The sequence below is a fragment of the Ranitomeya variabilis genome, chromosome 1 (assembly GCF_051348905.1).
Source record: "Ranitomeya variabilis isolate aRanVar5 chromosome 1, aRanVar5.hap1, whole genome shotgun sequence".
NCBI classification, from domain to species: domain Eukaryota; kingdom Metazoa; phylum Chordata; class Amphibia; order Anura; family Dendrobatidae; genus Ranitomeya; species Ranitomeya variabilis.
Genome location: NC_135232.1, coordinates 832,054,078 through 832,342,435, shown reverse-complemented (window position 1 = coordinate 832,342,435; position 288,358 = coordinate 832,054,078). Strand labels below are relative to the sequence as shown.

The 288,358-nt window shown below is 45.9% G+C and overlaps 1 protein-coding gene across 2 annotated transcripts; it reads right to left on the bottom strand.

Annotated features, from left to right (window-relative positions):
- Positions 1-104,543: 104,543 nt before the first annotated feature.
- CCDC158 (coiled-coil domain containing 158) lies at positions 104,544-279,640 on the bottom strand. Of its 2 annotated transcripts, none has more exons than XM_077275754.1 (23): positions 279,551-279,640; positions 277,577-277,619; positions 274,762-274,910; positions 274,391-274,650; positions 272,069-272,166; positions 261,026-261,335; positions 258,102-258,175; positions 255,957-256,058; positions 239,186-239,288; positions 234,496-234,606; positions 233,504-233,701; positions 232,724-233,197; positions 229,785-229,974; positions 228,386-228,538; positions 226,360-226,472; positions 225,903-226,061; positions 224,286-224,378; positions 221,895-222,038; positions 201,775-201,896; positions 190,199-190,266; positions 174,986-175,123; positions 131,868-131,969; positions 104,544-104,707 (listed from the first exon to the last, which is right to left on the bottom strand). In XM_077275754.1, the coding sequence occupies exons 2-23, from the start codon at positions 277,603-277,605 to the stop codon at positions 104,661-104,663; spliced, it is 3,237 nt and encodes a 1,078-aa protein (XP_077131869.1). In that variant the 5' UTR covers positions 277,606-277,619; positions 279,551-279,640; the 3' UTR covers positions 104,544-104,660. The 2 variants fall into 2 exon arrangements, with proteins under 2 accessions (XP_077131869.1, XP_077131878.1); XM_077275763.1 differs by lacking the exon at positions 104,544-104,707 and adding an exon at positions 123,679-123,784.
- Between the last annotated feature and the right edge of the window lie 8,718 nt (positions 279,641-288,358).

Genomic DNA, 288,358 nt, shown 5'->3' with positions numbered 1-288,358 from the left:
GTGTTGTCGCAGAGAAGTTCCGACTGCTCCGTGATGAGACCTTGTGCTTTTTTTTCCCGTAAATTTTCGCCCGCCGAGCGGAATTATGATATTGGGAATCGGGAGCTTTTGGCCATGAAGTGGGCTTTTGAGGAGTGGCGTCACTGGCTTGAGGGGGCCAGACATCAGGTGGTGGTATTGACTGACCACAAAAATTTAATTTACCTTGAGTCTGCCAGGCGCCTGAATCCTAGACAGGCGCGCTGGTCGTTGTTTTTCTCTCGGTTTAATTTTGTGGTGTCGTACCTACCGGGTTCTAAGAATGTTAAGGCGGATGCCCTTTCTAGGAGTTTTGAGCCTGACTCCCCTGGTAATTCTGAGCCCACAGGTATCCTTAAAGATGGAGTGATATTGTCTGCCGTTTCTCCAGACCTGCGGCGGGCCTTGCAGGAGTTTCAGGCGGATAGACCTGATCGTTGCCCACCTGGTAGACTGTTTGTTCCTGATGATTGGACCAGTAGAGTCATCTCTGAGGTCCATTCTTCTGCGTTGGCAGGTCATCCTGGAATCTTTGGTACCAGGGATTTGGTGGCAAGGTCCTTCTGGTGGCCTTCCCTGTCACGAGATGTGCGAGGCTTTGTGCAGTCTTGTGACGTTTGTGCTCGGGCCAAGCCTTGTTGTTCTCGGGCTAGTGGATTGTTGTTGCCCTTGCCTATCCCGAAGAGGCCTTGGATGCACATCTCGATGGATTTTATTTCGGATCTGCCTGTTTCTCAGAAGATGTCTGTCATCTGGGTGGTGTGTGACCGTTTCTCTAAGATGGTCCATCTGGTTCCCTTGCCTAAGTTGCCTTCTTCTTCCGAGTTGGTTCCTCTGTTTTTTCAAAATGTTGTTCGTTTGCATGGTATTCCTGAGAATATCGTTTCTGACAGAGGGACCCAATTCGTGTCTAGATTTTGGCGGGCATTCTGTGCTAGGATGGGCATAGATTTGTCTTTTTCGTCTGCTTTCCATCCTCAGACTAATGGCCAGACCGAGTGGACTAATCAGACCTTGGAGACATATTTGAGGTGTTTTGTGTCTGCGGATCAGGATGATTGGGTTGCTTTTTTGCCTTTGGCGGAGTTCGCCCTCAATAATCGGGCCAGCTCTGCCACCTTGGTGTCCCCGTTTTTCTGTAATTTGGGGTTTCATCCTCGATTTTCCTCCGGTCAAGTGGAATCTTCGGATTGTCCTGGAGTGGATGCTGTGGTGGAGAGGTTGCATCAGATTTGGGGGCAGGTGGTGGACAATTTGAAGTTGTCCCAGGAGAAGACTCAGCTTTTTGCCAACCGCCGTCGTCGTGTTGGTCCTCGGCTTTGTGTTGGGGACTTGGTGTGGTTGTCTTCTCGTTTTGTCCCTATGAGGGTTTCTTCTCCTAAGTTTAAGCCTCGGTTCATCGGCCCGTACAAGATATTGGAGATTCTTAACCCTGTGTCCTTCCGTTTGGACCTCCCTGCATCCTTTTCGATTCATAATGTTTTTCATCGGTCATTGTTGCGCAGGTATGAGGTACCGGTTGTGCCTTCCGTTGAGCCTCCTGCTCCGGTGTTGGTTGAGGGTGAGTTGGAGTACGTTGTGGAAAAGATCTTAGACTCTCGTGTTTCCAGACGGAGACTCCAGTATCTGGTCAAATGGAAGGGATACGGTCAGGAGGATAATTCTTGGGTCACTGCCTCTGATGTTCATGCCTCCGATCTTGTCCGTGCCTTTCATAGGGCTCATCCTGATCGCCCTGGTGGTTCTGGTGAGGGTTCGGTGCCCCCTCCTTGAGGGGGGGTACTGTTGTGAAATTGGATTCTGGGCTCCCCCGGTGGCCACTTGTGGAATTGAACTTGTGTGCATCATCCCCTCTGTTCACCTGCTCCTATCAGGATGTGGGAGTCGCTATATAACCTTGCTCCTCTGTCAGTTTCTTGCCGGTCAACAATGTAATCAGAAGCCTTCTGTGCTTGTTCCTGCTACTAGACAACTCCCAGCTAAGTTGGACTTTTGTCCTTGTGTGTTTTTGCATTTTGTTCCTGTTCACAGCTGCTGTTTCGTTACTGTGTCTGGAAAGCTCTTGTGATCGGAAATTGCCACTCTGGTGTTATGAGTTAATGCTAGAGTCTTAAAGGAATTTCTGGATGGTGTTTTGATAGGGTTTTCTGCTGACCATGAAAGTGTCCTTTCTGTCTTCCTGCTATCTAGAAAGCGGACCTCGATTTTGCTAAACCTATTTTCTTACTACGTTTGTCATTTCTTCTAAAATCACCACCAATATATGTGGGGGCCTCTGTCTGCCTTTTGGGAAAATTTCTCTAGAGGTGAGCCAGGACTGTCTTTTCCTCTGCTAGGATTAGGTAGTTCTCCGGCTGGCGCTGGGCATCTAGGGTTAAAAAACGTAGGCATGCTACCCGGCCACTTCTAGTTGTGCGGCAGGTTTAGTTCATGGTCAGTATAGTTTCCATCTTCCAAGAGCTAGTTCTCATATATGCTGGGCTATGTTCTCTCGCCATTGAGAATCATGACAGTCGCCCCGCAGGAAAGATATTACAATCCTGACCTGTTGAGCAGGGTCTCCAGAGGAGCGAGATTTTAAAGAAAGAAACAATTTACAATTGTTCCTGAAATTCAGGAAGGTAGATCTATCTCCAGAGAAGAACTCTGGAATAGGAATTCTAGGTTCAGACATGGGAGTGTGAACAACAAAATCCTGTATGTTTTGAACTTTTGCCGCGAGATTACTCAGGCTGGAAGCCAAACTCTGGACATCCATGTTAAACAGCTAAGATCAGAGCCATTCAAGGGTTAAGAGGAGGTAAGAAGCAGCTAGACAGCAATTAAGGACTAGGCAGCAAAACTCTGAAGGGAAGAAAAAAAAATAAATAAAATTTTCCCTTAAACACTTCTTTTTCTCCTGCTTCAGCCCAAACAATTAACACTTTGTGGGCCGGCTATACTGTCATGAATCCCCAATGGCTAGGGATAGCACAGGACAAGCAAGGTACAAATATATAACGGACGAGCTCTAGGGTGATGGAACCTGGGCTGACCGCTGCCCTACGCCTGACAAACGCAACTAGAGATAGCCAGGGAGCGTGCCTACGTTGGTTCTAGACGCCACGCACCAGCCTAAGAGCTAACTAGTAGGGTTGAGCGACTTTCATTTTTTTAAGATCGAGTAGGGTTTTGGGAAACCCGATTTTGTCCAGAGTCGAGTCGAGTGCAGTCGGCCGATTATCGCTAAAAGTCGGGGATCGACCGAAACACGAAACCCAATGCAAGTCAATGGGGAAGCATAGTCGGCAGTGAGTGGAGGCCAGGAAAACACCTACAGTGCCCATTTTAATGCCAAAAACATCCATTCTTGTTTCTGAAGCTTGCCAATCTTAATTAACTGTATAATAATAGTTGGGCATAGGGAATTGGGGGAAAGTTGTGGGGGGAGTAGGGCTGGCTCAAGTTTTTCGTGGGCCCAGGAAATGCGGACTACGTCACGGCGGTGTTGCAGGGAAAGGTAAGTATTTAAAAGTTGCAAGTGCTGTGATCCTGAGCAAGCAGGGGGGGCCCACTCGTTCGCATTGCCACTGGCACAGGGCCCCTCAAAGTACGGCGGTGTGTTTGCATGGCGGGGGCGCCTCCCACCAGCAGCGACACTTTTGCGTACTCTGAGGGGCCCTGTGCCAGTGACGTCGCCAACGAGTATGCCCCCCCACCTGATGAAGGAACCTGCACTTTCATCTGCACCTTCCTCTTTGTCCCTGTGTAAGGTGGTATAACATGCGGGAAGGGGAACCTTACTTTCAGCAGGGACAGATTCTGGCTGTGTAGAGTACAAGGGGAATGTAGTGGTCTAGGTCAATGTACCAGCAGACTCATTTAGCAGTGGCTGGGCAATGGGCAGGATGAGGAGGAAACAGATATAGGGCCAAAGAATAAAGTAGGCTACATGCAGTTCAAAATTGGTAACAGGACTAAACAGGCGGCATTGCTTTGTTCAGTGGAGTAGCAAACCCAAGAGCAGCAGACACTGTTTCAAGGGCCTAACCACACTAGTAGGCCAAATGCAGTTTAATATCTGATAGTATAGGGCGAAAGCCAGAATGTGGAAGCTCAGCTTTGTTCAGTTGAGGACAACACCAGGGAGGGGCAGACACCTTTAGTAGGCCGGAAAAGCCTATTGCATTTTTTAAAATGGTAATTTGGAGCAGAAGGTTGAAGCTCAGCTTTATTTAGTTGAGGGCAACACTAGGGAGGGGCAGAAGCCGTTAGTAGGCCCTAACCACCATTTTTTTTTTAAAACCACATAATGAGAGCCGGAAGGTTGAAGCTCAGCTTTATTTAGTTGAGGACAACACCAGGGAGGGGCAGAAGCCGTTAGTAGGCCCTAACCACCATTTTTTTTTTAAAACCACTTAATGAGAGCCGGAAGGTTGAAGCTCAGCTTTATTTAGTTGAGGACAACACCAGGGAGGGGCAGAAGCCGTTAGTAGGCCCTAACCACCATTTTTTTTTTTTTTAAAACCACATAATGAGAGCCGGAAGGTTGAAGCTCAGCTTTATTTAGTTGAGGACAACACCAGGGAGGGGCAGAAGCCGTTAGTAGGCCCTAACCACCATTTTTTTTTTTTAAACCACATAATGAGAGCCGGAAGGTTGAAGCTCAGCTTTATTTAGTTGAGGACAACACCAGGGAGGGGCAGAAGCCGTTAGTAGGCCCTAACCACCATTTTTTTTTTTAAAACCACATAATGAGAGCCGGAAGGTTGAAGCTCAGCTTTATTTAGTTGAGGACAACACCAGGGAGGGGCAGAAGCCGTTAGTAGGCCCTAACCACCATTTTTTTTTTTAAAACCACATAATGAGAGCCGGAAGGTTGAAGCTCAGCTTTATTTAGTTGAGGACAACACCAGGGAGGGGCAGAAGCCGTTAGTAGGCCCTAACCACCATTTTTTTTTTAAAACCACTTAATGAGAGCCGGAAGGTTGAAGCTCAGCTTTATTTAGTTGAGGACAACACCAGGGAGGGGCAGAAGCCGTTAGTAGGCCCTAACCACCATTTTTTTTTTAAAACCACTTAATGAGAGCCGGAAGGTTGAAGCTCAGCTTTATTTAGTTGAGGACAACACCAGGGAGGGGCAGAAGCCGTTAGTAGGCCCTAACCACCATTTTTTTTTTTTTTAAAACCACTTAATGAGAGCCGGAAGGTTGAAGCTCAGCTTTATTTAGTTGAGGACAACACCAGGGAGGGGCAGAAGCCGTTAGTAGGCCCTAACCACCATTTTTTTTTTAAAACCACTTAATGAGAGCCGGAAGGTTGAAGCTCAGCTTTATTTAGTTGAGGACAACACCAGGGAGGGGCAGAAGCCGTTAGTAGGCCCTAACCACCATTTTTTTTTTAAAACCACTTAATGAGAGCCGGAAGGTTGAAGCTCAGCTTTATTTAGTTGAGGACAACACCAGGGAGGGGCAGAAGCCGTTAGTAGGCCCTAACCACCATTTTTTTTTTTAAAACCACATAATGAGAGCCGGAAGGTTGAAGCTCAGCTTTATTTAGTTGAGGACAACACCAGGGAGGGGCAGAAGCCGTTAGTAGGCCCTAACCACCATTTTTTTTTTTAAAACCACATAATGAGAGCCGGAAGGTTGAAGCTCAGCTTTATTTAGTTGAGGACAACACCAGGGAGGGGCAGAAGCCGTTAGTAGGCCCTAACCACCATTTTTTTTTTAAAACCACTTAATGAGAGCCGGAAGGTTGAAGCTCAGCTTTATTTAGTTGAGGACAACACCAGGGAGGGGCAGAAGCCGTTAGTAGGCCCTAACCACCATTTTTTTTTTTTTTAAAACCACTTAATGAGAGCCGGAAGGTTGAAGCTCAGCTTTATTTAGTTGAGGACAACACCAGGGAGGGGCAGAAGCCGTTAGTAGGCCCTAACCACCATTTTTTTTTTAAAACCACTTAATGAGAGCCGGAAGGTTGAAGCTCAGCTTTATTTAGTTGAGGACAACACCAGGGAGGGGCAGAAGCCGTTAGTAGGCCCTAACCACCATTTTTTTTTTAAAACCACTTAATGAGAGCCGGAAGGTTGAAGCTCAGCTTTATTTAGTTGAGGACAACACCAGGGAGGGGCAGAAGCCGTTAGTAGGCCCTAACCACCATTTTTTTTTTAAAACCACTTAATGAGAGCCGGAAGGTTGAAGCTCAGCTTTATTTAGTTGAGGACAACACCAGGGAGGGGCAGAAGCCGTTAGTAGGCCCTAACCACCATTTTTTTTTTTTAAACCACATAATGAGAGCCGGAAGGTTGAAGCTCAGCTTTATTTAGTTGAGGACAACACCAGGGAGGGGCAGAAGCCGTTAGTAGGCCCTAACCACCAATTTTTTTTTTTTTAAAACCACTTAATGAGAGCCGGAAGGTTGAAGCTCAGCTTTATTTAGTTGAGGACAACACCAGGGAGGGGCAGAAGCCGTTAGTAGGCCCTAACCACCATTTTTTTTTAAAAACCACTTAATGAGAGCCGGAAGGTTGAAGCTCAGCTTTATTTAGTTGAGGACAACACCAGGGAGGGGCAGAAGCCGTTAGTAGGCCCTAACCACCATTTTTTTTTTTAAAACCACATAATGAGAGCCGGAAGGTTGAAGCTCAGCTTTATTTAGTTGAGGGCAACACCAGGGAGGGGCAGAAGCCGTTAGTAGGCCCTAACCAAAGTTGAAGGCCAAATGCAGTTTAATTTCTGATACTATAGGCCGAAAGCCAGAAGGTGGAAGTTCCGATTTAGACAGTGGAGGACAATTTGAATTAGGGACTGCAGACAGACTTAGTAGGCTGTCCCCTGTGGACCATGCATCCACCACATTAACCCATTGCGCCGTAATGGACACGTAATCTTCCGTGGCCATGCCTACAGGTCCATGCGTCTGTTGTCAGGTGCACCTTTGTACTCACAGATTGCCAGAGTGCATGGACAATGCGGTCTTCTACATGCTGGTGGAGGGTTGGGATGGCTTTTCTCGCAAAAGAAGTGTCGACTGGTTAGCTTGTAGCGTGGTACAGCGTAGTCCATCATGGCCTTATTAATAGTAAATAAAATATATAACTAGGCTCTATGAACTTTTAAATAGGTTCCAGGGGTACACGGGCAGCATTGGTGTGGTCAGTGGAGGAGTATTGCAAGTAGGGGCTGCAGACAGGCTATCAAAGGCCTAAAATAACAAACAGTAGGCAGTCATGGCAGTTTTACATCGGTTACATGGATACACAGGCAGGCACTCCAGGCAGCATTGTGCTCAGTGGAGGAGTATTGCAAGTAGGGGCCGCAGACAGGCTATCAAAGGCCTAAAATAACAAACAGTAGGCAGTCATGGCAGTTTTACATCGGTTACATGGATACACAGGCAGGCACTCCAGGCAGCATTGTGGTCAGTGGAGGAGTATTGCAAGTAGGGGCCGCAGACAGGCTATCAAAGGCCTAAAATAACAAACAGTAGGCAGTCATGGCAGTTTTACATCGGTTACATGGATACACAGGCAGCTAGGTGGTGAGTGGAGGAGTATTTAAAGTAAGGACCGCAGACAGGCTATCAAAGGCCTAACATAACAAACAATAGGCTCATGGCAGTTTTACAGCGGTTACATGGATACACGGGCAGGCAGCTTGGTGGTGAGTGGAGGAGTATTTAAAGTATGGACCGCAGACAGGCTTCGAAGGCCTAACACAATAAAATGGGCTGGCTGTAGGCACTTTAAAATTGGTTCCAGGGGTACACGGGCAGCAGTGGTCTGGTCAGTGGAGGCCTAGTGGAAGTATGGACCGCAGACAGGCTTCGAAGGCCTAACACAATAAAATGGGCTGGCTGTAGGCACTTTAAAATTGGTTCCAGGGGTACACGGGCAGCAGTGGTCTGGTCAGTGGAGGCCTAGTGGAAGTATGGACCGCAGACAGGCTTCGAAGGCCTAACACAATAAAATGGGCTGGCTGTAGGCACTTTAAAATTGGTTCCAGGGGTACACGGGCAGCAGTGGTCTGGTCAGTGGAGGACTAGTGGAAGTATGGACCGCAGACAGGCTTCGAAGGCCTAACACAATAAAATGGGCTGGCTGTAGGCACTTTAAAATTGGTTCCAGGGGTACACGGGCAGCAGTGGTCTGGTCAGTGGAGGCCTAGTGGAAGTATGGACCGCAGACAGGCTTCGAAGGCCTAACACAATAAAATGGGCTGACTGTAGGCACTTTAAAATTGGTTCCAGGGGTACACGGGCAGCAGTGGTCTGGTCAGTGGAGGACTAGTGGAAGTATGGACCGCAGACAGGCTTCGAAGGCCTAACACAATAAAATGGGCTGGCTGTAGGCACTTTAAAATTGGTTCCAGGGGTACACGGGCAGCAGTGGTCTGGTCAGTGGAGGACTAGTGGAAGGAGGGAGCGCAGAAAGGCTTCAAAGGCCTAACATAACAAACAATAGGCTCATGGCAGTTTTACAGCGGTTACATGGATACACGGGCAGGCAGCTTGGTGGTGGTGAGTGGAGGAGTATTTAAAGTAGGGACCGCAGACAGGCTATCAAAGGCCTAACATAAAAAAACAATAGGCTCATGGCAGTTTCACAGCGGTTACATGGATACACGGGCAGGCAGCTTGGTGGTGGTGAGTGGAGGAGTATTTAAAGTAGGGACCGCAGACAGGCTATCAAAGGCCTAACATAACAAACAATAGGCTCATGGCAGTTTTACAGCGGTTACATGGATACACGGGCAGGCAGCTTGGTGCTGAGTGGAGGAGTATTTAAAGTATGGACCGCAGACAGGCTTCGAAGGCCTAACACAATAAAATGGGCTGGCTGTAGGCACTTTAAAATTGGTTCCAGGGGTACACGGTCAGCAGTGGTCTGGTCAGTGGAGGCCTAGTGGAAGTATGGACCGCAGACAGGCTTCGAAGGCCTAACACAATAAAATGGGCTGGCTGTAGGCACTTTAAAATTGGTTCCAGGGGTACACGGGCAGCAGTGGTCTGGTCAGTGGAGGACTAGTGGAAGGAGGGAGCGCAGAAAGGCTTCAAAGGCCTAAAATAACAAACAATAGGCTCATGGCAGTTTTACAGCGGTTACATGGATACACGGGCAGGCAGCTTGGTGGTCAGTGGAGGAGTAGGGACCGCAGACAGGCTATCAAAGGCCTAAAATAACAAACAATAGGCTCATGGCAGTTTTACAGCGGTTACATGGATACACGGGCAGGCAGCTTGGTGCTGAGTGGAGGAGTAGTGCAAGGAGTGTCTGTCCCAGTACTCCCAAAATATAAATAGATGTTAATGTCTCGCAAAACAACCAAAACAAAAAAAAAGATGGCATACTTAGGTACAGGGGTGGGCTCATCTGCTGTGTTTCTGACATAGTAATTTGGCAGTAACTATTTAATGGTGCCAATATAGGACACAGACACAGACTACTTTAAGTTGCATCATAGATGTCTACAAATTTGTATTGTCAGTGCCAGACATTGAATGATGTCAGCGAATAGACTAAAGATTGGTGGAGCTGTGCGACATAATTTTGCACGTAGTAGAGCCCAGTTTGAGCTGGGGTAGGGGGGAACTCTCTTGAGGCCGGCGGGACCGCCCCAGGGCCACTCATGTTACAACGGTGTGTCTGACGTTGGGTGCGCACCACCACCGCCAGAGACACTACATTGTACTATGAGGGACCCAGTAGCAATGCCGTCAACCAAAAGCGAGCACACCCACCTCTTCAGACAAACAGCAGTCTCACGGGTGCTTGCGCCAAGTCGCGATACCACGGCCCCGTGTGGGGAGTTTGGCCATTTAGGGAGGTGTAAACATGTCGTATGCTGTACAATCTGCAGCAGCAAATTAGACATTAGAAAAGTAATTCACAGGCAAGAGCTTTTCATAGGAAAGCTAGGTGTCGGCCGGGCAAGGTGGGGCAAAAGATTTTGAAATCCAGTTGTGGTTCATTTTAATGAATGTTAGATCGTCAACATTTTGGGTAGCCAGACGAGTCCTTTTTTCGGTTAATATTGACCCTGCAGCACTGAATACTCTTTCTGATAGGACACTTGCTGCCGGGCAAGCAAGCTCCTGCAATGCATATTCTGCCAATTCTGGCCAGGTGTCTAATTTGGAGGCCCAGTAATCAAATGGGAATGACGGTTGAGGGAGAACATCGATAAGGGATGAAAAATAGTTAGTAACCATACTGGACAAATGTTGTCTCCTGTCACTTTCAATTGATGCAGCAGTACCTGTCCTGTCTGCGGTCATAGCAAAATCACTCCACAACCTGGTCAGAAAACCCCTCTGTCCAACGCCACTTCTGATGTGTGCACCCCTAACACTCCTAGTCTGCTGCCCCCTGGAGCTCGTGTGAGAACGATCACGTGCGCTGTGTGCTGGGAATGCCTGAAGCAAACGGTCAACAAGAGTTGATTGTTTGGTTGCTAATATTAGTTCCAAGTTCTCATGTGGCATAATATTTTGCAATTTGCCTTTATAGCGTGGATCAAGGAGGCAGGCCAACCAGTAATCGTCATCGTTCATCATTTTCGTAATGCGTGTGTCCCTTTGTAGGATACGTAAGGCATAATCCGCCATGTGGGCCAAAGTTCCACTTGTCAAATCTCCGGTTGTGATTGGTTGAGGGGCAGTTGCAGGCAAATCTACGTCACTTGTGTCCCTCAAAAAACCAGAACCCGGCCGTGACACGCAACCAATTTCCTGTGCCCCCGTGAAAGTTTCCGCATTAAAAATATACTCATCCCCATCATCCTCCTCGTCCTCCACCTCCTCTTCGCCCGCTACCTCGTCCTGTACACTGCCCTGACCAGACAATGGCTGACTGTCATCAAGGCTTCCCTCTTCCTCTGGTGCAGACGCCTGCTCCTTTATGTGCGTCAAACTTTGCATCAGCAGACGCATTAGGGGGATGCTCATGCTTATTACGGCGTTGTCTGCACTAACCAGCCGTGTGCATTCCTCAAAACACTGAAGGACTTGACACATGTCTTGTATCTTCGACCACTGCACACCTGACAACTCCATGTCTGCCATCCTACTGCCTGCCCGTGTATCCTCCCACAAATAAATAACAGCACGCCTCTGTTCGCACAGTCTCTGAAGCATGTGCAGTGTTGAGTTCCACCTTGTTGCAACGTCTATGATTAGGCGATGCTGGGGAAGGTTCAAAGACCGCTGATAGGTCTGCATACGGCTGGCGTGTACAGGCGAACGTCGGATATGTGAGCAAAGTGCACGCACTTTGAGGAGCAGGTCGGAGAACCCAGGATAAGTTTTCAATAAGCACTGCACCACCAGGTTTAAGGTGTGAGCCAGGCAAGGAATGTGTTTCAGTTGGGAAAGGGAGATGGCAGCCATGAAATTCCTTCCGTTATCACTCACTACCTTGCCTGCCTCAAGATCTACTGTGCCCAGCCACGACTGCGTTTCTTGTTGCAAGAACTCGGACAGAACTTCCGCGGTGTGTCTGTTGTCGCCCAAACACTTCATAGCCAATACAGCCTGCTGACGCTTGGCAGTAGCTGGCCCATAATGGGACAACTGGTGTGCAACAGTGTCATCTGCCGATGGAGTGGTTGGCCGACTGCGTTCTGTGGAAGAGCTGTAGCTTCTGCAGGAGGACGAGGAGGAGGAGGAGGGGGTGCGAACGCCTACAGCCAACTGTTTCCTAGACCGTGGGCTAGGCACAACTGTCCCTAAATTGATGTCACCTGTGGACCCTGCATCCACCACATTCACCCAGTGTGCCGTGATGGACACATAACGTCCCTGGCCATGCCTACTGGTCCATGCATCTGTAGTCAGGTGCACCTTTGTACTCACAGATTGCCTGAGTGCATGGACGATGCGCTGTTTAACATGCTGGTGCAGGGCTGGGATGGCTTTTCTGGAAAAAAAGTGTCGACTGGGTAGCTCGTATCGTGGTTCAGCGTACTCCATCAGGGCTTTGAAAGCTTCGCTTTCAACTAACCGGTAGGGCATCATCTCTAACGAGATTAGTCTAGCTATGTGGGCGTTAAAACCCTGTGTACGCGGATGCGAGGATAAGTACTTCCTTTTTCTAACCAGAGTCTCATGTAGGGTGAGCTGGACTGGAGAGCTGTAGATCGTGGAACTTTCGGGTGTGCCGGTGGACATGGCAGACTGAGAGACGGTTGGAGACGGTATTGTTTCCGCCGGTGCCCTACATGCAATATTTCCTCCTACAAAACTGGTGATTCCCTGACCCTGACTGCTTTTGGCTGGCAAAGAAACCTGCACAGATACTGCCGGTGGTGCGGAAAATGGTGGCCTTACAGTGACGGAAGGGATGTTGCGTTGCTGACTAGCTTCATTGGCCGAGGGTGCTACAACCTTGAGGGACGTTTGGTAGTTAGTCCAGGCTTGAGAATGCATGGTGGTTAAGTGTCTATGCATGCAACTAGTATTTAGACTTTTCAGATTCTGACCTCTGCTTAAGCTAGTTGAACATTTTTGACAGATGACTTTGCGCTGATCAGTTGGATGTTGTTTAAAAAAATGCCAGACTGCACTCTTCCTAGACTCTGATCCCTTTTCAGGGATTGCAGACTGAGCTTTAACCGGATGGCAACGCTGTGCTCCAACAGGTTTTGGCTTTGACACGCGTTTTGGTCCAGATACGGGCCCGGCAGATGGAACCTGTTGCGATGTTGATGCCTGCTGCGGCCCCTCCTCCACCTCCGCTTCTGAACTACTGCCGCCTGCACCCTGTTCCCCCAATGGCTGCCAATCGGGGTCAATAACTGGGTCATCTATTACCTCCTCTTCGAGCTCGTGTGCAACTTCGTCTGTGTCACTGTGTCGGTCGGTGGTATAGCGTTCGTGGCGGGGCAACATAGTCTCATCAGGGTCTGATTGTGGATCTGTACCCTGAGAGGGCAATGTGGTGGTCTGAGTCAAAGGAGCAGCATAGTACTCTGGCTGTGGCTGTGCATCAGTGCACTCCATGTCAGAATATACTTGTAATGGGCATGGCCTGTTAAATGTTTCACTTTCTAAGCCAGGGACGGTATGTGTAAAGAGCTCCATGGAGTGACCCGTTGTGTCGCCTGCTGCATCCTTCTCTCTTGTTGTAGTTTTTGCTGAGGAGGACAAGGAAGCGACTTGTCCCTGACCGTGAACATCCACAAGCGACGCGCTGCTTTTACATTTACCAGTTTCGGAAGAGGAGGCAAAAGAGCTAGAGGCTGAGTCTGCAATGTAAGCCAAAACTTGCTGTTGCTGCTCCGCCTTTAAAAGCGGTTTTCCTACTCCCAGAAAAGAGAGCGTTCGAGGCCTTGTGTAGCCTGACGACGAAACTGGCTCCACAGCTCCAGACTTAGGTGGAATATTTTTATCCCCACGACCACCTGATGCTCCACTACCACTACCATCATTACCAGCTGACAATGAACGCCCACGACGACCTCTTGCACCAGACTTCCTCATTGTTTTAAAATCTTAACCAAAGTAACTTTATTTGTTGCTATCAAACAACTTACACGGTGAGCTATAACTTCAGTATGATTTCAATATCCCTTAACAGGTTGGTGAGACCACAAGGAAAATCAGGCACAATGTTACACACTCTGTTTTCTGTGGCACAAAATCACAGAGATGACACACACGCAGGACTGTCACTCAAGCACTAATGTCAATATTAATCTCCCACCTAATTTATTTATTTTTTTTTCTCAGGGAGACTTTAGAAACCAAATAATATTAAAAAAAAAAAAAAAAAAGGCTTTCTATGGCCCACAATTAGAGAGAGAGAGGTGGCACAACCAGGAGTCAAGACTGGCGCACAAGCTGAAAGGGCAATATTACTCTCCCACTGTTTTTTATGTTTTTTTTGTTTTTTTCAGGGAGACTTTAGAAACCAAATAATATTAAAAAAACCAAAAAAAAAAAAGGCTTTCTATGGCCCACTGAATGAGAGACAGAGGTGGCACACCCAGGAGTCAAGACTGGCACACAAGCTGAAAGGGCAATATTACTCTCCCACTGTTTTTTTATGTATTTTTTGTTTTTTCAGGGAGACTTTAGAAACCCAATAATATTTAAAAAAAAAAATAAATAGGCTTTCTATGGCCCACTGAATGAGAGGGAGAGAGGTGACACACCCAGGAGTCAAGACTGGCACACAAGCTGAAAGGGCAATATTACTCTCCCACTGTTTTTTTAGGTTTTTTTTTTTTTTTCAGGGAGAATTAGAAACCAAATAATATTAAAAAAAAAAAAAAAATAGGCTTTCTATGGCCCACTGAATGAAAGGGAGAGAGGTGGCACACCCAGGAGTCAAGACTGGCACACAAGCTGAAAGGGCAATATTACTCTCCCACTGTTTTTTTATGTATTTTTTGTTTTTTCAGGGAGACTTTAGAAACCCAATAATATTTAAAAAAAAAAATAAATAGGCTTTCTATGGCCCACTGAATGAGAGGGAGAGAGGTGGCACACCCAGGAGTCAAGACTGGCACACAAGCTGAAAGGGCAATATTACTCTCCCACTGTTTTTTTAGGTTTTTTTTTTTTTCAGGGAGACTTTAGAAACCAAATAATATTAAAAAAAAAAAAAAAAAAAAAAAAATAGGCTTGCTATAGCCCACTGAATGAGAGATAGCACACACAGCAGTGGCACACAAGCCCTGACTGAGGCCAATATTTTTCTCCCACTGATTGATGTAGTGTTTTTGTGTTGAGGTAGAATTTAGAACACAAATCACGGAAAAAATAAATAGGCTTTCTATGGCCCACTGAATGAAAGGGAGAGAGGTGGCACACCCAGGAGTCAAGACTGGCACACAAGCTGAAAGGGCAATATTACTCTCCCACTGTTTTTTTATGTATTTTTTGTTTTTTCAGGGAGACTTTAGAAACCCAATAATATTTAAAAAAAAAAAAAAGGCTTTCTATGGCCCACAATTAGAGAGAGAGAGGTGGCACAACCAGGAGTCAAGACTGGCGCACAAGCTGAAAGGGCAATATTACTCTCCCACTGTTTTTTATGTTTTTTTTGTTTTTTTCAGGGAGACTTTAGAAACCAAATAATATTAAAAAAACCAAAAAAAAAAAAGGCTTTCTATGGCCCACTGAATGAGAGGGAGAGAGGTGGCACACCCAGGAGTCAAGACTGGCACACAAGCTGAAAGGGCAATATTACTCTCCCACTGTTTTTTTATGTATTTTTTGTTTTTTTCAGGGAGACTTTAGAAACCCAATAATATTTAAAAAAAAAAATAAATAGGCTTTCTATGGCCCACTGAATGAGAGGGAGAGAGGTGGCACACCCAGGAGTCAAGACTGGCACACAAGCTGAAAGGGCAATATTACTCTCCCACTGTTTTTTTAGGTTTTTTTTGTTTTTTCAGGGAGACTTTAGAAACCCAATAATATTTAAAAAAAAAAATAAATAGGCTTTCTATGGCCCACTGAATGAAAGGGAGAGAGGTGGCACACCCAGGAGTCAAGACTGGCACACAAGCTGAAAGGGCAATATTACTCTCCCACTGTTTTTTTATGTATTTTTTGTTTTTTTCAGGGAGACTTTAGAAACCCAATAATATTTAAAAAAAAAAATAAATAGGCTTTCTATGGCCCACTGAATGAGAGGGAGAGAGGTGGCACACCCAGGAGTCAAGACTGGCACACAAGCTGAAAGGGCAATATTACTCTCCCACTGTTTTTTTAGGTTTTTTTTTTTTTTCAGGGAGACTTTTGAAACCAAATAATATTAAAAAAAAAAAAAAAAAAAAAATATAGGCTTGCTATAGCCCACTGAATGAGAGATAGCGCACACACAGCAGTGGCACACAAGCCCTGACTGAGGCCAATATTTTTCTCCCACTGATTGATGTAGTGTTTCTGTGTTGAGGTAGATTTTAGAACACAAATCACGGAAAAAATAAATAGGCTTTCTATGGCCCACTCAGTGAGAGATGGCACACACAGGGATGGCACTGTAGCAGAAATGCCAATCTTAATCTCCCACAAAAAAAAAACAAAAAAAAAAAAAAAACTGTCCTACAATTACTATCTCCCTGCAGTAATGTAAGCCAGGTATGGCAGGCAGCAATAGGAGTGGACTGATGCACAAATTAAATAAAAAGTGTGGACAAACAAAAAAGATAGCTGTGCAGAAAGGAAGGAACAAGAGGATATGTGCTTTGAAAAAAGCAGTTGGTTTCCACAGTGGCGTACACACAGCAATACAGCTATCACGGAGCCTTCTAGGGCAGCCCAATGAGCTACAGCGCTGAGGGGAAAAAAAAAAAAAAATAGCTTCCACTGTTCCTGCACACCGAAGGTGGTGTTGGACAGTGGAAATCGCTGCAGCACAAGCGGTTTGGTGGTTAGTGGACCCTGCCTAACGCTCTCCCTGCTTCTGATGAAGCGGCAGCAACCTGTCCCTAAGCTCAGATCAGCAGCAGTAAGATGGCGGTCGGCGGGAACGCCCCTTTATAGCCCCTGTGACGCCGCAGACAGCAAGCCAATCACTGCAATGCCCTTCTCTAAGATGGTGGGGACCAGGATCTATGTCATCACGCTGCCCACACTCTGCGTTCACCTTCATTGGCTGAGAAATGGCGCTTTTCGCGTCATTGAAACGCGACTTTGGCGCGAAAGTCGCGTACCGCATGGCCGACAAGCACAGGGGTCGGATCGGGTTTCATGAGACGCCGACTTAGCCAAAAGTCGGCGACTTTTGAAAATGATCGACCCGTTTCGCTCAACCCTACTAACTAGTACTGCAGAGAAAATAAAGACCTCACTTGCCTCCAGAGGGATGAACCCCAAAAGGTATAGTTGCCCCCCACATGTATTGACGGTGAAATGAGAGGAAGGCACACACATAGAGATGATATATATAGGTTTAGCAAATTGAGGCCAGCTGTAAACTAGAAAGCAGAACGATACAAAAGGGGTCTGAGCGGTCAGCAAAAAACTCTAATCAAAAAACCATCCTGAGATTACAAGAACCCATGTGCCAACTCATGGCACATGGGGAGAACCTCAGTCCACGAGAGCTACCAGCTAGCATAGAGACATAATAAGCAAGCTGGACAAAAAACCAAACAACTGAAAATCAGCACTTAGCTTATCCTGAAAGATCTGGGAGCAGGTAGGCAGGAACCAAACAGAGCACATCTGAATACATTGATAGCCGGCAAGGGAATGACAGAAAGGCCAGGTAAAATAGGAAACACCCAGCCTCTGATGGACAGGTGGAAACCAAAGGCCGCAACCCACCAAAGTCACCCAGTACCAGCAGTAACCACCAGAGGGAGCCCACAAACAGAATCCACAACAGTGCACAATCCCCCACCCCACAAACTTACACACCCTCACAGAAAAATCTAACATTTTGATTTACATTCACTTTCTGAGTCTCTTCTCTCTGTTGCAGACATAGGTCTCTTACACGATGCAGATGCCACTTTATATAACAACACAACAGCTACAGCTCTTGAATTGTTTGCCCCCTCACATTTACCAATGTTTGCATTGGCAACCCTTGCAAACCAGCTTGACTAAAGAATGGACGTGGGCTTCCTGGGCTGCTGAGCAGACATGAAAAAGATCGCACTCCAATGAGCTCTCATCACATTCAAACAGTCCCTCACTACTTTCAATTCCACACTCACTGCAACAAAACAAAACTACTTCTCATCTCTGATATCCTCCCTGCTACACAACACTAAAAAGCTATTCAACATGCTTCAATCATACCCATTCTCAAAAATCCCTCCCTTCACTGATTCTCTGTGTCTAGCTATTGCCCCATATCACTTCTTCCCTATGCTTCAAAATTACTGGAACAATCCATCCATCTTGAGCTGTCTTCCCACCTCTCCTCCTGTTTCCACTTTGACCGCTTACAGTTTGTCTTCTTACTGCACAATTCTACTGAAATTTTCCTGACTAAAGTCACCAATGACCTACTAACTGCCAAATCCAAGCAACACTACAACACTCACACACCACCTCCTTATCTTGCCCTCAGTATCCCTCAAGGTTTAGCTTTAGGACCCCAACTCTTCTCCATCTACCATTTTGGCCTGGGGAAGATCATAGAGTCCTATGAGTTTGACACACAGATCAACTTCTCTGGACACAATATCACCTACTTACTAACAAAAATACCACAATTTCTGTCCTGTATTTCATTCTTCATCTCTGCTCGATTTATAAAGATTAACATGGACAAAACAGAATTTGTCATCTTTCCCCATCTCACTCACCCTCCAACTGACCTATCCATCAAAGTCAAAGGCTTCTCACTTTCTCCAGTCCTGCAAGCTCAATATCTTGGGGTAACCCTGGACTCTAATCTCTCCTTCAAGCCACATATCCAATCCTTTTCCACTTCCTATTGACTAAAACTCAAAAATATTTCTTGTATTCGTACATTCCTTAATCTAGAATCTGCAAAAACACCAATGCATGCCCTCATCATCTCCCGCCTAGACAACTGCAATCTCCTGCTTTTTGGCCTCCTTTCTAACATTCACTCACTCCACCTGTCCCCTCACTATTCTTCAGCTTCGCCTCTCTGTCAGTCCCTTCACTTGCTCCCCATTGCCCAGACACTCCTCTTCAAAACCCTAACCATGGCATACAAAGCCACCCACAGCCTGTCTCCTCCAAACATCTGCCACCTATTCTCCCGGTACTTACCAGCATGAAAACTCTGATCCTCACAGGATCTCCTTCTCTGCTCCCCTATTATCTCCTCTTCCCATAATTGCATAGATTTTTCCCATGCATCCCACAACTCTGGAACTTCCCACCCCAACATATCAGACTCTCACCTGCCGTGAAAACATTCAAAAAGAACCTGAGGACCCACCTCTACCGACAAGCCTACAACCTTGTTCCACTATATCACTTCACAACCACCTCTACCCACACCTTCTGTATCCTCATACATCAATTGTAGACTTGAGCCCTTGCAGCCAGGGTCCTAGAATCATACAATAATAGAATGGAAGAGTTTGAAGGGACCTCCTGTATCATCTGGTCCAACCCCCTACTCAATGCAGGATTCACTAAATCATCCCAGTCAGATGTCTGTCCAGACTCTGTTTGAAGACTATCATTGAAGGAGAACTCACCACCTGTCATGGCAGCCTGTTCTACTTCTTGATAACCCCCCTCTCCCCTCATATAACCAGTCGGTTACTTGTATTATTCAAGATTATTGCATTTTTTAAATAATTATAAACCTTTTCACATGTAAAGCACCATGGAGTAAATGGGGCAATAATAATAATAATAATAATAATAATAATAATAAATAATAACAATAAAATTAAATTTAAAAATCCAAATACGTGCACAGAAAGTGCCACGCTGATACACTCTTAGGTATCACATCAGATCTTTGTTTACTACATCATCAGTCACTAATATATAGGCATTTACTGGACAAACATTGTAGCAATATAAGTGGCTCAGCTTATCTCTACATGTGGCTGGCATTAGCATTCATACATCTCATTTACTAAAGTTAATACTGTCTAAACTCAACTGAAGATTTTAGTTGTTAGGGTATGTGCACACGTTCAGGTTTTTTCGCGTTTTTTCATGATAAAAACGCTATAAAAACGCATTAAAAACGCAAACATTATGCATCCTATCATTTAAAATTCATTCTGCATGTTTTGTGCACATGGTGCGTTTTTTTGCATTGCGGTAAAAAAAGCAGCATGTTCATTAATTTTGTGGATTTTCCGCGTTTTTCCCGCAATTCTACGCATTTGGGAAAAAACGCACAAAAAACGCGTCAAAAACGCATGAAAAAAAATATGAAAAAAACGCATGCGGATTTCTGGCAGAAATGTCCGGTTTTTGTCAGGAAAATTTCTGTAAGAAATCCTGACGTGTGCACATAGCCTGACTCTTACTTTTCCTTTCCTATATGTTATCTCTAAGTCCCCTTAAGGTACCTTCACACTGAGCGACTTTCCAACGAGAACGACAGCTATCCGTGACGTTGCAGCGTCCTGGATAGCGATCTCGTTGTGTTTGACATGCAGCAGCGATCTGGATCCCGCTGTGATATCGCTGGTCGGAGCTAGAAGTCCAGAACTTTATTTCGTCGCTGATGACCCGCTGTCATCGCTGGATCGGCGTGTGTGACGCCGATCCAGCGATGTGTTCACTTGTAACCAGGGTAAATATCGGGTTACTAAATGCAGGGCAGCGCTTAGTAACCCGATATTTACCCTGGTTACCATTGTAAAAGTAAAAAAAAAAACAGTACATACATTCTGATGTCTGTCATGTCCCCCGGCGTCCACAGGGATAAAACTGCTTTCAGCAGGAGCGCTGCTATGCACGCGCTGCTGCCGAGAGCTTCCCTGCACTGACTGTGTCAGCGCCGGCTGTAAAGCAGAGCACAGCAGTGATGTCACCGCTGTGCTCTGCTTTATGGCCGGCGCTGACACAGTCAGTGCAGGGAAGCTCTCGGCAGCAGCGCGTGAATTAGCACCGCTCCTGCCAAAAGCAGTTTTAACCCTGTGGACGCCGGCGGGGGATGTGACAGACATCAGAATGTGAGTATGTAGTGGTTTTTTTTTTTTTTTTTACTTTTACAATGGTAACCAGGGTAAATATCGGGTTACTAAGCGCGGCCCTGCACTTAGTAACCCGATGTTTACCCTGGTTACCCGGGTGCTGCAGGGGGACTTTGGCATAGTTGAAGACAGTTTCAACGATGCAGAAGTCGTTCCCCTGATCGTTGGTCTCTGGAGAGAGCTGTCTGTGTGACAGCTCCCCAGCGACCACACAACGACTTACCAACGATCACAGCCAGGTCGTATCGCTGGTCATGATCGTTGGTAAGTCGTTTAGTGTGACCCAGCCTTTAGACACAGGAATACCTGAGACTACTTATCTGAAAACACACACCCTGGCTCAAACTTCATTGCAAAAAACAGGAGATGAAAATAGAATAGCCAAAATGGAGTCTAGAGAAATAAATTAAGCTTGCTCTCACAATTCAGTTTGGCAGTAGGTTGCTGTTCCATCCAAAGTGCACAGGCTCCCCTGAACACATTCTCCTCGCCTAATAGAAGAAGCCAGTCTTTCTACACAGCTTCACCTGATTCTCTGGATTGGTCTGTCTGTCAAACCATCGGTTGGACACAGAAAAGCCACAAAAAACAAGGAAACTATATGGTGACTAGTGTTGAGCATTCCGATACTGCAAGTATCGGGTATCGGCCGATACTTGCTGTATCGGAATTCCGATACCGAGATCCGATATTTTTGTGATATCGGGTATCGGTATCGAAACAACATTAATGTAAAAATGTGTAAAAGAGAGAATTAAAATAAAAAATATTGCTATACTCACCTCTCCGACGCAGCCTGCACCTTACTGAGGGAAGCGGCAGCGTTCTTTGTTTATAATTCGCGCTTTTCTTTCCTTTACGTGAGTCCCGGCTTGTGATTGGTTGCGTGCCGCCCATGTGACCGGGACGCAACCAATCACAGCAAGCCGTGACGTAATTTCAGGTCCTTCAGGATTTTAAAATTACGTTCCGGCGTTGTGATTGGTTGCGTCGCAGTCACATGGGAGAGGCAACCAATCACAGCAAGCCGTGACGTAATTTCAGGTCCTTAAGGATTTTAAAATTACGTCCCGGCTTTGTGATTGGTCCGCGTCCCGGCAACATAGCCGCCATTAACCAATCACAAGCTGTGACGTCACGGGAGGCTGGACACGCGCGCTTTTTAAAATGGGCGCGTGTCCAGCCTCCCGTGACGTCCCGGCTTGTGATTGGTTGCGCCGCGGTCAACCAATCACAAGCCGGGAGGCTGGACACGCGCCCATTTTAAAATTTAAAAATGCGCGCGTGTCCAGCCTCCCGGCTTGTGATTGGTTGACTGCGGCGCAACCAATCACAAGCTGGGACGTCACTGGAGGCTGGACACGCGCGCTTTTTAAAATGGGCGCGTGTCCAGCCTCCCGTGACGTCCCGGCTTGTGATTGGTTAATGGCGGCCATGTTGCCGGACGCGGACCAATCACAGCAAGCCGTGACGTAATTTCGTCACGGCTTGCTGTGATTGGTCCGCGTCCCGGCAACATGGGCGCCGTGACCAATCATAAGCCGGGACGTCACTGGAGGCTGGACACGCGCGCTTTTTAAAATGGGCGCGTGTCCAGCCTCCCGTGACGTCCCGGCTTGTGATTGGTTAATGGCGGCCATGTTGCCGGGACGCGGACCAATCACAGCAAGCCGTGACGTAATTTCGTCACGGCTTGCTGTGATTGGTCCGCGTCCCGGCAACATGGCCGCCCTGACCAATCACAAGCCGGGACTTCACGTAACCAAGTAAAAGCGCAAATTTTAAACAAACAACGCTGCCGGTTCCCTCGCTAAGGTCCAGGCTGCGCCGGACAGGTGAGTATAGCGATATTTTTTATTTTAATTCTTTCTTTTACACATTTATATGGATCCCAGGGCCTGAAGGAGAGTTTCCTCTCCTTCAGACCCTGGGAACCATCAGGAATACCGTCCGATACTTGAGTCCCATTGACTTGTATTGGTATCGGGTATCGGTATCGGATTGGATCCGATACTTTGCCGGTATCGGCCGATACTTTCCGATACCGATACTTTCAAGTATCGGACGGTATCGCTCAACACTAATGGTGACACATCCATGTGCTGGTTAGATTCAGCATGTTACAGTTGGTCATAGTAGATACAAAGTAGATACAAACTGCATTAAACACCATTCCACCAAACTGCTGCACGACAAGCTCTATCCTTACCTACTGTATCCTCACCCATCCCTTGTAGATTAAAACGCCATGGAATGAATGACGCTATAATAATAAATAATAATAATAATTTATCCAGTCCACATTTGTATTCACTACAACAATGGGGAATAGCGATTCAAAACCCAAAGCTACTTGATCTCTGGCTTTGAACTTGTCTCGATGCCGGTGTCCACTTCGTGAAGCTTGTTTATATTTGGAGCCACAATCTGGAATGGCATTACAAATTTAACAATAGCATAAGTACCCTCCCATCAGTTGGACACAGACAAGCCACAGAAAACAAGGAAACTATATGGGTGACACATCCATGTGCTGGTTAGATTCAGCATGTAACAGTTGGTCATTCTAGATACAACCTGCAGTAACCACCATTCCACCAAACTGCTGCATCACCAGCTCTACCCTTACCTACTATATCCTCACCCATTCCATGTAGATTGTGAGCCCTCGTGGGCAGAGTACTCTCTCCTCCTGTACCAGTCGTGACTTGTATTTTTTAAGATTTTTGTGCTTATTTTTTACTATGTATACCCCTTTTCACATGTAAAACGCCATGGAATGAATGACGCTATAATAATTAATAATAATAATAATTTATCAAGTCCACATTTGTATTCACTACAACAATGGGGAATAGCGATTCAAAACCTAATGCTACTTGATCTCTGGCTTTGAACTTGTCTCGTACTCCTATTGGGACTCCAATAGCATTGATGTACAAGTGTGGGTCAAAAGAAGTAGCGATGCTGGTGTCCGCTTCATGGAGCTTGTTTATATTTGGAGCCACAATCTCGAATGGCATTACAAATTTAACAATAGCATAAGTACCCTCCCATCCCACTGGCAGTACTGGATAAAAGTCACCATTTCCACACATACATCACAAGTCAACCCTATCTACTGTCTGATTTAGGAGAGCACAGCCAAGTTAGTGGTGGTGGAGGGACTGCAGTATGAGGAACCTATGTGCTTTAGGTCAATGGTACCCGTTAAACTCTGGAAACACGTGTAATTCCTGGGATGGGGCTAACTCCATTAACCTTTATGTTTTTGTGTTTACACTCTAAAGTCCAAAAAAAGATGTATATACCCGCACTGCTGACAAATGCGATCACCTATCTGCGTGCTGTGAAAATGCTGTGCCAGTGCCTTTACCTCCTACTCTTTGCATGGGCACTAGGGGTGCTTAACTAAAAAAGTGCATTATGTCCAAAAATACAAGAGAAAAAGTAGTTGGCACTCACCAAGCCCGCTTACTGCAAACAAGTCTTTATTAGGACATGGACAGGGAGAACATGTTATCTGAAGGATATATGAGAAAATAGCTGAATTAAGCAGGAGAAAGTAATGGGGTTTGTCTGGTTGCTTATCGGGAAGGGTACCGTGCCTAGATGAGGTCTCACTAGGAGCAGACTATACATTTACTCTCATTTAAAGTGAGTGCTGAGTATTTTACCCATTCTAACCAATAATTGGTCTCCGAGTATTCAATTTCCACAGATAGTTTATCCTCATAGGTTAAGGGCACTAGGAATGAATCTTTGGAAGTATTGGGTTACGGGTATGGACGAGATCATCTGGCATTTCCCACACTGTCATATGTGTGACAGCTTGAGAAATGCTGGCTCTGATCTGCATTAAGTTCATTACCACTGGTCAGAGCGCTGCAGTTTCCACGCTGTCATACAGATGCCAGATGACAACATGTGTATCAGAAGCTGTGACCAGCAGTAAAAAAAATTACCACAGTCACAGGTGTTGACTGATGAGAGCACTATCATCTTGCATTCCTGGTCTTGCTGATAGTAGTGTCCACAGGTGTACAATGATGAGAGCATTTAAAAGCCGGCACCTGTGGAATAAAAAAAATAAAATGAAAAAATCATGTGGGGTCCCCTCTATTATGATAACCTGAGCAGACAAATCTGACAGCTGTGGGATGCAGCCCTCAGCGTTGTTTTGGCTGGCAATCAAAAATAGAGGGGTTGCCATGCTTTTTAAAAAATAATTTATATAAATCATTTAAAAAATGGCACGGGGTTCCCCCATTTTTACGAGCCAGCCAAGCTAATGCAGACAGTTGGGGGATGGTGTTCCCAGACTGGTAAGGTTCCATGGATATTTCCCCCTCCCCCAGAATAAAAATAGCAGCACGCAGCTGCTGAAGAAAAGGTGCATTCATTAGATGTACCAATTCAATTCACTTTGCCTGGCTCTTCCCACTTGTCTTGGTGCGGTGGCAAGTGTGGTAATAATTTTGGTGTTGATGTAAGCTGTTTTATGTTCGCTGACATCAAGCCCTGGGGTCAGTCACCCCCATTACTAACCCCATAGTCAAATTTAACAAAGACACAGAGAAGTGTCCTTTATTCGAAATAAAAACACCCCAACCCTCTTTTACTTATTTTTTTTCAACAAATTTAAAAATAAAAAAGCAAAGTTATCACATTCATGATCATAAACCATTAATGGGCATCTACCATGTATATCCATATGGTTTAGAGAGCAGTTACATCAGTGATGTGACCTCTCTCCATGCCAACCAGAACACACTGAGCAGAGCATGAGAAGGGATGGGGTTAATACTAGTGATGAGCGAACACTAAAATGCTCAGGTGCTCTTTGCTTTGGTCGAGCAGATTGGAATACTCAGGTAATCGGACAGAACAACTACCCCAATGTAAGTCTATGGGAGACCTGAGTATTTTTATTGCAATCCCCCCGGGGTCCTTTTAAGGTCTAAAAACGTCTGAAAATGATGGGAACACTGCTCAAATGACACAGGGACATCATGAGGATCACCCCTGGAAGCATTCCTGACACCTAGTTCACTGCTTTAAACAATTTTTTCTGAGATTCATGCCATTTTTCCTGGCGCAACAAAAAACACACTAAAACGAAACCAAAATGAATTTTGCTGGGAAATATGTTATGGTACATCCTTTGCAGGTTAATGACTTGCTTGTAAGGCCAAATTATTAACCCCAGACCGAAATGTTCCTCCCCCACTAGGGCTTAGTTCAGACGCAGCGTTTTTGAAGCGTTTTTCAACTTTAACATTGCTTTCAACCACTACAAATGCATTCACTGGGAAATGTCATTGTAACATTTAACAACTCTAGCTGGCCATGTGGTATGTAACACATAAGCAGACCCATCCTGTTTCATTTATGAAGAAGGGACTCTTAGGGTAAGTGCACACGTTGCAGATTCTGCTGAGGATTTTTCCGCAGCGGATTTGGAAAATCTGCAGTGCAAAACCACTGCGGTTTTCACTGCGGATTTTCTCGCGGTTTCTTCTGCGGATTCCTCTGCGGGTTTTCAACTGCACTTTCCTATTGGTGCATGTTGAAAATCGCTGCGGAATCTGCAGAAAGAATTGACATGCTACGGAAAATAATCCGCTGCGATTAAGCGCGGATTTTTCCGCAGCATGTGCACAGCGGTTTTTATTTCACATAGGTTTGCATGGCACTGTAAACTTTGGGAAAACTGCTGCGGATCTGCAGCGTCAAATCCGCTGCGGATCCGCAGCAAAATCCGCAGCGTGTGCACATGGCCTTAAAGTCACAGAGCCTATTCTTACTGGTGCATCAGGCAGCATTAATCTTCTTAAAGGGCCATTATTAAACAGTGGGTCTCCTAAACTGTTGTAGCCTATGCTGTGAGTGGATGGGCAGCCAAGAATTATACCACAGCACAGTACCCCTGTCATAAGATGTCCAGGGCGGACTCCTGAAAAAGTGTAGCATTGAATTCAAGGCCTGCCCTGCTACCAATTCATATGCACCCCAATAAGCCTTTGAACCAGCCCTGCTGCATAGTCAGTTACACCCTATTACACCTTGGAACCCGCATACTGGATGGGCCCATGAAAATCCACTTCACAATATGCATTTTGTACTCCCGTACTCCTTTGTTTTACACATTGGCAGCAAGGCCAGCCCTGCTGCATAGTCAGTTACACCCTATTACGTCTTGGAACCCACATACTGGATGGGCCCATGAAAATCCACTTTACAGTATGCATTTTGTACTCCCGTACTCCTTTGTTTAACACATTGGCAGCAAGGTCAGCCCTGCTGCATAGTCATATGCACCCCATTACACCTTTGAACCCACATACTAGATGGGCCCAGGAAAATCCACTTCACAATATGAATTTTGTACTCCCATACTCCTTTGTTTTACACATTGGCAGCAAGGCCAGCCCTGCTGCATAGTCAGTCATATGCACCCCATTACGCCTTTGAACCCACATACTGGAAGGGCCCATGAAAATCCACACTTTTTTTTAATGGTATGATGGTTTCCTCTTTTTAGAATTATTTACAGGAGAATTTGCCAATTTTATTTGCCATGTTTTTAACACTAAGGTTCAGATACGGCTTTAAAAAAGCTAATACTTGCAATACAACACAATTTAATTTCAAACTACAAAATTCAAGGAATAGTATGATTGAATAGTGTGAGTGTTAGGGGTCGAGTTCCCGCCTCTGCACAGGGGGAATCTCGGGCCATCTCCGCTGCGGTCTCTGTTGTGAATTCCGTTCTCGAACTCCCTCCTGTGGTCATGAATGGTACTTCGGTGAGTTCTGTCCGTGGACTCCCTCTGGTGGCTGTGAGTGGAGCTGCTGGTTCTGAGATTCCTTCTCCAGCTGCCCTCGCTTAGGGCTAGGCTGGATTCTCTATTTAACTCCACTCAGATCGTTATTCCTTGCCAGCTGTCAATGTTCTAGTACTGGTTCAGATCTCTCCTGGATCTTTCTGAGGACCTGTCTACTTCAGCACAAGCTAAGTTCCTGCTTGTTCAATTGTTACATATGGTTTTTCTTGCTAAGTCCTAGTCCAGCTTGCTATCATGAAACTACCTGGCTAGCTGGAAGCTCTGGGGGTGCAGAGTGGCACCACCGCATCGTGAGTCGGTGCAGGGGTATTTTTTGCACACTCTGCGTGGTTTTTGTAGCTTTTTGTGTTGACCGCAAAGATCCCTTTTCTATCCTCAATCTGTTTAGTTAGTCTGGCCTCTCTTTGCTAAAACCTATTTCATCCTGTGTTTGTGATTTCCTCTTATCTCACAGTCAATACTTGTGGGGGGCTGCTTTTACCTTTGGGGAAATTTCTCTGAGGCAAGTGAGGCTTTGTTTCCTTTCTTTAGGGGTAGCTAGCTCTTAGGCTGTGAAGAGGCGTCTAAGCAGAATCAGGCACGCTCCACGGCTATTTCTAGTTGTGTTGATAGGAGTAGGATTTGCGGTCAGCAGAGTTCCCATTTCCCCAGAGCTCGTCCTGATTCTGTGTTTAACTATCAGGTCATTCCTGGTGCACCTAACCACCAGGTCCATAACAGTACAGCTGGCCCACAAAGTGTTAATGCATCTCAATAGAGGGAAAAGAGAAGTTCTGAGACCATTTTTTTTTTCTCTGCAGTGTGTTTTGCCTTTCTTTTCCCCTTAAACTCTGGGTGGTTCAGAACTTAGGTGTGGATATGGACATTCAAGGTCTGTCCTCTAGTGTAGATCAACTCGCTGCAAGGGTACAAAACATTCAAGATTATGTAGTTCAGAATCCTATGTTGGAGCCTAGAATTCCAATTCCTGATTTGTTTTCTGGGGATAGATCTAAATTTCAGAATTTCAAAAACAATTGTAAACTGTTTCTTGCTCTGAAACCCAGCTCTTCTGGTGACCCTATTCAGCAAGTAAAAATCATTATTTCTTTGTTGCGTGGCGACCCTCAAGACTGGGCATTCGCCCTGGCGCCAGGAGATCCTGCATTGCGTAATGTAGATGCGTTTTTTCTGGCGCTGGGTTTGCTTTATGATGAACCGAATTCTGTGGATCAGGCAGAGAAAATTTTGCTGGCTTTTTGTCAGGGTCAGGATGAAGCGGAGGTATATTGCCAGAAGTTCAGAAAGTGGTCTGTGCTTACTCAGTGGAATGAGTGTGCCCTGGCAGCAATTTTCAGAAAGGGTCTTTCTGAAGCCCTTAAGGATGTTATGGTGGGGTTCCCCACGCCTGCTGGTCTGAATGAATCAATGTCCTTGGCCATACAGATCGATCGGCGCTTACGGGAGCGCAAAACTGTGCACCATTTGGCGGTATCCTCTGAGCAGAGGCCTGAGCCTATGCAATGTGATAGGACTTTGACCAGAGCTGAACGGCAAGAACATAGACGTCAGAATGGGCTGTGTTTTTACTGTGGTGACTCCACTCATGCTATCTCGGATTGTCCTAAGCGCACTAAGCGGTTCGCTAGGTCCGTCACCATTGGTACTGTACAGCCTAAATTTCTTCTGTCCGTTACTCTGATTTGCTCTTTGTCATCCTATTCTGTTATGGCATTTGTGGATTCAGGCGCTGCCCTGAATTTGATGGACTTAGAGTTTGCCAGGCGCTGTGGTTTTTTCTTGGAGCCCTTGCAGCATCCCATTCCTTTGAGGGGAATTGATGCTATGCCTTTGGCCAAGAATAAGCCTCAGTACTGGACCCAGTTGACCATGTGCATGGCTCCTGCGCATCAGGAGGATATTCGCTTTTTGGTGTTGCATAATCTGCATGATGTGGTCGTGTTGGGTTTGCCATGGCTGCAGGTCCATAATCCAGTATTGGATTGGAATTCAATGTCGGTGTCCAGTTGGTGTTGTCAAGGGGTACATGGGGATGTTTCATTATTGTCAATTTCTTCCTCCACTCCTTCTGAAGTCCCTGAGTTTTTGTCGGATTACCGGGATGTATTTGATGAGCCCAAGTCTAGTACTCTACCTCCTCATAGGGATTGTGATTGTGCTATTAATTTGATTCCTGGTAGCAAGTTCCCTAAGGGACGACTTTTCAATTTGTCTGTGCCAGAACACGCCGCTATGCGGAGTTATATAAAGGAGTCCTTGGAGAAAGGGCATATTCGCCCGTCGTCGTCACCATTGGGAGCAGGGTTCTTTTTTGTGGCCAAGAAGGATGGTTCTCTGAGACCTTGTATAGATTACCGCCTTCTTAATAAAATCACGGTCAAATTTCAGTACCCTTTGCCTCTACTGTCAGATTTATTTGCTCGGATTAAGGGGGCTAGTTGGTTCACCAAGATAGACCTTCGAGGGGCGTATAATCTCGTGCGTATTAAACAGGGCGATGAATGGAAAACAGCATTTAATACGCCCGAGGGTCATTTTGAGTACCTGGTGATGCCATTCGTCCTTTCTAATGCTCCCTCTGTGTTTCAGTCCTTTATGCATGACATCTTCTGAAAGTATCTGGATAGATTCATGATCGTATATTTGGATGATATTTTGGTCTTTTCGGATGATTGGGAGTCCCATGTGAAGCAGGTCAGAATGGTGTTCCAGGTCCTTCGTGCTAATTCCTTGTTTGTGAAGGGATCTAAGTGTCTCTTTGGAGTTCAGAAGGTTTCCTTTTTGGGCTTCATTTTTTCCCCTTCTACTATCGAGATGGATCCTGTTAAAGTCCAAGCTATTCATGATTGGACTTGGCCTACATCTGTGAAGAGCCTTCAGAAATTTCTGGGCTTTGCCAATTTTTACCGTCACTTCATCGCTAATTTTTCTAGTGTTGTTAAACCGTTGACTGATTTGACCAAGAAGGGTGCTGATGTGGTGAATTGGTCCTCTGCGGCCGTTGAGGCTTTTCAGGAGTTGAAACGTCGTTTCTCTTCGGCTCCTGTGTTGTGTCAGCCAGATGTTTCGCTCCCTTTTCAGGTCGAGGTTGATGCTTCTGAAATTGGAGCAGGGGCTGTTTTGTCTCAGAGAAGTTCTGATTGCTCTGTGATGAAGCCATGCGCTTTCTTTTCGAGAAAGTTTTTGCCTGCTGAGCATAATTATGATGTTGGCAATCGGGAGTTGTTGGCTATGAAGTGGGCATTCGAGGATTGAGGACATTGGCTTGAAGGAGCCAAGCATCGCGTGGTGGTCTTGACAGATCACAAGAATCTGACTTATCTTGAGTCTGCCAAGCAGTTGAATCCTAGACAGGCTCGTTGGTCTCTGTTTTTCTCCCGTTTTAATTTTGTGGTTTCGTACCTTCCGGGTTCTAAGAATGTGAAGGCTGATGCCCTTTCAAGGAGTTTTGTGCCTGATTCTCCTGGGGTTCCTGAGCCGGCTGGTATTCTCAGAGAGGGGGTGGTTCTGTCTGCCATCTCCCCTGATTTGCGGCGGGTGCTGCAGGAGTTCCAGGCTGATAGACCTGACCGTTGTCCAGCAGAGAAACTGTTTGTCCCTGATAGATGGACTAATAGAGTTATCTCTGAGGTTCATTGTTCGGTGTTGGCTGGTCATCCTGGGATTTTTGGTACCAGAGATTTGGTGGCCTTCCTTGTCGCAGGATGTGCGTTCTTTTGTGCAGTCTTGTGGGACTTGTGCTCGGGCTAAGCCCTGCTGTTCTCGTGCCAGTGGGTTACTTTTGCCCTTGCCTGTCCCGAAAAGGCCTTGGACGCATGTTTCCATGGATTTTATTTCAGATCTTCCTGTTTCTCAAAGGATGTCGGTCATCTGGGTGGTTTGCGATCGCTTCTCTAAAATGGTCCATTTGGTTCCCTTGCCTAAATTGCCTTCTTCCTCTGATTTGGTTCCATTATTTTTCCAACATGTGGTTCGTTTGCATGGCATTCCAGAGAACATCGTGTCTGACAGAGGTTCCCAGTTTTTTTCAAGGTTTTGGCGGTCCTTTTGTGCTAAGATGGGCATTGATTTGTCTTTTTCTTCGGCTTTCCATCCTCAGACAAATGGCCAAACCGAACGAACCAATCAGACTTTGGAAACTTATCTGAGATGCTTTGTTTCTGCGGATCAGGATGATTGGGTGACCTTCTTGCCATTAGCTGAGTTCGCCCTTAACAATCGGGCCAGTTCGGCTACTTTGATTTCGCCTTTTTTTTGTAATTCTGGTTTTCATCCTCGTTTTTCTTCAGGGCAGGTTGAGCCTTCGGACTGTCCTGGTGTGGATTCTGTGGTGGACAGGTTGCAACAAATTTGGACTCATGTGGTGGACAATTTGACCTTGTCCCAAGAGAAGGCTCAACGTTTCGCTAACCGCCGTCGCCGTGTTGGTCCCCGACTTCGTGTTGGGGATTTGGTTTGGTTATCATGTTCCTATGAAGGTTTCTTCTCCTAAGTTTAAGCCTCGTTTCATTGGTCCTTATAAGATTTCTGAAATTCTTAATCCTGTATCATTTCGTTTGGCCCTTCCTGCTTCTTTTGCCATCCATAATGTGTTCCATAGGTCGTTGCTGCAGAGATATGTGGCACCTATGATTCCCTCCGTTGATCCTCCTGCTCCGGTGTTGGTCGAGGGGGAGTTGGAGTATGTGGTGGAGAAGATTTTGGATTCCCGTATTTCGAGATGAAAACTTCAGTACTTGGTCAAATGGAAAGGCTATGGTCAGGAGGATAATTCCTGGGTTGTTGCCTCTGATGTCCATGCTGCCGATTTAGTTCGTGCCTTTCATTTGGCTCATCCTGATCGGCCTGGGTGCTCTGGTGAGGGTTCGGTGACCCCTCCTCAAGGGGGGGTACTGTTGTGAATTCCGTTCTCGAACTCCCTCCTGTGGTCATGAATGGTACTTCGGTGAGTTCTGTCCGTGGACTCCCTCTGGTGGCTGTGAGTGGAGCTGCTGGTTCTGAGATTCCTTCTCCAGCTGCCCTCGCTTAGGGCTAGGCTGGATTCTCTATTTAACTCCACTCAGATCGTTATTCCTTGCCAGCTGTCAATGTTCTAGTACTGGTTCAGATCTCTCCTGGATCTTTCTGAGGACCTGTCTACTTCAGCACAAGCTAAGTTCCTGCTTGTTCAATTGTTACATATGGTTTTTCTTGCTAAGTCCTAGTCCAGCTTGCTATCATGAAACTACCTGGCTAGCTGGAAGCTCTGGGGGTGCAGAGTGGCACCACCGCATCGTGAGTCGGTGCAGGGGTATTTTTTGCACACTCTGCGTGGTTTTTGTAGCTTTTTGTGTTGACCGCAAAGATCCCTTTTCTATCCTCAATCTGTTTAGTTAGTCTGGCCTCTCTTTGCTAAAACCTATTTCATCCTGTGTTTGTGATTTCCTCTTATCTCACAGTCAATACTTGTGGGGGGCTGCTTTTACCTTTGGGGAAATTTCTCTGAGGCAAGTGAGGCTTTGTTTCCTTTCTTTAGGGGTAGCTAGCTCTTAGGCTGTGAAGAGGCGTCTAGGCAGAGTCAGGCACGCTCCACGGCTATTTCTAGTTGTGTTGATAGGAGTAGGATTTGCGGTCAGCAGAGTTCCCATTTCCCCAGAGCTCGTCCTGATTCCGTGTTTAACTATCAGGTCATTCCAGGTGCACCTAACCACCAGGTCCATAACAGGTCTCCCATTTTTCTCCTGCTGCAGTGGAGCCTGCTCGTGGAGACGTCGGTCCCAGCGTCTCGCTCAGTCTGACTCTGTGCAAAGGGTTACTGCTGCTTTTCCAGCTTCTGCCATTGAAGTCAGTGCTGGGCAGTGGCGAGCAGACGCTTTTGGGACTAAGTCCTGCTTTTCTCCTTCTGAGCATGCCCAGGGTAAGATCTCTCATTGGAGATCGAGGGTCACATGCTTGGATACTGCAGCAAAGCCCATTGGTTCTCCAGGAAGGTCCTGAAGGTGCTCAGGCTCTGTGGCAGTCCCTCATTGGTCCTTCTAGGAAGGTCTTGTACTTGCTGCAGCTATATAAGGTTCGCATGGCCGCACGGCCATGCGCTAGTATCAGTGCATGTTATGAGTTTTGCGCCAATGTGGTCACGCTTGTATGGATTCAGGGACCCGGCTGAAATAAGTCACTTAGAATACCGGCACCTCCAGTGAGGAGATTGTATGTTTGCCTCCTTGACTGCGTGACCACAAGCTGCTATCTGCTCAGCAGTTACTGTGTATTCCTGTGGAGTTTAACCCCTTCACCCCCAAGGGTGGTTTGCACGTTAATGACCGGGCCAATTTTTACAATTCTGACCACTGTCCCTTTATGAGGCTATAACTCTGGAACGCTTTGACGGATCTTGGCGATTCTGACATTGTTTTCTCGTGACATATTGTACTTCATGTTAGTGGTAAAATTTCTTTGATATAACTTGCGTTTATTTGTGAAAAAAATAGAAATTTGGCAAAAATTTTGAAAATTTTGCAATTTTCCAACTTTGAATTTTTATGCCCTTAAATCACAGACATATGTCACGCAAAATACTTAATAAGTAACATTTCCCACATGTCTACTTTACATCAGTACAATTTTGGAACCAAAATTTTTTTTTGTGACGGAGTTATAAGGGTTAAAAGTTGACCAGCAATTTCTCATTTTTACAACACCATTTTTTTTTAGGGACCACATCTCATTTGAAGTCATTTTGAGGGGTCTATATGATAGAAAATACTCAAGTGTGACACCATTCTAAAAACTGCACCCCTCAAGGTGCTCAAAACCACATTCAAGAAGTTTATTAACCCTTCAGGTGTTTCACAGGAATTTTTGGAATGTTTAAATAAAAATGAACATTTAACTTTTTTTCACACAAAATTTATTTCAGCTCCAATTTGTTTTATTTTACCAAGGGTAACAGGAGAAAATGGACCCCGAAAGTTGTTGTACAATTTGTCCTGAGTACGCTGATACCCCATATGTGGGGGTAAACCACTGTTTGGGCGTATGGCAGAGCTCGGAAGGAAAGGAGCGCCATTTGACTTTTCAATGCAAAATTGACTGGAATTGAGATGGGACGCCATGTTGTGTTTGGAGAGCCCCTGATGTGCCTAAACACTGAAACCCCCTACAAGTGACACCATTTTGGAAAGTAGACCCCCTAAGGAACTTATCTTGATGTGTGGTGAGCACTTTGACCCACCAAGTGCTTCACAGAAGTTTATAATGCAGAGCCGTAAAAATAAAAAATCATATTTTTTCACAAAAATGATCTTTTCGCCCCCAATTTTTTATTTTCCCAAGCGTAAGAGAAGAAATTGGACCCCAAAAAATGTTGTGCAATTTGTCCTGAGTACGCTGATACCCCATATGTGGGTGTAAACCATTGTTTGGGCGCATGGCAGAGCTTGGAAGTGAAGGAGCGCCATTTGACTTTTCAATGCAAAATTGACTGGAATTGAGATGGGACGCCATGTTGCGTTTGGAGAGCTCCTGATGTGCCTAAACATTGAAACTCCCTACAAGTGACACCATTTTGGAAAGTAGACCCCCTAAGGAACTTATCTAGATGTGTGGTGAGCACTTTGACCCACCAAGTGCTTCACAGAAGTTTATAATGCAGAGCCGTAAAAATAAAAAATCATATTTTTTCACAAAAATGATCTTTTCGCCCCCAATTTTTTATTTTCCCAAGGGTAAGAGAAGAAATTGGACCCCAAAAAATGTTGTGCAATTTGTCCTGAGTACGCTGATACCCCATATGTGGGTGTAAACCATTGTTTGGGCGCATGGCAGAGCTTGGAAGTGAAGGAGCGCCATTTGACTTTTCAATGCAAAATTGACTGGAATTGAGATGGGACGCCATGTTGCGTTTGGAGAGCTCCTGATGTGCCTAAACATTGAAACTCCCTACAAGTGACACCATTTTGGAAAGTAGACCCCCTAAGGAACTTATCTAGATGTGTGGTGAGCACTTTGACCCACCAAGTGCTTCACAGAAGTTTATAATGCAGAGCCGTAAAAATAAAAAATCATATTTTTTCACAAAAATGATCTTTTCGCCCCCAATTTTTTATTTTCCCAAGGGTAAGAGAAGAAATTGGACCCCAAAAAATGTTGTGCAATTTGTCCTGAGTACGCTGATACCCCATATGTGGGTGTAAACCATTGTTTGGGCGCATGGCAGAGCTTGGAAGTGAAGGAGCGCCATTTGACTTTTCAATGCAAAATTGACTGGAATTGAGATGGGACGCCATGTTGCGTTTGGAGAGCTCCTGATGTGCCTAAACATTGAAACTCCCTACAAGTGACACCATTTTGGAAAGTAGACCCCCTAAGGAACTTATCTAGATGTGTGGTGAGCACTTTGACCCACCAAGTGCTTCACAGAAGTTTATAATGCAGAGCCGTAAAAATAAAAAATCATATTTTTTCATAAAAATGATCTTTTTGCCCCCAATTTTTTATTTTCCCAAGGGTAAGAGAAGAAATTGGACCCCAAAAAATGTTGTGCAATTTGTCCTGAGTACGCTGATACCCCATATGTGGGTGTAAACCATTGTTTGGGCGCATGGCAGAGCTTGGAAGGGAAGGAGCGCCATTTGACTTTTCAATGCAAAATTGACTGGAATTGAGATGGGACGCCATGTTGCGTTTGGAGAGCCCCTGATGTGCCTACACATTGAAACTCCCTACAAGTGACACCATTTTGGAAAGTAGACCCCCTAATGAACTTATCTAGATGTGTTTTGAGAGCTTTGAACCCCCAAGTGTTTCACTACAGATTATAACGCAGAGCCGTGAAAATAATTTTTTTTTTTTTCTCAAAAATGATTTTTTAGCCCCCAGCTTTGTATTTTTACAAGGGTAACAGAATAAATTGGACCCCAAAATTTGTTGTCCAATTTGTCCTGAGTACGCTGATACCCCATATGTGGGGGGGAACCACTGTTTGGGCGCATGACAGAGCTCGGAAGGGAAGGAGCGCCATTTGGAATGCAGACTTAAATGGATTGGTCAGCAGCCGTCACGTTGCATTTGCAGAGCCCCTGATGTACCCAAACAGTACAAACCCCCCACAAGTGACCCCATATTGGAAACTAGACCTCCCAAGGAACTTATCTAGATGTGTTTTGAGAACTTTGAACCCCCAAGTGTTTCACTAAAGTTTATAGCGCAAATCCGTGAAAATAAAAATTCTTTTTTTTTTTCACAAAAATGATTTTTTAGCCCCCAGTTTTGTATTTTCACAAGGGTAACAGGATAAATTTTGCCCCAAAAGTTGTTGTCCAATTTGTCCTGAGTACGCTGATACCCCATATGTGGGGGGGAACCACTGTTTGGGTGCATGACAGAGCTCGGAAGGGAAGGAGCGCCATTTGGAATGCAGCCTTAAATGGATTGGTCTGCAGGCGTCACGTTGCATTTGCAGAGCCCCTGATGTACCCAAACAGTACAAACCCCCCACAAGTGACCCCATATTGGAAACTAGACCTCCCAAGGAACTTATCTAGATGTGTTGTGAGAACTTTGAACCCCCAAGTGTTTCACTACAGTTTATAACGCAGAGCCGTGAAAATAAAACATCTTTTTTTTCCCACAAAAATGATTTTTAGCCCCCCAAATTTTTATTTTCCTAAGGATAACAAGAGAGCTTGGACCCCAGAAGTTGTTGTTCAATTTGTCCCGAGTACGCTGATAACACATATGTTGGGGTAAACCCCTTTTTGGGCGCACGGGAGAGCTCGGAAGGGAAGGAGCACTGTTTTACTTTTTCAACGCAGAATTGGCTGGAATTGAGATTGGACGCCATGTCGCGCTTGGAGAGCCCCTGATGTGCCTGGACAGTGGAAACTCCCCAATTCTACCTGAAACCCTAACCCAAACACACCCCTAACCCTAATCCCAATGGTAACCCTAACCACACCCCTAGCCCTGACACACCCATAATTCTAATCCCAACCCTAATCCAAACGTAAATGTAATCCAAACCCTAACCCTAACTTTAGCCCCAACCCTAACTTTAGCCCCAACCCTAACTTTAGCCCCAACCCTAACTTTAGCCACAACCCTAACTTTACCTCCAACCCTAGCCCTAACCCTAACCCTACCCCTAACCCTAACCCTAAACGTGACTGAAATACGTGGCACTGAAATACGTGGCACTGAAATACGTGGCACTGAAATACGTGGCACTGAAATACGTGGCACTGAAATATGTGATACGTGGCACTTAAATACGTGGCACTGAAACACGTGGCACTGAAATACGTGGCACTGAAATACGTGGCACTGAAATACGTGGCACTGAAATACGTGGCACTTAAATATGTGATACGTGGCACTTAAATACGTGGCACTGAAACACGTGGCACTGAAATACGTGATACGTGGCACTGAAATACGTGGCACTGAAATACGTGGCACTGAAATACGTGGCACTTAAATACGTGGCACTTAAATACGTGGCACTTAAATATGTGATACGTGGCACTTAAATACGTGGCACTGAAATACGTGGCACTGAAATACGTGGCACTGAAATACGTGGCACTGAAATATGTGGCACTGAAATACGTGGCACTTAAATACGTGGCACTGAAATATGTGATACGTGGCACTTAAATACGTGGCACTGAAACACGTGGCACTGAAATACGTGATACGTGGCACTGAAATACGTGGCACTGAAATACGTGGCACTGAAATACGTGGCACTGAAACACGTGCAACTGAAATACGTGGTACTAAAATATGTGGCACTGAAATACGTGATACGTGGCACTGAAATACGTGATACGTGGCACTGAAATACGTGGCACTGAAATACGTGGCACTGAAATACGTGGCACTTAAATACGTGGCACTGAAATATGTGATACGTGGCACTTAAATACGTGGCACTGAAACACGTGGCACTGAAATACGTGATACGTGGCACTGAAATACGTGGCACTGAAATACGTGGCACTGAAATACGTGGCACTGAAACACGTGCAACTGAAATACGTGGTACTAAAATATGTGGCACTGAAATACGTGATACGTGGCACTGAAATACGTGGCACTGAAACACGTGGCACTGAAATACGTGATACGTTGCCCTGAAATACATGGCACTGAAATACGTGGCACTGAAATACGTGGCACTGAAATACGTGGCACTGAAATACGTGGCACTGAAATACGTGGCACTATCACTGTCAGAAAATGTTCATTAAACGGTTAGGGGTGAGGTTAGGGGTAGAGTTAGGGTTAGGGTTTGGATCCCTTTATCACCTTGATGGTGGGTGGCTTTTCAGTGTGTTTTCTGTTTTTTTTCGATAAAAATGCATGCGTTTTTAACGCAAACAAACGCATGTGCTTAAAAACACCAAGAAAATACTGCAGGTTGTATTTCTGAAAATTAACGCATGCAGAAAAAAACCGCATGCGTTTGAAAACGCGACCAAACGTCTACAAAAAAACGCATGCGTTTTCAATGTTAAATATAGGGAAAAAACGCATGCGTTTTTTTGTGCAAAAAACGCTGCAGACAAAAACGCAAGTGTGAAACCAGCGACGCTTTTTATAGCAAAAAAGTTTTTGCGTCTCCACATTTTGAGAGCTATAATTTTTCCACATTTTGCTCCACAGAGTCATGTGAGGTCTTGTTTTTTGCGGGACGAGTTGACGTTTTTATTGGTAACATTTTCGGACACGTGACCGTTTTTGATCGCTTTTTATTCCGATTTTTGTGAGGCAGAATGACCAAAAACCAGCAATTCCTGAATTTCTTTTGGGAGAGGCGTTTATACCGTTCCGCGTTTGGTAAAATTGATAAAGCAGTTTTATTCTTCGGGTCAGTACGATTACAGCGATATCTCATTTATATCATTTTTTTATGTTTTGGCGCTTTTATACGATAAAAACTATTTTATAGAAAAAATAATTATTTTGGTATCGCTTTTTTCTCAGGACTATAACTTTTTTATTTTTTTGCTGATGATGCTGTATGGCGGCTTGTTTTTTGCGGGACAAGATGACGTTTTCAGCGGTACCATGGATATTTATATCAGTCTTTTTGATCGCGTGTTATTCCACTTTTTGTTCGGCGGTATGGTAATAAAGCGTTGTTTTTTGCCTCGTTTTTTTTTTTTTTTTCTTACGGTGTTTACTGAAGGGGTTAACTAGTGGGGCAGTTTTATAGGTGGGGTCGTTACGGACGCGGCGATACTAAATATGTGTACTTTTATTGCTTTTTTTTTTTATTTAGATAAAGAAATGTATTTATGGGAATAATATATATATTTTTTTTTTCATTATTTTGGAATATTTTTTTTTATTTTTTTTTACACATTTGGAAATTTTTTTTTTTACTTTTTTACTTTGCCCCAGGGGGGGACAATACAGATCGGTGATCTGCCAGTTTGCATAGCACTCTGACAGATCACTGATCTGCGAGAAGTACAGGCTGCTTCACAGTGCCTGCTCTGAGCAGGCGTCTGTGAAGCCACCTCCCTCCCTGCAGGACCCGGATCCGCGGCCATCTTGGATCCGGGTCTGGAGCAGGCAGGGAGGGAGGTAAGACCCTCGCAGCAACGCGATCACATCGCGTTGCTGCGGGGGGCTCAGGGAAGCCCGCAGGGAGCCCCCTCCCTGCGCGATGCTTCCCTGCACCGCCGGCACATCGCGATCATGTTTGATCGCGGTGTGCCAGGGGTTAATGTGCCGGGAGCGGTCCGTGACCGCTCCTGGCACATAGTGCCGGATGTCAGCTGCGATATGCAGCCGACACCCGGCCGCGATCGGCCGCGCTCCCCCCGTGAGCGCGGCCGATCGGCTATGACGTACTATCCCGTCGGCGGTCATACGGGCCCACCCCACCTCGACGGGATAGTACGTCGGATGTCAGGAAGGGGTTAACAGGACACAGCCCTTTCTTTATAACGACTCTGTGAAGCAACAGAGATTGCTTCTACCACCATATAGTGCCACAGTTTGCCAGCAGCAGGTTCTTTTCCTGCACGGTGGACCCCGGGCTGCAAATGCACAAATTAACATCTCTATGTTTACTTGGTGCGTTCCGCCAGCCCTAACAGTGAGTGCGTACACTTTTGTATATGTTAACATACAAAGGTTAATAAGTACATATAAGGATTAAATAAATATAGTGATTATGTATATATGAAGATTAACTGCATACAGTATACTTGGATCATCACCAAGAGGCTTTTAAACATCATCCGTCTGGAATATCAGAGAAGGAACACCAAGACAGACAACCCTGGGAGATTACCTACACTGCATGGGCGTCCCCAATTATGCAGATATCTGAACACTGTATATGTACAGGTACCCCAGTTTTGGCATGTGTCTTAGTCCTGTTTCTCTGGTCTTATATAGTGATTTACACTATGTAGTAACTCTAGTTTCACCCAGACCTTCAAGTGGCCACTTTTCAAGGTTGGATGAAACTGAGATATCATGGAGTCATCAGATGAGGGCCATAAACCCCTAGAAAATAAAAGCCACAGGGATTTATATCAAATTACCACAGGCATAGTTTCAGTAAACCTTAATATTTTACAATGACAGCAAACATTTAGAGGCTTAGAACTGTTTGTGAAGTGAATAAAACATTTATCATGATTGTGTCACTATGAGCATTGTCTGTCACATCTGTAAATGTTTTACAAGAAATGCAGCAATGTGATTTTCTGAATGCATTCAGTATACAGTATTTTAATCTTGCTTACAAATCGCCATTTGTATATTCTCTATTTGTATATTTAAGGCAGCCAAAGTTATGGCTCTCAAGGAGAGAAAATAATATAGTGGACAAAGCTATATTTTTAATGAACTACTGAGCCAAACTAATAACATTGCTTTATCAAATTTATATGAAGTGTATTGTGTCCAATGTGAGCAACCAGGCAACAAAAAAAGGAGCTTTTTAAGGGAGCTCTTTAACCCCTTCATGACCCAGCCTATTTTGGCCTTAATGACCTTGCCATTTTTTGCAATTCTGACCAGTGTCCTTTATGAGGTAATAACTCAGGAACGCTTCAACGGATCCTTGCGGTTCTGAGATTGTTTTTTCGTGACATATTGGGCTTCATGATAGTGGTAAATTTAGGTCAATAATTTCTGAGTTTATTTGTGAAAAAAACAGAAATTTGGCGAAAAATTTGAAAATTTTGCAATTTTCACATTTTGAATTTTTATTCTGTTAAACCAGAGAGTTATGTGACACAAAATAGTTAATAAATAACATTTCCCACATGTCTACTTTACATCAGCACATATTTGGAAACAAATTTTTATTTCGCTAGGAAGTTATACGGGTTAAAATTTGACCAGTGATTTCTCATTTTTACAACAAAATTTACAAAACCATTTTTTTAGGGACCACCTCACATTTGAAGTCAGTTTGAGGGTTCTATATGGCTGAAAATACCCAAAAGTGACACCATTCTAAAAACTGCACCCCTCAAGGTGCTCAAAACCACATTCAAGAAGTTTATTAACCCTTCAGGTGTTTCACAGCAGCAGAAGCAACATGGAGGGGAAAAATTAACATTTAACTTTTTAGTCACAAAAATGATCTTTTCGCAACAATTTTTTTATTTTCCCAAGGGTAAAAGGAGAAACTGGACCACGAATTTTGTTGTCCAATTTGTCCTGAGTACGTTGATACCTCATATGTGGGGGTAAACCACTGTTTGGGCGCACGGCAGGGCTCGGAAGGGAAGGAGCGCCATTTGACTTTTTGAATGAAAAATTGGCTCCAATCTTTAGCGGACACCATGTCAGGTTTGGAGAGGCCCTGTGTGCCTAAACATTGGAGCTCCCCCACAAGTGACCCCATTTTGGAAACTAGACCCCCAAGGAACTTATCTAGATGCATAGTGAGCACTTTAAACCCTCAGGTGCTTCACAAATTGATCCGTAAAAATGAAAAAGTACTTTTTTTTCACACAAAATTTCTTTTAGCCTCAATTTTTTCATTTTCACATGGGCAACAGGATAAAATGGATCCTAAAATTTGTTGGGCAATTTCTCCTGAGTACCCCGATACCTCATATGTGGGGGTAAACCACTGTTTGGGTGCACGGCAAGGCTCGGAAGGGAAGGCGCGCCATTTGACTTTTTGAATGGAAAATTAGCTCCAATCGTTAGTGGACACCATGTCGCGTTTGGAGAGCCCCTGTGTGCCTAAACATTGGAGCTCCCCTACAAGTGACCCCATTTTGGAAACTAGACCCCCCAAGAAACTAATCTAGATGCATAGTGAGCACTTAAAACACCCAGGTGCTTCACAGAAGTTTATAACGCAGAGCCATGAAAATAAAAAAATTATTTTTCTTTCCTCAAAAATTATTTTTAGCCCGGAGTTTTTTATTTTCCCAAGGATAATAGGATAAATTGGACCCCAAATGTTGTTGTCCAGTTTGTTCTGAGTACGATGATACCCCATATGTGGGGGTAAACCACTGTTTGGGCGCACGGCAGGGCTCGGAAGGGAAGGCACGCCATTTGGCTTTTTGAATGGAAAATTAGCTTCAATCATTAGCGGACACCATGTCGCGTTTGGAGAGCCCCTGTGTGCCTAAACATTGGAGCTCCTGCACAAGTGACCCCATTTTGGAAACTAGACCTCCCAAGGAACTAATCTAGATGTGTGGTGAGCACTTGGAACCCCCAAGTGCTTCACAGAAGTTTATAACGCAGAGCCATGAAAATATAAAATTATTTTTCTTTCCTCAAAAATGATTTTTTAACCCACAATTTTTTATGTTCCCAAGGGTAACAGGAGAAATTGGACCCCAATATTTGTTGCCCAGTTTGCTGTGAGTACGCTGATACCTCATATGTGGGGGTAAACCACTGTTTGGGCGCACGTCAGGGCTCGGAAGGGAAGTAGTGACATTTGAAATGCAGACTTTGATGGAATGGTCTGCGGGCGTCACGTTGCATTTGCAGAGTCCCTGATGTGCCTAAACAGTAGAAACCCCCCCTAAGTGACCCCATTTTGGAAACTAGACCCCCCAAAGAACTTATCTAGATGTGTGGTGAGCACGTTCAACCCCCAAGTGCTTCACAGAAGTTTACAACGCAGAGCCGTGAAAATTAAAAATCATTTTTCTGTCCTCAAAAAAGATGTTTTAGCAAGCAATTTTTTTTTCACAAGGGTAGCAGGAGAAATTGGACCCCAATATTTGTTGCCCAGTTTGTTGTGAGTATGCTGGTACCCCATATGTGGGGGTAAACCACTGTTTGGGCGCACGTCAGGGCTTGGAAGGGAAGTAGTGACATTTGAAATGCAGACTTTGATGGAATCGTCTGCGGGCGTCACGTTGCATTTGCAGAGCCCCTGATGTGCCTAAACAGTAGAAACACCCCACAAGTGACCCCATTTTGGAAACTAGACCCCAAAAGGATCTTTTCTAGATGTGTGGTGAGCACTTTCAACCCCCAAGTGCTTCACATAAGTTTATAACGTAGAGCCATGAAAATAAAAAATAATTGTTCTTTCCTCAAAAATTATGTTTTAGCAAGTAATTTTTTATTTTTGCAAGGGTAACAGGAGAAATTGGACCCCAATAGTTGTTGCCCAGTTTGTCCTGAGTACGCTGGTATCCCATATGTGGGGGTAAACCACTGTTTGGGTGCACGTCGGGGCTTGGAAGGGAGGGCGCACCATTTGACTTTTTGAACGCAAGATTGGCAGGAATCAATGGTGGCGCCATGTTGCGTTTGGAGACCCCTGATGTGCCTAAACAGTGGAAACCCCTCAATTCTAACTTCAACACTAACCCCAACACACCCCTAACCCTAATCCCAACTGTAGCCATAACCCTAATCACAACCCTAACCCCAACACACCCCTAACCACAACCCTAACCCCAACACACCCGTAACCCTAAATCCAACCCTAACCCTAATCCTAACCCTAATCCCAACCCTACCCACAACTGTAACCCCAACACAACCCTAACCCTATCCTTAACCCTAACCACAAGCCTAATCTTAACCCTATTTCCAACCCTAGCCCTAATTCCAACCCTAAGGGTACCGTCTCACATAACGATTTACCAACGTTCACGACCAGCGATACGACCTGGCCGTGATCGTTGGAAAGTCGTTGTGTGGTCGCTGGGGAGCTGTCACACAGACCGCTCTCCAGCGACCAATGATGCCAAGGTCCCGGGTAACCAGGGTAAACATCGGGTTACTAAGCGCAGGGCCGCGCTTAGTAACCCGATGTTTACCGTGGTTACCAGCATAAAAGTAAAAAAAAAAAAACCGTACATACTCACATTTCGGTGTCCTTCAGGTCCCTTGCCGTCTGCTTCCCGCTCAGACTGAGTGAGTACAGTACTGAGTACAGTGAGAGCAGAGCGCAGCGGTGATGTCACTGCTGTGCTGTGCTCTTACTTTCCGGCCGGCAGACAGTCAGAGCGGGAAGCAGACGGCAAGGGACCTGAAGGACACCAAAATGTGAGTATGTGCGGTTTTATTTTTTTTACTTTTACGCTGGTAACCACGGTAAACATCGGGTTACTAAGCGCGGCCCTGCGCTTAGTAACCCGATGTTTACCCTGGTTACAAGCGAACGCATCGCTGGATCGCTGTCACAACGATCCAGCGATGACAGCGGGAGATCCAGCGACGAAAGAAAGTTCCAAACGATCTGCTACGACGTACGATTCTCAGCAGGGTCCCTGATCGCTGCTGCGTGTCAGACACAGCGATATCGTATGGATATCGCTGGAACGTCATGGATCGTACCGTCGTAGCGATCAAAGTGCCACTGTGAGACGGTACCCTAACTCTAATTCCAACCCTAACCCTAAGGCTATGTGCCCACGTTGTGGATTCGTGTGAGATTTTTCTGCACGATTTTTGAAAAATCCGCAGGTAAAAGGCACTGCGTTTTACCTGCAGATTTACAGCAGATTTCCAGTGTTTTTTTGTGCGGATTTCACCTGCGGATTCCTATTGAGGAACAGGTGTAAAACGCTGCGGAATCCGCTCAAAGAATTGACATGCTGCAGAAAATACAACGCAGCGTTTCTGCACGGAATTTTCCGCACCATGGGCACAGTGGATTTGGTTTTCCATAGGTGTACATGGTACTGTAAACCTGATGGAAAACTGCAACGAATTCGCAGCTGCCAATCCGCTGCGGATCCGCAGCCAAATCCGCTGCGGATCCGCGGCCAATCCGCTGCGGATCCGCGGCCAATCCGCTGCGGATCCGCAGCCAAATCCGCACATGCCATAACCCTAACCCTACCCCTAACCCTAACCCTACCCGTAACCCTAACCCTACCCCTAGTTCTAACCCTAACCCTAGTTCTAACCCTAACCCTAGTGGAAAACGGAAAAAAAAAAAAATTTCTTTATTTTATTATTCTCCCTACCTATGGGGGTGATAAAGGGGGGGGGTATTTATTATTTTTTTTATTTTGATCGCTGTGATAGAACCTACCACAGCGATCAAAATGTACTTGTAAGGAATCTGCCGGCTGGCAGATTCGGCGGGCGCACTGCGCATGCGCGCGCCATATTGGAAGATGGCGGCGCCCAGCGAGGAGACGTACGGACACCGGGAGGATCGGTAAGTATGAAGGGGTGGTGGGGGGGTGGATTGGAGCACAGGGGGGGTGATCGGACCACAGGGGGGGTGAATTCAAACAAGGAGGGAGCGGACAGGAGGACGGGGGAGCCGGCAGGTGGACAGAGGGGACCGGACCCCATAACGGAGGACTGGGGGGGCGATCGGTGGGTGTGGGGGGGGTCACTTAATATTTCCAGCCATGGCCGATGATATTGCAGCATCGGCCATGGCTGGATTGTAATATTTCACCATTTTTTTAGGTGAAATATTACAAATCGCTCTGATTGGCAGTTTCACTTTCAACAGCCAATCAGAGCGATCGTAGCCACGGGGGGTGAAGCCACCCCCCCTGGGCTGAAGCACCACTCCCCCTGTCTCTGCAGATCGGGTAAAATGGGAGTTAACCCCTTCACCCGATCTGCAGGGACGCGATCATTCCATGACGCATACGCTGCGTCATAGGTCGGATTGGCACAGACATTCATGACGCAGCGTATGCGTCAAAGGTCGGGAAGGGGTTAAGGTACACAAATGTTATGAAGTCTTTGGCAACAAGGATGTGGTTTCACCAATGTGGGGTACCTTTTTTAAATTATACTATTGCCATCACAGCCCCCCTTGCCCAAATTTCACCGGCCTATAACAGTACAAAGTACGTTCACCCTGGTCATCTAGTGGCAGTTAAGGAAGAGACATTGCAGGAGACAGAGCTAAGAAGTAGGCCCAATGTAGTGGTGTGTGTCTCTGAGACTTGTAATGCAATGCATGAGCTGCAAAACAATTCCCCAATGGGGGTCCCTTTTCTAAAAATAGACTAGTGCCATCGCAGGCCCTTTGCCCAAACTTCACCGGCCTATAACAGTACAAAGCACATTCACCCTGGTGATCTAGTAGCAGTAAAAGAAGAGACATTGCAGGAGACAGAGTTAAGAAGTAAGCCCAATGTAGTGGTGTGGGTCACTGAGACTTAAAATGGAGTGCATGAGCTGCCAAACAATTCCAAAATGGGGGTAGTGTCATGATTCCCCAATGGCATGGGAACATCAGAAACACAAAAATAACAGACTAGCTCTCGGGTGATGGAAACTCAAGCTGACCGTGACCTAAATCTACCACACAACTAACAGTAGCCAGGAAGCATTCCTACGGCTGCCTAGATGCCACGCGCCAGCCGGAGAACTAACTACGCCTGGAAGAGGAAGGAACAGACCTGGCTTACCTCCAGAGAAATTCCCCAAAGATGATAGTAGCCCCCACGTATATTAACGGTGAGTTCAGAGAAAAAGACATACACAGTATGAAGGTAGATTTAGCAAAGCGAGGTCCACTTACTAGATAGAGGAAGGATACAAAAGAGGACTTCACGGTCAGCTGAAAAACCCTTTCAAAAAACCCATCCTGAAATTACTTTAAGACTCCTGTGTCAACTCATGACACAGGAGTGGCAATTTCAGTCCACAAGAGCTTCCAGTAACAGGAAATGACAAAACTGTAAACTGGACAAGAAAAACAAAACAATAAGGACAAGAGTCCACTTAGCTGATCAGCAGACTAGTAGCAGGAAAATGCAACTGAATGACTCAGGTTACAATGATGACCGGCAAGAAAGTGACTGGAGAGCAAGGCTAAATAGGGAACTCCCAAAACTGATGGAAGCAGGTGAGCTGAGGCAGAAAAGCACACACAAGTCTCCAGTACCACCAGCCGCCACCAGGGGAGCCAAAAAGCGGATCACAACAGTACCCCCCCCCCTTAAGGAGGGGGCACCGAACCCTCACAAGAACCGCCAGGGCGACCTGGATGAGCCCTATGAAAGGCACAAACCAAATCCGAGGCATGAACATCAGAGGCAGTTACCCAAGAATTATCTTCCTGACCATAGCCCTTCCATTTAACCAGGTACTGGAGTCTCCGCCTGGAAATACGGGAGTCCAAGATCTTCTCTATAACGTACTCCAATTCACCCTCAACCAGCACAGGAGCAGGAGGCCCAGCAGAAGGAACCACCGGCACCTCGTATCTCCGCAACAACGACCGATGGAACACATTATGGATAGCGAAAGATGCCGGAAGGTCCAAACGAAAGGAAACAGGGTTAATAATCTCCAAAATCCTATAGGGACCGATGAACCGAGGCTTAAATTTAGGAGAAGAAACCCTCATTGGGACAAAACGGGAAGACAACCACACCAAGTCCCCAACACGAAGGCGAGGACCAACCCGACGCTGGCGGTTAGCAAACCGCTGAGTCCTCTCCTGGGACAAATTCAAATTGTCCACCACTTGTTCCCAAATCCGATACAACCGATCCACCACAGCATCTACTCCAGGACAATCCGAAGACTCCACCTGACCAGAAGAAAAACGGGGATGAAACCCCGAATTGCAAAAGAAAGGGGAAACCAAAGTGGCAGAACTGGCCCGATTATTAAGAGCAAACTCCGCCAACGGCAAAAAGGCAACCCAATCATCCTGATCCGCAGACACAAAACACCTCAAATACGTCAACTGTTGTGATCCGCTTTTTGGCTCCCCTGGTGGTGGCCGGTCATACTGTCATGATTCCATAATGGCATGGGAACATCAGAAACACAAAAATAACAGACTAGCTCTCGGGTGATGGAAACTCAAGCTGACCGTGACCTAAATCTACCACACAACTAACAGTAGCCAGGAAGCATTCCTACGGCTGCCTAGATGCCACGCGCCAGCCGGAGAACTAACTACGCCTGGAAGAGGAAGGAACAGACCTGGCTTACCTCCAGAGAAATTCCCCAAAGATGATAGTAGCCCCCACATATATTAACGGTGAGTTCAGAGGAAAAGACATACACAGTATGAAGGTAGATTTAGCAAAGCGAGGTCCACTTACTAGATAGAGGAAGGATACAAAAGAGGACTTCACGGTCAGCTGAAAAACCCTTTCAAAAAACCCATCCTGAAATTACTTTAAGACTCCTGTGTCAACTCATGACACAGGAGTGGCAATTTCAGTCCACAAGAGCTTCCAGTAACAGGAAATGACAAAACTGTAAACTGGACAAGAAAAACAAAACAATAAGGACAAGAGTCCACTTAGCTGATCAGCAGACTAGTAGCAGGAAAATGCAACTGAATGACTCAGGTTACAATGATGACCGGCAAGGAAGTGACTGGAGAGCAAGGCTAAATAGGGAACTCCCAAAACTGATGGAAGCAGGTGAGCTGAGGCAGAAAAGCACACACAAGTCTCCAGTACCACCAGCCACCACCAGGGGAGCCAAAAAGCGGATCACAACAGGGTAGCTTTTTTAAAAATAGACTAGTGGCATCGCAGGCCCCTTGCACAAAATTCACCAGCCTATAACAGTACTGAGCATGTTCACTCTGGTCATCTAGTGTCAGTTAAAGGACACATTGCAGGAGACAGACTTAAGAAGTAGGCCCAATGTAATGTAACGCCCAATTCCCCAATGTGGGGTTCTTTTTTACTAAAACTAGTGCCATTACAGCCCCGTGCCCAAAATTCACCGGCCCATAACAGAACAGAGCACATTCACCCTGGTCATCTAGTGGTTTTGGGTAATGAGGAGGAGGATAGCAACAAACAGACGAAATCTGGAAGCGTACACCCATGTGTGGTTGTGAAGAGGTGCATGAGAATACACCTCCCCAAAAGAGAGAATGAATTTGAGGTGGTTGTGTTTCCCTGTTTTCACTTGGTGGTGTACAGAAGTCTTTCCCAATACAGGCCTTGTTCATTTTTATAAGAGTCAGCCTGTCAGTATGTTCAGTTGAAAGGTGGATGCACTTATCTGTCATAATTCCACCAGCGGCACTAAAAACCCGCTCTGAGAGAACACTAGCAGCAGGGCAGGCCAGGACCTCCAAGGCATAGTGAGCCAGTTCATGCCACGTGTCCAGCTTGGATACCCAATAATTAAAAGGCACAGAGGAATCACGGAGGACGTTTGTACGATCTGCACAGTACTCCCTCACCATCTTCACAAACATTGGAAGATGAGGAAAAGGTGTGTACTCCAGCTCCTAAAATCTTGAAATTCTTTATTGGTGCATATAAATATAGCGTGATTAAAATCCTTACACAAAGGTGGATGCAGTCATGAGGATAGGCAATGCGTTTCGATCTATGCGATCTTAATCATGTCTAACAGCATATGAACATTGCCAGTATTCATAGTACTAAGAAACCAATCACTGTGGATTTCACAATCACATGACTGAGAAGTCGCAGGTCCTACTAAATAACCATCTAACAATAAAACTAAGTATAGATATAAAAACCTTTCAACAATCATGATATAATATTTTGTTTTTCTTATTTAAACCTAACGGTGATCTTGTTTGTAAAAGTGTATATCCAATATGCCTCCCTGGTTAGGAGGGGTCTTTTAATATCCCCACCTCGATTTGAGCATTTAACCAATTCTATGCCCTAAACAGCCATCGCTGCAATATTACCTCCGTGGCAAGTAGCAAAATGTTTGGCAACCATAGATACATTTCTATTACCACCATAAAAATTATTGTACAGTTAGGTCCATATATATTTGGACAGAGACAACATTTTTCTAATTTTGGTTACAGACATTGCCACAATGAATTTTAAACAAAACAATTCAGATGCAGTTGAAGTTCAGATTTTCAGCTTTCATTAGAGGGTATCCACATTAAAATTGGATGAAGGGTTTAGGAGTTTCAGCTCCTTAACATGTGCCACCCTGTTTTTAAAGGGACCAAAAGTAACTGGACAGATTCAATAATTTTAAATAAAATGTTCATTTTTAGTACTTGGTTGAAAACCCTTTGTTGGCAATGACTGCCTGAAGTCTTGAACTCATGGACATCACCAGATGCTGTGTTTCCTCCTCTTTGATGCTCTGCCAGGTCTTCACTGTGGTCATTTTCAGATGCTGTTTGTTTGTGGGCCTTTCTGTCTGAAGTTTAAAAGTCTTTAACAAGTGAAATTCAGGCTCAATTGGGTTGAGATCAGGTGACTGACTTGGCCATTCAAGAATATTCCATTTCTTTGCTTTAATAAACTCCTGGGTTGCTTTGGCTTTACGTTTTGGGTCATTGTCCATCTGTAGTATGAAATGACGACCAATCAGTTTGGCTGCATTTGGCTGGATCTTAGCACACCTCAGAATTCATTTGGCTGCTTCTGTCCTGTGTCACATCATCTATAAACACTAGTGACCAAGTGTTACTGGCAGCCATGCATGCACAAGCGATCACACTGCCTCCGCCGTGTTTTACAGATGATGTGGTATGCTTTGGATCATGAGCTGTACCACGCCTTCACCATACTTTTCTCTTTCCATCATTCTGGTAGAGGTTGATCTTGGTTTCATCTGTCCAAAGAATATTCTTCCAGAACTGTGCTGGCTTTTTTAGATGTTTTTTAGCAAAGTCCAGTCTAGCCTTTTTATTCTTGATGCTTATGAGTGGCTTGCACCATGCAGTGAACCCTCTGTATTTACTTTCATGCAGTCTTCTCTTTATTGTAGATTTGGATATTGATACGCCTACCTCCTGGAGAGTGTTGTTCACTTGGTTGGCTGTTGTGAAGGGGTTTCTCATCACCATGAAGATTATTCTGCGATCATCCACCACTGTTGACTTCCGTGGGCGCACAGGTCTTTTTGCATTGATGAGTTCACCAGTGTTTTCTTTCGTTCCCAGGATGTACTAAACTGTAGATTTTGCCACTCCTAATATTGTAGCAATTTCTCGGATGGTTTTTTTCTGTTTTCGCTGCTGAATGATGGCTTGTTTCACCCGCATGGAGAGCTCCTTTGACCACATGTTTACTTCACAGCAAAACCTTCCAAATGCAAGCACCACACCTCAAATCAACTCCAGGCCTTTTATCTGCTTAATTGAGAATGACATTACAAAGGGATTGCCCACACCTGTCCATGAAATAGCCTTGGAGTCAATTGTCCAATTACTTTTGGTCCCTTTATAAACAGGGTGGCACTTGTTAAGGCGCTGAAACTCCTAAACCCTTCATCCAATTTTAATGTGGATACCCTCAAATGAAAGCTGAAAGTCTGAACTTCAACTGCATCTGAATTGTTTTGTTTAAAATTCATTGTGGTAATACCTATAACCAAAATTGGAAAAATGTTGTCTCTGTCCAAATATATATGGACCTAACTGTATCTCTTATGTGTTCAGAGATTCTCGTTTTGAGCTTTCTGGTGGTACATCCCACATATGAAACTTTACACTGTGTACAATTGATCTTATATACCACGTATTTAGAGTGACATTTTATGAAATCTCTAATTTTATAGCTTTTAGAGTTGTCATAATTAGTAAATATATTACCTGATTGACTTGATGCACATGTGCTACATGCGGTAGTGCCGCATTTATAGAAGCCTTTGCATTCCAACCATGTATTGGATCTGGATTTAGATGTATATTGACTTGGAGAAATTATATCCCCTATGGTTGGAGCTCTTCTGGCTACTATATTTATACCATCATTTAGTATATATTGACAAAATGTCATCCTGTTCTAAAATTTGTATGTCATATGCGATCGGCCGCGCTCACTATCGCAGCTCACATCGTGCACTATGTGCCAGGAGCGGTCACAGACCGCTCCTGGCACTTTAACCCCTGGAACACTGCGAACAAACATGATCGCAGTGTTCCGGCGGCATAGGGAAGCATCGCGCAGGGAGGGGGCTCCCTGCGTGCTTCCCTGAGACCATCGGAGCAACGCGATGTGATCACGTTGCTCCGAGGGTCTCCTACCTCCTCCTTCCTGCAGGCCCTGGATCCAATGTGGCCACGGGGCTGCTTCCGGGTCCTGAAGAGAGGTGGCTTGCAAGCGCCTGCTTAGAGTAAGCGTTGCAAGCATCCCTGCAGTACCTGTCTGAACGCTGATCTGACACAGTGCTCTGCAAAGTGTCAGATAAACGATCTGACTCTATAACATCATGCCCCCCGGGGCAATGTTAAAGTAAAAAAAAATATTCACATATGTAAAAAAAAAAAAAAAATTCCTAAATTAAGAAAAAAATACATATATTGTTCCCATAAATACATTTCTTTATCTAAAAAAAACAAAACAATAAAAGTACACATATTTAGTATCGCCGCGTCCGTTACGACCCGACCTAGAAAAACTGTCCCACTAGTTAACCCCTTCAGTGATCACCATAAAAAAAAAAACAATACAAAAAACAATGCTTTATTATCATACCGCCAAACAAAAAGTGGAATAACACGCGATCAAAAAGACGGATATAAATAACCATGGTACGGATGAAAATGCCATCTTGTCCCGCAAAAAAACCCGCTATAAATAGTAAATCAAACATCCCTCCATGACCCCCTTAGTTAGGGAAAAATAATAAAATAAAAAAATGTATTTATTTCCATTTTCCCATTAGGGTTGGGGCTAGAGTTAGGGTTGGGGCTAGGGTTAGCGTTGAGCCTAGGGTTAGGGTTGAGGCTAGGGTTAGGCTAGTGTTAGGGTTGGGGCTAGGGTTAGGGCTAGGGTTGTGGCTAGGGTTAGGGTTGGGGTTAGGGCTACAGTTAGGGTTGGGGCTAAAGTTAGGGTTAGAGATGGGGCTAAAGTTAGGGTTGGGGCTAAAGTTAGGGTTAGGGTTTGGATTACATTTACGGTTGGGATTAGGGTTAGGGGTGTGGCAGAGTTAGGGGTGTGGTTAGGGTTGGGATTAGGGTTAGGAGTCTGTTGGGGTTAGGGGTGTGTTGGGGTTAGGGGTGTGGTTGGGGTTAGGGGCATGTTTGGGTTTGGGTGTGTTTAGGGTTATGGGTAGAGTTGGGATTAGGGTTAGGGGTGCGTTTGGGTTAGGGTTTCAGTTAGAATTGGGAGAATCTCAATTCCAGCCAATTCTGCGTTCAAAAAGTAAAACAGTGCTCCTTTCCTTCCGAGCTCTCCCATGCGCCCAAACAGGGGTTTACCCTAAAATATGGGGTATCAGCGTACTCAGGACAAATTGGACAACAAATTTTGGGGTCCAATTTCTCTTGTTACCCTTGTGAAAATAAAAATTTGGGGGCTAAAAAACAATTTTTGTGGGAAAAAAAATATTTTTTATTTTCACGGCTCTACTTTATAAACTGTAGTGAAATACTTGGGGTTCAAAGTACTCACAACACATCTAGATAAGTTCCTTAGTGGGTCTACTTTCCAAAATCGTGTCACTTTTGGGGGGTTTCAATGTTTAGGCACATCAGGGGCTCTCCAAACGAGACATGGTATCTCAATTCCAGTCAATTTTGCATTGAAAAGTCAAACAATGCTCCTTCCCTTCCGAGCTCTGCCATGCGCTGAAACAGTGGTTTACCCCCAAATATGGGGTATCAGTGTACTTAGGACAAATTTTACAACAACAATTGGGGTCCAATTTCTTCTTTTACCCTTGGGAAAACAAAAAATTGGGGGCGAAAATATCATTTTTGTGAAAAGATATGATTTTTTATTTTTACGGCTCTGCCTTATAAACTTCTGTGAAGCACTTGGTGGGTCAAAGTGCTCACCACACATCTAGATAAGTTGCTTGAGGGGTCTACTTTCCAAAATGGTGTCACTTGGGGGGTTTCAATGTTTAGGCACATCAGGGGCTCTCCAAACGCGACATGGCATCCGATCTCAATTCCAGTCAATTTTGCATTGAAAAGTCAAACGGCGCTCCTTCCCTTCTGAGCTCTGCCATGCGCCCAAACAGTGGTTTACCCCTGCATATTGGGTATCAGCATACTACAGACAAATTGTACAACAACTATTGGAGTCCATTTTCTCATGTTACCCTTGGTAAAATTAAACAAATTGGAGCTGAAATAAATTTTTTGTGAAAAAAAGTTAAATGTTCGGGTTTTTTTTAAACATTCCAAAAATTCCTGTGAAATACCTGAAGAGTTAATAAACTTCTTGAATGTCGTTTTGAGCACCTTGAGGGGTGCAGCTTTTATACTGGTGTCACACTTGGTTATTTTCTATCATATAGACCCCTCAAAATGACTTCAAATGTGATATGGTCCCTAAAAAAAAATGGTGTTGTAAAAATGAGAAATTGATGGTCAACTTTTAACTCCCTAACAAAAAAATTTTGGCTCCAAAATTGTGCTGATGTAAAGTAGACATATGGGAAATGTTACTTATTAAATATTTTGTGTGAATTAGCTCTGTGATTTAAGGGCATAAAAATTCAAAGTTAAAAAATTATAAGATTTTCAAAATTTTCCGTTTTTTTCATAAATAAACGCAGGTAATATCAAAGAAAATTTCCCACTATCATGAAGTACAATATGTAATGAGAAAACAATGTCAGAATCATCAGGATCAGCGAAAGTGTTGCAGAGTTAAAACCTCATAAAGGGACAGTGGTCAGAATTGTAAAAATTGGCCCGGTATTAACGTGCAAACTACCCTTGGGGGTTAAGGGGTTAAAAAATAACCAGACTCTGGAAGATCTAACAGTTGGAATGGCTACTTCCTTCATGTTGGTGTTACGAGGAACGGATGCATGCCTTCTGTCTGTGGCCACCACACTGCTTCTTCCTGCCTGTTTTGGTGATATGCCTCCGTCTCCATGTGTGCTGCTGTCCTCGCTCTGCATGTCCTCCTGCCAGGTTGGGTTACTATGTCATCCACCACCTCGTCTTCCACATCCACACCCTGCTCCTCCTCCTGACTTTCTGGCAATTGTGTCTCATCATCTTCCACTTCTTCTGACACTTTCAAACCATCGCCTTCGCGTGACCGTGGTTGGTCAAAGCTTTGGGCATCTGTACATGCAATCTCATCTGTCCCCACTTCAAGTTTACTGGCCGAGAGTTCAGAATCTTGAAATGGAAAACTGAACAGATCTTCAGAGTGTCCATGTGTGGGATCAGTTGTCTCAGGGCACTCAGCATGGTGGGAGGAAGGAGGATCAGGGTGAGGAATATCTAGGTCACACTAATGGCTACTCAGACTTGACCATGTGGAAGACATGGTGGTGGTGGTGGTGACTAAGTGACTGGAAGCATTATCTGCTATCCAACCAACAACCGTTTCACACTGCTCTGGCTTCAATAGTGGTGTGCTGCGGTCACCTAGAAACTGGGACAGGAAGGTCGAGCGAGAAGATGTGGGTCTTTGTTGTTGCCCACTTTCACCTTTGCCACTGCCTCGTCCTCTGCATGCACCATCATCAAGTCCAATTTCCCGTCCCTTGCCTTGCCCATTTTAAATGGACTACTGCACTATTTCAAATGCTCAACAAAAATATATTTATTAGTAGCAAAATAATATCTGATCAGTATGCCTGCAAATCTATGATTTTTAAAACCCAAACACCAGGCAGGCCTCAGCCTGATATACCAGACTGTATTCAATTTTTTGGGCTTTTTTGTGAAGTAAATTTATGCAAAATAGTGCTGAAAAGAATTAAGAGTATCAGACAGCACAAAAAGGGATCCACCGGCCTACAATGACCAAACTTGGACCACGCAAATATATGAGGGCTGTCACAGAAATACTACACTGGTAAATATGTGGCCTTTTTATATTTTTTTAAGCAAAATAGTGCTGTATAGAATTAGAGTATCAGACAGCAAAAAAAAGGATACACCGGCTTAAAATGCCAAAACTGGGAGAACGCAGATATGAGGGCTGTCACAGAAATACCACACTGGCAAATATGTGGCCTTTTTATATATATTTTTTAAGCTAAATAGTGCTGTGTAGAATTAGAGTATCAGTCAGCAAAAAAAAGGGGTACACCGGCCTACAATGCCCAAACTTGGACCACGCAGATATATAAGGGCTGTCAAGGAAATACCACACTGCCAAATATGTGACCTGTTTTGTTTTTTTTTACATGCCAAATAGTGCTGTATATAATTAGAGTAACAGACACCAGGAACAGTGGCAAAATAGAATAAAATGCCAAAACTTGGAGCACGCAGATACTGTACATACAGTATATAGTATGTGTCTGGGTATATTATATACTGTATGTATACTGCATGTGTGCAGTATATTGTTCAGAGGCGTAGCTAGGGTTTTGGATCAGGGGGTGAAGCTTCTGAGTGGGCCCCTAACCAGGTAACCTTGATTACAACTGGGTGATGCACCTTAATAGTGGAGAACCTCAGCAGATGACTGCACTGTAACTGAAGATAATCTCTATATAAAGACCAACATAGATATAACTGTCATATGGTCAGTCCTACAGAACATATAAGAGATCACAGCACAGTTACATGTGATGACTTACCGCTGACGTTCTTTCTGATGGAATCATTCATTTTTCAATCTGGCCCAGACCAACATGACAACTAGGGTTGAGCGACTTTCATTTTTTTAAGATCGAGTCGGGTTTTGTGAAATCCGACTTTGTCCAGAGTCGAGTCGAGTGCAGTCGGCCGATTATCGCTAAAAGTCGGGGATCGACCGAAACACGAAACCCAATGCAAGTCAATGGGGAAGCATAGTCGGCAGTGAGTGGAGGACAGGAAAACACCTACAGTGCCCATTTTAATGCCAAAAACATCCATTCTTGTTTCTGAAGCTTGTCAATCTTAATTAACTTTATAATAATAGTTGTTCAATGGAACTTGGGGGTCATTTGGCAAATTTGTGGGGGGTAGGGCTGGTTCAAGGTTTTAGTGGGCCCAGGAATCGTGGACTACGTCACGGCGGTGGAGCAGGGAGAGGAAAGTATTTCAACGTTGCAAGTGCTGTGATCCTGAGCAAGCAGGGGGGCACACTTGTTCGCATTGGCACTGGCACAGGGCCCCTCAAAGTACAGCGGTGTGTTTGCACGGCGGGGGCGCCTCCCACCAGCAGCGACACTTTTGCGTACTCTGAGGGGCCCTGTGCCAGTGACGTCGCCAACGAGTATGCCCCCCCACCTGATGAAGGAACCTGCACTTTCATCTGCACCTTCCTCTTTGTCCCTGTGTAAGGTGGTATAACATGCGGGAAGGGGAACCTCACTTTCAGCACGGTCAGATTCTGGCTGTGTAGAGTGCAAGGGGAATGTAGTGGTCTAGGTCAATGTACCAGCAGACTCATCTAGCAGTGGCTGGGCAATGGGCAGGATGAGGAGGAAACAGATATAGGGCCAAAGAATAAAGTAGGCTAAATGCAGTTCAAAATTGGTAACAGGACTAAACAGGCGGCATTGCTTTGTTCAGTGGAGTAGCAAACCCAGGAGCAGCAGACACTGTTTTAAGGGCCCAAACACACTAATAGGCCAAATGCAGTTTAATATCTGATACTTTAGGCCAAAAGCCTAAGACTGAAGCTCAGCTTTATTCAGTTGAGGGCAAACACCAGGGTGGGGCAGACACCGTTAGTAGGCCGTAACCAAAGTTGAAGGCCAAATGCAGTTTAATTTCTGATACTATAGGCCGAAAGCCAGAAGGATGAAGCTCAGCTTTATTCAGTTGAGGGCAAACACCAGGGAGGGGCAGACACCGTTAGTAGGCCGTAACCAAAGTTGAAGGCCAAATGCAGTTTAATATCTGATACTATAGGCCGAAAGCCAGAAGGTTGAAGCTCAGCTTTATTCAGTTGAGGAAAAACACCAGGGAGGGGCAGACACCATTAGTAGGCCCTAACCACCAATTTTTGAAAACACAGCACTTAATGAGAGCCAGAAGGATGAAGCTCAGCTTTATTCAGTTGAGGACAAACACCAGGGAGGGGCAGACATCGTTAGTACGCCGTAACCAAAGTTGAAGGCCAAATGCAGTTTAATATCTGATACTATAGGCCAAAAGCCAGAAGGTTGAAGCTCAGCTTTATTCAGTTGAGGAAAAACACCAGGGAGGGGCAGACACCGTTAGTAGGCCCTAACCACCAATTTTTAAAAACACAGCACTTAATGAGAGCCAGAAGGATGAAGCTCAGCTTTATTCAGTTGAGGGCAAACACCAGGGAGGGGCAGACACCGTTAGTAGGCCCTAACCACCAATTTTTAAAATAACAGCACTTAATGAGAGCCAGAAGGTTGAAGCTCAGCTTTATTCAGTTGTGGAAAAACACCAGGCAGGGGTAGACACCGTTAGTAGGCCGTAACCAAAGTTGAAGGCCAAATGCAGTTTAATATCTGATACTATAGGCCGAAAGCCAGAAGGTTGAAGCTCAGCTTTATTCAGTTGAGGAAAAACACCAGGGAGGGGCAGACACCGTTAGTAGGCCCTAACCTCCAATTTTTTAAAACACAGCACTTAATGAGAGCCAGAAGGATGAAGCTCAGCTTTATTCAGTTGAGGGCAAACACCAGGGAGGGGCAGACACCGTAAGTAGGCCCTAACCACCAATTTTTAAAATAAGAGCACTTAATGAGAGCCAGAAGGTTGAAGCTCAGCTTTATTCAGTTGAGGAAAAACACCAGGCAGGGGCAGACACCGTTAGTAGGCCGTAACCAAAGTTGAAGGCCAAATGCAGTTTAATTTCTGATACTATAGGCCGAAAGCCAGAAGGTGGAAGCTCCGATTTAGACAGTGGAGGACAATTTGAATTAGGGACTGCAGACAGACTTAGTAGGCTGTCCCCTGTGGACCATGCATCCAACACATTAACCCATTGCGCCGTAATGGACACGTAATCTTCCATGGCCATGCCTACAGGTCCATGCGTCTGTTGTCAGGTGCACCTTTGTACTCACAGATTGCCAGAGTGCATGGACAATGCGGTCTTTTACATGCTGGTGGAGGGTTGGGATGGCTTTTCTCGCAAAAGAAGTGTCGACTGGTTAGCTTGTAGCGTGGTACAGCGTAGTCCATCATGGCCTTATTAATAGTAAATAAAATATATAACTAGGCTCTATGAACTTTTAAATAGGTTCCAGGGGTACACGGGCAGCATTGGTGTGGTCAGTGGAGGAGTATTGTAAGTAGGGGCCGCAGACAGGCTCACAAAGGCCTAAAATAACAAACAGTAGGCAGTCATGGCAGTTTGAAATCGGTTACATGGATACACAGGCAGGGAGCATTGTGGTCAGTGGAGGAGTATTGCAAGTAGGGGCCGCAGACAGGCTCACAAAGGCCTAAAATAACAAACAGTAGGCAGTCATGGCAGTTTGAAATTGGTTACATGGATACACAGGCAGGCACTCCAGGCAGCATTGTGGTCACTGGTCAGTGGAGGAGTATTGCAAGAAGTGTGTGACACAGTTAGTACTCCCAAAAAATAAATAGATGTTAATGTCTCGCAAAACAACTATAAATAAAAAAAGGGTGGCATGCTTAGGTACAGGGGTGGGCTCATCTGCAGAGTTTATGACACAGTAATTTGGCAGTAAATTAGTATGTACTGGTGTAAATATAGGACACTGACCCAGACTACTTTAACTAGCATCATAGATGTCAAGAAATTGTTATTGTTTGTCAGTGCCAGGCATTGAATGATGTCAGCGCATAGACTAAACCTTGTTGGAGCTGTGTGAGATAATTTTGCACGTGGTAGAGCACAGTTTGAGCTGGGGGGGGGGACTCTCTTGTGGCCGGCGGTACCGCCCCAGGGCCCCTCATGTTACAACGGTGTGTCTGACGTTGGGTGCGCACCACCACCGCCAGAGACACTACATTGTACTATGAGGGACCCAGTGGCAGTGCCGTCGACCAAAAGCGAGCACACCCACCTCTTCTGACAAACAGCACTGTAACTAACGGGTGCTTGCGCCAAGTGTTGAGAGTGAGACAACGGCCCCGTGGGGGGAGTTTTCCCATTGGGGTATGTGTAAACATGTCGTATGCTGGTCATACAGCTGCTGCAAATTAAGAGATTTGAACACTCAGTAAGACCAGTCCACAAGCAACACCTTTTTATAGGAAAGCTAGGTGTCAGCCGGGAAAGGTGGGGCAAAATCATTCGAAATCCAGGAGTGGTTCATTTTAATGAAGGTGAGATCATCCACATTTTGGGTAGCCAGACGAGTCCTTTTTTCGGTTAATATTGAACCAGCAGCACTGAATACTCTTTCTGATAGCACACTGCTGGGCAAGCAAGCTCCTGCAATGCATATTCTGCCAATTCAGGCCAGGTGTCTAATTTTGATGCCCAGTAATCAAATGGGAATGACGGTTGAGGGAGAACATTGATAAGGGCTGAAAAATAGTTAGTAACCATACTGGACAAATGTTGTCTCCTGTCACTTTGAATAGATGCTGCAGTACCTGTCCTGTCTGCGGTCATTGTGAAATCACTCCACAACCTGGTCAGAAAACCCCTCTGTCCAAGGCCAGTTCTGATCTGTGCACCTCTAACACCTCTGCCATGTAGCCCCCTGCAGCTTGTGTGTGAACCATCACCAGCGCTGTGTGCTGGGAATGCCTGAATCAAACAGTCTACAAGAGTAGCTTGTTTGGTTGCTAAGATTTGTTCGAGGTTCTCATGTGGCATAATATTTTGCAATTTGCCTTTATAGCGAGGGTCAAGGATACAGGCCAACCAGTAATCGTCATCGTTCATCATTTTAGTAATGCGTGGGTCCTTTTTGAGGATACGTAAGGCATAATCCGCCATGTGGGCCAAAGTTCCTGTTGGCAAATCTGCGGTTGTGCTGGTTTGAGGGGCAGTTACAGGCAAATCTACATCACTTGTCTCCCTTAAAAAAACAGAACCCGGCCTTGCAACGCCACTAATTTCTGTTGGCCCAGGAGAAGCTTCCTCATTAAAAAAGTACTCATCCCCATCATCCTCCTCGTCCTCCTCCTCCTCTTCACCCACTACCGCGTCCTCTACACGGCCCTGACCAGACAATGGCTGACTGTCATCAAGGCTTTCCTCTTCCTCGGCTGCAGACGCCTGCTCCTTTATGTGCGTCAAACTTTGCATCAGCAGACGCATTAGGGGGATGCTCATGCTTATTATGGCGTTGTCTGCACTAACCAGCCGTGTGCATTCCTCAAAACACTGAAGGACTTGACACAGGTCTTGTAGCTTCGACCACTGCACACCTGACAACTCCATGTCTGCCATCCAACTGCCTGCCCGTGTATGTGTATCCTCCCACAAAAACATAACAGCACGCCTCTGTTCGCACAGTCTCTGAAGCATGTGCAGTGTGGAGTTCCACCTTGTTGAAATGTCGATGATTAGGCGATGCTGGGGAAGGTTCAAAGACCGCTGATAGTTCTGCATACGGCTGGAGTGTACGGGCGAACGGCGGATATGCGAGCAAAGTCTGCACACTTTGAGGAGCAGGTCGGGTAACCCCGGGTAACTTTTCAGGAAGCACTGCACCACCAGGTTTAAGGTGTGAGCCAGGCAAGGAATGTGTTTCAGTTGGGAAAGGGCTATGGCAGCCATGAAATTCCTTCCGTTATCACTCACAACCTTGCCTGCCTCAAGATGTACAGTGCCCAGCCATGACTGAGTTTCATTCTGCAAGAACTCGGACAGAACTTCCGCGGTGTGTCTGTTGTCGCCCAAACACTTCATTGCCAATACAGCCTGCTGACGCTTGCCACTAGCTGTCCCATAATGGCACACCTGGTGTGCAACAGTGGCAGCTGCGGATGGAGTGGATGTGCGACTGCGGTGTGTGGACGAGCTCTCGCTTCTGCATGAGGAGGAGGAAGAGGAGGAGGGGGGGCGAACGCCTACAGCCAACTCTTTCCTTGACCGTGGACTAGGCAAAACTGTCCCAATATTGCTGTCCCCTGTGGACCCTGCATCCACCACATTCACCCAGTGTGCCGTGATGGACACGTAACGTCCATGGCCATGCCTACTAGTCCAGGCATCTGTTGTCAGGTGCACCTTTGTAGTCACAGACTGCCTGAGTGCATGGACGATGCGGTCTTTAACATGCTGTTGGAGGGCTGGGATGGCTTTTCTAGAAAAGAAGTGCCGACTGGGTAGTTCGTAGCGTGGTACAGCGTAGTCCATCAGCGCTTTGAAAGCTTCGCTTTCAACTAACCGGTAGGGCATCATCTCTAATGAGATTAGTCTAGCAATGTGGGCGTTCAAACCCTGTGTACGCGGATGCGAGGATGAGTACTTCCTTTTCCTAACAAGAGTCTCATGTAGGGTGAGCTGGACTGGAGAGCTGGAGATCGTGGAACTAGCGGTGGTGCCGGTGGACATGGGTGACTGAGAGAGGGTTGGAGATGGTATTCTTGCCAGTGCCCTACATGCAGTGTTTCCTACTACTAACCTGGTGATTCCCTGACTGCTTTGGCCTGGCGACAAAAGCTGCACAGATACTGCAGGTGGTGTGGGAAATGGTCGGCTTACAGGGAGGGAAGGGATGTAGCGTTGCTGACTAGCTTCATTGGCCGAGGGTGCTGCAACCTTTAGGGACGTTTGGTAGTTAGTCCAGGCTTGCAAATGCATGGTGGATAAATGTCTATGCATGCAACTTGTATTTAGACTTTTAAGATTCTGACCTCTGCTTAAGGTTGTTGAACATTTTTGACAGATGACTTTGCGCTGATCATTTGGATGTTGTTTAAAAAAATGCCAGACTGCACTCTTTCTACTATCGGATACCTTTTCAGGCATTGCAGACTGAGCTTCTTTAACCGGATGGCCACGCTGTCCTCCAACTGGTTTTGGTTTTGCCACGCGTTTTTGGCCAGATACGGGCCCGGTAGATGGAACCTGTTGTGATGTTGATGCCTGCTGCGGCTCCTCCTCCTCTGCTTCAGAACTACTGCCGCCTGCACCCTGTTCCCCCAATGGCTGCCAATCGGGGTCCACAACTGGGTCATCTATGACCTCCTCTTCTATGTCGTGTGCGATTTCGTCTGTGTCACCGTGTAAGCCGGTGGTATAGCGTCCGTGACGGGGCACCATAGTCTCCGCTGGGTTTGATTCTGCCTCAGTACACTGCGAGGGCAATGTTCTGGTCTGAGTCAAAGGAACAGCATAGTAATCTGGCTGTGGCTGTGCATCTGTGCACTCCATGTCCGATTCAACTTCTAATGGACATGGCCTGTTAACTGTTTCACTGTCTAACCCAGGAACGGTATGTGTAAAGAGCTCCATGGAGTAACCCGTTGTGTCTCCTGACGCATCCTTCTCTCTTGTTCTGGGTGAAGAAGACAAGGAAGCGACTTGTCCCTGACCGGGAGCATCCACTGACGATGCACTGCTCTGACATTTGGCACTTTCCGAGGAGGAGGCGAAAGAGCTAGAGGCAGAGTCAGCAATGAAAGCCAATACTTGTTCCTGCTGCTCCGGCTTCAAAAGTGGTTTTCCTACTCCCAGAAAAGAGAGCGTTCGAGGCCTTGTGTAGCCAGACAACGAACCTGGCTCAACAACTCGAGACTTAGGTGCTGAACTGCTTTTACCACGACCACCTGATGCTCCACCACCACTACCATCCTTACCAGCTGACAATGACCGCCCACGGCCACGACCTCTTCCACTAGACTTCCTCATTGCTTGCAAAACGTAACCAAAGTAACACTATTTGTTACTGTAAAACAACTTATAAGGTGAACTCAAACTTCTGTAGGATTTATATATACCTTTATAGGTGCCTGACACTGAAAGGAAAATCAGGCCCAATGTTACACACTAGGTTTTCTGTGGCCCAATAATTTGAGACAGATGGCACACACAGGCCCAGCACTCAAGCAGAAATGCCAATCTTAATCTCCCACTATTTTTTTTTTTTTTCTGGGAGAATTTACCCTACAAAAAAAAAAAAAAAGGCCCAGTATTACACAGTGTTTTCGGTGGCACACAATGAGAGAGAGATGCCACACACAGCAATGGCACGGAGGCAGACTTGACAATATTTATCTCCCACTAATTTTTTTTTTTGAAAAGGGAGAATGTACCCCCCCCAAAAAAATGGCCAAGTATTACACAGTGTTTTCGGTGCCACACAATGAGAGAGAGATGCCACACACAGCAATGGCACGGAGGCAGACTTGCCAATATTTATCTCTCAATATTTTTTTTTTTTTTGAAAAGGGAGAATGTACCCCCCCCAAAAAAATGGCCAAGTATTACACAGTGTTTTCAGTGGCACACAATGAGAGAGAGATGCCACACACAGCAATGGCACAGAGGCAGACTTGACAATATTTATCTCCCACTAATTTTTTTTTTGGAAAAGGGAGAATTTAGAAAAAAAAAAAAAAGGCCAAGTTTTACACAGTGTTTTCGGTGCCACACAATGAGAGAGAGATGCCACACACAGCAATGGCACGGAGGCAGACTTGCCAATATTTATCTCCCAATAATTTTTTTTGGGGAAAAGGGAGAATGTACCCCCCCCCAAAAAAAATGGCCAAGTATTACACAGTGTTTTCAGTGGCACACAATGAGAGAGAGATGCCACACACAGCAATGGCATGGAGGCAGACTTGACAATATTTATCTCCCACTAATTTTTTTTTTGGAAAAGGGAGAATTTAGAAAAAAAAAAAAAAAAGGCCAAGTATTACACAGTGTTTTCGGTGCCACACAATGAGAGAGAGATGCCACACACAGCAATGGCACGGAGGCAGACTTGCCAATATTTATCTCCCAATATTTTTTTTTTTTTTGAAAAGGGAGAATGTACCCCCCCCAAAAAAATGGCCAAGTATTACACAGTGTTTTCGGTGCCACACAATGAGAGAGAGAGATGCCACACACAGCAATGGCACGGAGGCAGACTTGCCAATATTTATCTCTCAATAATTTTTTTTTTTTTGAAAAGGGAGAATGTACCCCCCCAAAAAAAATGGCCAAGTATTACACAGTGTTTTCAGTGGCACACAATGAGAGAGAGATGCCACACACAGCAATGGCACGGAGGCAGACTTGACAATATTTATCTCCCACTAATTTTTTTTTTGGAAAAGGGAGAATGTACCCCCCCAAAAAAAAATGGCCAAGTATTACACAGTGTTTTCAGTGGCACACAATGAGAGAGAGATGCCACACACAGCAATGGCACGGAGGCAGACTTGCCAATATTTATCTCCCAATATTTTTTTTTTTTTTTAAAAGGGAGAATGTACCCAAAAAAAAAAAATGGCCAACTATTACACAGTATTTTCAGTGGCACACAATGAGAGCGAGATGCCACACACAGCAATGGCATGGAGGCAGACTTGACAATAATTATCTCCCACTAATTTTTTTTTTTTTGAAAAGGGAGAATTTAGAAAAAAAAAAAAAAAGGCCAAGTATTACACAGTGTTTTTGGTGCCACACAATGAGAGAGAGATGCCACACACAGCAATGGCACGGAGGCAGACTTGCCAATATTTATCTCCCTGCAGTTATCTCAGAAAAGTATGGCAGGCAGCTGTAAAAAGGACTGCTGCACACAAAAGTGTGGACAAACACACAAGATAGCTGTGCAGAAAGGAAGGAAAAACAGGATTTGTGCTTTGAAAAAAGCAGTTGGTTTACACAGCGGCGTACACAAAGCAACGCAGCTATCAGGGAGCCTTCTAGGGCAGCCCAATGAGCTACAGCGCTGAGGAAAAAAAAATGTAGCTTCCACTGTCCTGCAAACAAAAGGTGGTATTGGACAGTGGAAATCGCTACAGCACAAGCGGTTTGTGGCTTTATGTACCCTGCCTATCATTATCCCTGCTTCCGAAGAAGCTGCAGCAACCTCTCCCTACGCTCAGATCAGCAGCAGTAAGATGGCGGTCGGCAGGAACGCCCCTTTATAGCCCCTGTGACGCCGCAGAAAGCAAGCCAATCACTGCAATGCCCTTCTCTAAGATGGTGGGGACTGAGATCTATGTCATCACACTGCCCACACTCTGCATCCACCTTCATTGGCTGAGAAATTGCGCTTTTAGCGTCATTGAAACACGACTTTGGCGCGAAAGTTGCGTACCGCATGGCCGACCCCACACAGGGATCGGCTCGGTTTCATGAGACGCCGACTTTGCCAAAAGTCGGCGACTTATGAAAATGAACGATCCATTTCGCTCAACCCTAATGACAACTTCTTCCAGCCACGACTCGTCTGCAGAGATTACAATGAAGACACATTTCACTTCTCATATTCGAGCCATCACCATCTATTCCCAACCTGCACAAACTCCTCATACTGCTGATATCTCAATACTGAGCCGCTGCTGCCACATGTGTCCCTATTACTGCACCTGCTCTGTGGTACTGTGTGCCTTCTAAATTCTAAAGCACCCCTCTATAATATAGTAGTGCCGGGGGCAAGTGCCCTAGAAAACAGTGCCCATATTTTGCCCCCTAGAAAGAAATAATGCCCTGTGTGCCCCTTTGATAGTAACAGTAACCTGAGTTCCCCTATAACAATAAGTGCCCACTTTACATTTAATAATGTCCCGATTCTCCCCCTGTACAGCCCCCTATACACAGTATGATGCACTCTTATACACAGTATAATGCCCCCTCAATGTATAGTACCACCCACACAGTATACTGATCCCTTAGTAGCCTCCAAACTGTTTGATGGCTCCAACACTGTATTATGGCCCCTTCACTGTAATCCCCACACTGTACGATGGCCCCGCACTGTAATCTCTACATTGTATGATGCCCCGCTAGATAGCCTCCATATAGTATAATGTACCATAGTCCTAAATGTAGTATAATGCACTCCCCATAAGCTTCCATATAGTATAATGCACTCCCCATATGCCTCTATACAGTATAATGCACTCCCCATAGGCCTACTCTATATTGTATAATGCATCCCCCCATAGGCAGACTCTATAGCACAAGGCATCCCCCATAATCAAACTCTATATTGTATAATGCACCCCCCATAGGCAGACTCTATAGCACAAGGCAGCACCCATAGGCAGACTCTATAGCACAAGGCAGCACCCATAGGCAGACTCTGTAGTATAAGACAGCACCCCATAGGCAGACCCTGTAGTATAAGGCAGCACCTCAAAGGCAGACCCTGTAATATAAGGCAGCACCCCACAGGCAGACCCTGTAATATAAGGCAGCACCCCATAGGCAGACCCTGTAGTGTAAGGCAGCACGCTCATAGGCAGACCCTGTAATCTAAGGCAGCACCCCATAGGCAGACCCTGTAGTATAAAGCAGCACCCCACAGGCAGACCTTGTAGTATAAGACAGCCCCCCATAGGCAGCCTCTATAGCACAAGGCAGCACCCATAGGCAGATTCTGTAGTATAAGACAGCACCCCCATAGGCAGACAGGGTAATATAAGGCAGCACACCATAGGCAGACCCTGTACTATAAGGCAGCACCCCACAGGCAGGCCCTGTAGTATAAGACAGCAACCCCATAGGCATACCCTGTAGTATAAGGCAGCACCCCACAGGCAGACCCTGTAGTATAAGACAGCACCCCCATAGGCAGACCCTGTAGTATAAGGCAGCTCCCCCATAGGCAGACCCTGTAGTATAAGGCAGCACCCCACAGGCAGACCTTGTAGTATAAGACTGCCCCCCAGGCAGCCTCTATAGTGCAAGGCAGCACCCATAGGCAGACTTTGTAGTATAAGACAGCTCCCCCATAGACAGACCCTGTAGTACAAGGTAGCACCACACAGGCAGACCCTGTAATATAAGGCAGCACCCCACAGGCAGACCCTGTAATATAAGGCAGCACCACATAGGCAGACCTTGTAGTGTAAGGCAGCACGCTCATAGGCAGACCCTGTAATCTAAGGCAGCACCCCATAGGCAGACCCTGTAGTATAAAGCAGCACCCCACAGGCAGACCTTGTAGTATAAGACAGCCCCCCATAGGCAGCCTCTATAGCACAAGGCAGCACCCATAGGCAGATTCTGTAGTATAAGACAGCACCCCCATAGGCAGACCCTGTAGTATAAGGTAGCACCACACAGGCAGACCCTGTAATATAAGGCAGCACCCCATAGGCAGACCCTGTAGTATAAGGCAGCACCTCTATAGTCAGACCCTGTAGTATAAGGCAGCACCCCACAGGCAGACCCTGTAGTAGAAGACAGCACCCCCATAGGCAGACCCTGCAGTACAAGGCAGCACCCCACAGATAGAAAATGTAATATAAGGCAGCACTCCATTGGCAGGCCTTGTAGCATAAGGCAGCACCCCTTTAGGCAGACCCTGTAGTATAAGGCAGCACCCCACAGGCAGACCCTGTAGTATAAGACAGCACCCCTATAGGTAGACTCTGTAATCTAAGGCAGCACCCCATTGGCAGACCCTGTAGTATAGCACAGCACCCCCATAGGCAGACTCTGTAGTATAAGACAGCACCCCCATTGTTAAACCCTTTAATCTAAGGCACCACCCCATAGGCAGACCCTGTAGTATAAGGCAGCAAACCCTGTAGTGTAAGGCAGCACCCCTATAGGCAGACCCTGTAGTATAAATCAGCACCCCTATAGGCAGACCCTGTAGTATAAGGCAGCACCCCATAGGCAGACTCTGTAGTATAAGGCAGCACCCCTATAGGCAGACCCTGTAGTATAAGGCAGCCCCATGAAAATAAATACTCACCTCTTTTTCCTTGTTCCTCTGAAGCTCTGAGCGCCTGCTCATCTCCTGACAGCGTGCGCTGGTTAGTGATGTCATCACACCCGCTGTCAGTGTCGGCGTCGGTGATGTCAGACGCTAACAGGGGGATGATGGGGGCGTAGCGCTCCTTCTCCCATCAATGTGATCAGCTGTATCAGCTAAATGCCGATACAGCTGACCTAGCAATGACAGATGGGGGCCCACTGCTGGTACCGGGGCCCCATAGTGGCCGGAAGTCAGAGCAGGGAGAACGATTCTCCCTGCTCTGCGCACGCCAATACAGTTACAGTAGCGTAGCTCCAGGTGGGCCCCCTCTGAGCACCGGGCCAAAGGCGCCCGCACCCTCAGCCCCCCAGTAGATACGCTACTGTGTGAAATATATGTATAAGGTGTATATGTATGTGAGCATACTGCATATATTGTACATAAACTGAATATTTCTGTGTGTATATACCTTATATTTGTATGTGTCTGTATACTGTATATACAGTATATAGTGTTTCTATATTTATAAAGTATATATAATGTGTGTACATGCATAGTGTATATCTGTGTATATGTGATACATATATACTGTAGTTCTGTATTGTAGTGTCGCAATAATTGGGATCAGAAGTTTATGTATAATGCCTGTGTTTTACATTAGGGCCTGTTCACACTGTTTTTCTTTAATGCACCTAGTGCGTTCTGCCTGAATTCCCTATAGAACCATAGATTGCAATGACAGGAATGGAGTTCACATGAATTCCACAGGTGATGTTTTTTTTTTCTGAACATGTCTGTGTGTTCCTACAGCCACAGAAAAGTGGACACTTTTACACGAACAGACTGAGTGTAGGTGCACACAGTCGGCAATCACTGCGGGATGGACGCTGTGTACTTGTGCAGCGTCCAGATGTTACAGCATAGTGGATGAGATTTCAAGAAACTGCATGGCCACTATACGTGCACAGACGCCCGCGGTTCACCTGCGGAGACAGACATGCGGCACGTATCTCCAGATAGCAGCATGTCTATTTATCTTGCGGAGACGCGATAAATGTTACCCGTACAATGTATTGGATGCAGTGAATCCGCGTGTTCAGTGATCACAGAGGAGTCACTTGCGTTCAATAGCCGGCAGCGGACATGTGCGGCATCCAAAGCGCTGCCAATTCCTGACCGTGTGCAAATACCCAAAGAAAATAAATCAGTCAATTTCAGAAAAAAATTCATTTGGCCTCTGCTTGTGTCAGTGCAGTCAGTGGCCCCGTCAGGGATTTATGTGAATCCTATTTTAGGGGGATTCAGGCAGAGCCCCCAGATGCACTGCAGAAGCACAGTCTGAACAGGGCTTAACCCCTTCCCGACCTGTGACGCCACGTAGGCGTCATGAAAGTCGGTGCCAATCCGACCTGTGATGCCTATGTGGCATCATGGAGGGATCGCGTCCCTGCAGATCGGGTGAAAGGGTTAACTCCAATTTCACTCGATCTGCAGGGACAGGGGGAGTGGTACTTCAGCCCAGGGGGGGTGGCTTCACCCTCTCGTGGCTACGATCGCTCTGATTGGCTGTTGAAAGTGAAACAGCCAATCAGAGCGATTTGTAATATTTCACCTATGAAAATGGTGAAATATTACAATCCAGCCATGGCCGATGCTGCAATATCATCGGCCATGGCTGGAAACCCTGATCTGCCCCCCCACCACCACCGATCGCCTCCCCAGTCCTCCATCCTGTGCTCCGCTCCCCTCCGTCCGCCTGTCCGCTCCCCCGTCCTCCTGTCCGCTCCCCCATGCTCCGATCCCCCCCATTGCTCCGATCTCCCCGTGCTCCGATCCCCCCCGTGCTCCGATCCCCCTCCCTCCTACTTACCGAGCCTCACGATGTCCGTCCGTCTGCTCCATGGGGGCCGCCATCTTCCAAAATGGCGGGCGCATGAGCAGTGCGCCCGCCGAATCTGCCGGCAGATTCGTTCTAGGTACATTTTGATCACTGTAATAGGTTTTATCACAGTGATCAAAATAAAAAAAATAGTAAATGAATCCCCTCTTTATCACCCCATAGGTAGGGACAATAATAAAAATAAAGAAAATATACTTACTTTTATGTCTACACTAGGGTTAGGACTAGGGTTAGGGCTAGGGTTAGGGTTAGAATTAGGGTTAGAATTAGGGTTAGGGTTAGAATTAGGGTATGTGCACACGCTGCGGAACCGCAGCAATTCCGCAGCTGCGGGTCCGCAGCGGTTTCCCATAAGTTTACAGTACAAAGTTTCTATGGGAAACGAAATCCGCAGTGCACATGCTGTGGAAGAAACCGTGCAGAAACGCAGCGGTTTATATTCCGCAGCATGCCAATTCTTTGTGCGGATTCCACTGCGGGTTTACACCTGCTCCAATAGAAAACTGCAGGTGTAAACCCGCAGCGGAAACCGCACTAGAAACCACGATAAATCCGCAGTAAAAACCGCAGTGGTTTTGCACTGCGGATTTATCAATTCCGCTGTGGAAAATTCCGCAATGGAATCCGCAGCGTGGGCACATACCCTAAGGCTATGTGCACACGGTGCGGATTTGGCTGCGGATCCATGGTGGATTGGCCGCTGCAGATTCGTAGCAGTTTTCCATCAGGTTTACAGTACCATGTAAACCTATGGAAAACCAAATCTGCTGTGCCCACGGTGCGGAAAATACCGCGTGGAAACTCTGCATTGTATTTTCCGCAGCATGTCAATTATTTGTGTGGATTCTGCAGCGTTTTACACCTGTTCCTCAACAGGAATCCGCAGGTGAAACCCGCCCCCAAAAAACCCTGGAAATCGGCGGTAAATCCGCAGGTGAAAAGCAGTGCATTTTACCTGTGGATTTTTCAAAAATGGTGCGGAAAAATCTCACACGAATCTGCAACGTGGGCGCATAGCCTTAGGGTTAGGGTTGGAATTAGGGCTAGGGTTGGAAATAGGGTTAAGATTAGGCTTGTGGTTAGGGTTATGGTTAGGGTTATGGGTGTGTTGGGGTTAGGGTTGTGGTTAGGGTTGGGATTAGAGTTAGGATTAGGGTTGGGATTAGGGTTAGGGGTGTGTCGGGGTTAGGGTTCTGGTTAGGGGTGTGTTCGGGTTAGGGTTGTGATTAGGGTTATGGCTAGAGTTGGGATAAGGGTAAGGGGTTTATTGGGGTTAGTGTTGGAGTTAGAATTGAGGGGTTTCCACTGTTTAGGCACATCAGGGGTCTCCAAACGCAACATGGCGCCACCATTGATTCCAGCCAATCTTGCGTTCAAAAAGTCAAATGGTGCTCCCTCCCTTCCGAGCACTGACGTGCGCCCAAACAGTGGTTTACCCCCACATATGGGGTACCAGGATACTCAGAATAAACTGGGCAACAAATATTGGGGTCCAATTTCTCTTGTTACCCTTGTGAAAATAAAAAATTACTTACTAAAACATAATTTTTGAGGAAAGAAAAATGATTTTTTATTTTCACGGCTCTGCATTGTTAACTTCTGTGAAGCACTTGGGGGTTTAAAGTGGTCACTGCACATCTAAATTAGTTTCATGGGAGGTCTAGTTTCCAAAATGGGGTCACATGTAGGGGAGCTCCAATGTTTAGGCACACAGGGGCTCTCCAAACACGACATGGTGTCCGCTAACGATTGGAGCTAATTTTTCATTTAAAAAGTCAAATGGCGCTCCTTCCCTTCTAAGCCCAAACAGTGGTTTACCCTCACATGTGATGTATCAGTGTACTCAGGAGAAATTGCCCAATAAATTTTAGGATCCATTTTATCATGTTGCCCATGTGAAAATGAAAAAATTGAGGCTAACAAAAATTGTTTTGTGAAAAAAAAGTACTTTTTCATATTTACGGATCAATTTGTGAAGCACCTTGGGGTTCAAAGTGTTCACTATGCATCTAGGTAAGTTCCTTGAGGGGTCTAGTTTCCAAAATGGGGTCACTTGTGGGGGAGCTCCAATGTTTAGGCACAAAGGGGCTCTCCAAACGCAACATGGTGTCCGCTAAAGATGGGAGCCAATTTTTCATTGAAAAAGTCAAATGGCGCTCCTTCCCTTCCGAGCCCTGTTGTGCGCCCAAACAGTAGTCCCTCCCCATATGGGGTATCGGCGTACTCAGGACATATTGTGCAATAACTTTTGAGTTCCAGTTTCTTTTTACCCTTGGGAAAATAAAAAAATTGTTGCTAAAAGATCATTTTTGTGACTAAAAAGTTAAATGTTCATTTTTTCCTTCCATGTTGCTTCTGCTGCTGTGAAGCACCTGAAGGGTTAATAAACTTTTTGAATGTGGTTTTTAGCACCTTGAGGGGTGCAGTTTTTAGAATGGTGTCACTTTTGGGTATTTTCAGCCATATAGACCCTTCATACTAACTTCAAATGTGAGGTGGTCCATAAAAAAAATGGTTTTGTAAATTTCGTTGTAAAAATGAGAAATCGCTGGTCAAATTTTAACCCTTATAACTTCCTAGCAAAAAAAAAGTTTGTTTCCAAAATTGTGCTGATGTAAAGTAGACGTGTGGGTAATGTTATTTATTAACTATTTTGTGTCACATAACTCTCTTGTTTAACAGAATAAAAATTCAAAATTTAAAAATTGCGAAATTTTCTAATTTTTCGCTAAATTTCCATTTTTTTCACAAATAAGTGCAAAAATTATCAACCTAAATTTACCACTAACATGAAGCCCAATATGTCACAAAAAACAATCTCAGAACTGCTAGGATTCGTTGAAGCGTTCCTGGGTTATTACCTCATAAAGGCAAATTGCCTCTTCTTAGAAAAAAGAGGACTTAAACTCTATAGCGCCACCTGTTGGAAGTAGCGATCCTACAAGTCACAATCAACCCTTTAACGAGTCGTGCAATATGACTTAGGATAAAAGCCAAATCAGTATCTCAGTTCGCAGACACGGTGTTTCGGGCTGTTGGCCCTCGTCAGTGCGAAGCATTAGAACTGATTTGGCTAGGTGAGAGGCTCTGGACTGGGGGCTAAGGGGTATCGTTTCTCCTTATGGAGAGTGACATACCATCTCTGGCTTGTCAAGGTAAGGAGGCTTATTCGCCGTGCAATGCTCCTCTGGGAAATATAATATGCAAATTGCCTCTTCTGAGAAAAAAGAGGACTTAAACTCTATAGCGCCACCTGTTGGAAGTAGCGATCCTACAAGTCACAATCAACCCTTTAACGAGTCGTGCAATATGACTTGGGATAAAAGCCAAATCAGTATCTCCATTCGCAGACACAGTGTTTCGGGCTGTTGGCCCTCGTCAGTGCGACACTGGTCAGAATTGCAAAAAACGGCCAGGTCATTAAGGTCAAAATAGGCTGGGTCATGAAGGGGTTAATAAACTATTGTGTGGAATAGTGCAGTCTAGTATACTATTCAGCACAGTCCCAGTACAGCTGCCAGATACGGACACCGAGGAGACACGGACACCACCCACAAGACACTTCTTTTTATAAATCTGTTGCTGTCGTCTTTCAGCATTTCTGCAGCTTTTTTCCCCTATTCAAATGAATGAGACACAAAAATGCAAGTGAAAAGGCTGAAAAAAAGAAGAATATTTCCTCCTCGCTCTAGACCAATCTGCAGCAAAAATTTTGGGTGTGAACAGTGTCTACAGGAGTTTTCTGAGCATCTAAAAATAATTGGCATGAAATGGTAAATCCCCGGCGGCTCCAGCACCGATGCTCCGGGGGTCTCTGCCAGTCTCGACACTGGGCTGCAGTCATCTTGTGACTGCACCTTATATTATGGCAGCAAAGTGAATAATAACCATCAGGGACCCCGAACCATAGGCTACGGAGCCAGAGGGGATTTAGCAGAGTAGGTTGGGGGTATGTAGGACTTTTTTTTCAAATCTCTTTTTATTCTGCTGTTTGTGAGATAGGATGTAGAAAAATTCTGCTAATGTTTTCTATTATGTGACTTTATGGCCCCTTCACACAACCATGTATCATGTTTTTCACAGATGCCAAGTGTTCCCTGTTTAACCTACGGTGCTGCACTCATGTCTGTGTTCTCCCAGCAGCACAGATGACAAGGGCCAATACAAGTCTATGGGTCCATGTAAACATGCGTACGTGTGCCGTCCGTGTTTAACATGGAAAGTGTATGAGAAGCTTTGTCATTTCCAGTTTCCATACTGGAAAAACACGGCTGGCAACACACTGATTAAAAACACTGGTGACACCGATATCAGTGTAACACGTACAGTACAGACCAAAAGTTTGGACACACCTTCTCATTTAAAGATTTTTCTGTACTTTCATGACTTTGAAAATTGTACATTCACGCTGAAGGCATCAAAACTATGAATTAACACAAGAGGGGGGGCTGTATGGGGCGCAGCTAAAAGGAAGCCCCCACATGACTGTGTTGCCATGGGGAGCAGTGCAGTATTTTTTGAAAATTAAACTGGGGGCTCAGGATTGGTAGGATAGGAATTGGGCGGGGATTCTATGGGAATGGGAGGAGGGGGCTTGGAAAAAGTGCGGGAAAGGGGTCAGTCGGTCAGAGACAGACGAAGTGAGTGTACCTGCTGCCACAATCTACTCACCATGGCCACCGTGGACAGCTTGGTAGCTCAACTTCGCAGGCAGGCAAGATCCAGGAGGGCCGGATGGCTGGAAGAACAGCTCACTGGGCTGCTAGGAGGCAGTGGGAGCCAGGACAGCGGGAGCCGGGGCAGGAGTTCCAGGAGGTCGAGGCTGTCCCCGGATATCACACCGCGTGGCAGGCGCAGGCCGCAGAGCTCCTCCGGGGACCCTGCGGGGGCTGGGGGACGCAGCGCAGCCACAACGCCCGCCCCTCCTCTGGCAGGAATCCACCCGGTGGCCCTGCTGTCGCGAGGCGACGAGGTGCTGCGGGAGCTGTGCAGGCGCGGCAGGACGCACAGGATGTTATGGCCGCACTTCCGGTTCGGCCTAGCAGGGGGCGCGGGAGCGCCGCAGCACCGAGATCTTAAGCACAGACCCGCCGGGGAGCGGCTCCAGCGGCGGTGGCGACACCAGGGACAAAGCGCGGGAGGTGCGTAACAGCGGCGGCATCTGCCAGGAGCCGGGAAGTACAGCGGCGGGTGCACCAGGACCTCAGCCGCACGGTGCACCTGGCTCTGGGACAGGACGGCACAGCAGGATGTCGGCCAGGCCAGTGGCATCATTGCGGCAGGGAGCAGGTCGCGGTCGCGCCGCAGGAGCGGCGTCCAGAGGAGACGGTTCGGCTGCGGCACCCAGGGGACCTATACAAGCTGCCAGATCCTGGTCCAGCAGGAGGTCGAGGGAACAGTTGCCTTCGCCATTCTCCGTCCCCCCTGGTGACGTAGAGGCCAGGGGCGTGGGCCTGGGGCAAACGAGTGGCAGTGACGACTCCGGGAGAGAGCATCAGGCTGACGGGGACCGGCAGGATTCAGGAAGCACGGCTGGTGGGGACACAGCACCTGCGCAGCCCCGTGAGTATACGTTCAGTCTTTTTCCGGTGCCGGGGGTTTCGGGGTTAGTTGAGCAGGGTGGGGGTGGTGGTGAGGTTCCGGGTGTTAGAGAGCTTTTAGCGGGTATGTCACAGATTTTGAGGAGATTGGATGGCGGTGTTGCGGATAGTGTGGGAGCGTCGCCTGCTGGGGCTTGGGTGTCAGGGGCTGGTCGTGGAGTGGGGGGTTTGAACGAGTTTGCGAGTTCTGGTAGCGGTCCGACGTCTTCAGCAGCTGGGGTGTTGGTGTCGGTGCAAACGGAAACGGAAAAGGGGGATACCATTAAGCTAGACGATAGGGCAAAAGGTGAGGTATACGTGTGTTTTGAGGGCCCGCTGGGGGCCCATTTGAAAAAGGAGGTGAAGGAAAAGATTTGGAAAGACAAATATGTAGAGATTTTCTCTCTCCTTCCTTTAGAAAAATTTAATTTGGATAAAGGAAAGAAAGACAATAGTAAAAAGGAGGAAGAAAAGAGGCGTTGGCGCCTTATTCCTCAGACGTTCGTTAACTAGCAGCAGGCATTTGCCATTCTGGCGAGTGTTATAGGGGAGAAATTCCCAGAGAATTGCTCAGGACTGTTTTGCAATTTTGACGCCATTGGGGAAGCGCATCGTACCTACGGGGGCCAGGCTTGGCTGAGATACGATGAACAGTTCAGGCAGCGCAAAGTGGTGAGGCCCGAGATAAGATAGGAGCAAAAGGACATCGGATTGTGGTTGAAGGTGATGGCCCCGGTGCGATATGGGGAGTCCTTTCAAGGGGGCGGGGGGTAGCAGTCAGCAGTCAGGACAAGGTGGAGGAGGACAGGGATCACAGGGGGCAAAGGAAAGGACGGTGACATGCTGGCAGTTTAACGACGGCCAGTGTAAGTATGGCGCCACATGTAAGTTTAAACACGTGTGCTCCCATTGCAACGGGGCCTCACATGGGGCTGCTAAGTGTTTCAAGAAATCACGTGGTAAGCCGTCCGTGGGTGGCGGTCAAGGGGGAGACTCCGGTGAGGCTTCAAAAGATGGCCCCCTATCTTAATAGATACCCGGATTATCAAAAGGCGGAAGTTATTAGGGATGGTTTTCTTGAGGGGTTTAAGATCCCTCACCCGACGCATGTTGTCCCCTTTTCTACAAAGAACTTGAGATCGGCTAGTTTGCATTCGGAGGTTGTTTCAGTTAAATTGGTGAAGGAGGTCGAATTGGGAAGAATGGCGGGGCCGTTTAGTTCGCTCCCTATGGCTGACGTAATTGTTTCCCCGCTTGGGGTGGTGCCCAAGAAGGAGCCGAATAAGTTTCGGCTAATTCAGCACCTGTCTTATCCCAAGGGATCCTCGGTTAATGATGGGATTGCGGAAGAGTTGTGCTCCGTTGTTTATACCTCTTTCGATGCGGCGTCCAGTGGGTGCGCAGGTACGGGCCTGGGGCCTTGTTGGCAAAAACAGACATCGAATCGGCTTTTCGGCTTTTTCCTGGGCACCCGCAGAGCGTTCCTGTTATGATCCTAGTGGCTTAGGATCACAAATCTAACCAGCTAAGTAGAAAATAATAGGACGAGCTCTGGGGATGTGGTAACTGGACTAACCGCAAACCTGATCCTAACCGCACACACTATAGGCAGCCATGGAACGTTTCCTGAAATCCTAGATGTCTCTTCATGGCCTGAGAAACTGACTACCCCTAAAGAGAAAGTAAAGACCTCACTTGCCTCAGAGAAATCCCCCAGAGATATAGATGCCCCCCACAAATAATAACGGTGAGTTAAGAGGAAAAGACAAACGCAGAGATGAAACAGGTTAAGCAAATGAGGCCCGCTAACGCTAGATAGCAGAAAATAGCAAGGGATCTGTGCGGTCAGCAAAAAACCCTATGCAAAAATATCCACGCAGAGAATGCGAGAACCCCCACACCAACTAACGATGTGGGGGGAGCAACTCAGCACCCCAGAGCACCAGCAAGCCGGGAAATCACATATTAGCAAGCTGGACAAAAACTCATAATATACTAGGAAACATCTTGAACACAGATGAGCAAAAATAAGCAAACAGAACTTAGCTTCTCTTGGAGAGACTGATAACGGATGTAGACAGGAGCAATCAGAATAGCACTGAATACAACGACAACAGGCAAGGAATGAAGGACCAGGTGGATTAAATAGGAAACCTAACTAGCAGATGACGAGACAGCTGATCCTGCCAGAAACCTGCAAAATAACAAAAAGAGCCACCAGGAGGAGCCCAAAGAGAGAACTCACACAGTACCACTCATGACCACAGGAGGGAGCCCGGAAACAGAGTTCACAACAGTACCCCCCCCTTGAGGAGGGGTCACCGAACCCTCACCAGAACCCCCAGGGCGATCAGGGTGAGCCACATGGAAGGCACGAACCAAATCGGCCGCATGAACATCAGAGGCGACAACCCAGGAATTATCCTCCTGACCATAGCCCTTCCACTTAACCAAATACTGAAGCCTCCGTCTTGAAATACGAGAATCCAAGATCTTCTCCACCACGTATTCCAATTCTCCCTCAACCAGCACCGGAGCAGGAGGCTCAACAGAAGGAACCACAGGCACCACATACCTCCGCAACAAAGACCTATGGAACACATTATGGATGGTAAACGATGCCGGGAGGTCCAAGCAAAATGACACAGGGTTGAGGATTTCCAAAATTTTATAAGGACCGATAAAACGAGGTTTAAACTTAGGAGAAGAAACCTTCATAGGAACATAACGAGAAGACAACCACACCAAATCCCCCACACGAAGTCGGGGACCCACACAGCGACGACGGTTAGCAAAGCGCTGAGCCTTCTCTTGTGACAACATCAAATTGTCCACCACATGGTTCCAAATCTGCTGCAACCTATCCACCACAGAATCCACCCCAGGACAGTCAGAAGACTCAACCTGACCCGAGGAAAAACGAGGATGAAAACCAGAATTACAAAAAAAAGGCAAAACCAAAGTAGCCGAACTAGCCCGATTATTAAGGGCAAACTCGGCCAAAGGCAAAAAAGCCACCCAATCATCCTGGTCAGCAGAAACAAAACATCTCAAATAAGTTTCCAAGGTCTGGTTAGTTCGCTCGGTTTGGCCATTCGTCTGAGGATGGAAGGCCGACAAAAAAGACAAATCAATGCCCATCTTAGCACAAAAGGACCGCCAAAATCTGGACACAAACTGGGATCCTCTGTCAGACACAATGTTTTCAGGGATGCCGTGCAGACGAACCACATTCTGAAAAAATAACGGAACCAAATCGAAGGAAGAAGGCAACTTAGGCAAGGGCACCAAATGGACCATTTTAGAAAAACGATCACAAACCACCCAGATGACAGACATTTTCTGAGAGACCGGAAGATCCGAAATAAAATCCATGGAAATATGCGTCCAAGGCCTCTTAGGAACCGGCAAAGGCAAAAGCAAACCACTGGCACGAGAACAGCAAGGCTTAGCCCGAGCACAAATCCCACAGGACTGCACAAAGGAACGCACATCCCGCGACAAGGAAGGCCACCAGAAGGATCTAGCCACCAAATCTCTGGTACCAAAAATCCCAGGATGACCCGCCAACACTGAAGAATGGACCTCGGAAATAACTCTGCTGGTCCATCTATCTGGGACAAACAGTCTCTCTGATGGACAACGGTCAGGTCTATCCGCCTGAAATTCCTGTAACACCCGTCGCAAATCTGGGGAAATGGCAGACAAAATTACCCCCTCTTTGAGGATACCAACCGGCTCAGAAACTCCAGGGGAGTCAGGCACAAAACTCCTAGAAAGAGCATCAGCCTTCACGTTCTTCGAACCAGGAAGGTACGAGACCACGAAATCGAAACGTGAGAAAAACAACGACCAACGAGCCTGTCTAGGATTCAACCGCTTGGCCGACTCAAGATAAATCAAATTTTTATGATCAGTCAAGACCACCACACGATGCTTAGCTCCCTCTAGCCAGTGTCGCCACTCCTCAAATGCCCACTTCATTGCCAACAATTCCCAATTACCAACATCATAATTTCGTTCAGCCGGCGAAAATTTTCTTGAAAAGAAGGCACATGGCTTCATCACAGAGCAATCAGAGCTTCTCTGTGACAAAACAGCCCCTGCTCCAATTTCAGAAGCATCAACCTCGACCTGGAAGGGAAGAGAGACAAAATAAGCAAACAGAACTTAGCTTCTCTTGGAGAGACTGATAACGGATGTAGACAGGAGCAATCAGAATAGCACTGAATACAACGACAACAGGCAAGGAATGAAGGACCAGGTGGATTAAATAGGAAACCTAACTAGCAGATGACGAGACAGCTGATCCTGCCAGAAACCTGCAAAATAACAAAAAGAGCCACCAGGAGGAGCCCAAAGAGAGAACTCACACAGTACCACTCATGACCACAGGAGGGAGCCCGGAAACAGAGTTCACAACAGTTCCTTTGTTAGGTTGTTGGTGGGAGGGGGGTTTTTACTTGGATAGGTGTTTGCCTATGGGATGTTCGATTTCTTGTGCATTGTTTGAGACTTTCAGTACCTTTTTGGAATGGGTAGTGAGAGACGTTTCGGCTGTTCCTTCGGTCATTCACTATTTGGATGACTTTTTGTTTGTTGGTCCATGGAATGGGTGGCCGGACAGTTTGGTGTTCCTTTGGCGCAGGATAAAACGGAGGGCCCCTGTAAGGTCTTGAGTTTTCTAGGGATTCTCATTGATTCGGAAAAAATGGAATGTAGGTTGCCGGACGATAAGTTGCTGTTGCTTAGGCAGGAGGTGGGCAGGATCGGAAAAATGCGGAAGGCCATCCTGAAGGAGTTGCAGTCGTTGCTGGGACGCCTGAATTTTGCTTGCCGTATCATGCCGATGGGCAGGATTTTTTTTGCCGCACATTGTCCAGGGCGACGGCGGGAGTCCGGTCAGCCCATCATTTTATCCGTTTGGGTAGGGAGCATAAGGACAACCTTCTTGTTTGGCAACATTTTTTGGACAGCTATAACGGCAGGTCGCTTATTCAGCGGGAGGATCTCAATGCATTTGACTGCGAGATCTACATGGATGCAGCGGGTGGAGTTGGCTATGGGGCCTATTGTGGAGGAAAATGGAGTGTGGAGGTTTGGCCTGAAGATTGGCAAAAGAAGGGGCTTACCAAGAATTTGACATTGTTGGAACTGTTCCCAATTGTGGTGTCGGCGTTTATTTGGGGCGACAATTTCAGGGACCGGCGGGTGCGTTTTCATTGCGACAACTCGAGCGTGGTGTCCGTGATTAACAGCTTATCTTCTTCTTCCCCCCGGTAATCAGGCTGGTCAAGGAATTGGTGTTGAAATGCCTAGAGTTGAATGCATGGATTTCGACAGTGCACGTGCCAGGCGTTTAAAACAATATAGCTGACGCTTTGTCTCGTTTGCAGTGGGACCGTTTCCGGGAATTGGCTCCAGATTCGGAGGCGACAGGAGCGGCATGTCCTTTGCATCTGTGGCAGGTTGTTATGGAAGGGGAGGCCGACTGATTCAAGCTTCAGTGTCAAACAGGACTTGGTTAGATTATACGGTGTCGTGGGCTATGTGGGAAGGTTGGTTAGATCAATGTGGCCCGGCGGAGTCCGATGGTGATAGGACTATGGCGTTATTGACCTTGATTGGTAAGGTGGTTGAATGGGGTTGGTCTGTGTCTAGGTTAAATAAGTTTATAGCAGGTTTGGTTTTCGGTTTCCGGCTGCAAGGGTCCTGGGACGTTACAAAGGACTTTGTAATACGGCAGGCGTTGAAAGGTTTTCGCAAAGGTAATATAACTTTTGATAAGTGTAGGCCCATTTCTTTTGAGATGTTGCAGCGGTTAGGTGAGGCCTTAGTTTTTGTTTGTTCTTCTCAGTTCGAAGTGGTACTGTTTTGGTTGGCTTTTTCTTTAGCATTTTTTGGTGCTTTGCGTTTGGGAGAATTGGTTTCCCCGAGCAGGGGCAGGTCGGGTGGTCTTTTAGCGGAGGATGTGGTTTTTTTGGGATGGGGGTATCGCTTTTTGGATTAGGCGGTCAAAGACGGACCAGCTGGGCAAGGGAAAGAAAGTAGTGTTAGGAAGGGTGGATGGTAGCAGGATGTGCCCGCAGCACTATTTGGCAGCATAATGGGGTTTGTGCCTGGTCAGGTCAGGCCCTTTGTTACAACATCAAGAAGGGGATTTTCTGTCACGCTTCCAGTTTGTGGCTATTTTGAAGAAGGGCTTGGAATATCTGGGTGTTAACCCGGATAATTTCAGTTCGCACTCTTTTCGGATTGGGGCCACGTCTGAGGCCGATGGTTTGGGCCTGGGGCCGGATGTGATTAAGAAAATAGGCAGATGGAGTTCTAATCGTTACCTGTCTTATGTGCGACATTGATTCGGCGATGCGGGGGTGTGTGTTTTGGCGTTTGTTAATTGTGGTTATGTTTTCCAGGTCGGTCCCCCTCCTTGGCTTGGATTGTTGGACACTCTTTCGTTTACTGGGGTGCCCTCCGGGCTGATGCTAGGTCGAATGGTAGGCAACTGGGTTTTGGTTGGGAGGCAGTTGTCATTCGTTGGATGGGTGGTCTTGGTATGTTGTGGCGTATCCTGTTGTCGGAATTCTCCCGCGCCGCCCGTTTGGATCGCCCCCCGGACATCTTGGTGGTTCACCTGGGAGGTAATGATTTGGGGGCAAAACCAGTGAGAGAACTGATTCGGGACATCCGTTTCGATTTGTTGAGACTGTGGGTTTCTTTTCCTGGTTTACTGACGGTGTGGTCGGACATTGTGCCACACCGGAAGCGGTGGGAGGCCCGTTCCCATAAAGGGATTAACAGGGCCAGGGTGAAATCGAATAGGACGGTGGCGAGTTTTGTGTCTCGGAACAGGGGTATTGCCGTTAGACACTTTGAGCTGGACGCTGGGGTCGGGAATTTCTGGCGGGATGATGGAGTGCATCTCAATGAGATAGGTATGGATTTATGGGCGCTCGGTCTACAGGAAGGTGTAGAAAGAGCTTTGGCGATGGTGGGGCACACTCACGAGCCTGAGGTGGTCAGGGCTGTTCGTGTGTGGCGGGGGGTGGGGTTCTTGGAGTTGGTGATGATGCTTATAGGGTTGATCTGGCTTTTTTTACGGACTCTGGATGGGGTGTTTACCTCGGGAGCTTTGTGGTTGGTTTGCCCGAAATGGGTTACATGGTGCCCTCGAGCTGGTGGTTACGGCTGAGGGTAAATACGTGTTTTTTGGTAAAATTTTGTGGTAGGCTTTCGGCCTATTATGAGCCAGATTTTTAGCTCCAAGAACCCTCCCCTCGAGGTTTTTTATATTTACAATGTTTACATGTTGTTATTCATGTATTTGTTTGTTAATAAAATGGCCGCTGTGGACAAATTATCCAAAAGAAATTTATGTCTTCGTGTCAATTCCTTGGGTAGTTAAAGGGTATGGTTTAAAGGGAGCAGGGTAGTTGGGGATGAGGATTTCTGACGGAAAGGATCCTTCATTGGCGATACGCGGTCATGTGGAATTATATACTTAAAAAAAGTGTTAAACAACTGAAATTATGTCTTATATTCTAGGTTCTTAAAAGTAGCCACCTTTTGCTTTGATGACTGCTTACCACACTCTTGGCATTCTCTTCATGAGCTTCAAGAGGTAGTCTCCGGGAATGGTTTTCACTTCACAGGTGTGCCCTGTCATGTTTAATAAGTGGGATTTCTTGCCTTATAAATGGGTTTGGGACCATCAGTTGTGTTATGCAGAAGTCTGGTGGATACACAGCTGATAGTCCTATTGAATAGACTGTTAGAATTTGAATTGTGGCAAGAAAAAAGCAGCTAAGTAAAGAAAAACGAGTGGCCATCATTACTTTAAGAAATGAAGGTCAGTCAGTCCGAAAAATTGGGAAAACTTTGAAAGTGTCCCCAAGTGCAGTTGCAAAAACCATCAAGCGCTACAAAGAAACTGGCTCACATGAGGACCACCCCAGGAAAGGAAGACCAAGAGTCACCTCTGCTTCTGAGGATACGTTTATCCGAGTCACCAGCCTCAGAAATCGCAGGTTAACAGCAGCTCAGATTATAGACCAGGTCAATGAAACACAGAGTTCTAGCAGCAGACACATCTCTACAACAACTGTTAAGAGGAGACTTTGTGCAGCAGGCCTTCATGGTAAAATAGCTGCTAGATAACCACTGCTAAGGACAGGCAACAAGCAGAAGAGACTTGTTTGGGCTAAAGAACACAAGGAATGGACATTGGACCAGTGGAAATCTGTGCTTTGCTCTGATGAGTCCAAATTTGAGATCTTTGGTTCCAACCACCGTGTCTTTGTGCGACGCAGAAAAGGTGAATGGATGGACTCTACATGCCTGGTTCCCACCGTGAAGCATGGAGGAGGAGGTGTGATGTGTGGGGGTGCTTTGCTGGGGGCATTGTTAGGGATTTATTCAAAATTGAAGACATACTGAACCAGCATGGCTACCACAGCATCTTGCAGCGGCATGCTATTCCATCCGGTTTGCATTTAGTTGGACCATCATTTATTTTTCAACAGGACAATGACCCCAAACACACCTCCAGACTGTGTAATGGCTATCTGACCAAGAAGGAGAGGGATGGGGTGCTATGCCAGATGACCTGGCCTCCACAGTCAACAGACCTGAACCCAATCAAGATGGTTTGGGGTGAGCTGGACCACAGAGTGAAGGCAAAAGGACCAACAAGTGCTAAGCATCTCTGGGAACTCCTTCAAGATTGTTGGAAGACCATTCCTGGTGACTACCTCTTGAAGCTCATCAAGAGAATGCCAAGAGTGTGCAAAGCAGTCATCAAAGCAAAAGGTGGCTACTTTGAAGAACCTAGAATATAAGACATAATTTCAGTTGTTTAACACTTTTTTTGTTAAGTATATAATTCCACATGTGTTAATTCATAGTTTTGATGCCTTCAGTGTGAATGTACAATTTTCATAGTCATGAAAATACAGAAATCTTTAAATGAGAAGGTGTGTCCAAACTTTTGGTCTGTACTGTACGTGTTTTATATGGACATGTGAAGGGGGCCTAACAATATTGTTGATGGAATATTTCAGGATTAGGGGTCCCACTTTGAATTTTGCCCAGGGCCCCATTTTGTCTAAAACCAGCCCTGGCCATCTTGCAACTCCGTGGAGACCATCAGGACAACGTGATTGCATTGCATTGTCCTGATAGAAGCACGCAGGGAACCCATTCCCTGCGTGATGCTCTTCTAAGATGCTGTCACTACTGACAGCGGCATCAGAGGGGTTAAATACCAGCAATCGGTGCTAGCACCGATCATGGGTGTTGCAGTGGGGTGTCAGTTCTCTCACAGAGCTGACACCCCGCACCACATTGCTGCAGCGCTCAGCGTGAGGCTGTGTGAATGTGCCGTCGTAGATATACTGCTGTTTGTGGGAAGGGGTTTAAGTAAGTGCAGGCCTGCTTGTCTAGGAGCTCTACTTACACAGGCAAATCACCAGATGGAGACCCAAGTTGGCATCACCATATTTCAAAAAGTAATTGTCACATACCACTAAAGTGGCATCAATTTCCACAGAGCAGACACAATATAATAGGCCTTTGACACGCTTTCCACCACAGGCAAAACACTTGATGGAGACGCAACTTGGAGTCTCCACATTTAAAAAAAATTGTTGTCAAACAGCACTAAAGTGGCATCAATTTCCATAGAGTAGAAACAGTATAACATGCCTCTGACACACCTTCCACCACAGGCAACCCACCTGACGGAGACCCAACTTCGAGTCTCCATATTCAAATAAATAATTGTCAATCACCACTAATGAGGCATCAATTTCCACAGAGTAGAAACAGTATAATAGACCTCTGACACATCTTCCACCCCAGGCAACCCACAAGATGGAGACCCAATTTTAAGTCTCCACATTTCAAAAAAATGTTTATAACATCAGCGGCATTAGCAACAGCATTCACAGACGACACCACAAAGATGGCAAAGACTGCAATAGCGCGAGATAAATACATGACACTAAAAACAACACCATTGCCCACTCTGCCCACTCTGCAATTAGAGTGCAAAGGTCATAGGAGATCAATGACTTGTTCAATTTGATGAAAATTAGGCAGTCTACACTTTGAGGGGACAGCTGGATGCGGTTATCCATCAGGACACCACCAGCAGTGCTTGCAACACATTCTGAAAGAACGCTGGCTGCCAGGCATGACAAAACCTCCAAGGCATGACAGGTGTTGTGAACTGTATTTCTTAGCTCCCTCTTGTGATCACTAGTGGTATGACACTTGGATTGTCTTTCTCCAGGTTGGTACCCACCTGGTTCGTTAGGCCTTGGGTGTTCCTATTTAGACTTCCTGGAAACTCAGTCTAGTGCCTGGAATCGATGTAGTCAGTCTATGTCTGTTTGCTCCTGACTCCTGGTCTCCTGCTTTTTGCAAGATAAGCTAAGTCCTGCTTTCTTATTTTTGTTTATTCGCATTGCTGCTATTTTGTTCCAGCCTGTTACAATGTGATTCCTGATTTTTGCTGGAAGCTCTAGGGGGCTGATATTCTCCCCCCACACCGTTAGTCGGTGCGGGGGTTCTTGGATATTCAGCGTGGATATTTTTGTAGGGTTTTTGCTGACCGCATAAGTTCTCTTCCTATTTTCTGCTATTAATTAGTGGGCCTCTCTTTGCTAAATCTAGTTCATACTTACGTTTGTCTTTTCTTCTTACCTCACCGTTATTATTTGTGGGGGGCTTGTATCATAACTTTGGGGTTCTTTCTCTTGAGGCAAGTGAGGTCTTATTTTCTCTGAAAGGGTTAGTTAGTTCTCCGGCTGGTGCGAGACGTCTAGAATCAACGTAGGTACGTTCCCTGGCTACTTCTAGTTGTTGCGCTAGGATCAGATATACGGTCAGCCAAGTTACCACCTCCCTATGAGCTGGTTTTTGTGTTTGCGAACTTAGCTGGTACTTCTGAGATCCTCTACCACTAGGATCATAACAGTATTCCAGGCCATATTTAATGCATTGCAGAAGCAGGATTAAAAGAAAAGAAGTTCAGAGTTTTTTTTTTTTTCTTCTTCCCCTTTTTTCCTCTGAGTGGCTTGAAGCTCTGCTGCAGACATGAATGTTCAGACTCTAATTACTAGTGTGGATCAGCTTGCTGCACGAGTGCAGGGCATTCAGGATTTTGTTACTAGTACTCCTATGTCAGAGCCTAAGATACCTATTCCTGAGCTTTTCTCTGGTGATCGATTTAAATTTAGGAATTTTAGGAATAATTGTAAATTGTTTCTATCTTTGAGACCTCGTTCGTCTGGAGACTTAGCTCAGCAAGTTAAAATTGTTATCTCTTTCTTGCGTGGCGACCCTCAGGATTGGGCTTTTTCATTGGCGCCAGGAGATCCGGCATTGGCAAATATTGATGCGTTTTTTCTGGCGCTCGGATTGCTTTATGAGGAGCCCAATCTTGAAATTCAGGCAGAAAAAGCGTTGCTGACTATCTCTCAGGGCCAGGATGAGGCTGAAGTGTATTGCCAAAAATTTCGGAAATGGTCCGTGCTCACTCAATGGAATGAGTGTGCTCTGGCCGCAAATTTCAGAAATGGCCTTTCTGAAGCCATTAAGAATGTGATGGTGGGTTTTACCATTCCTACAAGTCTGAGTGATTCTATGGCTCTGGCCATTCAGATAGATCGGCGTTTGCGGGAGCGCAAATCTGCTAATCCTCTGGCAGTGCTGTCTGAACAGACACCTGACTCAATGTTATGTGATAGAATTCAGACTAGAACTGAACGACAAAATCATAGACGTCAGAATGGGTTGTGTTTTTACTGTGGTGATTCTACACATGTTATCTCAGCATGCTCTAAACACCTAACAAAGATGGTTAGTCCTGTCACCATTGGTAATTTGCATCCTAAGTAGTGTTGAGCGATACCGTCCGATACTTGAAAGTATCGGTATCGGAAAGTATCGGCCGATACCGGCAAAGTATCGGATCCAATCCGATACCGATACCCGATACCAATACAAGTCAATGGGACTCAAGTATCGGACGGTATTCCTGATGGTTCTCAGGGTCTGAAGGAGAGGAAACTCTCCTTCAGGCCCTGGGATCCATATTAATGTGTAAAAGAAAGAATTAAAATAAAAAATATTGCTATACTCACCTCTCCGACGCAGCCTGAACCTCAGCGAGGGAACCGGCAGCGTTGTTTGCTTAAAATTCGCGCTTTTCTTTCCTTACGTGAAGTCCCGGCTTGTGATTGGTCGCGTGCCGCCCATGTGGCGGCGACGCAACCAATCACAGCAAGCCGTGACGTAATTTCAGGTCATTCAGTATTTAAAAATTACGCTCCGGCTTTGTGATTGGTTGCGTCGCAGTCACATGGGCGACGCAACCAATCACAGCAAGCCGTGACGTAATTTCAGGTCCTTAAGGATTTTAAAATTACGTCCCGGCTTTGTGATTGGTTGCGTCGCAGTCACATGGGCGACGCAACCAATCACAAGCCGTGACGTCACGGGAGGCTGGACACGCGCGCATTTTAAAATGTGCGCGTGTCCAGCCTCCCGGCTTGTGATTGGTTGACCGCGACGCAACCAATCACAAGCCGGGACGTCACGGGAGGCTGGACACGCGCGCATTTTAAAATGCGCGCGTGTCCAGCCTCCCGTGACGTCACGGCTTGTGATTGGTTGCGTCGCCCATGTGACTGCGACGCAACCAATCACAAAGCCGGGACGTAATTTTAAAATCCTTAAGGACCTGAAATTACGTCACGGCTTGCTGTGATTGGTTGCGTCGCCCATGTGACTGCGACGCAACCAATCACAAAGCCGGAGCGTAATTTTAAAATACTGAATGACCTGAAATTACGTCACGGCTTGCTGTGATTGGTTGCGTCGCCGCCACATGGGCGGCACGCGACCAATCACAAGCCGGGACTTCACGTAAGGAAGTAAACGCGCGAATTTTAAACAAAAAACGCTGCCGCTTCCCTCGGTAAGGTCCAGGCTGCGTCGGAGAGGTGAGTATAGCAATATTTTTTATTTTAATTCTCTCTTTTACACATTTTTACATTAATGTTGTTTCGATACCGATACCCGATACCACAAAAGTATCGGATCTCGGTATCGGAATTCCGATACCCGCAAGTATCGGCCGATACCCGATACTTGCGGTATCGGAATGCTCAACACTAATCCTAAGTTTATTTTGTCTGTAACTCTAATTTGCTCATTGTCTTCCTACCCTGTTATGGCATTTGTGGATTCAGGTGCTGCCCTGAGTCTTATGGACTTGTCGTTTGCCAAGCACTGTGGTTTTGTCCTGGAGCCTTTAAAAAATCCCATTCCTCTTAGAGGAATTGATGCTACGCCATTGGCGGAGAATAAACCGCAGTATTGGACACAAGTGACCATGTGCATGACTCCTGAACATCGGGAGGTTATTCGTTTTCTTGTTCTGCATAAAATGCATGATTTGGTCGTTTTGGGTCTGCCATGGTTACAGACCCATAATCCAGTCTTGGATTGGAAGGCAATGTCTGTGTCAAGTTGGGGTTGTCAGGGAATTCATTGCGATTCCCCGTCGGTGTCTATTGCTTCTTCTACTCCTTCTGAAGTTCCGGAGTATTTGTTGGACTATCAGGATGTATTTAGTGAGTCCGGTTCCAGTGCCCTTCCTACTCATACGGACTGTGACTGCGCTATAGATTTGATTCCTGGTAGTAAATTTCCTAAGGGACAATTATTTAATCTATCTGTACCTGAACATGCCGCAATGCGTTCTTATATAAAGGAGTCTTTGGAGAAAGGACATATTCGTCCATCCTCTTCCCCTCTTGGTGCGGGATTCTTTTTTGTAGCCAAAAAAGACGGGTCTTTGAGACCTTGTATAGACTATCGGCTTCTGAATAAAATCACGGTCAAATTTCAGTATCCGTTGCCACTATTGTCGGACTTGTTTGCTCGGATTAAGGGTGCCAAGTAGTTCACCAAGATAGATCTTCGTGGTGCGTACAACCTTGTGCGCATTAAGCAGGGAGATGAATGGAAAACAGCGTTTAATACGCCCGAAGGCCATTTTGAGTACTTGGTGATGCCTTTTGGGCTCTCTAATGCTCCTTCAGTGTTTCAGTCCTTTATGCATGACATCTTCCGGAAGTATCTAGATGAATTTATGATTGTTTATCTGGATGATATTCTGTTTTTTTCTGATGATTGGGATTCTCATGTAAAGCAAGTCAGGATGGTGTTTCAGGTTTTGCGTGATAATGCTTTGTTTGTGAAGGGCTCAAAGTGTCTCTTTGGAGTGCAGAAGGTTTCCTTTCTGGGTTTCATTTTCTCCCCTTCTACAGTGGAGATGGACCCAGTCAAGGTCCGAGCTATTCATGATTGGACTCAACCCACGTCTGTTAAGAGTCTTCAGAAGTTCTTGGGTTTTGCTAATTTCTACCATCGTTTTATTGCTAATTTCTCTAGCGTTGTTAAACCTTTGACGGATATGACCAAGAAAGGCTCTGATGTGGCTAATTGGGCTCCGGCAGCCGTGGAGGCTTTCCGGGAGCTGAAGCGTCGGTTTACTTCGGCGCCTGTTTTGTGCCAGCCTGATGTCTCACTTCCCTTTCAGGTTGAAGTGGACGCTTCTGAGATCGGTGCAGGGGCTGTTTTGTCGCAGAAAGGCCCTGGTTGCTCTGTGATGAGACCTTGTGCTTTTTTTTCTAGGAAATTTTCGCCTGCGGAGCGGAACTATGATGTTGGTAATCGGGAGTTGTTGGCCATGAAGTGGGCATTTGAGGAGTGGCGTCATTGGCTCGAGGGAGCTAAGCATCGTGTGGTGGTCTTGACTGATCACAAAAATTTGATGTATCTCGAGTATGCTAAGCGCTTGAATCCTAGACAGGCTCGTTGGTCGCTGTTTTTCTCCCGTTTTGACTTTGTGGTCTCATACCTGCCTGGTTCGAAGAATGTGAAGGCTGATGCTCTTTCTAGGAGTTTTGTGCCTGACTCTCCGGGAGTCTCAGAGCCAGCTGGTATTCTTAAAGAGGGAGTAATCTTGTCGGCCATTTCTCCTGATTTGCGACGTGTGCTGCAGAGATTTCAGGCTGGTAGACCTGACCCTTGCCCACCTGATAGACTGTTTGTTCCTGATAAATGGACCAGCAGAGTTATCTCCGAGGTTCATTCCTCAGTGTTGGCAGGGCATCCTGGGATTTTTGGTACCAGAGATTTGGTAGCTAGGTCCTTTTGGTGGCCTTCCTTGTCGCGGGATGTGCGTTCTTTTGTGCAGTCCTGTGGGATTTGTGCTCGGGCTAAGCCTTGCTGTTCCCGTGCCAGCGGGTTGCTTTTGCCCTTGCCCGTCCCGAAGAGGCCATGGACACACATTTCCATGGATTTCATTTCAGATCTTCCGGTGTCCCAAGGAATGTCTGTCATCTGGGTGGTGTGTGATTGCTTTTCCAAGATGGTCCATTTGGTGCCCTTGCCTAAGTTGCCTTCCTCTTCCGATCTGGTTCCTTTGTTCTTTCAGAATGTGGTTCGTTTGCATGGCATTCCTGAGAATATCGTGTCTGACAGAGGATCCCAGTTTGTGTCCAGGTTCTGGCGATCTTTTTGTGCTAAGATGGGCATTGATTTGTCGTTCTCATCTGCCTTTCATCCTCAGACTAATGGCCAAACTGAGCGAACTAATCAGACGCTGGAGGCTTATTTGAGATGTTTTGTTTCTGCGGATCAGGACCATTGGGTGACCTTCTTGCCATTGGCTGAGTTTGCCCTCAATAATCGGGCTAGTTCCGCTACTTTGGTTTCGCCATTTTTCTGCAACTCTGGTTTTCATCCTCGTTTTTCCTCGGGTCATGTTGAATCTTCTGACTGTCCTGGGGTGGATTCCGTGGTGGATAGGTTGCAGCGGATTTGGAATCATGTGGTGGACAACTTGAAATCGTCACAGGAGAAGGCTCAGCGTTTTGCCAACCGCCGCCACGGTGTGGGTCCCCGACTTCGTGTTGGGGATTTGGTTTGGTTGTCTTCTCGGTATGTCCCTCTGAAGGTTTCCTCTCCTAAGTTTAAGCCTCGCTTTATTGGTCCTTATAAAATTTTGGAAGTCCTTAATCCGGTGTCTTTTCGTTTGGATCTTCCGGTGTCGTTTGCCATTCACAATGTGTTCCAGAGGTCTTTGTTGCGGCGGTACGTTGTGCCTGTGGTTCCTGCTGTTGACCCTCCTGCTCCGGTCTTGGTTGAGGGCGAGTTGGAGTACGTGGTGGAGAAGATCTTGGATTCTCATCTCTCTAGACGGAGGCTTCAGTATCTGGTCAAGTGGAAGGGCTATGGTCAGGAGGATAATTCCTGGGTGGTCGCCTCTGATGTTCATGCGGCCGATTTGGTTCGTGCCTTTCACGCTGCTCATCCTGATCGCCCTGCTGGTCTTGGTGAGGGTTCAGTGACCCCTCCTTAAAGGGGGGGTACTGTGGTGAACTGTATTTCTTGGCTCCCTCTTGTGATCACTAGCGGTATGACACTTGGATTGTCTTTCTCCAGGTTGGTACCCACCTGGTTCGTTAGGCCTTGGGTGTTCCTATTTAGACTTCCTGGAAACTCAGTCTAGTGCCTGGAATCGATGTAGTCAGTCTATGTCTGTTTGCTCCTGACTCCTGGTCTCCTGCTTTTTGCAAGATAAGCTAAGTCCTGCTTTCTTATTTTTGTTTATTTGCATTGCTGCTATTTTGTTCCAGCCTGTTACAATGTGATTCCTGATTTTTGCTGGAAGCTCTAGGGGGCTGATATTCTCCCCCCACACTGTTAGTCGGTGCGCGGGGTTCTTGGATATTCAGCGTGGATATTTTTGTAGGGTTTTTGCTGACCGCATAAGTTCTCTTCCTATTTTCTGCTATTAATTAGTGGGCCTCTCTTTGCTAAATCTAGTTCATACTTACGTTTGTCTTTTCTTCTTACCTCACCGTTATTATTTGTGGGGGGCTTGTATCATAACTTTGGGGTTCTTTCTCTTGAGGCAAGCGAGGTCTTATTTTCTCTGAAAGGGTTAGTTAGTTCTCCGGCTGGTGCGAGACGTCTAGAATCAACGTAGGTACGTTCCCTGGCTACTTCTAGTTGTTGTGCTAGGATCAGATATACGGTCAGCCAAGTTACCACCTCCCTATGAGCTGGTTTTTGTGTTTGCGGACTTAGCTGGTACTTCTGAGATCCTCTACCACTAGGATCATAACAGACAGGTGAGCTCAGGCCACTCTTAAATTTTTGAAGACAAAATGTAAATTGGTCCAAACCCCCTGATAGCGTTGAAATTAAGCTCCAGATATTCCTACACCATCCTCTCCCATCGTTCACAACGTCTCAGACTTATATTCTGTTCTGCTTGTGCACGAGCTGGTCAAAAAAAATGTGTTAAATGACTCAGAAAATGCTTATGCCACTTACACTGCTACTGCGATGACGCCTTAACGTTCCCATTCTTGGACGTCTATAATTTGGATGCACACTGTGTGCCTCACTGAAGTCTTGGGGAAAACCACTCTTATGATTGTCCACAAGCTTATTTCAATACTCTAGCATGTGCGCATCTCTTTCCAGGGGGGAAGCATCTGGCTAAATTTACTCTTGTACCATGGATCTAACAGATTGTCAACCTAGTAGTCAGCAAAATTCTAACCCTAAGACTACGGGTATTGTATTGAAAATATTGCAGCAAAAAGGCGCTCATGTGTCAGGCACTTCCATGAGGTCCAAGTCCATTCTGTGTTGGTGGCGGGGTAACACTCAAGGTTGCTTCCTCTATCCTCTCCCACCAACAACAGAGAGTGGATTATTATCCTCTTCATCTCCTGACTGTTGCGCGGCCATCACCTCATCCGCCTCAATTTGTTCCTTGGCTCCAGCACCTTCACTAACAGTTTGGTATCTTGATTGCTGTAAGCCACCCTCCCATGGCACCCGCCTTTGCGACGACAGTCCATAAATTTGAGATATTGTTATTCCTTCCACCTCCTCCTCTGTCTCCAGCTCTTCCTCTGTGACCATCACCTCCTCATGCAGACTATTCGAAGTGTGCTCCAGCATCTAGATGACTGGAATAGTGATGCTGATGACAGCATCATCAGTGCCAACCATCATAGTAGCCATTTCAAAACTGTGCAGACAGGTGCAGAGGTCCTCCACTTGTGCCCACTCTGCAACCATGATTTGTGCCATGTCTGGACTGCTTAGGCCCAAGCCATGCAAAATGACATACAGCACCAGGACTCGCCACTGCTGCCACAGCTGCTACAATTTGTGCAGAGTGGAATTCCACCATGTCTGAGCATTGATGATTAACCGGTAGGCTGAAAGACCTCTGCAGTGATGCAATTCGATGACTTGCGGGGTGCGGAAGTGAGCACACAGCAACCATGCTTACTTCAGCAGCACATACAGGCTGGGATACTGGCAGAGAAATTGCTGTACCACCAAATTGAGGACGTAAGACATATAAGGCACATCTGTAAGGTTGCCACAGTGTAGGGCCACCACCAAGTTTGCACCATTAGTGCATATGTCCTTCCCTGGCTCCAGGTTTAGTGGAGACAGCCATTCCTCTATCTCAGCCTGGATATTTGTCCAGAAGTCTTGAGCTGTGTGACTGCAATTTCCAAGGCATATTAATTTAAACACTACCTGATTGCAGTGAGCCATGGCTTCGCAGTACAGAGGTGGGGTAGAGTATATCTGCACTGTTGGAACACGTGTCTGATTAAGAGAGTGCCTGAGGGCACAGGTGAAGGCCCTAGAGGAGGTGGTTGAGGCAGAAGCAGTGGAGGACATGTTATATACAGAGGTTTGTGCCACAAGCCTTGGGGATTTAAAGATTTGTGGAGTGGCCCCTTGACCACCTGCCCTCACTACCCAGTGCCCAGTTAATGAGATGTAATACCACTGCCCATGTTTGCTCGTCCAGGTTTCAGTGGTGAAATACACCCTGGCAGACATGTTTTTACAGGGACCGGGTGATGTTGTTGGCGACATGCTGGTGTAGTGCAGGTGCAACTTTCTTAGAGAAGTAATAGCGACTGAGCAATTGGTACTGGGGGACTACAACGGCCATCAACGTTTGGAATCCGCCTATATCCACCAGGCAGAAAGGCAGCATTTCTGTGGCCAACAGATTGGAGGAGTTAAAGCTCTTAGCTTTTGCATGTGTAGAAGGAAGTATTCTTTTACATGACCACAACTGCAGGACCGAGGGCTGGCTGCTGTGCTCAGAGAGGGCGGAGTACGGAGAACAGGACAAACTTCAGGACTGTGAGTGAGGTGCAGGCGGAGATGTTATGATGGATTGAGAAAAATGTGTCGTGCTAGGTGACACAAAACCAGCAGTCATGTCTACTTCCATAATAGCTGACCGGCTCTCACTCACCCCGACTGTGGTGGATAAACAATTGTAGTTTCTGCGGCCGGAGACCTATGTGTGAAGACTTGGAATGGTAACAGAGAAGGAAGAAGCTACAGATGGGGTTGATGAGATGGCTGGTGTTTGGCGAGGTCTGCTAGTCCACATTTTAGCGCAGTGAGTTTCTCACACTAAAGCATGTTGATTGCACATGTGCAAGTTCATGCATGTAGTTGTCAAATTATTGCAATTTTGTGCCTCTATAGAGTTTTTTTTTGCAAATTTGACAGATAATGTGTAATGGGTTATCCTTTGCTGTCTCAAAAAATGCCCAGGCTAGGCAGCCCTTGCCGCCCTGTGAACTGCACACTCATGACCAGTGCTGGGCACAGCCAGAGTTGGAGCAAAGGATGCAGTGCCTGTGTTGGAAGCCGCAACATAACCTCCTCTTCTTTCTCCTCCTCCACCTCCTCTGATGAGATACTTACCTGTGTGCCTCTGGTTTTACACCAAGAGGAATCTACAACCTCCTCTTCCTGACCTGACACCACAGTACAGTCCGCGTGTGTCTGTCATCTGAGTCTCATCAAGATCACCTCCATCCTTGGTGGTTAATGTCTGGTGACAAGGGTCTGGATTCTGCTTGGACCTTACTTGGTCCGGCCCAAGATTCAACATGAAAACACTTTGGGCATCAGTGCAGATGCTTTCCTCCTATGGTTTCTGTGATTCCTGAGCAGACCTCTCATACCCATGGAATAGAATGTGTGAACAGCTCTTCAGAATGGCCCATCTGTGGCTCCCCACTGTCAGTTGGGCATTTGGACATTTTTGAAGAGGGAGAAACAAGGGTGATTGGGGTGCCACCTCTGAAGATTGTACTGTGTGTGATTTTAAGGTGGAGCAAGAGGAGGAGAGGACACTTGATGCATATCTTGCCATCCAATGGAGCATATGCTCTTTCTGAGCCTCATCTACAAGGCACACTGCTGTGCAGCTGCAAAAAGAAAAGGAGTCGAGTAGGCCGGCCAGTAACAGATGTTGTAAGTGGTATTTGGATAGAACAAGACGGTGTTTTTTCAGTTGAACTTTCATTTACATTAACACGTAACCCAAGTACACGTCGAACATCTGGTCTATTCCCCTTCCACCATGGCCTAGCTTTTTCTCACTCATTTTATAAATCGTGCACTATTATTTGTGTACTTTTATTCAAAGTAGTTTTTTCTAAGTATTCGGCAGTTATAACATGGCAGTTAGACAGGGCAGGAGACAGGTAAGACAATCTAAATCTATTCCCTATACACTTGAAACAGAACAAATACTCACCATATGTATTTGTATAATCTATATCCTGGCTGCCGCATTCACTCACATTCACCGCCCTTGCATAAACTCTTTACACGCCATCCATATCTGCCCCTCTGTCCTTGCCTCTCCTATGTATAGCACTCATGCTCTGTTCACATTGCTTAACAGCGCAGATCCATTCAGTCCCACCATCCAACACAAGAGACGCTCTCACAAATCACTTAACCATCTGCTCACTCTTTCTATTCTCCTCCTAGTCGCTGGAGACATCTCTCCCAACCCCAGACCCCAGGGCCGGTGTCAGCACCCGGCGCACCCGGGCAAGTGCCGGGGCCCTGGCGAGACGGGGGGGCCCACTCACGCTGTCAGAGATCCACCTGGCCATTCAATTTGTGCTGGCACAAGCATCTTCTCACTGTCAGTGCAGGGCCAGGCACATAGGGGTTAAGAAGGCAGCCAGCGTGACACTGTTTGTGGGCGGAGAGAGCACGTTCTCCTGCTCTGCTCTCCCGCCCGCCCCTCACTGGCTGCACTCACTGACTGACTGCTGAACTTATCAGATTCAGGCAGCCGCAGATTCTGGAGGAGCTCCTAACTGACCTGAGTGAGTGCGATGTATCGCTGCATTCTGACAGTCTGGGTGACCTGGGGCTGCCACAGCTGATATACTGTATATTATATACTTCAGCAGCCGCCCAGGCCCCCAGCACCTGTCCTGTATATGTATATACTGTATCTATACAGCCTGTATGACAGTATATATAATATATATACAGGACAGGTGCTGGGGGCCTGGGCTGCGCGGCTGTTGAAATATATATACACTGCACAGTACCATCACTGCCCTGTATATATACACTGCACAGTACCATCACTGCCCTGTATATATACACTGCACAGTACCGCTCCTCCTGTCCTGTATATATACACGGCACAGTACCATCACTCCCCTGTATATATACACTGAACAGTACCGCTCCTCGTGTCCTGTATATATACACTGCACACTACCACTCCTCCTGTCCTGTATATATACACTGCACAGTACCACTCCTCCTGTCCTGTGTATACATACACTGCACAGAACCGCTCCTCCTGTCCTGTGTATATATACACTGCACAGTACCGCTCCTCCTGTCCTGTATATATACACTGCACAGTACCATCACTCCCCTGTATATATACACTGCACAGTACCGCTCCTCGTGTCCTGTATATATACACTGCACACTACCACTCCTCCTGTCCTGTATATATACACTGCACAGTACCACTCCTCCTGTTCTGTGTATATATACACTGCACAGTACCGCTCCTCCTGTCCTGTATATATACACTGCACAGTACCATCACTCCCCTGTAATATATACACTGCACAGTACCATCACGCCCCTGTATATATACCGTGCACAGTACCATCACTCCCCTGCATATATACACTGCACAGTACCGCTCCTCGTGTCCTGTATATATACACTGCACAGTACCGCTCCTCCTGTCCTGTGTATATATACACTGCACAGTACCGCTCCTCCTGTCCTGTGTATATATACACTGCACAGTACCATCACTCCCCTGTATATATACACTGCACAGTACCGCTCCTCGTGTCCTGTATATATACACTGCACACTACCGCTCCTCCTGTCCTGTATATATACACTGCACAGTACCACTCCTCCTGTCCTGTGTATATATACACTGCACAGTACCGCTCCTCCTGTCCTGTATATATACACTGCACAGTACCATCACTCCCCTGTAATATATACACTGCACAGTACCATCACGCCCCTGTATATATACCGTGCACAGTACCATCACTCCCCTGTATATATACACTGCACAGTACCTCTCCTCCTGTCCTGTATATATACACTGCACAGTACCGCTCCTCGTGTCCTGTATATATACACTGCACAGTACCACTCCTCCTGTCCTGTATATATACACTGCACAGTACCACTCCTCCTGTATATATACACTGCAGAATTTTCAATAGCTATCACTCATGTAAGAAGTGAAATCTGGCATTGTACTATAGCTATATTTCTCTGCTGTATCTGGGCATCATGAATCGTGGTATGTGTTAAAGGGGGGGCCCACTGAGACTCTTTCGCCCGGGGCCCTCAAAAACCTGGAGCCGGCCCTGCCTGCCCCCCATGTTTTAGCCAGTCAAACCTCCCAATTGCTACACCCAGAAACCCCTCTAACCTTATTAATATCCCCAGCACGCCTTCTGTCTCTTTCAATTGTGCCCTTTGGAATTCTTGCTCTGTGTGTAATAAACTCTCCTTCATTCATGACTTTTTCCTTTCTAATTCTCTTAATCTCCTGGCTCTTACTGAAACCTGGATCCAGCAGTCAGACACCACCGCTGCTGCTGCTCTTTCATATGGTGGACTACACTTTTCTCATACCCCAAGATCGGACAACAGAGCAGGTGGAGGCGTTGGTCTGCTCCTTTCACCCAAATGTACCTTCCAAGTTATCCCCCAAGTACCCTCACTTGTATTCCCTTCCTTTGAGGTCCATGCTGTCAGACTCTATGTCCCCTTCTCCATGCGAGTGGTGGTGGTGTATCTTCCTCCCGGCCCCTCTCATCAGTTCCTGGATCACTTTGCCACCTGGCTTCCACACTTTCTCTCCTGTGACACCCACCCCCACCATTATCATGGGTGATTTCAATATCCCCATTGCTTCTCCCCTCTCCCCATCTGCTTCTCACCTTTTATCTCTAACCTCCTCTTTCGGCCTCTCGCAACATACTAACTCTCCAACGCATGAAGAAGGAAACTCCCTTGACTTGGTCTTCTCCCGCCTTTGCTCAGTGGATGATTTCACATACTCCCCTCTCCCGCTCTCTGACCACAACCTTCTTTCATTCTCTATCAAGAACTGCCATCCCGCTCAGGTCACCCCCACTTTCCACACTTAATGAAACATACAGGCCATTAACACCCAGAAACTTATGAAGAACTTGCAGTCCTCATTGGCCCCAATCTTCTCCATCTCATGTCCTGATTCTGCTCTGAAGCATTACAATGAAACCCTGCAAAGTGCTCTGGATGAAGCTGCTCCTCCTATACATAAAACAACTCAGCAAACGGCGACAACCGTGGCACACACTGCAAACACGTTTCCTGCAGCAGTGCTCCAGGTGCGCTGAACGTCTGTGGAGAAAATCTAATCTACCCGAAGATTTCATCCATTATAAGTTCATGCTAAAAACATACAACTCTGCCCTTCACCTCTCCAAACAAACCTATTTCAACACCCTCATCACCTCACTGTCCAATAACCCTAAACGTCTCTTTGACACTTTCCAGTCCCTACTCAACCCAAGAGAGCAGGCCCCAACCATAGATCTCCGCGCTGACGATCTGGCCAATTACTTCAAAGAAAAAATTGACCACATTCGACAGGAAATCATCTCCCAATCTCTTCATACCATGCACTGTCCTCCCTCCCCCACTGCATCTAGTTCACTCTCTGACTTTGAACCAGTTACAGAAGAAGAAGTAAGCAGGCTCCTTGCATCTTCTCGCCCGACCACTTGCACCAGTGACCCCATTCCGTCACATCTCCTCCAGTCCCTTTCCCCGGCTGTCACCTCTCACCCAACAAAAATATTTAATCTTTCACTCACTTCCGGTATTTTTCCCTCCTCATTCAAGCATGCCATCATACATCCATTACTTAAAAAAACTCTCCCTCGACCAAAATTGTGCCGCTAATTATAGACCTGTCTCTAATCTTCCCTTCATCTCTAAACTCCTCGAACGCCTGGTCCACTCCCGTCTTACCCACTATCTCTCAGATAACTCTCTTCTCAACCCTCTTCAATCTGGCTTCCGCTCTTTACACTCTACTGAAACTGCCCTCACTAAAGTCTCTAATGACCTACTAACAGCTAAATCTAATGGTCACTACTCCATGATAATTCTCTTGGATCTCTCTGCAGCATTCGATACTGTGGATCATCAGCTCCTCCTCACTATGCTCCGCTCCATCGGCCTCAAGGACACTGTTCTTTCTTGGTTCTCCTCCTATCTCTCTGACCGATCCTTCACTGTATGTTTTGCTGGTTCCTCCTCCTCTCACCTTCCCCTTACTGTTGGGGTTCCTCAAGGATCAGTCCTAGGCCCCCTCCTCTTCTCTTTGTATACTGCCCCTATTGGACAAACAATCAGTAGATTTGGTTTCCAGTACCATCTCTATGCTGACGACACCCAATTATACACCTCTTCTCCTGTTATCACGCCGACCTTTTTAGAAAACACCAGTGATTGTCTTACCGCTGTCTCTAACATCATGTCCTCCCTCTATCTGAAACTGAACCTGTCAAAAACTGAACTCCTCGTGTTCTCTCCCTCTACTAACCTACCTTTGCCTGACATTGCCATCTCCATGTGCGGTTCCACCATTACTCCAAAGCAACATGCACGCTGCCTTGGGGTCATCCTTGATTCCAAGCTTTCCTTCACCCCCCACATCCGATCACTGGCTCGCTCTTCTTATCTGCATCTCAAAAACATTTCTAGAATTCACCCTTTTCTTACTTTCGACTCTGCAAAATCTCTTACTGTCTCACTTATTCATTCTCGTCTGGACTATTGTAACTCTCTACTAAGCGGCCTCCCTCTTACCAAACTCTCCCTGCTTCAATCTGTCCTGAATGCTGCTGCCAGGATCATATTTGTCACCAACCATTACACCGATGCCTCTACCTTGTGCCAGTCATTACACTGGCTACCCATCCACTCCAGAATCCAGTACAAAACTACTACCCTTATCCACAAAGCACTCCATGGCTCAGCACCACCCTACATCTCCTCTCTGGTCTCAGTCTACCACCCTACCCGTGCCCTCTGCTCCGCTAATGACCTCAGGTTAGCATCCTCAATAATCAGAACCTCCCACTCCCGCATCCAAGACTTTACACGTGCTGCGCCGATTCTTTGGAATGCACTACCTAGGTTAATACGATTAGTCCGAAATCCCCACAGTTTTAAGCGTGCCCTAAAAACTCATTTGTTCAGACTGGCCTACCGCCTCAATGCATTAACCTAACTATCCCTGTGTGGCCTATAAAAAAAAAAAACATATTCAGGTTCCTTGCATCATGTTCTCATACACTTCATGCAGTTAATAGCACTCTGTGTCTGTACTGCTACATACTTAGGCAGTTAACTGGTTCATGCAGCTTTAAATGAACTCCCGAGCCTTACACTATGGCTGGTCCAAATAACTAAAGGAATTGTTACCATCCACCTCTCGTGTCTCCCCTTTTCCTCATAGTTTGTAAGCTTGCGAGCAGGGCCCTCATTCCTCCTGGTATCTGTTTTGAACTGTGATTTCTGTTATGCTGTAATGTCTATTGTCTGTACAAGTCCCCTCTATAAGTTGTAAAGCGCTGCAAAATATGTTGGGGCTACATAAATAAAAATTATTATTATTATTATTAGCCTTCCCCTCTTGTACCCTGCTGTTTCACAACCTTAGGCCCACAGCTGTCAGTCACCTGTCATTAAATGAACAATCACTATTTATTTTCTTAGATACTGGGCCTGAACAACACTGATATGCCTAATGATTTTTGAGTGGAAATCTGACCTTCTGATTTGCCACTGAAACACAGTTTTAGCACAAATGATTTGGAGTAGCTAATTGAGCATTGTGGCTGCACCACTCTATTAGGCAAGCTTTCTTTTGGACTTTACATCTTTCAGTGTTTAGAACATTGTAAAAATATGGCAGATGTGTTTCATATAAGACGCATATTTTCCCTCAAATTTGGGGGGGCAATGGGGGTGCATTTTATATTCCGAATTGTAGCTGCGATGGAGCTTATTGGCAGTGGTAGAGCGGGGTCCGGGGTCGCTGCTGTCAGAAACTTCTGTTGGTGGCGGAGGCAGGAGTCGGGCGCTGGCTGCAAGTCCCAGGCTGGGACAACAAGGTGTTTGGCAGTGAGGGGGCTCCACAGACATTTTGTGAAGGCCCAGAGCCCCACACTTTCTATACTCTTCTATGCGGCGGAGCCATGGCCCAAGTTCTACCACAGCCGAACACCCCAAACTACAAGCCTGGGGCCTTCAGCATCTCCTGCCTCCACCAGCAGCATCCCATCTGGGACTCCGCTCCACCACCACTGCCCCCAGGTAAGCTACCGCAAAAGCGGATTATAACACTAATCATTTTATTTTTTTAAAAAAAGTATTTTTCCTTTTTTCCTCCCCAATATTTGGGGTGTGTCTTATAATGCTCAAAATACGGTACCCTGGCTTCTCAAAATCCTAATATTCCAGGATGTAAATTGTCGCCATACGTCTCCTAAATGTGTTTGGAGACAATAAGGCTATGTGCACACGTCAGGATTATTTGCAGAAAATTCCTGAACAAAACCGGACTTTTTTCGCTGGAAATCAGCATGCGGTTTTCTTGCGTTTTTTGCATGTTTTTTCTGTGGATTTTTTGTGTCTTTTTCCGGAGCCTCCCAATGCATTAAATAGCGGGAAATCTGCTAAAAATCCACAAAATTAATGAACATGCTGCGTTTTTTTCCGTGATGCATTTTATTCGCGGGAAAAAAACGCAACATATGCACAAAAATTGCAGATTGCATTCTATTTAATAGGATGCTTAATGGATGCATATTTTTTGCGGTTTTATCGCGTTTTTATATCGAAAAAACGTGTAAAAAAATGCGAAAAATCCAGAACTTGTGCACACAGCCTAAAAGTTATCACAAACTTCATTGGCATAATTTCCAGTAGTAAGGCTGCTTGGTGGTACATAGGATGGCAGATCATAAAAAATACACTATACTATATACAGTATACAGACATTAAACTTCATATATATATACACACACACATACACACATACACACACACACACACACACACACACACACACACATTCATTGTACATAGAGTCTTACAAAAATATATAGGTTACATAAAAAACATTATTCATTCTCATTAAGTTAGACTCCACATTTAGTAACCGGCGGTCTGTCTGTCCAATCATTCAGGCTTCTCAACTGAAAATGTTTCCATCTGCAGTCCCAAAAATTAAAGACATTTCTGAAATACAAAAAAATTGATTATGTTTTCTACATACTGTAACAGTTAATCCCTTGTTGTGCAGTGCATTTTTAAACACTTTAGAATACAAAACTAAGTGAAATTATGTATTGCTTAGGTCTCTTTCACACACTTTTTTCTATGTGTTGTGTAATTGTTTTAAAGACGCCTTGATATTCTAGTGTTTTTCGTGGCATGTGTTATTTATTGAAAATGTGTTCATTACTTTTACGCTTATTAAACAGCAGACGCAGCAATTTTGAAAAAAGAAGCAAATCACAAATAAAGGCCCTGTAATACCATTTCTTACCATTTTCGTTTGACATCCTTCGAATAACTGATTTGTACCAGATAATATATGATATTGTATCATATATCTTAGAAGTTAAATATGCCTTCTTCACCAATTACAAGCCACTACTTATCCTTCCCCCCTGTGCCTTAACTCATCATTTACTCTGAGAAAACTGCTAGAATAATTCTCCACCAAGAGAAAAGATTGCCTGCTCACTGAGGAATCAGTTTACAGTTGCCTAATGGACTCCAAGCAGTGTGACAGAGAGACTAAAGAACAGATTGTGCTGTTTCTCCTTAGTGTTTTTCTGCCCCAGAGAAAGATTCACAGCTACACTGCTCAGTACTGCCATGTAATGGCCGTCATGCTGTTGCTGTTGCTTCTGAACATGAGCTACATAGAAAAAATAGAGCATGAATTCCTATTGTCTCTCTGTACAGTGAATGGGAGATAGAATATTTTCAAATGTAATATGAGATGTTTTAGACCCTTACAAAACTGTTTTTTTTAACATCTTTCTTGCAAATTATTTATTATTGCACTTACTATGCACTTGTGGTTCTTCTTACCCTATTAATTGGGATGTGGAAAATCCCCTTTTCCTACTAGAAAGTTACAGTAATTGGAATTGACTTAGGTTACAAAAAGGATCCACGGCTATAATCTGTTGAGTAGGTAGCTCATGTAGTTGTAGGGAACAGTTTAATCTTAGCTGTGTAGTAAATATTTCTCCACACCATGGGACAGGGGTACGTCTATGATAAACACAGCGATGTAACCCCATTACTGATTGTGAGGGGGCAAGGTTAGTCTGACTAAAATGGGCAGTTACCTGAGACCTAAGGTGACAATCTAGTTAAAGTCACTGCTGCTCACCTTTTATGTTAAAGTTTCTGCAATGTTAGAAGATGGAACCACTAATGCTGTAGTACACTACAAGATAACACGAGCTTCTAAAATTGCTCTTATTTTTTCTGCACTTTTTTATAACTGATTTTGGGTGTAACCCTTTATTTCACTATTTGAATTTGTAGACATAGTTTTATTGTTAATGTATACCATGGTTTATTTTGTGAGGGAGGCACAGTCAAATTGTTTGATATATTAGAAAAGTGAACAGTCAGTCCATGAAACTAATGTGTTGAAAGTAGCAAATGAGCAAACACAGTGATCTACGTGACGTTGAGAAGGGCGAAATTGTGATGTTTAGAAGACTGGGACATAGCATGTCTAAAACCACAGGTTTCGTGTGGTGTTCTCGGTATGTAGGGATTAGTACCTACCAAGCACCTTCAGAGTTATTTTACAGTCCATAGCTTAACTTAAAAAGTCATTGTGGAGACTATACCTAAAAGAGCCAAAACTGTTTTAGTAGCACAAAGGCGACTGTCACAATATTATATAGGTAATTTAATGTTTTGGATGATTGGTATATATTTGTTCAGTCCCTTTTTTTCCAGTTATGCACAGCTCCCTGAAACATTTCCATCTGTTACTGTTACTAGTGCAGTCATTTTCTTATGATATTAAGAATTGCTTTACAAGTTCATGTTCATTTTCCAGGTACCAGGCCTCAGCAATTGGAACAAAGATGTCATAGCTCAGTTTGGGGATTCGATTCGGTGATCTGTTGCTGCATGGTCAGTTCCTCTGTCTGCTGAGCTATTTCCTTTACTTGCCTGTCCAACTGCTGATTTTTTCTAATGTCTTTGATTTCCTTTCTTGGTTTGCTCCTCTCCAGGTGTTTCACATTTTCCTGTTTTGGTTTGCCCTGTTACATTCTGGGTGGTATTTAATGTTTCCTTCACTTCCTTGCTGGCTATACATCTCTGTGGATGTGTGTTCAGACGTTCCAGCACTTCAACTTAGGGGTTTACCTTGCTTGGTAAACTCCAGTTGTATTCTTGCAGTGAGTCTGTTTGATTTCCTTCCTCGCATCTTTTCATTTTGCCACTGTTAGGCTTCTGGGAGGTTATACTTGTTTCTTTTATCTTTGGTTCTGATTAACTTTCCATCTCTACTCTATATGAATGTGTTTTAGTTTCTCACCCTGGGTTATTGTATCTTGCTTCACACTTTCCTTTCCACTTGTTTGCAGTGTGTTGTGGCCTTTGCACTGGTTCCTCAGGAGGTATGAGAAACCCCTCAATGGATGGCCTTTCAGGGTGTAAGGTAGTGTTTTGAGATGTGTGGCTAGGGCCTGTCTAATCTGCAATAGGACCTGTTAGGTGTAGGTGCGGCGTTTCCCTTGCAGGAGTATGTACATATTCGTAACATTATAGTAAGCTGATTAGTAAATTCTTAGGTGTCGACACATTTTCTGCAATCCTTATCCCAAAAGGTTGCAGATATCAAGCGTCAACAACAGTTCACTTGTTGTTTTGTCCCGATACAGAGTATCGTAGTTAAGCCCCAGTTAAAGTTCCCAGATTGCTTTGAAGAGGACATAAGTAGGTTTTCAGTTTTTTGCTGCATCATGTAAATTATACTTTCGCCTACGTACTGTCACTGCTGTATCAGATGTGTCAACAAGTAGGCATTGTTTTTTCTTTACTCAGTGGAGATCTAGAGGCTTGGGAATTTTCTTTGCCTGAGGAATCTCCAGAGTTTTCCTCTGTTGAAGCATTTTTTATGCTCTTAGCCTCATTTATGACGACCCTGTCAAAGTCACTGTGGCTGAATCTAAAATCTGTAAGCTGGTTCAGGGAGGCCATAAAGCTGAGGATTACTGCTCATAGTTTAAATGTTGGACTGTAGGGACCTCCTGGTATGATCTTGCTGTTTGGAGTTGGTTCTGCCAGGTACTTTCGGATCAGATTAAAGATATGCTGGTCTACATTTCCTGGCCGCAGTCCCTGGAGGAGGCTATGACACTTGCTGTTCATTTAGAAAAATGCCTGAGAGATAGACACATTTAAAGGCGTTTCAGTGGCATCTTCCACATTATTAATTGAAACTAGGGTTGAGCGACTTTCATTTTTTTAAGATCGAGTAGGGTTTTGGGAAACCCGATTTTGTCCAGAGTCGAGTCGAGTGCAGTCGGCCGATTATCGCTAAAAGTCGGGGATCGACCGAAACACGAAACCCAATGCAAGTCAATGGGGAAGCATAGTCGGCAGTGAGTGGAGGCCAGGAAAACACCTACAGTGCCCATTTTAATGCCAAAAACATCCATTCTTGTTTCTGAAGCTTGCCAATCTTAATTAACTGTATAATAATAGTTGGGCATAGGGAATTGGGGGAAAGTTGTGGGGGGAGTAGGGCTGGCTCAAGTTTTTCGTGGGCCCAGGAAATGCGGACTACGTCACGGCGGTGTTGCAGGGAAAGGTAAGTATTTAAAAGTTGCAAGTGCTGTGATCCTGAGCAAGCAGGGGGGGCCCACTCGTTCGCATTGCCACTGGCACAGGGCCCCTCAAAGTACGGCGGTGTGTTTGCATGGCGGGGGCGCCTCCCACCAGCAGCGACACTTTTGCGTACTCTGAGGGGCCCTGTGCCAGTGACGTCGCCAACGAGTATGCCCCCCCACCTGATGAAGGAACCTGCACTTTCATCTGCACCTTCCTCTTTGTCCCTGTGTAAGGTGGTATAACATGCGGGAAGGGGAACCTTACTTTCAGCAGGGACAGATTCTGGCTGTGTAGAGTACAAGGGGAATGTAGTGGTCTAGGTCAATGTACCAGCAGACTCATTTAGCAGTGGCTGGGCAATGGGCAGGATGAGGAGGAAACAGATATAGGGCCAAAGAATAAAGTAGGCTACATGCAGTTCAAAATTGGTAACAGGACTAAACAGGCGGCATTGCTTTGTTCAGTGGAGTAGCAAACCCAAGAGCAGCAGACACTGTTTCAAGGGCCTAACCACACTAGTAGGCCAAATGCAGTTTAATATCTGATAGTATAGGGCGAAAGCCAGAATGTGGAAGCTCAGCTTTGTTCAGTTGAGGACAACACCAGGGAGGGGCAGACACCTTTAGTAGGCCGGAAAAGCCTATTGCATTTTTTAAAATGGTAATTTGGAGCAGAAGGTTGAAGCTCAGCTTTATTTAGTTGAGGGCAACACCAGGGAGGGGCAGAAGCCGTTAGTAGGCCCTAACCACCATTTTTTTTTTAAAACCACATAATGAGAGCCGGAAGGTTGAAGCTCAGCTTTATTTAGTTGAGGACAACACCAGGGAGGGGCAGAAGCCGTTAGTAGGCCCTAACCACCATTTTTTTTTTAAAACCACTTAATGAGAGCCGGAAGGTTGAAGCTCAGCTTTATTTAGTTGAGGACAACACCAGGGAGGGGCAGAAGCCGTTAGTAGGCCCTAACCACCATTTTTTTTTTTTTTAAAACCACATAATGAGAGCCGGAAGGTTGAAGCTCAGCTTTATTTAGTTGAGGACAACACCAGGGAGGGGCAGAAGCCGTTAGTAGGCCCTAACCACCATTTTTTTTTTTTAAACCACATAATGAGAGCCGGAAGGTTGAAGCTCAGCTTTATTTAGTTGAGGACAACACCAGGGAGGGGCAGAAGCCGTTAGTAGGCCCTAACCACCATTTTTTTTTTTAAAACCACATAATGAGAGCCGGAAGGTTGAAGCTCAGCTTTATTTAGTTGAGGACAACACCAGGGAGGGGCAGAAGCCGTTAGTAGGCCCTAACCACCATTTTTTTTTTTAAAACCACATAATGAGAGCCGGAAGGTTGAAGCTCAGCTTTATTTAGTTGAGGACAACACCAGGGAGGGGCAGAAGCCGTTAGTAGGCCCTAACCACCATTTTTTTTTTAAAACCACTTAATGAGAGCCGGAAGGTTGAAGCTCAGCTTTATTTAGTTGAGGACAACACCAGGGAGGGGCAGAAGCCGTTAGTAGGCCCTAACCACCATTTTTTTTTTAAAACCACTTAATGAGAGCCGGAAGGTTGAAGCTCAGCTTTATTTAGTTGAGGACAACACCAGGGAGGGGCAGAAGCCGTTAGTAGGCCCTAACCACCATTTTTTTTTTTTTTAAAACCACTTAATGAGAGCCGGAAGGTTGAAGCTCAGCTTTATTTAGTTGAGGACAACACCAGGGAGGGGCAGAAGCCGTTAGTAGGCCCTAACCACCATTTTTTTTTTAAAACCACTTAATGAGAGCCGGAAGGTTGAAGCTCAGCTTTATTTAGTTGAGGACAACACCAGGGAGGGGCAGAAGCCGTTAGTAGGCCCTAACCACCATTTTTTTTTTAAAACCACTTAATGAGAGCCGGAAGGTTGAAGCTCAGCTTTATTTAGTTGAGGACAACACCAGGGAGGGGCAGAAGCCGTTAGTAGGCCCTAACCACCATTTTTTTTTTTAAAACCACATAATGAGAGCCGGAAGGTTGAAGCTCAGCTTTATTTAGTTGAGGACAACACCAGGGAGGGGCAGAAGCCGTTAGTAGGCCCTAACCACCATTTTTTTTTTTAAAACCACATAATGAGAGCCGGAAGGTTGAAGCTCAGCTTTATTTAGTTGAGGACAACACCAGGGAGGGGCAGAAGCCGTTAGTAGGCCCTAACCACCATTTTTTTTTTAAAACCACTTAATGAGAGCCGGAAGGTTGAAGCTCAGCTTTATTTAGTTGAGGACAACACCAGGGAGGGGCAGAAGCCGTTAGTAGGCCCTAACCACCATTTTTTTTTTTTTTAAAACCACTTAATGAGAGCCGGAAGGTTGAAGCTCAGCTTTATTTAGTTGAGGACAACACCAGGGAGGGGCAGAAGCCGTTAGTAGGCCCTAACCACCATTTTTTTTTTAAAACCACTTAATGAGAGCCGGAAGGTTGAAGCTCAGCTTTATTTAGTTGAGGACAACACCAGGGAGGGGCAGAAGCCGTTAGTAGGCCCTAACCACCATTTTTTTTTTAAAACCACTTAATGAGAGCCGGAAGGTTGAAGCTCAGCTTTATTTAGTTGAGGACAACACCAGGGAGGGGCAGAAGCCGTTAGTAGGCCCTAACCACCATTTTTTTTTTAAAACCACTTAATGAGAGCCGGAAGGTTGAAGCTCAGCTTTATTTAGTTGAGGACAACACCAGGGAGGGGCAGAAGCCGTTAGTAGGCCCTAACCACCATTTTTTTTTTTTAAACCACATAATGAGAGCCGGAAGGTTGAAGCTCAGCTTTATTTAGTTGAGGACAACACCAGGGAAGGGCAGAAGCCGTTAGTAGGCCCTAACCACCAATTTTTTTTTTTTTAAAACCACTTAATGAGAGCCGGAAGGTTGAAGCTCAGCTTTATTTAGTTGAGGACAACACCAGGGAGGGGCAGAAGCCGTTAGTAGGCCCTAACCACCATTTTTTTTTAAAAACCACTTAATGAGAGCCGGAAGGTTGAAGCTCAGCTTTATTTAGTTGAGGACAACACCAGGGAGGGGCAGAAGCCGTTAGTAGGCCCTAACCACCATTTTTTTTTTTAAAACCACATAATGAGAGCCGGAAGGTTGAAGCTCAGCTTTATTTAGTTGAGGACAACACCAGGGAGGGGCAGAAGCCGTTAGTAGGCCCTAACCACCATTTTTTTTTTTAAAACCACATAATGAGAGCCGGAAGGTTGAAGCTCAGCTTTATTTAGTTGAGGACAACACCAGGGAGGGGCAGAAGCCGTTAGTAGGCCCTAACCACCATTTTTTTTTTTAAAACCACATAATGAGAGCCGGAAGGTTGAAGCTCAGCTTTATTTAGTTGAGGACAACACCAGGGAGGGGCAGAAGCCGTTAGTAGGCCCTAACCACCATTTTTTTTTTAAAACCACTTAATGAGAGCCGGAAGGTTGAAGCTCAGCTTTATTTAGTTGAGGACAACACCAGGGAGGGGCAGAAGCCGTTAGTAGGCCCTAACCACCATTTTTTTTTTAAAACCACTTAATGAGAGCCGGAAGGTTGAAGCTCAGCTTTATTTAGTTGAGGACAACACCAGGGAGGGGCAGAAGCCGTTAGTAGGCCCTAACCACCATTTTTTTTTTTTTTAAAACCACTTAATGAGAGCCGGAAGGTTGAAGCTCAGCTTTATTTAGTTGAGGACAACACCAGGGAGGGGCAGAAGCCGTTAGTAGGCCCTAACCACCATTTTTTTTTTAAAACCACTTAATGAGAGCCGGAAGGTTGAAGCTCAGCTTTATTTAGTTGAGGACAACACCAGGGAGGGGCAGAAGCCGTTAGTAGGCCCTAACCACCATTTTTTTTTTAAAACCACTTAATGAGAGCCGGAAGGTTGAAGCTCAGCTTTATTTAGTTGAGGACAACACCAGGGAGGGGCAGAAGCCGTTAGTAGGCCCTAACCACCATTTTTTTTTTTAAAACCACATAATGAGAGCCGGAAGGTTGAAGCTCAGCTTTATTTAGTTGAGGACAACACCAGGGAGGGGCAGAAGCCGTTAGTAGGCCCTAACCACCATTTTTTTTTTTAAAACCACATAATGAGAGCCGGAAGGTTGAAGCTCAGCTTTATTTAGTTGAGGACAACACCAGGGAGGGGCAGAAGCCGTTAGTAGGCCCTAACCACCATTTTTTTTTTAAAACCACTTAATGAGAGCCGGAAGGTTGAAGCTCAGCTTTATTTAGTTGAGGACAACACCAGGGAGGGGCAGAAGCCGTTAGTAGGCCCTAACCACCATTTTTTTTTTTTTTAAAACCACTTAATGAGAGCCGGAAGGTTGAAGCTCAGCTTTATTTAGTTGAGGACAACACCAGGGAGGGGCAGAAGCCGTTAGTAGGCCCTAACCACCATTTTTTTTTTAAAACCACTTAATGAGAGCCGGAAGGTTGAAGCTCAGCTTTATTTAGTTGAGGACAACACCAGGGAGGGGCAGAAGCCGTTAGTAGGCCCTAACCACCATTTTTTTTTTAAAACCACTTAATGAGAGCCGGAAGGTTGAAGCTCAGCTTTATTTAGTTGAGGACAACACCAGGGAGGGGCAGAAGCCGTTAGTAGGCCCTAACCACCATTTTTTTTTTTTTTAAAACCACTTAATGAGAGCCGGAAGGTTGAAGCTCAGCTTTATTTAGTTGAGGACAACACCAGGGAGGGGCAGAAGCCGTTAGTAGGCCCTAACCACCATTTTTTTTTTAAAACCACTTAATGAGAGCCGGAAGGTTGAAGCTCAGCTTTATTTAGTTGAGGACAACACCAGGGAGGGGCAGAAGCCGTTAGTAGGCCCTAACCACCATTTTTTTTTTTTAAACCACATAATGAGAGCCGGAAGGTTGAAGCTCAGCTTTATTTAGTTGAGGACAACACCAGGGAGGGGCAGAAGCCGTTAGTAGGCCCTAACCACCAATTTTTTTTTTTTTAAAACCACTTAATGAGAGCCGGAAGGTTGAAGCTCAGCTTTATTTAGTTGAGGACAACACCAGGGAGGGGCAGAAGCCGTTAGTAGGCCCTAACCACCATTTTTTTTTAAAAACCACTTAATGAGAGCCGGAAGGTTGAAGCTCAGCTTTATTTAGTTGAGGACAACACCAGGGAGGGGCAGAAGCCGTTAGTAGGCCCTAACCACCATTTTTTTTTTTAAAACCACATAATGAGAGCCGGAAGGTTGAAGCTCAGCTTTATTTAGTTGAGGGCAACACCAGGGAGGGGCAGAAGCCGTTAGTAGGCCCTAACCAAAGTTGAAGGCCAAATGCAGTTTAATTTCTGATACTATAGGCCGAAAGCCAGAAGGTGGAAGTTCCGATTTAGACAGTGGAGGACAATTTGAATTAGGGACTGCAGACAGACTTAGTAGGCTGTCCCCTGTGGACCATGCATCCACCACATTAACCCATTGCGCCGTAATGGACACGTAATCTTCCGTGGCCATGCCTACAGGTCCATGCGTCTGTTGTCAGGTGCACCTTTGTACTCACAGATTGCCAGAGTGCATGGACAATGCGGTCTTCTACATGCTGGTGGAGGGTTGGGATGGCTTTTCTCGCAAAAGAAGTGTCGACTGGTTAGCTTGTAGCGTGGTACAGCGTAGTCCATCATGGCCTTATTAATAGTAAATAAAATATATAACTAGGCTCTATGAACTTTTAAATAGGTTCCTGGGGTACACGGGCAGCATTGGTGTGGTCAGTGGAGGAGTATTGCAAGTAGGGGCTGCAGACAGGCTATCAAAGGCCTAAAATAACAAACAGTAGGCAGTCATGGCAGTTTTACATCGGTTACATGGATACACAGGCAGGCACTCCAGGCAGCATTGTGCTCAGTGGAGGAGTATTGCAAGTAGGGGCCGCAGACAGGCTATCAAAGGCCTAAAATAACAAACAGTAGGCAGTCATGGCAGTTTTACATCGGTTACATGGATACACAGGCAGGCACTCCAGGCAGCATTGTGGTCAGTGGAGGAGTATTGCAAGTAGGGGCCGCAGACAGGCTATCAAAGGCCTAAAATAACAAACAGTAGGCAGTCATGGCAGTTTTACATCGGTTACATGGATACACAGGCAGCTAGGTGGTGAGTGGAGGAGTATTTAAAGTAAGGACCGCAGACAGGCTATCAAAGGCCTAACATAACAAACAATAGGCTCATGGCAGTTTTACAGCGGTTACATGGATACACGGGCAGGCAGCTTGGTGGTGAGTGGAGGAGTATTTAAAGTATGGACCGCAGACAGGCTTCGAAGGCCTAACACAATAAAATGGGCTGGCTGTAGGCACTTTAAAATTGGTTCCAGGGGTACACGGGCAGCAGTGGTCTGGTCAGTGGAGGCCTAGTGGAAGTATGGACCGCAGACAGGCTTCGAAGGCCTAACACAATAAAATGGGCTGGCTGTAGGCACTTTAAAATTGGTTCCAGGGGTACACGGGCAGCAGTGGTCTGGTCAGTGGAGGCCTAGTGGAAGTATGGACCGCAGACAGGCTTCGAAGGCCTAACACAATAAAATGGGCTGGCTGTAGGCACTTTAAAATTGGTTCCAGGGGTACACGGGCAGCAGTGGTCTGGTCAGTGGAGGACTAGTGGAAGTATGGACCGCAGACAGGCTTCGAAGGCCTAACACAATAAAATGGGCTGGCTGTAGGCACTTTAAAATTGGTTCCAGGGGTACACGGGCAGCAGTGGTCTGGTCAGTGGAGGCCTAGTGGAAGTATGGACCGCAGACAGGCTTCGAAGGCCTAACACAATAAAATGGGCTGACTGTAGGCACTTTAAAATTGGTTCCAGGGGTACACGGGCAGCAGTGGTCTGGTCAGTGGAGGACTAGTGGAAGTATGGACCGCAGACAGGCTTCGAAGGCCTAACACAATAAAATGGGCTGGCTGTAGGCACTTTAAAATTGGTTCCAGGGGTACACGGGCAGCAGTGGTCTGGTCAGTGGAGGACTAGTGGAAGGAGGGAGCGCAGAAAGGCTTCAAAGGCCTAACATAACAAACAATAGGCTCATGGCAGTTTTACAGCGGTTACATGGATACACGGGCAGGCAGCTTGGTGGTGGTGAGTGGAGGAGTATTTAAAGTAGGGACCGCAGACAGGCTATCAAAGGCCTAACATAAAAAAACAATAGGCTCATGGCAGTTTCACAGCGGTTACATGGATACACGGGCAGGCAGCTTGGTGGTGGTGAGTGGAGGAGTATTTAAAGTAGGGACCGCAGACAGGCTATCAAAGGCCTAACATAACAAACAATAGGCTCATGGCAGTTTTACAGCGGTTACATGGATACACGGGCAGGCAGCTTGGTGCTGAGTGGAGGAGTATTTAAAGTATGGACCGCAGACAGGCTTCGAAGGCCTAACACAATAAAATGGGCTGGCTGTAGGCACTTTAAAATTGGTTCCAGGGGTACACGGGCAGCAGTGGTCTGGTCAGTGGAGGCCTAGTGGAAGTATGGACCGCAGACAGGCTTCGAAGGCCTAACACAATAAAATGGGCTGGCTGTAGGCACTTTAAAATTGGTTCCAGGGGTACACGGGCAGCAGTGGTCTGGTCAGTGGAGGACTAGTGGAAGGAGGGAGCGCAGAAAGGCTTCAAAGGCCTAAAATAACAAACAATAGGCTCATGGCAGTTTTACAGCGGTTACATGGATACACGGGCAGGCAGCTTGGTGGTCAGTGGAGGAGTAGGGACCGCAGACAGGCTATCAAAGGCCTAAAATAACAAACAATAGGCTCATGGCAGTTTTACAGCGGTTACATGGATACACGGGCAGGCAGCTTGGTGCTGAGTGGAGGAGTAGTGCAAGGAGTGTCTGTCCCAGTACTCCCAAAATATAAATAGATGTTAATGTCTCGCAAAACAACCAAAACAAAAAAAAAGATGGCATACTTAGGTACAGGGGTGGGCTCATCTGCTGTGTTTCTGACATAGTAATTTGGCAGTAACTATTTAATGGTGCCAATATAGGACACAGACACAGACTACTTTAAGTTGCATCATAGATGTCTACAAATTTGTATTGTCAGTGCCAGACATTGAATGATGTCAGCGAATAGACTAAAGATTGGTGGAGCTGTGCGACATAATTTTGCACGTAGTAGAGCCCAGTTTGAGCTGGGGTAGGGGGGAACTCTCTTGAGGCCGGCGGGACCGCCCCAGGGCCACTCATGTTACAACGGTGTGTCTGACGTTGGGTGCGCACCACCACCGCCAGAGACACTACATTGTACTATGAGGGACCCAGTAGCAATGCCGTCAACCAAAAGCGAGCACACCCACCTCTTCAGACAAACAGCAGTCTCACGGGTGCTTGCGCCAAGTCGCGATACCACGGCCCCGTGTGGGGAGTTTGGCCATTTAGGGAGGTGTAAACATGTCGTATGCTGTACAATCTGCAGCAGCAAATTAGACATTAGAAAAGTAATTCACAGGCAAGAGCTTTTCATAGGAAAGCTAGGTGTCGGCCGGGCAAGGTGGGGCAAAAGATTTTGAAATCCAGTTGTGGTTCATTTTAATGAATGTTAGATCGTCAACATTTTGGGTAGCCAGACGAGTCCTTTTTTCGGTTAATATTGACCCTGCAGCACTGAATACTCTTTCTGATAGGACACTTGCTGCCGGGCAAGCAAGCTCCTGCAATGCATATTCTGCCAATTCTGGCCAGGTGTCTAATTTGGAGGCCCAGTAATCAAATGGGAATGACGGTTGAGGGAGAACATCGATAAGGGATGAAAAATAGTTAGTAACCATACTGGACAAATGTTGTCTCCTGTCACTTTCAATTGATGCAGCAGTACCTGTCCTGTCTGCGGTCATAGCAAAATCACTCCACAACCTGGTCAGAAAACCCCTCTGTCCAACGCCACTTCTGATGTGTGCACCCCTAACACTCCTAGTCTGCTGCCCCCTGGAGCTCGTGTGAGAACGATCACGTGCGCTGTGTGCTGGGAATGCCTGAAGCAAACGGTCAACAAGAGTTGATTGTTTGGTTGCTAATATTAGTTCCAAGTTCTCATGTGGCATAATATTTTGCAATTTGCCTTTATAGCGTGGATCAAGGAGGCAGGCCAACCAGTAATCGTCATCGTTCATCATTTTCGTAATGCGTGTGTCCCTTTGTAGGATACGTAAGGCATAATCCGCCATGTGGGCCAAAGTTCCACTTGTCAAATCTCCGGTTGTGATTGGTTGAGGGGCAGTTGCAGGCAAATCTACGTCACTTGTGTCCCTCAAAAAACCAGAACCCGGCCGTGACACGCAACCAATTTCCTGTGCCCCCGTGAAAGTTTCCGCATTAAAAATATACTCATCCCCATCATCCTCCTCGTCCTCCACCTCCTCTTCGCCCGCTACCTCGTCCTGTACACTGCCCTGACCAGACAATGGCTGACTGTCATCAAGGCTTCCCTCTTCCTCTGGTGCAGACGCCTGCTCCTTTATGTGCGTCAAACTTTGCATCAGCAGACGCATTAGGGGGATGCTCATGCTTATTACGGCGTTGTCTGCACTAACCAGCCGTGTGCATTCCTCAAAACACTGAAGGACTTGACACATGTCTTGTATCTTCGACCACTGCACACCTGACAACTCCATGTCTGCCATCCTACTGCCTGCCCGTGTATCCTCCCACAAATAAATAACAGCACGCCTCTGTTCGCACAGTCTCTGAAGCATGTGCAGTGTTGAGTTCCACCTTGTTGCAACGTCTATGATTAGGCGATGCTGGGGAAGGTTCAAAGACCGCTGATAGGTCTGCATACGGCTGGCGTGTACAGGCGAACGTCGGATATGTGAGCAAAGTGCACGCACTTTGAGGAGCAGGTCGGAGAACCCAGGATAAGTTTTCAATAAGCACTGCACCACCAGGTTTAAGGTGTGAGCCAGGCAAGGAATGTGTTTCAGTTGGGAAAGGGAGATGGCAGCCATGAAATTCCTTCCGTTATCACTCACTACCTTGCCTGCCTCAAGATCTACTGTGCCCAGCCACGACTGCGTTTCTTGTTGCAAGAACTCGGACAGAACTTCCGCGGTGTGTCTGTTGTCGCCCAAACACTTCATAGCCAATACAGCCTGCTGACGCTTGGCAGTAGCTGGCCCATAATGGGACAACTGGTGTGCAACAGTGTCATCTGCCGATGGAGTGGTTGGCCGACTGCGTTCTGTGGAAGAGCTGTAGCTTCTGCAGGAGGACGAGGAGGAGGAGGAGGGGGTGCGAACGCCTACAGCCAACTGTTTCCTAGACCGTGGGCTAGGCACAACTGTCCCTAAATTGATGTCGCCTGTGGACCCTGCATCCACCACATTCACCCAGTGTGCCGTGATGGACACATAACGTCCCTGGCCATGCCTACTGGTCCATGCATCTGTAGTCAGGTGCACCTTTGTACTCACAGATTGCCTGAGTGCATGGACGATGCGCTGTTTAACATGCTGGTGCAGGGCTGGGATGGCTTTTCTGGAAAAAAAGTGTCGACTGGGTAGCTCGTATCGTGGTTCAGCGTACTCCATCAGGGCTTTGAAAGCTTCGCTTTCAACTAACCGGTAGGGCATCATCTCTAACGAGATTAGTCTAGCTATGTGGGCGTTAAAACCCTGTGTACGCGGATGCGAGGATAAGTACTTCCTTTTTCTAACCAGAGTCTCATGTAGGGTGAGCTGGACTGGAGAGCTGTAGATCGTGGAACTTTCGGGTGTGCCGGTGGACATGGCAGACTGAGAGACGGTTGGAGACGGTATTGTTTCCGCCGGTGCCCTACATGCAATATTTCCTCCTACAAAACTGGTGATTCCCTGACCCTGACTGCTTTTGGCTGGCAAAGAAACCTGCACAGATACTGCCGGTGGTGCGGAAAATGGTGGCCTTACAGTGACGGAAGGGATGTTGCGTTGCTGACTAGCTTCATTGGCCGAGGGTGCTACAACCTTGAGGGACGTTTGGTAGTTAGTCCAGGCTTGAGAATGCATGGTGGTTAAGTGTCTATGCATGCAACTAGTATTTAGACTTTTCAGATTCTGACCTCTGCTTAAGCTAGTTGAACATTTTTGACAGATGACTTTGCGCTGATCAGTTGGATGTTGTTTAAAAAAATGCCAGACTGCACTCTTCCTAGACTCTGATCCCTTTTCAGGGATTGCAGACTGAGCTTTAACCGGATGGCAACGCTGTGCTCCAACAGGTTTTGGCTTTGACACGCGTTTTGGTCCAGATACGGGCCCGGCAGATGGAACCTGTTGCGATGTTGATGCCTGCTGCGGCCCCTCCTCCACCTCCGCTTCTGAACTACTGCCGCCTGCACCCTGTTCCCCCAATGGCTGCCAATCGGGGTCAATAACTGGGTCATCTATTACCTCCTCTTCGAGCTCGTGTGCAACTTCGTCTGTGTCACTGTGTCGGTCGGTGGTATAGCGTTCGTGGCGGGGCAACATAGTCTCATCAGGGTCTGATTGTGGATCTGTACCCTGAGAGGGCAATGTGGTGGTCTGAGTCAAAGGAGCAGCATAGTACTCTGGCTGTGGCTGTGCATCAGTGCACTCCATGTCAGAATATACTTGTAATGGGCATGGCCTGTTAAATGTTTCACTTTCTAAGCCAGGGACGGTATGTGTAAAGAGCTCCATGGAGTGACCCGTTGTGTCGCCTGCTGCATCCTTCTCTCTTGTTGTAGTTTTTGCTGAGGAGGACAAGGAAGCGACTTGTCCCTGACCGTGAACATCCACAAGCGACGCGCTGCTTTTACATTTACCAGTTTCGGAAGAGGAGGCAAAAGAGCTAGAGGCTGAGTCTGCAATGTAAGCCAAAACTTGCTGTTGCTGCTCCGCCTTTAAAAGCGGTTTTCCTACTCCCAGAAAAGAGAGCGTTCGAGGCCTTGTGTAGCCTGACGACGAAACTGGCTCCACAGCTCCAGACTTAGGTGGAATATTTTTATCCCCACGACCACCTGATGCTCCACTACCACTACCATCATTACCAGCTGACAATGAACGCCCACGACGACCTCTTGCACCAGACTTCCTCATTGTTTTAAAATCTTAACCAAAGTAACTTTATTTGTTGCTATCAAACAACTTACACGGTGAGCTATAACTTCAGTATGATTTCAATATCCCTTAACAGGTTGGTGAGACCACAAGGAAAATCAGGCACAATGTTACACACTCTGTTTTCTGTGGCACAAAATCACAGAGATGACACACACGCAGGACTGTCACTCAAGCACTAATGTCAATATTAATCTCCCACCTAATTTATTTATTTTTTTTTCTCAGGGAGACTTTAGAAACCAAATAATATTAAAAAAAAAAAAAAAAAAGGCTTTCTATGGCCCACAATTAGAGAGAGAGAGGTGGCACAACCAGGAGTCAAGACTGGCGCACAAGCTGAAAGGGCAATATTACTCTCCCACTGTTTTTTATGTTTTTTTTGTTTTTTTCAGGGAGACTTTAGAAACCAAATAATATTAAAAAAACCAAAAAAAAAAAAGGCTTTCTATGGCCCACTGAATGAGAGACAGAGGTGGCACACCCAGGAGTCAAGACTGGCACACAAGCTGAAAGGGCAATATTACTCTCCCACTGTTTTTTTATGTATTTTTTGTTTTTTCAGGGAGACTTTAGAAACCCAATAATATTTAAAAAAAAAAATAAATAGGCTTTCTATGGCCCACTGAATGAGAGGGAGAGAGGTGACACACCCAGGAGTCAAGACTGGCACACAAGCTGAAAGGGCAATATTACTCTCCCACTGTTTTTTTAGGTTTTTTTTTTTTTTTCAGGGAGAATTAGAAACCAAATAATATTAAAAAAAAAAAAAAAATAGGCTTTCTATGGCCCACTGAATGAAAGGGAGAGAGGTGGCACACCCAGGAGTCAAGACTGGCACACAAGCTGAAAGGGCAATATTACTCTCCCACTGTTTTTTTATGTATTTTTTGTTTTTTCAGGGAGACTTTAGAAACCCAATAATATTTAAAAAAAAAAATAAATAGGCTTTCTATGGCCCACTGAATGAGAGGGAGAGAGGTGGCACACCCAGGAGTCAAGACTGGCACACAAGCTGAAAGGGCAATATTACTCTCCCACTGTTTTTTTAGGTTTTTTTTTTTTTTCAGGGAGACTTTAGAAACCAAATAATATTAAAAAAAAAAAAAAAAAAAAAAAAATAGGCTTGCTATAGCCCACTGAATGAGAGATAGCACACACAGCAGTGGCACACAAGCCCTGACTGAGGCCAATATTTTTCTCCCACTGATTGATGTAGTGTTTTTGTGTTGAGGTAGAATTTAGAACACAAATCACGGAAAAAATAAATAGGCTTTCTATGGCCCACTGAATGAAAGGGAGAGAGGTGGCACACCCAGGAGTCAAGACTGGCACACAAGCTGAAAGGGCAATATTACTCTCCCACTGTTTTTTTATGTATTTTTTGTTTTTTCAGGGAGACTTTAGAAACCCAATAATATTTTAAAAAAAAAAAAAGGCTTTCTATGGCCCACAATTAGAGAGAGAGAGGTGGCACAACCAGGAGTCAAGACTGGCGCACAAGCTGAAAGGGCAATATTACTCTCCCACTGTTTTTTATGTTTTTTTTGTTTTTTTCAGGGAGACTTTAGAAACCAAATAATATTAAAAAAACCAAAAAAAAAAAAGGCTTTCTATGGCCCACTGAATGAGAGGGAGAGAGGTGGCACACCCAGGAGTCAAGACTGGCACACAAGCTGAAAGGGCAATATTACTCTCCCACTGTTTTTTTATGTATTTTTTGTTTTTTTCAGGGAGACTTTAGAAACCCAATAATATTTAAAAAAAAAAATAAATAGGCTTTCTATGGCCCACTGAATGAGAGGGAGAGAGGTGGCACACCCAGGAGTCAAGACTGGCACACAAGCTGAAAGGGCAATATTACTCTCCCACTGTTTTTTTAGGTTTTTTTTGTTTTTTCAGGGAGACTTTAGAAACCCAATAATATTTAAAAAAAAAAATAAATAGGCTTTCTATGGCCCACTGAATGAAAGGGAGAGAGGTGGCACACCCAGGAGTCAAGACTGGCACACAAGCTGAAAGGGCAATATTACTCTCCCACTGTTTTTTTATGTATTTTTTGTTTTTTTCAGGGAGACTTTAGAAACCCAATAATATTTAAAAAAAAAAATAAATAGGCTTTCTATGGCCCACTGAATGAGAGGGAGAGAGGTGGCACACCCAGGAGTCAAGACTGGCACACAAGCTGAAAGGGCAATATTACTCTCCCACTGTTTTTTTAGGTTTTTTTTTTTTTTCAGGGAGACTTTTGAAACCAAATAATATTAAAAAAAAAAAAAAAAAAAAAAAAATATAGGCTTGCTATAGCCCACTGAATGAGAGATAGCGCACACACAGCAGTGGCACACAAGCCCTGACTGAGGCCAATATTTTTCTCCCACTGATTGATGTAGTGTTTCTGTGTTGAGGTAGATTTTAGAACACAAATCACGGAAAAAATAAATAGGCTTTCTATGGCCCACTCAGTGAGAGATGGCACACACAGGGATGGCACTGTAGCAGAAATGCCAATCTTAATCTCCCACAAAAAAAAAACAAAAAAAAAAAAAAAACTGTCCTACAATTACTATCTCCCTGCAGTAATGTAAGCCAGGTATGGCAGGCAGCAATAGGAGTGGACTGATGCACAAATTAAATAAAAAGTGTGGACAAACAAAAAAGATAGCTGTGCAGAAAGGAAGGAACAAGAGGATATGTGCTTTGAAAAAAGCAGTTGGTTTCCACAGTGGCGTACACACAGCAATACAGCTATCACGGAGCCTTCTAGGGCAGCCCAATGAGCTACAGCGCTGAGGGGAAAAAAAAAAAAAAATAGCTTCCACTGTTCCTGCACACCGAAGGTGGTGTTGGACAGTGGAAATCGCTGCAGCACAAGCGGTTTGGTGGTTAGTGGACCCTGCCTAACGCTCTCCCTGCTTCTGATGAAGCGGCAGCAACCTGTCCCTAAGCTCAGATCAGCAGCAGTAAGATGGCGGTCGGCGGGAACGCCCCTTTATAGCCCCTGTGACGCCGCAGACAGCAAGCCAATCACTGCAATGCCCTTCTCTAAGATGGTGGGGACCAGGATCTATGTCATCACGCTGCCCACACTCTGCGTTCACCTTCATTGGCTGAGAAATGGCGCTTTTCGCGTCATTGAAACGCGACTTTGGCGCGAAAGTCGCGTACCGCATGGCCGACAAGCACAGGGGTCGGATCGGGTTTCATGAGACGCCGACTTAGCCAAAAGTCGGCGACTTTTGAAAATGATCGACCCGTTTCGCTCAACCCTAATTGAAACTCGTAAATCTATGCAAATTGTTGCTTGCAAAGATCCAGAACTCGGATCATCATCTCATTTATACTGTGGTCATTTGGTTTCTTGTTTCAAATATAATAATTTCTAAAACAGAAGAAAAGGAGGAGACTTTAAAAGGTAAAGATGCAATGATACATGTTCCAAGAGTTTGAGATTATCTCTGTTACAAGTATAAGTTTTTTTCTTACAGGTATCTCCATAAATCTAGTTTTATTTTTATGCCTGCATTTGTAGATTCAAACTATATCTGTGGTTATAATTTCCCTTCCCTCGGCTTTCCCATTCAAGTTTTGAAAATGAATAATTCTCCACTTTCACAAAATCACATTACTATGAAGGTTGAGAATGTATGTATGAAAGTGGGAGTATCACATATTGAATTCATATTATTCATGGTTTTTTTTCTCTATCTGCCATATTAGTGCTGGGCCTGCTATGCTTAATTAAGCACAATCCTGCAATTAATTGGGTGACTCAAGTGATTAGGTCATGGGGTGACTCGTGCTTTCCAAATTTATGTCAAGATCTTATTATTTCACAGAACATATCATAAAAGTGCCAAAAAAACTTTATAATATTCACTGACATAAAGCACTCTACACAAAAAATAAACTGAATAAGCACAATAAGACTTAGCATTTAATAAATCATATATTAAAATAACAGTCACATCACACATACGACCATAAAACGATGTCCATTGTTTGGCTGAAAGATACAGGGTGCACAATATCCCTGGTTAACAGACTATCTGTGCCCTACCTTGCCGCAGAGGTTGGCACCCTAAGTCCTGCGCAATGGCGCCCCCCGCTCAACGTAGGCTCTCCCTAATTCACCCTACTGGGCCCTGTCGTGTAAGAAAATACAGCAATTCGAACAACAGACCATACAATTCAGACAAACGGAATTGTCAACAATAATAATCAATAACGTGTGCTCAGATATATTGCACATTTCCCAGTGCAATATTGTGTGCTCAAATATATTGCACACTTTCTATTATTGCACCTATTCCCATAAATAATATAATAATAATAAGCAGTGGGGAATATAACTATTCATCTATACACTGTACCTGAGTTTGTCCTGCCTGCCTGCAGAGGTTGGCACCCTATAATCTGGCGCAAATAGCGCCCCCGCTTGTCGTTGTCTAACCCTGATAAGCCCTATAAGTCCTTGTCTAGGGAAAAACTTAGGGACATTCACAGACCGTTATCAATTAGGTATGCCTTTAATCAAGGTAGCAAAGGTAGATATAAATATATCATATCGGGCACCACCCAGATAAGCAGTGCATAAAGTTAACAAACTCACATCACTGACAATTCCCTTTCATAATATATGATATATCTGAATTAGATTGAGGAAATATATATACGTCACAGCCATAAAGCATTAAGCATGTTCATCTCGACGCGTTTCCCCAAGGTCGGTTCATCAGGAGACATACTCAATATCAGTTCACAAAGACTTATCTGAATAATGAATCAGAAGGGTGAGGATCACACTGGATTAGAGGAGTGTGTCCTGGATTGCAGTGGGGAGTGATATCCATCCAAAACCACAAGTCCCTAACAGCCTTGTACACCTTGTGCTTTCTTAGACTTATATACACACACAAACCTCCTCGTGGTTTCTGATGTACCTGCTCGCTGCGATGCCCGCTGGCTTGATCCCTTTCAGGTAAAAAAATTGCAAAACTCAGCGCATACGTGTGATTAACCGCTTCCGGCACGTGGAACACTAATGCGTTCCACAATGCACAGGTGCTTTTCAAATACCCTTTTTTTCCTTCTCTGTAACGCATATGGGCTCCATTTTACAGCTACAATGAGCTAATGACCAACACTTCCGGTATATGGAACGCAAATGCGCCTCACAGTACGCAGGCGCCTTACAAATATCCATTCTCTCATTCTCTGGAGCGCATAAGCGCTTCATTTTGCGCAGCTAGAATAAACTAATGTCAGAAAACCACTTTCAGGAGCCAGACCCTTCTGAATACTTAGGCCGTACAGACACAAATTAACATAATAGATGTATGATATGATAAAAAATGCATAATACTGACCTTACCCCATTAGGGGCAATGGGTCAAAGGATTTAGATCCATAAGGGAATTTTTAGCGTAATGGGCTACTAAACGTTTACACAAAGTAAACAATTGCAACTGGTCATTCAAGCCCTGTGGTTTAATGCTCTTCATGCAAAAAATCCATTTAGCTTCTTTCTGGAGAATTAGGCAATCGCAGTCCCCACCTCACACTGATGGTGTCACCACTTCCATCACACAAAAACTAAAACAATTCAAGTCACCTCCGTGTGTACCCCTAACATGATTTGAAATAGGGGTATCGCGTCCATTTAGTATGTCCCCTATATGCTCCCCCACCCTTCTACGTAGCTCCCGTTTAGTGTTGCCCACATAATCCTTAGGGCAGCTACACTGGAACAGGTAAATTACCCCCTCCGTCTTACAGTTAGCAAAGTGTCTCATATTATACACCTTTCTCTTGTGGGAGGTATTAAAGGTGTGGCCTCTGGAGAAATACTTACAAAACTTACATTTTCCACATTTGAAAGTACCATTATATCTATTCTCCAACCAGGTAGGGGACTGTTATGATGACCTGGTGGTTAGAAGCACTAGGAATGACTTGATGAGCAAACTAGTAATACAGGACAAGCTCTGGGAAGTGGGAGCTCTGCTGACCGCAACCCCTAATCCTATCACAACAACTAGAAATAGCCGTGGAGCGTACCTGACTCTGCCTAGACGCCTCTTCACAGCCTAAGAGCTAACTACCCCTAAAGATAGAAAATAAAGCCTACCTTGCCTCAGAGAAATTCCCCAAAGAAAAAGGCAGCCCCCCACACATATTGACTGTGAGTTAAGATGGAAGTCACAAACACAGGAATGAAATAGGTTTCAGCAAAGGAGGCCAGACTTAACTAAACAGACTGAAGATAGAAAAGGTATCTTTGCGGTCAGCATAAAAAAGTACCAAAAAACCACGCAGAGTGTGCAAAAGAGACCCCTGCAGCGACTCACGGCGCGGAGGTGCCACTCTGCATCCCAGAGCTTCCAGCTAGCAAGGCAAAATCATGATAGCAAGCTGGACAAGAAAACAGTGGTAAACAAATAAGCTAGCAGGGACTTAGCTTTTGCTGGAGTAGACAGGTAATCTGAAAGATCCAAGAGAGAACTGAACCAGTACTAGGACATTGACAGCTGGCATCAAGTAACGATCTGAGTGGAGTTAAATAGAGCAGCCAGCAAAGGACTAAACGAGGTCAGCTGAGGAAGGAACCTCAGAACCAGCAGCTCCACTCACAGCCACCAGAGGGAGTCCATGGACAGAACTCGCCGAAGTACCATTCATCACCACAGGAGGGAGTTCGAGAACAGAATTCACAACAGGGGACTTTTTTAGAGGAGAGAAGGCACTATGAACCAATTGGTCGCGGATCGATCTCCCCCTTCTGTACGTGATTAGTGGGGCATCGGGAATCCATTTTGAGGATACCCCAATATTTCCAGATAGCATTTTTAACCTCATATGATTGATCATGAAAAGTACCCATGATCCTAAGATCATTACCTTCCTCCTCTTTAGTCTTACTTACAAGCAGTTAGCTTCTTTCCTTAGTACTTGAAGATTTAAAGGCATCATTGAGGACCCCAAGTGGGTATCCCCTATCCATAAATGTGTCCCTTAAATCCCTGGCCTGTCGAAAAAAGCCAGAATCTGTTGAACAATTCCTTCTAACGTGTAAATATTGGCCCTTTGGTATTCCCCTTCTCAAGCTATGTCGGTGATGACTCTCCCAGAGCAATAGATTATTCGTAGCCTTGGGCTTGTAAAAGGTTTCAGTAACAATCTGAGCCATACTATTCCTAGAGATTTTTAGATCTAAAAAATAATATAATAGGGATTTGTCGGATCTCCTTCTCAAGCTATAAGAGGATATTAATCTTAGTGATGACGTACATTTGGCCTCCATTGATGTTTTTCTCAGATCAAGGGGAACACATCTGTCCTGTCATAATCAATTTGCTGTTGAGCTACTTGAATTTGTACTTAAGCATTATTTTTTTATGTTTGGCAGCAGGTTCTTCAACCAGCTCAGGGGTACCGCTATGGGGAGCCCCTGTTCTCCCACGTATGCTAACCTTTCCTGGGCTGGTAGAAGGACCAGGCTGTTTTGGGGGAGAATGAGATCTTTTGGTGTAAACCCCAGATAATATTCTGGGGTAAGTACATAGATGATGTACTGGCTTTTTAGTCTGGTAATGCGGTCTCCTTCAACAATTTTGTGAATGAGTTGAACAACAATGAGATTGGTCTGTTGACCTATGAGTTCCAATATGAGTCCATTAATTTTGGGGGTCTAAAAATCTCTAGGAATAGTATGGGTCAGATGTTTTTTCTGAGATTGAGTGTGATATTCTTCAGCCGCACAGGTCATATAATTGTGCTGTTGACTTCATATAAAGGAGCTACAATGCCTAAAGCTCATTTGATTAACCCTTCTCTTCCAGACAGTGAGGCCTTGAAAAACTATATTCAAGGGACTCTGGTTAAAGGTCATACACGGGCATCTACCTCTCCAGTCGCTGTGGGGTTTTGCTTTGTTAAAAAAAAAGGATAGAGTTTTGTGTTTGTGCTTGGATTTTAGAGAGATTTATAAAATCGTGGTTCACAATCTTTATCCTTTGCCCCTTTATACCTGATTTTTTTAACAAAATTCTCATGCACTAAATGGTTTCCAAAGTTGACTTGAGAAGGGCATAGATCCTTCTCCGCATTTGTCAAGTTGACAAATGGAAGACCGCATTCAGTACGCCATTCGCCTGAGTGTCATTTTAAAAATTTGGTGATGCCGTTTGGATTAATCAATGCTCTGACAGGCTTTCAAAATTTTATAACTGAAATTTTTGTTCACTGGTTGGTAAGTTTGTGATAATTTACCTGGATGACATATTGATTTACTCGCATATTCAGGAGAAGTATTATGAGCATGTCAGACAGGTCCTCCAAGTTCTATGTGACAATAATTTATTTGCAAACTGGGGAAATGTCAATTGCGATTCAGCAGGTCCAGGTCTTAGAACATATGGTTTCTGCATTAAGGTTTTGAATGGCCCCCGTTAAGGTGCAAGCAGTCCTCGATTGGGTTTAACTGAGTGACCTGAAAACGATACAGAGATTTTTTGGCTTTGGAAATTTTTATCAGAAGTTCATTAAGACCTTTTTGATTATAGCCAAGCCTTTAACTGATATGACTAAGAAGGGAACAGATTTTTCTTCATGGTCAGCCAAGGCAGTACATACTTTTTTCTGGTCTCAAGACAACTTTCTCTAAGGCTAGGTTCACATTGCGTTAGGCAATCCGTTTAGCGCTAGCGGATTGCGCTAACGCAATGTTTTTTTAGGGGCCGCGTTAGGGGTCGCGTTAACGTCCCCGCTCTCGCAGATCCCCGATCTGCGAGAGCGGGGAACGGACCTCGGGCGCGCCGCGGACGCTGCAAGCAGCGTCCGAGGCGTGTCACAGAAGAACGGCACATCGCTAGCGCGAGCCGAAAAAGGCACGCGCTAGTGATGCGCTGCAGGAGAAATTTACATTGCTGTCAATGGGCACGCTAACGGACCCGTTGCACGGCGTTAATTGCGACATTTTCGCCGTGCAACGCTGTCCGTTAGCGTGCACACATTAACGCAATGTGAACCCAGCCTAAGGCTCTTGTTCAAAATCAAGCAGAGGTCGATCTGCCTTTCTTTATTAAGGTAGATGCTTCCGCTATTGGATTTGGAGCTGTTCTTTCACAGAAAAAAAGTGGGTATCTACATCCTTGTGCTTTTTTTCCTCAGAGGTTCTCCCAAGCAAATTCTAATCATGATAAAGGTGACCAAGAGCTTCTGCCGATTTAAAGAGCATTTGAAGAATGGAGACATTGGTGGGAGAGGTCAAGATATAAGGGTAATGTCTTTACTGATCACAAGAACCTGTTATAAATTGACTTAGCTAAGTGCTTAAACACCAGACAGGCTTGGTGGGCCCTTTTTTTGGCTGGTTTGATTTTGCTGTTACTTAAGGCCCCGTCTCACATAGCGATTTACCAACGATCACGACCAGCGATACGACCTGGCTGTGATCGTTGGTAAGTCGCTGTGTGGTCGCTGGGGAGCTGTCACACAGACAGCTCTCTCCAGCGACCAACGATCAGGGGAACGACTTCGGCATCGTTGAAACTGTCTTCAACGATGCCGAAGTCCCCCTGCAGCACCCGGGTAACCAGGGTAAACATCGGGTTACTAAGCGCAGGGCCGCGCTTAGTAACCCGATGTTTACCCTGGTTACCAAAAAAAACAAACAGTACATACTCGCCTTTCGGTGTCCGTCAGGTCCCTTGTCGTCTGCTTCCTGCTCTGACTGTCTGCCAGCCGGAAAGTGAGAGCAGATCACAGCGGTGACGTCACCGCTGCACTCTGCTCTCACTATACGGTGGCTCAGTCAGAGCGGGAAGCGGACGGCGAGGGACCTGACGGACATCAGATGGTGAGTATGTAGTTTTTTTTTTTTTACATTTACGCTGGTAACCAGGGTAAACATCGGGTTACTAAGCGCGGCCCTGCGCTTAGTAACCCGATGTTTACCCTGGTTACCAGTGAAGACATCGCTGGATCGGTGTCACACACACCGATTCAGCGATGTCAGCGGGACCTCAACGACCAAAAAAAGGTCCAGGCCATTCCGACACGACCAGCGATCTCACAGCAGGGGCCTGATCGCTGGTACGTGTCACACATAGCGAGATCGCTACTGAGGTCGCTGTTGCGTCACAAAACTTGTGACTCAGCAGCAATCTCGCTAGCGATCTCGCTATGTGAGACGGGGCCTTTATCTCCCGGGAGCTAAGAAAGTCAAGGCTAACATTTTGTCCTGTAGCTTTGTCCCAAAATTGAGGGACACAAATCCAGTGAAGATTCTTAGTGAGGGGGTGTTGGTTGGTGTTCTGGGGATAGATCTCAGGCAGCACATTCAGGATGCTCAGGACAGTGTGCCAGAAGGTTTACTTATAAACAAAATTCATGTACTACCCTCTTTACGTGTAGATCTTCTTAATGAAGTACATGATTTCATTTTAGCTGGGCATCCGGGTTCTTCTGCCACTTGGAGATCTCTTTCTAAGTCCTTTTGGTGGCAGAATGCTCATAAGGATATTGAAGAGTATGTTCACAAATTCAGTCTGCGCCATGGCTAAAGCCTCTCATCAAGCCCCAGTGGGTTATCTCTTGTCTAACAATGTTCAGTTGCAGCCCTAAAGAGTTGGAGAAGAGGGTTGCATTGACAATGCAACACAATGGGCAGCACTTTGAACACATTTTATAAGTGGTTATAAACTTGTAAATAACTCAAGAAAGAATAAAGTTATGTTAAAACCAAGCACACCATTGTTTTTCTTCTGGAAGTCTCAATAAGTTTGATGTGTCACATGACCCTCATCCCATTGGAAAAAATAAAGCTGGATCCAAAATGGCAGACTTCAAAATGTCCACCATGGTCACCACTAGTGATGAGCGAGTGTACTCGTTGCTCGGGTTTTCCCGAGCACGCTCGGGTGACCTCCGAGTATTTATGACTGCTCGGAGATTTAGTTTTCATCGCGGAAGCTGAATGATTTACAGCTACTAGCCTGCTTGATTACATGTGGGTATTCCCTAGCAACCAGGCAACCCCCACATGTACTTAGCCTGTCTTGTAGCTGTAAATCATTTAGCTGCAGCGATGAAAACTAAATCTCAGAGCAGTCATAAATACTCGGAGGTCATCCGAGCGTGCTCGAGAAAACCCGAGCAACGAGTACACTCGCTCATCACTAGTCACCACCATTCTTGAAATGCTTCCCCCCTCGCATATACTAATGTGCCACAAACAGGAACTTGATATCACAACCATTCCCATTTTATTTAGGTGTATCCATATACATGGCCCACCCTGTATAAAGCTCATCACATCATGTAACTATTACCTCATATTGCATATAATGATTCGGGCCCTTCAACCGAAACTGAACTGAGCCTCTTTCACATGCCGTGAACCTATACCATTATATGATATCTCTATTATCTTTTTACTGATACTATAAAGAAATTACTATTACCTTTATTTTTTAATTGTAGATCATTTGCGATGGTTTGCAAACATTCTAATCTGTGCTGTAGATTTTCATAAGTACTGCTGACAAAGCCAGAAGCTGGTGTACCTGAAAATAAAATAATTTCAAGCTTTCAATCTTAGGGCCTGTTTACATTACATTTTGAGTTCCATGTCAGAAGTATAGTCCCTTCATAGAGAATTCTGGTGCTGCCACTCTAAACCAATTTTATAATTATTTAAAGGGAACCTGTCACCCCCCCCCAGGGCCTATTAAAGTAAAAGAGCCACCTTCGGCAGCACTAAGGCTGCATTCTGTGAAGGTGGCTCTTATGTTTACTATCCCTAGGAACACTGAAATAAATACTTTTATAAATTTCCCGCCATACCTCTAATGAAGCTAAACACAAAGAAGTAGTGCAATAGTCCAAATATGTTGAAAAAATCATGAAAAAAGTTTATTAAATATAAATGCTTGGTCAAAAATCAGACACAATAGTGGGTTAAAAAGTGGCGACAAAAAACACATGGAGCATTAAGAGCAGGACAACGATACCCATAGTGTAAAGCAAGTACACAGTACTGAGTATATCAAACAGATTAAATCCATGCAGAAATCCCCAACAGTGAAAATTAGAATTGTAACATATCACATATCAGGCTGGGAGCACATGGAGAAATATAGCATAAAGACCAAAGTGGAAAGCATACCAGCAATGTAGCAGGGTAATCGTGCCGTCTCCTTCCCACCCCGACGCACGTTTCTGAGTAATCCTTCCTCAAGGGGCGTGCCATGAAAGGGCCATAAAACTATTTATAGCTGCCGGCAATTCAAATGAACCAATCCGCACCACTCACCGCACTGACGAGACATGCTGACCGGCGCCAGAAAGCACAGGCCCATGCAATCCAGCGCAAGGCAGTGGACCGGAAGTGAGAGAGGGAAGCCGGATGTAAGTGAGGCATATGTGGAAATGCAGCAGCGGCCATGTTGGATAGGGGCAAATAGGTGAATAACGCCGCAATATATATGGAGAAATACAGCAGCTAAATAACAACATTAAACGTACGTGCATACACAACAGCGATATAACAAAAGACATGCAATTAAAAAAATACATAAAACAGATTATGATATATAAAGCGCAATTCATGGTCACTGTGCTGTGACCAATAATCAACACATGTACATCAATAAACAAGACGCAAGGTAAATCACAGGGCCCTATGTATGGGGTGCGATGATGCCGGATGTGTGCAATGAACACATCCGACATCATCGCGTCTCCAGAAGGGGGCGGAGCTTTGGGCGGAGCAAATTTATCCGCTCCGTCCAAACCGCCGTCCAAACCGCCGGCCATCCTGAAAGTGGACACATACTCTTAGTGTAAGTTTACACAGGGCATTTTTTTCTGCAGTAAAAACTGATCTTCTTGGCAGGAAATAAGCTGCTTCAAAAACGCAGGTTTAGGTGCGTTTTTTGGTGCGTTTTTTCATGCGTTTTTGTCTTTGTGCATGCCAATAAAGTTGAGTGCCCCAGAGGAAAAAAAAAATTCCTGTAGATAGATAGAATGAATAGATATTGTAGGGGTTCACTCGCTCACGTGCGTAGGAGGAAACAGGAGGCACATTCTCTTTAATGTCCATGTGGGTTTATTTGCTCCATAAACCAGCAAGGCAGCAACCAAAAGGAAAACAGTCCGTACATCAGGCCGACATAACATAAAAGTCCATAGAAGAGCTCTGCTCTTCTCAGGCCTGATGGCACACAAGCTGTGCAATGTCCAGCACGCAGTCCCAGTCCTGGAGCCTTAACACACTGTGGAGGCTTTCTCCTCCACACACACAGACTCCTGTCTGTAGTGTCCCGCCTGGACACAGGGATCTCTGTCCACACTCACAGATTCAAAAACACTCACCAGCATGTGCCAAACACACCTCCATTATGTAGCCTGAAACCACACCCAGGTACCTGTCACATGATTAGACATGTGGTTCTGACATCACCACAGGTCCTGAAACAAACATAGATATGCATGGTTATGCCCCTTACCCAAGGGTGAGGTATATGGGTAGCCAGACCCTCCCATCTCTCATAGCTACCCGTAACCCGGACCCAAATATACCAAACAATTCTTTATTGCTTTACGTGCATTACAGAAAACACTCCGGGTTACATCACAGCGACAAGCCTTCTCTGTGATACATACCTCCCGTCGACTATACAACCTTTAGCCACACTACAATATATAGAATGAATAGATAGATAGATGATAGATAGAATGAATAGATTAAGAATAAAAAAATAGATAGATTGATAGAAAAGATAGAATAGATAGATAACCTCATGAGGTAACCTCTTGACTGGCATTTTCCCACGGTCCAAGGGTTACCTCAGGTCAGGCTGTGAGAGAGCGCAGGCTCAGTGACGTCACCGCTAGTTACTGAGCCTGCGTCTCATTCATTCCCCAGTAGTTTACAGCTAGGAGCGGTCGCATTAGCAGCACTCCCGGTTGTAAATGTTATCTCCCCTAGATATGGATTACTGCGTGGGACACTCGTTATATTGGACTGTGTTGGACCAGGGAGTATTTGTCTTGGTTTATTATTTTTATTTCAGGAGATTGATGGCTTCACTTGGATTACCTGAATAATAAAATAGTAAAACTGTGTGGTGTTTTATTTCATTAAAGGACTTTATCTGGCTGTATCTTTATTTACATCTAACAACTATAGGATTAGTAATGGATAGGTGTCTGATAGACTGGAGGTAAAGTTTATACCTCCGATCACAGCTGAACGCTCCAGCTGTCTTCTGACAGCATGGGAACTGCGTCTCTCTGACCGGCGGGGATTATTCCCCGCTGATCACAAGCGGTTTTTGCCGTGCGGTCATGCATATGTATGCTGTATTGTCGGGCCCCCCATTCAAGTGAATGGGGTTCGGGAGTGTGAGGTCACATCCGGCTGTACTTGACTTTTCTGCAGCAAATACGCTGCAAGAAAAGTCAACCTGCGTATTTGCAGCGTTTTCTCATCATCCATTCAATGGGAGAAAAAACGCTGAAAGAAGTGACATGCTCTATGTCCAAAAAATGCAGCAAAGCACAAAGTCCTGATGACACAAAAAACCAATGTGTGTGCATGAGATTTCTGAAATCTCATAGGCTTTGCTGGTACTGTAAAAAGCAGCTGAAAATTAGCATTAAAAAAAGCAGCAAGAAAATGCAGCAAAAACGCCCTGTGTGAACTTACCCTTAGTGCTGTTGAAGGTGGCTCTTTTACTTTAATAGGCCCTGGGGAGGTTACAGGTTCCCTTTAAGACACTCACTCAGACACCACTGTCAGCAACCACACTAGCATTATATATACAGTTGTGCTCAAAAGTTTACATACCCTGGCAGAATTTATGCTCTCTTGGACTTTTTTCAGAGACTATAAATGATAACACCAAAACTTTTTCTCCCCTCTTGGTTTGTAGTTGGGTGAAGCCATTTATTGTCAAACGACGGATTGTGACGGATGCCACACGACGCAAGTGTGAAAGTAGCCTTAGGGTTAGGGTTGGGGCTAAAGTTAGGGCTAGGGTTAGGGTTAAATTTAGGGTTAGGATTGGGGCTAAAGTTAGGGTTAGGGCTAGGGTTGGGGCTAAAATTAGGGTTAAAGTTGGGGCTAAAGTTAGGGATAAATTTGGGATTAGGGTTAGGGTTTGGATTAGGGTTGGTATTAGGGTTACGGTTGGGATTAGGGTTACGTTTGGGATTAGGGTTGGGATTAGGGTTAGGGTTGGGATTAGGGTTGGGATTAGGGTTAGGGTTGGGATTAGGGTTAAGGTTAGGGTTGAGATCAGGGTTAGGGGTGTGTTGGATTTAGGGTTTTGATTAGGGTTATGGTTAGAGTTGAGATTAGGGCTGTTTTGGGGTTAGGGTTGTGATTATCGTTAGGGTTGTGATTAGGATTATGGATCGGGTTGAGATTAGGGTTAGGGGTGTGTTGGAGTTAGGGTTGGAGTTAGAATTGGGGGGTTTCCACTGTTTAGGTACATCAGGGGGTCTCCAAACACGACAGACAATTTTGTGCTAAAAAAGTCAAATGGTGCTCCCTCCCTTCTGAGCTCTGCCGTGCGCCCAAACAGTGGTTTACCCCCACATATGGGGCATCAGCGTACTCGGGATAAATTGGACAACAACTTTTAGGGTCCAATTTCTCCTGTTACCCTTGTGAAAATAAAAACTTGGGGGCTAAAAATCTTTTTTGTGAGAAAAAAAATATTTTTTTATTTTCACTACTCTGCATTATAAACTTCTGTGAAACACTTGAGCATTCAAAGTTGTCAACACATATCTAGATAAGTTCCTTAGGGGGTCTAGTTTCCAAAATTTGGTCACTTGTGGGGGGTTTCTACTGTTTAGGTACATCAGGGGCTCTGCTAACGCAACATAACACCCACAGACAATTCTATCAAATCTGAATTCCAAAATGGCGCTCCTTCTCTTCCGAGCTCTGCCGTGTGCCCAAACAGTGGTTTACCCCCACATATGGGGTACCAGCATACTCAGGACAAATTGGAGAACAAATATTGGTGTCCAATTTCTCTTGTTACCCTTGTGAAAATAAAAACTTGGGGGCTAAAAAATCTTTTTTGTGGAAAAAAAAAATATTTTCTATTTTCACTACTCTGCATTATAAACTTCTGTGAAGCACTTAGGCATTCAAAGTTGTCAACACATATCTAGATAAGTTCCTTAGGGGGTCTAGTTTCCAAAATTTGGTCACTTGTGGGGGGTTTCTACTGTTTAGGTACATCAGGGGCTCTGCTAACGCAACATAACACCCACAGACAATTCTATCAAATCTGAATTCCAAAATGGCGCTCCTTCTCTTCCGAGCTCTGCCGTGTGCCCAAACAGTGGTTTACCCCCACATATGGGGTACCAGCATACTCAGGACAAATTGGAGAACAAATATTGGTGTCCCATTTCTCTTGTTACCCTTGTGAAAATAAAAACTTGGGGGCTAAAAAATCTTTTTTGTGGAAAAAAAAAATATTTTCTATTTTCACTACTCTGCATTATAAACTTCTGTGAAGCACTTAGGCATTCAAAGTTGTCAACACATATCTAGATAAGTTCCTTAGGGGGTCTAGTTTCCAAAATTTGGTCACTTGTGGGGGGTTTCTACTGTTTAGGTACATCAGGGGCTCTGCTAACGCAACATAACACCCACAGACAATTCTATCAAATCTGAATTCCAAAATGGCGCTCCTTCTCTTCCGAGCTCTGCCGTGTGCCCAAACAGTGGTTTACCCCCACATATGGGGTACCAGCATACTCAGGACAAATTGGAGAACAAATATTGGTGTCCAATTTCTCTTGTTACCCTTGTGAAAATAAAAACTTGGTGGCTAAAAAATCTTTTTTGTGGAAAAAAAAAATATTTTCTATTTTCACTACTCTGCATTATAAACTTCTGTGAAGCACTTAGGCATTCAAAGTTCTCACCACATATCTAGATAAGTTCCTTGGGGGTCTAGTTTCCAAAATGGGGTCACTTGTGGGGGGTTTCTACTGTTTAGGTACATCAGTGGCTCTGCAAACGCAACATAACGCCCGCAGACCATTCTATCAAAGCCTGCATTCCAAAATGGCGCTCCTTCCCTTCCGAGCTCTGCTGTGCGCCCAAACAGTGGTTTACCCCCACATATTGGGTACCAGCATACTCAGGACAAATTGGAAAACAACTTTTGGGGTCCAATTTCTCTTGTTACCCTTGTGAAAATAAAAATTTGGGGCTAAAAAATCTTTTTTGTGGGAAAAAAATATATTTTTTATTTTCACTACTCTGCATTATAAACTTCTGTGAAGCACTTGGGCATTCAAAGTTCTCACCACATATCTAGATAAGTTCTTTGGGGGTCTGTTTTCCAAAATGGGGTCACTTGTTGGGGGTTTCTACTGTTTAGGTACATTAGGGGTCTGCAAACGCAACATAACGCCAGCAGACAATTCTATCAAAGTCTGCATTCCAAAACGGCGCTCCTTCCCTTCCGAGCTCAGCCATGCGCCCAAACAGTGGTTTACCCCCACATATGGGGTACCAGCATACTCAGGACAAATTGGACAACAACTTTTGGGGTCCAATTTCTCTTGTTACCCTTGTGAAAATAAAAACTTAGGGGCTAAAAAATATTTTTTGTTAAAAAAAATATAATTTTTTTATTTTCACGACTAAGGGGTTAAACTGCTGTCGACTTGCTTATTCTGCCTCCCAAAAATAGCTAAAAGCCTAGATTCACATTTAGCAATTTCATTAGAGTTTCCATTTAAATTACTGAAAAAGAGGTTTCAGTCAAAACTCCTTGAACTAGGAGTATGTGTATGAAGATAACAGCATCTCCCCTGTGTATGTGGATAATGGCATCTCCCCTTTGTATCAGGATAACAGCACCTCTCCTTTGTGTGAGGATAACAGCACCTCCTCTTTGTGTGAGGATATCTGCACCTCCCCTTTGTGTGAGGATATCTGCACCTCCCCTTTGTGTGAGGATAACTGCACGTCCCCTTTGTGTGAAGATAACAGCATCAACCCTTGACCTTTTTTAACCCCTTCATGACCAGAGATATTTTCAGCTTAGCATTTTCATTTTTTGCTCCCCTTCTTCCCAGAGCCATAACTTTTTTTTATTTTTCTGTCAATATGGTCATGTGAGGGCTTGTTTTTTGCAGGATAAATTGTACTTTTGAACGACACCATCGGTTTTAACATATCGTGTACTTAAAAATGGGAAAGAAATTCAAAGTGCAGTGAAATTGCAAAAAAATAGCAATCCTACAGTTGTTTTTTGTTTTGCTTTTTTACTATGTTCACTACATGGCAAACCTGACCATTATGATTTTCCAGGTCATTACGCGTTCATAGACACCAAACATATCTAGGTTCTTTTTTATCTAAGTGGTGAAAAAAATTTCCAAACTTGGCTAAAAAATACCCATAGAGTCTCCATTTTTCGTGTTACCCTTGTGAAAATAAAAATTTGGGGCTAAAAAATCTTTTTTGTGGGAAAAAAATATATTTTTTATTTTCACTGCTCTGCATTATAAACTTCTGTGAAGCACTTGGGCATTCAAAGTTCTCACCACATATCTAGATAAGTTCCTTGGGGGTCTGTTTTCCAAAATGGGGTCACTTGTTGGGGGTTTCTACTGTTTAGGTACATTAGGGGTCTGCAAACTCAACATAACGCCAGCAGACAATTCTATCAAAGTCTGCATTCCAAAACGGCGCTCCTTCCCTTCCGAGCTCAGCCATGCGCCCAAACAGTGGTTTACCCCCACATATGGGGTACCAGCATACTCAGCACAAATTGGACAACAACTTTTGGTGTCCAATTTCTCTTGTTACCCTTGTGAAAATAAAAACTTGGGGGCTAAAAAATCTTTTTTGTTAAAAAAAAATATATTTTTTATTTTCACGACTCTGCATTATAAACTTCTGTGATGCACCTGGGCATTCAAAGTTCTCACTACACATCTAGATAAGTTCCAAGGGGGGTCTAGTTTCCAAAATGGGGTCACTTTTGGGGGGTTTCTACTGTTTAGGCACATCAGGGGCTCTCCAAACGCGACATGGCGTCCGATCTCAATTCCAGTCAATTTTGCATTGAAAAGTCAAATAGCGCTCCTTTGCTTCCGAGCTCAGCCATGCGCCCAAACAGTGGTTTACCCCCACATATGGGGTGTCAGCTTACTCAGGACAAATTGTGCAACAACTTCTGGGGTCCATTTTCTCCTGTTACCCTTGGTAAAATAAAAATTTGGAGGCAAAAAGATCATTTTTGTAGAAAAAATTCGATTTTTTTATTTTCACGGCTCTACGTTATAAACTTCTGTGAAGAACCTGGGGGTTTAAAGTGCTCACCACACATCTAGATAAGTTCCTTAAGGGGTCTAGTTTCCAAAATGGTGTCATTTGTGGGGGGTTTCCACTGTTTAGGCACATCAGGGGCTCTCCAAACGTGACATGGCGTCCGATCTCAATTCCAGCCAATTCTACATTGAAAAAGTAAAACGACACTCCTTCTCTTCCAAGCTCTGCGGTGCGCCCAAACAGTGGTTTACCCCCACATGTGGGGTATCGGCGTACTCAGGAGAAATTGCACAACAAAATTTGTGGTTAAATTTCTGTTTTCACACTTGTGAAAATTAAAAAAAATGGTTCTGAAGTAAAATGTTTGCAAAAAAAAGTTAAATGTTCATTTTTTTTCTTCCACATTGTTTCAGTTCCTGTGAAGTACGTAAAGGGTTAATAAACTTCTTGAATGTGGTTTTGAGCAGCTTGAGGGGTGCAGTTTTTAGAATCGTGTCACACTTGGTTATTTTCTATCATATAGACCCCTCAAAATGACTTCAAATGTGATGTGGTCCCTAAAAAAAACATGGTGTTGTAAAAATGAGAAATTGCTGGTCAATTTTTAACCCTTATAACTCCCTAACAAAAAAAAATTTTGTTTCCAAAATTGTGCTGATGTAAAGGGGACATGTGGGAAATGTTATTTATTAACTATTTTTCGTGACATATCTCTCTGATTTAAGGGCATAAAAATACAAAGTTTGAAAATTGCAAAATTTTAACAATTTTCGCCATATTTCCATTTTTTTTCATAAATAATCGCAAGTAATATCGAAGAAATGTTACCACTAACTTGAAGTACAATATGTCACGAAAAAACAATCTCAGAATCAGCGGGATCCGATAAAGCGTTCCAGAGTTATAACCTCATAAAGTGACACTGGTCAGAATTGTAAAAATTGGCTCGGTCATTAAGTACCAAATTGGCTCTGTCACTAAGGGGTTAAACTGCTGTCGACTTGCTTATTCTGCCTCCCAAAAATAGCTAAAAGCCTAGATTCACATTTAGCAATTTCATTAGAGTTTCCATTTAAATTACTGAAAAAGAGGTTTCAGTCAAAACTCCTGGAACTAGGAGTAAGTGCAGGACCGGACTGGCCATCGGGCACTTCTGGCAAATGCCAGAAGGGCCGGTGCCAGTAGAGGGCCGCTCGATCCGCCTCCCCCCGCCCCCGCCGTCGCATTCAACTATACCGGCGTATAGACGCCGGTACAGTTGAATTCAATGATGGAGGAGAGCGTCTACAGATGCTCCTCTCCCATCATTCCCCGCTCTGCCTCTGACACTGCGGGTGCGCGATGACGTCATATCATCGCGCACCTGCTGTGTCCCGGGCAGATTGCACGCTGCTGAGACAGAGACAGGAGCAGGAAGGCGGAAGCAACGCTGGCAAGAGGAGAGGTGAGGAGAGTTTTTTTTTTTTCTGGACTGTGGGGCCATTCTCGGAGGAGGTGAGGGGAGGGGGTGGAGGAAGAGAAGAGATGTGGGCTGTGCTCTGTGCTGTATACCACTGTGGGCTGTATATAGTTCTCTGTGGGCTGTGCTCTGTGCTGTATACTACTGTGTGCTGTTTGCTATATATAGTACTCTGTGGCTGTGCTCTGTGCTGTATACTACTGTGCTATATATAGTACTCTGTGGCTGTGCTCTGTGCTGTATACTACTGTGCTATATATAGTACTCTGTGGCTGTGCTCTGTGCTGTATACTACTGTGGGCTGTATATAGTTCTCTGTGGGCTGTGCTCTGTGCTGTATACTACTGTGGGCTGTATATAGTTCTCTGTGGGCTGTGCTCTGTGCTGTATACTACTGTGGGCTGTATATAGTACTCTGTGGGCTGTGCTCTGTGCTGTATACTACTGTGGGCTGTATATAGTTCTCTGTGGGCTGTGCTCTGTGCTGTATACCACTGTGGGCTGTATATAGTTCTCTGTGGCTGTGCTCTGTGCTGTATACTACTGTGGGCTGTATATAGTACTCTGTGGGCTGTGCTCTGTGCTGTATACTACTGTGTGCTGTATATAGCTCTCTGTGGGCTGTGCTCTGTGCTGTATACTGTGGGCTGTATATAGTACTCTGTGGGCTGTGCTCTGTGCTGTATACTACTGTGGGCTGTATATAGTACTCTGTGGGCTGTGCTCTGTGCTGTATACTACTGTGGGCTGTATATAGTTCTCTGTGGGCTGTGCTCTGTGCTGTATACCACTGTGGGCTGTATATAGTTCTCTGTGGGCTGTGCTCTGTGCTGTATACTACTGTGGGCTGTATATAGTTCTCTGTGGGCTGTGCTCTGTGCTGTATACTACTGTGGGCTGTATATAGTTCTCTGTGGGCTGTGCTCTGTGCTGTATACTACTGTGGGCTGTATATAGTTCTCTGTGGGCTGTGCTCTGTGCTGTATACCACTGTGGGCTGTATATAGTTCTCTGTGAGCTGTGCTCTGTGCTGTATACTACTGTGGGCTGTATATAGTTCTCTGTGGCTGTGCTCTGTGCTGTATACTACTGTGGGCTGTATATAGTTCTCTGTGGGCTGTGCTCTGTGCTGTATACCACTGTGGGCTGTATATAGTTCTCTGTGGGCTGTGCTCTGTATACTACTGTGGGCTGTATATAGTTCTCTGTGGGCTGTGCTCTGTGCTGTATACTACTGTGGGCTGTATATAGTTCTCTGTGGGCTGTGCTCTGTGCTGTATACTACTGTGGGCTGTATATAGTTCTCTGTGGCTGTGCTCTGTGCTGTATACTACTGTGGGCTGTATATAGTTCTCTGTGGGCTGTGCTCTGTGCTGTATACCACTGTGGGCTGTATATAGTTCTCTGTGGGCTGTGCTCTGTGCTGTATACCACTGTGGGCTGTATATAGTTCTCTGTGGGCTGTGCTCTGTGCTGTATACCACTGTGGGCTGTATATAGTTCTCTGTGGGCTGTGCTCTGTATACTACTGTGGGCTGTATATAGTTCTCTGTGGGCTGTGCTCTGTGCTGTATACTACTGTGGGCTGTATATAGTTCTCTGTGGGCTGTGCTCTGTGCTGTATACTACTGTGGGCTGTATATAGTTCTCTGTGGGCTGTGCTCTGTGCTGTATACTACTGTGGGCTGTATATAGTTCTCTGTGGGCTGTGCTCTGTGCTGTATACCACTGTGGGCTGTATATAGTTCTCTGTGAGCTGTGCTCTGTGCTGTATACTACTGTGGGCTGTATATAGTTCTCTGTGGCTGTGCTCTGTGCTGTATACTACTGTGGGCTGTATATAGTTCTCTGTGGGCTGTGCTCTGTGCTGTATACCACTGTGGGCTGTATATAGTTCTCTGTGGGCTGTGCTCTGTATACTACTGTGGGCTGTATATAGTTCTCTGTGGGCTGTGCTCTGTGCTGTATACTACTGTGGGCTGTATATAGTTCTCTGTGGCTGTGCTCTGTGCTGTATACTACTGTGGGCTGTATATAGTTCTCTGTGGGCTGTGCTCTGTGCTGTATACCACTGTGGGCTGTATATAGTTCTCTGTGGGCTGTGCTCTGTGCTGTATACCACTGTGGGCTGTATATAGTTCTCTGTGGGCTGTGCTCTGTGCTGTATACCACTGTGGGCTGTATATAGTTCTCTGTGGGCTGTGCTCTGTGCTGTATACCACTGTGGGCTGTATATAGTTCTCTGTGGGCTGTGCTCTGTGCTGTATACTACTGTGGGCTGTATATAGTTCTCTGTGGGCTGTGCTCTGTGCTGTATACTACTGTGGGCTGTATATAGTTCTCTGTGGGCTGTGCTCTGTGCTGTATACTACTGTAGGCTGTATATAGTTCTCTGTGGGCTGTGCTCTGTGCTGTATACTACTGTGGGCTGTATATAGTTCTCTGTGGGCTGTGCTCTGTGCTGTATACCACTGTGGGCTGTATATAGTTCTCTGTGGGCTGTGCTCTGTGCTGTATACTACTGTGGGCTGTATATAGTTCTCTGTGGCTGTGCTCTGTGCTGTATACTACTGTGGGCTGTATATAGTTTTATGTGGGCTGTGCTCTGTGCTGTATACCACTGTGGGCTGTATATAGTTCTCTGTGGGCTGTGCTCTGTGCTGTATACCACTGTGGGCTGTATATAGTTCTCTGTGGGCTGTGCTCTGTGCTGTATACTACTGTGGGCTGTATATAGTTCTCTGTGGGCTGTGCTCTGTGCTGTATACTACTGTGGGCTGTATATAGTTCTCTGTGGGCTGTGCTCTGTGCTGTATACTACTGTGGGCTGTATATAGTTCTCTGTGGGCTGTGCTCTGTGCTGTATACTACTGTGGGCTGTATATAGTTCTCTGTGGGCTGTGCTCTGTGCTGTATACTACTGTGGGCTGTACATAGTACTCTGTGGGCTGTGCTGTATATATTACTCTGTGGGCTGTGCTGTATATATTACTTTGTGGGCTGTGTTGTATATATTACTCTGTGGGCTGTGCTGTATACTACTGTGTGGACTGTGCTGTATACTTCTACGTGGGCTGTGCTGTATACTACTGTGTGGTCTGTGCTGTATACTACTGTGTGGTCTGTGCTGAATACTGCTGTGTGGGCTGTGTTATCTACTACACGGGCTGTGCTATAGTATGCAGGCTGTGCTGTATACTATGCGGTTTGTGCTATATAATATGCGGGCTTTGCTATATACTATGGGGAGTATATTATATTCTATACTATGGGGGGCTGCATTATATCCTATGGGGGGCTACATTATATATTATGGGGAGGTGGGCTGTATTATATTCTATGGGGGTTACATACTCTGGGGTGGCTGCATTATACTCTGTGGTTGGTGTATTATACTCTGGGGTGGCTGCATTATACTATATGTGGGCTGCATGATACTGTATCGAGGACTATGGGGAATACGTTATACTATATGAAGAACTATGGGGTGCATTATACTATGGGAAGTGAATTGTACTACATGGATGACTGTGGCGGTGCATTATACTATATGGAGCACTATGAGGAGTGTATTATGCTATATGGAGGACTATGAGGAGTGTATTATTATGTGGAGGACTGAGCAGTGTATTTTAATATATGGAGGACTATAGGGAGTGTATTATACTATATGGAGGACTATGGAGCACATTATAATATATGGAGGACTATGGGGTGTATTTTACTAAACAAGTAAAATGCTGCATATTCAGATTGTTTTTGCTGGAACAAAAAGCCTTGTTGTCAGCAGCACATTGCCAGTACAAACTGTAGATTTGCTGCTGAAAACATGATACTGTATGGTGATCTGTTAGTGATCTATTAGTGATCGTTCTGTCCCATCATTATTCCTCAGCTGGTGGAAAGAGGCCGGGAAACAAGCGTTGAACAACTTCCGTATTGTCGATCAAACTCATTTAGCGGCTTGAACTCAGCGCACGTAAATACAACAGAAAAGCTTCTGTGTGATGTGGAATATGTTAGCTTTTGGGGCCCCATTTTAAACTTTGCCTAGGGCCCCACTTTGCCTAAAACCGGCCCTGCCTACAAGTGTACAAAGATATTATACAGTCACCATGTGACAAGTGGGCCTGTGTAACTTCAAATGCCAGGGCTGAATTTTAGTCCCAGTCCGGCCCTGAGTATGTGTATGAAGATAACAGCATCTCCCCTGTGTATGTGGATAATGGCATCTCCCCTTTGTATCAGGATAACAGCACCTCCCCTTTGTGTGAGGATAACTGCAAGTCCCCTTTTTGTGAGGATAACTGCACGTCCCCTTTGTGTGAAGATAACAGCATCAACCCTTGACCTTTTTTAACCCCTTCATGACCAGAGATATTTTCAGCTTAGCATTTTCATTTTTTGCTCCCCTTCTTCCCAGAGCCATAACTTTTTTATTTTTCTGTCAATATGGTCATGTGAGGGCTTGTTTTTTGCAGGATAAATTGTACTTTTGAACGACACCATCGGTTTTAACATATCGTGTACTTAAAAATGGGAAAGAAATTCAAAGTGCAGTGAAATTGCAAAAAAATAGCAATCCTACAGTTGTTTTTTGTTTTGCTTTTTTACTATGTTCACTACATGGCAAACCTGACCATTATGATTTTCCAGGTCATTACTCGTTCATAGACACCAAACATATCTAGGTTCTTTTTTATCTAAGTGGTGAAAAAAATTTCCAAACTTGGCTAAAAAATACCCATAGAGTCTCCATTTTTCGTGATCTCCTGTTGGATCTTATTTTTTGCACGCCAGACTGATGTGTTTTTGATGATACCATGTAGGAGTGGATACGAACTTTTGATCACCCGTTATTGCATTTTAATGCAATGTCACGGTGACCAAAAAAGCATAATTCTGGCATTTTGCCTTTTTTCTCACTACTCCGTTTAAAACTTTTTCTATTGATAGATCGGGCGATTCCGAATGCGGCGATACCAAACATGTGTATATTTGATTTTGTTTTTATTGTTTTATTTTTAATAGGGTGAAAGGGGAGTGATTTGAACTTTTATATATTTTTTTAATATATTTTTAAAAACTTTTTTTCTTTTACTTTTTGCATGCTTCAATAGTCTCTATGGGAGACAAGAAGCTGCCATGGTTGTCATGCCAACCCATCAGTGATCCGCAATCATGTGACAGGGGTCACCGATGGGCGGATTTCTGGTGTGCTTGCTGGAAGCATGTGTTAAATGTCACTGTCAAAGTTTGACAGAGGCATTTAACGGGATAACAGCTGCGGGAGGATCACGATTCCTCCCACGGCTGTTAGCAGCACATTTCAGCTGTTCAAAACAGCTGACATGTGCCAGCAAAGATGTTGTCTAAGCACCAGAGCCCACATCAAATGTAGGGTATCCGACACCGGAATACTATTATGCCCGATGTCAGAAAGCAGTTAAAGCTCCATCTCTTGAGAATTGTAGCATATTTTTTTACTGTATTGATCTGTAGTACCTATGATATATTACAAACGTGGTGAAAATGGTGGTTAAAATAATTTCTCTCTTTTCTGACATGATATACATGTCAGAGGAGAGAGAAATGAGGTCCCAGAGTGTCCACTGTACCTCCGCCATCCCCTGATCCCTCCTATTCCATCCTCTGGCCCTCCGCATCATCTTCCTGGAAAAAAATGGTGGGTGCATGTGTAGCGCCCCCACTGCCGCAGGGCCAAGGGGTACCCGGTACCGGGCCTCTGAGTCTCTGCTCTGGGGTTGTCACGGTGGCTAGGCCCGGTCCGTGACCCTGCTGAGGGGCGTACAGTAAATGATATGATGGATGTGGATGGTGGTAGTGCGGTGTTGCGGTGCAGTGCCGGTCGCAGTAAATAACTAGGACACCAGGTTGCAGTCTCTTTACCTCTTTACTGAAGGTCTCTGGGTCCTCAGTCCGGAATACGGTTCACCAGGCTGCGCAAGTCCGGCCGGTCCAATGGCACCTCCAGAGTTCTCTTTGCAGGTGGAAATCTGTGCCTACCTGCTAGCGCTATGTGTTGCGGTCCTTCCCTGCTGTGCTTACGGAAAGTCCCCACAACTGTTGTGTCTGTTTCTTAAGTTCCCTCACAACTCGATTAGATGATGTTCTGCTAATCCTCCGTCCCTCCCTGATGTTACAATTAGGACGGCACCCGTTTGACGGGTAGGCTCGGAGCTCTTCCGGGACCCTAGAGTCGCCCCTCTCCACAAGTTGCCCCCCAAGACTGCATAGGTGATTTAGGTGAGACAGCCCGCCTGAGACTGACTGTCCTGCCGTAGGTTTGAAGTATTGCCTGAAGCTGTATATAGAAATACTTCCTCGGCGTTCCGGCCACCGGTTGTTTGCGCCTCAGTAGGATGTTGCCTCGGTCTTACAGCACGACTCCTACTGGTATTCTCCTTCTTGCTTTGATCTCGTTTCTCACTCAGCACAATATATCTCGCTTCTGATCCTTCCTTAGGGCACCGCCGCTATGCTGAGCAGGCACGGTCCCTTGACGTTCCTTCCTGTAGCCAGGCCTCTGTCAGGATCCCACCCCTGACAGGGACCCTACCGAATCTTCCCCCACAACACCCTCTGCCACAAGGTGTTGCCTGGTTCCAACCCAGTCAGCTTTCTCCCTAACTTCCTGCCTGACCCCCAGTTTTACCAGTATGTGAGGAGTGGCCTAATGAATAGAACCCTGAGCTCCCCCTGGAGGCCTGGCTGTGAAATGTATTGGTGTCTGTGATACCTGGTCAGATGAACTCCTTCAGTGCCATCAGACGTACCATGGCTCCCCTTAGTGGCGGAGCCACAGTACTGCAACGACCAGGACTCTGGGGTGCTGCACTCCCCCCCCGGTTAAATCCAGTACTCCTGGACTGGGAAGAAAACAACAATACAGGTTAGCAAAAAGACATACAATTTTGTTGAGTGCAATAACAATAAGCATATTTGAACAGAGCTTCCCTTTATGGGAGGTGAGGACACTTGAACGTTACAAACATGGTTAAATATTATAAATTACAGGCTATAAACAACTCCTGTTACCCAACCGGGTATTCTACTTAGTGCAAAATTGTTGAACAATAATTTAACATTGCCTTTAAGGATGTACACTCTAAATCCACTAAAGACCTTCTTATAACACATTATAAGGCTTGAGCAACTGTGCTACATTCTCCTACTTTACGTCTGCAGGACCGCCTGTCCTAACTGCTCCAGGCCTGCTGCCTCTCCTTTCTTTACAGGACCGCCCCTTTCAGCCCGGGCCTACTGCCTTTTCAACTACTATACACAGTATAGAACATAACATTACTTTCAGTTTGAAATCACTGAGCCATCCCTGTATGGCTCCTAAGAGGACTCACTGACTAACCCCGTACGGGTTCACTTTCTGTCCTCATCTTTCTATCAATGTTATCAAACATTTCTTACAATCAACTAGTTGGATACATATAACTTTTACACGTAAGCATCGTCATCACTTTCTTTTTGTCAAGACATTATTGCTATCTATCTGTCTTAAAGCAATACCATTCTTTAAGTGCAACAAGTGAACATCCCCTTTAAGAGGGGACCAAGTCTTTATGAGGTAGCATATCTTCTCAGGCTACCAGGCCATACTCAGCAAAGGCTCCGGTGTGGTATCTTCGCAAAGAGTCCTTCTTTAAGTAAAACCAGTAGGGAGCACCTTTAAGAAGGTGCAAACTATGTACAAGAAGTTTGTATCATGAACTGTTCATGATGGCGGCAGTTTCTTAGTAACGGAACAAAAGTAGAAAAACAAACAAAAACGATAGGGATCCCGGGTCAACAAAGGGATCCCTTTAAGAGTTAACCCTGGACGGGTTTAGCAGCAAAATCAGGAAACAAACAGTTTGATGAACTATATACATGGTAAAGCGTTCAGATATTTACTTAAACCAATCAGGGGGCAGCACCGGCAGAGGCAACCCCTTTGGATATTGCCTGCCGCCTGGTACTGCGTAAGGTGGAGCACTGTCCCATCTGGGGGTTTGTGTACCCACTGTCTTCAGTGCTGGAGCAGTAGACACGAGGGTCACCTGAGGAGGCACCTGCGTGGCCACGACTGCGGTGGAGGTCACGACGTGGCAAGTCGTGGTCTTCACGATCGTGCCCATTGGGGTGACCATGGTGGTCTCAGTGGTGATCGTGGGCTGACCACAAGGGGGCACTTTAGCTACAGGAGATATCTTCTCCGGCACCTTAGTCAGGGTTCCATCAGCTTTTTCTTGTGGACATTCAAAGCAAACCATCCCTTCTCCCCAAAGTGCCGGGTGTAGGTGACTTCATCCCCTGGGTGGAGGTCCCGGTCCGGGTGACCCTCCCGCAAGTGAGATTCAACATCCCTCCGATTAACAAACACTTCCGCATACAGGCCCGGTTCTTTGATGAAGCCCCAACCTCCGCGGAGCCTGAAGGTGACGATGGTGCCCTGCCTGCGCGGGGCCTGGTGAGCGGTGGGGTCCTTGCGGGCCCGATCCTTGACTGCCAGATCTTTCTGGTGGTAGGCCTCTAACCCGGCCTGATATTCTTTCTGTTTCTCCTCCCATTGCTGCTCTAGCTGGATCTGGTATTCCTCCCAGCTTAGGGCCTGTACCATCTCTCCCTCCTGGGTCTTCACCCCAGGGAACCCCATAAGGTTGGGTCCTGGGTTCACCCAGCGGCACACTGTGCGCTCTGCACGGACTTCACACAGCAGAGCAGTGGGCCGAAGCGGGGCCTTCAGGCGGTGTTCCATACCCGTGGGCTCCTCCCATGGCAACAGGCGCTGAAGTCTATGGGCCCCAGGGAGAGGGGGTGCCACAACGGGGCCTACTAGCAAGCCCTCGGCCGGCGGGACAGGGTCGGCGGACTCACCAGCCGATACAGGCTCCTCCTCCGCAGCGAATTCCTCTGGCGGTGTCAGCGAGGACCTCGGCAGCAGTATCGGATCCGATGCTGGAAGACTGCTGTCCGGTGCCGCCTGGTGCGGAGCCTGGGCCTTCACATTCAGCTGAAGGAGCTGGTCGAGCAAGCTCTCCATCTCGACCCGCAGGAGTTCGGTGCTGTCCACGGAGAACGGGCTGCTGTGCTCATCCGGGTAGTTGGGGGAGACTTCCACTTCAACCCCACTTTCGGGTTCAGAGCTGCTGGCCATGGCGTCTTCCACGTGGGTCGCTTCCTGGTCTTTTTCCCACTCTCTCCTTCGTGGGCGGTGTCGTCTTCTCGGTCTCCGCCCTCCATTGAGGATCAGGAGGCGGATCTCCGCTGCTGACGGACACGTCCTCACAGTGCAGAAATATTTAGACTGGGTGGCCATTGTCCTTCGCGCTCTTCAGCTTATCTATGCCCACTCAACGCCCCTCTTCTTCTCCTGCGCTCTCCTCAGCGCTGTAATGGCGGCGGGTTTTGGCGGTAAATGGCGCAGCACAGTCCTTGCAATAAAGTACAGTCCAAGCACAATAAATCACAGTTCCAAGGCACACATGACCTGATTCTTCAGGCTTAAGTAGATCCTGTTCGTGACGCCAAGTTGTAGCGTCCCCACTGCCGCAGGGCCGAGGGGTACCCGGTACCGGGCCTCTGAGTCTCTGCTCTGGGGTTGTCATGGTGGCTAGGCCCGGTCCGTGACCCTGCTGAGGGGCGTACAGTAAATGATATGATGGATGTGGATGGTGGTAGTGCGGTGTTGCGGTGCAGTGCCGGTCGCAGTAAATAACGAGGACACCAGGTTGCAGTCTCTTTACCTCTTTACTGAAGGTCTCTGGGTCCTCAGTCCGGAATACGGTTCACCAGGCTGCGCAAGTCCGGCCGGTCCAATGGCACCTCCAGAGTTCTCTTTGCAGGTGGAAATCTGTGCCTACCTGCTAGCGCTATGTGTTGCGGTCCTTCCCTGCTGTGCTTACGGAAAGTCCCCACAACTGTTGTGTCTGTTTCTTAAGTTCCCTCACAACTCGATTAGATGATGTTCTGCTAATCCTCCGTCCCTCCCTGATGTTACGGTTAGGACGGCACCCGTTTGACGGATAGGCTCGGAGCTCTTCCAGGACCCTAGAGTCGCCCCTCTCCACAAGTTGCCCCCCAAGACTGCATAGGTGATTTAGGTGAGACAGCCCGCCTGAGACTGACTGTCCTGCCGTAGGTTTGAAGTATTGCCTGAAGCTGTATATAGAAATACTTCCTCGGCGTTCCGGCCACCGGTTGTTTGCGCCTCAGTAGGATGTTGCCTCGGTCTTACAGCACGACTCCTACTGGTATTCTCCTTCTTGCTTTGATCTCGTTTCTCACTCAGCACAATATATCTCGCTTCTGATCCTTCCTTAGGGCACCGCCACTATGCTGAGCAGGCACGGTCCCTTGACGTTCCTTCCTGTAGCCAGGCCTCTGTCAGGATCCCACCCCTGACAGGGACCCTACCGAATCTTCCCCCACAACACCCTCTGCCACAAGGTGTTGCCTGGTTCCAACCCAGTCAGCTTTCTCCCTAACTTCCTGCCTGACCCCCAGTTTTACCAGTATGTGAGGAGTGGCCTAATGAATAGAACCCTGAGCTCCCCCTGGAGGCCCGGCTGTGAAATGTATTGGTGTCTGTGATACCTGGTCAGATGAACTCCTTCAGTGCCATCAGACGTACCATGGCTCCCTTTAGTGGCGGAGCCACAGTACTGCAACGACCAGGACTCTGGGGCGCTGCACATGCGTAGTGCACCCGCCAAGATCTGCCAGAAGGTGCCTGGCAACAGTAGGGAATTATTCCTTTTGGTTCCTTTTAACCACTGTGATAAACCATATCACAGTGATCATAAGAAAACAATTAGGGGTTACATTTGTGTTAGGATTGGGGTAATTATTGGGGCTTTTTCAAAAGTTTAAAAAAAAATAAAGATGATATTATGGCTAGTATTGAGCGCAAGTGCTCGCTCTGGAGTTTGCATCAGGTGGTCAGGTATGCAAGGAGTATCGCAAATCCTCGCATGTTTATTTTGGAGTGTCTAACAGCTGTGAAACATGCAGGGCGGGGACTCAAGGCTTGCGATTTGTCACTGGAGCACCTGCGATAATCGTGCATACCCGAACACCCGATGCAAACTGGAGTAGCGTGCACTTGCGCTCAACACTAATGACGACATATTCAATATGACAACCTAATTTTATCAAATTCTGTGTGATACCTGTGGGTGCAAAATGCTCACTATACCCCTGAATAAAATCCTTGAGGGGTCTAGTTTCCAAAATGTGGTCACTTGTGGGGGTTTCTACTGTTTAGGCACATCAGGGGTTCTCCAAACGTGACATGCTGTCCTCTCTCGATTCCATCCAATTTTGAGTTCAAGAAGTCAAACGGTGCTCCTTCCCTTCTGAGCCTTGCCATGGACCCAAACACTAGTTTACCCCAATATGGGATACTGGCGTACTCAGGAGAAATTGCACAACAAATTTCTTGGTCTATTTTTTCTGTTACCCTTGTGAAAATAAAAAAGTTTGGGTCTAAAGTAATTGTTTTTGTGAAAAAATGTAAATGTTCATTTTTTCCTTCCTCATTGCTTCAGTTCCTGGGAAGCAACTGAAGGGTTAATTAACTACTTGAATGTTTTGAGCACCTTGAGGGGTGCAGGTTTTAGAATGGTGTCATTTTTGGGTATCTTCTGTCATATAGACCCCTCAAAGTCACTTCCTAAAAAAATGGTTTTGTAAATTTTGCTGGAAAAAAGGGGAAATCACTAGTCAACTTTTAACCCTTTTAAAACTTCCTGACAAAAAAAATGTTTCATTAAATTGTGCTGATGTAAAGTAGACATGTGGGAAATGTTATTTATTAAGTATTTTGTGTGATATAACTCTCTGGTTTAAGGGCATAAAAATTAAAAGTTCGAAAATTGCAACATTTTCCAAACTTTCGTCAAATTTCTGTTGTTTTCACAAACAAATGTAAGTCATATTAAACAAATGTTACCACTAGTGTTGAGCGATACTTTCCGATATCGGAAAGTATCGGTATCGGAAAGTATCGGCCGATACCGTCAAAATATCGGATCCAATCCGATACCGATACCCGATCCCAATGCAAGTCAATGGGACGAAAATATCGGAATTAAAATAAACCCTTTATAAACTTGTAGGTTCATTCTACATGAAGGAAAACAACTAAGAATAATGTAGGATGTATTGGGGGACGTGGCGGAGATATTAAAGGGACAGAGGTTTAGCCCAATGTAATAGAATAGCAGGATTTTTAATTTTTTTTTATGAAGTTCGGCGTTAGAAAGAATTTGACTATGTTATTTTTTTTTTTTTTTATGTCAGATATTGATGTTTCACTACTTCCACGCCCTTCACCTTCTTTTTTACTTCTCCCACGCTTTCTTCTTAATTATCCTCATCATCAGCTTCTTTGACATCAACTTCTTCACCTTATTCATCTTCTTCTTCATCTTCTACCTATTATTTTTTGGGTTACATTGTTCATATTCTTTTTATTTTACTATTATCTTCATCATATTCAACTTCTTCATCATATTCTTATTTGTGACAGGCATTCCCGTAGTTGTTATCTATAAAAGTTTGAAGATTACACCTTCCGTTCTGCCTGTCACAAACCAGTTACATTTGTCCGCGTTCAGTTTGGCCTGCAGCATCAGGCTTTATCCAGGGGCACCACGAGGAGGAACGGACTCACCCCCATACACTGCTTAGTCTTCTTCTGCTTATAATTTACATAATATTTTTTTGCTCTGATATTTTGTGTTATGCTTAATGTCCTTCTGCTCTTTGTTCTGCAGCCTCTTGTTCTTCTGCTTCTCGGTCTTCCAGGTCGTCGTCGTCTCCAGGGTCGTCGTCTCCGGGGTCGTCGTCATCGGGGTGGTCTCCGGGGTCGTCGTCATCGGGGTGGTCTTCAGGGTCATCGTCTCCAGGGTCGTCGTCATCACGGTGGTTGTCGTCTCTGGTGTCGTCGTCATCTTAGGGGTGTTCTTCCGGGTCATCGTGTTTAGTCTCTTGAACTTGGAAATGTAGCAGAAGGTACAAGAAGGCTGAGAAAATGCCGAGAACCAGCTGATGGAACTGGAACTCGGATGGCTACCCGAAGGTCCAAGAGCCAATGGAACTACCGAGGACCAGCTGACGTTACTGGAACCCGGTTACTAAGCAGGAGGTACCCGTGCCTGAAAGCACTACCAAGGACCACCTGACGTTGGTGGAACTCGGATACCCAGAGGGAGGCACCTAAGCCAAAGGCTCTGCCCGGAACCAGCTGACGGTACTGGAACCAGGATGGGGAGCAGAAGGTACAAGAGCAAAAGACACTGCCGAGAACCAGCTGATGGTGCTGGAACCCGGATGGGTAGCCGAAGGTCCAAGAGCCAATGGAACTACCGAGGACCAGCTGACGTTACTGGAACCCGGTTACTAAGCAGGAGGTACCCGTGCCTGAAAGCACTACCAAGGACCACCTGACGTTGGTGGAACTCGGATACCCAGAGGGAGGCACCTAAGCCAAAGGCTCTGCCCGGAACCAGCTGACGGTACTGGAACCAGGATGTGGAGCAGAAGGTACAAGAGCAAGTGTCTGCGTGGCTTTTGCAGGACACGTTGCCGGCTGCACAGCAGGGGAACAGCTGGCGGTGCTGGACCCCACTGACACATTGGCGAGGTGTTTGGCTCTGTGCAGCCAGCACTTCCGGACAGCAACGAGCGGTGTTGTAGCCCGGGCTCTGCAGGGGGAGCAGAGTGTAGGCCGAAGCCTACTTGAACCAATTTCAAAGGTAACCTTTAACCCCCCCTCAGGGGTTAGAAAGTAGAAGAGCCACAGCTTATGCAGCAGTAGTGCTGCACAAGTCAAAGGTTGCTCTTTTAATTTCGCTCCTTGCACACGCTGAATGAAACACGTATAACATTTAGCCCTTTATACAGTCAAACTGTGTTGGAGGCGCGAGTTCCCTTTGTAATGAGACGCAGCACAGATGTCAAGAATCCCACCTTGGTGCTGGGTGCAGCCTCCTGAGCGTTGTTATTTGCTGTACAGGAGTCTGCGCTGTCGTGTTATCCCCTGGCCTAGCGCTGTTAGCGCTGCCCATCTTCTGACCTCATTTAATGTTGGCCGGTGCGGTTCGCGATGCCCATGAATCCCAGCCCCGCAGTGTATTGACATAGTTTAAACACTGCGGGGCTGGGATTCATGGCCTGGCGCAGTACATATGTTCGCCTCTCGCTTGGGTTCTTACACCTGCTTCAGACTATGTGGCGTCAGCTGATCCCTTATCGCATGCCACGGCCATGAAGCCGCACAGTCCGAAGAAGGCGGAAGGAGATGAGGGACAGGCGAAGTGATGCACTGCTCCTGCCCATCAAACACACCCTCGCAGTCCCAATAAATAAGACACCGAGGGGCGTTGTGTGGGTCAGGGCGGCCGCAGAGGCGCAGGCAGCCAAACAATGATGCCAGAAGACGGGCAGCGCTACCAAGGGGGTTGCAGCGTGTCATTACAAAGGAAAGTCACACCACCGGGACGGTTAAATGGTCACACAGAGGACACATTTCAGACGTGTTTTCAGTTCCACATGTGCGAGGAGAATACGTTTCTGAGCCACCTTGCACACATGCAGCATTACCGCTGTACAAGGTGGCTGGATAACGTAAAAACGCCTGGGGGAGGGGGGACAGGTTCCCTTCAATTTCAGTTCTTGTGTCTGCGTGGCTTTTGCAGGACACGTTGCCGGCTGCACAGCAGGGGAACAGCTGGCGGTGCTGGACCCCACTGACACATTGGCTGGTGTTTTTCTCTGTGCAGCTAGCACATCTGGGCAAAAACTGGCGGTGTGTTAGAGCCCAGGGACAGCAGGAGGAGGAGCAGGAGGAGGAGGAGCAGGGGGAGGGGAGTGTAGGCCGAAGCCTGCACAGGCGGCAGCTTTGGGTGTGTTGTGTCTGCGTGGCTTTTGCAGGACACGTTGCCGGCTACACAGCAGGGGAACAGCTGGCGGTGCTGGACCCCACTGACACATTGGCGAGGTGTTTGGCTCTGTGCAGCCAGCACTTCCGGACAGCAACTAGCGTTGTTGGAGCCCGGGCTCTGCAGGTGGAGCAGAGTGTAGGCCGAAGCCTAATTGAACCGATTTCAAAAGTCACCTTTAACCCCCCCTCAGGGGTTACAAAGTAGAAGAGCCACAGCTTATGCAGCAGCAGTGCTGCGCAAGTCAAAGGTTGCTCTTGTAATTTTTCTCCTTGCACACGCTGAATGGAACACGTATAACATTTAGCCCTTTATACAGTCAAACTGTGTAATGGAGGCGAGAGTTCCCTTTGTAATGAGACGCAGCACAGGTGTCAAGAATCCCACCTTGGTGCTGGGTGCAGCCTCCCGAGCGTTGTTATTTGCTGTACAGGAGTCTGCGCTGTCGTGTTATCCCCTGGCCTAGCGCCGTTAGCGCTGCCCATCTTCTGGCATCATGTAATGTCGGCCGGTGCGGTTCGCGATGCCCATGAATCCCAGCCCCGCAGTGTCTTAACATTGTTAAAACACTGCGGGGCTGGGATTCAGGGCCTGGCGCAGCACATATGTTCGCCTCTCACACTCGGGTCCTTACACCCGCTTCAGACTGTGCGGCGTCATCTGATCCCTTATCGCATGCCACGGCCATGAAGCCGCACAGTCCGAAGAAGGCGGAAGGAGAGGAGGGACAGGCGAACTGATGCACTGATCCTGCCCATCAATCACACCCTCGCAGTCCCAATAAATAAGACACCGAGGGGCGTTGTGTGGGTCAGGGCGGCCGCAGAGGCGCAGGCAGCCAAACAATGATGCCAGAAGACGGGCAGCGCTACCAAGGGGGTTGCAGCGTGTCATTACAAAGGAAAGTCACACCACCGGGACGGTTAAATGGTCACACAGAGGACACATTGCAGACGTGTTTTCAGTTCCACATGTGCGAGGAGAATACGTTTCTGAGCCACCTTGCACACATGCAGCATTACCGCTGTACAAGGTGGCTGGATAACGTAAAAACGCCTGGGGGAGGGGGGACAGGTTCCCTTCAATTTCAGTTCTTGTGTCTGCGTGGCTTTTGCAGGACACGTTGCCGGCTGCACAGCAGGGGAACAGCTGGCGGTGCTGGACCCCACTGACACATTGGCTGGTGTTTTTCTCTGTGCAGCTAGCACATCTGGGCAAAAACTGGCGGTGTGTTAGAGCCCAGGGACAGCAGGAGGAGGAGCAGGAGGAGGAGGAGCAGGGGGAGGGGAGTGTAGGCCGAAGCCTGCACAGGCGGCAGCTTTGGGTGTGTTGTGTCTGCGTGGCTTTTGCAGGACACGTTGCCGGCTACACAGCAGGGGAACAGCTGGCGGTGCTGGACCCCACTGACACATTGGCGAGGTGTTTGGCTCTGTGCAGCCAGCACTTCCGGACAGCAACTAGCGTTGTTGGAGCCCGGGCTCTGCAGGTGGAGCAGAGTGTAGGCCGAAGCCTAATTGAACCGATTTCAAAAGTCACCTTTAACCCCCCCTCAGGGGTTACAAAGTAGAAGAGCCACAGCTTATGCAGCAGCAGTGCTGCGCAAGTCAAAGGTTGCTCTTGTAATTTTTCTCCTTGCACACGCTGAATGGAACACGTATAACATTTAGCCCTTTATACAGTCAAACTGTGTAATGGAGGCGAGAGTTCCCTTTGTAATGAGACGCAGCACAGGTGTCAAGAATCCCACCTTGGTGCTGGGTGCAGCCTCCCGAGCGTTGTTATTTGCTGTACAGGAGTCTGCGCTGTCGTGTTATCCCCTGGCCTAGCGCCGTTAGCGCTGCCCATCTTCTGGCATCATGTAATGTCGGCCGGTGCGGTTCGCGATGCCCATGAATCCCAGCCCCGCAGTGTCTTAACATTGTTAAAACACTGCGGGGCTGGGATTCAGGGCCTGGCGCAGCACATATGTTCGCCTCTCACACTCGGGTCCTTACACCCGCTTCAGACTGTGCGGCGTCATCTGATCCCTTATCGCATGCCACGGCCATGAAGCCGCACAGTCCGAAGAAGGCGGAAGGAGAGGAGGGACAGGCGAACTGATGCACTGATCCTGCCCATCAATCACACCCTCGCAGTCCCAATAAATAAGACACCGAGGGGCGTTGTGTGGGTCAGGGCGGCCGCAGAGGCGCAGGCAGCCAAACAATGATGCCAGAAGACGGGCAGCGCTACCAAGGGGGTTGCAGCGTGTCATTACAAAGGAAAGTCACACCACCGGGACGGTTAAATGGTCACACAGAGGACACATTGCAGACGTGTTTTCAGTTCCACATGTGCGAGGAGAATACGTTTCTGAGCCACCTTGCACACATGCAGCATTACCGCTGTACAAGGTGGCTGGATAACGTAAAAACGCCTGGGGGAGGGGGGACAGGTTCCCTTCAATTTCAGTTCTTGTGTCTGCGTGGCTTTTGCAGGACACGTTGCCGGCTGCACAGCAGGGGAACAGCTGGCGGTGCTGGACCCCACTGACACATTGGCTGGTGTTTTTCTCTGTGCAGCTAGCACATCTGGGCAAAAACTGGCGGTGTGTTAGAGCCCAGGGACAGCAGGAGGAGGAGCAGGAGGAGGAGGAGCAGGGGGAGGGGAGTGTAGGCCGAAGCCTGCACAGGCGGCAGCTTTGGGTGTGTTGTGTCTGCGTGGCTTTTGCAGGACACGTTGCCGGCTACACAGCAGGGGAACAGCTGGCGGTGCTGGACCCCACTGACACATTGGCGAGGTGTTTGGCTCTGTGCAGCCAGCACTTCCGGACAGCAACTAGCGTTGTTGGAGCCCGGGCTCTGCAGGTGGAGCAGAGTGTAGGCCGAAGCCTAATTGAACCGATTTCAAAAGTCACCTTTAACCCCCCCTCAGGGGTTACAAAGTAGAAGAGCCACAGCTTATGCAGCAGCAGTGCTGCGCAAGTCAAAGGTTGCTCTTGTAATTTTTCTCCTTGCACACGCTGAATGGAACACGTATAACATTTAGCCCTTTATACAGTCAAACTGTGTAATGGAGGCGAGAGTTCCCTTTGTAATGAGACGCAGCACAGGTGTCAAGAATCCCACCTTGGTGCTGGGTGCAGCCTCCCGAGCGTTGTTATTTGCTGTACAGGAGTCTGCGCTGTCGTGTTATCCCCTGGCCTAGCGCCGTTAGCGCTGCCCATCTTCTGGCATCATGTAATGTCGGCCGGTGCGGTTCGCGATGCCCATGAATCCCAGCCCCGCAGTGTCTTAACATTGTTAAAACACTGCGGGGCTGGGATTCAGGGCCTGGCGCAGCACATATGTTCGCCTCTCACACTCGGGTCCTTACACCCGCTTCAGACTGTGCGGCGTCATCTGATCCCTTATCGCATGCCACGGCCATGAAGCCGCACAGTCCGAAGAAGGCGGAAGGAGAGGAGGGACAGGCGAACTGATGCACTGATCCTGCCCATCAATCACACCCTCGCAGTCCCAATAAATAAGACACCGAGGGGCGTTGTGTGGGTCAGGGCGGCCGCAGAGGCGCAGGCAGCCAAACAATGATGCCAGAAGACGGGCAGCGCTACCAAGGGGGTTGCAGCGTGTCATTACAAAGGAAAGTCACACCACCGGGACGGTTAAATGGTCACACAGAGGACACATTGCAGACGTGTTTTCAGTTCCACATGTGCGAGGAGAATACGTTTCTGAGCCACCTTGCACACATGCAGCATTACCGCTGTACAAGGTGGCTGGATAACGTAAAAACGCCTGGGGGAGGGGGGACAGGTTCCCTTCAATTTCAGTTCTTGTGTCTGCGTGGCTTTTGCAGGACACGTTGCCGGCTGCACAGCAGGGGAACAGCTGGCGGTGCTGGACCCCACTGACACATTGGCTGGTGTTTTTCTCTGTGCAGCTAGCACATCTGGGCAAAAACTGGCGGTGTGTTAGAGCCCAGGGACAGCAGGAGGAGGAGCAGGAGGAGGAGGAGCAGGGGGAGGGGAGTGTAGGCCGAAGCCTGCACAGGCGGCAGCTTTGGGTGTGTTGTGTCTGCGTGGCTTTTGCAGGACACGTTGCCGGCTACACAGCAGGGGAACAGCTGGCGGTGCTGGACCCCACTGACACATTGGCGAGGTGTTTGGCTCTGTGCAGCCAGCACTTCCGGACAGCAACTAGCGTTGTTGGAGCCCGGGCTCTGCAGGTGGAGCAGAGTGTAGGCCGAAGCCTAATTGAACCGATTTCAAAAGTCACCTTTAACCCCCCCTCAGGGGTTACAAAGTAGAAGAGCCACAGCTTATGCAGCAGCAGTGCTGCGCAAGTCAAAGGTTGCTCTTGTAATTTTTCTCCTTGCACACGCTGAATGGAACACGTATAACATTTAGCCCTTTATACAGTCAAACTGTGTAATGGAGGCGAGAGTTCCCTTTGTAATGAGACGCAGCACAGGTGTCAAGAATCCCACCTTGGTGCTGGGTGCAGCCTCCCGAGCGTTGTTATTTGCTGTACAGGAGTCTGCGCTGTCGTGTTATCCCCTGGCCTAGCGCCGTTAGCGCTGCCCATCTTCTGGCATCATGTAATGTCGGCCGGTGCGGTTCGCGATGCCCATGAATCCCAGCCCCGCAGTGTCTTAACATTGTTAAAACACTGCGGGGCTGGGATTCAGGGCCTGGCGCAGCACATATGTTCGCCTCTCACACTCGGGTCCTTACACCCGCTTCAGACTGTGCGGCGTCATCTGATCCCTTATCGCATGCCACGGCCATGAAGCCGCACAGTCCGAAGAAGGCGGAAGGAGAGGAGGGACAGGCGAACTGATGCACTGATCCTGCCCATCAATCACACCCTCGCAGTCCCAATAAATAAGACACCGAGGGGCGTTGTGTGGGTCAGGGCGGCCGCAGAGGCGCAGGCAGCCAAACAATGATGCCAGAAGACGGGCAGCGCTACCAAGGGGGTTGCAGCGTGTCATTACAAAGGAAAGTCACACCACCGGGACGGTTAAATGGTCACACAGAGGACACATTGCAGACGTGTTTTCAGTTCCACATGTGCGAGGAGAATACGTTTCTGAGCCACCTTGCACACATGCAGCATTACCGCTGTACAAGGTGGCTGGATAACGTAAAAACGCCTGGGGGAGGGGGGACAGGTTCCCTTCAATTTCAGTTCTTGTGTCTGCGTGGCTTTTGCAGGACACGTTGCCGGCTGCACAGCAGGGGAACAGCTGGCGGTGCTGGACCCCACTGACACATTGGCTGGTGTTTTTCTCTGTGCAGCTAGCACATCTGGGCAAAAACTGGCGGTGTGTTAGAGCCCAGGGACAGCAGGAGGAGGAGCAGGAGGAGGAGGAGCAGGGGGAGGGGAGTGTAGGCCGAAGCCTGCACAGGCGGCAGCTTTGGGTGTGTTGTGTCTGCGTGGCTTTTGCAGGACACGTTGCCGGCTACACAGCAGGGGAACAGCTGGCGGTGCTGGACCCCACTGACACATTGGCGAGGTGTTTGGCTCTGTGCAGCCAGCACTTCCGGACAGCAACTAGCGTTGTTGGAGCCCGGGCTCTGCAGGTGGAGCAGAGTGTAGGCCGAAGCCTAATTGAACCGATTTCAAAAGTCACCTTTAACCCCCCCTCAGGGGTTACAAAGTAGAAGAGCCACAGCTTATGCAGCAGCAGTGCTGCGCAAGTCAAAGGTTGCTCTTGTAATTTTTCTCCTTGCACACGCTGAATGGAACACGTATAACATTTAGCCCTTTATACAGTCAAACTGTGTAATGGAGGCGAGAGTTCCCTTTGTAATGAGACGCAGCACAGGTGTCAAGAATCCCACCTTGGTGCTGGGTGCAGCCTCCCGAGCGTTGTTATTTGCTGTACAGGAGTCTGCGCTGTCGTGTTATCCCCTGGCCTAGCGCCGTTAGCGCTGCCCATCTTCTGGCATCATGTAATGTCGGCCGGTGCGGTTCGCGATGCCCATGAATCCCAGCCCCGCAGTGTCTTAACATTGTTAAAACACTGCGGGGCTGGGATTCAGGGCCTGGCGCAGCACATATGTTCGCCTCTCACACTCGGGTCCTTACACCCGCTTCAGACTGTGCGGCGTCATCTGATCCCTTATCGCATGCCACGGCCATGAAGCCGCACAGTCCGAAGAAGGCGGAAGGAGAGGAGGGACAGGCGAACTGATGCACTGATCCTGCCCATCAATCACACCCTCGCAGTCCCAATAAATAAGACACCGAGGGGCGTTGTGTGGGTCAGGGCGGCCGCAGAGGCGCAGGCAGCCAAACAATGATGCCAGAAGACGGGCAGCGCTACCAAGGGGGTTGCAGCGTGTCATTACAAAGGAAAGTCACACCACCGGGACGGTTAAATGGTCACACAGAGGACACATTGCAGACGTGTTTTCAGTTCCACATGTGCGAGGAGAATATGTTTCTGAGCCACCTTGCACACATGCAGCATTACCGCTGTACAAGGTGGCTGGATAACGTAAAAACGCCTGGGGGAGGGGGGACAGGTTCCCTTCAATTTCAGTTCTTGTGTCTGCGTGGCTTCTGCAGGACACGTTGCCGGCTGCACAGCAGGGGAACAGCTGGCGGTGCTGGACCCCACTGACACATTGGCTGGTGTTTTTCTCTGTGCAGCTAGCACATCTGGGCAAAAACTGGCGGTGTGTTAGAGCCCAGGGACAGCAGGAGGAGGAGCAGGAGGAGGAGGAGCAGGGGGAGGGGAGTGTAGGCCGAAGCCTGCACAGGCGGCAGCTTTGGGTGTGTTGTGTCTGCGTGGCTTTTGCAGGACACGTTGCCGGCTACACAGCAGGGGAACAGCTGGCGGTGCTGGACCCCACTGACACATTGGCGAGGTGTTTGGCTCTGTGCAGCCAGCACTTCCGGACAGCAACTAGCGTTGTTGGAGCCCGGGCTCTGCAGGTGGAGCAGAGTGTAGGCCGAAGCCTAATTGAACCGATTTCAAAAGTCACCTTTAACCCCCCCTCAGGGGTTACAAAGTAGAAGAGCCACAGCTTATGCAGCAGCAGTGCTGCGCAAGTCAAAGGTTGCTCTTGTAATTTTTCTCCTTGCACACGCTGAATGGAACACGTATAACATTTAGCCCTTTATACAGTCAAACTGTGTAATGGAGGCGAGAGTTCCCTTTGTAATGAGACGCAGCACAGGTGTCAAGAATCCCACCTTGGTGCTGGGTGCAGCCTCCCGAGCGTTGTTATTTGCTGTACAGGAGTCTGCGCTGTCGTGTTATCCCCTGGCCTAGCGCCGTTAGCGCTGCCCATCTTCTGGCATCATGTAATGTCGGCCGGTGCGGTTCGCGATGCCCATGAATCCCAGCCCCGCAGTGTCTTAACATTGTTAAAACACTGCGGGGCTGGGATTCAGGGCCTGGCGCAGCACATATGTTCGCCTCTCACACTCGGGTCCTTACACCCGCTTCAGACTGTGCGGCGTCATCTGATCCCTTATCGCATGCCACGGCCATGAAGCCGCACAGTCCGAAGAAGGCGGAAGGAGAGGAGGGACAGGCGAACTGATGCACTGATCCTGCCCATCAATCACACCCTCGCAGTCCCATTAAATAAGACAACGAGGGCTGTTGTGTGGGTCAGGGCGGCCGCAGAAGCGCAGCCAGCCAAACAATGATGCCAGAAGACGGGCAGCGTTACCAAGGAGCTTGTTGCGTGTGTCAATACAAAGTCAAATCACACCTGAGGGACGTTTTAATGGTCACAGAGGACACATTTTAGACGTGTTCACTTCAACATGGGCAAGGAGAATAAGTTTCTGAGCCACCTTGAACACATGCAGCATTACTGCTGTTCAAGGTAGCTGTAAAACATAGAAACACCTGGGGGAGGGGGGACAGGTTCCCTTCAATTTCAGTTCTTGTGTCTGCGTGGCGGTCGCAGGACACGTTGCCGGCTACACAGCAGGGGAACAGCTGGCGGTGCTGGACCCCACTGACACATTGGCTGGTGTTTTTCTCTGTGCAGCTAGCACATCTGGGCAAAAACTGGCGGTGTTAGAGCCCAGGGTCAGCAGGAGGAGCAGGGGGAGCGGAGTGTAGGCCGAAGCCTGCACTCGAGCAAGTTGAAAGGAAACCTTTAACCCCCCCCCCCCCAGGCGTTTGTAGCTGAAAGAGCCATTGTGTACAGCACTAATGCTGGAAAAGGTAAACTTAGCTCTTTTAATTATGGTCCTTGTACATGCGGAACCTAACATTTATGAAATGTGTCCCCACACAGCGTTAAACCGTCCGGTAGGTGGAACTTTCCTTTGTCGTGTGACACAGCACAGCCATCATTTTTACCCCCTTGTCGCCGTTCGCCCCCTCCTCAGCGTTGTTTGAATCTGTCCCGGAGCCTGCGCTGTTAGGTTAGCCCATGGCCATGCACACATGTTGCGCTGCCCGTCTTCTGACCTCATTTGGTGTCAGGCTGGCTGCGCCTGTGCGGGTGCGCTGGCCGAGATCCCGCCTCGCAGTGTCGTCTAATGTAATCCCACCGCGGGCCTGTGATCCGTGCCCGTGCGCAGTGCATATCCTCTCCTCTCACTCCCCTCCCTACGGCTTTTTCAGACTGTGCGGTGTCACGGCCGTGGCATGCTATTAGGGACCAGCTGACATCGCACAGTCTGAAGAAGCCGTAGGGAGGGGAGTGAGAGGAGAGGATATGCACTGCGCACGGGCACGGATCACAGGCCCGCGGTGGGATTACATTAGACGACACTGCGAGGCGGGATCTCGGCCAGCGCACCCGCACAGGCGCAGCCAGCCTGACACCAAATGAGGTCAGAAGACGGGCAGCGCAACATGTGTGCATGGCCAAGGGCTAACCTAACAGCGCAGGCACCGGGACAGATTCAAACAACGCTGAGGAGGGGGCGCACGGCGCCAAGGGGGTAAAAATGATGGCTGTGCTGCGTCACACGACAAAGGAAAGTTCCACCTACCGGACGGTTTAACGCTGTGTGGGGACACATTTCATAAGTGTTTGGTTCAGCATGTGCAAGGAGCATCACGAAAAGAGGCACTTTTTCCCTTTGCATCATTACTGCTGCACAAGGTGGCTCCTTCAGTAACAAACGCCTGGGGGGGGGGGGGTCAGGTTCCCTTACATTTAACTTGTTGTGCCTGCGTGGCGGTCGCAGTACACGTTGCCGTATACACAGCAGGGGAACAGCTGACGTTACTGAACCCCAATAACAGAGGAGGGACTGTTGACTGTGCGTACAGCACTTCTGGACGGCAACTGGCGGTGTTGGAGCCCAGGGACAGGTGGAGGAGGAGGAGGTTGGAGGAGGTAGGAGGGATTGCCACACACACAGCAGGGGAACAGCTGACGTTACTGAACCCCAATAACAGAGGAGGGACTGTTGACTGTGCGTACAGCACTTCTGGACGGCAACTGGCGGTGTTGGAGCCCAGGGACGGGTGGAGGAGGAGGAGGTTGGAGGAGGTAGGAGGAGGTAGGAGGGATTGCCACACACACAGCAGGGGAACAGCTGACGTTACTGAACCCCAATAACAGAGGAGGGACTGTTGACTGTGCGTACAGCACTTCTGGACGGCAACTGGCGGTGTTGGAGCCCAGGGACAGGTGGAGGAGGAGGAGGTTGGAGGAGGTAGGAGGGATTGCCACACACACAGCAGGGGAACAGCTGACGTTACTGAACCCCAATAACAGAGGAGGGACTGTTGACTGTGCGTACAGCACTTCTGGACGGCAACTGGCGGTGTTGGAGCCCAGGGACGGGTGGAGGAGGAGGAGGTTGGAGGAGGTAGGAGGAGGTAGGAGGGATTGCCACACACACAGCAGGGGAACAGCTGACGTTACTGAACCCCAATAACAGAGGAGGGACTGTTGACTGTGCGTACAGCACTTCTGGACGGCAACTGGCGGTGTTGGAGCCCAGGGACGGGTGGAGGAGGAGGAGGTTGGAGGAGGTAGGAGGAGGTAGGAGGGATTGCCACACACACAGCAGGGGAACAGCTGACGTTACTGAACCCCAATAACAGAGGAGGGACTGTTGACTGTGCGTACAGCACTTCTGGACGGCAACTGGCGGTGTTGGAGCCCAGGGACGGGTGGAGGAGGAGGAGGTTGGAGGAGGTTGGAGGAGGTAGGAGGGATTGCCACACACACAGCAGGGGAACAGCTGACGTTACTGAACCCCAATAACAGAGGAGGGACTGTTGACTGTGCGTACAGCACTTCTGGACGGCAACTGGCGGTGTTGGAGCCCAGGGACGGGTGGAGGAGGAGGAGGTTGGAGGAGGTAGGAGGAGGTAGGAGGGATTGCCACACACACAGCAGGGGAACAGCTGACGTTACTGAACCCCAATAACAGAGGAGGGACTGTTGACTGTGCGTACAGCACTTCTGGACGGCAACTGGCGGTGTTGGAGCCCAGGGACGGGTGGAGGAGGAGGAGGTTGGAGGAGGTTGGAGGAGGTAGGAGGGATTGCCACACACACAGCAGGGGAACAGCTGACGTTACTGAACCCCAATAACAGAGGAGGGACTGTTGACTGTGCGTACAGCACTTCTGGACGGCAACTGGCGGTGTTGGAGCCCAGGGACGGGTGGAGGAGGAGGAGGTTGGAGGAGGTAGGAGGAGGTAGGAGGGATTGCCACACACACAGCAGGGGAACAGCTGACGTTACTGAACCCCAATAACAGAGGAGGGACTGTTGACTGTGCGTACAGCACTTCTGGACGGCAACTGGCGGTGTTGGAGCCCAGGGACGGGTGGAGGAGGAGGAGGTTGGAGGAGGTAGGAGGAGGTAGGAGGGATTGCCACACACACAGCAGGGGAACAGCTGACGTTACTGAACCCCAATAACAGAGGAGGGACTGTTGACTGTGCGTACAGCACTTCTGGACGGCAACTGGCGGTGTTGGAGCCCAGGGACGGGTGGAGGAGGAGGAGGTTGGAGGAGGTAGGAGGAGGTAGGAGGGATTGCCACACACACAGCAGGGGAACAGCTGACGTTACTGAACCCCAATAACAGAGGAGGGACTGTTGACTGTGCGTACAGCACTTCTGGACGGCAACTGGCGGTGTTGGAGCCCAGGGACGGGTGGAGGAGGAGGAGGTTGGAGGAGGTAGGAGGAGGTAGGAGGGATTGCCACACACACAGCAGGGGAACAGCTGACGTTACTGAACCCCAATAACAGAGGAGGGACTGTTGACTGTGCGTACAGCACTTCTGGACGGCAACTGGCGGTGTTGGAGCCCAGGGACGGGTGGAGGAGGAGGAGGTTGGAGGAGGTAGGAGGGATTGCCACACACACAGCAGGGGAACAGCTGATGTTACTGAACCCCAATAACAGAGGAGCGACTGTTGACTGTGCGTACAGCACTTCTGGACGGCAACTGGCGGTGTTGGAGCCCAGGGACAGGTGGAGGAGGAGGAGGTTGGAGGAGGTAGGAGGGATTGCCACACACACAGCAGGGGAACAGCTGACGTTACTGAACCCCAATAACAGAGGAGGGACTGTTGACTGTGCGTACAGCACTTCTGGACGGCAACTGGCGGTGTTGGAGCCCAGGGACAGGTGGAGGAGGAGGAGGTTGGAGGAGGTAGGAGGAGGTAGGAGGGATTGCCACACACACAGCTGGGGAACAGCTGACGTTACTGAACCCCAATAACAGAGGAGGGACTGTTGACTGTGCGTACAGCACTTCTGGACGGCAACTGGCGGTGTTGGAGCCCAGGGACAGGTGGAAAAGCAGAGGAACACAATGTAGGCCGAAGCCTGAGAAAGTCGAAAGGGAACCTTTAACCCCCCCCCCAAGGCGTTTGTAGCTGAAAGAGCCAGCTTGTGCAGCACAAAAGATGCAAAAGGAAAAGGTGGCTCTTTTCATCATGCTCCTTGCAAACACAGAACTAAACACTTATAAAATGTGTCCCCTGCAACCGTAAAACCGTCCCGGAGGTGGGACTTTCCTTCGTAATGTGACGCAGCCCAGCCGTCATTCCTACCCCCCCGGCGCCGCGCACCGGCTCCTCAGCGTTGTTTTATTCCGTCAAGGAGCCTGCGCTGTTATGTTATCCCGTGGCCAGGCACACTTAGCGCTGCCCGTCTTCTGGCATCATTTGGTGTCTGGATGGCTGCGCCTGTGCGGCCGCGCTGGCAGAGAGCCCGCCTCGCAGTGTCTTCTGATTTAATCCCACTGGGGGCCTGGGATCCATGGACATGCGCAGTGCATATCTGAACCTCCACCTCTCACTCATCTCCCTATGGCTTCTTCAGACTGTGCGGTGTCACGGCCGTGGCATGCTGTTAGGGACCAGCTGACACCGAACAGTCTGAAGAAGCCATAGGGAAATGAGTGAGAGGTGGAGGTTCAGATATGCACTGCGCATGTCCATGGATCCCAGGCCCCCAGTGGGATTAAATCAGAAGACACTGCGAGGCGGGCTCTCTGCCAGCGCGGCCGCACAGGCGCAGCCATCCAGACACCAAATGATGCCAGAAGACGGGCAGCGCTAAGTGTGCCTGGCCACGGGATAACATAACAGCGCAGGCTCCTGGACGGAATAAAACAACGCTGAGGAGCCGGTGCGTGGCGCCGGGGGGGTAGGAATGACGGCTGGGCTGCGTCACATTACGAAGGAAAGTCCCACCTCCGGGACGGTTTTACGGTATCAGTGGACACATTTTATAAGTGTTAAGTTCTGCGTGTGCAAGGAGCTAAACAAAAATAGCTACCTTTTCCTTGGGCAGCATTACTGCTGCACAAGGTGGCTCTTTCAGTAACAAACGCCTTGGGGGGGGGGGGACAGATTCCCTTACATTTCAGTTGTTGTGTCAGCGTGGCGGTCGCATGACACATTGCCGGCTACACAGCTGGGGATCAGCTGACGTTACTGAAACCCAATAACACTGGGTCGTATGTTTTGACTGTGCAGACGGCACGTCTGAGCCTCAACTGGCGGTGTTGGAGCCCAGGAATTTAAGTTCAGGTGGTAGAAAGATGAACACAACAGGAGACCTGGATAACGTATACAGTGACCTAATTATTCAATCAGGAGGAGGAGTGGCAAATTCCGGCGAGATCCAGGCCTTGTTCATTTTCAGGAAAGTAAGCCGGTCAACGTTATCGGAGGATAGTCGCATGCGACGGTCAGTTAGTACACCACCTGCAGCACTAAAGACACGTTCCGATAATACACTGGCCGCAGGGCAAGACAGCACCTCCAATGCATACTGGCTTAGCTCTGGCCATGTATCCAGCTTTGAGACCCAAAACTTGAAAGGGGAAGAGCCGTCTGGGAGTACAGCAAGAGGGCAAGACATGTAGTCTGTCACCATCTGACGGAACCGTTGCCTCCTGCTGACTGGAGCCGTCTGTGATGGTGTAGACTTTTGTGGCGGGCACAGAAAACTGTGCCACAGTTCGGCCATACTGGTCTTGCCTTGGGCAGAGGCACTGCTTCTGCTCCCTCTTTGTGCAGAGCCTCCACCACGGCCTGGACGCACTGAGCTGCTTTGGAATGCACTAGCAGCACTTCTCTCAGTTGGAATGGAGAAGATGATGGAATTGACCAGTGTGTCTTGGTACTCCCGCATTTTTCGCTCCCGGTTCAACGGTGTGATGAGGCTTTCTACGTTGTCCCGGTAGCGAGGATCGAGGAGGGTGAACACCCAATAATCAGACATGTTGAGAATGTGGGCGATGCGGCGGTCGTTTCTCAGGCACTGCAGCATGTAATCCACCATGTGCTGCAGACTGCCAACTGCCCAAGAAACGCTGTCCCCTGCTGGAGGCGTGATCTCTGCCCGCTCGTCATCACCCCACCCTCGCTGTACACACTGAGTACTGGACAATTGTGTAACTCCCTCCTCTGGACGGATGTCTTCCTCCTCCATTGACTCCTCCTCATCCTCCTCACAAACGGTCCCCTGCCTACGCGTTTGTGAGGAACCACGTGGCGCTGACTGTCCAGAAGATGATGGAAATGGTGAATCCTCATCCTCCACCTCTTCCACAACATCATCCCTTAGCGCTTGCAGTGATTTTTCAAGCAGGCAGATAAGGGGGACAGTCATGCTGACTAGTGCATCATCTGCACTCGCCATCCGCGTGGAATAATCAAAGGGACGCAAAACCTGGCAGACGTCATTCATAGTGGCCCACTCTGTGGTTGTGAAGTCTGTACGGCGCTGACTGCGACTTTTTTGCGCCTGAAGCAGCTGGTACTCCATTACAGCTTGCTGCTGCTCACACAACCGCTCCAACATATGTAACGTGGAATTCCACCTGGTAGGTAGGTCACATATGATGCGATGTTCCGGCAGGCGGTGTCGGCGCTGCAGAGCTGCAATGCGCGCTTTTGCCGTGCTGGAACGCCGCAAGTGAGCACACTCTAGGCGGACCTTGTGCAGCAGTGCATCAAGATCCGGATAGTCCCTCAAAAAGCTCTGCACGACCAAATTGAGCACATGTGCCAGACATGGGATGTGAGTGAGGTTGCCGAGGCCCAGAGCTGCCACCAGATTTCGGCCATTATCACACACTACCATGCCTGGCTGGAGATTCGCTGGCACAAACCACACATCGCTCTCCTGCTTGATGGCATTCCAGAGCTCCTGCGCTGTGTGGCTACGATTCCCCAAGAAAATTAATTTCAAGACGGCCTGTTGACGTTTGGCCACGGCTGTGCTCATGTCGGTCGTAACAGGTACACGTTCATCACGGGTCCATGTGGAGGTGGACTGTGACGGCTCCTGCAGCGATGATTCTGAGGAACTGGTGTAAGAGGAGGAGTCAATGCGTACAGAATGGATTCCTGCAATCCTTGGAGTGGGCAGGACACGTCCTGCGCCACTCGCACGGTCTGTACCCGGCTCAACGACATTAACCCAATGGGCAGTGAGGGAAAGGTATCGCCCCTGTCCATGTTGACTGGTCCACGCATCGGTGGTGAGGTGGACCTTGCTACTGACGGCGTTCAGTAGCGCGTGTTTTATGTGTCCCTCCACATGCTTCTGCAGGGCAGGGACGGCTTGCCTGCTGAAGTAAAAGCGGCTGGGCACATTGTACTGTGGGACTGCCAATGACATCAAGTCACGGAAGCTGTCAGTCTCCACCAGCCTGAATGACAGCATTTCCAGTGACAGAAGTTTGGCAATGCCTGCAGTCAGAGCCTGTGCTCGTGGGTGGTTTGACGAGAAAGGCCGCCTTTTCTCCCATGCCTGTACTACCGATGGCTGTAGACTGGGCTGGGAGTGTGTGGATGACTGGGAAAGTGGCGCTGCGGGTGGAATTACAGCGGGTCTCTGGACAACAGGGGCAGAGGTTCTTCCACGGCGATCCTGGGAGGACGCCGAACCAGCTGCGTGTGAGGTAGAGGAAGAGGCAACACGAGCTGAAGAGGTGGTAGCTGCCGCTGTTGGTTGGCCTACCTCTTCAGTGTGTTTTTCTAACTCCGCCGGGTGCCTGTTGCGCACATGTTTCCACATGTTGGAGGTATTGAGGTTGCTGACATTTTTCCCTCTTTTGACTTTTTGATGACACACGTTGCATCTGACATAGCAAATGTCATCTGCAACTGTGTCAAAAAAGGACCAGGCACTGCAAGTCTTGGGAGCGCCCTTTTTGGCTTTTGGAAGAGACATGCTCCTAACGGGTGCCAAAGCGGAGGCTGCAGGATCCGCAGTCTTCCCCCTCCCTCTCCCTCTTTGGGCCGTACGGGGAATCTCTTCCTCAGAGCTGCTCCCACCACCTTCCTGTCCCTCACGCCAAGATGGGTCGAGGACCTCATCATCTACACTACCCTCTGCCCCCAACTGCTCCTCCTGGGTAGTCTCAGCAGCAGAGCACGCACCAGTAAGTGGCACCTGAGTGTCATCATCAGCTGATGCGGCCTGCGATGTGGTGACCGGAGCCACTGGCCCACCCGCCTCTTCAGAGGAAGACAGAAAAAGCTGTTGGGCATCACTGCACCCTGCCTCTTCTTCCATTTCTCCAATGCTGCTTGGCTGGCCCCCTGTTTCCAAGCCAAGAGATTCAGAGAACAGAAGTAGAGACGGCTCCTGTCCTGGGCTCTCTGTCTGCCTGGGCAATTTGGCAGGTGGTGAAGAGACAGATGGCTGCTCTCCAGTGCTCTGTGTCTGAGAGGATGTGGCACTAATGGAAGTTGATGCATTAGCTGCCATCCATCCGACAACAGCTTCAATTTGTTCTTCACGCAGCAGCGGTGTACGGCGCTCGGACACAAAGCTTCGCATGAACGACTGTTGCCTGGTGAAAGTGGGTGCTGATGAGTCACCGGTGCCCGCAGCAGGCACAGAATCCCCACGTCCCCTCCCTGCTCCGCGACGGCTCCCACGCCCCCGTGCCTTACTCACTGCCTTCTTCATCTTGGTTGACTGATAAAGATAAGCAGAAAAGTACTAACGGATTTGTGTGCTTATTCCTGAGCAACTCCTCCTAACAGGTATAAGAAGCACTAATTATCTAAAGTGTGGACTAGACTTTAATATGAGCTAATGTGGCCTACAGAAATGTAAAGTGGTGTAACTGGTGTGTTTGGTGAACTTTATTATTTATTTATTTTTTGGGGGCTGAACTGACAACAGATAGAGCTGCAGTCACACGGAGACCGTGCAGACAGACGTAAACGGCGCTACAAGGCCCAAAAACCCTCCTCTACTTTATCCTATGTAGTGTTTTTCCACAAATTAGCTGGAGACGGGTGGAAAGACACTAATAGGATTTTTTTGAATAAATTAGCAGCAGACTACACTATTTGGAAAAAAAAGAAAATTGATTTGGCGGTATGACGCAGTGAAAAACCCTGAGCTGGAGACAACCAGGCTATAGCTGCTCACAGATTACAGGGCGAGCTGCAGTCACACGGAGACCGTGCAGACAGCCGTAAACGGCGCTGCAAGGCCCAAAAACCCTCCTCTACTTTATCCTATGTAGTGTTTTTCCACAAATTAGCTGGAGACGGGTGGAAAGACACTAATAGGATGTTTTTAAATTAATTAGCAGCAGACTACACTACTTTGAAAAAAAAGAAAATTGATTTGGCAGTATGACGCAGTGAAAAACCCTGAGCTGGAGACAACCAGGCTATAGCTGCTCACAGATTACAGGGCGAGCTGCAGTCACACGGAGACCGTGCAGACAGCCGTAAACGGCGCTGCAAGGCCCAAAAACCCTCCTCTACTTTATCCTATGTAGTGTTTTTCCACAAATTAGCTGGAGACGGGTGGAAAGACACTAATAGGATTTTTTTAAATTAATTAGCAGCAGACTACACTACTTTGAAAAAAAAGAAAATTGATTTGGCGGTATGACGCAGTGAAAAACCCTGAGCTGGAGACAACCAGGCTACAGCTGCTCACAGATTACAGGGCGAGCTGCAGTCACACGGAGACCGTGCAGACAGCCGTAAACGGCGCTGCAAGGCCCAAAAACCCTCCTCTACTTTATCCTATGTAGTGTTTTTCCACAAATTAGCTGGAGACGGGTGGAAAGACACTAATAGGATTTTTTTAAATTAATTAGCAGCAGACTACACTACTTTGAAAAAAAAGAAAATTGATTTGGCGGTATGACGCAGTGAAAAACCCTGAGCTGGAGACAACCAGGCTACAGCTGCTCACAGATTACAGGGCGAGCTGCAGTCACACGGAGACCGTGCAGACAGCCGTAAACGGCGCTGCAAGGCCCAAAAACCCTCCTCTACTTTATCCTATGTAGTGTTTTTCCACAAATTAGCTGGAGACGGGTGGAAAGACACTAATAGGATTTTTTAAAATAAATTAGCAGCAGACTACACTACTTTGAAAAAAAAGAAAATTGATTTGGCGGTATGACGCAGTGAAAAACCCTGAGCTGGAGACAACCAGGCTATAGCTGCTCACAGATTACAGGGCGAGCTGCAGTCACACGGAGACCGTGCAGACAGCCGTAAACGGCGCTGCAAGGCCCAAAAACCCTCCTCTACTTTATCCTATGTAGTGTTTTTCCACAAATTAGCTGGAGACGGGTGGAAAGACACTAATAGGATTTTTTTGAATAAATTAGCAGCAGACTACACTACTTGGGAAAAAAAAAAAAAAAAGGAACAGTATGAGGCAATGAACCACCCTCCCTGAACTGAATACAACCAACTATGGATGGCCTATGTGGCTGCACTCAGACTGGAGACTGGGCTGCACTCACACACACACACACACAGACCCTGCAGATCGCTGTGAAAACAGCGCTACAAGGCAAAAGCAAGGTGAATAGTAGGTGAACACAGCGGTTGCTAAATTAGCCTTTGGAAAGCACAAAGAAGCAAATCGCTATCTCTAAACTGTCCCTCAGTCAGCAAACAGCGTCCTGTCACTAACTGAATTCACAGCAGAGTGATCGCAAAATGGCGCCAGCGACTTTTAAACTGCATCATGACATCATTACACCAGCCAATCACAGCCTTGCCAGTAGTTTCATGCCCTCCATGCTAAACAGGATGTGCCCACACTTGGAATCAATCTCATTGGCTGAATTTCTGCTTTTTGAATCTTAGAACTTCCGATTCCGGTATCCGATACGCGGCAAGTATCGGAATCCCGGTATCGGAATTCCGATACCGCAAGTATCGGCCGATACCCGATACTTGCGGTATCGGAATGCTCAACACTAGTTACCACTATCATGAAGTACAGTATGTCAAGAAAAAAAAAAACTGTCTCAGAATTAGTGGAATCTGTTGAAGTTTTCCAGAGTTACTACCTCATAAAGTGACAGTGGTCAGAATTGTAAAATTTGGCTTGATCATTAAGGTCAAAATTGGCTCGGTCCCTAAGGGGTTAAAGTAACTTACCAAGAGCTAAGTCATGATCATTTCCATCGAAGTCTATATCACTTGGTGCAGTGGTTAGCAGGCTGTGCACTGGAGACCTAGGTTTAACTTCTTGTTTAGGGATATGTTTCTTGGGAGAAGAGGCATAACATGGCTTCACTGAAAGAAAACAAGATTTGTAACAGAAAGCATAAAAAAGTACACCCAGTGGCTTCTAAAAGGGCATAGCCATCATTTATGATGCATAATAACCCCAAAAAGGCACAGCACTGTGCAAACAAATATTGACTTGGATTACTTAGAATCAGTAGCGTAGCTAACAGGGGCAGAGGGTGTGGTTGCCCATGGCCCCGCGCTCAGACGGGCCCACCCAGGAATAACCTACCCTTAACTGTATCGGCATGCGCACTTAAAAACTACTTCAAAAATGAACAACTATCAGAAAGAACGTCATCTGTAAGTTACTACATATAACTGTACTGTTATCACTTGTATGTTCTGTAGGACTGGTATCCACCATTACCTGTCACCATATGGCGGTAATATCAGTGTGCCACCATAGCTGTAATCAGGGTTACATATGTTTTATCACCCCCTGAGCTGAACCCCTAGCTACGCCTCTGCCTTGAATGAAGACATGTCTAGATAAGTTGAGGAACCTGTCATGCGATTCAAACCACAAGCAGCATGAATTTATGTTCCACTCTGAAATACTACAGCAATTCCAGAAAAATATACGGTATTTTAAAAAGCTGCAAGGGGACATAATGTGTTCTCTCCACTCTGCTGTACTAGATTGACAGGTCTCTCCCTATAAACAAAGAGACATCTGTCAGTCTAGGGGAATTCTTTTTCGGAGAAGATGTAAGGATGCTGCCTCTGGCTAGAAATCAGATATGCATGCTACAAGGCCTGCTTTTCAAGCAATGGTTTATCTCAAACTGCGGAGTGTTTCAGAGTAAAACATACATAGCTGCAATATCATAGCCAGTGTCTGATTCAGGCTGGTCGTGGGTCTGGAAGCTTGAATCATCAGGGGTTCCCTTTAGAGAAGACTTCAAGACTTTCTACCTGTCACCCCGCTTTTAATAATAGAAACATAAAAAATTGTCTTTTGTATAAATGTGAAGGTATAAAATATCCAAAGATGTCTAGTAATCCACAATAACTGTGGTATTTCTCATGGGGTCTGCAATTCTGGTCTGTATAAGGTGCCATAAAGTAAGCTTGTAATTCACCACTTTATGAATCTGACTGGGGGTGATTTTATTCTATTTAATACTATTATTGCGACTTTACATTTTTCTCCTTCTCATATAATATAAGCACTCAGATTTACCCCCTCAGTACATCAGATAAAGATCAGATTCTGGTTTTTATTATACCTCAGGATGAGTTTCATAAATAAGCGCTCTGCCTAGATTTTACCATATATATGAGTAGGAGCCCCCAAAGAAACACCAATTAATCAAAGGCTTTTATGATGGCAGCACACAATATTTTCCAAGCAATTAACAGTATTGTCTGGTTAACATGCTTTTTCAATGAGTATAAGATCTATGTGTTCTTTTACCAGCCATACGCTGTGTTTAAATGGAACTGTCTGGATGTCTTGTTGTTAAGCATAAGGTGTTTGGGAATATTGACAGCAACACGCTGTATGGGGCTGTCACTATTTCTTACTGGTAGAGGTTGTATGTTAGAGGATATTGACAGCAACATGTTGTATTTTAGTTGGGGCTGTCGCTAAAATAGCATTAGGCTACCTTTTTTCTTTTTTTCTTGATGCCGATGTAAGATACATGAGCACCATCCATGTCCAGGCACAATTCAAAGAATCGGATTAATTCCTGCATCTATGATTCAGCTGTTACACGCCGAGCAGAGATCAGTGATTCAATCTGAAATTGCAGATCCTAATCAAAATTATTATCATATGAGTGAAGTCCTCAATATAAAGCCCTTTGCGTTTCATCAGAAAAGATTACTGCCATGAGTTGACCCCATGAGAAATACCACTGTCATTGTGGATTACTAGACAGTTTTGGATATTTTATACTTTCACATTTATACAAAAGAGAATGTTTTTGTATTTCTTTTATTAAAAGATATGTCTAAATTGTAATGTTTTTCTTACTCCAATTGGATTAGTCAGTGAAATATTTTAATTATTATTTTTGGAGAAATTATATTTACTAGCTTACTGTGAACTTCTGTCACTCCACTTTTCTACAAACAGTAGCTGATAAAATTATGTAACAAGCTGACAGAAGAACACTTATTCAGGCTCATTCAGACGTCTTTTTATTCACGTACTAGTTTGGATCATATACATCTTTTATTGCATTTCGTTTGCAATCCCTGATTAGTACAACTGACACAACAGGTTAACACTCCAGTTTTTGGTAGGTCAGTTGTCCGCTTTGCTGTATAGACTTGGACAGAATGAGAAAAATAATTTCGTAATTGTTAGAAGGAAGGCATGCCTTTCTACACTAGCAATATAGCAAGGTAAATCATTCACAATCATTGGGAATGCATTCTACACTTTATATCATAACTAGTGTTGAGCGATACCGTCCGATACTTGAAAGTATCGGTATCGGAAAGTATCGGCCGATACCGGCAAAGTATCGGATCCAATCCGATACCGATACCCGATACCAATACAAGTCAATGGGACTCAGGTATCGGACGGTATTCCTGATGGTTCCCAGGGTCTGAAGGAGAGGAAACTCTCCTTCAGGCCCTGGGAACCATATTAATGTGTAAAAGAAAGAATTAAAATAAAAAATATCGCTATACTCACCTGTCCGACGCAGCCGGGACCTCAGCGAGGGAACCGGCAGCGTTGTTTGTTTAAAATTCGCGCTTTTACTTGGTTACGTGAGGTCCCGGCTTGTGATTGGTCAGGGCGGCCATGTTGCCGGGACGCGGACCAATCACAGCAAGCCGTGACGAAATTACGTCACGGCTTGCTGTGATTGGTCCGAGTCCCGGCAACATGGCCGCCATTAACCAATCACAAGCCGTGACGTCACGGGAGGCTGGACATGCGCGTATTTTGAAAAGCGCGCGTGTCCAGCCTCCAGTGACGTCCCGGCTTATGATTGGTCACGGCGCCATGTTGCCGGGACGCGGACCAATCACAGCAAGCCGTGACGAAATTACGTCACGGCTTGCTGTGATTGGTCCGCGTCCCGGCAACATGGCCGCCATTAACCAATCACAAGCCGTGACGTCACGAGAGGCTGGACACGCGCGCTTTTCAAAATACGTGCATGTCCAGCCTCCCGTGACGTCCCGGCTTGTGATTGGTTAATGGCGGCCATGTTGCCGGGACGTCACTGGAGGCTGGACACGCGCGCTTTTCAAAATACGCGCATGTCCAGCCTCCCGTGACGTCCCGGCTTGTGATTGGTTAATGGCGGCCATGTTGCCGGGACGTCACTGGAGGCTGGGACACGCGCGCTTTTCAAAATACGCGCATGTCCAGCCTCCCGTGACGTCCCGGCTTGTGATTGGTTAATGGCGGCCATGTTGCCGGGACGTCACTGGAGGCTGGACACGCGCGCTTTTCAAAATACGCGCATGTCCAGCCTCCCGTGACGTCCCGGCTTGTGATTGGTTAATGGCGGCCATGTTGCCGGGACGTCACTGGAGGCTGGACACGCGCGCTTTTCAAAATACGCGCATGTCCAGCCTCCCGTGACGTCACGGCTTGTGATTGGTTAATGGCGGCCATGTTGCCGGGACGCGGACCAATCACAGCAAGCCGTGACGTAATTTTCGTCACGGCTTGCTGTGATTGGTCCGCGTCCCGGCAACATGGCCGCCCTGACCAATCACAAGCCGGGACTTCACGTAACCAAGTAAAAGCGCGAAATTTAAACAAACAACGCTGCCGGTTCCCTCGCTGAGGTCCCGGCTGCGTCGGACAGGTGAGTATAGCGATATTTTTTATTTTAATTCTCTTTTTTACACATTATTACATTAATGTTGTTGCGATACCCGATATCACAAAAATATCGGATCTCGGTATCGGAAATTCCGATACAGCAAGTATCGGCCGATACCCGATACTTGCAGTATCGGAATGCTCAACACTATGATTCATAACATTGGTTAAAAAAATTGTTTTGTAACAAAGTTTGCAATTTTTGTAAGCTCATTTTCTTGGCACTTGTCAAAACGTGTGTGGGGTTTAGCAAGAGGGGGCATTGCTTCTTGATGCCCAACATATATACTATTTGCCAAAAAATGATGTATGGTAAATTTGCTTTTCTGATGCATGAACAGGCAAAGGCGTATCAGATTTATATAGAGACCTAGGCACATGCTGTATACAATACTACAAGAAATGGCATATAATGGCACGGAAAAGCTTATTATCATACCTATATGACAATAAAGTTGGCAACTTAAATAACCAAGTGGGACCTCTATTTCCACAGGATTCAAGGTTAAAAGGGTTTCGCAGTTTTGAACGTAATAGATGGTTCCATGTAATGTTTGAGTTTATCATTGTAAGAGAGTTGCAAACTACTTTTTACCACTCTTCCTGTGCTGCTTAAGGCTATCCATGTTTTATATATTTCTGGCTTCATCATCACCTTCTAGTACTTACTCAAGTGAAAACAAAGTGGGTTCATATTTAAGGACCTTAGGAGTCATGCCAAGAGATCACAGCATTAGAACTGGGCACTACAAGGACCATTACACCCTATGTATAGAAAGTTTTGAGTTACCTGCTAAAAGAATTAAATCCTTGATAAAAGCTATCAACATTTTTGTCCTTCAGAATAATGCATGTTATAGGGAGTATACTGTCAGATAAAAAAATACTCTCTTCAACATTGAAATTGCAACACCAAAAAAAGAAGACGTGGTATTATGAAAATCACAAGATTGCTACAGTAGACATTGATTATATTCAAATAATAAAAATGTGGAAGACAAATGTCAAAACGTTTTGATTTATTCAGTGCAGAAATAACCACACTTACTGTGGCTTGTGAAAGTATTCACCCCCTTGGCTTTTTACCTAGTTTGTTACAACATGTTTAAATAATTTTGTAATCCAATTTGTGTGTGATGCATCAACACTAAATAGTCTAAGTTGGGGGAGTGAAGTGGGAAAAATATAGGCATAAAAGAATTTTATGAGCTCAAATAACTAAAAATTGGCATGTGCATATGTATTCACCCCTTTTGCTATGAATCCTCTAAAAATTTCTGTTTCCAGCAATAACCTTCATAAGTCACATGCTTAGCGAATGGAAGTACTTTTCAGCAAGGTAAAGATTTAAATAAAACATAACTTTTAATAATAACCATAATATTAAGGCCAACATACAACAATGCAGACAAGACATAAAGTGCTAGTGCTCATCGTAGCCAGTGCTCATGTAAAAATGGTTTCATCTCACCAGTATATTTTTCACTGCAGGATGAATTCCTTCCCTATAATTCCATGTCGTGCCCCTGCAATGCTTCCAAACTTACAAGGGCAGTACTTCCAAGTATAGCCTGTACAAGTTTACCCAAAAAAAGTTTGTGTGGCCTCCCAACGCATTTCCCTCTCTGGTCGGGGGGTTCATCAGGTGGAGATTTTGATAATGGGAATATAGCTTGGTCTCTTGCAGTGGCAAATAATACCAGAAAATGGGCCTAATCGGTGGTTTAGTGTCCCTACATTTTTTTATTTTTTATTATTTTTAAGTGAAAGGAAGCCCACCTATGTGCAATCTAAGTGTCACATGGTCTGTCAGTATATGCACTCCTTTTCTAAAAGGTCATAGAGGCTGCTACATCACTAACCCCTTAACGATTGTCAATACACATTTTAACGGCGGCAGTTAAGGGTACTTAAACCACAGCACCGCTATTTAATGGCGCTGAGGTTTAAGTGTATAGCACGGCCCAGAGTCGGAATTTCTCCGGGGTCTCGGCTACCGGGACCCAGAGAACATGACTCAGGTTGGTTTTTACCGACTCTGGTGTTGCGATCGCCGTTATTAACGGTATAACGGCGACTGCAAAAAAAAAAGTCCAATTTCCCATTTAATTTCTCTCTCCTCTGATGTGATCGTACATCAGAGGAGAGAGAAATAGGGTCCTCCGATCACCCACCCATGCAGTCCCCCGGGCCGCTGGCATCTTTTTCCAGGAGAAAATGGTGGGCAGTGAGCCCGCCGAAATCTGCAGGCCGGCACCCGGCAACAACAGGAAATTTTTCCGATTGGTTCATTTTGATTACTGTGATCAAGATAAAAATAAAGGGGGGGTTTATTTACTATTATCACCCTCTTAGTTAGGGAAAAAAAATAAAATAAAAAATATATATTCATTCACATTATGTAGAATGCAATCCGCAATTTTTGTGCACATGTTGCGTTTTTTTTCAGCGGAATCGCATTCTGGAAAAAACGCAGCATGTTCATTCTGTGTGTGGAATCGTTGCGATGCTTCCGTTCCCAGTAATGTCTCACGGCAATGACCTGTGATGACGTAGTGGACTGGCGTGATGCTACGTCATCTGGGGTCATTGCCAAGAGGCATTACTGGGAACAGGAGCATCGCGAGGAGCGGGAAGGCTGCATGGGCCGCCTGAAGGTGAGAATATCACGATTTATTTTTTTTTTAAATTATTTTTAACATTAGATCTTTTACTATTGATGCTGCATAGGCAGCATCAATAGTAAAAAGTTGGTCACACGTGTCAAACACTATGTGTGACCAACCTGTCAATCAGTTTTCCAAGCGATGCTACAGATCGCTTGGAAAACGCTAACATTCTGCAAGCTAATTATGCTTGCAAAACGCTAGTGTTTAGCGGGAATGCACATGCCAATTCCGCATGTGTTATACCCGCGGCAGCGAATTGCGGAATTGCCATGGAAACTTCCACGGCAATTCCAGATGTGTGCACATAGCCTTAGGGTTGGTCTAAAGCTAAGGTTAGGCTAAGGCTAGGGTTAGGGTTGGGCTAAAATGAGTTGGCCTAAAGTTAGGGTTAGGGCTAGGGTTAGGGGTAGGGCTAGGTTAAAGTTGGGATTAGGGTTAGGTGTGTGTTAGGATTAGGTTTGTGGTTAGGGTTGCTTTAGGGTTAGGGGTGTGTTGGGGTTAGGGTTGTGGTTAGGGTTATGGTTAGGGTTGGGATTAGGGTTAGGGGTGTGTTGAGGTTAGGGTTGGCTTTAGAATTGGGGGGTTCGACTGTTTAGGTACATCAGGGAGGCTCCAAATGCGACATGGCACCATCATTCATTACAGCCAATTTTGCGTTCAAAAAGTCAAATGGTGCTCCCTCCCTTCTGATCCCTGCCATGCACCCATACAGTGGCTTTTCCCCACAAATGGGTATAAGCGTACTCAGGACAAATTGCACGATAAATTTTGTGGTCCATTTTCTCCTGATACCCTTGTGAAAATAAAAAAAATTGATTACAAAGTACATTTTTTGTGAAAAAAGTTAAATGTTCATTTTTTCCTTCCACATTGCTTTAGGTCACATGAAGCACCTGAAGGGTTAATAAACTTCTTGAATGTGCTTTGAGCACCTTGAGGGGTGCAGTTTTTAGAATGGTGTCAAAATTTTTGCCATATTTCCATTTTTTTCATAAATAAACGCAAGATACATCAAATAAACTTTACCACTAATATGAAGTATAATATGTCACGAAAAAAGTCTCAGAATCAGTGGGATCCGTTGAAGCGATCCAGAGTCATAACCACATAAAGTGACATTGGTCAGAATTTGTAAAAATTGGCTTGGTCATTAAGCAACAAATTGGATCTGTCACTAAGAGGTTAAGCAAGAGGCACCACTAACCAAACAACACCATGAAGACCAAGGTGACCTCCAAATAAGTAAGGAAAAAAGTTGTTGAGAAGCACAAGTCAGGGTTGGGTTTTAAAAAAAATCTAAATCTTTGATAATCTTCTGGAGCGCTATAAAATCCATCAAATGAAAAGAACATGGTTCCACAAGATACCTGCCAAGAGAGGGTTGCCCACCAAAACGCTCAGCCTAGGAAAGGAGGGCATTAAACAGAGAGTCAGCACAGAGACTAAAGATAACCCTGAGGGTGGGGCTTCCACCTGGAATTTCAGGGTTCCATACAGGCAACATTTTCGACTGCCCTTCAGGCTCCGCCCTGTCTCCTCCACAGCTCCGCCTCTATGTCTCGATCTTTCCTCAGTCCCACCTCTCACTCTTGGAAAAATTCTACTTCTGCACCACATCCTCACTAATCACATATTAACAGTTCCCACAGAACACCGGATCACATACAAAGCCATCAGTGTTTATTTGGGCCAAAATATTTCCTAAGCCTGCAACCATGACAAGGTAGACTCTTTTGGCAGGGCCTTATTCTACTGTTAAAAATTTTGTAAAATATCCATTACTCTTTTTAGGTATATTTTTACTTATATTTCTTTAATGGAACTTGTCACATGGAGCAAATACCACCACACCATAACCAGACCACATATTACCACCACATAGTGTCCGAATAATACTACATGCAAGGAGCAAATACCACCACACCATGGCTAGATCACATATTACCTCCTCATAGTGACTGAATAACACCACATACAAGGGACAAATACCACCACACCATGACCAGACCACTTATTACCACCACATAGTGTCCAAATAATACTACATACAAGGAGAAAATACCACCATACTGTGACCAGATCACATATTACCACCATATAGTAATCGAATAATACCACATACAAGGGAAAAAATACAGCCACACCATGACCAGATCATATATTACCATCAGAGTAAGCAAAGGAATGAGTTGTCTCAGGAGATTAGAATGAAAATTATAGACAAATATGTTAAAGGTAAAAGTTATAAGACAATCTCCAAACAGCTTGATGTTCCTATGACTACAGCTGCACATATTGTTCAGAAATTTAAAGGGACTCGGTCACCTGAATTTGGAGGGAACAATCTTCAGCCATAGGGGCGGGGTTTTCGGGTGTTTGATTCACCCTGTCCTTACCCGCTGGCTGCATGCTGGCTGCAATATTGGATTGAAGTTCATTCCCTGTTGTCCATAGTACACGCCTGCGTAAGGCAAGATTGCAGATGCAAGTTATTTATGTGACCATTGTGGATTTTTCTGTCATTAAATGAGGGGTACCAACAATTTTGACCACGTGTTTTGAATATAAATAATTCACCAATCTCTTTCTAAGCGTCAGTTTATAATGCTACAAATAGCTACCGCCAGACACCTAGCATTTCAGCTAACAATCATGCATTTGTAAAGTGTTTATACCAAGTGTATGGTTTTATTGTATTTTTGTGACTGTATTAATATGTGAATCTGAATACAGTTTCATAGATACTAATGTACATAGTTAATGTAACGTATTATGATTAACGTGTAATGTTATTCATGTATAGTATATAGGGAAAGTCTAGGGTTAAGTTTACAATATATAAAGCATAGCATAGGACTTATGGATTAAGTTAGAAAGGGGAAGATTTAGTTGGGGGCATACTAGATATAGGAATTTTAGTGCATACTAAAAGGTAAAGTATGTCAAGCAATTGACTGCTGGGGCAGACAGAGAAAGAAGACAGTTGGTGATTGTTCCAACCCAAAGTGGGAGAAGATAGGGCCAGTAAAAGGTAACCCCTTCCTGGTTTAGTCAGTGAGAGAGGAGAGTTTGTTGGTGACAGTTGCTAGGGGTGGTTCAAGGGGCAGTGGGCTGAACACGGCTTGGGCCAAGACGTTTTGGCAATATGAAGTCGCACAAAACTCCCTAGAGACATTTCTGCAATGTCCGCAGCCTAGGGTTCAAGTCGGGAGCTATGGAGAGCACTGACAACCCTTCCATACAGTGGAAGATGGATGAGGAAACATGTGAGGGAAATGTTGTGGATTTTGGGCATACCGTGGAGCCGTATTGGGAAACCCTGGGACTGACAGAAGGGTCAAGCAAAGGGGTAATCCATAATGAAAGTGAAAACAGGAGTGAAATGTTCTGTATGGAGGAAGCAAGTGACAGAGGGTGCTGTGCCCAATACTGTGTATTAAAGATGGCTGTACTTGAACTGTTCAGTAAAGACAAATTTGTTAAAACAAACCAGGTGTCCTCTATTGAATGTGCAACTGCTCCTGGATCCAGGATCATGGAGACAGCGAAGGCCTACGGCCAAAATGTGAGTGAACTGCACTGCACTCACAGCACATGGGAACTGGGACACCATTTTTTTGTGGGGTATCAGGTTGTGGGAGAACAACAACCCCTCACCCATGACTACCTGCACCTTACACATGGTCGATAATGACTTGTAGAATTGCTACTTCCAATAGGTGGCACTAGAGTTCAAGCCCTCTTCCTCTCTGAAGAGACAATTTGCAGCTTATGCATGTGAAACATCAAAAGGGGTAACAAAAAGAAGGTATACAGTATGCTGATATAGTGTCCTTGTTATAGCTCACTGGAGGATGGGGGATATCTCTGTAGCTCTGAATTCTCCTGTGTGTACTTGTGTCTGCTGTAGGGATCCTGTATCCAGAAGCAATTAGAAATGGAAGCGGTGCAGCAAGAGTCCTCTGGTAAGTCTAACAAGTCTGTGCAACCAGGGCACTTCAGCCGGTAGCCTCCCTGGTATCCGAGTGTGACGTCACAGTAAGAAGCTACGAAGTTCTGCGGTCTCCACAACCTACGCGTTTCAAGGAATTCTAGGTTCCCTTTTGTCAAGGTATGTGGATTGAAGACCACAGGAGAAAATTTAAAGCTCCCAGCTCTGCCCTCACAAATTGATGCACCGGGATAGCACTGCAACTTGAGCCTTCTTGTGAATATTGATAAAAAAGGAAGGGGTGATCTATACAACTTACCACAAAAGTTATTCAATTGCTTAACAAAGTATACAGTATTTGATATATAAAACTGCTGTAAATTTTACATTTGTATGAATGAGCATATAGTTTTAAAATTACTATTTTAATGTGAGATATTTTTAATAAATGAGAAAATATGAATTTTTAAAATATGAACTATATATATATATATATATATATATATATATATATATATATATATATATATATATATATATTCATAAAAAAAGGAACAGCACAACACTACTACTTATCTCTGGGTGCAGAGCCTCCAGGCAACCTGTCCACTGGTCAGCCAAAGTCCATAAAACTCAAAAAAGAAGGCAGCACTCCATTTTTCTTAATAAATGTGCAGGATTTTTATCAGACCCACATGTCTGTGCAACATTTCGGCTCTAAGTGAGCCTTTCTCAAGTGCTCACTGAGAGCCGAAACATGTGGGTCTGATTAAAATCCTGCACATTTATTAAGAAAAATGGAGTGCTGCCTTCTTTTTTGAGTTTCATGTATGTATATATATATATATATATATATATATATATATATAAATATCTGTACTTGGAAGCTTCTTTAGGCAATTATGGTCAGTGTTAATGGATATTAGTATCAACTATGCCACATATCAAATGGCGATGGTGAAAATGTATTAAAATATATTATTATTGGCAGTTATGATGAAGATAATGGTTATTTTTAGCTACAAGGTTACATATAGATATACTGTATACAGTATGTGGAAATATCTAGCAATGAGCTGTATGCATTATTTGCCCAATATTTCCATTGGGTATGTGTTTTTTGCATGAGATTATATAAGAAATAGCAAAAACAGGAGGTACATGCTTGTGTTATGATATGCCCATTTTCTACTTGGTTGCCCTTAAGAATTCTAATTTCTACATACAAAATGTGCATAATAATCTTAATAAAAAATCACATTGTGTCAAAAAGGAGGAGTATCATATGTTTTGGAGGTAGCATAGTGTCAATACTAAAAAATGATGTATGCCCAGGAAATTTTAAATCATCAATTTATGCCCAAGAATTTTCAATCAATATGTATTCGCAACCGGATTGAATAGGTGCATAAAAGGGGAGAAGGGGGAAAAAGAAAGAGAAAATGAGGGAGGAGAGGAAAAGAGTTCTGCACAAAGTTCTATATCATGGTGTAGGCCCTGTAGGGCCAAGGAGTTTAGTGAAAAAATCCATCACAATTCTGCTGTAGACATTTGGCCCAAATAATCCCCTCCCTTCCATTGCTTTGAAACAGTCTGAATGCCATAAAAATTAAGTCCCTTATAGGATTGGTTAAGAACCTCCTTAAAATCACGGGATAAAGGGTGACCTAAAAATCTTTTTTTATTATTAATGTCTTCCTTTACCCTAATGGACAGAATCCGTTTGGTTATGCCCACATAGGTCTTTTGACATGGGCATTGTATGACATAGATGACTCCTATAATGGAGCATGTAATATTGTCTTTGATTTCATATTGTTTGTCCTTTCTGAATTTGTGAAAAACCTTTGATGGAACCTCTTCATTGAACACATTCTACAGCAAGGACAGTGCATGCAGGGTAAGAATCCCCCTTGGTTTAAAAGACAGGTATAGTTTTGTTTAATGGGCATAGGGTTACCTTTACTTGTGGATGCAATACCATTCTCTACAGTTTGTGCACATCTAAAAACAAATCTGGGGTAGGGGAGTAAAAATTCCCCGATGACCTTGCCCTGTTTTAAGATATGCCAATATTTGGAGATGATTTTTAAAATTTTTCCATAGTTATTGTGATATTGTGGGATGATAGGGACTAGACCAACTTACTCTTGTATGCTGCAGGTTGTTGATGATTCTCTGATGGCTTGGCCAAGTTTTGCGCCTCCTTCATTTTGGCCTCCAATAAATCTGGATTATAGCCCTTTGATGTGAAAATTTACAAAATCAACCTCCTCTTTATAATTATTAATATCTGTGCAGCTCCTTTTAATATGGGTGAAATTACCTTTGGGGATGTTCAACAACCTTGTCGGCAAGTGACAACTTGTGAGAGGCATAAAACTATTTGAGATCATATCTTTGCAGAAACTCTTAGTAATCAAGTTGGTATGGTCTACCCCTATGCTAGGTCTAGGAAATTCACCACATATGGGAGACTCCCCAAATGTATGGAGGAAGGTGCTGTGGTCAGATGAGATCAAATACTATGTCTGGTGCCAAACCAACACAGCTCATCGTCCCAAGAACACCATCCCCACATTGAAACATGGTGGCAGCATCATGCTGTGAGAAAGGTTTTCGGCAGTAGGGACATGGAAAATGTTCCGAGTTGAGGGGAAGATGGATGGTGCAAAATACAGGGATATTCTTGAGCAGACCAGTTTCAGTCTGTCAGTGATTTGAGACTGGGACAGAGGCTCACTTTCCAACAAGACAGTGACCCAAATCATACTGTTAAAGCAACACTCGATTGGTTTAAGAGGAAATGTGTAAATGTTTTGGAATAGCCTAGTCAAAGTCCAGACATTAAACCAATTGAGAATCTGTGGTCAGACTTGTAAATTGCTGTTCACCAGATGAAACTATCTACTTTGAAGGAGCTGGAGCTGTTTTGCCTTGAGGAATGGGCAAAAAATCCAAGTGGTAAGATATGGAAACCTTATAGAAACTTATATAAAGCAACTTGCAGCTGTAATTGCTGCAAAAGGAGGCTCTATAAAGTACTGACTTTAGGGTTGTGAATAGATATGCACACTGAAGTTTTCAATATTTTGTACTATTTGTTGTTTGCTTCACAATAAAAAAACCAAATGTTTACAGTTGTAAGCATGTTCTTTACATGAACTGATGCTAACCTTAAAAAAAACAAACAGTGAAATTCCAGGTTGTGAGGTAGCAAAAAGCGGAAAATGCTAGGGGGTGAATATTTTTGCAAGCCACTGTAAATGCCTTGGCATGCTATCAGTAAGGTTATTAATGGGTGTCTGAGGAATGTTCTGATATGTAAATCATCAAGATCCACTGCTGACATTGTAATTGATGACCAATGATGTCCTGGATATGCTGTGTGGGGGACCCGTCCGGAAATACTGCAGGCCATAGAAGAACATTTAGACCAGGCTAACTGGACATAGCACCATAAACAAAATGCAGTTTGCCATTGTCATGTCTAAAAATAGCTCCTTTGACACTGGGAAATGGTTGTACCACTGGCTCCATGAACAAAGAAATGTAAAATAGCAAAAAATGGAGTCTGGCTCAACAGGACAGGATTTTCCTTTTCTTTTCTTTTTCAAAAGAAATTATAGTGCATACAAAAAAAAATGTACATGGTCGACATGACCCAGTCGACGCGTTTCAAAGCAATGTAACACTGAGCTGATAGTTTACCTAACTGAAGACGAGAGGAGTTTGGCTATCATACATTATATCACCTGACCCCAAAATCTCAGGAGTAGGACTAGTGTCACATTCAGTTGTGAAGGCATCTTTATGGTGTTGATCATGCTGCCTGTTGAGATTCTCTGAAAGGCACATAGTGATTCATTGTTTACTGTAAGTGAAATTAGATGGTATATACCAAGCTTAAGGCATCAAACAGTGTCTACTGAAATCATCAGAATGCTTTTGCATGAATTGTGCTACAAATCAGAAATCCAGCTACAGGTGTTCCACTGACCTCACGTCATTGCTCTCAAAGGTTATCTTGGTGCAGAACAAGCTGGTGATAGGGGCTGGAATGAAGGTCTATGTTCAGTGATTAATCTAGTTTTAGTCTTTGACACAATGATAGCCTAATATTGGTCCAGAGACCTAGTGGGCTATGCCATGAAAAGGCCTTGATGGGAAAATATGAAAGTATCGCAGTAGCTGTCTTTCAAGACAAAATTGCCAGGACCTATGTTATTCAAGTTACTGTGATCAGCCTGTGTGGCCTAAGCATGATACCATGACCTGCAGCATCTTTAGACATTTCTCCCATTGGACACATCTGGGACGTCATTAGCCGGTAATTGCAAAAGAAGCCGATAGAGTGGAACTCAATGATTTGTTTGCTCAAGTACATTCAACAAGGCAAAACATTCCTCAGACAACCGTTAATTACTTCTTTGATAACATGCCACGGTATGTAAGTCCATGTATTTCTGCATGCATGACTCATTCTTTCAAATTTTGTTTACATTATTTCATAATTTGGATAGTATTAACAATTGTTCCTGTAATTTTTCAAATTCTATGACTTTTCCTCATTGTGTTTCAATTTCAATGATGAGGAGTGAACATTTTAAAAGTAGGACATTAAAATGTGTGAAATAATTGTATATATTTTCTTGAAATTGTATTTCTCAACTCACCACTGCCATCAACGGACAAAGTGTTTTCTTCGTCTTTGAAGTCTGCTGTGAATAACCTTAATGATTCTCTAAAAGTAGATATTACAACATTAACCAGTAGATCAGCCATATTATATTAAATATTTTAGGATATATAGGAGATAAGTAATTTAGTATTTATGTAACATATAAACTAAAATCATGCAGTATCGGCAAATATAGACTATACCGGGCCAAAATGAAGTGATGTTTCTATAAACTACACAAAAAAATGAGTGATCACATTAGATCTCAGGTACGAATGAAGAAGAAATTTAAAGATCCCTATTTACCAATACCCATGTTGATAAATATAAAACCCCTAGCGCTCCAGCAATCAGGTATAGCTACGGAGCATGCAATCTAATATTGAGCATGCAATCACTTATTTTTCATTTGAAGGCATGCAAAGATAATTGAGAGGCCTCATCTACCTTTAAGGCAGACCTACTTTGGCTCTGTGCAAAACTAAACAAAGCTGGTCAATACAAAAAGATTGCTCAAACCAAGCAAAGCACCTTGTAGATGGCATAATCCTATTAAAAATTGGACTTTTAACCCCAAAGCCTGTTTTAACCTTCTTGTCCAGACCACATTTTAAAAATTGGTCATGTGTAAATTTTTTGCAAGAGCTCTGGAATGCTTCCACATATTTCGATGACTATGAGACTGTATTTTCATGACATATTGTGCCTTAAGTTAATGGTAAATTAAGGTTAACATGATTTGCGTTTTTTTTTTTTTTATTAAATATTGAAAACTTGTCAAACTTTTAAAGAATTTGAAATTTTCGAACTATCAATTTGTCTGCCCTTAAAAGAGATAGTCATATGTCACTAAATATACTGTGTGCACAATTATTAAGCATATTTTTGATGATTAATTCCACTATTGAACAACTACAGGAATTTTGGTGAATCCAAAAAGTTAATAAGGTTGAAACCTAAATATTTAAGAAAGTAAATCACTTTATATTTATGTGTACAGAATTACTGAGCAACTATTAGTGCGCAGAATTATTATGCAACTAAATGAAAAACGTAACTTTTACCAACTCAATTGTTTATATTCATCTGTTAAAGTGAAAATAATAACCAAACAACTCAAAATGTACAAAAATACATTTCTGACATCTAAAATATATATATATATATATATATATATATATATATATATATATATATATATATATATATATATATCAGTAACTAATATAGCCACTAGTGTTGAGCGATACCGTCCGATACTTGAAAGTATCGGTATCGGAAAGTATCGGCCGATACCGGCAAAGTATCGGATCCAATCCGATACCGATACCCGATACCAATACAAGTCAATGGGACTCAAGTATCGGACGGTATTCCTGATGGTTCCCAGGGTCTGAAGGAGAGGAAACTCTCCTTCAGGCCCTGGGAACCATATTAATGTGTAAAAGAAAGAATTAAAATAAAAAATATTGCTATACTCACCTCTCCGAGGGAACCGGCAGCGTTGTTTGCTTAAAATTCGCGCTTTTCTTTCCTTACGTGAAGTCCCGGCTTTGTGATTGGTTGCGTCGCAGTCACATGGGCGACGCAACCAATCACAGCAAGCCGTGACGTAATTTCAGGTCCTTAAGGATTTTAAAATTACGTCCCGGCTTTGTGATTGGTTGCGTCGCAGTCACATGGGCGACGCAACCAATCACAGCAAGCCGTGACGTAATTTCAGGCCCTTAAGGATTTTAAAATTACGTCCCGGCTTTGTGATTGGTTGCGTCGCAGTCACATGGGCGACACAACCAATCACAAGCCGTGACGTCACGGGAGGCTGGACACGCGCGCATTTTAAAATGCGCGCTTGTCCAGCCTCCCGTGACGTCCCGGCTTGTGATTGGTTGCGTCGCGGTCAACCAATCACAAGCCAGGAGGCTGGACACGCGCGCATTTTAAAATTTTTAAAATGCGCGCGTGTCCAGCCTCCCGGCTTGTTATTGGTTGACCGCGACGCAACCAATCACAAGCCGCGCGGTCAACCAATCACAAGCCGGGACGTCACGGGAGGCTGGACAAGCGCGCATTTTAAAATGCGCGCGTGTCCAGCCTCCCGGCTTGTGATTGGTTGACCGCGACGCAACCAATCACAAGCCGGGACGTCACGGGAGGCTGGACAAGCGCGCATTTTAAAATGCGCGCGTGTCCAGCCTCCCGTGACGTCACGGCTTGTGATTGGTTGCGTCGCCCATGTGACTGCGACGCAACCAATCACAAAGCCGGGACGTAATTTTAAAATCCTTAAGGGCCTGAAATTACGTCACGGCTTGCTGTGATTGGTTGCGTCGCCCATGTGACTGCGACGCAACCAATCACAAAGCCGGGACGTAATTTTAAAATCCTTAAGGACCTGAAATTACGTCACGGCTTGCTGTGATTGGTTGCGTCGCCCATGTGACTGCGACGCAACCAATCACAAGCCGGGACTTCACGTAAAGGAAAGAAAAGTGCGAATTTTAAACAAAGAACGCTGCCGCTTCCCTCGGTAAGGTGCAGGCTGCGTCGGAGAGGTGAGTATAGCAATATTTTTTATTTTAATTCTCTCTTTTACACATTTTTACATTAATGTTGTTTCGATACCGATACCCGATACCACAAAAGTATCGGATCTCGGTATCGGAATTCCGATACCCGCAAGTATCGGCCGATACCCGATACTTGCGGTATCGGAATGCTCAACACTAATAGCCACCCTTCTTTTGAATAACAGTCATAAGCCTTCCATGCATGGAGGCTGTCAGTTTCTTAATTTGTAGGGCAATCAATTTTTTGTGCAGCACCAACTGCAGCCTCCAAGAGACTGTTCAGAGAGATGTAGAGTTTTTCTTCACTATAAATCTCTGTTTAAGAATGGCCCACATGTTCTCAATAGGGTTCAAGTCAGGCGAGTAAGGGGGTGTTGCCATTATTCTTTCATCATTAAGGCCTTTATTGGAAGCCAAACAATGGAGTACTTCAATAAATGTGATGGAGCACTGTCCTGCATAAAATCATGGTTTTCTTGAAAGATGCAGATTTTTTCCTTCACTAGGATTACAAGAAAACATGTTCTAAAAAATGGCAGTAAGATTGTGAGTTGATTTTGTGTTTTCGACATGTTCAAATAATTCATCTTTAATAATACCAGCCATTAGCAGTACCACACCTCCACCTTCCTGACATCTGAGTTGATGCGGAGGTCTCTGACCATTTCAGTTCCAGCCACGGGCCATTTCATTTGGTCTATCAAGAGTTACTCATCTGCTAAGTCCATAAATCCTTTAAAATATCTGATTTTAGATTTTTCTTGGCCCAGTCTTGATGTTTCAACTTCTATGTCTTGTTTAGTGGTGGTCAATTCAGTTTCAACCTTCCTTACCTTGGCCATATCTCTGAGCACTGAACACCTTGTACTTTTGGGCACTCTAGGGAGGTCGCAACCCTGGAATATGAAAGCACTGAAGGATATTGGGTCTCTGGTCTGTCGCTTCATATTTGATTTTTCTAAAGTATTTGGCAGTTAATGTGTGTCCTTTTTTTACCAACATATTTTTTCTGACTCTGTTGATTGTTTGCAATAGAACTTGTGATGGTTCTGTGATCACATGCCTCAATATTCTGGCAACTTCAAGAGTACTGCATCACTCTGTAAGACTTGTAACAATTTTTGACATGACAGAGTCAGTTACATTTCTTTTTTAGGCCATTTTGCCAGAGGGAAAAAGCTACTTAATAATTTTGCACACCTTGATAGAAGATGTTGTACCGTTAGCTCACACGATCCCTCATAACACAAATACACATCACCTGATCGGCTTCATCCAATAAACATTTATGTTTCTACAGTTTGGAGGTGGAAAATCTGCACAATGCCATGACCCCATTTTAAAAACTGCGCCCTTAAAAGTATTCAAAACCTAATTTAGAAATTTTTTTTAACCCTTAAGGTGTTTCACAGAAATTAAAACAACTGGCAGCTGGAAGAAAAAAATGAAACTTTTCATTCCTTGTTTTACTAAAATGTTTCTTTATCTGCAAATTTTTAAATTTTCATCAGGGTAAAAGGAAAAATTGATACCCCATATGTGGTCAGAAAATACTGTATGGGCAGGGGAAAGTAAGCAACAACAAATGACTTTTGAAAACAATTTTGTCTGGAACAGATTTAGGACATCGTGTCACGTTTGGAGAGCCCCTCATGTGCCAAATTAGCATAAATGTCCAAGTGAACCCATTTTGTAAGCTCCAAACTATTTATCTAGGGAGTGAACATTTTGAATCCATAAGTGATTTGTGAAATTTTATAACATTGGGCTGAGAAAAGCTAAATATTATGGTTTTGTCCATGAAAACTTTTTTAGCCCCAAACTTCTTTGTTTTCCCAAATTTAACAATGTGTGATTTCTGCTGAGTGTGACAATACCATATGGTCAGAAGAATGTACTGTTTGAGAAGGAGTGCAATTTCATTTCTGGAATGCAAATTTGGCTGCAATAGATTGCGCTCACCATGTTGCACTTGCAGAGACCCTAAGATGCCAAAACAGCAAAACACCAACGCTGCAGTGAATAAAAAATAATTACATTTTTACCACTAAAATGTTGCATTAGTCCCAGATTTTACATTTTTACAAGAGTAAATAGGTGAAAATGGCCCCAAAATTTGTTACACAAAATCTTCTCAATGGATCAATATCATATATGTGGCAGTACAGTACTGTTTGGCCACATAGCTGGGCTCGGAAGAGAAGATTCACTATATTACTTCTGAAATACAGTTTTTCGTAAAAAAGTTTGCAGAGCCCCTAAGTTCTAGAACAGCAGACCTTCTTCACTCTAAATTGAACCATTTTGTAAATTACACCCTACTAGGAATTCACCTACAGGAGTATTTGTGGCACCCCAGGAGTCCTGTTGCCACAGTGGCATTGCCTCCCTCACAGGAGGTGATGTCATGCTTGGAAGCAAGGAGGGATCCCCTTACCAGGTAACACCAGCATCCAACACTTTCCTAACTCCAGACCAGAAGGAGGAGCTCTAAAACCTGGTTTCAGAGGAGCTTCCCTATAAGTTCTGGCCAGGAGGCGGAGTTAGTGAGTTTGAGTGAGTAGTCTGAGAGGAGAGGAGGGAAATTGAGGAGAGCCTGGGGAGTGGAGCTGTGACCAAGCTCACCCCAGAGCTGAGCGCCAGAAACTGGACACTGGAGTCCGTGGTTGCATAGGTACAGAAGTCCCGGCAGCTAAATCTGGAGGGCAGGAGACAGCAGGTCTCCTGGCCTATCTAACACCCAGCGGCACAGCAGCATATCAGAGCCTGGAGCCGCCATCAAGGGGTGACACCTGGAACAGGCTCAAGCGACCTGCCATGCAGGTAATGTTTGATTCTAACTGTTAGACAGTGAGAGGGACTTTAGCAGAGCTTAAAGCAGCAAGGACCTAAAAGAACAGTGCAGAAGGAAGGCTTCCGAACCTACCTGGCTAGGTGGATCCTATGTTGCTTCCTGGCTGCCCGGACCCCAACATCACATGTTAGGCTGGTTTCACACTTGCATTTTTATCTGCATGCGTTTTTAAAAAAACGCATGTGTGAAAAAACGCATGTAAACGCGGTAAAACGCATGCGTTTTTTAGACGCATGCGTTTTTATAGAAAAACACAAGAAAACACAAGAAAACACAAGAAAACACAAGAAAACCCTAACCCTAACCCTAACCCTACGCCTACCCCTAACCCTAAACGTTACTAAAATATGTGGCACTGAAATACGTGGCACTGAAATACGTGCAACTGAAATACGTGGTACTTAAATACGTGGCACTTAAATACGTGATACGTGGCACTTAAATACGTGGCACTGAAACACGTGGCACTTAAATACGTGATACGTGGCACTTAAATACGTGGCACTTAAATACGTGATACGTGGCACTTAAATACGTGGCACTGAAACACGTGGCACTTAAATACGTGATACGTGGCACTTAAATACGTGGCACTTAAATATGTGGCACTGAAATACATGATACGTGGCACTTAAATATGTGGCAATTAAATACGTGGCACTGAAATACGTGATACGTGGCACTATGACTGTCAGAAAATGTTCATTAAACGGTTAGGGGTGAGGTTAGGGATAGAGTTAGGGTTAGGGTTTGGATCCCTTTATCACCTTGATGGTGGTGGGTGGCTTTTCAGTGTGTTTTCTGTTTTTTTGCGTTAAAAACGCATGCGTTTTTAACGCAAACAAACGCATATGCTTAAAAACGCATGCGTTTACATAGACAGCAATGCATTTTTTTGCCGCGAAAAAACGCATGCGTTTTTTCGCGGCAAAAAAAAACGCGCAAAAAAATACTACAGGTAGCATTTTTGAAAATGAACGCATGCAGAAAAAAACGCATGCGTTTGAAAACGCGACCAAACGCGTACAAAAAAACGCATGCGTTTTCAATGTTAAATATAGGGGGAAAAACGCATGCGTTTTTTGTGCAAAAAACGTTGCAGACAAAAACGCAAGTGTGAAACCAGCCTTACCCATGCCCCGGACTGCACCTGCAACTAACAAGTAAAGGTAAAGGAAACTGCAGTCCTTGTGTCCTCCAGTCATTTCCTGCACCCTAGTCCTGCACCCCAACATTTACGATCCCTTACAAAACTACACCGGTAGCCCTGGGGCCCTGCTCCACGTGTGGGGAGTAGAACTATCCCAGCTGTATCACCATCGGTCCCAGCGGTCTCCTTAAGCAGCGTCGACCACTCATTGCCGAACACCACAGGTGGCGTCACGTTAAATCCCCTACAAACTTTCCCTCATCATTTTTATTGGATGCCCAGGGCCACGGACCGGGTCACTGCTGCCGTGACAACCCCCCTAAAGACCTGTCTGACCCGGCCAGAGTACCCCACGGCTCTAGCGGGCGCTCCATGTTGTGAGTGAAACTTGCAAATATGTCTGTCATGGCTTGGTTTGGGGATTTAATCCAGTTACCTGTTGCTTCATGGTCGGTTCTTCTGTTTGTCGAGCTACTGCTCTTTTCCTTTCTAAATACTCATTATTCATATTGTCCTTATTCTCCCTTTCTGGTTTCCAGGTGTTTTCCATTTTCCCATTTTGGTTTGCCCTATCACGTTCTGGGTAGGCCTTTTTATATTATCCCTTCATTGCACTTCCTTAATAGCTATACTTCAAAGTGGATTTGTGCTAAGGAGCCGTTTACTGATAGGATTTACCCTGCTAGACTAAGGGTACCGTCACACATTGAAATTTTCATCGCTGCGACGGCACGATCCGTGACGTCGCAGCGATCGTATGAATATCGCTCCAGCGTCGTAGACTGCGGTCACACGTTGCAATCACGGCGCTGGAGCGATGCCGAAGTCCCCGGGTAACCAGGGTAAACATCGGGTAACTAAGCGCAGGGCCGCGCTTAGTAACCCGATGTTTACCCTGGTTACCAGCGTAAACGTAAAAAAACAAACCGTACATGCTCACCCGTCGGTGTCCTTCAGGTCCCTTGCCGTCTGCTTCCTGCTCTGAGTGCAGCCGTACAGTGAGAGCAGATCGCAGCACCGCTGTGATCTGCTCTCACTTTCCGGCCGGCACTCAGAGCAGGAAGCAGACGGCAAGGGACCTGAAGGACACCGACGGGTGAGCATGTACGGTTTGTTTTTTTACGTTTACGCTTGTAACCAGGGTAAACATCGGGTTACTAAGCGCGGCCCTGCGCTTAGCTACCCGATGTTTACCCTGGTTACAAGCGAAGACATCGCTGGATCACTGTCACACACAACGATCCAGCGATGTCAGCGGGTGATCAAGCGACGAAAGAAAGTTCCATACGATCTGCTACGACGTACGATTCTCAGCAGGATCCCTGATCGCTGCTGCGTGTCAGACACTGCGATATCGTAACGATATCGCTAGAACGTCACGAATCGTAACGTCGTAGCGATGGAAATTTCAATGTGTGACGGTACCCTTACACCTTTTATATTCTTGCTCTATGTCTGTCTACCTTCTCAGTTCCCTTTTCTGTTGCCACTTTTAGATTTCTGAAGGGTTTTTCTAGTTTAATTTATATTTTGGTTGTCCTTATTATTCTCCCTTTTCCCTTTTACGAACGAGCTTTAAGTTTCTCACTGTTGGCCTTCGTATCCACCTGTACACCTTCCTCTCCCCTTTTTGGCAGTCTGTTGTTGTCTGGGTTGTCAGGAGGCAAAAGAAATCCCCTTGATGGCCTTTTAGGGAGTCAGGTCTGAGGTGCTGTTTTACTTATGTGGCTAGGGATTGACTAGCTTGTAAATTGGTAAATACTAAATAGGCTCTCCTCGATACAGTAATGCCAAAAAAGAGAGGCATATGGATTTGGGAGAGTAGATTTCACTGTATTTCTTTTGCAAGGGGAGCTATGGCACTTTTTTAGAGCCTTTGTTTTACAAGTAACATGGAAATCCTCTTTATTTCTGATAACAGATTTAGCAGATGACACACCTGAATGGGAACTTGTTTTTTGTGGGTTGAGTTGCAGCTTTTCTTGGTACTATTTTTGGTGCATAACATTTTGGATAACTTTTAAGGCTCTGTTTAAAATTTTCCTAGGCTCTATGCCGAGCACTCACATCGGGATTTCCATCTAAATCTCTGAATCACATTTTTCAGAGATTTAGACTGAAACTCTGATGTAAGCACTCATTGTAGTGCACTGGATAAATATGAACTGAGCATTAAAATTGATCCAAAATGTTACATACCCCTAAATAGTACCAACAAACGCTATACAGAGAATAAAGAAATCAACAGCAGCTTGTTAGGGGACGAGTTCCCACCTCTGCACAGGGGGAATCTCGAGCCATCTCCTCTGCGGTCTCCCATTCCTCTCCTGCCGCAGTGGAGCCTGCTCAGCGGAGACATCGGTCCCAGCATCTGGCTCAGCCTGATACTGTGCGGATAGTTTCTGCTGCTTTCCCAGGCTCAGCCATTGTAGCCAGAACTGGTCAGCGGCGAGCAGACGTCTCTTGGACTAAGTCCTGCTTTTTCCCTTCTGTGCATGCCCAGGGTAAGACCTCTCATTGGAGGTCAGGGGTCACATGCTCAGGTACTGCTGCAGCTCCCATTGGTCCTCTAGGAAGGTCCTGAAGTTGCTCTATTATTGTAGCAGCTTCCATTGGTCCTCTAGGAAGGTCCTGAAGCTGCTGCAGCTATAAAAGGTTTGCATGGCCGCTAGTATCACTTCATGTTATGAGCTTGCTAATTGTGGTCGCGCCTGTATGATTGTATTCAGGGACCAGGATGAAATAAGGCTACTTTCACACTAGCGTCGGGAACAACCCGTCGCTGTGCGTCGGGCCGACGTTCCCGACGCTAGCGTGGTCTGCGCCGCACAACGGGGGCAGCGGATGCATTTTTCCCACGCATCCGCTGCCCCATTGTGAGGTGCGGGGAAGTGCGGGGAGGTGGGGGCGGAGTTCCGGCCGCGCATGCGCGGTCGGAAAAAGCGGACTGTCGGGAGCAAAAAACGTTACATGTAACGTTTTTTTCTCCCGACGGTCCGCTACCACACGCCCAAGCGTCGCAAAACGGACGCGACGTTTGGCAATGCGTCGCAAATGCGTCGCTAATGTTAGTCTATGACGAAAAAACGTATCCAGCAAGAACTTTTGCTGGATGCGTATTTTCGGCAAAACGACGCATTTGCGACGTATTGAGGTTAACGCTAGTGTGAAAGTAGCCTTAGCCCCAGGAATACCGGCACCTCCGGTGAGGAGTTTGTATGATTGTATTCAGGGACCCAGCTGAAATAAGCCCCTAGAATTCCAGCACCTCCGGTGAGGAGTTTTTGTGTGCTTCTCTGTGTGCGTGACCACTGACTGCCTGTTCCCCTGTAATGCTAACAGGGCACAGCGTGTTCTTTTCTGTGTGACTCAGTGAAGTAACTGAGTTCACTTATACCGCCATATAGTGCCGTCATTTTCTAGCAGCAGGTTGTTTCCTGCACGGTAGATCCCAGGCTGCGAACACACCAATTATAACATCCATATTTACTCGGTGCGTTCCGCCAGTCCTCACACAGTTTAAGAATTATTTTATTTTCTCTTTTTTTTTTCCATGCTGTTCTACGTGAGGTATAAGTGATAATATGGCTTTTTGCTTTGGTCCTTTGGTTTGCAGTGATACCAGTTATGTATATATTATGCTTGGCTACTATCACACAGTGAAAAAATCTTTGCCCCCACCCCCCCATATTTTTGCAACACCATATTTTGAAAGCTATAATTTTTTTTTTTCTGATCACAGTTAGTTTTGTTTTTACATAAAAATGTGTATTTATTGGTGTAACATTTTTGTGGATTTTTTTGTTTTTTATTTTGAGGGTTTTTTAATATACGGTATATTTTTACAATTTTATTTAACTTCTTTTTACTTAATCCCTCTATGGAACTTTAACTTTTATTTGTCTGATCCCTAATCTAATGTACTGCAATACATATGCATTGCAATGTTTTAGATCTGTCAGTCTTACGCTGGCAGAACATGTTTTGGACCCTGCTTATGGTAGTGTCTAACATCATACTTGGCAAACCCAGAGGTCATTATATGACCTATCGTTACTAAGACATCTCTTACTCTCCATGATCTCATTGCAGGGTTTCTGATGGGGGAGAGGTGGAGCCCCCTCCCTCTCACAACCTCCTAAATTTCGAAACCACTATTGATTGTGGAATTTAGAGAGTTAAACTGCTAAGGGCAGGGCAGTGCAGCCATGGAGTTTGGCTATGTTTTAAGCCAAGCTCACAGTGATGATCTCCTGTGCCCGCATATTCATCAGGATGTAATGATAGGTCATTTGCAGGAAGTCTCTCAAAATTAGGACTTACCCAGTGTATCCGATAAGGAAAGTGGTTAATATCTAAATCCATTGCTGTGTTTGCCAGAAATCATTCTTTAATAAAATATGCTTATGAAGTGCGTGATACACCCTTAACCCCAACCGTTAGTGTGGCGGAGGAGTTCAGTGCATCTTCCCAGCTATTTGTTTTCCATCTAACGCTACCCTCCTCTTGCTTTTGTACAGCAAAAGCAGTCAAGCAAGGAAGAGAGGGTGGAGAGAGATGGAAAACAAGTAGGTGGGAAGGTGCACTAAGTTGCATGGCCATGCCGTGGATGCACTGAGCACCTAATTTGCAAATTTAAATAGAAAACGATTTGTGACAAATGCAGCAATAGATTTGGACATTAAAGTTATGAATTTTATTAGGGATATGTTCTCTGCAAGGTGCTGTGCTTGGTTTGAACAGTCATTTTGTACTGCACGACTACCTTAAAGCCAAATCCATGTGGCTTTTGATATACTGTTCCTGAAAGTCTTTGCATAAGAAAATTAAAGGACACTTATAATTTATGATTAAAATATTTGGCTGTCCCTCCCAAATAGAGAGTGGAGGAAAATATATTACCAAGCAAACAATACTTGCACATTATATAAATCACAGCAAGGACTCTTGTAGGAGGTTCTAGGAAAGCAGTGATGCAATATAAGGAAAACTCTTACTTGGAAACTTGGTCTGAGGTACAGTTAGCAATCTTCCTCAGTTTCAAAGCTGCCTCATCTTTAAAGAGTGAATAAGCGTCAGGGAGATTTATGGGATCCTCTGAAGGCTTTACCACCTTATCCTTAACAGATGGCAAAAACATTAAAGCATTAGGTGATCTCACAAATCTGATAATCTAGAGTGCGTAAATCAAGATGTCAATTCCAACAAACAACATAATACAGCTAGCCTGGGGAAACATATTTTACATTTCTGCTCCCACAAAATAAATGCCAGATGAAATTAAACTTACACTCAAAATTCATGTACTATATCTGACATACTATAGATAAGCGTTAGTAGATACAGGGCCGGCTTCAGGTTTTCATAGGCCCCGGGCGAAAGAGTCTCAGTGGGCCCCATTAACACATACCACAATTCATGTTGCACAGGAATGGCAGAGAAATATAGGTATAATACAATGCCAAAGATCTCACTTACTTCTTACATTACATGAGTGATCTCTATTGTAAATTCAACAATAGCTCAGAAACCGGTGAATCCTCGCAGCGCACAGTGCGAGTCCTGGGGGTATTCAAAAGTTTTCATTTCATTTCGGACAGTATAGTCCTCCATACAGTATTATGGGCACCACACAGTCCTCCATACAGAGTAATGGACTCCATATGTTGCTCTATATAGCTCAATGGGTCCCACATAATGCTCCATGTACAATAATGGGCAAAATATAATGTTCCATACAGAATAATGGACCCCATATATTGCTCCATATAGATTAATGAGACCCATAATGCTCCATGTAGAATAATGGGCAACATATAATGCTCCATGCAGAATAGTAGGTCCTATATATAATGCTTCATACAAAATAATGGGCCTAATATACTGCTCCATACAGAAGAATTGGACCCACATAATGTTCCATGTACAATAATGGGCCCCATATAATGCTCCATACAGAATAATGAGCCTAATATAATGTTCCATACAGAATAATGGGCCCCATATAATACTGAACACAGAATGTGCTCCATATAAAGGTCTATACACAATGGACCCTATATAATGCTCCATACAGAATGGACCCCATATAATGCTCCATATAGAATGGGCTCCATACATAAAAAATAATAAAATACTTACCTCTCCTCATTTCCCGTTAGCCGCAGCTTCAGTCTCCCCAGCTCCGGTGTCTTCAGCATATTCTGGCTCACTGCACTGTTCAGAGGACATGCTGTAGTGATGTTGTTGTGCCCTCTGCCCTGAGATGTCAGAGTCAGAAGTTGCGGAAGAGACTGGACCTGTGGCCAGCAGGGAATGAGGATAGGTGTGTATTTCAAACAGTTTAAAGCACAGGGGGTGGGCCTCATGCTGGCACCGGGCAGCGACGACTCACAGGCCCCATAGCGAACCGGTGTCCCCAACAGGGAGTGGGCTTCTCTGCTTGCTCAGGGCCCCGGTACTTGCCCGGGTGCGCCGGGTGGTGACGTTGGCCCTGAGTAGATCACATCATCAAGTCTCTAAGCTTAAATAATCAAGGATGTTTTCTGCTTTTTTGCTACCTGAATTTAAAAGTGAAATGATGATTTATCCATAAACTTTAACCCCTTGACCCTTGAGCATGTTTTTACCTTTATGATCAGGCCAAATTTTACAATTCAGAGCAGTGTCATTTTATGTGGTAATAACTCTGGAACGCTTCAACGGATCTCAGTGATTCTGGACTGCTTTTTTTGACATATTGTACTACATGATAGTGGTAAAATTTGTTCTATATAACTTGCGTTTATTTAAGAAAATATTGGAAACTTGGTGAAAATGTTGCAAGTTTACCCTTTTCAAATTTTCATTTTTTTATCCTTAGTTAGTCATGCTGTACAAAACAGTTTTGTTTTTGTTAGGAAGTTAGGAGGGTTAAAATTTGATCAGCTATTTCTCAATTTTCCAACAAAATTGGTCTGGATGATTACAGGGTAGCTGTGTTGCAGTGTGACTCAACTAAAATGATCAAAATATTATTATTATTATTCACGTAATGTTAAAACAGACAGATTATCCAAAATCATGTCTATAAAGTCATTTTTTAGGCACCACATCACATTTGAAGTGACTTTGAGGGGCCTACATGACAAAAAATACTCCAAAATGACACCATTTTAAAAACTGCACCCCTCATACTGCCCCAAACCACATTCAAGAAGTTTACTAACCCTTCACAGCATTAAAATGTTGTACTTTTTTCACAAAAATTTTACTTTAGCGCCAATTCTTTTATTTTCTCAAGGATAACAGGAGAAAATGGACCCCAAAACTTGTTGTGCAGTTTCTCCTGAGTACGCCAATACTCAATATGTGGGGGGAAAACTACTGCGTACACAGCAGAGCTCTGTTTGACTTTTTGAACTCAAAAATGGCTGGAATCGAGAGCTTAAACAGTGTAAACCCCCCACTGACCCCATTTTGGAAACTGGACCCCTAATGTATCCAGATGTGTGGTGAGCAGATTTAACCATCAGGTGCTTCCCAGAAGTTTATAACGTAGAGCCCTGAAAATAAAATATCTAATTTTTCCCACAAAAATATTCTTTTTGCTGAAACTTTTTTATTTTCACAAGGGTAACAGGAAAAAATGGTCTGCAAGAGTTGCTGTGCAAATTCTCCTGAGTACGCTGATACTCCATATGTGGTCAAAAATGACTTTTGAGTCACAGTGCAAATCTCGGAAAGGAAGAAGCACCATATTGGAGTTCAGATTTTTCTGGAATGGATTGAGGATGCCATGTCATATTTTTAGTACCCCATGGGTGCCACAACAACAGAAACTCCCCATAAATTGCCTTATTTTACAAACTAAAACTCTCAATTTATCTAAGGGTGCAGTGAGCATGTTGACACCACATGTGCCTCACATAATTTTGTACCATTAGGGGGTGAAGAAAGAATAATTACAATTTTACAGCTAAAATGTTGCTTTAGCCCAAGGTTTTCCATTTTTTTTAGGGCTAATAGGAAAAAATGGACGTCTTGGTTTGTTGTGCAATTTCTGCCATGTGCGCTAATACCATACAAGCAATCTGGAAATACTTTTAATGCACAGTGCAAAGCTCTGGGAAGGAGCGTAAATATTATAGTGAAGATTTTACTGTTATGAACCACCGGGAGAGCCTCTGAGGTGCCAGAATAGCAGGAATCCCATAAATGACCCAATTTTACAAACTACCCCTCTCAATGAATTCATCTAGGGGTGCAGTGATCATATTGATACTATGGGTGTGTCACAGAATTTTATACCATTGGGCAGTGAAGAAAAAATAATACATTTTTACTACGAAAAAGGTTTTTTTAGCCCCAGATTTTACATTTTAATATGGTAAAATGGATAACAATGGCATCATAATTTGTCACACAATTTCTGCAGAACGTAGAAATCCCGAATATGGGGCTGTACAGTGCTGCTTAGCCACACGGTGAGACTCGGGAGGGATGAAGCACGGATTTTCCTAGAATAGTTTCTGGACTCCATATACAGAGTCTCTAAGTGCTAGAATAGCAGAATACCCTCTCAAGTGATCTCATTTTGGAAATGATTCCCCTTTTGGAATTTATCTACAGGTGTAGTGATGATTTGACTCCATGAGTGTTTTCCAGAAACATGTAGCAATGGATTTTGCTAGTGAAAATTGCAAATCTGCTAATGTAGAGCCAAGTATGTTGTAGTTCCCAGCTTGTGCTTCTAGAGATATGCACCGATAAATTAGGCGGGCTTTCATGGCTACCGAAATGCCAAACATGTGAACTAAATGTGGTTTAGGCACATTGGGGCTCAGAAGGGAGGGGGGCATTTTGCCTTAGGAGATCAGAATTTGCTTAATTTCTTTTGTGGGGTGAGGAGCTATAGCGTTTTTTTAGAGCCTTTGTGCTACCAATAACGTAAAATATGTGTTAGGGCTAGCGGAACGCACCGAGGAAAATATTTTTTATTGTTATTGGTGCGTTCGCAGCCCAGGGTCCACCGTGCAGGAGAACCTGCTGCTAGACAAATGGCAGCACTATATGGCGGTATTGGCTAGCTCGGTTAACTCACAGAGCAGCCGTGAAAGCAAAGCTCTGCGCCCTGTTAACTTCACAGGATCACAGGCTAACTACCCAAGAGAGAGCAGTCAGTGGTCATGCATGCACACAAAACTCCTCGCCGGAGGTGCCAGCATTCTAGGGGCTTATTTCAGCCAGGTCCCTGAATGTACACACACACACAAACCCCTCGCCGGAGGTGCCAGCATTCTAGGGGCTTATTTCAGCCGGGTCCCTGAACACAATCACACATGACCACACTGGCGCAAAGCACATAATTTAGAAAGACACTAGCGCATGGCCGTGCGGCCATGCGAGCCTTTTATAGCTGCAGCCCGAACAGGACCTTCCAAGAAGGACCAATGAGAAGCTGCCGCAAAGCCTGAGCACCTTCAGGACCTTGCTGCAGTATCCAAACATGTGACCCTCGATCTCCAATGAGAGATCTTACCCTGGGCATGCTCAGAAGGAGAAAAGCAAGACTTAGTCCCAAAAGCGTCTGCTCGCCGCTGCCCAGCACTGACTACAATACCAGAAGCTGGAAGAGCAGCAGTAATCCTCCTCACAGAGTCAGATTAAGCGAGATGCTGAGTCCGATGTCTCCGCTGAGCAGCCTCCACTGCGTCAGGAGAAGAATGGGAGACCGCAGCGGAGATGGCCCAAGATTCCCCCTGTGCAGAGGCGGGAACTCGAACCTAACATGGCCCCCCCTCCTTGGGCCTCGCTACGCTCGAAGGCAGCAATGAGCTGCGGAGCCCTAATGTGCTCAGCAGGCTCCCAAGACCTGTCCTCAGGACCGTAACCCTTCCAGTCCACCAAATAAAGCTTTTTGCCACGTACCACCTTGCACCCCAAAATAGCGTTCACCTCGTAATCGTCCGTAGACGAACCCGATGTCCCAGCAGATGACTCGGAAAACCGGGACATGTGTACGGGTTTCAAGAGGGACACATGAAAGGTGTCGGTGATACCCAGGCGTGGCGGTAGGGCTACACAATAGACCACAGGGTTAACCTGTTCGAGGACCTTGAAAGTGCCCAAGTAGCGAGGTGCAAACTTAGTGGACTCAACTCGCAGCCTGATGTTACGGGTGGAGAGCCACACCAAGTCACCAGGAGCAAAGGTCGGAGCGGGGCGCCGATGTGCATCGGCGGAAGACCTCATTCTCTCCTTGGAGGTCCGAATGGCATCCTGAGTGCGGTCCCAAATATCCCGTGCCTCCACAGCCCAGTCTGCCACCCTCGAGTCGGCGGAAGACACGGGCATAGGCACAGGTACCCGCGGATGCTGACCACAGTTGAGGAGGAATGGGCTTTGACCAGTGGAGTCGGCTACAGCATTGTTCAGCGCAAACTCCACCCACGGTAGCAAGGATGCCCAGTCATCCTGCCTGGCTGAGACAAAATGTCGCAGATATGTGACCAAGGTCTGGTTGGCCCTCTCTACCAACCCATTCGTCTCGGGATGATATGTGGAAGAGAGATTTAACTCAATGCTGAGAAGACGACAAAGCTCTCTCCAGAACCGAGACGCAAACTGGGGACCCAGGTCACTGACAATTTTGTCCGGCATACAGTGTAGGCGGAAGATGTGTTTTATGAACAACGCTGCCAAAGCCCGTGCAGAAGGTAACCGTGGTAGCGGCACCAAATGCACCATTTTCGAGAAATGATCAGTGATAACCCAAATGATGGTACAGCCATGAGACTTTGGCAAACCCACCATAATGTCCATCCCGACCATTTCCCAGGGCCTGTCTGCCACCGGCAAGGGATAGAGTAAACCAGCTGGCCGTTGTCGAGGAGACTTATTTTTGGCGCAGGAGACACACGCCTGAATATAATCTCTGACATCACGGACCATATGTGGCCACCAATACGATCTCGCCAACAGCTCAGACGTCCGCTTTGTCCCAAAGTGTCCACCCACCCTGGACGAATGAGCCCAAGAGAGAACCTCCGGTCGCAAATTAATGGGCACAAAAGTCTTGCCCGGAGGCACAGACTCTAGCGACACCGGAGCTACGGTTCTCAGACTCTCGGAAGGGACAATAAGCCGAGGCTCTCCTTCCTCCTCCTCAGATGACACAACAGAGCAAGAAAGGGCATCAGCACGAATGTTCTTCTCCCCAGCGAGAAAATGGAGGGTGAAATGGAACCGAGAGAAGAACAAGGACCATCTGGCCTGGCGAGAATTTAGCCGCTGAGCTGTTTGCAAATATAATAAATTTTTGTGGTCCGTGAAGACTTGAAAGGGAAAATGAGCCCCCTCCAAGAGATGTCTCCACTCAGAGAAAGCCAACTGCATCGCTAGCAACTCCCTGTCCCCGATGGAATAATTCTTCTCCGCTGGTGTAAAGGTCTTGGAGAAAAAGAAGCAAGGATGCTTCCGACCTTGAGCATCCTTTTGGAAAAGGACTGCTCCTGCACCAACGGATGAAGCATCCACCTCCAAGATAAACGGCTTATCTATATCGGGACGATGTAGAATGGGAGCGCTGGCAAAATGAGACTTGATAGAAGAGAAGGCCCTGGAGACCTCTTCTGACCACAATTTGGGATTTGCTCCCTTCTTGGTGAGGGCTACCAAGGCCGCTACTATAGTTGAGAAGTGGGGAATGAACTGGTGGTAATAATTAATGAACCCCATAAAGTGCTGCACCGCTTTAAGAGAATGAGGTTCTTGCCAGTCCATCACAGCTTGTAGTTTGGCAGGATCCATAGCCAATCCCTGGGCTGAGATGATATAGCTCCTGCTCAAACATACACTTCTCCAACTTAGCATACAGGGAATTTGCTTGTAAGAGGTCGAAGACTCTGCCAACATCTCTCCAGTGGGAGTCAATATCAGGAGAAAAGATGAGAATATCATCCAGATAGACTACAACGGAGGTGGAGAGCATATCCCGGAAAATGTCGTTGACAAAGTCTTGAAAAATGGCTGGGGCATTACAGAGCCCGAAGGGCATGACTAGATATTCATAGTGCCCATCTCTGGTGTTAAACGCCGTCTTCCATTCGTCCCCCTCACGGATGCGAATCAGGTTATACGCACCCCGCAGATCTAATTTGGTAAATACCCTTGCTCCCCGTAGCCTATCAAAAAGCTCAGAAATCAAGGGCAGCGGGTATTTATTCTTAATGGTGATGGAGTTAAGACCCCTGTAGTCTATGCAAGGAAGTAACTGTCCGTTCTTCTTCTGGACGAAAAAGAACCCCGCCCCTGCCGGTGACACTGACTTCCTAATGAACCCTCTTGCCAAGTTCTCCTGGATGTATAGGGACATAGCCTCAGTCTCCGGGAGAGAGGGGATAGACACGTCCCCTAGGAGGTTCTGCTCTGCTCCAGGCAAGAGATCTATAGGACAGTCATAGGGACAGTGAGGTGGAAGGGTCTCAGCAGCCCTCTTGGAGAAAATGTCTGCATAGGACCGATAGCATTCGGGAAGAGAAGACAGATCTGCGGGTATCTCAGTGGTGGAAACCTGAACGCACTCTTTCACACATTTGCCCTTACAAGACTCACTCCAACCCAATATCCTCCCAGAGGACCACTCAATATGTGGAGAGTGAAAACGGAGCCAGGGTATTCCCAGCAAAATCTCATCCATTCCCTCGGGAAGAACAAGAAGGGAAATAATCTCCTGGTGGGATGGGGACATGGCTAATGTGAAAGGGACAGTCTGGTGTGTAATTTGTAATGGAATTGTCGACCCATTCACCACTCTAACAGTTACTGGTTTAGAGAGCATCACCAGAGGTACATTGTGGCGCAGAGCAAAAGTAGAGGACATGAAATTTCCCTCAGCTCCTGAATCCACACAAAGCTCAACTGCAAGAGTGAATGAGTCCAACAGAATTGTCCCTTTAAAGGACAACTTGGAGGAAAAGGCCGCTGTGTCCAGTGAACCTCCTCCTACAGTCACTAGACGCGATCGTTTACCCGACCGCTGTGGACACTTGTTAGCATAATGTCCCAGTTGCTGACAATTTCTACACACCACAGGTACTTGAACGGTCTGAGACTTAGGTCCCGCTCGAGAAACCTCCATGGCCTCATGGGAGTCGGACGTCAGGACGGGAGATTCTAGAGGTTTGGCGAAGGTGGGAGCCAGCCGAAACCTCTGCCTACACTGGGTCCACTCCAACCTCCGCTCGTTAAAACGGAGGTCGATGCAGGTAGAAATTGTAATGAGCTCCTCCAGTGTGGCGGGAATCTCCCTGGTGGCCAAAGCGTCCTTTACATGATCAGCCAGTCCTTTCCAATACACTGGAATAAGGATTTTATCCGGCCATTCTAACTCAGAGGCTAGAGTCCGGAATTGAATGGCAAACTGGCAGACCATGGACGAACCCTGAGAAATTGCCAACAATTGAAGCGCGGTATCGTGAGTGACACGAGGTCCTAAAAAGACCTGCCTCAGAGTGTCCAGGAAGAGAGGAGCACTCTGCACTACACGATCATTGTGCTCTCAAAGCGGCGTTGTCCACTCCAATGCCCTGCCCGACAAAAGAGACAAAATGAATCCCACTCTCGCCCGTTCCGAAGGAAAACGTGCAGCCAGGAGCTCGAGATGTATGGAGCACTGGCTCACGAATCCGCGACATAGTTTACTGTCACCAGAAAACTTGTCTGGAAGCGGGAGGCGGGATATAGTCGGAGCAGGGGTGGTTGCGGACAAACTGGCTGCAGCTGCACTTGCAGCCTGAACAGCGACAGCAGTGACGTCCACAGCTGAGGTTGTACGCTCTAGAGCCGCCAACCTTCCCTCCAGCTGCTGGACGTACCGCTGTAAACGCTGATCGTCCGCCATTTACTAGCCAGACCCTGGGGCTAGTGTACTGTTAGGGCTAGCGAAACGCACCGAGGAAAATAGTTTTTATTGTTATTGGTGCGTTCGCAGCCCGGGGTCCACCGTGCAGGAGAACCTGCTGCTAGACAAATGGCAGCACTATATCGTGGTATTGGCTAGCTCGGTTAACTCACAGAGCAGCCGTGAAAGCAAAGCTCTGCGCCCTGTTAACTTCACAGGAGCACAGGCTAACTACCCAAGAGAGAGCAGTCAGTGGTCATGCATGCACACAAAACTCCTCGCCGGAGGTGCCAGCATTCTAGGGGCTTATTTCAGCTGGGTCCCTGAACACAATCACACATGACCACACTGGCGCAAAGCACATAATTTAGAAAGACACTAGCGCATGGCCGTGTGGCCATGCAAGCCTTTTATAGCTGCAGCCCAAACAGGACCTTCTAAGAAGGACCAATGAGAAGCTGCCGCAAAGCCTGAGCACCTTCAGGACCTTGCTGCAGTATCCAAGCATGTGACCCTCGATCTCCAATGAGAGATCTTACCCTGGGCATGCTCAGAAGGAGAAAAGCAAGACTTAGTCCCAAAAGCGTCTGCTCGCTGCTGCCCAGCACTGACTACAATAGGAGAAGCTGGAAGAGCAGCAGTAATCCTCCTCACAGAGTCAGATTGAGCGAGATGCTGAGACCGACGTCTCCGCTGAGCAGCCTCCACCGTGGCAGGAGAAGAATGGGAGACCGCAGCGGAGATGGCCCGAGATTCCCCCTGTGCAGAGGCGGGAACTCGAACACTAACAATATGCCACTTATATTTCCGTTAACAGATGATGGACCTGAGTGGGAACTTGCTTTTTTTTGTTAAGTTGAAAATTTTGCTGGGAACATTTTACATAATGTTTTGGATCACATTTATTTAAATCTCTGAGTGACGTGATTCAGATGAAACATCCGGGGAATCCATTCACTATAATGAGGCAGCAGAGATACTCTTGAGTCCTTCTTGCCTCTGCTCAGGGGTGTTCTTCTTTTCAGAAGTGCACAAAACTGTGGCGGACCACGCTTTTATGCCCACCCAAAAAAATGGACATCGGCGGATCACAGGTCAGATGGTGTTCACAGTGCCTCCATCTGCCTCATTATAGGGAATTTTCCGCCAACAGTTCCGTCTAGATCACTGATGTCAGAGATTTACAAGGAAACCCTGTTCAAAGTGCTCAGAGCAGAGCGCAGGACAAATGTGCACTGAGCCTTAGGCTAGAGCCACACTAGTGATTTTAATATTGGTCCGATTTTGTTCTGCAAAGTTGGATGAGTGTAATGCAAGTGTCATGTGTTTTTTATGAAAGTACAATCCGATTTTTTACACCTAGCATCCCATTTACATCTGAATGCAATGCGATTGCTATCCGATTGCAATGTGATTTTAACATGAGCTTTTACATAGCACTCTATGTAATTTACACATTGTTTTCAAAGGAAATATTCTTAAAAACACACACATATAGATAGATAGATAGATAGATAGATAGATAGATAGATAGATAGATAGATAGATAGATAGATAGATAGATAGATAGATATGATAAGCCGACAATTCATCTGCCACGTACAATAAAATCATAGCAGGAGCCAACAGGGTAGAATAGATGGATTACATACAGTATATACACATAGAATAAATAGATATATAGATGTCAGTGACAAATACAATTAGTACAGTGTGTGTAGCTTACTGTACATGTATTTAACTATTAAAAGATTATTTTTCTGAAAAAATGGCGTGGGCTGCCGCATAATTTTCTTAACCAGCAGAGGGAAAGCTGACGGCTGGGAGCAAATATTCATAGCCTGGGAAAGGGGTAATATCCATGGAGCTTCCCAGGCTATTAATATCAGATCACAGCTGTATACTTAGCCTTTACTGGCTATTAAAATGGGGGAACCCCCAAAAAAGTCATAGGGTCTCCTTATAATTAATAACCAGAGAAGGATATGCAGTCGGCTGTGGGCTGATATTAATAGCCTAGGAAGGGGTCATGGATACTGGCCCCTAGACTAAAAACATCATCTCTCAGCCTCCCCAGAAAAGGTGTATCTCTAACATGCACCATTTCTGGCACTTAGCCTCGCTCTTCCCAGTTGCCCTGTAGCAGTGGCAAGTGGGGTGCCTGGTTGCTAGGGAATCCCCACATGTACTTATGCTGGCTAACAGATGTAAATCATTCAGCTGCGGCAAGAAAAACTAAATCTCCGAGCACTAAAAAATACTCGGAGGACCCCCGAGCATGCTCGAGAAATCTCGAGTAATGAGTATATTCGCTCATCACTATTCTGATCGCTGTTTTAATGCATTGCAATGCATTAGAACTGTCAGTCTGTTCTCACACAAACTTGCTAGATTATGCACCATTGCAATGGGTGCGGGTACCACTCCTGTCAGTGAGAGCCGGTGTCAGCAGTCATGTAAGCTGAACACCCAGTGGCAATCGCAATGACGTATATGGAACGCCCGCCAGTGCCGTGAGGTACTCGGTACCGGGTCCCGTACTTAAAGGGATGTGTCACGGTGACGACGACCTGGTCCCTTGCCCTGGGCATCCATGTAAAAGGGAATGTCTTTAAAGGGGTCTTATGAATAAAGTTTGTGTTCGTGACGCCACCTGTGGTATTCGGTCAGGGATGACCGACGCTGCTTAAAGGGGTCCGCTAGGGTGATATTATGGCAACTAAGATGGTATAACTTCTCACAGGTGAAGTTGGGTCCCCAGAGCTCACGGTGAGTAGATGAAGATGGTGTGTGGTGCAGTAAGAAATGGAGGACACAGGTTTGCAGTCTCTTTACCTGGTTTACTGAAGACTTCAGGCAGCCACAGTCTAGGGCACCAGATCACAGGTACAGGCAGGATCTGGCCGGCTTGGAAGTGAGGTCAGAGTCCCATTTACCAGGTGGAGTTAGAAGCCTTCCTACTAGCGCTGTGGTGTAGTCCCTTGCTGCTTGTGGCTTCTGTCAAGGTCCTCACTGTTCTCTCTGTCCTCCTTGAAGGTAGGGTCTCTATCACGACCTGAGCTCTATGCGCCACTGTGTCTCTAGGTCCGGTTTCTGCTGTGAGTCTTGGAGTCCTTCACAACCTTGGTCACCGGCCACTGGTGTCTGCGCTCTGCAGGGAGGTAGCTCAGTCGCAGCTATTCTTCCTCGTTCTTTACTCCCCTTTGCTTCACTTCTCCTACAGCTCTCTACAATCCGTTCGTCTTTCTGTTTCCCTTTTCCAGGAGCTGTAGCATCCTCGCTCTGCACGGCCCCTTAGCTTCCTTCTCCTCTGTCTCTCAGACAGGAGCTCTCTCTCAGACTGACTGACTTTCCCTCCAGACCAGAATGTATATAGGGGAGCCACCCACAAGTTGGATCAGAGCTCCCCCTTCTGGCCTGGAGTGTGAACATGTTGTATGCTTGTGTGTACCTGATAAAGAAGATCCTTCCTCGCTTCCAAGCATGACATCACTCTCCCTGTGAGGAAAGCAATGCCACTGTAACAACCAGGACCCTGGGGTGTTGCATATACATATTTCATTGGTTGGGAAGTCCTTCCCTTCCATGACATATAAATACTTCAAATTTCGAGAAGGGGTTAAATAATGTTCAAGAAATGATCTTGTATTTGTAAATATTAATGGATATTCCATCTTAGCCAGTATCAATGCAGATTTCTAAAACTATGGACCCCCACCACCCAAGTTGGTATCAGAGATTTTATTTAAAGGGACTCTATTAGCTGGTTTTTGCTATGTAATCTGAAAATGGCAGGCAACATGGGATGAAACATTGAATTCAGCAATGTGTACATTTTTAAGCTGTGTGTTGTTTACTTACACTGAAGGTTTTATCATTAGGAGATTATCATTGTGAGGTCTGATGCACACTGCTGCTAAATGCTGCACTCTATTTTTACCAACAGAGAAGAGAGAATGAATGGCGTGACAGTCAGACTATCGACCAGACACACCATTTTGTAATGAAGCTAAAGGTTCCAGCGATCAGGGATAAAAATTCCCCAATCTGCCAACTGGTGTGGCTCCCAGTGGTGGGACAATCACTGATCTGCAAGTTATAACTTGACAACCCAGCTTCCACTGGACAACACCTTAAACTGGTCCATCTTTGGCGAAAAGTGACCTGCCCACAGATCCAGGGTTTCAAGGAGCTGCGTGAAGATCACTTTTCAGTACAAGTCTATGAGAGCCTTGTTCTCGCTCTCGTAGAGTTGCATTGAGAGCTTGTGATGCAGCTTCTGACTTCCGGACAGTTGGAAGCTAGTGTCACAAGATGGATGGTGACGAGTATATGATCAGGGCAGAGGACTTAGATTTGATGCTAGGACCTGTTGAAGTGCTGTTTGGTGAGAAACAGCCGCCGTCCTTAATGTGTTCTATCTCCCCCTGCTACCCATTATGTCAATGAAATAAAGAAGAATTTTATGCATCGGTAGCTTTTCATTCAATTACACCACATCACATTTAAGCACCACTCCAGAGGTGCAATAAAAAAACACACGCTGGAGCGATGCTTTAATTTAGATTTGTGACTTTAGTTAGGTTCTGCAGTTTGCAAAGAATAATATCTTTGGAAAAATAGGTCTTATCCATAGCACTGAAAATCCTACTGCACTGCGTCACAAATTAAATTACCCAGAAAAGAGATAAAGGAGAAACGCCATTCTCAATTACCTACTAATTAGTACAATTTAATGTCACTTCCTTACACATGGGCAGATTGCGTTAAATCTTCTAGGCACACTCCATGCCACATGTGCCATCAGCCTGACCTCATTAATCCTTTTTTACATTCAGATAAATCTGTTACTGTGGCTCAGGTAAAGGTCACCTTTCCCGCATAGATAGCAAAGCATGTAAAAAATGGAAATATAGACATTATAGTAAAGTAACTAACGAATTGATTTCAAAGTAAAACATTTCAAAATCTGAAACTTTATATTAGATATGTGTTTGCCTGCACTCGTACACGTTTTATATTTGTGCAACAATTGATAAAACAATCTCTTAGAAAAAGATCTGTCGGCATTTTTGACATGTCCTGGTGTAAACATTTGTATTCTCCACGAAATAACAATTTTGGAACATCTTTTTGGATCTCTATGTTAAGTCTTTTCTATCTAGTCCACTTAAAAAATTATGAATAAGTTAACCCCTTAAGCCCCGAGGGTGGTTTGCACGTTAATGACCGGGCCAATTTTTACAATTCTGACCACCGTCCCTTTATGAGGTTATAACTCTGGAACGCTTCAACAGATCTTAGCGATTCTGACATTGTTTTCTCAAGACATATTGTACTTCATGATAGTGGTAAAATTTCTTCGATATAACTTGCGTTTATTTGTGAAAAAAATGGAAATTTGGCGAAAATGTTGAAAATTTCGCAATTTTCCAACTTTGAATTTTTATGCCCTTAAATCACAGAGATATGTCACGCAAAATACTTAATAAGTAACATTTCCCACATGTCTACTTTACATCAGCACAATTTTGGAACCAAACATTTTTTTTTGTTAGGGAGTTATAAGGGTTAAAAGTTGACCAGAAATTTCTCATTTTTACAACACCATTTTTTTTAGGGACCACATCTCATTTGAAGTCATTTTGAGGGATCTATATTATAGAAAATACCCAAGTGTGACACAATTCTAAAAACTGAACCGCTCAAGCTGCTGAAAACCACATTCAAGAAGTTTATTAACCCTTCAGGTGTTTCACAGGAATTTTTGGAATGTTTAAATAAAAATGAACATTTAACATTTTTTCACACAAAATTTATTTTAGCTCCAATTTGTTTGTTTTTTTACCAAGGGTAACAGGAGAAATGATCTTTTCGACCCCAATTTTTTATTTTCCCAAGGGTAAGAGAAGAAATTGACCCTAAAAATTGTTGTGCAATTTGTCCTGAGTACGCTGATACCCCATATGTGGCTGTAAAGCACTGTTTGAGCGCATGGCAGAGCTCGGAAGGGAAGGAGCGCCATTTGACTTTTCAATGCAAAATTGACTGGAATTGAGATGGGACGCCATGTTGCGTTTGGAGAGCCCCTGATGTGCGTAAACATTGAAACCCCCCACAACTGACACCATTTTGGAAAGTAGACCCCTTAAGGAACTTATCTAGATGTGTGGTGATCACTTTGACCCACCAAGTGCTTCACAGAAGTTTATAATGCAGAGCCGTAAAAATAAAAAATCATATTTTTTCACAAAAATGATCTTTTCGCCCCCAATTATTTATTTTCCCAAGGGTAAGAGAATAAATTAGACCACAAAAGTTGTTGTGCAATTTGTCCTGAGTACGCTGATACCCCATATGTGGGGATAAACGACTGTTTGGGCGCATGGCAGAGCTCGGAAGGGAAGGAGCGCCGTTTGACCTTTCAATGCAAAATTGACTGGAATTGAGATGGGACACCATGTCGCGTTTGGAGAGCCCCTGATGTGCTTCAACATTAAAACCCCCCACAAGTGACACCATTTTGGAAAGTAGACTCCCTTAGGAACTTATCTAGATGTGTTTTGAAAGCTTTGAACCCCCAAGTGTTTCACTACAATTTATAACGCAGAGCTGTGAAAATAAAAATTCTTTTTTTTTCACAAAAATGATTTTTTAGCCCCCAGTTTTGTATTTTCACAAGGGTAACAGGATAAATTGGACCCCAATAGTTGTTGTCCAATTTGTACTGAGAACGCTGATACCCCATATGTGGGGGGGAACCACTGTTTGGGTGCATGGCAGAGCTCGGAAGGGAAGGAGTGCCATTTGGAATGCAGACTTAGATGGATTGGTCTGCAGGTGTCACGTTGCATTTGCAGAGCCCCTGATGTACCTAAACAGTACAAACCCCCCACAAGTGACCCCATATTGGAAACTAGACCTCCCAAGAAACTTATCTAGATGTGTTGTGAGAACTTTGAACCCCCAAGTGTTTCACTACAGTTTATAACGCAGAGCCGTGAAAATAAAAATTCTTTTTTTTCCCACAAAAATGATTTTCTAGCCCCCCAAATTTTTATTTTCTCAAGGATAACAAGAGAACTTGGACCCCAAAACTTGTTGTCCAATTTGTCCCGAGTATGCTGATACCCCATATGTTGGGGTAAACCCCTGTTTGGGCGCACGGGAGAGCTCGGAAGGGAAGGAGCACTGTTTTACTTTTTCAACGCAGAATTGGCTGGAATTTAGATCGGACGCCATGTCGCGTTTGGAGAGCCCCTGATGTGCATGAACAGTGGAAACTCCCCAATTCTACCTGAAACCCTAATCCAAACACACCCCTAACCCTAATCCCAACGGTAACCCTAACCACACCCTTAACCCTGACACACCCCTAACTCTAATCCCAACCCTAATCCCAACCGTAAATGTAATCCAAACCCTAACCCCAACTAGCCCCAACCCTAACCCTAACTTTAGCCCCAATCCTAACCCTAACTTTAGCCCCAACCCTAACCCTAACTTTAGCTCCAACCCTAGCCCCAACCCTAACCCTAGCCCTAACCCTAGCCCTAACCCTAGCCTTAACCTTAGCCCTAACCCTAGCCCTAACCCTAACCCTAACCCTAGCCCTAATCCTAATGGGAAAATGGAAATAAATACATTTTTTTAATTTTATTATTTTCCCTAACTAAGGGGGTGATGAAGGGGGTTTGATTTACTTTTATAGCGTTTTTTATATCGGATTTTTATGATTGGCAGCTGTCACACACTAAAAGACGCTTTTTTTATAGCAAAAAAGTTTTTGCGTCTCCACATTTTGAGAGCTATAATTTTTCCATATTTTAGTCCACCGAGTCATTTGAGGTCTTGTTTTTTGCAGGACGAGTTGAAGTTTTTATTGGTAACATTTTCGGACACATGACAGTTTTTGATCACTTTTTATTCCGATTTTTGTGAGGCAGAATGACCAAAAACCAGCTATTCATGAATTTCTTTTGGGGGAGGTGTTAATACCGTTCCACGTTTGGTAAAATTGATAAAGCAGTTTTATTCGTCGGGTCAGTACGATTACAGCGATATCTCATTTATATCACTTTTTATGTTTTGGCGCTTTTATACGATAAAAGCTATTTTATAGAAAAAATAATTATTTTGGCATCGCTTTATTCTGAGGACTATAACTTTTTTATTTTTTTGCTTATGATGCTGTATGACAGCTCGTTTTTTGCAGGACAAGATGATGTTTTCAGCGGTACCATGGTTATTTACATCAGTCTTTTTGATCGCGTGTTATTCCACTTTTTGTTCGGCGGTATAATAATAAAGCGTTGTTTTTTGGCTCTTTTTTTTTTTCTTACGGTGTTCACTGAAGGGGTTAACTAGTGGGAGAGTTTTATAGGTTGGGTCGTTACGGACGCGGCGATACTAAATATGTGTGCTTTTATTGCTTTTTTATTATTTAGATAAAGAAATGTATTTATGGGAGTAATATTATTTTTTTTTCTTTATTTAGGATTTTTTTTTTTTTTTTACACATGTGGAATTTTTTTTTTCTACTTTTTTACTTTGTCCCGGGGGGGGACATCACAGATCGCTGATCTGACAGTTTGCACAGCACTCTGTCAGATCGGCGATCTGACTTACAGTGCTGCAGGCTTACCAGAGCCTGGTCTGCACCTGGATGCAGCCCCACGGCCATTTTGGATCCGGGGCCTGCAGGGATAGGAGGTAAGAGACCCTCGGAGCAACGCGATCACATCGCGTTGCTCCGGGGGTCTCAGGGAAGCACGCAGGGAGCCCCCTCCCTGCGCGATGCTTCCCTATACCGCCGGAACACTGCGATCATGTTTGATCGCAGTGTGCCGGGGGTTAATGTGCCGGGGGCGGTCCGTGACCGCTCCTGGCACATAGTGCCGGATGTCAGCTGCGATAGTCAGCTGACACCCGGCCGCGATCGGCCGCGCTCCCCCCGTGAGCGCTGCCGATCGCGCTGGACGCACTATCCCGTCACTGGGAATTAAGTCCCTGGTCACCTTGACGGGACAGTACATCCAATGGGATTAAGGGGTTAACAACTTGGCGTTACCAGCTGGGGGTGTGTCTCTAAATACTCTCACATTGGCCAATCAGAGCTGAAAGTATTCAACTATGCAGAGACACACCCCTTTGACACAGGGAATGATAACACCCAGGTGTCAGTTTAGGCATAAAATTCTAGAAGTAATAACAGGAACGCAACATTATTGAATAAGAAAAGATGCTCCAAGCTTATCATTTTAGTTCCTAAAACTGGAGAGCTGATCTTATTTTTATCTTCTACATCGTTTTCCAAATGCCATGAGAGGGAAGGGATAGAAAAAAGGAGCCGTTCCTCCATTGTATTCTTTTTGGGAGGAAAATAAACAGAAAAAACATAGGGGCCGATTCATCACCACTGGTGTGGAGCACAATTGTGCTATACCAGTCTTGCTGAAATAGAAGGTGCCGAATTTATTAAAGGGAACCTGTCACCACGTTTTTGGAAGATGGGATAAAAATAGCGTTAAATAGGGGCAGAGGTGGGCGTTACATTAGTGTGTGTGTTATGCGTTTATTACCCACCTAAGTTGCCGAAATAACTTTGCAAAGTCTCCGTTTTCGCCTGTCAATCAGGCTGGTCAGGTCACATGGGCGTGGTGTCTTCCCCCAGATTTGGCGTAGTTTTCCGTTGGTGGCGTAGTGGTGTGCGCATGCCCAAAGTCCGGAATCCTCTTCCAGGGGATTTAAAATAGCGCGGTGTTCGTTATTGCATTGGTGATCGGTGGGCGCGGCCATCTTCCTTTGGCCGCGCGTGCGCAGAAGCGGCGCTCTGCTGGCCGCGGCTTCAGGAAAATGGCCGCGGGATGCCGCGCGTGCGCAGATGGATATCGCGGCGGCCATTTTCCTGAAGCCGCGGCCAGCAGAGCGCCGCTTCTGCGCACGCGCGGCCAAAGGAAGATGGCCGCGCCCACCGATCACCAATGCAATAACGAACACCGCGCTATTTTAAATCCCCTGGAAGAGGATTCCGGACTTTGGGCATGCGCACACCACTACGCCACCAACGGAAAACTACGCCAAATCTGGGGGAAGACAACGCCCATGCGACCTGACCAGCCTGATTGACAGGCGAAAACGGAGACTTTGCAAAGTTATTTCGGCAACTTAGGTGGGTAATAAACGCATGACACACACACTAATGTAACGCCCACCTCTGCCCCTATTTAACGCTATTTTTATCCCATCTTCCAAAAACGTGGTGACAGGTTCCCTTTAAGAGGCACATGCCACTTAATCAATTCAGGAACTCTTCAAAGTGATGTTCGCCTTCATGCACTGTGCCAATACTACTCTAATGACGCCATTACTGGTGCACATGTGGCAACGATCAGAACCCGGCAACGAGATCATAGGGAGTCAATGGTTCACAGCTGCCAGCTGAAGACTGCCGTGGCAGATATCTCAGTTGTCCAGTGAAGTTCAGCCGCAAGCTCAGTTTGCTAGGAGATCTGCAATTTCTCTAAATTGCTCTACTGTACACGTTATATTGTAGCAGCGATTAGTTGATCACTGGTTCAAGTTCCCTGGGGGGGGCTAAACAATAAAATAAAAATTAAAAAAAAGTTTTAAAAATAAGTAAAATAAAAATAAATTACATTTCTTCCTTATCTCTTTTCACAAAAGCTTAAACATTTTTCTTTTAAAAAATGAGTATGTTTGGTATCATTGTGTCCACAAAGTCCAATCTAACAAAGTGTAAAATTATTTAAATTGTACATTTTACACCAGGAAGAAAATAAATATTGAAATGCCAGGTTTGCTATTTTTGAACAAATTTCACTAACCCAACATAAAAAAATCACTTGAGGCACGAGCTGAAGAAGTGACACTAGCAACTGTGGAGTGATTGAAGTTATTAAAAAGGCATTCTCAACTTCTAGAGGTATTTTTAACTTATCTGTAGGGGAGCACTATATATGTGGAGAGCAAGAGTCTAGCGCTTAACCATTTCTGTAATTCCCTAAGACGTGGGTCAGAAGACCCCCGTACTCCAGTGAAGTCTGCATTTATCACTCATTTATGTTATAATTGATGGATAATACCATAAATGCTCAGAATAGGGAAAACAGTACTAGTCTACTCATGGAAGCTCAACAAGAGCGCCCTCTAGGGTCCATTTGGTGAAATTAACATAATTTGCTACATGCCATAATTTCACCACACAATGATTACCTCACTTATTGTTACAGCATCACAGAAACGCATCTGCTTCTTGCTCTGCGGTTGAGGAAGATCTTTAGGATGAAGCAGAGACATTGCAGTTCTTAGTTGCAGTGATCTAGTAGGTAAATCGGTAGATGTGGATCCTTTGAGATCCTAAGATAAAACAGTCATTTCACATTAGGTTTAAAAAAATCACTTGTCTGGAAGTTACAAAAATCCAAAGTGACAATTTATTGCAAAAATTGGAACAGAATCCTGGCGTATTAATCTCCCTCCATGCCTTTATTAGTGGAAAATGTATCATGGGACAGTCAGAATATCTCAGGAAAGAGGAAATATTGCAAATGAAAAGTAGAGTAGATCTTTCTAACACACAGACAAAATAATCAGTACTCCATGGGAAAAAAAATAAATAAATAAATAAAATGAACAGGATAGGGATTACCAAAAACAGCTCACAGCCTATGACCTTATCATGTCGAAAATATCATGTCAACCATATTATGTCAACCATAAAGCATCAGGGAGGCAAGAAGACTTTTTTTATTTGGTGAGTGCAAACATTTTCCTGCCACGGAGTAATTCTTTGACAATTCTCTTTACTGCTGAGCCACCAATATACTTTCTGATCATCGCTTCCCTTATATTATTAATATCAATTTAGTGAACTACAATGTGTATAAAAAGTCTACACACCCCTGTTAAAATGTTTGTCATGTAAGCAAAATCATACCAACAATAATCACTTCAGAACTTTTTCCACCTTTAATGTCACCCATAATGTGGACAAATCATTGAGAATCAAAAAGAAATCATTTTCAGGGGTAAAAAATATTAAACTAAAATAATTGGTTGCATAAGTGTGATCACCCTCTTATAATTTGGGATGTGGTTGTGTTAAAAATTGGCCAGTCACACTAAAATCCATGTTAATTAGTAGTCAGTACACGACAGCCATCATTTACAGTGATTCTGAGTATCCTGTATAAAGTTTAGCTGTTTTAGAAAAATTTTCCTTATATTCTCTTCATTGCATTTTACAGCAAAAGCCACGGTCCATAAACAGCTTACAACACAGCAAAGCCACCCAATTGCTGAAATTTATCAGTCAGTGGCTTACATTTGGCACAACAGTGACATTACCTTGAACTGGACATCAGCGTATAGCAACATTAAAGCAGTTACAGGAATTTCTGGCAAGCAAGTACTGGTTGTGTACTGCATGTGAAAACAATCTCCCAAATTCTTCATATTCTTTTGTGTGGTGTAGAGTGTCAAGTGAGAAGCCTTTCCTTACTAAAAAAACCACCCAAAACTGGTATTGTTTGCAAAAATCTACATAAAGTCTGCCAAAAGCATGTAGGAACCCATGTTATCATCTGATGACACAAAGTTTCAGCTTTTGATCATAATTCCAAAAGGTATGTTTAGTGCCAAGCCAGCAATGCGCAAAACCAAAAAAACACCATACCCTCAGTGAAGCATGGTGGAGGCATCTGGTTTTTAACAGCTGGAACTGGGGATTCAAGGTGGAGAGAATTATGAACTGTTCCAAATATCAGTCAATTATGCATCAAAACTTTCAGACATCTGCTACAAAGCTTAAGACAAAGAAGAATTTCACCTTTCAGCACAACAACAACCCTAAGCATATCTCGAAATCAACAAAAGAATGGTTTCATCAGAAGATCAAAGTTTTGCAATGGCTGAGCTAGACTTTAATCCAATTGGAAATCTGTGGAAGAGGGCTATAGATAGGAGATACCCTTGCAATCTGACAGATTTGTAGAGCTGCTACAAGAATGATAGGACAAATATTGACAATTCTAGAGTTAAAATGCTAATACACTCCTATCCAAAAAGACTGAATGAGGTCATAAATTCAAAGGGTATTTCAACAAAGTATTAGTTTAAGGGTGTGAATATGTATGCAACCACATTATTTTCGTTTTTGTTTATATTTTTCAACCAAAAAAGATTTCAGCTTATTTTTCAATGCAATTTTTCAATTGAATTTTAAAATTTGGAAAAAGTTCTGAAATGATTCTTCTTCACGTGATTTTTTTTAACATGACCAAACCTGGCATTTTAAACAACAGGTATGTAGACTTTGTATATACACTGTAATCGTGTTTGGATTTAAATATAATGAGATTAGTTGTTATGGACAATTTACCATTACACCAGTTTTGTTAAATCTCTTTTTTATGTATTTCTATTGATCTCAAATGGTATGCAACAGAATTAGTCGTGCTAAAGACTCATATTTAGTACACAAACTATTGTAAAGCACACAGTACAACAAGCTTATGCCAGATTGGATAACTATTGCATATTCTTTATCAATAAAGTATATGATTCATTTTGAAAGCAACAATATGACATTATATTATTAATTACCTGTAAGTCCAGTGTGCGCTGTAACCTCAAGCGCATAGTTTCTTGCTCCAGGAGCTGAATTACTGCTTGGCATTCTGATAACTGTAACAAAGTCTGTAATGCATAGATGCAGAGATATCAGTCCACATGAGCTTTATATCGCGTCATTGATTCCACAGCACTATACAGGGACTCACAATCTACATTCCCTATCAGTATGTCTTTGGAGTGTAGAAGGAAACCGGAGTACCAGGAGGAAACCCATACAAACACGGAGAGAACATACAAACGCCTTGAAGATGTTGTCCTTGGTGGGATTTGAACTCAGGACCCCAGCGCAGCAAGGCTGTATGTGCATATGTATTAATATAATATAAACATCTGAAAACATTTCCTGTCAATCTTTCAGATGTTTGCAAATTAATTTATAACATATTATCCTGATATGATACATTCATCAAGAATGTTAGGATAATGCCATATTTACATCATCCTTGCATACCATACTATAAACTTGCCATTAAAAGGGTTTTCCAGTACTATGTAATCGACAATTTATGCTTGTGATAGGTCATCTATATCAAATCGGTGGAGGTTCGACATCTGGCACCCCCACTAATCAGCTGTTACCAGGTCTAAACAGTGTACAGAGCAGAACATCACACTGTTCAGTGGCCTCTCTTGGATGCTGTAGATCAGCTCATAACATTACAACCGTAAAGAGTATCTCCTTTCCATGCTATCAACTGGCCTTATCATTAGACTTTAGTATTAATATTATAACTAAAATTGATTTATATAACATTCATGTGATTATTTGGTTGCAGTTATTGATATAGTGTATACTGTATTTGTTATCTAGTCTTAAAAGGATTGTCCACTACTCAGACTTCTGAATCCCTATGTTCGTCCCCTGTAAAACAATTTGCACTTATACCCACCTTCAGTGATGGCACCGTTCCAGAGGTGTAGGCATTGGATCTCCTGGGGATTGTTATGTCAAGCAATCACTGTGCTCAATCAGTGGCCACTTTACTCTCCCACCCGAGTGTGCTCAGGTAAGACATTGTCCGAGCACGTTCTCTCATTACTAATGACAGCCATTCCATGGTAGCATTCTACTGGGTCCTATTGTAAAACCAGATCCCTGTACAGGGGTTAGAGAGGGTATTGGGATTTTTCTGGAGCTTGCCAGAAGGAGTGGCTTGTGCCAAGTCTGTCTGAGGCAGCATTTTGAGTTTGTGGCCTCAGGCAGACGTTACATCATTAGAACACCCCATCGAGCTGTGCATTGGAGCTTCTCTGAATTTCAGAACTATAGCAACTAGCAGTGACTAGGTTCTACTAGGTGTTGAAATCGTTGTGAAGAAATATTATTCCCTGCAGGCGGGATGACTTCTTACAGTTTCCACAAATTAAATGGATTCGACATTGTGACCAATATGAAAGCATGTAAACTAGTTGTCATGTCTCTGGAACCAGTACATGCCTAGACAACCCCTGCAACATGGTGCACAGGAAGGAATGAACTTGTTTGGCCACTATATCTAGATAAGTCCCATGGTCCAAACATCCATCAACAGTTATCGGAGGATGCAGGGAATCACCCGCTGATGAAACAAACTCAAACTAACTTACCTTTTCCAGGGCAGCTTCTGTTCTTGCTGCATTGGCTTTAAGAGTATTATTCTCAATCTTGAGGTTCTCAACGGCTCCAGAGAGCTTATGCCTCTCAGTTGCTTCATGAACACATTCCTGCATTAACTGTTTTTGTTCCACTTTTAAAACATTTTTGTCCTAAGACACATGAAATAACAGCAGACATTAGGAATCTATGCAAAAACAACATAACACAGCACATTTAAAGGGGCTGTCTAACCAAGGGGCAACCAAGACAACCCCTGTCCCTATGCCATATGTGCCGGAATAGACAGTTGCCCTACAAGAGCAACCACCACTCTGGTGGTCACAAATGTCCTAAACAGGACATATAAGGGGAAAAGATTAATGGACACTTGAACAGAGCCTAATAAAAAAATATAATAATTTAACTTTATAACTCATGTTTCATGTAATTCTGAAATAATAAAGTTACCTTTGTAGCATTAGACAAGGCTTCTTCTAAGAAATGTACTCTGCTTTGTAACATATCAATTTCTTCCCTCTTGACAGTGATTTTCTTCTGCATTCTAGTTGCAATTTTAACAGCTGAAAATACACATAACACAAACCCAGTTTATTCAAGGTGTAAATCCAATATTCCCCCTTGAAAAATAAAATCATTTTTTTCTCACTTCCCATACCAGTGTTGCTCCAGCAATGTCAGCTACGGGTTTTCCGAGGCTTGTATGACATTGTTATACCACGTGAGACCTGCAGTCAATCGGCGCTCGCTAATTAGCTGCTGCTTACTTTGTTTGGACAAACTTTGGACGTCCGCAGAAAGTGTGAGCCCATTTGCAGCTGCTGATTGGCTGCAGGGCTCACGTGGCATAACAATGTATAACAATGTCATAGAACCCTTGATAAATCTGCTAACGACATCACTGGACAAAACATCAGATCACACTCGGACCAATGTTATTCTATAGGGCAGTGCACATGTCCGATTTATACCTCAGACAGAGTCTGTACAAGGAAAAAATTCCAGCACACTTGATTTATATCCGATATTTGGGACTCACTCAGCCATGCAAGTCAATGAGTCCATGGGAAAAAATCAGATGACAACTGAGTGCAGTCCGATTTTCACAGACTAACAGAATGGAAAGGATGAAGATTTTATTTTTATTATCTTCTCCTCATCCGAGAAAATTAGGTCACTGTATGATTACACTCTGGTCAAAGTCTGAACAGAGTGTGATTAGTATAAATCGATCCAATTCTCTAAGATGAGAGAAAATACTGGGGCAGCACCTTAGCCTAATTATCACAAAGAGCACCACACTTAGCACTTAGATAGCACTGCCGCTATCTGTCTGCACAAAGATGGCGGCGGTCTGATTTACTGTGCCTGTGCAAATTCCGCGCAGGCGCAGTGAATCATTTGGCTGATCCCGGCGGCAGATGCGTGACGTGTCTACAGGCAGAGGAAGCCGGTCACATTAAAGGGGTTTTCCCATGAATGAAAGTTCATTTTAAAAATTGTCTGTGTCTGACCATGTACGGAGCATACCATATCTCCTGGGCAGGGGAGGAAGCAAAAGACAATACTGACATTACAGCAGGGGATCACAGAGGATTCATTTTGTCAGGTAAAATATTTCACTGACTGTTTTTAAACACAGCACATGGGGGGAGAGATTCTCAATGCTGCAAAGCCTGCCCCCATCGTGACATTACCGCCCTTCCGATGCGATAGCATCGGGCCTCCATTTAGTATATGTTATATTTTCATGAGAGAATATGAGCTTTAGTTTCACATAGAAGTCACACTTATACCGCTCAGTAAGACCTCATTCATACGTCAGTGTTTAAACATTTATGTGAAAAAATAGTGCTGATGTCAGTCAGTGTTGTGCAACAGTACCGTACGTCATCAGTGTGTCCATTTTTAACATCAGTGTGTCATTTGTGTCAGTGTATCATTAGTGTGTCTGTTCTTACTATCAGTGTGTCTTAGCTTACTCTCAGTGTATCATCAGTATGTCATCAGTGTGTCTGTTCTAACTCTCAGTGTCATCAGTGTGTCCAGTTTTATCATCAGTGTGTCTGTTCTTACGATCAGTGTGTCATCAGTGTGTCTGTTCTTACTCTCATTGTGTCCAGTTTTATCATCAGTGTCATCAGTGTGTCTGTGCTTACTATCACTGCCATCAGTGTATCTGTTCTTTCTATCAGTGTGTCATCCATGTGTCTGTTCTTAAAATCAGTGTGTTATCCGTGTGTCTGCTCTTACTATCAGTGGGCCATCAGTGTGTCTGTTTTCACTATCAGTGTGTCATAAGTGTGCCTGGCCTTAAAAGAAGCAGTACTGAAATTAGCCAACAGAGTAAACTTAAAATTATTGCTGTTACAGGGGGACACCAAGTGTAAGTAATCTATAACAAAAAGACAAAGCTTATGCTGATGTAAAAATGTACATTTCCTCTAAGAATAATTGAACAAGCTAGAATTCTCACCATGACCATCACAATCTTCCACAATATTCAGAGTGTTTTTTGTTTGCTCCAGTTCAACCATTGCTGCCTTTAGTTGCATTCTAAGGATTGTGGTTGTGCTCTCTTTATCTCCTGTCTGCTTCTCATATTCTCTTTTCAGGGCCTCATAATCCTCTGTGCAATACAAAAATCACAAGTTTTGATTTGTATGTTTTTTCTGCCGGTTTACTCAGTCTCATCGCACACATTTGAATTAAAGATTGAAAACTGAACATTAGAGTTGCACCTGATTGGAACAGTATTGTGCAATTGTTCAGCAGGTGCAGAAAAATGCAGCAAAGTAAGAATGTTTTCAAAACTAGAAGGGTTAATAGTTTATGTTTATCAAATTAACAAAATGTAAAGCGAAATCTAAATCAAATCAATAATTAATGTGATCGCAGGGTTATGGTGCTGAGGGCCAACTCTTACATAGGGGCTCACTGTCCAATCCTGGCTTCCACTGTCTAAAAATAACAAAAAGAGCTGTACTCACTGACTCCTGCACTAGTGCTGGTTCGCCACCAATGCCTCCAAGCCGTTGCCGACAGCCAATCAATGATTTCAGTAGTCTCGTGCCAACTACCTCTTCTTCACAGCTGAGCTCAGTTATTGGCAATTACAGTCTTGTGTGCTGTAGTACTAATGACGTACTGCTGCAGCCTGTCAGAAAAGCCTGGGAGCAGTGGTTGGGTAACAGTTCTGGTGCAAGGGTTGGTGAGTAAAGCTCTGTTTGCTATTTTTAAACAATGAAAGCCTACGGTGTAAAAACAAATGAGGCTGAAATCTGTTTTAAATTATAAAATTCTGTCTGACTAAACCTTCCACTAGAGGGAGCTCACCGCATACTATTTTAATTCTTTATAATAATTTTATGTAGTGCCTATTTAGTCTATATAGTATGTGCAATCTCATCCAACAAGCTGATTACATGAGCCGGATTTATTAAATCCTGAGTAGAGGATTTAGCCCCTAACCTCTGGTCCATGATCTTTTGCATAAAAACCTGATAGTGGCGTTAATATTAAAGATATAAATCTTTTAACTGTATCATACAGAAGTGTAAAAATACAACATTTTTAGTATTTTGTTCCATTGAAGCTTAGACATTAGTGATGAGCAAATATGCTTGGATAAGGCATTATCTGAACACGCTCGTGTGCTACCCGACTGTCATCGGCATGCTCGAAACATATGTTCCGGTCTCTGCTGTGGCTGCATGTCTCATGGCTGTTCGACAGATGCAACAAATACAGGGATTACCGCAAAACATGCAGGTGCATATTTTTTGAGGTGCAAGATATATTTAGAGCACGCCGAATCACTATCAGACATAGCTGCTACTGGTGTAACTTCTCATTTTACACTAGTACTTACATACCTGCTAAATTTGCAAGATCACTCCGCGTTTCCATAAGCTCAAACATAATTTTGTCTCTTTCTTTTTTTGTTTTCTTATTGGCCAGAATCTTCTTAGTGTTAAAATTGGCAAGTTTACTTTTCTCCAGCTCCAATCCTGTGCACAATTCTTCCAGCTCCACTATTCTTTTTTCTTTCTTCTCAGCCCTCAACTATGGATGAGCCATTGTTAGCATCAGTATTAAGTATTTGAGCAAACAATTTAGCAAATTTGGCAATTTAAGGAATCAGTTTTCCATAGACTTCAATGGTAAAAAAAAAAATGTAACCAGCTGAAATGTTTGTTTTTTTTAGCTGGACAAAAATGCTGCATCTGCACAAATATTTTATTAACTGGTTGCTGCCGGAAACTTTCCTAACTGATGATTACTGCACATGTGAATACAGCCTTACTATTATTTTCCCAATAAAACTATATCAATCTGTTCACACTTTCCATGTCTATAGATCACACAATGGCAGCAAACATAATGCATGTGCCAAATTTTAAAAGCAAATTTGCATTAAAGGGAATCTGCTGCCCACATTTTGCCACATAAATGGCAGCATGATGTAGGATCAGAGACCCGGATTCCAGTGATGTGTCTGCTTACTGTTGTTTTGATAAAATCAGCTTTATCAACAGCAGATTGTAAGGGTTAATCACAGTTTACTGTATTGTTGGAGATTTGTGTTGTAATATATGGTCTGACCAGTAGAGAGCAGCGATGCAAGGCCAAAGTTGGAGCGGTGGTTTTTGGTGGTTGGTGGACAGTTGGGAGGAGATGAAGGAGAGTCCGGGTGGAAGTGAAGCTACGCATACTTTGAGAAAGTCGGAATAGGGTGGTGCGACTGTGGATCTTTTGTTGGTGACTCTGGGACATGTTGTTTGGTTTGACATGAGCCGACTCGGTGACGATAACCTAGTACATATCATCTAGGGTTAGGTCACGTGAGACCTTATCTCTAAGGTCTTAGGGAAGCCCTGTGTGGGAGAGATCGGCATTCCCTAAGAGCTTCAGCCCAGCAAGGACCCTTTTACTTCAGTTTTAGGATGTGCTGGTATCATCTAACATCTCGATATATATGCACTTATATAAATAGCCTTATAGAGGTCCAGTTAGTTAGGGGAAAAAGCCTCTTCTGTAAGACACTTACTGCTCAGAGTAGGCGATTACTAAAGTACTGGCACAACACTGTTGCTTTATTGATTAATACATAGAAAGAGTTAATTGTGTCGTATTTTGCTCACATATAACTGTCAATTCTGTTTAAGTGTACCTGCATATACTCTTAGTCAGTGTTATTGAGGGGAACTGCTGTAACTGCATTTGTTACTTATACACTGCTTACCTACCATCCTTTCCTTTGTTTTATAAACTGCTTAGTAAATATTCATATTACCGTATATATTCATGTATAAGTCGACCCGAGTATAAGTCGAGGCACCTATTTTTCCCACAAAAAACTGGGAAAACTAATTGACTCGAGTATAAGCCGGGTATGCATTGTCCCCTCATTCCTATCCTGGTATGCACTGTCCCCTCATCCCCATCCTGGAATGCATGGCTCCCCATCCCTGTCCTGGTATGCATGGCTCCATATCCCCATCCTTGTATGCATGGCTCCCCATCCCTATCCTTGTATGCATGGCTCCACATCCCTGTCCTTGTATGCATGGCTCCCCTATCCTTGCATGCATGGCTCCCCATAAAAAAAACACATCCTACTTACCTTCCCTGCGCGCCTTGCTGCATCTCGTTGAGGTGCCAGCAGCTCTTCCGACCGAGCGATCACATGTCCTCACTCATTAAGGTAATGAATATTCACTCAATGTCTATGGGAGTCGAGAGAGGTGAATACTCATTACCTTTATGAGCGGGGGATATGTGATCGCTCGACCAGAAGAGCTGCTGGCGCTGGATCGAGATGCAGCGAGGGCGCACAGGGAAGGTAAGTAGGATATGTGCTGGAAGCTGGTGGCTGCCAGCACAGTGGATATTCATTTCTCTTTAGCAGCGGGCACAGTTAAAGCAGCAGCCGCCGGCTCCTGCCTCTGTGACCCGCTGCTCCGCCACTCCCCCTCCCCCAGCATCTTTCTGGGACAATGACTCGTGTATAAGCTGAGGGGGGTGTCACAAAAAAAGTGCTGACAAACTCAGCTTATACACCAGTATATACGGTATATTGTCTAATCTATGTGTGTGTGTCTTCTGATTGTTGCTGTACCCTTCATCCTGTGGCCATCCACCATCCACGTTTCAAGATTATCACTAGAGGACTAGTAAACCTGCTGCCATGTTGTCCTCTATATTTAAGAACTTTGTACAACTCGGCATATACAACTGATTGGCAACTTTCTGCGTATACCATGCATAGGCAGAAATCTGCCAATCAGTGGTGTGGGCAGGGTTATACAGAGCCTAGCATTGAGCGAACTGGTAGATCTGTTCAATATAACTGTGATTTTATCAAAACTACAGCAAGCAATCCAGTAAATTATATATCACTGGAATCAAGGTTTTCTTCCCTATGCCATGCTGCTGTCAGGTGGCATAGCAAAAACTGATGAAAGATTCCCATTAAGAATGCCAGGTGTATAGGGCAGTGAGTCACTTTTTGACTATGTCTACTTTCAGAATATGTTGGTGTGCTGGTGGCTACTTTCAGAAAATGGACACAATAACAGAAATCCAACAAACCCCTATGGGGCGCTTCAGGTACCAGCTTCTTTTGTCCGTCTCCTGATTACTTTTGTTTTTCTGCTCTTAGAACTGAACAGAAGCAAGAAATTCTCTAACACAAGTGTGAACCATATCCAACCTTCAGCTGAATAAATGAATAAAATTATTGTACATCAGTTCCCAGTATGCCCCATGAAAACCCTGTAGATATCAAAGAAGTCTGGCAATAAGATCTTACCGCTATATCCTGTGATTCCGATTTTTTAACAGTTACTTCATGTAAAAGCTGAGATTTCTCTACTTCTAGGGCATCAACCTTCTGGTTCTGTTGTCCAGTCATCATAGTCATAGCTTCAATTTGTTCCCGGAGAGTCATTATCATGTTATCCTTTTCTACTAAGAGCAGCTTTAGAGTATCGGCATCTCTTTGTATCTCCGTCATTTTCTCATTGTCAGCTCTTAGATGCTGAACCTCACGTTTCTTGGACTCAGCATATAAACGCAGCTTCTTCATCTCATCAACAACTCTTTGCAATGACCTATCCCTTTCAGCCAGAACATTTCTGGTTTCTATTAAGCTTTTCTCAGTCTGGTCCAAACATTGGCTTTTGGCCTCCAGATCATTTGACGTTTTCCGCAAAGCATCTTTTATGGACTTTAGCTGGGAAGATGCAGCATTCAGACTTGTGGTTTTCTCCTGAATAGTTCTCACCTTTTAGGATATTACAAAAAAATGGGTTCATCAATATCTCATGTTTTACCATATGGAGTCACAAGAACAACTTTTTAAAAATCTTTTAGTAAAAATGTCAAAAATCTCATAAACAGATTTTTTTTCTAATTACTTTAGGGGCCAATATTGTTATAATTATATGAATCAGAGCTTTTTTTAACACAAGGGTTTCTACAATAATAATTAGGATGAAGGTAAAGGGATGAAAGTGATTGACATCTGAGTGGTCTTTCGTATTTGGATGCATGTTTGGATAGCTCAGCAAGAAACTAAAAAACTCCTAACCTGTTGTTCTGTCTTCTTCCTGTATTCTTCGTTGATCATCTTCACTCCTGCCTGAAGTCTCTCGACCTCTATCCGTCGCTCAATCAGCTCTCTTTGTAGGTTTTCATTAGTCAGGCTGTTGACCTTTTCCCGATCATATAATTGCTTGTTGTGCTCTTTTTCTAAGTTCAGCTGTTCTTCACGTGTCTTTAAGGCTTCCTACAAGGAAAATAACAATTTTCAATCTCATCAGGAATATTTTGGAATATTCTTAATAATATTCATATTTTTCATGTGGGGGTCATCTCAGCAAAATAAAAAAACGTCTTTCAAAACTCAATTGAGCTGACTTTGGTGGGAAAAACTGTAGCCACTCAGATGAATGGCATTCTACAAGGGTAAGAGTCCACTAGAATAGGAGCCATGGGGGACTCCACTTTATGATATCCACTAAAGAGGAAACCCCTTTAATAATTTAATAAGTTTCATTTAAAATGAATTAAGGGAATCTCTCACTATATTATTGTAACCTAATCTGAGACCAGCATAACATAGGGGCAGAGACCCTGATTTCAGTGATGTATTACTTACTGGGCTGCTTAATGTAGTTTTTATTTTTTAAAAATCTGCGTTTTATCAGCAGGAGATTTTCACTAGATGACTAGTAAATCTGTTGTCATGTAGTCCAATCGTGTACACCAATGTTTGGTAGCTTTCTGCCTATGCACTGTGTACACAGAATGCTGCCAATCAGTGGTGTGGCCAGGGTAATTCAGAGCTCAGCATTCAGAAAACTGGTAGATCTGCTGCAGATAAAACAGTTGTCAATCAAAACTGCAGAAAGTAGTAAAGAAAGTCACACATCACTAGAATCAGGGTCTGTGCCCTAACATCATGCTGCTCCTAGGTGGGGTAGCAAAAATGTGGTGACAGATTCCCTTTAATATCATGGTCTTCTGACAAAATTAGCTAAATTTCTAGGAGGTAAAATATATCCTCTACTGTCTTCTTACATTTAAATGAAGGAGTTGGCCACCATACTCTTGCTTGCACTGCGAGTGTTCATTTTGCAGGTCCTCTAGTGAACAATTAGCAGATGATAATTGATTTTCTAGCTCTTTCACCTACAACACAAAATGTCAATCAAATAAATAATAGGTGCCAGGCAGACCCCAATAAAAAATGTAAGGCTATATTCACACGTTGCATTGTGTGTTTTATTTTTAGTTTTCTTTTGCAGGCAGAACCTGCTCCATTAGATGCCCCAATTCTGATGCTTAGCTTTGGCTCTTCCCACTTAAACCACAAAACTATTACCCAACTTGCCAATGCACAAGGGCAAGTGGGAAGAGGCAAGGCTAAGCGCCAGAATTGGGGCATCTAATGGATGTAACATTTCTTGGGCAGATGAGTGCTGGTGTTCTTAGTCTTATAGGGGGCCAATATCCATGGCCCCTTCCCAGCCTATCAATATCAGCCAGCAGCTGTCTGTTTATCTTTTGCTGGTTAGTAAATTTGGGGGGGACCCTACATCATTTTTCTTTTAGGTTCCCCTCTTTACTAAACAGTAAAGGTTTTTCCAATACTGGACGTGTAAAAGGGGCCTTATAGACTTTCTATTGAGCACTTCTAGCATCTGAGCTGCACACTGCAGAGTGTTTTTTCAGCGAATGGTGGGGGTTCAGGATTTGATACCCTCACCATTCTACCGTACACATGAGGAGGGAATCAGATATAAAATAAAATAATATGTACTCTGTAAAAAAAAATGTATAAAGGAAAATTTTAAGATTTAAGTATACCTATCCCTTTGGTTTCATCTGAATGAAATCAGCACTGTCGAGTTATTTCTACAATACTCTTAGATGGTGTACAAATGAATATGGAAAGGAGGTGATTGGAGTCTACGTGGGACATAAGGTCACTTTATAGATTAGTAATAATATCTTTACAGATCTGCTTTTCTCGATACAGGACACAAGACGATCACTCCCTTCTTCTGGCAACATGCTCGATCACGTGCCACATATAATGCAGGTGATTTTTTCCAATGAATGTGTGGTCCTAAGTGATAACAAATGCATAGCAGGGTGAAACGCTCTTTCCTGCAGAGCATGCATGCTTTTTAGACCATTAATACAATATTCCATGAGTAACAGTGCCTCAGACTGCCCATGTAGAGGATATCAAAAGCTCAAGCAGGGTAAAATCAGGCACAACTTCCGAAGAGGGGGCTGAGCGTTACATGATTCATAGCTAGAACAGCGGATCATGGAAGGTTTGGAATGTTACATCTATGTAGATATCATTAGTCAGGATCAAGGACTCAAGATGTTTCAACAGTGCACATAAAGATGAACCAAAACTAAATGTATGACAAATAGTATGGGTCAGAGAGCTCAACTGATCCTGATAACGGAAAAAAAACTTGCAATACCCTGGTAGAGTGATGCAACATGACTAAAGATAGCAGTGGTTGTCAGGAGCGTGAAGGCCTGACAGGGTTAGAGTTTTGGTCTCTAGCCAAGAGAAAGAAAAGGGCACAGACACAGAGTATACATAACAGATGACTTCTGTAATGTCAGCAGAGAACATCTAAGATTCTAAGCACAAAATGACATTTAGCAAGTGTAAAATTAACAAAGCAGGTGCAAGACGGACCACACGCATTACATATATATACATCAGGCCTTCTTCCATCTTTAATGTCACCTATAATCTTTACAAATCCATGGAGAAATAAACTGAAATTATTCTGAGGGGTAGAGTAAATAAAAAAATAAAATAATATGATTGAATACGTGTGAGAACCCTGTTATAATTGAGGATGTGGTTGTGTTCAGAATTAGCAAATCCCTTTTAAACTCATGTTAAAGAGCAGTTTTAGTCAGTACACGGTTGTCATCATTTAGACTGATTGTGATCAACCTCACATAACGTTTAGCTATTTTGTAGGTGCATTTTACAGCAAAATCTATGGTCCGTAAAAAGCTTAAAACACATCAAAGGCATTTCCTTGCAGAAATGTATCAGTCACTGTGAAGAGACAAATCAAGAGGCGGTTTAAATTTGACACAACAGTGACATTAACTGGAACTGGATGGCCTTCAAACATTGATCAAAAGACAAGCAGAAAATTGGTCTGGGAGGCTGCAAAGAGATCTAAAGCAACATTAAAGAAGCTGCAGGAATTTATGGCAAGTATTGGTTGGATTCTACCTCTGACAACAATCTTCCAAATTCTTTATATTTATATGTACAGGTGCTTGTTACAAAATTAGAATATTATCAAAAAGTTAATTTATTTCAGTTCTTTAATACAAAAAGTGAAACTCAAATATTATATAGAGTCATTACAAACAGACTGATCTATTCCAAGTGTTTATTTCTGTTAATGTTGATGATTATGGCTGACAACCAATGAAAATCCAAAAGTCATTATCTCAGTAAATTAGAATAATTAACAAAAACACATGCAATGGCTTCCTAAGCATTTTGAAAGGTCCCTTAGTCTGTTTCAGTAGGAACCACGATTATGGTTAAGACTGCTGACTTGACAGATGTCCAGAAGGCAGTCATTGACACACTCCACAAGGAGGTTAAGTCACAAAAGGTCATTGCTAAAAAAGCTGGTTGTTCACAGAGTGCTTTATGCAAGCATGTTAATGGAAAGTTGAATGGAAGGAAAAGTGTGGTAGAAAAAGGTGCACAAGCAACCGGGATAACTGCAGCCTTGAAAGGATTGTTAAGAAAAGGCCATTCAAAAATTTTGGGGAGTATCACAAGCAGTGGACTGCTGCTGGAGTCATTGCTTCAAGAGCCACCACGCACAGAAGTATCCAGGACATGGGCTACAAGTGTCTCATTCCTTGTCAAGCCACTCATGACTAATAGACAACGCCAGAAGTGTCTTACCTGGGGGAAAGAGAAAAAGAACTGGACTGTTGCTCAGTGGTCCAAGGTGTTTTCAGATTAAAGTAAATTTTACATTTCATTTGGAAATCAATGTCCCAGAGTCTGGAGGAAGAGTGTAGAGGCACAATCCAAGCTGCTTGAGGTCTAGTGTGAAGTTTCCACAATCACTGATGGTTTGGGGAGTCATGTCATCTGCTGGCATAGGTCCACTGTGTTTTATCAAGACCAAAGTCAGCGCAGCCTTCTACCAGGAAATTTTAGAGCACTTCATGCTATCCCTCTGCCGACAAGCTTTTTGGAGATGGAAGTTTCATTCTCCAGCAGGACTTGGCACCTGTCCACACTGCCAAAAGTACCAATACCTGGTTTAAAAACAACAGTATCACTGTGCTTGATTGGCCAGCAAACTTGACTGACCTGAACCCCATAGAGAATCTATGGGGTATTGTCACGAGGAAGATGGGAGACACCAGACCCAACAATGCAGATGAGCTGAAGGCTGTTATCAAAGCAACCTGGGCTTCCATGACACAGGCTGTGCCACAGGCTGATCGCCTCCATGCCATGCCTCACTGAAGCAGCAATTGATGCAAAAGGAGCCCCGACCAAGTACTGAGTGCATTCACTGAACATACATTTCAATAGGCCAACATTTCGGATTTTAATATCATTTTTCAAGCTGAAGCGATAAATTATTCTAATTTACTGAGATAATGACTTTTGGGTTTTCATTGGCCTTAAGCCATAGTCATCCACATTAACAAAAATAAACACTTGAAATAGATCACTCTGTTTGTAATGACTCTATATAATATATGAGTTTCACTTTTTGTATTGAAGAACCAAAATAAATTATCTTTCTGATGTTATTCTAATTTTGTGAAAAGCACCTGCATATAGTACATTTACACACACATCCCATATAAAATAAAGTACACACTATCAAACACTAAAGAAAAATCTAGAATCTAAAAAGATTTTTCTTTTTATTTACCTACAGGTCATTTACATCTCAGAAGTGTTACACAAGCCTCACTACAAAAATGTAAAATAGCATTAAAATAAACAATTATAGAATAAAAAATCAGTTTACTAATTAACGAAATCTCATGGACATATACAGAGAGCATCTCACTAACTGCATTGTAGTTTTCCAAATAATGCCAGACAATAGGAAAGATGCATTCACGTCTTGAAAACCTCCGATTTCAAAGATTTCTATGTACTACAGTGTAACATATTGCCAACAAATTTTTCTTAACGGAAACACTTTCAACTTTTTGTAAAATTGTGTGTGTGCTTGCTGTGGTGAAAATAACAAAATCAGCTGGTACTTTACCTCCCCAACCCCATTGCTGTGTCTCCGCCACCACTTGATGACTGTGTATAGGCTGCTGATGTAGACGCCATGAGTCGCTGAGCGCAGTGATAGGATGAAGTGCTGTAGACATGACATCACTGCTACAGCCTATACACTATCACCAGAGAAGAGGAGGTAACAAAGCGCTGGACACGGGAGGTTGACTACCAACAGATTTTGTAATTTTTATTACGGCAAACACAATGTTTCAAAAAGTGGAAAGGGGACGAGCCCTCTCCGAGTAATATGAATTGGTTTGTGTACTTAATAGGCTAAACAGGTTTCCCAGGAACAAACAAAAATAAATACAAAAAACGATCTAGCTGTCCCTGTTATGAGTCCCTTAGATTACCCAATGTACCTGAATTTTGCGAATTTTATTTTTGCAGTCATCTTTTTACAGGGCCTCTGTATGATTACTTTCTTACCTTGTCTTTATACGTTTTCTTACAATTTTGCAGGTCATTTTGCAGCTGGGCAAGTTTTGATTCCAAACTTGTGATATGTTCTGCTTGCTTTGCATTTTGATCTCTGATATGAAAAAAAAATCACACTAAATCAAATATCTATCCCCCACATCATTTGTTTCTTTTACTGCTTTATCTGAATAGGTTCACAGTTCTCTACCTATTTCTTAATAAATCCATACAGCAGTTGGAGTTCCACATACTTCATATTGTTTAAATGTTAAAGGGTTATTCCCAAAATCACAATGTAGTCTTATGTACACATATACAGTGGGGGAAATACTGTAAGTATTTGATCCATTGCTGATTTTGTAAGTTTGCCCACTGACAAAGACATGAACAGTCTATAATTTTAAGGGTAGGTTAATTTTAACATTCAGAGATAGAATATCCAAGAAGTATTGTTTCTTCTTGTGGAGATTAACATGCTAAGCAATTGAGATTCTGTTTGGCTATTTATTATCCTAAGTCATGTGACAAGGCTCGTTAAAGGGTCGACATTGACTTGTAGGATTGCTACTTCCAATAGGTGGCACTAGAGTTCTAGTTCTCTTCCTCTCTGAAGAGACAATTTGCATAAATAGAGATAGAATATCAAAACTAAAATCCAGAAAATCACATTTTATAAATTATATAAATTTATTTGCATTTTGCAGTGAGAAATAAGTATTTGATCCCCTACCAACTATTAAGCGTTCTGGCTCCTGCAGACCAGTTAGACGCTTCTAATCAACTTGTTACCTGCATTAGACAGCTGTCTTACATACTGTAGTAACCTTTATAAAAGACTCCTGTCCACAGACTCAATTAATCAGTCAGACTCTAACCTCTACAACATGGGCAAGAACAAAGAGCTTTATAAGGATGTCAGGGACAAGATCATAGACCTGCACAAAGCTAGAATGGGCTACAAAATCATAAGTTTGACACTGGGTGAGAAGGCGACAACTGTTGGTGCAATAGTAAGAAAATGGAAGAAATACATAGTGACTGTCAATTGACATCGATCTGGGGCACCATGCAAAATCTCACCTCGTGGGGTATCCTTGATCATGAGGAAAGTGAGAAATCAGCCTAACACTATACTGAGGGAAATTGTTAACGATCTCAAGGCAGCTGGGACCACAATCACCAAGAAAACCATTGATAGCACATTACGCCGAAACGGTTTAAAATCCTGCAGTGCCCGCAAAGTACCCCTGCTCAATAAGGCACATGTACAGCCCATCTAAAGTATGCCAATGAACACCTGGATGATTCTGTGAGTAATTGGGAGAAGGAGCTGTGGACAGATGAGACAAAAATTGAGGTCTTTGGCATTAACTCAACTCGTTGTGTTTGGAGGAAGAGAAATGCTGCCTATGACCCAAAGAACACCGACCCCACTGTCAAGCATGGAGGTGGAAATATTATGTTTTGTGGGTGTTTCTCTGCTAAGGGCACAGGACTACTTCACTGCATCAATGGGAAAATGGATGGAGTCATGTACCGTAAAATCCTGAGTGGCAACCTCCTTCACTTCGCCAGGACATTAAAAATGGGTCGGGGCTGGGTCTTCCAGCAAGACAATGACCCAAAACATACAGCCAGGGAAACAAAGGAGTAGCTCAAAAAGAAGCACATTAAGGTCATGGAGTGGCCTAGCCAGTCTCCAGGCCATAATCCCATAGAAAACTTATGGAGGGAGTTGAAGCTCCGAGTTGCCAAGTGACAGCCTCAAAATCTTAATGATTTAGAGATGATCTGCAAAGAGGAGTGGGACAAAATTCCTCCTGACGTGCTCAAACCTCATCATCAACTACAAAAAATGTCTGACTACTGTGCTTGCCAACAAGGGTTTGCCACCAAGCATTAAGTCTTGTTTGCCAGAGCAATCAAATGCTTATTTCTCACTGCAAAATACAAATAAATTTATGTAACTTACACAATGTGATTTTCTGGATTTTATTTTTGATATTCTATCTCTCAATGTTAAAATTAACCTACCCTTAAAATTATAGACTGTTCATGCCTTTGTCAGTGGGCAAACTTACAAAATCAGCAATGGATCAAATACTTAATTCCCTCACTGTATTTTGTAATTTGTTTCAAAATAAACCATTTTTAAATCTCTCCTACTTGCACGTAACATTACCTAAAACATGGGTGGGGACCCCGCAGGCTGCAAGCAGCTGTCCTTTTCTGCGGCCCCGGGCAGATTCCCTGTGACAGCAGTGCTCGGGTAGGCGGTTGCATTTTGCTACCAGTGGGTGCCCTTAAATTGCTCCTTAGACTATGCGCACATGCACCAAAAACGCTGATCTACCTTGGAGTTAGCACACTCTGTGCTCCAGTCCCACCTGCGCCAGCAGCAGCCCCAGCCCATCCTCTGATGTCTAAATAGTCCTATCGTGATATCTATATGCCCCCGGCCCGACTTATGATGTCTATATACCTTCTATGATGTCTATATGCTACCAGCATCTCCTGTGACATCTATATGCCCTGAACCTGTCCTCTGATGTCTACATGCCCTCAACCCCTCCTTGGACGACTATACAGTGGGTACAGAAAATATTCAGACTGCTTTAAATTTTTCTCTCTTTGTTTCATTGCAGCCGTTTGGTAAATTCAAAAAAGTTAATTTTTTTCACATTAATGTACACTCTGCACCCCATCTTGACAGAAAAAAAACAGAAATGTAGAAATTTTTGCAAATTTAATACTAAAGAAAAACTGAAATGTCACATGAGTATTCAGACCCTTTGCTCAGACACTCATATTTAAGTCACATGCTGTTCATTTCCTTGTGATCCTCCTTGAGATGGTTCTACTCCTTCATTGGAGGCCAGCTGTGTTTAATTAAACTGTTAGGACTGGATTTGGAAAGGCACACACCTGTCTACAGCTCACAGTGCATGTCAGACCAAATGAGAATTATGAGGTCAAAGGAACTGGCCAAGGAGCTCAGAGACAGAATTGTGGCAAGGCACAGATCTGGCCAAGGTTACAACAGAATTTCTGCAGTACTCAAGGTTCCTAAGAGCACAGTGGCCTCCATAATCCTTAAATGGAAGAAGTTTGGGACCACCAGAAGTCTTCCTAGACCTGGCCGTCCAGCCAAACTGAGCAATCGTGGGAGAAGAGCCTTGGTGAGAGAGGAAACGAAGAACCCCAATATCGCTGTGGCTGAGCTCCAGAGATGCAGTAGGGACATGGGAGAAAGTTCCACAAAGTCAACTATCACTGCAGCCCTCCAACAGTTGGGTTTTTATGGCAGAGTGGCCCGATGGAAGCCTTTCCTTAGTGCAAGACATATGAAAGCCCGCATAGAGTTTGCTAAAAAAACACATGAAGGACTCCCAGACTATGAGAAATAAGATTATCTGGTTTAATGAGATGAAGATAGACCTTTTTGGTGATAATTCTAAGTGGTATGTGTGGAGAAAAAACAGGCACTGCTCATCACCTGCCCAATACAATCCCAACAGTGAAACATGGTGGTGGCAGCATCATGCTATGGGGGTGTTTTTTAGCTGCAGGGACAGGAAGACTGGTTGTCATTAAAGGAAACATGAATGCGTCAAAGTACAGAGATATCCTAAATGAAAACCTCTTCCAGAGTGCTCTGGACCTCAGACTTGGCCGAAGGTTCACCTTCCAACAAGACAATGACCCCAAACACACAGCTAAAATAACAAAGGAGTGGCTTCTGAACAACTCTGTGACCATTCTTGACTGGCCCAGCCAGAGACCTGACCTAAACCCAATTGAACATCTCTGAAGAGACCTGAAAATGGCTGTCCACCAACGTTCACCAACCAACCTGACTGAACTAGAGAAGATCTGCAAGGAAAAATGGCAGAGGATTCCCAAATCCAGGTGTGAAAAACTTGTTGCATCATTCCCAAGAAGACTCATGGCTGTACTAGCTCAAAAGGTAAGTCTGTTGGAAGGAAACAATGTGGCAGAAAATGCTGTACAACGAGAAGAGGTGACTGGACCCTGAGGAAGATTGTGGAGAAGGACCGATTCCAGACCTTGGGGAACCTGAGGAAGCAGTGGACTGAGTCTGGTGTGGAAACATCCAGAGCCACCGTGCACAGGCGTGTGCAGGAAATGGGCTACAGGTGCCGCATTCCCCAGGTAAAGCCACTTTTGAACCATAAACAGCGGCAGAAGCGCCTGACCTGGGCTACAGAGAAGCAGCACTGGACTGTTGCTAAGTGGTCCCAAGTACTTTTTTCTGATGAAAGCAAATTTTGCATGTCATTCGGAAATCAAGGTGCCAGAGTCTGGAGGAAGACTGGGGAGAAGGAAATGCCAAAATGCCTGAAGTCCAGTGTCAAGTACCCACAGTCAGTGATGGTGTGGGGTGCCATGTCAGCTGCTGGTGTTGGTCCACTGTGTTTCATCAAGGGCAGGGTCAATGCAGCTAGCTATCAGGAGATTTTGGAGCACTTCATGCTTCCATCGGCTGAAATGCTTTATGGAGATGAAGATTTCATTTTTCAGCACGACCTGGCACCTGCTCACAGTGCCAAAACCACTGGTAAATGGTTTACTGACCATGGTATTACTGTGCTCAATTGGCCTGCCAACTCTCCTGACCTGAACCCCATAGAGAATCTGTGGGATATTGTGAAGAGAAAGTTGAGAGACGCAAGACCCAACACTCTGGATGAGCTTAAGGCCGCTATTGAAGCATCCTGGGCCTCCATAACATCTCAGCAGTGTCACAGGCTGATTGCCTCCATGCCACGCCGCATTGAAGCAGTCATTTCTGCCAAAGGATTCCCGACCAAGTATTGAGTGCATAACTGAACATTATTATTTGATGGTTTTTTGGTTTGTTATTAAAAAACACTTTTATTTGATTGGACGGGTGAAATATGCTAATTTATTGAGACAGGTTTTTTGGGTTATCAGGAGTTGTATGCCAAAATCATCAGTATTAAAACAATAAAAGACCTGACAAATTTCAGTTGGTGGATAATGAATCTATAATATATGAAAGTTTAATTGTAATCATTACATTATGGTAAATAATGAAATTTAACACTATATGCTAATTTTTTTATTTTTTATATTGTTTTTTTTTTTATATATTGTACTGATAAATTTCTATTTTTATATATAAAAAAAGTGCAAGTTTGGTATTGCCAGGACAACCTGACCCATAAAACTGTCCCACTACTTAACCCCTTCAGTGAACTTTGCAAAAAAAAAGGGGGTAAATAAATGATATTTTCATCGTATCGACGAACAAAAAGTTGAATAAGACGTGATTAAAAAAACGAATGTAATTAAAAATTGTATCGCTTAAAACATCATCTTGTCCTGCAAAAAACAAGTCATCATACAGCTCCACCAGCGGAAAAATAATACATTTTTATATCTCTCAGAATGAAGCAATGCAAAAATATATTTTTTTAAAAACAGTTTTTTTTGTGTGTAAAAGTGCCAAAACATATAAAAACAAATGAATGTGGTATTGCTGTAATCGTACTGACCCAAAGAATAAATCTGCTTTATCAATTTTACCATATGCAAAATGGCATAATAAAAAATTAAAAAAATCTTGAATTGCTGGTTTTTGTTTATTTTGCTTCCCAAAATTGGAATAGAAAGCGATCAAAAAATGTTATGTGACCGAGAATGGTACCAATAAAAATGTCAACTCGTCCAGACAAAAGCAAGCCATCACATGACTCTGTTGGCCATAAAATTGAAAAATTATAGCTATAAAAATATGGCCATAGAAAAACTAGTTTTTGCAATAAAAAGTGTTTTTTAGTGTATGTCAGCAGCTAAACATAAACAAACTATATAAATCTGGTATCGCTGTAATCGCACTGACCCGAAGAATAAAGTCATCTAATCACTTATATCATGAGAGAATGAGTAAAAAATAAATAAAATCAATTCTTCACCTGCTGTTGATTTTTTCATTCTGCCTCCCAAAGATTGCAGTAAGGCTCGGCGCACATTTATCCTGCCCTCTGCGCTGAGCGAATAAACCGGGGATTCCATGTAAATCTCTGAAATACATAATTCAGATCGAACTCCAGGGGAAGATTCCCTATAATTAAGCAGATGGAATCACTGACGACGCTGTCTGGCCTGTGATCTTGCAGTGTCTGTCTTTTTAGGGACGCATAAAAGTTTTGTGCACTTCTGAAAAGAAGAACACCACTGAATAGAGACCAGACAGAGTCCAGAGTAACTCTACTGCCTAATTATAGTGATTGGATCCCTTGGGGGTTTCATCTGAATCATGTCATTCGGAGATTTAGATGGAAACTCCAAAATAAGTGCTCAGTGTAGAGTGATGGATAAATGTGATCTCAAATGTTCCCAATAGAAGCTTCAACTCAATCCATAAACATGGCAAGTCCCCACTCAGGTTCGTCATCTGTCAATGGAAATATAGGGGCTTCAACATTACTGGTAGTATAAATGCTCTGGAAAAGCGCTATGGCTCCTCACACCTCAAAAGAAATCCACAGAATTCTACTCTCAAAAATCCAAATTCCCATCTCCCTTCTGAGCTGCAGTGTGCCTAAACCACAATTAGCGTCCACAAGTTTAACAATTCCGTAGTGATGGAAGACCGCCTAATTTACGAGTACGTACCTCCAGAAACATGAGCTGGGAATCATGTACGTGTCACTACAATTTACTGGGCACTACAATAGAAGTTTGCAATTTTTACTCAGCAAAATCTACTGCTTCTTATTTCTGGAAAACACCCATCGAGTCAAAATTGTCACTACAACTGTAGATAAATTCCCAAAGAAGTATAATTTCCAAAATGGGGTCATATATGGGGGAGTTTCTGCTGCTCTGGTGCTTAAGGGGCTCTGCCAATGTGACATGGCACCCTCAAACCATTCCAGCAAAATTTGAACTCCAATATGGCGCTTCTTCCCTTCTGAGCTTTGCATTGTGCCTCAAAAGTAGTTTTCGACCACATATGCGGTATCAGCGTACTCAACACTCAACAAATCTTGAGGTCCATTTTCTGCTGTTATCTTTGTGAAAATGGAGAAATTGGAGCTAAAAATAACAGTTTGGGGGGTAAAAAAGTGTTTTAATTTTCACAGATCAACGTTGTAAAATTCTGTGAAGCACCTGGGGGTTCAAGGTGTTCACCAAACATCTAGATAAATTTATTGAGGGGTCTAGTTTCCAGAATAGGGTCACTTCTGGGGGTTTTCCACTGTTTAGGCACACCAGAGGCTCTCCAAACACGACATGACACCCGCACACAAGTCCATCAAAGTCTGCATTCCAAAACGTCACTCCTTCTTTTCTTAGTCCTTCTGTGCACCCAAACAGTAGTTTTCTCCAAATAGGGGGTATCGGCATACTCAGGTGTTATGATCCTAGTGGCAAGGATCGCAGGTCCGACTAGCTAAGTAACTGAACAGACGACTAGCTCTGGGGAAGTGGTAACTAGATTGACCACAACCTGATCCTATCCGCAAACAACTATAGGTAGCCGTGGAACGTTACCTGAAAATCCTAGACGTCTCTTCACGGCCTGAGAAACTGACTATTCCTGGAGGGAAAGAAAGTCCTCTCTTGCCTCAGTGGAATGACCCCAAAGATATAGAATAGCCCCCCACAAATATTAAGGGTGAGTTAAGGGGAAAGCACAAACGCAGAGATGAAATTAGATTTAGCAAATGAGGCCCGCTAATACTAGATAGCAAAAAATAGGAAGGGAACTGTGCGGTCAATAAAAAAAACCCTATTCAAAATATCCACGCAGAGATTGCTCGAGCCCCCGCACCAACTAACGGTGCGGGGGAAGCAACTCCGTACCCCAGAGCTTACCAGCAACAAGAAATCACATATTAGCAAGCTGGACTAGACTCATCATACACAGAAATCATATTGCAGGCAGATGAGCAAAAAATATTCAAACAGAACTTAGCTTATCCTGAAGAGGCAGAAAACGAGATAATCAGGAGTAATCAGAATAGCACTGAATACATTGACAGCCGGCAACAAGTGGAAGTGAAGCAGAGCTAAATAGGAGCCTCCCTGGTGAATAACGAGGCAGCTGATCCAGCCAGACCCGCAGGATAATAAACCAAACCACCAGGGGGAGCCAAAAAAACAAAGTCACACAATACCATCTGTGACCACAAGAGGGAGCCTGAAAACGGAGTTCACAACAGTACCCCCCCTTGAGGAGGGGTCACCGAACCCTCATCAAAACCCCCAGGGCGATCAGGGTGAGCCACATGGAAGGCATGAACCAAATCGGCCGCATGAACATCAGAGGCGACAACCCAGGAATTATCCTCCTGACCATAGCCCTTCCACTTAACCAAATACTGAAGCCTCCGTCTAGAAATACGAGAATCCAAGATCTTCTCCACCACGTATTCCAATTCTCCCTCAACCAGCACAGGGGCAGGAGGCTCAACCGAAGGAACCACAGGCACCACATACCTCCGCAACAACGACCGATGGAACACATTATGAATAGCAAACGATGCCGGGAGGTCCATATGAAAAGACACAGGGTTAAGGACTTCCAAAATCTTATAAGGACCGATAAACCGAGGCTTAAACTTAGGAGAGGAGACCTTCATAGGAACAAAGCGAGAAGACAACCACACCAAGTCCCCAACGCGAAGTCGGGGACCCACACAGCGACGGCGGTGGGCAAAGCGCTGAGCCTTCTCTTGTGACAGCTTCAAATTGTCCACCACATGATTCCAAATCTGATGCAACCTATCCACCACAACATCCACTCCAGGACAGTCAGAAGGCTCCACCTGACCCGAGGAAAAACGAGGATGAAACCCTGAATTACAAAAAAATGGCGAAACCAAAGTAGCAGAACTAGCCCGATTATTAAGGGCAAACTCGGCCAATGGCAAAAAAGTCACCCAGTCGTCCTGATCAGCAGAAACAAAACATCTTAAATAGGTTTCCAAAGTCTGATTAGTGCGCTCGGTTTGGCCATTCGTCTGAGGATGGAAGGCCGACGAAAAAGACAAATTAATGCCCATCTTAGCACAAAAGGTCCGCCAAAATCTAGACACAAACTGGGATCCTCTGTCGGAAACAATATTTTCAGGGATCCCGTGCAAACGAACCACATTTTGAAAAAACAGAGGAACCAACTTGGAGGAGGAAGGCAACTTAGGCAAGGGCACCAAATGGACCATCTTAGAAAAACGATCACACACCACCCAAATGACAGACATTCCCTGAGAGACAGGGAGATCTTAAATAAAATCCATGGAAATGTGCGTCCAAGGCCTCTTCGGGACAGGCAAAGGTAATAACAAGCCACTGGCACGAGAACAGCAAGGCTTAGCCTGAGCACAAATTCCACAAGACTGCACAAAGGAACGCACATCCCGCGACAAGGAAGGCCACCAAAAGGACCTAGCCACCAAATCTCTGGTACCAAAAATCCCAGGATGGCCTGCCAACACCGAATAATGAACCTCGGAAATAACTCTGCTGGTCCATCTATCCGGGACAAACAGTCTCTCCGGTGGACAACGGTCAGGTCTATCCGCCTGAAACTCCTGCAGCACTCGTCGCAAATCTGGGGAGATGGCAGACAAAATCACCCCTTCTCTGAGGATACCAGCTCGCTCAGAATCACCAGGAGAGTCAGGCACAAAACTCCTAGAAAGAGCATCAGCCTTCACATTCTTCGAACCAGGCAGGTATGAGACCACGAAATCAAAACGAGAGAAAAACAACGACCAACGAGCCTGTCTAGGATTCAGCCGCTTGGCCGACTCGAGATAAATCAAATTCTTGTGATCAGTCAAGACCACCACACGATGCTTAGCTCCCTCGAGCCAATGTCGCCACTCCTCAAATGCCCACTTCATAGCCAACAACTCCCGATTACCAACATCATAATTCCGCTCGGCAGGCGAAAACTTTCTTGAAAAGAAAGCACATGGCTTCATCACAGAGCCATCAGAGCTTCTCTGCGACAAAACAGCCCCCGCTCCAATCTCAGAAGCATCAACCTCGACCTGGAAAGGAAGGGAGACGTCTGGCTGACATAATAATAATAATATAATAATAATTTTTATTTATATAGCGCCAACATATTCCGCAGCACTTTACAACTTATAGAGGGGACTTGTACAGACAATAGACATTACAGCATAACAGAAATCACAGTTCAAAATAGATACCAGGAGGAATGAGGGCCCTGCTCGCAAGCTTACAAACTATGAGGAAAAGGGGAGACACGAGAGGTGGATGGTAACAATTGCTTTAGTTATTTGGACCAGCCATAGTGTAAGGCTCGGGTGTTCATGTACAGCTGCATGAACCAGTTAACTGCCTAAGTATGTAGCAGTACAGACACAGAGTGCTATTAACTGCATAAAGTGTATGAGAACACGATGCGAGGAACCTGATTATGTGTTTTTTTGTTTGTTTTTTTTTCTATTTTTAATAGGCCACACAGGGATAGTTAGGTTAATGCGTTGAGGCGGTAGGCCAGTCTGAACAAATGCATTTTTAGGGCACGCTTAAAACTGTGGGGATTGGGGATTAATCGTATTAACCTAGGTAGTGCGTTCCAAAGAATCGGCGCAGCACGTGTAAAGTCTTGGAGACGGGAGTGGGAGGTTCTGATTATTGAGGATGCTAACCTGAGGTCATTAGCGGAGCAGAGGGCACGGGTAGGGTGGTAGACTGAGACCAGAGAGGAGATGTAGGGTGGTGCTGAGCCATGGAGTGCTTTGTGGATGAGGGTAGTAGTTTTGTACTGGATTCTGGAGTGGATGGGTAGCCAGTGTAATGACTGGCACAAGGTAGAGGCATCGGTGTAACGGTTGGTGATGAATATGATCCTGGCAGCAGCATTCAGGACAGATTGGAGTGGGGAGAGTTTGGTAAGAGGGAGGCCGATTAGTAGAGAGTTACAATAGTCCAGACGGGAATGAATAAGAGAAACAGTAAGAGTTTTTGCAGAGTCGAAAGTAAGAAAAGGGCGAATTGTTGAAATGTTTTTGAGATGCAAATAAGAAGAGCGAGCCAGTGATCGGATGTGGGGGGTGAATGAAAGCTCGGAATCAAGGATAACCCCAAGGCAGCGGGCATGTTGCTTTAAGACCTAAGACATAAGACCGGAGCCGAAGAAAACCGGCGCTTCAGCTCCCGAAAGGCCTCCACAGCCGCAGGAGACCAATTAGCAACATCAGAACCCTTCTTGGTCAAATCCGTCAATGGCTTAACAACACCAGAAAAATTAGCGATGAAGCGACGGTAAAAATTAGCAAAACCCAAGAACTTCTGAAGACTCTTAACAGATGTAGGCTGAGTCCAGTCATGAATAGCCTGAACCTTGACTGGGTCCATCTCAATAGCAGAAGGAGAAAAAATGAAACCCAAAAAAGAAACCTTCTGGACTCCAAAAAGACATTTTGAGCCCTTCACAAATAAAGCATTGGCACGCAGGACCTGAAACACCATCCTGACCTGCTTAACATGGGACTCCCAATCATCCGAAAAAAACAGAATATCATCCAGATACACAATCATAAATTTATCCAGATATTCGCGGAAGATGTCGTGCATAAAGGACTGAAAGACAGAAGGAGCGTTAGAAAGTCCAAAAGGCATCACCAAGTACTCAAAATAGCCTTCGGGCGTATTAAATGCAGTTTTCCATTCATCACCCTGCTTAATACGCACAAGGTTATACGCACCACGAAGATCTATCTTGGTGAACCAACTAGACCCCCTAATGCGAGCAAAAAGATCAGATAACAATGGCAAAGGATACTGAAATTTGACCGTGATTTTGTTTAGAAGGCGATAATCAATACAAGGTCTCAGGGAACCATCCTTCTTAGCCACAAAAAAGAACCCCGCCCCAAGAGGGGAGGAGGAGGGGCGAATAAGTCCTTTCTCCAAAGACTCCTTTATATAACTCCGCATAGCAGCATGCTCCGGCACTGACAAATTGAAAAGTCGTCCCTTAGGAAACTTACTACCAGGAATCAAACTTATAGCACAATCACAATCCCTATGAGGAGGCAGAGAACTGAGTTTGGGCTCATCAAATACATCCTGGTAATCCGACAAAAACGCAGGGACCTCAGAAGGAGTGGATGAAGCAATTGACACCACAGGAGCGTCGCCATGAATTCCCTGACAACCCCAACTTGACACAGACATTGCTTTCCAATCCAGGACTGGATTATGAGTCTGCAACCATGGCAGGCCCAACACGACAACATCATGCAAATTATGCAATACAAGAAAGCGAATCACCTCCTGATCAACAGGAGTCATGCACATGGTCACTTGTGTCCAGTACTGAGGTTTATTCGTAGCCAATGGTGTAGCATCAATTCCCCTTAGTGGAATAGGGAATTTTAAAGGCTCCAAAACAAAACCACAGCGCCTGGCAAATGACAAATCCATCAGACTCCGGGCAGCACCTGAATCCACAAAAGCCATAACCGGGTAAGATGACAGGGAACAAATCAGGGTAACAGACAAAATAAACTTAGGCTATAAAGTACCGATGGTGACAGATTTATCAATCTTTTTTGTGCGCTTAGAGCATGCTGAGATAACATGAGCTGAGTCACCACAGTAAAAGCACAACCCATTTTGCCGTCTATAATTTTGCCGATCACTTCTGGTCAGAATTCTATCATTGCATAGACTCAGGTGTCTGTTCAGAAGACACCGCCAAATGGTGTGCAGGTTTGCACTCCCGCAAACGCCGATCAATCTGAATGGCCAGAGACATGGACTCATTCAGACCTGCAGGCGTAGGGAACCCCACCATGACATTCTTAATGGCTTCAGAAAGACCTTCTCTGAAATTTGCAGCCAGAGCACACTCATTCCATTGAGTAAGCACCGACCATTTCCGAAATTTCTGGCAGTACACCTCTGCATCATCTTGCCCCTGAGAGAGGGCCAACAACGCTTTTTCAGCCTGGTTCTCAAGACTAGGTTCCTCATAGAGCAATCCAAGGGCCAGAAAAAATGCATCCACACTGAGCAATGCAGGATCCCCTGGAGCCAATGCGAAAGCCCAATCTTGAGGATCGCCACGCAAGAAAGAAATAATAATCTTAACTTGCTGAACAGAATCCCCAGAGGAACGAGGTTTCAAAGAAAGAAACAATTTGCAATTGTTCTTAAAATTCAGGAACCTAGATCTATCTCCAGAAAACAACTCCGGAATAGGTATTCTAGGCTCTGACATAGGACTGTGCACAACAAAATCCTGAATACTTTGTACCCTTGCAGCAAGATGATCTACACTGGAGGCTAAATTCTGGATATCCATATCAGCAGCTGAACTCAGAGCCACACCAAGATTAAAAGGAGGAGAGAAGCCAGACACACAGCAGCTAGACACACGGCAGCAAAAAAAAAAAAAATTCTCCAAGCTTCTTTTCTCCTGCTTCTGCCATGCAATTAACACTTTACGGGCCGGCTGTACTGTTATGATCCTAGTGGCAAGGATCGCAGGTCGGACTAGCTAAGTAACTGAACAGACGACTAGCTCTGGGGAAGTGGTAACTAGATTGTCCGCAACCTGATCCTATCCGCAAACAACTATAGGTAGCCGTGGAACGTTACCTGAAAATCCTAGACGTCTCTTCACGGCCTGAGAAACTGACTATTCCTGGAGGGAAAGAAAGTCCTCTCTTGCCTCAGTGGAATGACCCCAAAGATATAGAATAGCCCCCCACAAATATTAACGGTGAGTTAAGGGGAAAGCACAAACGCAGAGATGAAATTAGATTTAGCAAATGAGGCCCGGTAATACTAGATAGCAGAAAATAGGAAGGGAACTGTGCGGTCAATAAAAAAAACCCTATTCAAAATATCCACGCAGAGATTGCTCGAGCCCCCGCACCAACTAACGGTGCGGGGGAAGCAACTCTGTACCCCAGAGCTTACCAGCAACAAGAAATCACATATTAGCAAGCTGGACTAGACTCATCATACACAGAAATCATATTGCAGGCAGATGAGCAAAAAATATTCAAACAGAACTTAGCTTATCCTGAAGAGGCAGAAAACGAGATAATCAGGAGTAATCAGAATAGCACTGAATACATTGACAGCCGGCAACAAGTGGAAGTGAATCAGAGCTAAATAGGAGCCTCCCTGGTGAATAACGAGGCAGCTGATCCAGCCAGACCCGCAGGATAATAAACCAAACCACCAGGGGGAGCCAAAAAACCAAAGTCACACAATACCATCTGTGACCACAAGAGGGAGCCTGAAAACGGAGTTCACAACACTCAGGAGAAATTGCACAACAAATGGTATGGTGAAATTTTTCCTGCTACCCTTGTGAAAATAAAAAAAGTTGGGGCTAAATTAACTTTTTTGCAAGAAAATTTGATTTTTTATTTTCACAGCTCAACGTTATAAAATTCTGTGAAGCACCTGGGGTTCAAGGCACTCACTGCACATCTAGATAAGTTCCTTGAGGGGTCTAGTTTCCAAAAAGTAGTCACTTGTGGGGGGTTTCCAGTGTTAATGCACACCAGGGCCTCTCCAAAAGGAACATGGCGTTTGCTTTTGATTTCAGCCAATTTTGCGTTCAAAAAGTCAAATGGTAATCCTTCCCTTCCTAGCCCTGCCATGTGCCAAAACTGTACTTTTTTCCCACATATGGAGCATCAGCGTGCTCAGAGAAAATTGCACAACTAATTTTGCGGTCCATTTTTTCCTGTTTCCCTTGTGAAAATAAAGAAATTTGGGTAAGGAAAAATGTTTGTGAAAAAAAGTTAAATGTTAATTTTTTCCTTTCACATTCCTGTGAATTCCACCTGAAGGGTTAATAAACTTCTTGATAGTGGTTTTGGGCAGAGGTGCAGTTTTTAGAATGGTGTCACTTTTGGGTAATTTTTTAAGTATCTTCAAATGGTGCAGTTTTTAGAATGATGTCACTTTTGGGTAATTTTTTAAGTCTCTTCAAATGTGATGTGGTCCCTAAAATAATAGTCTTGTAAATTTTGTTAGAAAAATTAGAAATTGCTTTAAAAAATTGTGCTTATGTAAGGTAGACATGTAGTAAATGTTATTTATTAACTATTTTGTGTGACATAACTCTCTGATTTAAGGGCATAAAAATTAGAAAATTTTTAAAATTTTCGCCAAATTTCCAATTTTTTCACAAACAAACACAAGTCATAGCAAAGAAGTTTTTCCACTATCATGAAGTACAAAATATCAGAAAAACGTTCTCAGAATCAGTGGGATTCATTGAAGTGTTCCAGAGTTATTACTTCATAAAGTGACTCTGGTCAAAACTGTAAAATTTGGCCAGGTCATGAAGGTGCAAACAGGCTTAGTGGTAAAGGGGTTAAATATGGGGGTGGATCAATCATGTTTTAGAGTTGTGTTACTGCCAAAGGCAGGGGGAACATTTCGCGGGTTTAGGGAAGAATGGATTCATTTAAATTTTGACAAATTCTTGATGAAAACATAACAACATCTGTAAAAAAGCTGAAGTTGAAAAGAGGACGGCTTCTACAAATGGATAATGATCCTAAACACAATTCAAAATCCCCAATTGACTACCTCAAAAGGCGCAAGATGAAGGTTTTACAATGGCCCTCATAGTGCCCTGATCTGTTGAAAATCTGGGACTACACCTCAAAATTGCAGTGCATTCAAAACGACCCAGGAATCTCACAGAACTGGAAGAGTTTTCCAAGGAAGAATGGATGAATATCCCTCAAACAAGAACACAAGATGACTATCCGTATTCCTCGGTCTGGGCCTCCGTGCAAGATTTAGCCTAGTGGGGTAAGGATTATTCTGAGAAAGGTCAGGAATCAGCCCAGAACTACATGGGAGCACCTGGTCAATGACTTGAAGAGAGCTGGGACCACAGTCTCAAACATTACCATTAATAACACACTACACAGTCACGGATTAAAATCCTGCAAGGAATGCAAGGTCCCTCTGCTCACGCCAACACTTGTCCAGGCCTGTTGGAAGTTTACCAAAGACCATTTAGATGATCCAGAGGAGGCATGGGGGAAAGTCATGTGGTCAGTTGAGACCAAAATATAACTTTTTGGTATAAACTAGACTTGTTGTATTTGGAGGAAGAAGGATGAATACAACCCCAAGAACACCCTCCCAACCATGAAGCATGGTGAGGAAACATCATACTTTGGGGGTGCTTTTCTATAAAGGGGATAGGACGACTGCACCGTATAGCAGGGAGGATGGATGGGATCATGTATTGCAAGATTTTGGCTAACAATCTCCTTTCCTCAGTAAGAGCACTGAAGAAGGGTCGTATCTGGGTCTTTCAGCATGACAATTGCCCTAAACACACAGCTAGGGCAACTAAGGAGTGGCTCTTTATGAAGCATTTTAAGATCCTGGAGTGGCCTAGCCAGTCTCCAGAATAGAACCCAATAGAAAATCTTTGGAGGGAGCTGAAAGTCAATGTTTCATAAAGACAGCCCCAAAACCTGAAAGATTTGGAGAAGATCTGTATGTTGGAGTGGGCCAAAATCTTTGCTGCAGTGTGTACCTACAGGTAGCTTGACTAAAAGCAGAACTTTCATTTTCACTCATGTGTTGCTACAGGATAAAAAACACTATGAATAACATCACTTTGCAATAAAAGCATTATTTTTTATTTGTTGGTATATATAGTTATGTATAATTTTATAATAAACATTTGACATAAATGATGAGGCAAAATCCATTTACATTTCTAAGACAGGATACCTAGACTTACTGAGATGATTCCAGCATGCTCTTTGAATGGCTTCTGACAGAATTCATTTCAGCAACCAACAGCGCCCTCTCCTGTTCACGCTCATTAACTAGATTGTCATAACTGATCAAAAGAGAAGCAAATAAAGAAATCTTTGAATACAAACTCAAAATGCACATTAAGCATTATTAACAAGCAAGTGCAGGGATTTCAGGGTAGGAGAACTACGCTTCAGGAGAAGATGTCAACATGAGTTAGATTAATTGAAAAATTAGCTATTCAAGGAGCCCTCCAAGACCTAAAGGAGTTGTATCTTTTCAACTTTCTGTACAAAATCATTGTTCCCATATTTAAAATAATAAAAGTAGCTAATTAGTTAAAATGAGCTCAATAAAAGGGGCTGTCTGGTCCAAATCGATAAGTCTGCGGTCACTCTGTGTGACTGCAGACTTATGAATCCCCCTAGAGTACACACTGTGCACTGAGGGGATTCGCCAGTTTCTGACCTGGGACCGCAGGGTATGTATAAGTTAGGCCGGGGTCACACTTGCGTGTGTAATGGTAGAAACTCATGCGAGTTTCTTGTATCAATACCCGGCACTCAGGACCGGAGTTTTCAGCTGCATGTATTTCTATGCAGCCGCACGCTCAGTTCCTGAGTGCCGGAGGCAGTGCCGGGTATTGATGTGAGAGACTCACGCAAGTTTCTCGCATTACACACGCAAGTGTGACCCCGGCCTTATACATACCCCTGGCCAGTGGGTGCGTCCTCGTTCCATACACTTGTATTGCGCCCATGCTGCACGCCGTCTAGTGAGGCAGCTGTCCAGTGGGCCTAACTGCGTAACCCATACATACCCCCAGAAATCTGCAAAGCTTTGCACATTCATAAGTCTGCAGTCACACAGAATAACTGCAGCATTACCGATTTGGACCAGAAAAACGCCTTTAAATTCATTGAGTAAATGAATGTCATTCAGTGTCGGTTATTATAAAGAAACAAACCGCGCTGTACTTACCTTTCCCAGGTCAACGGGAAAGTCTGTGCCGCAGCTCCCAGAGAGGCTCACAGGTGGACCTGGGGAAGGTAACTATGGCTTGTGCTGTGCCTTTATAATAACCTGCAGCCAGGTACATTCATTTACAGAGTGGGGACAAACCTTAAAACATTGATGGACCATCATCATGATAGCTAATTTTACACAGGCAGAGCAATGCTTGAAGTTGTGTCTAGTGATATTATCTTGGCCCATTGAGGGAATTGGACACACACCTAGTACCAGTTACAGCTGACTGTAAGCCGCAACTCTTTCATTGTGCTAATCCCAACCAAACATGTATGTCCTATACTTACTAGCACAGGCCATCAATATTTAAAAAAGTGTTCCCGATTCAAGTTTCTGTACAAAATCGTTTTATCCATATTAAAAATAATAAAATGACTCACCTTCCCCAGGTCCAGAGCTGAATCTCCGCCGCTGCTCCCCTGATTTATTTTACAGCAATAATAATAATAATAATAATAATAATTGCACATCAATATCACCATAGCCAATCCCTGAGCACAACAGCTCTGCCGACGTAGACTTAACGAGCCACTGAGCCCGGTGATCCTTGAGAGCTCTTTGAACTCTTATGATGGCCTATTTTTTTTACCTAATAGCATTTTTAGATTTTGAAGCTATTTGTGTGATACCTACATGGGTTGTCCAGCCTTAGGCTACAAGTGTGCAGCCCCTCTATGTGACTGCAGACTTGTGAATCATCACATCGCACGTGCAAGGAACATACTTCCGACCACATTCTGACTAGGCTGTGTCTGGCCTCGCTCAGTACACTTGCATTGAGCGAGGCAACATCCATCCATTTGGCATATGTCCGCATGTAGGCAAATCACATACTTGTGGTCACGTGCCCGTATGATGTGAGGATCCACAAGTCTGCAGTTACATAGAGAGACTGCAGACTTGTAGCCTAAGGCCAGGAAACCCATTTAATTCCTGAAGTTATCTTGATATTCGCAGAAGTTGTACTTCCTTCTAGAAACAGAATTATTCTTGTCTATGAGCCATGTCTGGTTTTGGGGTCAAGCTGCAATACCAGATATCCCAGAGACAAGAAGAAAACAGTCTTGTTTTTCTAAACTAATGAGTCAGTAAAATTCACCTTTCTTGTAGCTGCTTCCGACATGCCTCGTTATCTTTTAATTCCCCTTTCAGAATATTAAGTTGATCTTCTGCCTATAATGAAAAGTAGAAACTTTGGAGTTCAAGAAATGAACTTTTTGTTCAGTTCTACAGGTTTGACCTAAAACATATCTGAAGATTAGCACAAGGGTGAGGAATCCCCAAACACAATGGCTCACCAATACTAACCTCACTGATTCCATTCCAAACTTCCTTAGTTCCTCACCTGTCTGCTTCTAGCGGAACTCGCGTTGTCCTGTCACATAGACATATGATGGCCGTGGCCAATTACTGGCTGTAGTGGGTTACTACTGCAATCAGTGATCGGCTGCAGTGGCCAAATGTCCCTGTTGCAGGACATTATAAAGATAGGCGAAGGATTGGACAACTTTAGAATAGGAGCGTCGATGGGCACAATAAGGTGAGTATTGTTTAATTTTTTTTACTAACTTCCAGACTTAAAAAAATAAATAAATAACCTCTTAAATACAGGTAAGGCTATGTTCAGACTTATTCAGTGCTCTATGCTAAGCACTACGTCTGGGTTTTCCATCAAAATCCCTGGAAAACTGCATTCTACAGAACCCTTACCTATGTTTTGGCAGAATTCCTCTTTTATAGACATGCACAAAAATGTGGTTGGAATACAGTTTTTTTGGGAATTCCAATGAAAATTGAAATATACTGCTCAGCGTGGAGCACTGTATAAGGCTATGTGCACATGTTGCGGATTTCCTGCGGATCTGCAGTGTTTATTGCGGTGCAGAACGCTGCAGATCCGCAAGTGATTTACATTACAATGTAAATCAATGTGAAAAAAAAACGCTGTGCTGATGGTGCGGAAAATTCCGTGCGGAAACGCTGCGGATTAAAAGAAGTAGCATGTCACTTCTTTTTTGCGGATCTGCAGCGTTTTTGTACCCATTCCATTATAGAAATCCGCAGGGGTAAAAAACGCAGTAAATCCTCAAAAAATCAGCAGCAAATTCACACCAAAAACGCACAAAATCCACACAAAAAACGCGACAAATCCGCACCTGCGTTTTCTGCCAAGAGATGCAGAATCCGCACCAGAAATTCCTGAGCCTAATCCGCAACGGGTGCACATAGCCTAAGTGTGAACTGGCTAATTAAGTAATAGCTTTTTCCCATATAACAATTAGAGGGAATCTGTCACCCGGTTTTAGCTATGTAATCTGAGAGCTGCATGATGTAGGGGCAGAGAGCCTGATTCCAGTGATGTATCACTTGCTGGTCTGCACTGTGTCAATTTGATACAATCACAATTTTCTGTGCTGCAGATCTTGTAAATTTAACATCTTTGGCATCAAGGTCTCAGCCCATACTTTATATTGCTCTTGGATTGCATAGCAAAAAACTGCTGATAGATTCCCTTTTAAAGCACAGTTCAATTAAAGGAGAATCTATTAGCATTTTTTTTGTAATGCAATCTAAGAGCAGCACGATATAGGCAAAGAGACCCTGAATCCAACCGTGAGTCACTTAGGCTACTTTCACACTGGCGTTAACTTCAATCTGCCACAATTCGTCGTTTTGCCGAAAGAACGCATCCTGCAAAAGTGCTTGCAGGATGCGTTTTTTCCCCATAGACTTACATTAAGCGACGTATTGCGACGGATTGACACACGTTGCAACCGTCGTGCGACGGTTGCACCGTGTTGTGGCGGACCGTCAGGACCAAAAAACGCTACATGTAACGTTTTTTGCTCACGACGGTCCGCTTTTTTCGACCGCGCATGCGCGGCCGGAACTCCGCCCCCACCTCCCCGCACTTCCCCGCACCTCACAATGGGGCAGCGGATGCGCTGGAAAAATGCATCCGCTGCACCCGTTGTGCAGCGTTGACAATGCTAGCGTCGGGAACCTCGGCCCGACGCTAGTGTGAAAGTAGCCTTAGTTTGCTGAGTGCATTGGTTCTGACACAATCAAAGATCCTAGATTTAGTAATGGAGCAGAGATGAGAAAGCTGTGTCTGCCCACACCAGGCTCTGTAGTTACATTGTCTATATACAGTGAGCTGTTTATCACAGGAGGTGCGGAGTCGGACAAGTGTCCGCCTTCCTGTAGTCCCCCTGACGAAGGCTGTGCGCCGAAACGCGCGTCGGGGTGATGTGGTGACCGCTGGCTTTTGTCTATACCTCCTGCTAGCCGGACGAGTATTTGGCAACTCTCCACACTGGTATGTTATATGATTTTGCGCCGTTACATATATTTTTCATCATGATTTGTGGTGCTATCATTTGATTATATGTTCCATGTGCTATATATGGAGGTAATAGAATAATCTATATATCTTCATTGATGTGCGCCGTTGCACAACTGTATCTGTAAATTTCCTATATTCAGTCGCGGTACACCCATCCCGTTTCTATAGCTATTTTGCACTGTGGTCTTATCCACTATTTATACCTTTGTATTTTAAAATTGTGTCTAATAAAATATACCCTTTTATATCTTGGGCCTGTTTATCATCCTTTGTTTGTGTTGTGTTAGTTTTGTAATTGATGATTGGCCATATATATGTCCCATTTACAGTGACAATATTTGTTTAACATGCTTTGATATCTATTACTATGATGTCACTTGTATTTTTGTTGGTTTTTGCTAATGTCTGTAGTTACATTGTCTATATACAGTGAGCTGTTTATCACAGGAGGTGCGGAGTCGGACAAGTGTCCGCCTTCCTGTAGTCTAGGCAATGATAATCACCAGGTAATAAAACCTTCAGTGTAAATTAACAACATCACACAGCCTGACATGTGATACATTGCTGAATTCAGTGTTTTACCCCCCACATTATGCTGTCCTCAGATTACATAGCAAAAACCTGCTGACAGATTCCCATTAAAAAATAAGAAAATGGAAACAAAAAAGATTACTTACAGGTTGTATTTTTGATTTGAGAAAAGACACCTCATCAGAAAGCTCCTGAAGTGTTTGGACCAGAACTATGCCAAGGTTACTGAGGTCAAAGCTGCCTTCCACCTTCTTGTGAGACTTCTCATTGAATATGAAGAATGCTTTCTGGGTATCCTGGAGTATTTGATTCTGTTTCTGTAATTTCTCTTTCAAGAGCTCAGTGTAAGCCCGAGCCTGTGTCAGCATCTCCTCCTGGATCACATTAGTGCTCTCTAGTTCCTGCACTCTGAGATCTGCTTTATTTCCTTCTTCTTGGCTAATTGAACCTTTTTGTCTGGATTAAACATTTATAAATAAAACAGCAACATTCATACAATAAAATATTGGCAATATTTTCTTTCAAAGGCTAATACTTGCTTTCTCAGATAAAGGCGAGCCATTCTGAAGCTAATGATCCCATGCTCTGACTGTTCTAATCATTAGCAATCAGTTATCACAAAAAGACAATGCATGGCTACCGGGTCGGAACGATGGGTAGGCAGAGTAGGCACTTGCCTAGGGCGCTGCCTCCTGCCTCCACACGGCCGCCCAGCCTCTTACTCCGGCCACAGACATTCAGCACAGTGACAGCTGGGGCGCAGGCACGAAGGTGTCAGTCACTAACACCCTTCACCCCTCTCTCCTGCGCCCCGGCCGTCGCTCCCTCACGGTACTCAATTGATGTCAAAGCCACCTGGGACAGGAGCAGAGGAGCTGTAATCTGCTGCCTGCCCTGCTGGGAACTCCAGCAGGACACAGACCATTTCCGGCCAGGACCCTGTTGCAGACGGCACATGCAGGGGGTGTCAGATGGTGCGATATGGTGACGTCATCACTCCATCCAGCATCCACTGCTATACAGGAAGCAAGAGGAGTCAGCGGTCGCAGTGTATAGGGAGCCTAGATTAGGTCAGTATGAGCTTTTTTTATATTTTGCCAATGAATGGGGGACACATAAGGGGCAGGCTATGGGGACATATGAGGGGCTGGCTATGGGGGACATATGAGGGGCTGGCTATGGGGGACTGGCTATGGGTGACATATGGGAGGCTGGCTATGGGAGAGTCAGTTTTTAATCACGTAATGTCATAGACCTAATGGAAAAGGGAAGAATTAGATGAGTAGAAGGGCAAAATCAGCAATTGTAAGTACATAGTATTATATGATGATTGCAATATATTAAGAGAACAAAAATTTTGATGTAACGAGTGCTTCTTTAAAAGTAAACATATGTATCCATATCCCTTTATCTATAACTAGATGGCAGCCCGATTCTAAAGAATCGGGAGTCTAGAATCCATATATACTTTATTTATTCAAATGTAAGAATAATACAATTAATAAATAATAGTAAGAAAGAACAAAATGGCTGCACTCACCAGCTCTTGACAATTCTTGACAGTACGGCACATTTCTGATTGGTCGCTCGCGGCAGGCGGCAACCAATCAGAAAAGTGCCGCGCACCACGAAGGCATATATCTTTGTCCACCCTGAGCGGGTGTAGGACGCTGGTGACGTCACTTATCTCCGGACATTATCTCCGGACAAAGCCACGGAAGTTGGCACAAATTGCCGGAAGTAGTATTCTAGGCAATTATATATTAGATTTTAATGTTATCAGTGATTACCTTTGAACGTTTATATTGTATTGTCCTGTCACCAGCCATGTGTACGATTATCGGCCGAAAGCCTCTCTGGAACCAATAATCACCCCATGTAAAGGTATCTTTATAAGTTAAAGATTCAGAATACTATGACTTTTATCATATCCTGAACAGTCAAGTTTTTTATGAACCGTTAAGGTTTTCTGGTTGAAGTAAAAAAAACTCTTAGTGTTTACAGTTTGAAACCATAAAATGTTGAAAAATTATGTCATTCTTGAGTATATCACTCAATGGTGCTCATAAACATGTCAAATTTGATCTATAATATACTTTAATATACGTTACTTTAATCTTTAATATACTTAAGAACAGGGCCCCAGACATCACACAGGGGGTCTGAAACACCGCACAGTGGTCCAAAATATCGCTGTGCTCTGCCTTGGGCCCCATATGCTGCCTGGGGCCCCTGTGCTCTGCCTGGGGCCCCATATGCTGCCTGGGGCCCCTGTGCTCTGCCTGGGGCCCCATAGGCTGCCTGGGGCCCCTGTGCTCTACCTGGGACCACTGTGCTCTGCCTGGGGCCCCATATGCTGCCTGGGGCCCCTGTGCTCTGCCTGGGGCCCCTGTGCTCTGCCTGGGGCCCCATGTTCTGCCTGGGGCCACTGTGCTCTGCCTGGGGCCCCATAGGCTGCCTGGGGCCCCTGTGCTCTGCCTGGGACCACTGTGCTCTGCCTGGGGCCCCATATGCTGCCTGGGGCCCCTGTGCTCTGCCTGGGGCCACTGTGCTCTGCCTGGGGCCCAATATGCTGCCTGGGGCCCCTGTGCTCTGCCTGGGGCCCCATATGCTGCCTGGGGCCCCTGTGCTCTGCCTGGGGCCCCTGTGCTCTGCCTGGGGCCCCATGTTCTGCCTGGGGCCCCTGTGCTCTGCCTGGGGCCACTGTGCTCTGCCTGGGGCCCCATGTTCTGCCTGGTGCCACTGTGCTCTGCCTGGGGCCCCATAAGCTGCCTGGGGCCCCTGTGCTCTGCCTGGGACCACTGTGCTCTGCCTGGGGCCCCATATGCTGCCTGGGGCCCCTGTGCTCTGCCTGGGGCCCCATATGCTGCCTGGGGCCCCTGTGCTCTGCCTGGGGCCCCATATGCTGCCTGGGGCCCCTGTGCTCTGCCTGGGGCCCCTGTGCTCTGCCTGGGGCCCCATGTTCTGCCTGGGGCCCCTGTGCTCTGCCTGGGGCCACTGTGCTCTGCCTGGGGCCCCATGTTCTGCCTGGGGCCACTGTGCTCTGCCTGGGGCCACATAAGCTGCCTGGGGCCCCTGTGCTCTGCCTGGGACCACTGTGCTCTGCCTGTGGTCCCATATGCTGCCTGGGGCCCCTGTGCTCTGCCTGGGGCCACTGTGCTCTGCCTGGGGCCCCATATGCTGCCTGGGGCCACTGTGCTCTGCCTGGGGCCCCATATGCTGCCTGGGGCCCCTGTGCTCTGCCTGGGGCCCCATATGCTGCCTGGGGCCCCTGTGCTCTGCCTGGGGCCCCATATGCTGCCTGGGGCCCCTGTCCTCTGCCTGGGGCCCCATGTTCTGCCTGGGGCCCCTGTGCTCTGCCTGGGGCCACTGTGCTCTGCCTGGGGCCCCATGTTCTGCCTGGGGCCACTGTGCTCTGCCTGGGGCCCCATAAGCTGCCTGGGGCCCCTGTGCTCTGCCTGGGACCACTGTGCTCTGCCTGGGGCCCCATATGCTGCCTGGGGCCCCTGTGCTCTGCCTGGGGCCACTGTGCTCTGCCTGGGGCCCCATATGCTGCCTGGGGCCACTGTGCTCTGCCTGGGGCCCCATATGCTGCCTGGGGCCCCTGTGCTCTGCCTGGGGCCCCATATGCTGCCTGGGGCCCCTGTGCTCTGCCTGGGGCCCCTGTGCTCTGCCTGGGGCCCCATGTTCTGCCTGACGCCCCTGTGCTCTGCCTGGGGCCACTGTGCTCTGCCTGGGGCCCCATATGCTGCCTGGGGCCCCTGTGCTCTGCCTGGGGCCCCATATGCTGCCTGGGGCCCCTGTGCTCTGCCTGAGGCCCCTGTGCTCTGCCTGGGGCCCCATATGCTGCCTGGGGCCCCTGTGCTCTGCCTGGGGCCCCTGTGCTCTGCCTGGGGCCCCATGTTCTGCCTGGGGCCCCTGTGCTCTGCCTGCGGCAACTGTGCTCTGCCTGGGGCCCCATATGCTGCCTGGGGCCCCTGTGCTCTGCCTGGGGCCCCATATGCTGCCTGGGGCCCCTGTGCTCTGCCTGGGGCCACTGTGCTCTGCCTGGGGCCCCATAGGCTGCCTGGGGCCCCTGTGCTCTGCCTGGGACCACTGTGCTCTGCCTGGGGCCCCATATGCTGCCTGGGGCCCCTGTGCTCTGCCTGGGGCTACTGTGCTCTGCCTGGGGCCCCATATGCTGCCTGGGTGTAGGACACTGGTGACGTCACTTATCTCCGGACATTAGCTCCGGACATTAGCTCCGGACATTAGCTCCGGACTTTATCTCCGGACATTAGCTCCGGACAAAGCCACGGAAGTTGGCACAAATTGCAGGAAGTAGTATTCTAGGCAATTATATATTAGATGGGCATTTCCTGAAGGAAATACATGGTGCTTGAACAGCGCTACCAGCTTTACAGCAGCACTTTTCACACACGGGACTGGGGGGCGCGCTTACTTTTGCACCCGGGGCCGGGGGCGCGCTTACTTTTGCACCCGGAGGCGCACTTACTTTTGCACCCGGGGGGCACTTACTTTTGCACCCGGGGGCGCACTTACTTTTGCACCCGGGGGCGCACTTACTTTTGCACCCGGGGGCGCACTTACTTTTGCACCCGGGGGCGCACTTACTTTTGGGGCCGCACTTACTTTTGGTGGGCGGGGCTCCTCGGCCTCCGATTTGGTTGGTGGGGCCCCTCGTCCTCCGATTTGGTGGGTGGGGACCCTCGGCCTCCGATTTGGTGGGCGGGGACCCTCGGCCTCCGATTTGATGGGCGGGGACCCTCGGCCTCCGATTTGGTGGGCGGGGACCCTCGGCCTCCGATTTGGTGGGCGGGGACCCTCGGCCTCCGATTTGGTGGGCGGGGCCCCTCGGCCTCCGATTTGGTGGGCGGGGCCCCTCGGCCTCCGATTTGGTGGGCGGGGACCCTCGGCCTCCGATTTGGTGGGCGGGGCCCCTCGGCCTCCGATTTGGTGGGCGGGGCCCCTCGGCCTCCGATTTGGTGGGGGGGGCCCCTCGGCCTCCGATTTGGTGGGGGGGGCCCCTCGGCCTCCGATTTGGTGGGCGGGGACCCTCGGCCTCCGATTTGGTGGTCGGGGACCCTCGGCCTCCGATTTGGTGGTCGGGGCCCCTCAGCCTCCGATTTGGTGGGCGGGGCCCCTCGGCCTCCGATTTGGTGGGTGGGGCCCCTCGGCCTCCGATTTGGTGGGTGGGGCCCCTCGGCCTCCGATTTGGTGGGCGGGGACCCTCGGCCTCCAATTTGGTTGGCGGGGCCCCTCGGCCTCCGATTTGGTGGTCGGGGACCCTCGGCCTCAGCTTTGGTGGGCGGGGCCCTTTGGCCTCCGATTTGGTGGGTGGGGTCCCTCTGCCTCCGATTTGGTGGGCGGGGCCCCTCGGCTTCCGATGTGGTGGTCGGGGCCCCTCGGCCTCCGCTTTGGTGGGCGGGGCCGGGCCCCTCGGCCTCCGCTTTGGTGGGCGGGGCCGCTCGGCCTTCGATTTGGTTGGCGGGGCCCCTTATCCTCCGATTTGGTGGGCGGGGACTCTCGGCCTCCAATTTGGTGGGCGGGGACCCTCGGCCTCCGATTTGGTGGGCGGGGCCCCTCGGCCTCCGATTTGGTGGGCGGGGACCCTCGGCCTCCGATTTGGTGGGCGGGGACACTCGGCCTCCGATTTGGTGGGCGGGGCCCCTCGGCCCCCGATTTGGTGGGCGGGGCCCCTCGGCCTCCGATTTGGTGGGCGGGGCCCCTCGGCCTCCGATTTGGTGGGCGGGGACCCTCGGCCTCCGATTTGGTGGGCGGGGACCCTCGGCCTCCGATTTGGTTGGCGGGGCCCCTCGGCCTCCGATTTGGTGGTCGGGGACCCTCGGCCTCCGCTTTGGTGGGCGGGGCCCCTCGGCCTCCGATTTGGTGGGCGGGGTCCCTCTGCCTCCGATTTGGTGTGCGGGGACCCTCGGCCTCCGCTTTGGTGGGCGGGGACCCTCGGCCTCCGATTTGGTGGGCGGGGACCCTCGGCCTCCAATTTGGTGGGCGGGGACCCTCGGCCTCCAATTTGGTGGGCGGGGACCCTCGGCCTCCGATTTGGTGGGCGGGGACACTCGGCCTACGATTTGGTGGGCGGGGACCCTCGGCCTCCGATTTGGTGGGCGGGGCCCCTCGGCCTCCGCTTTGGTGGGCGGGGCCGGGCCCCTCGGCCTCCGCTTTGGTGGGCGGGGCCGCTCGGCCTTTGATTTGTTTGGCGGGGCCCCTTATCCTCCGATTTGGTGGGCGGGGACTCTCGGCCTCCGATTTGGTTGGCGGGGCCCCTCGGCCTCCGATTTGGTTGGCGGGGCCCCTTATCCTCTGATTTGGTGGGTGGGGCCCCTCGGCCTCCGATTTGGTTGGCGGGGCCCCTCGGCCTCCGATTTGGTGGGCGGGGACCCTCGGCCACCGATTTGGTGGGCGGGGCCCCTCGGCCTCCGATTTGGTTGGAGGGGCCCCTCGGCCTCCGATTTGGTGGGCGGGGACCCTCGGCCTCTGATTTGGTTGGTGGGGCCCCTCGGCCTCCGCTTTTGTGGGTGGGGCCCGTCGGCCTCCGATTTGGTTGGTGGGGCCCCTCGGCCTCCGCTTTTGTGGGTGGGGCCCCTCGGCCTCTGATTTGGTTGGTGTGGACCCTCGGCCTCCGATTTGGTGGGCGGGGCCCCTCGGCCTCCGATTTGGTGGGCGGGGCCCCTCGGCCTCCGATTTGGTGGGCGGGGCCCCTCGGCCTCCGATGTGGTGGGCGGGGCCCCTCGGCCTCCGATGTGGTGGGCGGGGCCCCTCGGCCTCCAATTTGGTGGGCGGGGACCCTCGGCCTCCGATTTGGTGGGCGGGGACCCTCGGCCTCCGATTTGGTGGGCGGGGACCCTCGGCCTACGATTTGGTGGGCGGGGACCCTCGGCCTCCGATTTGGTGGGCGGGGCCCCTCGGCCTCCGATGTGGTCGTCAGGGCCCCTCGGCCTCCGCTTTGGTGGGCGGGGCCGGGCCCCTCGGCCTCCGCTTTGGTGGGCGGGGCCGCTCGGCCTTCGATTTGTTTGGTGGGGCCCCTCGGCCTCCGATTTGGTTATTGGGGCCCCTTATCCTCCGATTTGGTGGGCGGGGACTCTCGGCCTCCGATTTGGTGGGCGGGGACCCTCGGCCTCCGATTTGGTGGGCGGGGCCCCTCGGCCTCCGATTTGGTTGTCGGGGCCCCTCGGCCTCCGATTTGGTGGGCGGGGACCCTCGGCCACCGATTTTGTGGGCGGGGCCCCTCGGCCTCCGATTTGGTTGGAGGGGCCCCTCGGCCTCCGATTTGGTGGGCGGGGACCCTCGGCCTCCGATTTGGTGGACGGGGACCCTCGGCCTACGATTTGGTGGGCGGGGCTCCTCGGCCTCCGATTTGGTTGGCGGGGCCCCTCGGCCTCCGATTTGGTGGGCGGGGACCCTCGGCCTCCGATTTGGTGGGCGGGGACCCTCGGCCTCCGATTTGGTGGGCGGGGACCCTCGGCCTCCGATTTGGTGGGCGGGGACCCTCGGCCTATGATTTGGTGGGCGGGGACCCTCGGCCTCCGATTTGGTGGGCGGGGCCCCTCGGCCTCCGATGTGGTGGTCAGGGCCCCTCGGCCTCCGCTTTGGTGGGCGGGGCCGCTCGGCCTTCGATTTGTTTGGTGGGGCCCCTCGGCCTCCGATTTGGTTGGTGGGGCCCCTTATCCTCCGATTTGGTGGGCGGGGACTCTCGGCCTCCGATTTGGTGGGCGGGGACCCTCGGCCTCCGATTTGGTGGGCGGGGCCCCTCGGCCTCCGATTTGGTTGTCGGGGCCCCTCGGCCTCCGATTTGGTGGGCGGGGACCCTCGGCCACCGATTTTGTGGGTGGGGCCCCTCGGCCTCCGATTTGGTTGGAGGGGCCCCTCGGCCTCCGATTTGGTGGGCGGGGACCCTCGGCCTCCGATTTGGTGGACGGGGACCCTCGGCCTACGATTTGGTGGGCGGGGCTCCTCGGCCTCCGATTTGGTTGGCGGGGCCCCTCGGCCTCCGATTTGGTGGGCGGGGACCCTCGGCCTCCGATTTGGTGGGCGGGGACCCTCGGCCTCCGATTTGGTGGGCGGGGACCCTCGGCCTCCGATTTGGTGGGCGGGGACCCTCGGCCTCCGATTTGGTGGGCGGGGACCCTCGGCCTATGATTTGGTGGGCGGGGACCCTCGGCCTCCGATTTGGTGGGCGGGGCCCCTCGGCCTCCGATGTGGTGGTCAGGGCCCCTCGGCCTCCGCTTTGGTGGGCGGGGCCGCTCGGCCTTCGATTTGTTTGGTGGGGCCCCTCGGCCTCCGATTTGGTTGGTGGGGCCCCTTATCCTCCGATTTGGTGGGCGGGGACTCTCGGCCTCCGATTTGGTGGGCGGGGCCGCTCGGCCTTCGATTTGTTTGGTGGGGCCCCTCGGCCTCCGATTTGGTTGGTGGGGCCCCTTATCCTCCGATTTGGTGGGCGGGGACTCTCGGCCTCCGATTTGGTGGGCGGGGCCCCTCGGCCTCCGATTTGGTGGGCGGGGACCCTCGGCCTATGATTTGGTGGGCGGGGACCCTCGGCCTCCGATTTGGTGGGCGGGGCCCCTCGGCCTCCGATGTGGTGGTCAGGGCCCCTCGGCCTCCGCTTTGGTGGGCGGGGCCGCTCGGCCTTCGATTTGTTTGGTGGGGCCCCTCGGCCTCCGATTTGGTTGGTGGGGCCCCTTATCCTCCGATTTGGTGGGCGGGGACTCTCGGCCTCCGATTTGGTGGGCGGGGCCGCTCGGCCTTCGATTTGTTTGGTGGGGCCCCTCGGCCTCCGATTTGGTTGGTGGGGCCCCTTATCCTCCGATTTGGTGGGCGGGGACTCTCGGCCTCCGATTTGGTGGGCGGGGCCCCTCGGCCTCCGATTTGGTTGTCGGGGCCCCTCGGCCTCCGATTTGGTGGGCGGGGACCCTCGGCCACCGATTTTGTGGGCGGGGCCCCTCGGCCTCCGATTTGGTTGGAGGGGCCCCTCGGCCTCCGATTTGGTGGGCGGGGACCCTCGGCCTCCGATTTGGTGGGCGGGGACCCTCGGCCTCCGATTTGGTGGGCGGGGACCCTCGGCCTCCGATTTGGTGGGCGGGGACCCTCGGCCTCCGATTTGGTGTGTGCTCTGCCTGGGGCCACTGTGCTCTACCTGGGGCCCCATATGCTGCCTGGGGCCCCTGTGCTCTGCCTGGGGCCCCATATGCTGCCTGGGGCCCCTGTGCTCTGCCTGGGGCCCCTGTGCTCTGCCTGGGGCCCCTGTGCTCTGCCTGGGGCCACTGTGCTCTGCCTGGGGCCACTGTGCTCTGCCTGGGTGTAGGACACTGGTGACGTCACTTATCTCCGGACATTAGCTCCGGACATTAGCTCCGGACAATAGCTCCGGACAATAGCTCCAGACAATAGCTCCGGACAAAGCCACGGAAGTTGGCACAAATTGCAGGAAGTAGTATTCTAGGCAATTATATATTAGATGGGGTCTGTTTAATACATTTTAGGGCATCTGCCAAATTATGGACACTTTAATTGAAACCAAATGGCCCCACTCCCTGTTGAGCCACACACCTAAAGTACATCACTTTTTTTACTTTTGCTGTTTTTTTTTTTTAAAGGGGGGTACTTTAGGGGTCTTTTCGCCTTAGTCTCTAACCCATTCCTTTACATACTGTAGGTGCTGAGGGTTTATCGGGGTGGGATGGTGAAGGGGGCGCCATCAGCTTCATATAGCTATATACTGGGTATAGAGGAAGTGTACATTGGAGCACTCAGTGGACATTATTAAATTTTAAGTGAGCACTTAAGAAGCACTATTGTTATAGGGGCACTCAAAGTATTGTGGCCATCAAAGGGGCAATGTGGATACTGTTTTATAGGGCATTAATATTTTCTAGAGGAAAATTTTACAATCTAGAGAGAACAGAGGAGGCATTATTACTATGTAAGGGGCACAGTGGTGGGCATTATCATGTGAGGCACCAAGAAGAGCTGTTATTATGGCAGGTGCAGCATAAGGGACACATACGGCAGCAGTGGCTCAGCATTGGGGTGACAGCAGGATGAGGAGTTTATGCAGGTTGGGAATAGATGGACGCGGTGCAGTCAAATGTGTCTTTGTTGTAATCTCTGCAGACGAGTCCTGGCTGGAGAAGTTGTCATGTTGGTGGACCAAATGGAAAAGACACAAAAAATGAACAACTCTATCAGAAAGAACATCATCTGTAAGTTCCATTGTGAGGCAGTGAGAGGGATCATATGCGAGGGTCAGTATGTTTCCCCCAGGATGCGGACGGAGTCCTATTAGACCCGTTGGAGTGCCTTGTGGTCACAGCAGGACGTCTGTGAGTCACAAGGCAAAGTAAAAGTAAGTGTGGACCTGGTCAAGCTATTTGGCCAAGGCATTATTAAGGAAAACGCGTTATAGGCTTTTATTTTTGAAACAGACTACAGGCCGCATCTTGCAAGTGGCCCATGGCCACAGATTCCAGTTGAAAAACCCTACAGCAAGGGTTTGGGTGTGTCACTTTGGAGTGTGCAACTTGCGGAGCAGTCGGCTCTGCAGAAGCTCAGCCTGTGTGCGTTAACACAGAGCCAGCAGAACAAACTCCTGGCACCCCGCAGCGTGATAAGGATGTGCCATCGCCCTTGGCAACCGGACTCCCATGGACTGTGTTGTTTCCTGGCTGTGATCTGGAGGATACCATGTGCACACTGTGTGAGTGTGGACAATAAACACGTTTGCTGTGAACTTTTCTTTCTGTAGTCACTGTCTGTCACACTGAACCAACCCCGCTGCACTACACCATTTATAACTGTACTGTAATCACTTGTATGTTCTGCAGGACTGGTATCTACCATTACATGTCACCATGTGGCAGTAATCAGTGTCCCACCATAGTTGTAATCAAGGTCACCAGTTAGGGGTCCACTCAGATGTTTTGCCACCCCTAAGCTGAACTCCTAGCTATGCCTCTGCCTCCCATTCAAGGAATATAACCTATAGAGTGCACGCCCAACACAGCATGTGATTTTAAAAAATCCAAAAATTCAGTGGATTAAGTTGCCATGTCCTCTCCTTCACTCAGCAGCTCCTATACACAAGATACCCTTTCATAGACATGTATATAATATGTACACACACTAGAGTATACATTGTAACATGAATATTCATTTTCCCCACATGAAAAACTCACCTCATGTCCAGGTCTGATGTTTTTTCTCTTATCAGCTCTTGAAGCTTCAAATGTATTCCACTGGTTGGCTGGTGTACATGAGGCTGTTTCAGTTTGATCTAAGAGGAAGACATAATTTGTTATGTATAATGATCTCAGTCTGGCTCCATAAACTTCTTACATAATTGTGACTCTTTACACTATTAATGCGTCACTCCTCCTGGACTAATCATTCATTCTCAATTAATCAGTAAAATCAGTTTTCAGTGAATACACACATTCCCATTTCTGAGATAGGAGATGACAGTTGGTGCCCATGAATTTCTATGGAGAACTGTAACAGTCGTTTTAGGAGAATTTGAAGCAGAATGTCTGTGTCTACCTCTAGCTCCTCTGCCTGCCTCTCCACGGAATTTTATCTCCTTTTTTAGTAATGAGAAAATCCTATCTTCGCTGAATACAAATTTTACAGATTTCATCAATAAACTGATAGTGAAAAGATCAGTCCAGGAAAAGAAAAAAGCAGATTTCTTTACTAAGATATATTACAAAGCTGCTTATTTTCATATGTACTGTTAAATATAACACTGCATGACTATCATGAAGGAGCAATCCTCCTAGGAATGATAATCAATAAGTGTATAGCGCCTTCAGCGTCGGAAAATCTCCAGGGTCTCGGTTACCGGGGGTAGCTGAGACCCTGGAGAACATGATTTGGGTCGATTTTTACCGTCCCCTGTCTTGTGATCAGCGTTATTCACCGAATAACGTCAATTGCAAAAAAAAGTCTGATTTTCAATTAATTTCTCTCTCTCCTGATATGATCTACCATACCAGAGGAGAGAGAAATGGGTGCCTCCGGGAACCCCCTGGTAACTCCGCCATCCCCGGATCCTCCTGCTCCATCCCCTGGCCCTCCATGTCATTTTCCTGGAAGAAAATGCAGGCACATGCACAGTGTGCCCGACAAGATCTGATGGCCGGTACCTGGCAACAATAGGAGATTTTTCATATTGGTTCATTTTAATCACTGTGATAGACCGTATCACAGTGATCAAAATAAAAAATAGTAAATCAAAGCCCCCTTTGTCACCCCCATAGTTAGATAAAAATAATAAAATAAACAATAGCATTTTTCCAATCTCTGCAGTTAGGGTTAGGGTTGGGGTTAGAGCTAGGGTTAGGGTTGGGGCTAGTGTTAAGGTTGTGTTGGGGTTAGTGTTGTGTTATGGTAAGAGTTGAGTTAGGGTTATGGTTGGGGTTATGGTTGTGTTGTGAGTATGGTTGTGGTACTGGGGTTAGGGTGGTGTTGATGATAGGGTGGTGTTGGGGTTAGGGTGGTGTTGGGGTCATGGTGATGTTTGGTTAATGGTTGTGGTTAGGGTTGGGATTATGGTTAGGGGTGTGTTGGGGGCAGGATTAGGGTTAGGGTTGGGGTTAGCGCTGTGTTAGGGTTGGAGTTAGAATTGGGGGATTTCCACTGTTTAGCCACACCATGGGGTCTCTAAACGCGACATGGTGCCCGCCAACAATTACAGCCAATTTTGTGTTCAAAAAGTTAAATGGTCTCCCTCCCTACTGAGCCCTGCGATGCCCCCAAACAGTGGCTTTCCTCCACGTACGGGGTATCGGAGTACCCAGGAAATATTGCTTAACAGGTCTATTTTCTCCTGATACCCTTGTGAAAATTAAAAAAGTTTGGGTACAAAGTAAATTTTTTGTGAAAAAAGTTAAATGTTATTTTTTTCCTTACACATTGCTTTAGTTCTTGTGAAGCACCTGAAGGGTTTATAAACTTCTTGAGTGTGGTTTTGAGCACCTTGAGGGGTGCAGCTTTTAGAATGGTGTTACATTTGAGTATTTTCTGTCATATTGACCCCTCAAAGTCATTTCAAATATGAGGTGGTCCCTAAAAATGATTTTGTTAATTTTGCTGGAAAAATGAGAAATCGCTGGTCAACTTTTAACCCTTATAACGTCCTAACAAAAAAAAATTATGTTTCCAAAATTGTGCTGATATAAAGTTGACATGTGGGAAATTTTACATATTAACTACTTTGTGTGACACGACTCTCTGATGTAAGGGCACAAAAATTGAAAAGTTTTTCAGTTTTTTTTCATAAACACAATTCATGTCGAAGAAATTTTACCACTAATGTGAAGTACAATATTTCACGAAAAAAAAACCAATATCAGAATCAGTGGAATCCATTGAAGCGTTCCAGAGTTATAACTTCATAAAATGACAGTGGTCAGAATTATAAAAATTGGTTTGGTGATTAAGGTCAAAATTGGCTCTGTCACTAAGGGGTTAATGCCGCAAATAGGTTAATGTAAACCCACCTTTTCTTGCTCAAGTCCTCTGTGTGAATCCCTTATCAATGAGGAAAATTCTTTCAGGGTTGTCTTGTCATTGTATATACCAGCATGACAGCTAGTTCCAGCCAAAGTATTCTGCTTTAGACTACATTTTCTTAAAACGTTAGGCTCATCTGGGTCCACAGTTTTCCCAGCGTATGGAGAACTTTGCAATATTAAAGAATGGAGTGGGACCAATGGTAAGAAACTTGAGTGGTCTCCTGCTGAACTAGAAGTGGCTGATTCTAAGTAGAGAAATGAAGAAAATATACAATAAAGTTAGTGCTATAGGACAGTCGAGTTGTTCCACTGCCTGCTGATAAATAGACTACCTATCATACAGGCACATTACATACCTCTATTGACAATATGACTATTTGTAGCAGGGGGCTTGCAGTACTGCTCCCGGCAAGATACTGACAGCTGATTGATAGTGTTCTGTGTAGCTTTTTCCACTTCTTTTTGCAATTTCTGGATCTCTTTTGTTTGCTCTTCCAACTCGGCCCTAGGAAATTAAAGAAAATTGCGACAAAATAATCCTTAATCTGCCAGCTGTGACAAAATAACAAAACTTGTAGGGCATCGAGGAGAAATGCTATTGCTGTGATTCAATCCTAATTTATGCAGACTTTTATAATTACATATTAAAGATAAGATGTAATCTCACATAAAATTAAAGGAGTGGTCTGAATCTTTTAAACCTAAACGCCTATCTATTTAATTAAGTGATGAACTGGCAACAGAGTGCACTGCCAGTGCGCATTGTAAGGAGAAACCAGAGACCAGGCCTGCCCCTGCAAGTGACATCATCGCATCCTCTGCCCTCTGATGACAACTCGTTCGAGTATCCCAGCATGCATTGGAGTCTCTCAAACAAAGCATCATCATACAGGAAGTAGGTAAAAAAAGCAACTAGAGAGGCACCATTAGGAACTTTTTAATTAAATTATATTAGAAAACAGATTAGATAATTACATTAAATAGACAGACATTTAGGATTCAAATAAATGTTAGTTTCGGATCACCCCTTTAAGGCATTCATATCACAGGTTTCTGTAGAAATAGCCTTTTTTTCTGTACGTCTTTATTGCTACTTAGTTTTATTACCAGGGGCGGACATAACGCCGGTTCAACCGGTGCAACTGCACCGGGGCCCAGAGTGGGAGGGGGCCCCGATGGAGATACAAAGCAATGAGGTGAATGACAGCCGGCGGCAGTATTACTGCTAACAGGAGAAGCAGGGGGCCCGCTCTGCTGCGCACATGTGATATGACGGTCAAAAGGGGCCCCCTTCCTGACCTCACCTGTTAGCATACATTTCGCTGCTGTCCGGCTGTCACTGGTGCTTCGCGGTGACGGCAGGTGCAGGAAGAGAGGAGTGAGGGTCCCTCAGTGAGTCACTGAAGCTGCGGCTCTGCTTGTGACTGACTGCTGCTGTGCACGTGTGCACTCTTCCCAAAGCCCCAATGATCGGCAGGACTGGGATACACATGAAAATAGGAGGAGGGGGAATCACTACTCTAGGTAGGTGAAGGGCCGGCCCGCCGGGAGTCTGTAAGGCTGACAGCAGTGGACAGGCTCCATGTCTCCCCTGCTCATTTCCTGTGTTCTTCTGGGACGGACCAGCTCCCTGCAACTGCACTCTCTGTAGGTACACATTCCATGTGATGTATGTTGGTCTATCTAGTGTGTGTGTGTGTGTGTGTGTGTGTGTGTATGTACTGCTGTGTGTGTATACTGCTCTGTGTGTATATGGGGCTAGTGTGTGTGTGTGTGTGTGTACTGCTGTGTGCGTGTATATAGGGCTAGCGTGTGTATATAGGGCTAGTGTGTGTGTATACTGCTGTGTGCTGTATATAGGGCTAGTGTGTGTGTGTACTGCTGTGTGTGTATATAGGGCTAGTGTGTGTGTATACTGCTGTGTGCGTGTATATAGGGCTAGTGTGTGTGTGTGTATACTGCTGTGTGTATATAGGGCTAGTGTGTGTGTGTGTATACTGCTGTGTGTGTATATAGGGCTAGTGTGTGTGTGTGTACTGCTGTGTGTATACTGCTGTGTGTGTGTATATAGGGCTAGTGTGTGTATATAGGGCTAGTGTGTGTGTGTACTGCTGTGTGTATATAGGGCTAGTGTGTGTGTATACTGCTGTGTGCGTGTATATAGGGCTAGTGTGTGTGTATACTGCTGTGTGTGTATATAGGGCTAGTGTGTGTTTGTGTGTGCTGCTATGTATATAGTGCTAGTGTGTGTGTGCTGCTATGTATATAGTGCTAGTGTGTGTGTGTTGCTATGTATATAGAGCTAGTGTGTGTGTGCTGCTATGTATATAGTGCTAGTGTGTGTGTGTGTGTGCTGCTATGTATATAGTGCTAGTGTGTGTGTATGTTGCTATGTATATAGGGCTAGTGTGTGTGTGCTGCTATGTATATAGTGCTAGTGTGTGTGTGTTGCTATGTATATAGCGCTAGTGTGTGTGCTGCTATGTATATAGGGCTAGTGTGTGTGTGTGTGTGTGTGTGTGTGTGCTGCTATGTATATAGTGCTAGTGTGTGTGTGTGTGTGTGTGTGTGCTGCTATGTATATAGTGCTAGTGTGTGTGTGTGTGTGTGCTGCTATGTATATAGGGCTAGTGTGTGTGTGCTGCTATGTATATAGTGCTAGTGTGTGTGTGTGCTGCTATGTATATAGTGCTAGTGTGTGTGTGTGCTGCTATGTATATAGTGCTAGTGTGTGTGTGTGCTGCTATGTATATAGAGCTAGTGTGTGTGTGTGTGCTGCTATGTATATAGGGCTAGTGTGTGTGTGTGTATGCTGCTATGTATATAGTGCTAGTGTGTGTGTGTGTGTGTGTGTGTGTGCTGCTATGTATATAGGGCTAGTATGTGTGTGTGTGTGCTGCTATGTATATAGGGCTAGTGTGTGTGTGTGTGTGCTGCTATGTATATAGGGCTAGTGTGTGTGTGTGTGTGCTGCTATGTATATAGGGCTAGTGTGTGTGTGTGTGTGCTGCTATGTATATAGGGCTAGTGTGTGTGTGTGTGTGTGCTGCTATGTATATAGGGCTTATTATAGGCATTTTATACACAGTGTACATGCATGAGGGGGGCCTCGACATATTTCCTGCATAGGGGCCCATTGCTGCTTGTGTCCGCCCCTGTTTATTACTATACCTTAACGTTAGGAGATTTTTGCAGGCCATTGTCCGTGTGAAATCTGAAACAAAATAGAATAAATATACTGAATAAAAACTGATTAAATATTGCGAGAGATCTGAGAGATTGCTGTGCATATGTCACCACTCTCCATTTGGGGTGCACTTTAGATAACCCCTTCTTGTTAGAATACACCCCCAGTGATAATCTAATCACATTGTGTCCTGTTGCTGAGATCCCCAGGGATAGAAGATTTGACTATAAGTGTCCACAATACCATCAGGAGAAAAATTCTGAACTACAAACTTTCAGACTAATGTTCCAATAGTGCCTGGTAGCTGATACCTCAGACTTGCTACATAGGATGCCTCAAAAAAGAGGTGTAAACTAGGAAACACGGTTAAAGTAAGTAATCCGAATAGATGAAATATTCTCTTCTAAGGAGCCCATGAGCATATTTACTTAAAAAGGACTACTCAAGTCCTGACCCAAAGTTGTGCAGGTAACGCAACATAGCCCCATTCACATGAATGAAAGCCCCTGGAGTTCTAGGAATATACTAGAAACATTGTATAACTTTCCAATGAGTTAGATTATAACTACACTGCATGGAAACGTTACACCCAAAGGATACAAAGCTGATCTTTATTACAATGTATCATTGTAGGTAACACCAACAATGCATGGCCAGACAATATTGTAAGAAGAACCTTGTCGAGATGGTCCTTTAGCCTGAATGAGCACCATTCTTGCAATCGTTAACAGTAACAAATGTCTTGAAAATGATGAGGAACAGACAAGCTGATATAAAACTGGACAAAACAAGAGTTCTGTCATCTGTAGGTTTTATTGAACTCTGGACTGAAGGTTTCTATCTACATCCCCAAAAAATGTTTTTCAGAAAGAATCTCTAATAGAGAATAGATAGGGGATCAATTAACAGAACTCCTGTTCATCAGCCAACTCAATAGTCAATAGAAGTTTGTGAATCTCTTACCTTTTGGGATCACCAACACGGCTTTTGATTTTGGCTGGTGGACCAAAGTCTTGCAAATGGATCCCCCCATCTCTACTGCAGGGCCATTGAGTATAATGTGCAGACAGAGTCACTGTAGGCTCCATTTGTCCTCTGTACCAGAAGTGTCTGCCTTTTTAGGTTGACGCAAAAGCATAGTCTATCATGCAATTGGTGTCCTAAAAAGACGGACACAGCATAATTCAAAGAGAATCCAATATACTGGTGGCTCCATTGGGGGTTCCATTCTTCAAGCATGCAGATGGAAATCTCAATGTAAGTGCTCAATGTAGAGCACTGTAGAAATGTGAGTAAGGCCTTAACAGCAGTGCTGGACTGACACGATAGACACAAGCGTTGTCCATCGCACTCAAGTCACTATGATGACGTTTACCAGGTTTGTCTCATGGTGGCCTTCATTTTAGTGTACGAAATATCAGCACGCTGCTCTACCTTCTCTGGCATCTCTGACATACTCTGCAATGAAGGCCCCAAATGAAGTATCCGGCACAGATGTGAAGCCCTCCGATAACACTGGGGAAGCCATGCATCAATGTCGCAAAAGTGCAGAACTTCTTCAATGCCTTTGTTGCTACCATTAGAGATCTGTAAATCAGAGTGTCTCAGCTCATAATGAACTGACAATAATTATACAAAGAAAACATGACCAGTTTGGGGAGGGGATGGCTTGAGCAGCAGTGACCTCTGTGACTCCTCAAATGGTGCACAACTACAACTCCCACCAGCTGTCAGGGCATTCTGCAAAGGGTAGTTTTACAACAGGTGGAAGCCATGGGTTCAGATCACAGCTCTGCAGTGTGCTCCTGGGTAACACAAAAGGGCATTGCTACAATAGAAAAAGTCCAATTTCCTACCAGCACAATATGAACAGATGCAGGAGTGAGAGAGGACACGTCTATATCAGCCTCCTCACACTGAGCACTATCATCAGTCCTATATAATAAGGAGAACATCACCTGTGCTGCGGCCAAGAACCTGCTCCCATCCAGGAGTCTGTACTGAGGACGGTGACACCCGATCTCCCCAGCCCCCACTCTATTGTGTTCAGTTGGTTTTGTCCAGGACGCTTCCTCGTGTCCATGGAGACGACCCAAGCCTGCGGCTAGAGCCCGCCTATCTCCATGGAAAGGGTGTTTAGAGCAGGCTGCTGTACTGTCTACATTAATGTATATAGGAAGACATATTGCAATACCAATTCACATCAATAATGTACCAGTTATACTGCAGGTCTCATTGTCCATTATCACACGGTGCTGTCTGATGGGGACCTAGGCAAATTCTAGGTAATGACTAGAGTGCAAGATTAAAAGTGAAAAATGACAAGTAGAAGACAGGGCAGATGTGACATAGAAAACATATTTCACTCCTCATGGCCTTCTTCACACCTCAGTGTCTCCAGTACATGTGATGACAGTTTCCACACATATAGGAGACACACATATAGACCCGTTCAAATATATGGGTCTGCACATGTCAGTTTTCTTCCATGGATCCTGTGTCTGGCTTTTGCCGGCAGCACAAAACATCCCGCACACATGCACACTGATGACACATGGATGACATTCGTGTGTGGGCAGTGTGACACGTTCCAGCGCTTGAGAAAAGCAGTACAGTTAGCGCTGTTCTCAGGCGCCAGGTGCTGAATGCAGCTCTCATCATTGTCACCTGGTCTCCCTGCGATCAGCGCAACCAGGTGCCGCTGATGAGAGTTGGAGTCAGCACTGTGTATCGCAGGTGTAAATGAAATACATTTTTAAAAATAAACCTACGTGGGGTCCCCCTTAATTTTCCTAACCAGCAGAAGGAAAGCTGATATCTGGTGGTCCCCAACTCAGCTATAGAGTGGTGACGTCAGTGATGAGACCGTTCAGCACACCAGCAAGAACACAATGAGATGAGCGCTGCTTGTTGACGGCAGTTACCTTAATGATGTCACCGCTGGTTACAAGCAGCTGCGGCTCTCATGCTCAGCTCAGTGTGTTTCAACTGGCATTGTGAGCAGTAGCATCACTGACGTCACCGCACACCACACCATCTGGATGCAGGTGAGTTGGGGATCATCGTGGGACATGAGCTTTATGGATTATTATCAGCGGAAAAGTGAGTGTAATTTTGCATTTTCATTTTTATTTATTGGTTAACAAATAGTAAACGAGAGTCGGGGAGTGTTAATTTCAACTTATTTGTTTCCATTGCGGAAACGCACTAAAACGCATTTAACCTGCATATGACTGTATCAATAAAGCTTTGTTAAAGCCAAATACCAGGAAGTATCAGCATGACATAACAAAAAGACGAAAATCTGAGGGTCAAAAATGCAATAAAAGCTCCTGTAATGAAATGCACACAAAAACACAATGAAAAACCTCAAGTAACCTAATTTATTTAATAGGTGCAGAAATGGTGCAGAAATTCTGCAACATCAAAAATGCACCAAAAACTCATAGCTGAAATTTAGCCTAAGGCTACATTCAGTATTTGGTCAGTATTTGTCATGTCGGACGCTATTCACACTAGGGCGTCTGGCAGACAGCGGTAATTCCGCATTCGTCCACTATACGCTCAGTGGCGCCTACTAGATTTTATCTAGGTTGTCCGGGGTTAAATTAGCTGGTACTCGGGTTGGAGGCTGGGTCACGCCCGTGGCCTTTAAATAGTTCTGCTGGACTTTGGGCGTCGCCGATTATAGCTTGTGCCTCGTGCCGAGTGATTCCGGTCTGGAGTGGTGGTCTTGGAGTAGAAATATCGTATCTGGTGGTGTATTATCCTTTGTCATATTTCTCCTTCCTATATTTGTATTTGTTTTGCCCTGTGCACGTTATAGTGTTTTCCTGTGTGTCTGCGGTGTGGTGCGTTTTTAGTTTTCCCTGTCTGTGCTTTCTGTGGAGGTTGGTGTGTGGTCTAATCACTGGGTGGCGGGTGGAGGTTTCAGCATAGGGCTGAAACAGGAGTCAGGGTCAGGCCTGGTGGCCCAGACAAGCACACCATTAGTGTAAATTCTGGGAGAGGGACAGACAGTGTTTTCCCTAGTCTGAGGGATATCGCAGGGGCCCGGGTAACCAGCCTTAGTCTACCCAGTACCCCAGTGACATTATAATTGGCCCCAAAATTTTGTATTCCATGGATCCCATGACTTCCATAACCCGCCAGTTGGAGGCCCTGTCCTTACAGGTCACTGAGTTGAAGGGGGCAGTTCAGCAACAGGGTCTAGTAGTATCTAATGTGCAAGCTGAAACTGCAGGTAGAGTTGCAGAGCCAAAGATCCCTTTACCTGAGAGGTTTGCTGGGGAACGCAGTAAATTTGTTGTTTTTCGTGAAGCTTGCAAATTATTTTTTCGTATGAGCCCGATTTCCTCAGGTAATGAGGCTCAGCGTGTGGGCCTGGTATTGTCCTTATTGAACGGAGACCCCCAAGCTTGGGAATTTTCTTTTCCATCTGATTCAGCTGCATTTAACTCAGTGGAGAGTTTTTTTCTGCTCTTGGGCTCATTTATGATGATCCTGACAGAATGGCTCTAGCAGAATCTAAAATTTGCGCTCTTCGCCAACGGGAGCGAATGGCGGAGGATTACAGTTCTGAATTTCACTGCTGGGCGGTGGACACACAATGGAATGACCCCGCACTGCGGAGTCAGTCTGTTCATGGGGTTTCGAGAAGGGTTAAACAAGCCCTCCTGATGTATGAGACTCCTGCTTCTCTAGAGTCTGCTAAGAGTCTTGTTGTCTGCATTGATTGCCGTTTGCGTCAGGGGGTGCAAGAGACGCCGCCTATGGGGAGGGCGTAGGTGCACGTGAGGTTGCTGCAGGTGAGCCCAAGAAGCCTATGCAAATCGCAGGGGTGTCACATCATCGAGCCCCCTCGCTCAGGAAGCAGGGAGCCTGTTTTTGCTGTGGTAAAAATGGGCATTATGTAAATGCTTGTCCTCTGTTATCTAAGAAAAGCGCAACGGCGGAAAACTACTAAGCTCAGAGGGTGTGGAAGAGGCTAATCTGAGCTTATGCATATCTTCCATTGTGGTCTCTCAATGTATGCTTCCTGCCAAAGTTATGGTCGCTGGCAGAGAGCTGCCAATCACTGTTTTTGTGGATAGTGGTTCGGCCACTAATCTCATTGATGAGGAGTTTGTGCGCACGGCCGGGTTTACGGTCGAAAAACTGCCTCATCCTATCCGGGTGGTCACCATCAATTCTGCTCCTCTCCCACAGGGGGAGATTACTGAGTTTGTGGCTGAGGTGAAACTCCATATTGGGGTCCTACATTTCGAGCAGGTTACATGTAGGGTACTCAGTAATAGTGTTGAGCATTCCGATACCGCAAGTATCGGGTATCGGCCGATACTTGCGGTATCGGAATTCCGATACCGAGATCCGATACTTGCCGCGTATCGGATACCGGAATCGGAAGTTCCCAGGATTCAAACTGCACGAATTTAGCCAATGAGGAATGATTCTGAGTGTGGGCACATCCTGTTCAGCATGGTGGGCATGTAACTACTGGCAAGGCTGTGATTGGCTGCTGAAATGATGTCATGCTGCAGTTTAAAAGTCGCTGGCGCCATTTTTCGCTCACTCTGCTATGAATTCAGTTAGTGACAGGACGCTGTTTGCTGACTGAGGGCCAGTTGAGATAGCGATTTGCTTCATTGCTCTTTTCCAAGGCTAATTTAGCAACCGCTGTGTTCACCTACTAATCACCTTGCTTTTGCCTTGCAGCGCTGTTTTCACAGCGATCTGCAAGGTCTGTGTGTGTGTGTGTGTGTGTGTGCAGCCCACTCTCTAGTCTGTGTGCAGCCATAGGCCATAGCTGGTTGTATTCAGTTCAGGGTTCAGGGAGGGTGGTTCACTGCCTCATACTGTTCTTTTTTTTTTTTTTTCTTTTTCAAGTAGTGCAGGCTGCTGCACATTTTTTCTAATAATTCCTATTAGTGTCTTTCCACCCGTATCCAGCTAAATTGTGGAAAAACACTAGATAGGATAACGTAGAGGAGTGTTTTTGGGCCTTGCAGCGCCGTTTACGGCTGTCTGCACGGTCTCCATGTGACTGCAGCTCGCCCTGTAGTCTGTGTGCAGCCATAGCCGGTTGTATCCAGCTCAGGGTAAATCACTGCGTCATACCGTAAAATCCATTTTCCTTTTTTCTAAGTAGTGCAGGCTGCTGCACATTTTTTCAAAAAATTCCTATTAGTGTCTTTCCACCCGTATCCAGCTAAATTGTGGAAAAACACTACCTAGGATAACGTAGAGGAGGTTTTTGGGGCCTTGCAGCGCCGTTTACGGCTGTCTGCACGGTCTCCGTGTGACTGCAGCTCGCCCTGTAGTCTGTGTGCAGCCATAGCCGGTTGTATCCAGCTCAGGGTAAATCACTGCGTCATACCATGAAATCCAATTTCCTTTTTTCTAAGTAGTGCAGGCTGCTGCACATTTTTTCAAAAAATTCCTATTAGTGTCTTTCCACCCGTATCCAGCTAAATTGTGGAAAAACACTAGATAGGATAACGTAGAGGAGTGTTTTTGGGCCTTGCAGCGCCGTTTATGGCTGTCTGCACGGTCTCCGTGTGACTGCAGCTCGCCCTGTAGTCTGTGTGCAGCCATAGCCGGTTGTATCCAGCTCAGGGTAAATCACTGCGTCATACCGTGAAATCCAATTTCCTTTTTTCTAAGTAGTGCAGGCTGCTGCACATTTTTTCAAAAAATTCCTATTAGTGTCTTTCCACCCGTATCCAGCTAAATTGTGGAAAAACACTACATAGGATAACGTAGAGGAGGTTTTTGGGGCCTTGCAGCACCGTTTACGGCTGTCTGCACGGTCTCCGTGTGACTGCAGCTCGCCCTGTTGTCAGTTCAGCCCCCAAAAAATAAATAAATAATAAAGTTCACCAAACACACCACTTTACAGTTGTGTAGGCCACATTAGCTGATATTAAAGTCTAGTCCACACTTTAGAAAAGTATTGTTTCTTATACCTGTTAGGAGCTGTTCAGGAATAAGCACACTAAGCCTACTACTACTTTTCTGCTTATCTTTATCAGTCAACCAAGATGAAGATGGCAGGGAGTAAGGCACGTGGGCGTGGGCGCGGAGCAGGGAGAGGACGTGGGGATTCTGTGCCTGCTGCGGGCACCAGTGACTCATCATCACCCAGTTTCAGCAGGGAACAGACCTTCATGCGCAGCTTTGTCGGAGAGCGCCGTACACCGCTGCTGCGTGAAGACCAAATTGAAGCCATTGTCGGATGGATGGCAGCTAACGCATCGACTTCAATTAGTGCCACATCCTCTCAGACACAGAGCACTGGAGAGCACCCATCTGTCTCTTCGCCACCTGCCAAATTGCCCAGGCAGACAGAGAGCCCAGGACAGGAGCCGTCTCTACTTCTGTTCTCTGAATCTCTTGGCTTGGAAACAGGGGGCCAGCCAAGCAGCATTGGAGAAATGGAAGAAGAGGCAGTGTGCAGTGATGCCCAACAGCTTTTTCTCTCTGAGTCTGAAGAGGCCGGTGGGCCAGTGCTTCCGGTCACCACACCGCAGAACGCATCCGCTGATGACACTCAGGTGCCACTTTCTGGTGTGTGCTCTGCTGCTGAGACTACCCAGGAGGAGCAGTTGGTGGCAGAGGGTAGTGTAGATGATGAGGTCCTTGACCCATCGTGGCGTGAGGGACAGGAAGGTGGTGGGAGCAGCTCTGAGGAAGAGATTCCCCGAATGGGCCAAAGAGGGAGAGGGAGGGGGAAGACTGCGGATCCTGTAGCCTCCACTTTGGCACCCGTTAGGAGCATGTCTCTTCCAACAGCCAAAAAGGGCGCTCCCAAGACTTGCAGTGCCTGGTCCTTTTTTGACACAGTTGCAGATGACATTTGCTATGTCAAATGCAAGGTGTGTCATCACAAAGTCAAAAGAGGGACAAATGTCAGCAACCTCAATACCTCCAACATGTGGAAACATGTGCGGACCAGGCACGCGGCGGAGTTACAGAAACACACTGAAGAGCTAGGCCAACCAACAGCGGCAGCTACCACCTCTTCAGCTCGTGTTGCCTCTTCCTCCAGCTCACACGCAGCTGGTTCGGCTTCCTCCCAGGATCGCCGTGGAAGAACCTCTGGCACTGTTGTCCAGAGACCCACTGTAATTCCACCCGCAGCACCACGTTCCCAGTTATCCTCACACTCCCAGGCCAGTCTACAGCCATCGGTAGTACAGGCGTGGGAGAAAAGGCGGCCTTTCTCGGCAAACCACCCACGAGCACAGGCTCTGACTGCAGGCATTGCCAAACTTCTGTCACTGGAAATGCTGTCATTCAGGCTGGTGGAGACTGACAGCTTCCGTGACTTGATGTCATTGGCAGTCCCACAGTACAATGTGCCCAGCTGCTTTTATTTCAGCAGGCAAGCCGTCCCTGCCCTGCACAAGCATGTGGAGGGACACATAAAACACGCGCTACTGAACGCCGTCAGTAGCAAGGTCCACCTCACCACCGATGCGTGGACCAGTCAACATGGACAGGGGCGATTCCTTTCCCTCACTGCCCATTGGGTTAATGTTGTTGAGCCGGGTACAGATTGTGCGAGTGGCGCAGGACGTGTCCTGCCCACTCCAAGGATTGCAGGAATCCAGTCTGTACGCATTGACTCCTCCTCTTACACAAGTTCCTCAGAATCGTCGCTGCAGGAGCCGTCACAGTCCACCTCCACATGGACCCGTGAACGTTTACCTGTTATGACCGACATGAGCACAGCCGTGGCCAAACGTCAACAGACCATCTTGAAATTAATTTCTTTGGGGAATCGAAGCCACACAGCGCAGGAGCTCTGGAATGCCATCAAGCAGGAGAGCGATGTGTGGTTTGTGGCAGCGAATCTCCAGCCAGGCATGGTAGTGTGTGATAATGGCCGAAATCTGGTGGCAGCTCTGGGCCTCGGCAACCTCACTCACATCCCATGTCTGGCACATGTGCTCAATTTGGTCGTGCAGAGTTTTTTGAGGGACTATCCGGATCTTGATGCACTGCTGCACAAGGTCAGCCTAGAGTGTGCTCACTTGCGGCGTTCCAGCACGGCAAAATCGCGCATTGCGGCTCTGCAGCGCCGATTCCGCCTTCCGGAACATCGCATCATATGTGACCTACCTACCAGGTGGAATTCCACGTTACATATGTTGGAGCGGTTGTGTGAGCAGCAGCAAGTAGTGTTGAGCGATACCGTCCGATACTTGAAAGTATCGGTATCGGAAAGTATCGGCCGATACCGGCAAAGTATCGGATCCAATCCGATACCGATACCCGATACCAATACAAGTCAATGGGACTCAAGTATCGGACGGTATTCCTGATGGTTCCCAGGGTCTGAAGGAGAGGAAACTCTCCTTCAGGCCCTGGGATCCATATAAATGTGTAAAAGAAAGAATTAAAATAAAAAATATCGCTATCCTCACCTCTCCGACGCAGCCTGCACCTCAGCGAGGGAACCGGCAGCGTTGTTTGTTTAAAATTCGCGCTTTTACTTGGTTACGTGAAGTCCCGGCTTGTGATTGTTCAGGGCGGCCATGTTGCCGGGACGCGGACCAATCACAGCAAGCCGTGACGAAATTACGTCACGGCTTGCTGTGATTGGTCCGCGTCCCGGCAACATGGCCGCCATTAACCAATCACAAGCCGTGACGTCACGGGAGGCTGGACACGCGCGCTTTTTAAAATGGGCGCGTGTCCAGCCTCCCGTGACGTCCCGGCTTGTGATTGGTTGCGCCGCGGTCAACCAATCACAAGCCGGGAGGCTGGACACGCGCGCATTTTAAAATTTTAAAATGGGCGCGTGTCCAGCCTCCCGGCTTGTGATTGGTTGACCGCGGCGCAACCAATCACAAGCCGGGACGTCACGGGAGGCTGGACACGCGCCCATTTTAAAAAGCGCGCGTGTCCAGCCTCCCGTGACGTCACGGCTTGTGATTGGTTAATGGCGGCCATGTTGCCGGGACGCGGACCAATAACAAAGCCGGGACGTAATTTTAAAATCCTTAAGGACCTGAAATTACGTCACGGCTTGCTGTGATTGGTTGCGTCTCCCATGTGACTGCGACGCAACCAATCACAACGCCGGAACGTAATTTTAAAATCCTGAAGGACCTGAAATTACGTCACGGCTTGCTGTGATTGGTTGCGTCCCGGTCACATGGGCGGCACGCAACCAATCACAAGCCGGGACTCACGTAAAGGAAAGAAAAGCGCGAATTTTAAACAAAGAACGCTGCCGCTGCCCTCGGTAAGGTGCAGGCTGCGTCGGAGAGGTGAGTATAGCAATATTTTTTATTTTAATTCTCTCTTTTACACATTTTTACATTAATGTTGTTTCGATACCGATACCCGATATCACAAAAATATCGGATCTCGGTATCGGAATTCCGATACAGCAAGTATCGGCCGATACCCGATACTTGCAGTATCGGAATGCTCAACACTAGCAGCAAGCAGTAATGGAGTACCAGCTGCATCAGGCGCAAAGAAGTCGCACTCCGCGCCGTTCAGACTTCACAACCACAGAGTGGGCCACTATGAAGGACGTCTGCCAGGTTTTGCGTCCCTTCGATTATTCCACGCGGATGGCGAGTGCAGATGATGCACTAGTCAGCATGACTATCCCCCTTATCTGCCTGCTTGAAAAATCACTGCAAGCGCTAAGGGATGATGTTGTGGAAGAGGTGGAGGATGAGGATTCACCATTTCCATCATCTTCTGGACAGTCAGCGCCACGTGGTTCCTCACAAAGGCGTAGGCAG

Excerpts from the sequence above, each read along its gene's own strand:
- CCDC158 (XM_077275754.1), bottom strand. The coding sequence starts at position 277,605 with ATGGCCTGCAAAAATCTCCTAACGTTAAG. Across the intron at positions 274,911-277,576 it reads AAAAATCTCCTAACGTTAAG|GGCCGAGTTGGAAGAGCAAA; the intron begins GTATAGTAATAA and ends TTAATTTCCTAG. Across the intron at positions 228,539-229,784 it reads TGATCTTGCAAATTTAGCAG|AGGATTATGAGGCCCTGAAA; the intron begins GTATGTAAGTAC and ends TGTATTGCACAG.